The sequence below is a fragment of the Adelges cooleyi genome, unplaced genomic scaffold, assembly GCF_023614345.1.
Source record: "Adelges cooleyi isolate 19-005CV unplaced genomic scaffold, UGA_ACOO_1.1 ACOO_flye_CR_arks_rails_tigmint_CR_PRNA_30, whole genome shotgun sequence".
Classification (NCBI taxonomy): Eukaryota; Metazoa; Arthropoda; class Insecta; order Hemiptera; family Adelgidae; genus Adelges; species Adelges cooleyi.
Window position 1 is genome coordinate 8,671,224 of NW_026095971.1, and position 214,586 is coordinate 8,885,809.

Here is a 214,586-nt window from a genome sequence, read left to right on the forward strand (position 1 = left end):
TCGTGGCCAGTTGGTATAAAAACTCCTATTGCACGTGCCGAGAATAGGAGTAATTTCACATAGTATAAATGCAGACGGATTCCAGGAGTAAACGCAGCAATTTTGTTCACTTTTAAGAATACACATGTCCCTGATGTTATGAAAATCACACCTCCAGGAATTATAATATTTTTCAATGAACTGTATCAATTACCTGAAAAAATTGTTAGTACTAAAATTTAAGTAATAACAGTACCGGTTATTTAAGACCCCAAAAAACTACTGCCGGCTTAATAATATATAAACATTTTATTCGGCATCGGCAAGGCGCCAGTCTACCATAGGTTGTCCCTGTTTGAATTTACTATTGTGTAGCTAAGTATAAACAAATACTAACAATTAAGCATTGGTAGTGTATATGAAAAAAAATATCAACCACAAAATAAAAAATAGCTGTATATTTCAATAACAAATGGAACTTATCACAGATGTTATAAAAATAGTGTAGACAGTAGACACAACGCGGTCACACGACGCGCGTAACAGTGTTTATGTATACTATTATAATTTATAACTTATAAGGTTCTGTTCAAATAATAAGTGTCAGCTAAAATACGTTCGATGACATTATTTTCGACCTAAATATTTTTCGTAAATATTATTTTCGACTTAAATATTTTTCGGCTATTATATTTTCGGTTAATATATGTTTCGGTTCTAAATTTTTTCGGAATTATTATTTTCGGCATATATATAACATCATGACAAAATAGATAGGTATGATGTCAACTGTCGTGATACGCAGTATCGGCCATCTTGCTCCAAACGTTATCAGGCGGTAGTAATCAATATTCATGCTATCACTTACATGTGTTCCGTGAGATGACATTATGTTAAAATAATTTATTTTTAATTAAAATTATAAATCTAATAGTTATTCCAATGATTTTTCCTAATAGACAAAACATTTCTTATAGAGTTATGTCTTTAATATCACACATTGTGTAGTTAATGCTCCAATGTATAAAAACCAAGGAATGAGATTATAACAATATATACATTTTATAGATCTTTTCACAATCTAACCCCTGTGGGTTGGGGTTAAGAATAGATATACAGTAACTCCTGCTAATTAAAGGCGCTTAAAGGGACGTAGCAGTAAGACACAGTAACTACTACTACAGCAGCTTGTACATCTCGCAAAACATACTGGCTCATCAACTGTAATGCAAAAAGCAAGAGAGAACTACCTACTGTATTCCTTTCCTTAGAATAAGGATAAACTAAACTATGTTGGTTGCAGGAAAAGGCTTTTACAAGTAATTGAAAGAAGTCTTTTTTGCATCATTTAACCTGTCTATGGATTTAAAATATATACATGAATACATATTTATTATATATTTAATTGTATAAAAAACTATGTTTTCAGCAGAGCCAAGCAGTTTAAATACTTAGGGTTAGTACTAATTGAAAAGAATGATATAGATAAGGAAATTTCATATAAAATATGGTGTTGTACTATTAGCTAATCCGTCTTGACTAAAACTATTATTATTAAAAAAAAAAAAATGATACAAAATGTAATTTAAGTACCATACTTCTCTATTAAAACAAATTACATAACCTAAATTGTAGTTATAGTAAAATGATTATCGGCACCGGTCCAATGTACGACTCATATTTGTCCAATGTGCGACCTACACCTTTTTATGAACACTTAGACTTGGACCGGTGCCTGAGTATCTTACTAATATCATACCTCAATAGTATTGAATTTGGCTCTCCTTGATTTTTGAGGTGAATAGCCTGCTAATTTGTGTACTAAAGTTTTCTCAACAATGTCATTAGCATTGAAATGTAATGAACATACCACAGCTACAACAACACCAACTCCTTTTATCTCGAGAAAAACTAAATATTTAATATCTGTTACCTTTATCTACACTTAATAGGTTTATTACTTTGAATTTGCAAGTCCCATTTTTTTTTTTAATTCCTCATTTTTAGGAAATTTGTGAAGATGGATGTGTGGATTTTTGTTGAGACCTTTGTGCCTACTGCCACTTAAACATCCATCAAAAACACAAAGAGGCATTTTAAATTATATTTAAATAAACAAAATAAATATACCCTTTATACAGTCTTAATAGTTAATTATTCTCTACTTTAGTTCTATTTATTATATACATCATTTACAAACTAAAGTTTTGGCGGGCATATAATTTCCTGATAAGATATAATTTATAGCCAATCACAGGCGGAGAAAAGCTATCGCCATTTCTGCGCATTCGATTCATAAACTCGTATTTTGACATCATACCTATCTATTTTGTCATGTATAACATGATAACATGATAACTAATACACTGATATGAAAATATATAATACAGAATTAAATAATATTTAACTATAATTTATTATTGTGTTATTGGAAGTTGTAAAGTATTTAAGTAAATGTGTTTAATTTTATTGTCGGGTATCGAATAGTTTCGTATGAGGTATTCACGATGTATTGTTTTAAATAGATAGGTATAATACATCGGTATTAAATAATTTAAAAAAATATGTATAATTTCATTGAAATTTTATCAATGAACATTCTGTTTTACTTATTATAAAACGTGTAAGTATGTTTTGAAAAACATTTTTTTTTACAAACTCAAGAGACAATTTATTGTTGGTAAATTATCACTATAATATAATATTGTAAATATTGTTTCATATACTTTAAGTTTTTTTTTTTATATAAATTTCAATAATAAAAACTGATTTGATTATAACTTATATAAAAAAACTCAAAACAGGAGACAGGTCACACAGTGAATTCAAAATAGTCCAAGCCTTATTGCATTAATTATGAAATGTACAAGTTTTCCCCTTTAAATAAACAATACTAGCCGCACAACATACACGAATAATAATCGTGCATTTTTTATAATTATTGTATATGTTGGTACCCCTTGGAGTGGCTCCGTGTCGATTTTCGGTGGTTGTTTGTCGAGTGGCTCTTTGAGGTGTAACCAAATTTCGTTATCGGGTATTATCATATTACTATTTCTCCGTGATAATATTATTTCTTCCATGACTAACCTAACAACTCTCTCTGTCTCTTTTTAACGATGTCGATATTCGGACCTCTCTCTCTACTATCAGTCTATTTCTTTATAGGTCTATGGTAAACCATCTGCCATTACGATTTAGGATGTGACCCTTTTCACATTTCATACAAATATATGGTTAATGCTTTAACTGTCTACTTTTCACGAATTTTTCTTAAATAGTTTTTGATTTGTTTTGAAAATATGTCTGTAGCATCTATAGCCCATGTCTTAGCCCTAGACGGGTTTTTATGTTTCAGACTTCACCTCGCAACTAGCACTAATCTTAAACAAAAAGCTTAAAATATGATTTTTACCTTGTGGTGTTAGTTGATGTTTGAAAAGTTTCATAACGTTTTAGAAGAGGAATAATGAGTAAAATAAAAAACCAACTCAAATATAATATTAGTTTAAGTTTTTAAAATTAAAATATTTTTATAATTTGTCTTTTACTGTTTACCAAATAAACTTGTGTAACTCCATGCTACATTTTTTTTAGCTCCAATATGAATAAGTTGTATTTATAATTATTGTTAAAATTTGTTTCTATTGAATTATTTAAATACTCAAATAACTACTAGATGGGATCTTATACACAACCCATTTTAGTTTTAACAGTCCATCTAAATAATTAACTGCTCGTAAGAAGCCTTATGTACAGCCACATATTTATTTATAGTTGTAACAATTTCATTTTTTTCCTGGTTTGTCACTTTATTACATAAATATAATATGATTACAAATACAGCAGTGCAATTTAAAATGTTAAGTAAATTAATAATTAAAATGGATAATAAAGCTCTAAGTTCCATAGTACAATTGTTACTATCAGCTACGCCTGTGGGCTGTGTATACTGTGCTGGTTTTAATTTCAACTATAATACATGAGCACAACTAGAAGTAATACATTTTAGTTTCTGCACAAGTATATTTTCTTTTAGAATAGACTATATGCTAATTATTTAATTCACAAGTACAAAAATGTTTGCAGTCACAGAAGTGTTTTTAACTTTAAAGGCAAGTTGTAAAATAACTATTTACTAAACAAATTCTAAGACCTCTTAATCGTGTTATATGGTGTAATTAAAACTAAGTCAGAAATTAATAATTATTAAATTTTTAATATCTGTTGTATTTACAACAGAGTTTAAAATATTTAAAGGATAATTTTTGAGAAATAAGCTTGTTACAATTTCCATCTGGAATACAAGAAAATGTAATTCAGCAGTTTAAACTACATAACACAATTATCTAGAAGCTATGACAGTATCAGATTTTACAATCTTATTAACAACCTTCAAAACAAATATTAACTTTATTATGCTTAAGTGATAGACAAAGAGAGGTAAAAATTCTTAATAATTATTATTTTACATTAAGAAAATGACATAATTTTTAATAGAAGCAACTTTCAGAGTACAAAATTTAAGTAAAAACTAAAAAAAAAAAAAAGAGTAACTAAAGCAATAAGTTGCCATTCCATTTGCAAGTTAAAGGTCACATATGTATAATTTGAAAATTTTTAAAAGAGGATTAATTAACTAAAGTTTATGGCTTTTCCAAAATATGCTGCTAAATTGGCTTCACGCAATGCTTCTGAACAAGTCTGTTACATAAAAAAATTGAAATAATGATTTGTTAGCTTATCTTTTAGTTAATTTAACTTTTAAATTAAAAATATATAACATATTTGTTCATACCGGATGTGCATGACACACTCTAGCTATATCTTCACATGATGCACCATATTCCATAGCCAATACAACTTCATTTACTATCTCCCCAACACCCTAAAAATAAAGAGTAATTTAATTATTAAAATTTATAAGATATTTTAATATTGTTTTTAAATTTACAGGTCCGATTAAGTGACATCCTAATAATTTGTCTGTAGCTTTGTCAGCAACTACTTTTATAAAACCATCAGTTTCATTATTAGTTTTTGCTCTACTATTTGCAGCAAATGGAAATTTTCCTATTTTGTAGTCGACACCCTAGACATTTTAAATGGTTAAAATTACAGAGTAAATATAATACCCTATTCAAGTTTTAATAATTTTTTAATTAATTTGTAATCAAATATTTTACTTCATTTTTTAAATCTTCTTCAGATTTTCCAACCCATGCTACTTCTGGGTGAGTATAGATTACAGATGGCACACAATTGTAGTCAATATGTACAGGAGCACCAGTAATACCTTCAACACAAACTATACCTTCATCCTCTGCTTTATGTGCCAACATGGGACCATGAATACAATCACCAATAGCGAAAACACTAAAAACAATAACAAAAATATGAATAACATTTTTCTTGTTTTAACATGAAAATTTAGTTTTAGAAATACATACTTTGGTATAACAGTTTGGAACCGAGAGTTCACAGGTATTCTACCCTTAGCATCTCTTTCAATGCTATTTTCTTCAAGTCCTAAATTTTCGGTATAAGGTCGTCGTCCTACACTAACTAACAGCACATCACAATCCAACTACAAAATTAAGACCAACGTTATAGACAAATCAACAAAGAAAAAAAACATTTTAATTTGCTTTTAACTTATATATATATTACACGTTTTCTATATTATTGACGAATACAACAGTAACTTAAATTTTTCGAGTTCCGTATTCAGAATCTCTTTGATGTTTGTATTACTAGATTATAGAATAAAAATATTTTACGGGTAGTTATTTTTAGGAGGGGTAACATTTGTATGTTAAAAGTTTTGTCACACAGATCAGATTTATACTGATGAGTAATTTTAGATTAAACATACCAATTATCAAACCTGTAAAATGTAATACTTCTGAAGGCTGTACATTGGCAGATTTTTATATATGTACTTAGTAACATAATTTATAGCTATTTCATAATAAATAAAAAGAAGGTTTTTGTTCATAAAATATTAGAAAAACATTTTAATTTATCAAAGCTGCCAAACTTTCAACTGCCAGACTTTGATGCTGAATATTTTTACACTTAAGTCATGATGGACTAAGCAAATTAGGTTACACATTATAGTGTAGTTATGTTTGGTTTTAGAAATAACTAAAAACTTTTTTATTGCACTGTGATAATCTATTTTAAAAAAAATTATTAACAATGAAAAATCTTCATTGTAAAAAAAAATAACTATATACACATTAATTTTAGCTTATAACTTTGAAAAATTGCCTATAACCGACCATAGAGTTCAGTATCTTGAATAGTCTTTTTTAGATAAAATATTTTTCAGACACCATGCTAATTGAACGTTAATAATTATTAATATATAAAAACTTACAGTTTCTTTTTTCGACGGATCTTTAGCATTTTCAACATCCACAAAAATGTTTCCACCAGATTTATTAGCACTTATTACTTTAGTACCCAACTTGAACGCAATACCTTGTTTAGTCAATATTTTCTGAAACTGTTTAGATATTTCACCATCGATTCCAATACCACCAATTGAAGGCATGAACTCAATAGCGGTTACTTGTGCACCTAAACGACTCCATACAGATCCCTATAACCCAATTAAGGTTATTTTATTTTAAAAAATGTATACGTTTGCATTTATAAAACATACTAGCTCAAGTCCAATGACACCTGCTCCAATAACAATCATTTTATTTGGGACTTTTGAAAGTTTTAAGGCTCCTGTAGAAGAAACCACAGTTTCTTCATCTATCTAAAAATAAAAATAAATATACCAATGGAAACAAATAAATGGGGGAACAAATCTACTTTAGCAGACCCCTTATTATTTTGATTCTATAGTATTTTTCACGCTGATTACGAATATGCGAAAAAGGTGTCCGGTAAAGTAGATTTATACCTAAATGGGTTATTTGGGACGAGTGGCCAAGTGGACTAAGGCGGTTTCAATGCGTGCACCATTGCCAGTTTGAACCTGGCCATCCCCCTATCAACAACTTGGCAGAAAACTACCCATTCTGCCAAGCAGACGTCCGAACTAGGCTTTTGGGCCTACTCTTGGACATTAATGCCATATGCAAAAAAAAACTGGGTTATTATGTTTAGCTGGCTTACTTCAATTCCTGGAAATGGTGTTACTTCGGATCCAGTAGCTATAAGAATATTCTTAGTTTTTATATCTTCTGAGGAACCATCTTCTTTGAGTACCGACACTGTGTTTGGATCCTTTATTTTACCATGCCCTTTTGCTAATGTAACTTTGTTGGATTTGAATAAATGTGCAATACCACCAGTTAAAGCACTAACAGCATTAGTTTTAGTTTTCATTAATGCATCTAGATTTAGCTTGACATTCTCAACTAAACAAGACATTTTTTAATAAATAAGTAAATATTAAAATATTTTGAGAAGTATAAATTAAAAACTGCTATTTTGTATAAAACTAACTCATCATACCTTCAATTCCTCGGCTGTTTAGTTGACCAGAATGAGCCATGTGATAGTAATGTGAGTTATTTAGTAGAGCTTTAGAAGGAATACACCCCACATTTAAACATGTGCCACCAAGTGTTGGGTTTTTTTCAACACATACAGTCTAATACCAATTACATAATAATTATTAATAGTAATAATATGAATACTGGACAATATTACTTGTTAAAGTGTATTAAACTTACATTTAGGCCTAACTGGGCAGCTTTGATAGCAGCTACATAGCCACCAGGTCCTGAACCAATGACAACTAAATCCACAGAATCACCACTAGAATAACGGCGATTCACAACAGAGAATACATCACCAATTTCTATACGGTTGTATTTTCTTAACACAGTTGGCTAGTGAACAATGTATAGGACCGTTAGTCATATTTTTAATTTTATATTTAAAGTACAATACAAACCTTTATGCCCGCAGATAATCTACAGAATACATTAGTTTGCATTTTGACAATTTAATTAATTTTTAACTACAACTAACAGAAATAAATAAGACAATTCTCAACAAATTACTTAAGCTTACAGTACATAAAAAATTATTCTAATATACAGTACTGAATATGCTATCTAGTATCTTTTTACTTAATTGGCAATTGCCCTTCAAAATGTCAAAAATTACCGAGTACAGAGTAGGTATAAATAATAAGATGTCGGCAAGTGATAACTCGAGAAATCGTTGGTCGACCAAAGCCGACTCAACTGTACTTACCTTGGTAGTCATCAGCTGCTGCTGCCGTGTACCTATGTGGGTAATCAAATCAAAATGGCTACAATATAAATGTGTGATTACAATCGAACGTGGCGTTTAATAATATTATAGGCTGTAGCACTACAATCAGTTTTAATTTTAGTTTAATTTTATTTTATGTAGTATTTATATTTTAATGATATCAAAATTTGCAGCTAAACATTTTGAAGTACCTTTCTTTTATAATAGTGGGTGACGGGTATTGTAAGATTGATCATGACGTGTTCTGTTTAGTGCTAGATTTGTATATTATACCTAGAAATTAAGATTAACAGTTATCTTTAAAGTATGTCGTCTTCTGGAGACTTCGGTAATCCTCTAAGAAAATTCAAATTGGTGTTTTTGGGAGAACAAAGCGGTATGTTAACTCAATTATTAAAATGGTATGGATGTAATTGTTCACCGTTGTTAAAATTTAATTATTTTTAGTGGGTAAAACATCACTCATTACAAGGTTCATGTATGATAGTTTTGACAACACATACCAGGTAAATTTAAACTATAAATTTGTTATTTTATGTTAAATAGTTATGTGTCTATTATTGCAGGCTACTATTGGTATTGATTTTTTGTCTAAAACTATGTACCTTGAAGATAGAACTGTAAGTATAAATGTGTTTTGTGTGATTTTATAACTAAGCAATTAGGTACTTAGCATTTTTTACTCTAACCTTGATATTATTTTTAAAGCATTTTATATTAGCACACTGTCCTGAAGGCAAGAAATTTTTTTTGGGCTCTATATTATATATTAATGTGTATAATATTTTTGTAATTATGACACTTGTCAGTAAAAGGACAGTTTAGTATATAGCGGATAATATTGTATTTGACGTTTTAGTATTAATCAATGTCTAATAGCTAATTCACTCGATGTCAATAGTCCAATTGACATTACAGAATAATTATAGATAAATCATCAAAGCATTTTGATTGATATTGGATTTAAGAATTAGGATACACATAGTAACTTATACATTTTTCACCACAATTACATTACCATATTATTGGATAGTTATAAGCATGATAAAGCCTACCATCCAGGGTCACAAAGCCGCAAACGATTAGGGCCCCCAGCTGCGTTGGAGCAGAAAAATCAACTATACAATTGTGTTTTTGGTATCTATAGTTGACAGTTAAAGTTGTACATCTTAATAGGTTTTATATTTTGCAGTTTCTTATGAACTTAAAAATTAAATTAGAATACTTGTTGATCCTAATTTATTTTGACTTTAGTTTGAATCCGTTGTTCTATATTTTTAAAAATGTTTAGTGAAGAGTTATGGTAACAATGTCAAATCAAATTATTACATACCTAATACTAATTTGCCTTTGTCTAGCTACGTTTTCACACTTTGAAACATTCTACATTGCACTATAAACAAAAAAATAACTAGTAAATCTTAATTGTTTGTCACAATCTATTTGCTCTGTGAACCTTGAAGGTTTAGTAAAACAAGTTTCCTTGAAAAATAAATGGGAACCCAACACTTCCTAAACCGATGCACGGATTTTTTCATGTAGCAAATCTATGGATCAGAAATTTGACCTAAAGGTATTTTTATAGTCAAAATATTAAAAATGTTCAGGTCTTCCTCTTCAAAGTCTTAAAAAAACGCCCTAAAAAAATTAACTCATTTTCAACTTCAAATTACAGCTATACTCCGCGCCACGAGAGAAGTAACCCGTCTCCCCACCGATAGACCACACCCACGGTCGGCAGTGACGGCAGCGCTTCATATATAGGGTGTATCATAACGTATACTCGATATAGTGTGCCACAAGTCACTAGACTCATAACGTTTTACATCTTTGAACCACTCGCTTGCTTTTACTGTTAAACTTTACATTATTGTCGTTATTTTTGTTTTTTAATTTAAATGAACGTTTCCTACGAAGAATCAGTCAATGAACCTACTACATCTACTGAACAAAACAATGATTCTTCAGAAATATGTTCACCCATTAAAAAAAATCAATTGTCATGGACAATGCGTCATACCATTCTGTAAAAAAGGATCCTTTTTTACTTTTAAATAATAAATAAATAATAAAATATATAATTTATAAATGACAATATAATATAATCATTCACAAATATAATAAATAATATATTCTATATACAATCACTCTGTATATCGCTTGTTTTGCGCTGTATGCACGTCTCAGCACGATACTGAATGGCACAAAGTGGGGGAAACGGGGCCTCGTAACAACAGTCACTGCCGTTAGTCGGCATGCGCGAAATGGGTTACTTCTCTCGTGGCGCAGAGTATAGCTATAACATTTTTTAAAATAGTAAAATTGGTTACAAATTTTTATGGAACGTTCGTTAGATATACTGTATACTGAATGTTCTATTAATTAACTTTTGACAATCCAAAAAAAAAAAGATGTTGAAACCGTTTACTATAGAGGAGGTAGAAACTTTTTCTTTATTTCATTTTATTGAGCATAGTTTTTAGCTATAACATTCTCAAACTTTTGTAGTTAAACTTTTTTTTTATTAATAAAACCTTTCCCCTCCTCAATAAAAACGAAAAATTTACATTAAGACTAATTTAAATTTCTCGGTTGCTATGTATGAATAAATCATTAGTCAGCAGGTATCTGAAAATACTTTTTTATGTTGCTGTTTATGATATATGGTTAACAACAGCAACTAATCATCATAGACAAGCAATCCTTAAACTTAATTGGATCCACCACCCACTAAAAATACAAATTAAAATACATGGTTGTCTTTTCAATGACTTATTGATATTAAATATTTCTACAATCTACATTTGCATTGACACAATTTTTTAAGTGATTCAATCACTCTGCTGTAATAATTCCCTCAGCCCTGTGACTACACCGACCTTCTGTGTTTCATCCCTACTACCCTTACCCCACCAAGCTGGCTTTTTTGCTTTTTATGTTTTTGAAATGTATTATCAAATTGCTTTTTATGTAATTGTATATGACTACAATATACACTACTACAATTATACAGTAATAATTCATGATTTGTTATGAAATTAGGTAAGATTACAGCTATGGGATACTGCTGGACAAGAAAGGTTTCGAAGTCTCATTCCTTCATATATAAGAGATTCAACAGTTGCAGTTGTTGTTTATGATATTACAAGTATATATATACTATAGTGTTCATAATTCACAAACAAAACAAAAACATCGACAAAATTTCCCACCACGAACGGGACACGGTTTTGTTTTTTTAAAAACAGAACATTTTGTTGAAAAAAACAAAATTATTTAGAAATTGTAAAAAACATTGTGTTTTTGTTTTATTTTAATATTGTTCGCTCTGTGTGGACCCGGCATAAGAGCCAACCTTTTTTAGAAATAACAAGACTAAAATGTATATTTTTTTATAGAGTAGTGCATAGGTATAATACCATAAGTGCATAATTTTGACAGTGATGTACAGCAATAAATACTACATTTTGTATATAAATAATGTAATTTTGATGTTAAAGAGCAAAATAATAATAATGATTATTAATTTTTTAAACAAATGTGGGCAAAAAATCGAAATATGCTTCTCAAAAAACAGAACTTTAATAATTACATGTAGTTATATAGAAATATGAATTTTTAAAAAAATTTCCTATACTTATTTAACAAATCCACCAAACACATCTGTGCACTATGTCATCAGTATGAATACAATTTCTTTAATCATAAATGTTTGAATTTATTAGATGCTAATTCTTTTCATCAAACATCAAAATGGATAGATGATGTTCGAACCGAACGGGGAAGTGATGTAATTATTATGTTGGTTGGAAACAAAACTGATTTAACCGATAAAAGACAAGTATTGGCTGAAGATGGAGAGCGAAAAGCCAAAGAACTTAATGTCATGTTTATTGAGACTAGCGCTAAAGCTGGTTATAATGTGAAACAAGTTAGTATTACCACATTTTATATGCTTCTTCACATTCAATATGTTTTACTTTTATTTAGTTGTTCAGAAGAGTAGCAGCCGCACTACCTGGTATGGATGTAGCTGAAAATAGGCCCCCTGAAGACAGTATCCTTTTTATACTATAATCAATTTTAGTAATTTGCATGAATTGAATTAAGCTATAATTAACAATGACTTTTAATTGGTGTTTCTAAAATTGATTTATTGATATAACTTACTTTCAAAATTCTGCCGTTTTATTATTATTTGGTACCTATTTAATTTCTGGCATGTTTGTTTCCTTAACTCTTGCTTGTTTTCCAGTGCAAGAAGTCGTGCTTAAAGATACACCAAATGATGCAGCAAATCCAGAGAAGAGTTGTGCATGTTAAAATAAAATAGTGAAAAAGAAATACTTTACAATCCATCCAATTTTTATGTAAAATAAGTTAAAAAAAAAAAAAAAGACTAACTTTTTTCTAAGTAGTAATACTTTTTTTTTGGTCTACATTTATGTATTGTGTACATAATAAAGAGAGACCTGTATTAATATTTGGTTTTAAGTTTGATAAATTCATATAAGAAATTAGTAGCCTAATTAAAACAAAATAAGATTATAAAAAAGGGATTGGAAAAATGACTATTTCACTCAACATTCCCAGAACGTTTACAAATCTATATTTTTTTTTTTTGTCAACAATTATTTTTATTTATTTCACAATTATTAAAATTTATTAATAGTATTGTGGTAAATATTATTGTAAATATATTTTATAGTTTAAAACTTATTATCGCCTTTTATTTTTAATTATTTTCTAATAATACGTCTTGTCCTTAACACAAATTATAGTCGTTGACTTGCAGAACCATGCGACAAATCAAGAGGACTCTCAAGAATCTGATAACAGTTGTATATGCTAATTTATTGCAATAATTTTTTTTTATATATTTTCAAATATTAATATGCTTTTTATATCATAAATATTAATATTGATTTAATTTTTAGTTATATGTAAGCCGTGTATTATTAAATTGGTAACAATGTGGGATATTGGAAAGAGGGTTATCTGTTTTCAGTAGGATTAACTGGTTTGATTACAATTGAATTTTGTAATAATGCAATACTATTCTATCCCACAAAAGACTAGTCAACGGTCATATACTTTATTCTTATTATTAATTTGTTATACTAAACCATTTAATAATGCATCATTACTAAATTTTGATTAGGGTAAGTAATATCTTTATTAGATATTAATGGTACCAGTAATAATGCAATTTTTATATGATAAATAATGTTAATGTTTTTTATACAACTAAAACATGTTCAATATTGTATTAAAAATAATAGATATTAATATAAATTATTCTTAAAATATAGCTTTTTATGTCATTATATTAACAAAACTTGCAAATGTAATTTTATTGCAAAAGTTACAATATCTATAATAAAATAAAATTGATTTCATTTTTATGTAATTATGTACACATGATATTATTATTTTATGTTTGTTTAATTTCCTTAAGTAAAGAACCAGGTTCTAATCAATAGGTATCTGTTCTAAAAACTTTTTAGAAACATTAACTCTTAGAATATGACAACACAGTTGCTACAAACACTGTATAAGAAACAAATGTTATGTTATGAAGTCAAAGTAAAAGTAAATGAAATTACCTAGTATGTGTTAAATTAATGATACAATTGTAGGACTTAAATCAGTGAAAAGCGTTTTTAACGAAAGCTTATTGGTTTCCACGAAGAAACAAATTACACAATACATGTTAATTTAGTAAAAAAATATCCTAAGGTGATAACGCTTTAAATTAAATGCACATCTGAGAGACCTGATAGAAGGGAGAATTTTGAAAACAAGCTACAAAATAAACAATACAATTTATACTATGGAAGATTATTAAGATAGGAAGGCGGAAGTAGATAGTTATTAATTAATAATTATTTAGCATGCAACTGAGACGTGTTTTCAGGTAATTCGAAGTAACGGGTAACGGCATTGGATTTAATCGTCCTTCCTATTTCCTTTAGCCAAGAAGAATTTTCCACGATAACGACGATTATAATTTAGTTGAGAAAAATACTGAGGTTGTATTATATAATACATTTTGTATTGAACCACTCAATATCTCACTGGGTCTAATTAATAATTACATTTTTTTTCTATAATGTATTTATACAATGTGATCTTAATGTGTCACATTTTTTTTGTTTTTACCCCTTCCAACATAGTTTTTTTGATAGCAACTTTTGAAACTTAAACAGTTACGCATATATTTCATTAACTTTTTATATTAAGAATAATGTACTAAACATTTTGACTGGATAATAATCAATTTTGGATACCTAACTATTTTTAAAGTTATGATGGGAGGGAAGTGCGGTTGGGAGATGCGCACTGATAAAAATAATACTACACTCCACCTTTTCTCCTGCCCAGAAATTGAAACTTCAAAAGTAGTTATACAAAACTGCTTATGCGCCTTATCGACCAGTCAAAACTTTTAGTACATTAGGTATTCTCAATTTAAAAAGTTAATGAAACGTATGCGTTACCATTTAAGTTTCAAAAGTTGCTATAAAGTTGGGAGAGGGGTAAAAACAAAATGTGACAAATTGAGATCACATTGTATAAACACATTATATAAAAAAAAATGCAATTATTATTTAAACCCAGTGAGATATTGAGTGGTTCACGATAAGTAGATCACTTTGTATAGCTTCATATTATAATGTTGGAAAAATTTTCTACTCAAATTCCAATATTCCTGCTATCTCTTTATAATGTTAGTGTTTTTAGTTATTTTTTTGTTTCTAAGTTCTTACATATATTATTTCTATTTGTTATATAATCTTATCTGTATACATTTTTTAATTAATGTGATTCAATTCCTCCAAGCGCGACTTAGAATAAGTCACAATTTACTCTCGGCCCATGCCTTCAAAATGGAGCTCAATTCTGTAACTTTCTGTCATCTGCACGAGGAAGAAGCCAACGGTGACATCTCTAAAGACTAATCCTAATCCTGCACTCATCCTTAATTCCCGCGTTGTTCCTGTAAATAATGTCACAATATTCTTCATCTTGAGCTCTGGTTACACTATATAGTTAAATAAAATACACTATAAATATATATATAAAAAAAACAGCTTTTTCTAGACCGAAATTTGATTACCAGTTCAAAGGGTAAAATGATAAAAAGTCTATGTATTATAATATAAACTTCAACGCATTAAAATACAAAAAAAAGGATTATACGACTCTAATCAAAGGATCTAACTGTAGGAGTGTAACTGGAGTACAAGTGCAGCGTGTTGGGTAGGGTGGCGCGAAAAATAATCAATCTTCGAAATGTTAATGTGCCAACATTTAAAACTGTTCTATACATAAAAAAAGAGACTTGGTGAAAATTTGAGATAAAAAAAAAAAATGTTATTAGTCGCTAAACGCGTTTTAAGTAAATTGACCAAAAATTCTCAAAAAACCAAAAAGTTACTTAAATTATAACATTTTTGGTCAAAAATCATCATTAGCACATCTAAATTGTAGTATTTTTTGCGTTGAGTACAACTGTTTGAGTTTCAAAATCCTAAGTTAAAAATTAATTACGTAATTAACAAAAATTCGTAATTAAAAGGTCAATTTTCAATTAAGCTTAAAGTAACCAAAACAATTTTTTTTTTTAATTTTTAATAGTTTATTTTGTTGAACGTTATGTATGTTTCTAGTGAAAACATTTTTTTTCATTAATGTTAAAACATACCTTTTTTTGTCATTTTTTCGTGCACCAAAATGAACGTTTTACTGAAAAATGTGTATTATGTGTCAAATAATAAAATACTTATCGTTATGAATTTTAGCTGTTATATTTGATTACAATTAATTTAATTTATATATTTTAAATTATATATAACACAATATAAAAAATTATTTATTGCTTAAAAATGTATATGTTTCAAAAACAATTTAAATTGACAGCTCCTGAATTGAAAGGTATTCAGCAGTTCAATTTGTTTATTGGCATTGATTATTTTTTTTGATATTTTATATACTTCTTATCGTAAATGACGGCATTTAAAATTTCAATAGGTATTATATTACGTTATTTTCGTTACAAATTGAAGCATGCAAATTGTAAGTACAAAATCATCCTTACAATGACGACAATATACTGTCCAATTCTTTTACGAGTTGCAAGCAGTAACTTTTTTTGTAAAATACTATAGGTAATTAAAAAAAAAAAACAAGTATAAAAACAATCACAGTCTAAACTCTAAACCAGTGTAATTCAAATGAAGCACAATCAAATGTATATAAATATACATGCATATCATTGTAAAACCAATATCTTGTTGACTCTACATAAAATGTTTGTTACATCAGCAATCCAAAAGTTATTATTTTTAGAGAATTTAACAATATTAATTTATCATTCTAATGTTGATATGAATTAGAACATCAAAAACAAGATATGTATAAATTACAAATTCACAATGTCTATTAGTGTAACTGTATTATTTTTATTTTTTATTATGAATATTTGAATATAAAAACACAATCAAACATCCACACATATAACATCCTTTCTATAAACTAAACTTGAGAAAATTAATTAATAAATTTTACTTATCAGTCAAAATATTCAGTAGGGCTTATTATTAAAAAAAAAAAAAATAATCAAAAAAAGTTATCTTTCATATTAAGTAACCATATTTCCTCAAATCATTGTTTTTTACCAAAATTGTTCAAACATTTTGTACTATATTTTTAAGAAAAGATTTAGGCTTCTAATATTTCTTCTTCGTTATCTGGATTATTTTCTTTGATGCATTCAGTTTCATATCCTAATTTAGATAAAATATCTTAAAAAAACAACAAACATATTAATATTACATCATTAAAAATATTCAAATAAAAAAAATTATAATTTGTATTGTACTTAAAAAATGTTATATGTTATACAAATTTTTGTTGAATTCGTAAATTTGTTACATGAATACACAAATTCATGTGACATATTACAGTAAAAATAATGGGTTATTTTAAAATATAAAATAATAAGTTTATTGTAAAAACCTTTGTCAATATAAAAAAGAAGATTATCGCTTTGATGTGAATGAGCCAACTCATTAACTAGCTGAACTGCCATTTTATTATCACCATGTGCTGCATAATACTCTATCATAATAGAGTAAATATCCCCATATCGTATGATGTCTAAACTGGGCATAGATAAAATTTGACGACACATAGTCATTGCCATGACACCATTTCCACTATCAATTTGCCTATTATCAATACATTTGCATATTAAGTAAAAAACATTAATTTTAATCATAATTCGCATACCTTTTAACATCAAGTAACTTTTTTACCAATGTAATTTTCTTTGCAATGTTTTCAATCAATGATTTGTGTTGATCACTGGTTTTTGATAGTACTTTAAGTGCTTCGGACAAAGCTCCAACAGCTTTACTATAGTTACGGTATTCATCAACTTCTAACTAAGACATAAATTATATAGTTATTAAGTTTCTACTGTTTCCAAAAATAAGTAAAACAAAAGATATTTCGTAAAAAATACAATTTACAACATATTAAAAATGTAAATATATTTATTAGGCTTATATAATTTTAAATTTGAGTGTAGTGCATATCAGAGATAGGTCAAAAACCAAAATAAGAAAATGTATCTTAATTAAAGCAACAGTATGTGTAATAGAAGCTCACTGTTGCCAGTTCAACACTCGGTCTTAGGTGCTCTGTTGCTGGACAAGAAATCAGCAAAGAGGAGTCATCACCAACTGCTTAGTGATAGACTTACTACCCTTCCAAGCATATTAATAAGAAACCTACACTTCAGAGAAGGTAGTGTTGAGCCTCAATAGCCTATTAATTAAAAAAAAAATAAATAATATTAATTATCATACCTGAGCACAAGCCACATAAAAGTTTGCTAAAAGGTTAGGTGCTTTTCCTTTATTATAAAAAGTTACAATAGTTTTCAATAAATTAGGATGTTCTTGCCAGTCAAGAGACTGCAAATAATTAGCAGCCATAATGTAGGTTTCAGGTTGTCTTGACACATTAGCAAAAAATATCACTTTTTCTGTGTCTCCAGATTTCAGCAATGCCTTCATAGCTTTAACCTAATTGAAACAACAATATCTAGATTAATATTATATTATGACTGGTAGCCTCATGTACTCATAATTTTAATTCTTCTTTTTTTGCCTTATTCCATAACAATGTGATCGGCCTGCCAAATTTGCTCATTTTACAAATTTGTATTCATTGCCATTTCTTTTTTCTCTCCAAATATGCTTACTTATATGCACTACCACCTACTTCTTTGTCAGCCTACCTCTCCAATCAATCTCGATCTGCTTTCTACCATTTTGCCTACAATTGATGCATAACCACCGCTCCCTCACCCGACTTTCTCTTATATACTCCTTTTTTATTCTGTTTAACAATCCTTCAAGTATATCCGCTAATACTTTTACATATTATATTCTAAATTCTACCTATTCTACACCACCACATTCCTTTAATTTTTCCTTTGTTCGTAAAATATCTTAGGCCATATCGTCACCATCATGCCAAAAGTGACCAAGGGCAAAAACATGTTTAAATTCGTTTTTGCACTTGGTCACTTTTGGCATGATGGCGGTGGTATATTTTATTACTTCTTGACTCAATATTTTAATTAAAAAAAAATATATAAATACAAATTTTTTTTTTTAAGTAATAAAAACCTTTTTGCCTGCTTGCGTAAACTTTTTAGCAGCTATATGATAGTTTGCCTGCATTAGAGCACATTCAGCTAGTTTTTCTAAAATTAGTATACGTATAGTATGATCGACTGGCGGTGTAAGTTGATCACCTAGTGATTCAGTAATAATAACTTTATGCTTTTTACAAAGCTCCACAGCTTCTTCATACTAAAAATTAAAAAGTATATCAAGGTAAAAATTAATTCACGGAAATAAAATAAGGTGTGACACATCAGGCAATTTAGACTTAAGTAGTAAACCATATATGTATTGATTTATAATATAATATAGTTTATAATACCAAAAATATTGGGTCAATTACTAATTAGTATGTTTAAAAAATACTATAATGAATGAATCAGTGCTACGCACTAAATGTCCTGGATAACGTTTCTGAGGCACAGTTGAGCATATCGTAGATGGTGTGCCCTCTGTATTCAGATACTTGTAACCGATAATCCCACTTAGGAAGTAGGGTTTTGAAGACATATAAAGTACATTATGCCATCCTTAATGTGCAAATAATAAACTATATTACAGTCCCTACCCTTGCGACTCCCCCTTTACGACTTACTAAATTACTATTTTCAAAGGAACAGCAGTCAATAAATAGTTATAAGTCACACCAATTGTCTACCTTCAGTATCAAAACTCAAAATGTTACAATATTTACTTTATTTGCCATAGCTAGTAAATTAACTGCATTATCATAATGTCCTTGGTCCATAAAGTAATTTGAACACTTAAGTAACAAATCTGAATCATCTTCTACATTTAGTTCTTGAGATATTGTTGATACAGCATCATAGTTATGACATCTAAAATTCAATGTATAAATTAATTATTTATCTAATTGTAAGTGTATAAAAATAATATAGTCAACTCTAGGTATGTCAACTATCAGTAGCTCATTATTATTATTTTCAAAAAATTAAAAAAAACTACAATATTTTTTATTGCCTCAAAGTTCTCAAAAAAACTATGCTTTTATTATCAGTATTCATTGAACTTTAAGTTATCTCAAGTGTACTGTAATAATTAAAATCAGTAAAAATACTTGAAAGCTAAATCGATTGCTTTATGTAAATATCCAGCCTGATGATACAAAACAACAGCTTTATCTGGTGCTGTTTGCTCAAAGTATTGTGCCACATCCAATTTTTCTCTAGAACTTGCCAATAAGGCAATGTTCCATAAATGATTATCAAAAAACTGTTCCTAAAACAAAAAATGCACAGTCAATAAATGGGTATTTTTTATTCTGTTGTAGTTATCATAATATTTATATTTCATTAAATTAAAAAAATAGGAGACAAATTTATTAATATAAATTATTATTTAGTAAATTATATTAATTAATTCATTTATAATAATAAATTTTAAAACAAAAACACATTATTTAATCATTGTAAAAACAATACCTTCTTAGCTATGTTTCAAAGCTAAAAAAAATTCTTCACTAATAAAACTATGAATCATTTTTTAATCTGGACTTTTTTTAAACTTGAACAGAGGTCACCTGACTGGAGGTGACAACTCCCCGATACATCTTTTGTACGTATTATATTTTGTCTAAATATTATATAATACTTAGTTTAAATTAATTTTATGACTTAAGGTTGATATAATCTAACTTTAATTTATCTCGATCCCAAATTTTTGTTAATACGTTTTAAAATAATTATGACATTTTTTTTATTTTTATCAAGCATCAACACTAAAGTTGTCAGGTCACAATTATATTAATTATTACATTTAAATAATACATACATTCAATTAAAAATTATAAATATATATAAATTAGAATACCTTAGATAGTCGTACTGCATTTACATATGCTGTAGCTTCTATATACATTTTTACAGCTTCTTCATACAATCCTTGGACTTCATATGATCTAGCCAGATGGCAGCAAGCAGCTTTATCGCTAGTATTCATGCAAATTTGAGCTGCATCTTCCAAATGACCAAGATAGCAAAGTACACGAACAGTGGATAAATTATCATCTGCTTGTTTATAATACTTTATTGCACCTTCCATATCACCATTACCTTCTAAATATTGAGCCCACCATTTCAATAGCAAACTAAAAATAAAAGTAAATAATCACAAGAACTAATCTTTAAACTTTACTTTAAATTATTATTACGGATTTTTATTTTTTTGAATGTATTTTTCTAAACTAACTGAATCATCTTTTAACATTCTCGGTACATCAGTGCTTTGTGTTTCAGCCTTACAATACATGATAGCTGCATTAATTATGTCTCCTTTGTTTTCCAAATGACGTCCAACACAATGATATGTATTTCTAAGATGTATACGATCTTTTGTTTCAGCAACATTTAAAGCAGACGTTATTTGATTGCCAGACCTATAAAATTTGTTGAGTAGATCGTAACGATTGCAGCTCTTATACAATTCTTCAGCTTCATCCTTAAAAATGTATTTAATTGATAACTTCTACATACTTATGATAACCATAGTGTAACCATAAATAACATGAGAGCTCATAGATTTTGCGTTTATATTTAATAAGCTAAACTTTTTTTAAAAAAATGTAAAATTATGCTTTTTTTAAAATAAAAAATCGAATAATAATTAAGGCATAATATAAAATGTGATAGGCAATTCATGATGGTTAATGATTTGTCATTAGTCCTCTAGATACATTGTAGAAATTCACGTATGTGGTTTTATATTACATTATTATGTATATAGTCTCATGTAGATTGTAAAGTATCAAGTATGATCGAATTGTACTTTTTAATTTTTTTTTTTTTATTTCGGCTACATTGGCCATTAGCTAATAATTAAAAGTGTATACAATTTTGAATTTTACTATAGTATAAAACTTAAAGTAATTTTAATATAAATATATTTTTTAAACTGTCATTAGATAATACAAAATTGTGGTCACACTAGGTATAGTGTACAATATCATTACACATTTACATGCATTCCTAAATGAACAGCTAGACTGGCTACTCTAGAGTCCAACTCTTCTTCATTAGTTGATGATCGCAGAACAGCTAAACCTCTACAGTCTTTCATATGACCTAAACACACTTCTGCTACATCTAGACGTTTAGATTTCACACACATTTTAGCCAGACTTGTCCATACTGCAGCACTAAATATACATAAAATAAAAAAATAGATTTGAAAATATCAAAAATATATAATTTTTTTTAATATTTACCTTTTAACATTTCGTATGAAATTAAAAGCAAGGTCTAAATCTCCAAGACATAAATTATAACCAAAATTAACAATAGCAGCTCGAATATCTGAGTTACAATTTTCAATGCCTTCAAATTCTTTCATTAATATACGTTCAACTTTCATATTCTTATATTAAAAAAAATATAAATATATAAATGCAAAAAATACAATAGCAAAATAATCAATTTATAGATTGGTATATTTACTGCATTTGTATTAGTTTTAGTGAGTATAAAATAATAAGGAGCATCAAGCCCAATTAGTGTTGAAAACTGGTCTGAACATCTAATAATATCTTGTATTTTAATACCTTTTTGCTCAATATAAAACATACTTAAAATAATCTAAACCATTTAATTAAAAATAAAACTAACATCATCAAAGTTAATTTTTTAAAATTTTAAAAAATCACTTACTGAAGAACTAGCAGATGTATTTTTTGTATGTTTTAATGTTGAAATATACATGTTGGGTTTAATCGATTTCTTTTCGGTTCTATTAATACTTTTTGCTTCACAAAATAATAAGTTTGGTTCATTAGAATCCCAATAATGTGATACAATAAATTTGGTATCGTCATATTTCCTATTAACCAAATCATTTTAAATTTCTTAACTTTAAACAAAATGTATACTTCCATTGTCACTTAACACACTTGTTGTTGACATTAAAGCTTTTTTCAAAATGTTCTATGTATATCGTATCACAGCTACGATCCCAAACATATAATCGTGACATAGGTATTAGACTTTGATTGGCCGCTGTAAATGAAACTTTTGTACCATTATTATTTAACCGTAATTGTATGGCTTCTCCAAAATTATCAACACATGACATGACGTCTTTAGGTTGGCACATTGGTTTTGCTTCCCTAAAACATACATTTTTTTTTAAGCCAGTAAAGTAGGGTCAGAGCATAGTGAGGTCGGTGTATTCACTGGACTGTAGAAAATTATTATAGCTGGGAATGAAATAAAACACAACAATGTGAATCTGTACATGGTACAAATATTAAATACCTGGTTACAACCTGTAGTTATACTTCCCTAGTTAGTAAATACAACTTTAAAGGCAATAATGTGTTTAAAATTGTATTTTAAGTGTTAGGGTGAACACGATTTAAGTTTGTTGCTGTTGTTACCTATATATCATAATCAACATTATAAGGAAAAATATTTTACTCATACCTATTGAATGTTAATTCACTCACATAGCACCCTAGAAATGTATTATAGTCTAAGATAAAATTGTATGTGTTATAGCCCTACTTTCAGTCCATTTTCCTGACAATTAGTTTCAAAACTACACTAAAAAAGGTGAAATATTAAAAAAATGTCCATCCTTTCTCAGGAAAAAGTTTTTAATTTTTTAACATATATTAATATTACTGTCTAAAAATATTCTTTTCAATATTCAAATTTTAAGCTTAGTAGACTATTTTTTAAAAAGTTATAGCAGGCCTTAATTTAAAGTTAAAAAAGATGTAAACTTTTTATGTTTTGCTTAGCGCTGAAAGTAAAAAGGGTGTTTTTTTTAAATATTTGGCCCAATAAAGTACCTTTTGGTACAATTTCTGATCTATAGAAAATAGAGATGTTACACGGAGAAACCAGTTGAGCAGTTTAGGTGATATTGTGGGTCCAGACACAAAAGTAAAAAACATAATATTTGTTAAATCAATACATTTCCAGTTCCGCACCAAATCTAAAGGTAAACCAATTATAATTACCTTCGTTCCAAGTCCCAAACGTGAATAACTCCAGAAATTGTAATTACTGATAAATAAGAGTTGTTCAACCCAATACATGCTATTGGTGCATCAATGTCTAATGTCTGCTTGATAGTACCTTGAAATGTTCTTATTTGTAGTTTTCCATTATTTTCTGCCACAATCAGAATTCTATCATAAATGCAAACTTCTTGAACATCACAACTGAAAGTTCCAACTAATGCATGTAATTCTTTTGATTTAATATTGTAAACTTCTACCAATTTACCTAAATATTAAATTAAAAAAAAAAAAATCTGTTAAGTTAAATTTATAATTTTCATAATATTAATTTATCTTTTCAATATATTTACTATTCCAAAATGTTACATGTTCGTTGGTAAGAGATAGACCAAAAACTTGAATGTTACTACTAAAATTAAATGAATCATCTGTAATATAATTAAATACAATGAAGTTGTTCGCAGATGTTTGTATAATGACAGCTTGACAATTATAATGAGCTAAAAGTGCATGTTCTTGTAATACATAAACACTATTTATAGTATGCACAGCCAAATTTGATGGACCCCATACACAGTGTATTACTTTATCCTGAATTTTACACGATCCATGAAAATTCCATTTATTTTCAGCTTCTTCATTAAAACGCCAAACAATTATATTGCCAAGATTTGTTGCAGCACATAGTAATCCTAATCATAATTTAATTTAGTATTCTAGAAATCAAATCAAAATATTGCTAGAATGTTAAGTACCTTTTTCTTTGAAGTATACTATAGTTACAAATGTTTGTTTTAGAAGTGTGGAGTTATTGAACGATGATGCAGCATTTAGAATATAACTATTTCCCGATTGAGTATCCCAAAAACGTACAGATAATTCATTTGTGGTACAAGCTAATAATGATAAGCCTACCCAAATTATAAGGGAATCAGCTTTTAGTCCGTTTAGTTTTACCTAAATATAAAACTAATTTAGTCATCATCTATTTTTTTAGCTTTTTGAGAAATTAAAAGTTAATACTTTTGAAAGTTCAACCAAAGACCCATCTTTGTGACATATATAATGACCTAGGGTCAAATCTTCACAAGCTAAAATACATATATCTTTTGAATCGTGACACAATATTTTGGAAATAGGTGAATTTGATGTATACACATTCTTGAATTCACAGTCTTCATTAAAATAAAATAAGTGTCCTAAAATTAAAATACACTGTAATGTAATACATAGTATAATACAAGACAATTGTTTTATATATAATTATAAATTTGTAATTGCCTGTTGTTGAAGCACAATAAAATGTTATATTGTCAGAAGTAACAGAGCGTAGTCCATGTGATGTAGTACGCGGGCGCCATGAACTGAAAATATCTAAAGCACTCTGATCACCGGCTACAGCCATTTTTGCTAAATCAGAAATGTCAGTAGCTGCTCTTCCAGCTCGAAAGGATATTTCTTCAATTAACTCTGTTTGTAAATTACATTGAAATGACTGTTGGAGCAGCCCTCGACTATCAGATTTCCATCCTATTATTACACCGCTCTATCAAATTAAAAATTAAATTTTAGTTGGCTTATTAACTTAAAAAATATAGTTTATTTACATGGTCGCCAGTTACTAAACAACCTCCAAACGGTGACCATTTTAAAAACACTAAAGGTCCTTTAAAAGAAGACTTCAAAACTCTTATTGATCCCCCATTCCATATACATATTTCACCTGTTTCTGAACCGAACGCTAATGCACGTTGTGTAGGATGCCAGCTAAATGTCGATTTACAATTTTTCGGTACACTAGGTATAGAATTTCTGTACAGTTCATCACCCTAAAATAAGCATTTGCAATTTGAATACAAGAAGTTTTAAAATTTAGCTCCCTAGAAGTAAACTTACAACTTCATCACAAATAACAAGTTGAGGTTGATTATCATGAGAATAAGATAATATTGCCAATAAACCGAGCTGTTGATGGTAACTTACACCAGTAATAACATCAGTCGTATTAGTCTTAACTTTAAATTCAAAGTATAAACTCATTTTATATAAGTTGGCCAGTAATATCCATTATAAATGTAATTAGGATGTAAAATAAATCCTCAATATTGTCATGGCAACTTAAAAGCAAACATTAACTTTTATATATATATATATATATATATTATATTAAATGATAATAGTACTAATAGATTCAATGATGTAGTTTGAAATGCAATACAATAAAATTAAATGTTTAACAAAAATGTTTATTAGTATTAAGTATTATAAATAATCAAATAAAAACAATTTCTCATACCTTTGTACAAAATCAAACTGAATATATAAATATTATTAATTTTATAAAAAAAAATTTTTTAAATGTTTGTTTACTATGAAAAATAGAGGGGATTAAGTTTCCCAACAGTGGGACCATTGATTAAAAAAGTAATATTCCCTTAAAATAGATATATATATTTTTTTTAATTTTATCATTGTAATTTGTAAATAATACAGTATTATCAATGTTTAACTACTATTGAAGTGTTTTGACTTGTTGTTTAATAAACTGATCAAGCTTGACTTTAAAAAGTTCACTCACTATAGGCTGTCCCATTTCACACTCAGTATTTTTGACAACGTATTCCACATATATCTGCAATAAATACAAAATGTTTTACATAAAATAATACATAATATAATATAAACACTTTTTACTTACATCTTTGTATAATTGTTGTAATAGATCTCGAACATTTTTAACCGATGTATTTGTGTTTAACACAAACTTAATTCCAGTCAAGGACTCATAATAATGCAAAGCATATTTATTCGTTTTGTAGCATAAAAAACCCCGTTTAGGATCATGAGGTGATATTTTAGCTACAAATGACTTAATTGAAAACAACATGCCATACATCAATTTAGCTTCCTGCAGAATAATATCAATCGTCAAAAAACTCATTACAACATTTAAAATGACTTACTTCCTCTTTGCTCATGCCCGAGTTTTTTTGTCGGTTCCAGTCCATATAGTACAATAATGTACCCATACGATCAAAAATGTATATATTATGGATAGACATTTTGTAATATGGTATTCACTATACAAAATTAAACTATATTATGTTATATTAACTTTATATCAAATATAACAATCCATTTATCTTACAAGCAGATCAATCAGTCCGTAAAAAGAAAAAAAGGTTTTCAACATACCTAATAATCACAATTCAAAGACAAGAAGATTAGATACACAGTACACAAAATACAATCAATTCATCTTAAGGTGGGTACACACTTGAGCAATTACGGGGTTTATGTTCGGATTCGTCGAAAATCCCGACAAGCATTAAGTACACAATGTACACGTTATTCTCTTTTCTATGTGCGAGCCGGAACCCTTACAGATACAGAATACAGATATATAATGTCAAAGTTTACATCGAAATGCTCTATCCACCTTAAAAGAAATGGTGAGCAGTAAGCCAGGAGGCAAGAATGATAAATCAAAATCATAATATTTATTTTTCACATTTCCATTATCAGATAGTAATTTTATCTACAGTTGACGTACCAACCACTCGAGGTTTATAGATAATATTTTATATATAGGTAGAAATAAATAATGATTATTGATTATACATTTTCTTCATTCTTGTATGTGCAAATAAAATTACACATTGTATTGAAATTACGTCAAGATAAATTTATTTAAAATCAAAAAATGTTTAATAATAATCATTTATTAATCATGTTATGATGAAGTTACATAAAAGACTTAAATAAAAATGTGAGAAAATTATAAAATTGAATGTGCAAGATTTAATTTAAATTTGAATAGGGTGGTAGCATAAAATGTTATTTATATTTTTTTAACAATAAAGTATGAGGTATAAGTTAGTGCAAACCAGATAACAATATATTAATTTTTGCTGAGGTTTGAATTTTGTACGTTTGAACAAGCTGTTCAAAAACAGTTGATAGACCCCTAGCCAAAAAGACATTTATATCAAAAATAAATTAATGATGTAGATAATATATTTTGGGACTAGTAGTCAGTATTAAGCCGTCCGAATATGTTCCCCAGTAAATTTTCTTAAATTATGCCCTGTTACCTAACTGAGATAAAATATACAATTTTTACACAATATGTATGATAAAATTACATTCGGACCTTTTTTCACCTCTACTATTTACCGTTTACAGCCGATGCAAACTTTGTCAGAATAGTGTAGACCTAAAAGTGTAGTTTAACGATACCGCATTGCTGCAATTTGCAAATATATATGTACTATAATATGTTGTAGTGTAAATTTGCTTTAAGTCCTTATTTAGTATCCAAAATGATGTTCTATGCATAAATCAGAAGACTAAAATATAATTAGTATGGGATGATTTGATTTTTCATGAAAAATGAATCAATTTTGTCATTGTTAATCCCAGTACTCAATTTTCACTAATGTAAAATTGCAAGTGCCAATGACGTTAAATAAGCCTTTGCACTAAAATTAACAAACACAATACATAATCCTAAAACTTCAAAAGTGATGGTTTTCTCCATAATCAAATATTGCAACAAAAAAAACAGATAAAGTAATATAGAGATAAATAACTTAAATCATTTCCATGAACCATTAATTATATCTGTATATGGGTCAGTCCATGCCAAATCACCTGATGTGTGTGTGAGTGGATTTTTGAAATGCCTCAAACTTACATATCCTATGCAGATAGTTCCATAAACTCAGAAAATTGAAGAAATTATTTATAAAAAAAAATTTTGGACTTTATTGTGAAAACACCTTAATTCACAATCACATTACTTAATGACTAATTATGATATCGAAATGGACCTTTCACTAAACAATTTTAATTAAGTGTTCTTTTTCATAATGTCCTTGAACAATTTTTTTCAAATTTTTAAGTACTTAAAAATTGAAAAACCTTAAGTTAGTAACAACAAAAATATCTATAAAGTATAGATATGATTAAGCAATTGTTATAACAACTTCAAAATATTTGAAAATAATCAATAACAGTAAATGCAATTCTTTCCATACAACTTTTAATCAATCATAAAACTATACAATTAAGTAAATATTTTTAAATAAAAAACTATGTAATTATAAATATTCCACATCCACAAAATACTAAACTATTGACAGATCTAGTACACATAATATTTGTCTTATGGTTTTGGAAAATAACACATTTAGTAAGTATCAAATAAAAAAGAAAAATATCAAACAATTTTACAACAGTTTTTTTTTTTTGATTTTTTTAAAATGGTTATTTTGTCAGCTTCAGATATGTTAAAAATTGAATATTTAAAAAAATACATTATATTACTTTTATAGTTACGGAAGTAAACAATGGTCAAAAAATAAATAATACATTTAAGAGAAGAGCTGCAACAAAATGTTATATCATACTAAAATGATTAGTTACAATAAACAACAGTTCAAAAATTATTGGTACTAAAACAAACTATTTAAAAAAAATATGTTTATATAGCCAAAATATTTTTTAATTTAAATGTTTGAATAAATATATTTAATTGTTTTTGGTTAATTTAAAATTACTAATAATAATATTAATCTAAAAAAGGTTTGTTACGTATAAAGTTAGTTTGAAAGAGGAAATTCATTACTCACAGACAAGCCAATATCTTTACATGACATAAGAAACATAAAACCGCGTGAACATTGCACACATTTATACTAATAACTAATTTTTACTTTCATTCTTTCATAAATAAGACATTTATAATTTAAAAATTAATTTTCATTATAAAACTTTCACAATGTTTTGTTTAAAATAAGTTAAAAAAAAAATTGTTTTGTTGAATTTTTGTTTTCTTTGTATTTCTACGTGACAGGTTATAGAATTACAATACATATTTGTTCACGATTACCCTACACAATTGAGGCAAAATGTGTAAACAATGTAAGGTGTGTGCATAGATTGTGTATAATAATCATAATCATTTTAACTATACGTGTATAGTTTAATATGGCCCTTACTTTTATAGATGGATTAAAATTGTTTAATAGCACAGCTGTTCTCGGGTTATGATCAGTAAATTTTTTTATTAAATGTAATTAAAAAGTCATATTGTTACAATAAGTCTCTGGAGTTAAGTTACAAAAATATGATTTACATTAATCATTATGACAATAATACTTTTGGACAGTAGATAAAGAATAACGATTTATATTATTTCCTCATTTGATTTAAAAATATAATAACGTTAATATCTAATTATTATCACCATAGCTGCACAAGCATATCAAAATAATTGTATGCTTGAAACAACACTTTAAATATCAGTCTTTAGATGTTCACAAATCGGATAACATATGTTAATATGTGTCGCCTTCAGAAATAACAAACGTTTTTTAACAAATTTACAAAGAAAAACTACATTAAAAAAAAAAAAAAAAAACATTAATAATAATAATGACTAATTTTTAACACTGTCTATCAATAAAAAAAAAAAATATATTTACAAAAATAATAATTATATACATACATATATGTATAGATGTAGTAATAATAAGTTAATTATTAACTTTAGTAATAACATGTACTTACAAAAGTCATATGTACGAGCAATTGGTATAATGATTTTTTGAAAAATCATTTATTTTACTGTGAAAAATCAGTTATCTATTATGGACGGTTTTTGTATAAATGTTGATGATACATCTTCAGATGGAGAATTAGATATCCCATTTTCTAAGAATAAATTATTTTATTACAATAATAGTTGTATACATATTCTGTAATATTTTACTATTCTTAAATATAATAGTAATATTCTACATGTTTAATTTACATATGAAATTACTTTAGCAGCCATAAAAACATTATGAACAGAATTGACAGAATTTGTTTCATTATGAGATTTAGATTGCAGTCTTCTCACAGATTTACAGAAATAAAGTGCTAAGTGCAGCACCTTTTATGTTTAACTAATTGAGTCAAAACCGCGAAAATTTCAATCTCCACAAAAAAATCTTACTATAGTCCATGGTTGAAATATACAGGTTATTACACATTGTTTCAAACTTCAGAAATAAAATGGCAGCATAACGGGATATCAATTTTACTATTACTATTTACTATATACTACTATTTTACCATGTACTTATATACTTGATTTCGATTGGCTGTCCATTATGCTGACAGTTTCGTTTTTATCATCGAATATTTTATGAAGAAGAGGTATACTCGTATGTGCAGTAACCTTGTACATTTCAATCATGCTAGTCATAAAATTGATTATACTGATTTTAGATACAACTTGTAGACATGTATTCATGATTGGAATATACAAGGTTATTGCACATATTCCCCTTCTACATAAAATATTCTAGGATAAAAACAAATATGTCAGCGCAACGGGCAGTCAATCAAAATCAAGTACATGGTAAAATATATAGTAATTAATATCCCGTTACGCTGCGATTCTATTTCTGAAGATAACAATTCAAGACAATGTGCAATAACCTGTATAATTCGACCATGCATGTATTAAAAGTTAAAATATTTGCTGAAGAATTAAATACAAATTTAGAACTGAATGAATTAAATTATATATTTTTTTAAATTTAGTTTTTGAGTAAGTTTTTAAATTTTAAAAATGTATTAAGACTGTGAATTGTCTATTAAATAGCAATACATTACAATAAACTATAATAAAATAGGGGACACAATTTCACATTGTACATCAATTAATGATTACATACTGAAAATTAAAGTATACAACTGGGTGTTTTCAGATTCAAAAAATGTATATGGAACTTAACGTTCTTGATACTGCATACCTAATTTATTTTGTACAATATTTGTTTTTAGACACCTGTCCATAAATATTAAATGTTTTAATTATGTTAGAGACACAACAAATTAGATGTTTGATGCATATCTACATTTTGAAAACACCACCCTAAACTGAACAGATTATTAAATGAGTAATTGAATAAGCAGTTTAGCAGTAAGAATGACTATGAGAAATTATAGACAGAAATATAAATGAGAATAGTAAATGAAATAAAGACAAGAAAGTAGTTGAGTAGTAAAGAATGTAAAGGAGAGATATTTTAATATTTGAATTTACATTATTTTATTTCAAGTTACCTATTGGTGATGCATCTTCAAACTGTTCTTCTACTAAAGAATTTCCATTTGTAAATGATACAGCACTGAAAAGTGTAGACATGGTATTATTGTACAAGAAAAATTGTATAAACATAAGTATTTGGATTAAATACATATATTAAAACCTAAGTAATTTAATGTATATCCTAAACATGCAGTGTGTCATATTTAAAAAACAAAATCTAAAATAATAACATATTATAAAATAAACAAGTACAGTGGGGTTGGAGCACAGTAGAAACAAATTATTTTGAGGTTGGTCTACAAGGAACTAAAAATCACTTTCAAATAAAGATTTGTTCTATAGATGGAAGACATACAAATATTAATAAAAGCATTGCAATATAATGTGCTTAAAATTGTATTATTAGTGTTAGGGCAGATACGATTAGGGTTGATTGTCTACAATAATGTGTTGCTGTTGTTTACTGTAAATCTTAACAACCTAATTGAAACTATTTTACAGATATCTATTACAGACTATTCTATTCTAACCTTAATAAACATTATATTGCTCTGGGTTACTTCGATTCAACCACAGTGAAACAACACATTTCAAAAATATGGCTACAACGGAGTAATATTAAAAATATATTGTTCTGTTAAGGAAAAACAAAACATTGCTCCGCCAAGGTTGGAATGGAATAATCTGGAACGATATATTGTTCTGATTCCCTGACCTGTTTACTGTCGATTCACTCAAACATAGCAACTTAGAAATTTACTAAAATCATCCTCTTTTTTTTGTTGGTATTTCTTTGATAAAAAAAAAAAAGTTTGACAGATACTACAAAATATGCTCGAAAGTGAATTTTTTTGTGATGAGTATTTTTAAACATTTTATTATTAACTAGATATTTTATTGAAAATGAGCATTTTAAAATGCTTAAATTTAAAAATTCTGTAGCTACAACTATTCTCAATCTGAATATATATATATATATATATATATATATATATATATATATAATAAATGAAAATATTTTGAAAAAAACAATTTTTCCCTCAAACTAGAAGGCTAAGATATAAAATAATAAATGTAACAAATTTGCATACCTTCAAAACTCACTTGGGACCGATTTTTAGAGTGGACAATTTTTTTAAAACCAAACAAAGGACAAAATATTTACAAGGTTAATTATGATTATTATTGATATGGTTGATATGATTATTTTCTCTAAAAACCATTAGGATTTTGTATTTTTCCTCTTTTGAGTATTTTTAATCCTTTTATTTTAATAATATTTATAGTTAAAATTTTGAAGAGATTGAGGAAAAAAGATAAGGATAATTAACTCGCCAGAAAGAGTTCGCCCAAAATTGTTAAGATTAGTTGTAAGCCTCTAATTGCCATTTACAAGAAGGTATATTTTTTAAAATAAATATGATATATTATATTCTTTTGATTGCTAGTATTGTATGCCACTAATTATGTAATATACAATTATATTATAAATATAATCATATTTACTGTCAATACTAATTTTCTGAAACCTATTTAAGGATTTTTTCATTCACTACAAAAAAAAACATATAACACATTGGCATTTGTAAGTCATAAGGATAAAAATGGTAAATGACCAAAGTTACTTTATGAGGCCAAAATTGTTTTCTTTCCCTTAAAAATATAGCATGCTATAGCTTACTAAGAGTAAATACAGAATTTATTTGAGATATTTAAACCTAATCAATCTGCTGTCAAAAACAAAAAAATATGTACATTTTTTAATTTAGTTACAATATTAAATCACTATTATAATACTGGTATAAAAAAAATTACCTAATTGACTTACCCATTATTCTTAATATCCTCATTATCTTTATTTAATATGGACAATTTGGATTCTTTTATTAATTGTGATGCTAAAATTGTTTCCCTGTAACATAATTAAATTGTATTAAATTCAAAATATGAATAAATCAACTTTATAGTTTTTACTTATTCATATTCTATAAATACATTTTAAATTATGTTTCATATATTATATTTATTTAATATTAATATAGAATAGTTACTTAATTTGTTTATTTAATTATTTTATAAACTCGTCATCTCACGATGGCAGCGTTGAGCCTTAAAGGCCTGTTAAGTTGATGCTGATGATTTATTTTATAAATATTTATAATATTATATTTTATAAATAAATGCCAAATGGCTTATTACAGTGAGAAAATATAATATAATAAATACGAAAATTAATATTAATAAAATTAGAAATTGATAACAATAATAAGGTTCTTGTTCTAAAATAGTGTTAATTACATACATTGTTATCATTTAAACGTCACACTTATACTTGGGGACAAAATGGCAAATGCCAAATGTCTTACAAAATCATCAGAATTATCATTTTTTGATATCAATTTGAGTAATAAAATATATTACCTTATTTTTTATTATTTGTATATTATAATAAAAATAAAATAATTTAAAATATATTAACACATACCCTGTATCTGGGGCAACTGTAGTTACTCCACGACCCTTTGAAGTAACCTTTTTCACATTATTATCTCTCTTGATAAAAGGATGAATTATTTTCTTTTTTGAGCTCTATTTAACAAGACAAATTTATCCATGAGATTCAAGAATAATAAGAGACAAAAATGTTATTTCAACGTTTAAACCAATCAACATAAAATATGAATTACTAAGCTGACCGAAATTAATTAATATTAAAGATTATTAATTGTTATACATAAAATGTAAAATAAATCAATTATTTAAATGTAAAAATGTACACAAAGAACATTCATTATTAAGTAAAAAATATCATCACTAATTAAAGCTAATTGAGTAGGTATAAATTGTATGTAATCATTAATAAAAAAAAACGTACATTTTTAGTTTCCAAGGATCGCTAGTGACCAAACCCAACTAAAATGTACACGTTTCATACATGTTACTGAATTTTTTATTTGTTACTTTTCTGATATCGCGGCTATTCGTTCAAACATTCCTACTAACAAGACTACTCATAAGTAGGGCTACACTACCTAAATGCTATTGTTATTATTATTTGTTTCTATTTACTGGTTACTAATAGCAAATAAGTGATACAGATAAGCCACATTATTTAGTCAGGTTGACTTGTTGATTAGAGAATTAAAGAAATTTATCATTACCAATCACAGTCATAGCCTATCATAATTATTTGAAGTAATTTTTTTTATCCAACACTTAACCACTTGATGCACGGTTTGTTTTTTAGTTGATATTTTTTTTTTCATAGAAGTTATAACATAAATTAAAAAATAAAATAAAAACAAAAAATAAATAATCAATAATAAAACAATTTTTTTAGTTTAAAAAAAAATGTATTAAATGTCATAGTCTATATGCACCAAGATAATGTACTACAATATTCTACAAAGATAATAAATTCCACCAAAATTTTGTTTTAAAACTGCTTGGTTTACCTAAGTAATTACCTGACTTTTGTGACTAGATCCACGGCCTCTAATTGTTTTGGAACAAGTGCGTGTACTAAAAACTGGCCTAGATACTATATCACGTTGATATAAAGAACTTGGTCTTCCTGCATGTGGCATCATCTAAATAAAAATGTATAAACTATTGTTTACCAGTATTAAAAATTAATATTAGGTTACTAATTAGTTTTACATGTTGAGAAGGCAACATGGCACCTCGACCCATGTATGCACTACCAGAAGAAGTCATGCTATAATTTGCACCCCAAATTCCTACGACAGCACCAGCAACTTCTAATTGACCACCAGACGATTGTTTCATTACAGCTCTTTGTCTGATACTTTGCACATCTCGGAAACGATTGGAAGTTTGATTAACTAATTGATTTTGCCTAGGAGGTTGTGAGTATGATGTCATCAAACTTTGAGCAATATTATTATTTATTATCTGAGGAGGAAGGGCTCCTCTCTGACTGAAAATGGTTTCTTAAAAAAAAAAAAAAAATATTATTTGATCTAGAAAAAACTTAAGTAACTGTGGTTATTATATTATAAAATATTTAATTATTTTTTTATTGTTGGATATGTGAAAATATATATTTTTTTAAATATATATAACTACATATTTTAAATATGATATATTTTAACTTAAGGTATATAAACTAATGCATACCCAAAAATGCTCCTTGATATGGTGGAATTGACTGAAAACGCTCCCCAAGATTTTCTAATATAGCTTGACGCATTTTTTCTACTTTTATAGTTAAGGAAAACTGATTTTCACACAAATCTTCAAGTTTACTTGCAGTTGATGCTCTAGCCAAATGATATTGAAACAGTCTTCCATCAAAATACATCCATGGACATGACATTAGCCATGGGACAGGAGCACCACATGCATCATTAACTAGCATGGCAGTTTCAACACCACACATAAGAAGTGTGGCTAGCTGTACACCTCTTATACTAACAGTACCCTACAAAAAAAATATAAATATCAAAAATGGTTTAGGTTAGTATATTATACTAACTCAAACTATATTTGTTTTGTTTTTCTGAAAAATCTTTAATTTAAGGTCAAAGAAAGAAGATGACAAAATTTAATTTGATTGGAAAATATAGTAGAGTTATTATGTAGAGGTGACTCAAAGCTGTTTTGTCTGATCTATATGATTAACATGTGTGAAGTACATATTTATCTTTTAGTTTTGAAACTGCAGTATTCAAAGCATAGGCGCAAATACGGGGGGGCTAGGGTGGGCTTAGCCCCCCAAAAAAATTAGGTTATGCATACAATTTTGAAATACAAAAATATATTTACTTTTATATATATTTTAAAAAAAATTCCAGCCCCCCAAGTTAAAAATTAAAATTGCGCCTATGATTCAAAGTGAGCTCATTGGAAAGATGATGAGAAAAACTTCAAAAAATGAATATTATGAAGAAAATATCTATCAGTGAAAGTTCATTTAAAAATAAAAATTCTGTATTTTAATACAGAATTTTTTTATGATAATAAACCAGGTCGGTCTAATATATATGTATACAGACTTAACTCATCAACGTCGAGAATATATTTGATTAAAATGAATTTTCGTCGTTGATGGGTTAAGCAAATATCAAGTAATATAACAATTTATAACTCTTGTAGACCTTGTATATTGTACAAATTCAAATACTCACTTGCAATTCCTGAGTATTCTCATTTTTTGATAACTCTGGTGCAATAGCTGTTATTATAAATGCATCAAGTTCATACTTTTGAAGCATTGGTATTTCTGTATAAGACATTATATATCTTAATACAGATGCAATTATTAATGTGTGTTGGGGAACATAATCTGTATTATACATAAGTGGCGTATCAGAACGCATACAAGTTAAAAATGCTCTGAGACGTCGAATGTTATCTTCGGGCGTTGTTCTACAAAAAACAAAGTCAATTAACTTTCTATCAGGCGTGCTATTTGTGATAATATGAGTAGTCGAGTGTTGTATAATTTACAACAATACTAATAAGTAGTGATAATCATACATCCGATTAATTTGTATCAAATATTAATGCATTTACTATACCTTAAGCCGGGTTCACACGACTCGTCTAATCGCCGAATGTATAGCGCATACCGATTATTCGCCTATTTGTGCAAGCAGACGAATATACCATTCCCATGACTCGTCTATTTGCCGAATGTATAGTGAGTACATTTGGTATCCCTTTGACTCGTGTCGCATTTACCGACAATCCGCAGGAAGAGGGCGAATACCGAATAAACGAATCCACTGTTCCCACGACATGGCGAATATACACGAATACCGAATATTCGGCAAATAGACGAGTCGTGTGAACCCGGCTTTAAACCTTAATATAATTATAGGCTGTAATAAAACAAAATTGCTAAAAGCAATATATACACACAAAGCATATACAATGATAACAATATATGTAAAAAAAATTGATAAATACAAAGCTGTTGTATTTACAACAGCGTGCCTGCTGGAAGTTTAAATAATTTTACTACAATTAAAGAAAATATAAGAAAAAAAATTTCTCGAGTAACTTTTGCCTGTCTATTAGGTGTATTTTTTTTGATCCATTAAGGTTTTTGCCATTTTTGGAAGAGAAAGCCTCCTTCCCTCAAACAGTCGCCTAATCAGAGAGAGAGACTGCACATAGCCGAATGTCGAGCTCACAACAGCGAGCCCTAACCCTTTCAACTTAACCACTCAGCCCCTCGTCCTTATTTTATATAAACCATTTTTTAAACCAATAAAGGTAATGCTAATTGCATGAATATAGTGGCAGACTGGGATATAATTTCGGCCTGGGTAATTATACAATTAAGCCCACTATTTACATAAAAAATGGGTATTCTGGTTAAAGTAACTAGAAATAATAGATCTCGTTATTTTGAAAGACCCATCTAATTCGCCATCTAATCTAACTGACCTAGAGGGCGATAACCCTCAAACCTCTGGCCATGTCTTCACACAAGCGAAACAGTACAAAAATACACCCAAATAGGAAGGTAATAAATAAAGATAATTATTAATTTTTACCTTCTCCATACAGATATAATTATTAGCAAAATGTAATTAATTATTAAGTATAACAGAAATCCACTTGTAAATAGTATATTTGAATTTAAAAGAAAAATGAAGTTAAAAGTTAACTGACTTTAAGATATCAACAATAAAATTAATTTGTCATTATTATTCAAAATCGTTTGCAACATGGGTTGTTACTATGTCACGTAGTAGATACTAACTAGTATGTAGTATTTAACATCACTGATATCACAAATGTTTTTAAATTTATCATAATTAATACAATGTAGTCAAATAATGCAATTTATAGTATAAATATTAATTTAAAAAAAAGTGAATTACCCAAACCATAAACGATGAACAGTAGGAACACCCCATCCCAAAGGTTCCGCTTTTACTAAATGGTATCGTTTGTAAGTATTAGTTTTATCTCTAATCCATTCACGCACTTGAATCACAGGTAAATCAACTGAAAACAAAACATAATATCATGTATTTAATAAAAATGGACCAAATAAGAGCGTGTAAATAATATGCAATAGTATAATCAAAATAAATTAATAAAGAAATTTAGAAAAATAACTAGAATTAACTTTAGTAATAGATACAAATATTATTATTATGTATTTTTAAGTTTCAAATGATTTATTACATTTATTATTATACTTAATTTACTATGTTCAACAATACCTAGCTAACCATTATAAATTCATCAGACACATCTGCTTTTATCCCCTCCCTTCACACCATCATTGTTGTAAAACTGGCATCACTTTAATATATACTACCCTAATTTATTAATCCCTCCTCCCCTCCTGATACTACTAGCTCTTATGTTCAAAGTGTAGTTGAATATTTTAATATGGATATGTTTTTGAGCTGAATACACAATCGAAATTTGCAACACGTTTTTGTGTCATTATATGAGACGCATCAGCCAAGTGTTTAGCACAACCAGTACAGGGTTCAATCCCGAGCCATGAATCTAAATTTTTTTCTTAAATTTAATATTTTTAAGAATTTAAATTTTTTTGACAGGTTATTCTTTGATTAAGAATAATCTAATTATAAACTAAAAAGGATCTCTTATTAATACTAACAATGTGGATTGCGAGTCATTGATTATATAACGTTTATTTAGGCAAGTATTAAGAAAATAACCAAAAACATATCCATGATTCAATGTTTTTTGCTGTAGAGAAAATGAGCGTTTTTTTAAATAATAAATTGTACACAAAAAGAAGAAAAAGCATACTTAGAATTATTTCAGTAACTCAAATTATTTTCAAGAGAAATCAAAGATGTTCAAGGCTCTAACAAGATCCTTGACTGTATGCTTAAAGAAAAATTAATAACTTTCAAAATTATGGTACTAAAAAAATTGAAGAATGAATTTCTCATTTCATTTCTTTTTTGACCGGTGAATGGCATGAAAAGTGAAAATGATAGATTTTTGGGCACACTCTACCCTCTATATTCCCCAAACTTCATCCCATCCAACTTTTTTAACACTGATACAGAAAAAAAGTGACACTCACTTCTACTAGAAAAGTTTGGAAAAACTTGTGCCAGGTTTTAAAAAATCAATATAAAATACCTGGGATTATATTGAAAAATAGTTATTATGTGGTACATCCGCTATTACGTAATGTTAACAACATTTTATTTACACATTACCTTTTTGAACATTATTGTTAGATTTGGCTATATAATGTGCATGATGGAGATTAAACAAAATTCCATAAACCATTTGTCGAGCTTGTCTATAAAATATGTGAATATTCGGTATTTCATGATTTAATTCATCTTCTAATACAACAGGTAATTTTATTTCAGCCTAAAATATAAATAAATATACAAAAAGTATTAAAATGCATATTTTATAAATAAAAAATTTCCATGCTATTTACTTACTTTTGTCAATATGTGATATAGATAAGTAGACATTAAACCTGACGTGTGTCTATCATACGCTGTATTCAGTACATCTCTAGTTACTTCAGGGATATGGAAATCAATTAATTTATTTGATGATATAGGCATTTGATTATTTAGGCAATGAGGAATTGAACCAGAATCAGAATTGTTAACATCATACAACATCAAGTTCTCCATCTAAAACACAATATACTTAAATATAATTAAATGTTTTTCACATTAGTCACTATTGTCTGTAGGTAGAAACATGGTGAAAGTAGCATGGTACGGGTCGCTGCTAAAAATCCTGGGTGCTCACACTTCCGGAATCAAGTATTGATGTACACAGCGTTACCTTAAGTGACGAGAATCACCTGAGGTAACGTAACCACAGCACAACACTATATCCCTTCAGCCCTCTGCATGTTATTATCAGGTAAAAAATAATTTTTTATACATAAAAATAGAAAGTATTTTATTTAGTGTTAAGTAATTTTAATATAATTAAATAATATTTATATAATATATCATTTTTTTTCACGTTTTACGTCTATATAATCCCTCCAATAGGGGCTAAGACGGTATATACGTTTGATAAATTTTGGGGATTTTTACAACTGGTTGCCGACCTAAATCTTTACCCTAAAAACAGATGGTCATTTCTCCCTCCAAATAGACAGACACCTGCCAGAGGGAACGAACCCCCAGTAGCCAGGATTCAAACTGATGACCGTGAATTACACTCCCATCTTTTTCAGCTATACAACCTTCCTATGTTTAATTATATTTAAAAGAAAATTTATAGTTTTTCATATATTTTACCTGCGTTTTCAGATTTTCAGATCCTAAATTGTTCAACTCTTTGTCAGTAACTGTTTCATAATTATTTGTTTTGGATTTCAAGATCTTGTTCTTTTCTAGACTTTTAGGCTTGTTTTTGATTAAAGTTTCTTTGGCACCATCCAAATAATATTCCATACTTTTCTTTAACTTTGGTACACGTTTATCGTCTTTATGTCCAAGTATATGAGCAGCAATTTCATCTAAATTGTTTTTTATAGATGGTAAATCTTGAAGACAATCTACAATTTTTTTTACAACTTCCTCTCCTGAAACCTACAGAATAAATAAACTTACTAAAAAAATATTTATTTATTTATTTATAGGCAATTTATTTTTTGTACCTTAGATATAATTTGGTTTATTCCACAACGTTTATAGTAGTCAAAAAGTTCATGTTGCGGTAATACAAAATTTCCCAAGAGAGATAGCAGAGCACATAATTTATCTTTGCTCAATTTTAAATCTTCAATTAATCGAGATACAACATACTCTTTGGCTTCTAATGTTTGTTGTCTAGTAAGTTTAAGGGAATGAGCAGAAAAAAATCGGGGTGGATCAAATGCTAAATATTCAGCGTCGTCGGCCATCAACCCATGAAACTTATACTGACGACAATATGTAATAAACTCAAGGTGGTGATCCTTGACTGAACAAACAACTGGAATTTTCAAATGGTGAAAATAAAGCTTAACAGCCGTTCTGAGACATACTGGAGGTATCCACCATACTTTTGGTGGTGGCGTACCCTTAGCAGCAATATGTCTTAAAACCTAAAAATATATTTAATGATCTATGTTAGCAGTAAATAAGAATTACTAATTATTTAAAAACAACATAATTACAGCATTAACTCTGTTCCTGGTTTCTTCTTGCTTTTGAGTCCATTCACTAAAACGCTCTTCTTCATAAGCACCATTAAAAAATACAACAACATGAACATTAGACTGCCTCAAGCTATTTACAAAATTTGTCAAAAATGATACCATTCGATTCCATTGTCCTCCACACACCCAATCTGTTATAAAATCATAGGACATAAAAAACATTAAAACTACATGAATATTGTATCTATGATGTAGAATATATTATAAGCTTATAACTTATCTAGACTCTTGGTTTAAAGCAAAATAAATTTAAAAAAAAAAAAATATTTGGCATAAATGAAGTTTAGTTCCAAGCCCCTATTTATGTTATTTTTGCTTTATACAGGATGGTTTTTTAAAATGATCTACGCTATATCTCATAGGGTTTAAGGCCCCTGGATACCGACCATTTTAAAGGAGTTTTGTGTAGGCAATATTTAAGAAAAAAGTGGTTTTAATAAATTTCGACTATGTTAATTAATTTACCAGTTAATTTATATAAGCTTCATGGTATTATTTTTAATTTAAATAATTTTGTCTATGAGTAAAAGCCATTTTGGTTAATATAATAGTACATTTTTTGTCATTCGCACAGGCTGAACCAGTGATCCGATAAATAATCTGAAAACAGATTTGAATTTGTCATGTAGTTTACTTGAGATCGGTTGGCATACATTTTTGCTATCTTATTCCTACTACGCATAAATCACGTTTGAGCATTTTATAAAATTTCAAATTTTAAAATCAAATTTGGAATGGGTTAAAATTAAAAATTGAAAAAAGTTTTCTGACCGATATCAAGTAAACTTTATGACGAATTCATATCTGTTTTTAGATTGCTTATCGGATCACTGATTCGGCCTGTGCGATGGACAAAAAATAATGTGTTTTGGCTGAAAAAAACCGTCAGTATCCAGGGGCTTTAATTAGTAATTTAATTTTTATCTTTCAGTTTTTTTTATACAATGTTATCTCAATTTTTCATTAACTTTTTATCAATTTCACTCTTAATTAATTATTTTAATGTCAACTTTTGAAACTTAAATGGTAACATTTATAATGAATAATTTACTACACATTTTGAATAGTCGATAAACCAGTTTTGGATAATTATTTTTAAAGTTTAAAATTTTGTTAGAATATTAGATCCTACATAGATACATGTATCATACATGGGATATGCTTGGAGTTGCAGAGCAGTAAATACCCTAGCTAATTTCTCTGTTTCAAGAAAAAAACATTGAAACATGGATGTTTTTAGCCTTAAGGGCACCATACACTACAATGAAAAATGACGGTTTTCATCATACAATAAAATACGTCGTGTTTAAAATCAAGATTTGATAGACATAAAAACCATCAGGTTTTGTCGTCAGGTTTTGCCCATACACTTCAGTTTTACCCTCTCGGTCACAGTTTTGTCAATTTATTAATTTGGATACGAGAATTCTATACGTATATTGTGCTATAAAACTTACATCTACATAACTACTGCCACCTGCTGCGCTCCATCTACAGCAACTGAAAACGCATGTGTGCACACAGTGAATCACTGAGTCTCTCAATCTTGAAATTGACAATATCAACCCCGAGAGCCTAGACGCGAAATTATGACACAAAATGACATGCAAATTTTAGAATGACCCCCAGCGATATATCCATACACCGAACATATCCATGTTAAAAAGAAAGTTTTTTTTTTTATGTACACTTATCTATTTGCAAAAACAATTTTTCAACTTGTCTCATCTAAATATTGTTACATTATCATATGTGTAGGTAAAAAATGTGTCCTTTAACTGTTTTGTGAAAATATGCAAAAATTTCTTAGCATATCACGGTCAATTGAGCATCAATACATAAGAAGTGGTTTTTGATGCCATCATAATACAGTTGAAGAAAATAATTATAAAAATAAAAAATGTTATTAAACACATTTATTTTGTATTTATTTATTTAACCTAGTCAATGCACTCTTACCAAGATAGCTTTTTTGTTCCCTTTAGATAAGCAATTTCTACCTTAAAAGGATTGGGGAGCATGAGCCCCCATCCTAATGAGAATCCAGCAGGGGCTCAAATCAGCTTCCGGAGCTGACAGGTGGGTTAGGTAGTTCAGACAGGTAGTTCCTTCACAAAGTTAAGGTTTAGTTTAATGTTATTTAAATATCAAAAACATAATTTAAAAAAATGTTTAAAAAAGCGTGTCCATATTTTAAATAAAAAATTATTTAATTATAAATAGCTCATCATTTATAAATATGCAGTATCAATCAATTTAATTGTAAAATGTACCACTGTGTGGAGAGCCTAAATTCTTTGGTAACATTAAAAAAGAAACAAGATAGTGTTTTTTAATAATAGTTGAGAAGCACGATGAGGAAAAAATGTTTATTAAAAGTAATCAACTATTGAATTTTATGGGGCATGACAATAATTAGTTTATTGGAAGGTAATAATTAATATTTAATAGAGATGATAACGGATGTATTCTTAAGTAAGGGAATTATTTTTAGAGTACTCATTGTTTGAAAGGCAAGGGATATGAACATATTTTGAAAATTATTCATATAAATTTAGAGATCCATCAATGAAGCACACACAAGTAATGTCAAAAGAATGTGGTTTAAAAACACATATTCCAAAAAAAATATTTGAAAAAGGTGACTGAGAACTAAATTACATATGTTTCTAATACTTTTATAAGCACTATACTACTTTTATTCTAAAAATTACCTGAATAATAGCCTCCATAGAGACGGTCTAAGCAGCATTCTGCATCTACAAGTAAGCTAAACTGAGCTTTTGATACTTGCATTTGGTTTATATTCAGATGTGATTTACGAATAACCACTTTTTTAGCAAGTTGCTGTGAAATTGTATGTCCCAATTGTGTAAGATTGACATTTATGCAGCTGCCTTCTATTTTTCCACTATCAAGATATTCCAAAAGTTTTTCAACACCCATTTTTGATAGTCGACTGCAAATTATTGAATATTGTACAAAAATATTAGAAAATATTAACACATTAAGAAAACTTAACTTTTTAAAATATATATAAAATATAATAAACAATATATATATTTAATAGTTTTCCTCCGATGTTTTTCAAATTACTTAAATAACCGTGAGAGACTATAGGTAATAAAAATACTTATCAAAAACGTATTTAAATTATATTTTCCTCGATTGGTTAAGAAATGTAAAAAAAATCGAATAAAATTGTTTGAAATTTAATAATTCAAATTTAAAAACTAATATTAAATCTGTAAGATTTGTATTTTAAAATTGCAACAATTTTTTTCAAATAAATTATTTATTACCACAAGATGGCTTCTATGCCGGCGATTAAGTTATCTTTTTTTTTTTAATTACCTGTAGTGTTTTACTAACAATATATGCAATCAAACACAACAGACATACGGAAGCATATCACTTTTGATATTTTATACAATCACGTATGAATTAAGTATAAATTTTGACACAAAAACCATAGTAAATGAAACATTAAAACTGAAAACTTCAATAATACATCGGTACAATATAATAACAAATTTGTCAAGGGAGCAGCAGGCCGGGAAAGGCTTGTCGATTAGAGCCAACGATAAATGCGCAGGCGCTCTGCACTAACATTTCCAAGAAGAGAAAATTGTTCATACGCGTGGAGGAAAAACGTAATGATAACGGGTAAGAGACAAGACAAATTTGCACCACAGAAATAAAACTGTATATAGACCAAATATAAAATTACTATACTCTTTAAATATAGTCAATTAACTTAATACGTAAAATGTATTTCGTACATAATATTATATTATTTTACATTTTTGTTGTTATTATCAAGTGTCATAGCTAAGGTTCCCCAAATAATTTAAATTTCGATATAACGGTCACTTTTTTAAATATCGATATTTCGAAACTATTTGCCAACCCTGGGCCTATTACTTATTTTTGTATGCAATTTTGCATTATGGGTATGATGGTTGGTTGACAGCCATATTCTTTATAAAATATAACAATTATTAATATATATTTTACTAAATGAAATAATAAGTACCTATCTAAATAAAGATCTGAGTTAAGATATATATAGTAAAATATAAGAACAAGCATAGTTACCTTTACCCAGTGGTGTATTTACAGGGGGTGATTGGGGTGATATATCCCAGAGTCCTAATTTTTATTAATATATTATAAATAATCCATTTTTTAAATAGAGCACTCTTCTTGCTGTCATAGAAGTTTTGGACGAAATGTCACAAGAAAAAGAACATTTCAATTTAAAATTACGTAAATTATTGTATTTTTATTATAAAAAATATAGCAACTTAAATTTTATTAATTTTTTTAATTCTTTCTTTTTCCCAGTAATTGAATTTTTAAAAATGGATACAAAATACATTTTGTCCAAATGGAACTTCAAAATAACTAACAATGTAGATAAACAAACTGTAACCAGTTAAGACTATTTTGCTTAAATAAAAACCATAATTTACATTTTTTGGTCCGGTTAAGCGGGCAAAATATACAGACAATTAGCTTAATTGTGAATACACCACTGCCTTTTCCGAAATTAGTTTTCATATCGTTAAATCAACCATCAAAATAATTTTTTTTTGCCCTTTTTGAGAAATTAAAAAATTGTAAAACGATTACTACGTTCACACTGTATCGCATTTAGAAAAGGCTAGAGGAATAAGTTCGAACTTCCGACTCCTCTAATGCCTCCTGAATAAACCAAAGTTTATTTTAACTTGTTAAACCTCCCTCAAAACTTTGAAGCTGATTACACCACTGCCACCCACTCACTAAATGACAATAATATCACTTATTGAAAAGGACGTACGTAGAAGTGTGTTCTGAAATATGAAATATCCCAACATACAACCAAAAAAACATACATTTTGATTCAGGTATGTACATGGTTTCCAAGTGTATAATTTTAAGTGTCATTTATCAATGCAACACCACTAAATAACGCGTTCCATTTATAATAACGATTTGAACTTTTGACTTACAGATTAAAAGTAATTTATTAAATATTTTACTAAAAAAATGAAAGAATTTAATTATGAGTGTTGATGCCAAATCAAATTAATTTTATTTCTCTTAAGTCAATCAAATCTAATTTTACAACAATTTACCAAATTATAATATTTTAACAACAAATACTGCATTAACAAAAAAGCAATAAGAATGAAAGTAAATAAAATATATAGGTACGTATATAAAAATATGTTAAATGTATTAGACTGGTTCAAAAATTATGTTTTTGTTTTTCACCTCCATAACGAAAAATGTGTGTGGTAAAAGGAAAAAAATTACGGATTTTATTTTGGCTAGTCGCAAAGACATTCTTCATTTTTCATTTACATTGTACTCAATTTATACTATATTTTTTTAAATTATCTTTGCAAATTTTGGTGATATATGGTTCTAACTACCGGCGTTTAAAAGCATATGAAAAAACCTTCAAGATTGATTATAATTTATAACTCTCATTCCAGTTGTGATGAGTAGTTAAGTCGATAAAATCTATGGGATATTGAAAAAAAAATTAATAAATAATTATAATTATTATTATCAATATATTTGTATAATATGAATTTAGGGTAGTTCACAAATTTATTTCGCTTTAGTTATTTTTAGTCAAATTTAACCTCTCTGAATGGGAAATTCCCAACCATTTAGCTACATCGAGTCCATTTAATTAATTTACAATGAAAATAATTGTTGTCGCTTCTTTGGTGGAAGTTGGAACAATGGTGTAAGTGCAAATTTATCTGTTCTTCAGGAAACGTGATTTAAAATTTTAGTGTAATGGTAACCACTAACCATATACACGATGGTAAACGACAAAACTGCTCTCTAGAGGTCAATAATAGATATTATACTTATGCCAGGGTTAAAATGAATTGTTATCGTAATTAAGTCAAAAAGTCAAAAATTTACACTTACACCATTGTTCCATCGGAGAAGCGATATATAAATGTAAATGTAGGTAATATAAATGCCAAATAGTATAACTCGGTTAAAACCATAGACCTATAAAGATATGGACTGCGCCTCCCACACACTCCGCCTATACTGCCGCGTTATAAGCAATGTTAGAAAGAGATAGATAAAGTTGTTAGGTTTCCCATGGAATAAAAATTGAAAAGACATGGAATAATATAAATTAAACCATATTTAGTTATTGTGTTATTCGAAGTTGTAAAGCCAAGGTGGATTAATCCACCTTGTGTAAAGCATTTAAGGATATGTACTTCATTATTTTGTCGGGTATTCAATACTTTCGTATGATGTATTGTTTGAAATAGATATGTATAGTATATTGGTAATAAATACTTAAAAAACATTACAATTTCATTCAGATTTTATCAATGAACATTCTGCTGTTTATTATATTCCATGTCTTTTCAATTTTTATTCCATGGGAAACCTAACAACACTATCTATCTCTTTCTAACAATGTTCATAACGTGGCAGTATAGGCGGGGTGTGTGGGAGGCGCAGTCCATATCTTTAATCTTTATAGGTCTATGCCTTGAACCGAGCCTGTGCCGTGGCATAATAGCGTGGAATAACTATTATTCTATGGCCACGGTTGTAAATAAATGATAACAAATTTTTATCACAGTTGGACACGACATTCTAATAAATAAAATCCAATAATCCTAACTTCTAATAATATTATTAAAAGTTGTAAAATTTAATTTAATTAGTATTTTAAATAATATAATGAAATAAAAGGTTTGAAATTGTTTAGCTTCCAATTAAAATAATAATGGATTGTTCTCTGTTGGTAGGTAAACTGCATTCTCTTATTTAAAAGAATAATTTTACTAATAGTGTGTACAAATATGTTGTTAATTCATCAAATATAATATTGTACTCATATTTTAGGAACCAACATTATATACAATCAAAGGTATGGCTATATTGGATAACGATGGAAATCGCATTTTAGCCAAATACTATGATGGTAATATATTTCCCACGATAAAGGAGCAAAAAGAATTTGAAAAAAATTTGTTTAATCGAACTCATAGAGCAAATGCAGAGATTATCATGTTAGATGGTATTACATGCTTGTACAGAAGTAATGTTGATTTATTTTTTTATGTTATGGGAAGTTCTCATGAAAATGAAGTAAGTATAAATATGAATAGTATTATTAATCACTTAAAACCTTAATGGCATCACTAATAGTTAAAAAAATCTGCTTATGCCAGGGGCGGATAGATAGTTTGGCTTGTAACAGGGAAATATTTTAAGGGGGCTACCAGAATGGGATAAAAAATGTACTCGCTTCACTCCCATTACCTGTTAATAACAGCAGTTAAACTTAAAACTAGAAGATTATGAGAAACTGTAACAATAGCAATATTCATATTGTTCAATATATATATATTTTTTTATTTGTTAACAGTTTTATAAGCCACCTTATCAATGTTTTCATCAGCCTACACTGTCTAACAACCTTTTCTCAATAAATAAATTATAAAACTGCCTAATGAGTCTTGCGTCAAGGTTCTCCTTAAGTATGCGATTTTAAATATTTTAGTTTCAAGTAACCATGCTCACATCATGGTACTTACTTGAGTGATGACTGAAGGAGTAAATTGTAGCATTATATGTAGAGGGCAGGATAGGCATTTGTATACAAGTTATACTTCACCCAGAAATTAAAACACTTATTATATGGTTAAAAAATAACAATAATTTATAATTTTAGTTATACTTACATGGTGAACTTATTTTATTATATTAAAAAAAAAGAGTGGTAACGTGAGAGCTACAGAGATAGACCTAGACCCGGGTCCACAAGAAAAATCCCCCTTTCCCTATGGGCCAATCCGCCCCGGACTAATGCTGTTAATGAGATATTATAACTAATAATAATACAAAAATTGTTTACTGCCCCCCTTGAACATAATATAATGTTTGTTTGTACTATTATTATATACCATGGAGTATTGTAATTATTTAAATATATATGTCAGGCTAAATCTAGAAATACATTTTGGGGGTCAAATTGCGCAGAGTAAAAAAAAATACTTAATCTTAAAAAAAAAAAATCAGTATATTAATAAGTAAAAATGACTTTCGAGGAAGTAATTTTTTGGCATATCTACTATTTTCACTATGGAAGTTAAAAGGCCTATTTTGATATGGCTATTAGAAAATTAGTTAAATTTATTAGAAAAAACTATAATGAAGTAAAAATAGAAACACTTATAAAATATAAGTTAATGTTAATAAGGGTTATTTTATTATTTTTGACCAGTCGCGGGAGCTTCTTACTCTACGTAAGTTTCTTTAAAATATCTTTTATAAAAACCAACGTTTTCTAGCAGCTTTTAAATAAATGTGAAAGAAAATTTTAATTTCTCGGAGGGGCCATGACTCCCCCCCTCTTAGATCCATGTATATTTTCGTACACATAGTATACACGAGAGTCTAGTGACTAGACCTTATGTAAAAAATGGTTTGATGAATTTCAAAAAATCTTAGTATTTTAACCGACTGCAAAAAAATTAAAAAAATCTTTCCATAATTTCTTGGCAAAATTCTGACTTAAACTCGGTCATCAAAGCTCTTACTTTTTTTTATTTAATTAACACAGGCAATAAGACGTTTTAGAATGATTTTGATCTTATCAAGTCACGCTGTTGTGCCCATACTGTGTAGCAACAAACATTACTTATATGTTACCTCTAAATTAAGCCCACTAAATATTTTAAAAATAATTAAGACAAAATACCCTACTATACTAGCAATCATGCCCGTTTATTTAGTCATGAACATAACTCCTGCCTATGCCTATTAAGTACACATGTAACACATTACACAATTAGGCTTAGCCCCGGTCAAAAATAATATAAGTCCTACTCAGATCTTTAGTTTTTTTTTTGAACCAATTAAGGAATAATGCTTAAAAACCTATTCTTTACTAACCCAAGAAATGTTGATGCCCGACAGCTCAAATTAAGATATAAGTCTTGTAAACTGAAAAATAATTTATAAAACTTCATTAGATAATTTTGGCCAGTTTGTTTTTTTGGATAAAGATCTGAAATGTACCCATTTCTCAATATTTAGGTACTAAACTGGTAATATATGTGTCCATTATTCAAAGTTTGGGTATGTTACTATAATGAAGGATTGGGTTATAAAGTACAGTTTTGGAAAAGTATAGAAACAAAATTTGGTTACATTCTTGTATATAACCTGCATACAATGGGGTGGCCAAATTAAATTTTGAATAATCCAGGAAAATAAATTCCAACTTGACTTGACTACCAATTATCTTATTAGTTATTTTATCTTATTGTTTATATATTATATTATAAAAATCATCTTATTATATTACAACTATCTTACTCTATCATCGAATTTTGATTGAAACATCAATAATAAATATTATTGGTTCAACTATAAACAGATATTTACACAAAGAATATAAAAAACTCGTGTTGCTCCAATATTCAAGAAAAATAATGAAAGTATTAAAATTTATACTACTTAAGTATAAGTAAGTTTTTTCAGGGAAATGGTCAAACCCGATAACAACACCATTCTTCAGACATGAATTTCTAAATTCATGTCTAGTAACGTCCCGAAAATCTGGGGTGAATGGCCACCCTAGCATACTAAAACATATTGAAGCTGTTAGCTGAAATTATTAATATTAATTAATTTAAGTAGTTATTAACCATATGTGTATTAAAATAGGACAACTTAGGGGCATAGTGTGGCACGCATTATTCAGGCGATACTTGGCACTTGTAGTTAAGCGCATCTGTCATTGCTTGACCCTAATCTATAACTACCCAAGATTCTTAGTAGTGGTCCATGCCATGTCCATCCCCTACTGCACGCGTCCAACGTAAATAACCCAAAATAAAGGAGCTGAAATACCTACCACTAAAGCCAATGCCAAAAGTTGCCAAGGTTGTACACAAATAAAAAAATATTTGAAAAATCTAAGCAAAAATTACTTAACCCATATTATGTTTAATTTTTTTATTTAGTCTCGTGCGTTATAAATAAATATATATATATGATGTAAAACTTATATTTGTTATGGTTTCTAAAATTGTTTTTATTTTTATATTTAGTTGCTCTTAATGAGTGTGCTACAGTGTATGTATGACTCAATCAGTCAAATCCTTAGAAAAAATGTTGAGAAGCGTGTAGTACTTGACAACTTGGATGTTGTTATGTTGGCATTAGACGAAATATGTGACAATGGGTAAAATGGATGATATTTTATTTAAATTATTTAAACAATTATAAATATTTATCTTTAATTAGTATCATTTTGGAAGCTGATTCTGGAGCTGTGGTTCAAAGAGTTGCATTACGAGCTGATGACATTCCAATTGGAGAGCAAACAGTTGCTCAAGTAAGTAATATGGTTAATTTAAATGTTATTTATAGTAACTCTTTAATAATTATTGATTATTGAATCATTTTTTTAAGGTGTTCCAATCAGCAAAAGAGCAATTAAAATGGTCATTATTAAAATAGTACTTGAATTATTCAAGTTTTTTTGGATATAAAATAACAATAAATACACTACTACTATAATTGTTGTTTAAATTACATTATAATTATAATTTTATATGCATTATAAAGATGATTAATAAATATATTATATGCATTAATAATTACTGTTTTTGGGAAAATTGCAATTTTGCTTCTAACCAATTGGCAAATTGTAATAGTCGTACATCAGAAAAATTTGGTGCCATTATTTGTATACTGATTGGCATCTGGTCAGATGATAATTTAACTGGTATTGTAATTGCTGGACATCCTTCAAAAAATAAAAATTTATGTTTAAGGTAAACTAATTGTTAGTATTAAAATGTTACAATATAATATATTGTTTTATCTATTTCTATGTTTAATTTATACAATTATATTTACACTACTAAAAATTAGGTTTAAATAGATTATAATCACATATTATTATTTTTGTACATTTTTTAATCCTAACGATGAAAAATATAAAAATTTATCAAGAGTAATATATTTATCAAAAGTAATATAGTCTCACCAGACATATTTGCTGGTTGTGTACAGTAATCTTGGGTAGCACATTGAGTTCGGTTGTCTAAAGACTTAAAGTCTTTTAATAATGGAGCTGTAGTTAACGTAGTTGGTGTGACCAAAAAATTGTATCCGTTTTGCCAAACTTTATTAAAATCATTAGCTATTAATCGCCGAACTTTTAATGACTGTTCATAATATTTCTCATAATTTCTAAAAATAAAAATATGTGAAAATAGTGTTTTTAATTAAATTAATGTAATTTATATATATTTTTTTTAATGTAATATTTACCGTTTTAAAAGAAAATAGTTCCCACTCAAAATTCGAGATCTAACTACTTCCCCTAAACTGTCGAACCGGTTCGTTGCTATCAAAGACTGAAATGTTTCATGTTCACACGATGATCGATATCCATACAACAGCCCAGTGTATCGAGCCATGTTACTGGCAACTTCACATGCATTCAAAACTGAATAAGTAGCTACTGAAGCACTAGTATGAGGCATAGAGACCTAAAAAATTAATTATTTTTTGTTAAACAACTTATTTAGTTTTTATATAAAGCATTGTATGGCTTTATATACCCTGACCGCAAAGCGAACATGCTGGTTTTACGTGTTAGACTGGAGGACTTAGCAGCCTTCTAGGATGTAAAGAAAACTTAGCAAGTATATAAAAAAATAAGGATTTATTATGATCATGATTCACTTTTAAATAAAGCTATAATTTGTTTAGTTTATCACTATTTGATCTTTATAATGAAAGGTCAAACATAAAATGAGATCTACAAGTTATGTGTCGATGTTAATATTATTATCATTTATTTATTAACAATACAATTTCATTATATTGTTGGCTAATGACTTGAGAGATTGTTTTTAAAAACTGGAAAAATAACAAACGTATTTTAATTTTTATTATTTAACTTATTTTATAAGTCATAAGCAAGTAATAAATTGTTTCAAGTTGGGCACTTACACATATAATACTGACTAGCAGAAATCTAGGTAAGAAGAGTCGTCAATATAACTAAATAATTGGTTCAATTTCCTAACCAACCAACCACAGCAATCGTGCAAGAAGAATAGGCCGATGTAAGAAAAATTAATTCTAAAAACAAGCTCTGCTACAAGCAGTAAATTGCTTAAAAAATTGTAAGAGGCCTCAATTGCCTTGGTTTAGAATGAATAGATAAGTACTAGTAATTTAAAGAAAAATGAGAAATTATACAGTTCATAAGGAATTGGCCTTATACTGAAATATGTATGCAGAATAAATTGTAAAATATTAGGAAAATTAATTACAAATTAAATATTACTTTTTTTTAGGCACGGTCTTTTAAACTTAATATGCTGAATGCCAGAGAGACTATAATAATACCAAGATGAATGTGGTAGTTAAAGGAATATATTTATAGTTTATACCATAGTAAAACTTATTGAATATTTTTCAATTTTGAAATCTTTAGATTTACTGATATTTATACTTTTATTGAGCTATAAAGGTAGACAAAAGAAACATACATTTTTTTATCTTTGTTCCCTATTTCTAACTATGTCATAATATGTACTAAGTTATTATAATAAATGAATATATTAACCTTTTGAACAATAGCTTTAGAATTATCAATAACGCTTGCTACATAATTCCAAGTATCTTTAACTTCTTCTGAAAGACTATCACAATTATACTCCTCAGGTATAGCAATGCGATAATTTTCTATTAAAGTAGTGTTATAAAATTCATCGGTATCCAAGCAAACATCTATACAAGTAGAATCATACGCTTTTGCTCTAACAATAACACTTAGTATCTTAAATATGTCATCAACGGTTTTTGCTATAATTCCAGGACAATCCATTGAATTTACTAAAGGTATTAGGCCATGTCGTGAGATTAAGCCATAACTAGGTTTATAGCCAACTATTCCACAGTATGAAGCAGGATTTCTGATTGAGCCGCCGGTGTCTGAACCTAAAGCTCTAGATTTTTATGTTAATATCATGTACAATAATTTCATAAGGAAAAAATATTTACATTTCACACATTCCAGAGGCTACTGCAACACAACTTCCACCAGAACTGCCACCGGCTATATGCCATTTATTTGGCTTAGAACACCAAACATTTTTAGTTGGCCCAAATGCAGAATCTACAGTTCCAGAACTATTAAAACTATTGGTATAATATCAAATGAAATAAAGCACTAACTAACCCCATTGCAAATTCATCCATGTTGGTTTTTCCAACAATTACGGCTCCTGCGGATTTCAAACAATCCACAACTGCTGCATCATAAGTAGGGACAAAATTTTGTAATGTTTTTGATGCACAGGTTGTAGGCATGTTTCGAGTACAAAAGTTGTCTTTAACAGCTATAGGAATACCTTCCAGTATTCTTGATGTACCTACAAATTGTAAAGTGCTAAGTACATGGTAAGTTCAAACATTAAAAAGATGCTTTTACATTCTACGAAAACCAAATTACCATTCAATATGTTTTGTTGGCACTTTTCAGCTTCCTTAATACCATTTTTATTAATATATATAAATGCATTGAGGCCAGACTTGTTGTCTATAGCGTTTAGGGTTTTAATATAAAGATCAACAGCCGATAAGGTTTGTTCTTGAAACCGTTTTTTTAAGGCCGATATCATTATACTAAAAATTATTTGAAATATGTTCTGTATTTAATACAAAATACCAAAGCTTGTATTTTTGTAACAACGATAAAATTTTTTTTAGAAATGTTAGTATTAAAATTTAAAATGTAACTACTTTATAGCATAATGAATTATGTCTTAAAACTTTAGGGATTAGGATTGATAGTTGATATTTGATAACAGCGCGCACGCATAACAGTCATAAAAATGTATAACCACATGTAATGATAAATGGAAATAGGAATATTTTACATTACATATATATTATATTATGATGAGACAGTTTCAAGAATTCAGCTGTTCTGCTCTTTTTTATAGTTTGGGCCACTGGCCACAGCAAGATGTTGAGCATATACAAGTACACTTCTTTTTATAAGATCTTCTGTACAATCTATTTTATAGATTTTGAAGAAGATATATTTTTTATCTTGTTCTCAAGTAAAGTACCTTTCAGGTACGATTCTATCCTCTAAGACTTTCTACACAGAAAAATAGGTCAAATGATTAAAGAGATATTGCGAGTTCACAGCCATGCAAGTTAAGAACAATTCTTTTTTGTTTTTAGAAAGTCCAGTTAGCTCATACTCAATTTTTTACTCAATATTTATCTTAAAAATAATGTTTTAATATATTCTCAATATGCTAAAATATCACAAATTTGTATACTATTTTTCATATACATGCTTCATGTTAGTCAAAGTATAGTTTTGGTAAGGATTAAAATTTCGTTTTAAATATAGTTGTAGACAAGAATAAATAAGTATCTATTATTTAAAAAGACACGGGTTAACCAGTAGAAACATAATAAATAAAAACTGCAACATAAAAAAATATGAAAATTGTAATACTACAATTAAGATGTCCTTTTATTTAATATTTTTGCGTCAAAATTCACAATAAATAACAATAAATTGTTCCAGTTCCAAAGTACAAAAATAATAATAAAAAAAAACATTAGTTAAGAAATAATATATTTTGTTGATCTAAAATGGAAAAAACCGGCCATGACTAGAGAGACGGGTATATATTAGAAAATTAGGTCATTATTACAAGTTCAAAAAATAAAATTTTGGGGAATACAGGAAGATTATTTTAACCAGTAGAAAATTAAAAGATATAAAACAATTGGATAATATGCATGAATAGCATGGGATGTTAACTGTGTTCATACATTTAATATTCAACAAGTTCAAACATTTATCTAATTTTTTTTCAATAAGAACTGCAATAAAATAACGCAATTATTACATAAATTATAAAATACAACTTAACTATGTATTCATATGTTTAATTTATAACTATTGTATGTAGGCTTAAAAATTCTAATAATTTACTTCAGAGGTTTTTAATAGATTAATTTGAACGCCTTAGATATATATTTTTTTCACCACCAGCAATATATATTCTAAAGCAAATTAGGTTACATTATTTTCTTTTAAATTGCGAGTGCTAATAAATTATAGTAAATTAAAGTGCAACAATAATACAAATAATATTAATGATAATAATATTAATGTTAGGATAAAATAATAAATTAATAAGTGTAAAGATAAAAGCGTCGAAGAAAAACATAGTTTAAATAACAAATAACACTTAAAAATTATCATCATTAGACAAATTAATAACCTAGAAATAATAGAAAATATACATACAAATTAATTTGTTGTTCAAATTTATGGCATCAGCACAAAAACAGTACACGACTCAAAATAATCCCATAACAACTAGGATCATTTAAAATGTTTAAATAATAAAACATTATTTAATAAAAAAAAAAAAATTATTTAATATTCATAAACATTTTTCTATAGATAATTAATAACGACCTTGATTATTACCTCCATAATACTTATTAAATTTCTCACAATATTCTCCTGTATGTGTATACTAAATCTGTTAGATTTTGAAATCCAGCGCCATCGTCGTGGCGCAAGCTAAGCATAAATAAACAAAATTTGGTTTCATAGAAATCAATTTGATGTGTTTAATACAGTTAAAAATGGAAGATGTTAAGTAAGAATAGAGATCAAATTACCAAATTGAAAATTACATTTCCAGTGGTTAATTTTATAAAGAAATAAATAGACTAAATTATAGTGGTTAGTTAAGTAATAAAAACAATAACATAAAACATAGATTTTGTTCCATTTTATAAGTCATTAAATGAAATATGAAATGTTATTGTAGATAATATTAATATGAACTTATTTTATAAGTATCAATAAATACTGTTACACACGAATTTGACTCTGAAGTTATAATGTTGAGAACATAAGCAATACATGCTCAAAAAAGTTATCTGTCAAAAATAATTTGGTATTAAAGATCAGTTGAAGAATATTTAAAAGACAAATGACAACATATTAATAAATTCCATCAAATATAGAAAATAGCATTTGAAATATTCTTTATAACTATACAGGGTGATTTGTAGGCTAGATCTCTTTTTTAAAATTATTGCTACTAAGTGCAAATTCTTAATTCAATTTAGAATTATTATGATTTTTCAAGCGAACAAAAAATATTTGTGATTTCATTAATAAAATCAAAAAAATTTAACATTACATATAATACATCAGTACTTTGAAACACAGCCTAATAAATCACCCTGTATAAATTGTTTAAAAATATCATTAATATAATAATACATTTATTTTGCTAATTAGTAATACAAAAATATTGCTTCTACATCACTAACTTTAAATATTTAAAAAATAAAATAAAAACTCAACATTAATTGACTCCTTAAAGCCTAGCCTCAACATTAGACTTAAAAAATCCTTTTTCTGTTTTACATTCTCTAATTGTAACTGTATTTAAATTTACCGTTACATCTGTAATAAATACATTATCAACAACAGGGTTACGTGCAAGCCAATACTCAGGCCCGGGGTTAGCTAATATTGTCTTATACTGTATACGATGAGTAGGTGTTTCCGCAATAGAAGCTGTGTCCAATACCTGATGTTGGCCACCAGCACCTTGTGTTACAGCTGTTGCGGCATCTTCTTGAGGTCTTGCCGGTTCACCAGAAGTTCGAGAACTTATAGGTGCAGCTGCAGCTAAGGTGTCTCTAGATTTAACATTGGTTGGAGTACTCTGAAGTATTGCTGTCAACGTTAGATGTTGATTATCTGAAGGTGAAGAAGTATGACTGGGCAAAACAGTAGGAAGTGCATGATCAGACGATTTTCTTTTAGGAGTTCTTCCACCGTCTTGAGTAGATTGTATTAAAGATGTATTAGAATTTTGAATACTTGAAGGTGACTGCTGCAATTTGGGCATTTTAGGTTCAGATATAGGAGGACTTGTTGTTATAGTAACACCGACTTTGCCAGATTCTTTGGACAAAACTTCTGCTTTGCGTTTAACCTTATGTGGTTTTGGTAAAGGCGAAGGTGACTTGGAAGACTGTTTGGGAGTTGATGGAACAGATAAATTACAAATAGGCTTTGCAGACAACTGTAATTTTTCTTCTCCTTCTTTTTCAATACCATTAAGTTCTTCAGGTGGTATCTTCTTATCTTCATTTACTTTTTCCGGCTTCACCACATCTATTATTACTTTAACTGCAGCATTTAACTTCGGCATTTCTGCTGTTGAATCATCATCTAGAGTTAAAAAATTAAAACATGTATGTATGTATATATGTGTGTGTGTGTGTGTGTGTAAACACAAAGTCTATGCAATCATTCATTTAACTATAGATTAGAACTATTTTGTTAATAAGACAACTAAATTTTTAGATTTTATTACGATTAATCTGTTATAAAACGATACATTTACGTTAGAAGAAATATTAATAAAGGGTTGTTTTGTATCTATGATCTATATTGTTTAGCATAAAAATGACTGTTATCATATTAGGAGAATTTAAAATGCATTAAGTAATTTGTGCAATAAAAAACAGTCTTAATTATAATTTATGACGTATTACTATAACTTATTTGGCCTGACACTAATATTAGGCATCTTCTCATTGAGTAACAGGTTTTTAATAAAACTAAAAAAATAAATTGGCAAGCAATTATAATGGCTAGTCAAAAAAAAATTCACATACAATAACAATTAACTTAAAATATAACATACTTGGTTTATTTTCTTCAATTTCATCATCTTGTCTAGGCAATAACGGAGCATTATTGGTAGACTCAGGCAACATTTCAGATTCATCTTGGCTAGTATAATCGGCATCTGCATTTTCATCTTCATAATCACTTCTAGCAGGTTCAGCAGTTGGTGTTTCAATAAGTGACTAGAAAATATATTTTTAAGTTTTTAGTATATATTTGTATACCAACATAAGGAGTTCTAAAACACTGAGCCAAAACAAATTTTAATACATTACATTTTGTGTTTTTCTTTTAGGTCCACGTTTATGAGGGTTATTTTCAGTACGAGTTTGGCTAGAAAAAATATATTATTATTTACCAAATAATTATTATAAATAGCCAAAAAAGTGTTATACTTAACAACATGATACTTTCATTAACCCTTTTGTTACTGATATCCTTGTACGAGGAATTAACTTTAAAAATCGAATAAAATATTAACAACGTACTATCATTATCAAAAATGTCTTTAAACACAAGTTCTAGTTTAAATTAATGATAAAAAAAATCGACACAGCTATATTGATAATCAATCAGTCCGATACATAAAAAAAAAAAATTCCAGGAACGAAAGGGTTAAACAAAAACTTTGGCACATCAAATTAATATTTCTGAATTAGTATTTATATCAAAATAAATTATTTTTTAAATTTATTCATACAAATTAAGTTAAAAACTAAAGTTGAAAAAAATTGAATAGGAAAAATTAAAGAAAAGTATATAATATACTTCATATACACTTCGTTGTGTGAGAGAGTATAACTGCACAAAAATGAAAATGCATTACTCTCATATACGCTAGCACAGCCAGGAGTAATGGTTTCTGCGCAAGTATGCTCTTTTGTGATACAGAGTTTATTAGCAAATCATTAATTATTATTTTAAATATCTAAATAATATAAATAGGTATGCCAGTTAAGTATAAAATTAAGTATCTCATAGTCACTTAACATACAATAGATAATTGTCTTACCTTTGTTCAAAAATGTCAATGAGCCTTGTATCAATTATGTTTTCTTCTGGTTCCCAGGTGTTATGCCTAAAAATGAAGTTAAAAATTATATAATATATTCATCCCATATTATATGGTCGTAAAACAAATATTGCTTAACATACTTAGGTCCCCAGCCTTTCCACTTTACATGATATTCAACTCTGCCCTAAAATTAAAAACATAAAATACATATTAATTATTTAATTTAAAAAATATTATACATTACAGTTACAACCTACAAGTTTTTTTAAACAATTTATTCAAAGTTTTAAAACTAATGAAAACACAAAATGCATATGAGCATAATGCGTTTTGGTTTCTGTGTTGACGTATTCTTGCTGGACTGACTACATTGCATTTTGTAACTTAAATTCATTAAATCAAATAAAATGAGACTTGAATAATAACCTAAGGTTTTAGCAATTGTTAAACAACATTTTTACATACAATCATAATTATTACTAAAAGAAGACAATATGCAGAAAGTTAAAAATTTGGAAGTCGTCTGATTGAAAAAATGTTATAGATTCTGAAGGCTTGGTGTTTGAGTCCTGAACGTTAGTTTTTTTTACAAGGCAGGGTCGTTAGCTCTGCGCTTAACCTCCAATTTGGAGGGCCAGTCTACTCCAACCAATTAAGGTCAGAGTAGAGAGAACTGGACCAGCTAATTAAAGCAAGTCCAGTTCATAGCTCGGGGCCCCGGGTTCGCCATACCCGTCACGCTAGATTAGCGTTCCCCTGGAGGGGTGTTTGACGGGATGGTCCTAGCGGCCGTTTGCCCGAAGAAGAAGAATAGATTCTGAAGGAAAATGTATTGTAACGGTCCTATGGTATTTAATAAAACTTTTGAATATGTGTTAGTGATAAAGTACAACTAAACTTCATTAAGTTAGAAGATAAGTATGGGAAGTTACTCCTAGTGGGGATAATGGTGTAGTTAAATCAAATGACGGCACATTAAGTTTTGTTATACCACAAGAAATTCTTGCACTGTGCTGAGAATCGAACCAATATTGAGATATTGATTAGTTTTTGACAATTTTTTTGTTTAGTTTGCAACGGGCATTATACATAATACCCACTATGAAGGTAGAAAATCTTAACTAGGTACATTTAAGTGTTGGATTATCGAAAATTCGATTCCTAACTGTCAAAAATAAAAAGTAGAAGTCGACACTTGTTTGATGGCACAACAACGAATATTTTTTATTTTTTTATTTTCACTTTACCTTTCTAACTCGTTTTTTCATTAATTTTTCGGCTGCGTAGACACGGTCGCCCATTTCCAATTTCTAACTTTGTAATTCAAATATAACTAATAAATAACAGTTGCTGGTGAAAGACTAGTTAAAACAACGAAAATCGCGGTCCCGGCTTTGGCGGCAATCACAAACGGTAAAGATAACTGATCACAAACAACAAATTACTCGCCACTTCAGCGTATCGTCCATCGCAATTTCGTGTACAAACTACAAACAAGTGTAAAAAATAATAAATATACGATATTACACCTTTATTAACAACAACATGTAAACACAACAAATATTTACGTCGAACGCACACGCACGCGAATCACAACGTATAATCTAGTGTGACCAACCGTATCAAGTACCGCTGTCTCCGCGCGTGCAGTGCAGTGTCTACGACCATACGATATAAATTGTTTTTTAAAGACGGTTTAATTAACTCAGTCACACACTATCGATAAACTCTTGCCGAGTTTTTGTGTGAAAACGATTGTATACATTTTTTATTATTTTATTTGTAAATCGTAACATGTTCGTCATTGTCAGTGGAGTACGCGAATCGAAAAAATCCAAAGCGGCAGATCCTAGTAAGGATTCACCGACGGCCGTTGATCGTTCAAACTGTAATCAAGTATTAAGTACGACAGTCACTATAATATGTACGTGCTTGACGGTAGGGCGGGGGTAAAAAAGAAATTAGTTTGCGCAATACTTAAGTATTTTTTTTTTTAAATTATTGTGCTTAAAATAATCAACGACAAGTTTCGTGGCTCACGCCGGATTCACAACTGCCGGTGTTCTGAAATCTCTCGAACGCGATTACCAGAGACCAACCAGAGCAGATGTACAACGTGTTTGCATGTATTCACGGGAAATGTGAATCGCTCGAATAAGAATTCTTGTTTTTTCGGCTATCCGATTATTATGTATATATACTGCTTTGGCGGGACGGGTGTAGAGTAAATAGGTAGGCAGATGAAACTGGCGGCATTATCAACTCCGTCGTCATTGTGTGGCGCGGACACTTCTATATACGCTACACGCGTTGGACGTAGCCCGCGTAGCTACCGCGACAACCCATTTCAAAGGGCACGTTCTACGCGCTACGGTCGTTGTCGGACCATAAGACGACCGTTCCAATTGTTCTTCAATTCGGATGCCTCTCTCTGCCTCTGCTCCTATTTAATACTTTGAATAATAACAATAGAAGGATAAAAGAAATTTAATTTAAACGCATTTCATATAACGACGAGGGAGTAATGACATTGTTCGTCGATTGCCCTGCTCCATATTAAGAGACGACGAAGAACCCCAATGGATCGGCAGACCCTGTGTGAACATCGGCCCAGAACTACTATAGTCTATAGCCGAATACCGACAGCGGTGGCGGCAGAACGCAAGCTGTTCACGTGCTGAAACATCTGTCGCCTGTCCGATCAGCCGTCGCTTGTGCGCCCGTGCCCAAATAATTATAGAAATTCACATTGAAACGATGCGTTGGCTGTAAACACCCGGGGGTATTATTAATGTCCTTTTTTGTGTTATTTATGTGTATGTACTACATGCTCAGTAAAACTACAGCACGTATGCGTACGTTAAACGTGAACGGCTATAGCTGGATAGAGATAGCGATCGACATGGCGATTACAGACAATTGACAAATGAATATGTTGGGAAAGGAAGGTCGGATTAGCTCAAAACAGCCTATTAAATAGTTTTAGTTAATTATAGTTTATAAGAATGGTCGTTGAACGATCAATAGCGTGATAACTTAAAGAAATTAATTTCCAAATTTCAATGATACTTACCTTGTACTTTTTTTTTTAAGCTTTTACGACCCATTTAGGCTATTTGCTTTTAAAACCAATTGACCCCATACTTCTCGAGCGTAAGCTAGATCCAAGTTTCCGTTCCAATCCGTTTTTAACTTCTGCAGATCTTAACAACATCAGGCCATCTTTGTCTTGGACGTCCCCTTGGTCTTTTCCGATCTATTTACCATTACCATCTTTAAAAGGGAACCATCAGCCCTCCACGCATGACCAGCCCACGCAAGTCTTGAACTTCTTACAAACTGCACTATATCCTCTTTCGTATACAGAATCTTCAATTCTTCATTTGATCTCCTTAACCATCTTTGCTTATTGTCGTCGAAAACAAGGCCATACATTTTTCTATGTTCCTCTCAAAGATGATAAGTTTATTGTAATCGCCTGCTGTTGTAACCCATGTGTTGCATCCATAAGTAGCAATTGGTCTTAAATAAATTGTGTACAGATTCTCTTTGGTTTTTCTAGACAGTAACCTAGATTTGAACATTGAAACCATATCGAAGTACGCTCTGTTAGCAGACTTAAGGCGTAGCTTAATTTCTTCGTACATACAATTTGTATTGTTTACATTAACGCCTAGATATTTAAAAGAGCTAACTTGTTGAAAGGTAATCCTTCTTTACTTCGCTTTTATAGGTAAAGTTTTCAGGTTAAGGTTAAAAAATTAAACCGAAGGTAAATATAGAATAGGGGCATTGGGCAATTCAAAACCAAAAAAATTATACTTTGACCGTAGTCAATTTTTATGTTTGTTACATGTGAGTGAATCAACAGCCAACAGGTATTTTTAAATATTTGTATTTTAGACGATCAACCCTAATCGTATGATCCACCGCACTACTAAACATATGATTTTATGAACATTATTTTCATTGGGTACAAAGCTATTAATAATAGCCTATTATCGATGTTTGTATATTTTATACTAGTACAGATTCGCATCAAAGCATTTATTTGAAAGTAATTTTAGTTGTAATTATTTATATAGATATGACTTCCTTCGCCCCAACATGCTCCGTCCCCATAATGTCCCGACCCCAATGTAATAATTATTAATAAAATTAAATAATAATAAATAATTTCCCGTATCAGCGTTTATTACATTACGAAAATGCTGTATTGGAATTAATTTCATTCGAGAATCTGGGTTTAGGTGTAGAATAAAGAAGGTATTAAATAAAATAGCTTTGTGTTGAATACCGGTTTTCAACATTTTTTATTATTTTGGGTACCCGAGTTTTATAAAACATATATTATAATAATATGTAATTTTGGCTACTTTTTACATGCTTTTCTTTAGCTTGCTAACACGTACGTACATTTGTACGGATAATTTTCAAATCTTGCAAAATTAATTTAACACTTCCCGATGTCGTAGAAAGCTGAAACTTGGCACAGACACTCATCTCGGATGACAATACAATATTCTGTAATCATATTTGGATTTGGACGTCCAGGTCGCCCTACACAGGGTCAAATGTGGGGGTCATTTCACTAAAATTCTATTTTTTTTAAATCTTCTAAAATGAATTTAGTAATCTATTCACCAATTATTAAGTACATTTAATAGAACTACAAAGTAGAAAATAAAATAAATAATTAAAAAAAAACTTTTTTAAAAACATGCTTTTCTAAAAAAAATATAGTAAAACGTGAACTAAAAAGTAAAAAATAATTTTATTACAAGAACCATTTAGCAATAAATTGTAGCACATTTTATTTAAAATGACAATTACTTTGAAAAAAACCGAAAAACTACAATTTTAAATAATGTTAAAAATCTTTAATTTTTGACTAAAAAAGAAAAGCGTGGGCCTTAAATTGACATTTTAAATAAAATGCCTTACAATTTATTGATAAATGGTTCTTGTAATAAAATTATTTTTTACTTATTAGTTCACTTTTTACTAATTTTTTTTAGAAAAGCATGGTTTTAAAAAAGTTTTTTTTTATTATTTTTTTTTTTAACAAGTATAAAGTGAAACTTCTGAATTTTTCGTAATAAAAGTATTTATTCTAGTATGTCTGAGGCCAAAGTTATGCGTATATATATTTTTTGCTCAGAAAAACTTTTAATTTACTGTATTGATAGGTTTTGATTTTGGGTTTTTATAAAAACTAGTAATAGCCTTTTTTTATTTTTCTGGTGTTATTTGATAAGGGTTTCAGGATTTTTTTTACCGTTTTATAACATCATCGTGTAGATTAACAGGCCTTGAAGGCTGAACGCTGTCATCATAAGATTTGTCTTGACAAATTCGCTATCCGGCTTTGTTATAAATACAATTAATATTAATCAAACAATCTAGAACCTATTGTATTAGAATGTTCATGTCAATTATCAACTGTTCAAAACTTTTAGATATTTTGATTATCGAACAAATTCCTAAAAAACGAATCGAACAGCTGTGACTTATAAGATGAAGGTTTATCAATAGTTACTCACTGGGTCAAAGGGTAACAGAGCATGCGCTGCCGGATTGGGGAAACTCCCAAAATTGATTGTGTTCGCTCCAGTTTTATTTGTCATCCCTAAGTTTCACTGCATAATACAACAAGTGTCTCTATGAGTAACACATCCGCAAAAGTATATTATTAAGAAATATGCATCAGTTATTTTTTCATCCACCTCAACGAAAGCGAAAATTCACCAATATTTACACGAATTGGAAAGTGAAAGTTTGTTAATTCAAAAAGGATATCGTTTGATTATGAAAAAGGTACTGTTATTATTTAGTTATTATCATTCTTAGTGTTAGTATTCTGTTAATTACGTACGTACTTATGTTTATAGCAGGTAGTCATATTTTAAAATATATATGACAAAATTGAGTAATTCAACATAAAACAAGACAACATAATATTGTCTTATTGTCTAATACCCATGACTTCTCTGTGATAGGATGATTTGTGATAAGAAAATATTCATCATTACTGTTATTATTATGCGAAGTATAAGGAAAAATGGTTTTTATGTATACAACATTTATAAGAACTAAAGACGAGTAACTGAGTGGGTAAAGCGGTAATACGTTGACTAGGTCTACCTTGAAGAGAAACTTGCATCCTCCTCCGAGCCGACCGATCTTAGGTCTTATAAGCTTCTGTTCTCGCCTCTCGGTCAAAAGAAGCCATATGATAATAATAATATAAAGTGTTAAAAAACAATGTGGACATTATCTTTCAACTCTGAAATTGCAATAACCAGTGGCGTAGCGTAAAACTTGAAGGCCCAAATCCTCCTCAAATATAGAAATTAAATAATAATAATAAATACATTATTATATAATGATGGTTTGAAGTTAGAAGCTAATACAAAATAATATCAAATGTTTATTATGTCTACATTTATTAAAAAAAAATAATAACATTATGTGCATAGTGTATACTTAAAGTTCAACTTTTCGAGCATAAATTTAAACAAACTTATTACTGACTTCTTTTAAATTTAATTGTCATGCCTTATAATTTTAATAGTTGTCATAATAATTCGGTATTCATAATATTTGTTTTTTGTAAAACTATTTTTGGTTGCAACTCTTACCGAACATTAAGATAATTAAATTAAAGTTGACTTAACTAAATTTTCAGTTGAAACTACTTATAGTTTAATTTAGCCTTAGTATCTTTGGCTATTGACATTCTTCATTATTTTCTTTCTAATTATATGCGGTATAAAATTCTGAAGAATTGTTTTCCAATAAAAACGTGTTTATTATTCTTAGATAAAAACACCAGTGTTGGCGATGTCGTCGTTGGACGACACTATGAGTGATGACGTTTTTGAAAGTGTCGAAGAAGCTGAAAGTAACCCTGACGCCAATAAATTATCAACTAATAAAACGAATTACGGCAAAACGCCTTCGTCGACTGGATACAGGGACTATAAACCTCACAAAACTACTAGAAACCCTTCTGACCCATCTTTAAAAATTGTACACAAGGTAAATATTGTTTTTATACTTTATGGTTAAAATAAATCTAGCAGCTAGTCTGTCAATCGCTATTAATGAGTGTTTTAAAATTTAACACATTGTAAACACAATGTTAATCTTCATTCTAGGAATTATAATATAATCCACTAAAACCTGTAATACACTAGACGACTTTAGTTGACATAAATTGTCCTATTGTTAAGCGTTATTTTGTATGTCTATCAATCTATGGAACGTAATGTTACCCTGACATCAAAGTATTAAATTATTAACTTTAAAGTTCATGAAAATGTTTAAACAAATATTTTTTGACCATAAAAATGTTAACTATTAAACTTTTCAATTATTTGTTACTTTCTTAAAAAAATATTTTATATTTTATAATATTAAATCTATTTCGTGTTCATTATTAAGTTTAGTATAACCTAACCTTAAGTTGTTAATAGGTAAAATCAAGTAGTAAATAAAGACGTGACCTCCCCTCCCTAAAGTTACGTTTAACCTATAATAACAAAAAAATAATAACTCGGCCAAATCATTATTTTATTGAACACATATCTATAAAAAAAAAATTAACATAAATAATTTTAAACTTAAGTCACTATAAATAATTTTGGTAAAATGTACTTTAAAATACTTTTTTCGACAAACGTTTTTTGAATTTAACAACGACTCACATTTCGATTAATAAACTAACCACAAAATCCTAATTTTTCAGGTTTTTTTTTCAATTTCAATGACTGCTCCCACAAGGTTGGTTTCTAATATTAAAAAAATAGGTGCCTCGGCCACATTTGTCATTTAACTGTCATAATGTTTTTATAGAATTTCGTTTATCATTTTGAAGCATAAGTAATATTTACGAGAAAATACGATTCTTGCACGGCTCTCTTAGGAAATCAATGTTCTTTTTGGAGCGAGTTTTTAAATATCAAAAATTAAAAAACAGCAGACATATATGCCTATTTTAAAAGTGAATGTTCAATAAATTAGAGAAAGATTATATCAAAAGCCGCTTTAAACTTTAGTGTTACCACTGAATATTTTTAGTTCTAAGAATGATCTAGAATTTCATATTTTTAGCAGTAAATTTTGATTTAGTAGATCCAAGAATCCATTTAAATCGACAAATGCTTTCAAATTTTAATAAATTTAAACGTTTTGGTCACTATACATAGTCTGACATTGTAAAAATACAATTTTGATTATAGAATATTACTATAAAATATAATGATTGGTTTTAGATTGATAACTAATTTTTACTTATTCATTTTTTAAAAGTAACAGCAAGAGGTATAGTAGGTACATAACTATCTTTTTGCATAAATGTAAAATTATTTTTAACTGAAGTTTAAGGCATTAGTTATAGAAGAAAATTATTGCATTACTAAAATAATCAAATATGTAAGCTATTGTTATTTAAAAGTCAAAAATATGTGGCAAAATCAATTTAACAAGGAAATATTTATAACAATTTTTTTGGAAATTTAAGAACAAATTAAATCAAAAACTAAAATGTACATTGTAAATATATGTGTATTTATTTATTTTATTTTTTTTTACAATCTATACAAATGTATAATCAGCAAGTCTGATGACAAAGATACTGTGACAATATTTAATAATGTAGGAATAGGAAGGCTCTCAGCAGTGCCACCTGACCAGAATATGATATGTGTATTTAAGAAAAAGTGTTAAATTTATAGAACTATTTGAAAAATGTGTTGTGTGCAAATACATCGGGTTTTAAACATTTAGCTCATTTGTATTAATATTATTTTTTCGCATTCATAAATTGTTTGACTGATTTTGATTAACTTTCTTTTTGATATTCTTTTGACTATAAAATTATTTTTTCAGACTATTTTATTAGGCGACAGTGGAGTGGGCAAAACTTCATTATTAGTTCGCTTTGATACTGGACAATTTCAGACTGGCAATTTTTCTGCAACTGTTGGAATAGGTTTTACGGTATGTATACTTTTCATACTTAATATACTACTTACACTACAATTTGATTGTTCTCACATCGATGCGGAGCAGTATGTTAAACTATTTGTATTAAAACTCGATTAAATATTAGTAAATATTTGTTTAAAATAAGTACGTCCACATGAATAAGCGATTATCGGTCACGATTTTCTGTTATATAAACGGAATACTTAACCATTCGGACCTATACTTATTTTAGTGGGAGAAAAAGTTTTTTTGTCATATTTTTACTTAGAACTTTTTAGTTAACTTATTTGTCAATAACAACATTTTTTAGTAGGGTTGTTTTAACAATGACTTTGGGTCTGAAAGGGTTAAAAGTGCAAGAAAAGCTATCAATTGTTCCAAACGTTACTAAAAGAAAAATCTAGAAAGATAAATATGACCGAATTGCATACTAATAAGTACTATGTATAATATACTATATTACACTGATTATTGTCAGAGAAATAGAGCATCTACGTAAATGATTAAATAGTCTGGATGTGTACAACATTTTATGCAATTTTTAAATATAGGTATTATATCTGAAAATACCTTATAACAAATTTTTATTTATATTATTAGAACTAATTCTTCAAATTAACTATACAATTTATCGTTATTTTATTGAAGTAAATATTACGCATAATGTGAGTACTAACTTGGGTTGTGCTACAACAATATTCTCTCTCTTTGTAAGGCTTAAAACGGGCTATTTAGTTCTTTCGCCTATTGGAATAATGGATTATTTTAAATCCTGTAAACCTAAATTACTTCGATCAACTAAAAAAATAATCTAGTAATCCAGGATTAATAACCTTGTCATGACTATTAAAAGAACTAAAAACAAAAAACAATTATCAAAGTTACCCAAATATATGGTAACCCATATAATTGTAGTATTTTTGACCTATAAAATGTAATTACTTGGTATACATTTAAATAATAACTAATAAGTAAATATAATAGATAATGCGATACTAGATTAGTTTAACGAAAGTTTCGTACATTAACAGTATAGCTCTTGGTGGTAATATAGATACGTCCGGAAAACTGACAGGCAGGTACCGGTGCAACATTTCTGCTGGGTTTTCGGTTTAACTACTGTATTTGTGTTGCACACTGTACTGTCGGGTTGGCGGTGAAGGCGACGGCGTTAATTCGAATGCCACAAGTGTTTAAGCGCCACTACAGCTCGCGTGCCGATTGCCAGTGCCGACTAAACTATATTTTCGCTGAAAGCGGTTTTTTTCTCGTTACCACCTATTCACTTGTTTTTGTTTTATCATGTTTTTCGAACAATCAGTGGTGACGTTCACATCTGTGCAGTGATTCTAATGTAATATAAATACTATTAAATTGCACGAACAAATACCGGTTTTATACCATGTCGACGGAACGGGTGTTCGAACGGAAAATGGTGTCCAAAAGAAGGACCTCGGTTAAGCCAGACTCGCTGGTGCAGGTCACCGAGACGCCAATAGCCAGTAACGGGTCGGTCGGCACTAGCAATGATAGAACAGCTTCTTGGGCTTCTAGCGGAAACGTCAGTGGCAACAAGTACTATTGTCAACAGCAACACAAGAGGACTCCGTTCCAACCACATCCCGATTCAAATTGTGATTGGTTTTTCAAAGTGAGTAAAACAAGCTCGGTTGAGGTTAGTTACGAAATTCTTTGAAATAATAATAGAACTTAACTTAATTGAAATTTGAATTGTACATAGGCATTATTATTACTACGTGTTACTATTTTTTAAATTAAATAAAACGTGTATTAGGGGTGGAATTGCAAATTTTTTTTACAAAATACTAGCCTTATAAAAAAAACTCGTCAATAATCATTTTAGATACAGTTTTTAGTTATGTATCAAAGTTATTAAAACTTATAAATTTAATGAAAAAACTAAAAAAATTGATAATTTTTCTCACTCAATATTGTTTTAAAACAATTTTTTTGTACTATATTTATACTCAGACATTTAATATAATTTCATAAAAGTTTATATCGTTTCGTAAGATTTTTTCAGTAGTTTGGTCCAAAAAGTTAAACTTTCGGAAAATTAAAAATAACTGATTTTCAAATGCTATTTAACTTGATAGAATTACAATAAAATATTTTAAATTCTTATGCACTATACTTATTTAAATTTGTTAACTCCAATTTTACAAACTTATTTTTAATCTATAGTAATAGTTTTGATTGAACAAATTTAACCCTTTCATTAGCAAACAGTTACTTAACTCTTTTCATAAATACAATTAGTAAATCATAAACGGGATTGTGTGTAATGATTGATGTAAACCAAAACTTTACCAATACATGTTATTTGACTTTTAAACAAATGTTTATAAAAATATATAAATCATTAATAGGAATTTTTTTTCTAACTTCACAATCGCCATCATAAAATGAACTATGATACGAATTTGACTCCTTTCAAAAGTAAACGATCCTTCTATACTCAATAGTCACAGAACATATAGGTCAAAATGCAACAAAAAAAAAAAGAGGTAAAAATACATTGGAAGTCAAAAACGACGACAGTATTCAAAATATTTGAAAAAATGTAGTGTAAATATAAGATAATTTTCCATTTTGTCAACTTTTTTATGCATTTTTACCTTTTTTTTTTTTTAAAGCGTTTTTACAGAGATCCCAATTTGAAATTTACATATTTTATGTAAAATTTTCTCAGTTTTCTGAAAAAAAGTTTTGTAGTATAATTTGTTTTTTTATAATTTTATAATGAAATTAATTGGAAAATATTTTTTTCTCTATAGTTGACCGTAAAAACCTCTTAATTAGTTTCAATCGGCTAAATACCATTTCATCCTTAGTACTGCTGACTGGGCGTGTGGTGTGTAGTTACAGCTGTTAATAATATAATATACTATACATTTTGAGACTCCAATCAATTTTTGTAATCTAAAAACTGAAGCCAATTTCACCAAATATTAATAATTGTGGTTCAGTTCACAGTTGTATCACTAAACTAACTTGGGCCCGCAACTGATGTTATGACTTAAGTATGTGTATCAATTATGAATAGCATATTCTTGATTCAAAAGATACATATAATTATAAACAATAAGAATAATAGGAAGAAGTCTAAGGAATTTGGTGAAAGGCCTAAGTGGTTTATTTTTGCGAAAGGAATATCACAGCACACTCTTATCAAAGTGAGACTAGAGAATAATTAATAATTATGCACCAAAGTTTAGACAGAGGGCGTTTATCTTATTATCGTACGAGTTATATTAAGTTAAATTAAGCAATCTAGCGGACAATCCATTCTTATTTTGAATAAAGTATAGTTAAATACAAAACTTAAAAGTCGTGGCATACTATGTTAAATAATGTTTAAGAGGCTTCTACACTAGCATTTATTAAGGCGCATTGTATAGGCAATTTTTCGCTAAACCTTGAAGCTAAAATTTTTTAAACATTCATATTACCATAGGAAAGACGTATCTATTTCGATAATTTTTTTTTTCAACTTCAATAACGCATATAGGATTTATTTTTGCACAAAAACACATGTTTCTACTTCAAACGTATACTGTCCATAACATACGTTACCATCGGTCGTGGCACAATTTTTAAATTATTTTCAGTTAATTAATTATTACAATATAAAAAATACAATTTTTAACGTTTTTCAACTGAAATAATTAATTAACTGAAAATAATTTTAAAATCGTGCCACGACCGATGCCTTGAAAATGTTTTGAAGAACTCGAAAATTTGTTCAAAACTTAAGTCGGGGTATTCTTAGGAACAGCAATAGTATAGAATATCGTAATTTTTAGGTAAATATATTTTAAAATATAACCAAAAAATATGGAGTTATTAATTACAAAGTATTAAATTTACATTAAATTTGTTTATTAATAAACTGTTGTTTTATAAAACTGTTAGTATTATTAGTTATTACATACTCCACAATTAATAATACAATTAAAAGCTAATATATTAAAAATAATTAATAATTAATGGTAACGTATTAATAATTTAAATTAATATTTTTTGTAAAAGTTAATTAACAACAGTAAATCATACGTAAAATAAAACTAACTGACCTATATCATAGTTTATGAACCATATTATACCATAAACCATGTAGATTTACTATTTACTATATTTTAATAATGGCACAAAATCAACTTGTAATAAATAATTGTAAGCTAAAAATAAAAGTAAATTATAATTTCAATAGGGAAGAATTTTTTTTAAATAAAATACATTTTATCCTATCTATAAGATATTATTATCAAAACACCTGCGCTTACAAACTATGTTAAAACGAGACAAGAGGTTACTTACATTATGAATGCATTTTTTTAATTTAAAATATAATGATAATCTCTTTCTTTCATAATAAGCAGATCGACCCTTATTCCGCAGATGGTATTTTAATGTATGATGATATTTTCTGTAGGTAGGTACGTTGGTTATTATATTGATTTAACTTGTTCATCCACATATTTGATATTATTATTCCACAAAATATAAACAAATAAATTAGGCTATATTTCATATCGTTTGTGTAGAAATTAAAATAAGGGTTTTTTTTATTAGATATATTTTTTATCACACTGTTTATTTAAATTACTTTATTATAACATTATAATATGTTTAGTTTTACTAATTTTATTTTATTAATTATGTTTTATTTGTAAACTGTTCCCTGTTTTTAATTTAACAAAGTTCTTTGTCCAACACCTTGAATCCTATCTTTTAATCCTAAAATTATCCCAGTTACCTTAAAAACAATTTATTTTTTCTATCAAGATGGTTATAATGTATTATGTTTATACTTGTAAAACATAATTATTTTTTGAAACTTATTTTACAAAATAAGAATAATCTAAAATTAGCTTTACTTTGATACCAGATCAACCAATCATTTCCTGGGAGGAAGTAGTGTGTAAACAGTTCTCTCCCAGGTTAGCGATTACTTAGTAAAAAAACAAAAAAATCACCAATCAGATATCAGAATTTAATTATTAAATTGTCAACAAAAAATAAATTGTTAATTTTTTCAAATAACAATATTTAAATTATAAAATGTCTTTCAAGTATCTTGCTTGTAAAATAATTATAAATTTATCTTCTATTGTAGTTTTACGTTATAACGTTTTATATTTGAAGGGCACAGGGGAAGAAGGGTAAGTAGTCCATGTATGAACATTTTAGAGTATAGCAAAAACAAAGTTCGTGAATTCCTCTCCCTCTTACATAAGAATTACAATAAGTGCTATTCTACTAAAAAATGTATTTATTTAAACAATCGATTTATTTAAATAAAAAATATTACTTAAATATATTAAAAATACTATTTGAAAAAAAAATGTTATAAATGGACTGCTACCCTTCTTCCCCTGTGCGTTTCATTTAATAATTTATCAATGTATTAGGTACCTATCGTAATATTTTATACTTGTTTAGGTAATGGTTCTCGGCGATTCAGGAGTGGGGAAGACCTGCTTACTAGTCCGTTTTAGAGATGATATGTTCTTGGGTGGAAATTATATTTCTACAGTCGGCGTCGACTTCAGGGTGAGGATACTACAAAATATTATCGTCGATTAAACATACCATTAATACACGCGTCAATCGAAATAAATTAGATAATATGAACAGCGTGAATCCATGGAATTTTAATCAGAATGTCGCAATATACATATTACGTCATGGAGTCCTGCCTACAAAATTAATTCGGGCTGTATAATAGCGGATTAATTTATAATAGAAATGATGTGTGATGAGAACACGTGTACCTACACCCTCTGTGTACAATATGATAAGAGAGAGAGTGGTAGATAGTGCAGGTGTACTATACGATCAACGGGTAGACGGTATATTGTTATTTAGACAGTTGTGGTGAACATGTGTTGATAATATCACATAAACTACGATTTACAAAGTATGTTTAGTATACTTATTGTTATGTATAGGTATTGACATTTTAATATCTTAGTAATGTTATTATATTCGACGGTGTGCATGACCAACAAAATACACTAGGTATAATATTATGATACTTGTTCTTTTATAAATATTATTTTTTACAGATTTTAACTTGTGAACAAAAAAGTATTTTGCCAACTTACAGTAATATTAAAACTGAACATATAAAAGATAATAATTTGTAGAAAATTAAATGTAATCAAATGTTTTTTTTATGGTTGAGGGAATTCAGTTTTTAAAAATAAAATTATCAAACATGTGAATGTATAATAATTGTTTTACTGTAATATGATGTTACCAATTGATATATTATCGGTTAATGATTATTAATTATTATGAAGTTATAACTTATATGAAATTGTATAAGTATTGAGAGTAGGTATGAGACTTCTTAAGTATTAACAGTTAATTGTTACGACTTACGTGAGATAGAGTGGCCTGTCGAGTGGATACGGCGAACACTATCCGTCAACGGCCAGCTTTTCTTTTTGAGAGACGCGAATTTTCAAAATGATGCAATTAAAATGTTAACACCAGGCGACTGAACTACTAGGCCCCAATAGACATTCTTCCAGCATAACACTATATAAAAAAAGACAATTGAAATTTTACAAATAAATTTTCATGTTTTTCGTTCAAATAATGTTGTCCTGGGTTGAGCAGAAGAATAAACCTATTTATATTTTTAGAGTGATATCTATTAGAATAGCTTTATAATATAAAATGTAATAGTATAATGTGTATAAAATATACAATTAATTACTAATTTTTTAATCGTGTTCTCATATTTGATATATGCTGTATATTTATATTGATATATTTTAAAGATTTTGTGCTCATAGGGAAACCCGGAAACATAATGTGCCACTTTATCATCATACATTTATTTTTATACTTACGATTGTAATAAAACACATCTAAGAGTTTAGGCGAAATTTGTTTTTGTATGACCATTAATTTACTGCTGGTATTTTAATGGGAGCTGGTGTACCTACCGATTTTTTTTTTTGAACTATTATAGTTCAAAAGTTAAAGACTTCTCCTTCTTATTCGTAGCTCGATTCCGAGTGTCGTGAACCATAATCATTAAGTCCTGCATGATGGAGTTTTTGGAATTATGACATGGTAGGTTCCCTTTTCTTTACATGTTCCATGTTAAAATAAAATATAAATATATAACTACATAATCAGTGTCTACTGTCACAGTCAAAAACGGTGTGGGAAAAACGGTAGCGGAAAATGTATGATGCTAATTCGACAAGTAAACTCGACAAGTATGCTTTTTACAATGCAGTCCAATAGATAAAAGTTTTATAAGGTAATTAGTAAACATAGGCGGAGATTTGATTAATTTTTTGGGGGGCTGGCGTTTTTCTTCCTAAAATGACCCGCAAGGGCTTCACACCCCCTCATCATTACTTTGATGACTGATCAAAAAATGTGTTTAATGTAACTAATACCATGATTTAAGGTTTTATTATCTAAAATTGTGCTTATTACGCCATGTACGTTATGAGAGCAGGTTGTTAAAATATAATTTTTATACATACAAATTTGTTTTTATGTCTATTGCCAAACTATCAAAACGAGATAGTTGTTGTGTCAATGTAGCGATTTAGGGAAGGACTCATCTATATTACTCTATGCAATAAATCTGTCACGTTTGATAAGAGTAAGTTAATAAGGGATTACATTTAATCTAGATTTGAAGAATTGAAGGAAAAGGGTAAATGAAATTAGGGGGGAGGAGAAGAAATGAGGCCGGAGGGTAAAGTAAGAAAGAACAGAATGGGAAGGGGCATTTATCTAATCTAAAAACATATTCATGATTCAATATTTTCCGTGCACCGTAGAAAATGTACGATTTATTTCGATACGTAATGCAAAAAACATCCACCCTTAGAGTGCATTAATATGTGCATTGAGCATGTCAACTCGAAAAGGTAAATATTATTTTTTCTGTAAAACACATTATCATTTATAAAGTGTAATACTTCAATAAGTCGCGTGTGTAAATTAAATAAAATGTTAACTATTTTGTAAATTATGTGTTAATCGGAAATGCTTCATTAGACACTTATGCTCACACTGCTATAGTGATTACAAATAGAGGCGTACTTTTATTAAAATTTAGGTGATAGAAACCTTAACTTTATTTTCTATAATTAGAAGAACGCCGAACTCGGTTCTATAAATTACAACGTTTAGTAGGTGAATGTATTCATTTTTCCAATAAGTGTTTAAAATACTCCCCTATAAAACTAGGTAGAAAAATATTTAACTTGCAGTTGCAGTTACAAAATGTCAACAATAAAAATCTCTGAGCTAATATTCTTTTTGTACTTCCTTGTCTTCATATCTAAGTTAAATACATTTGGACATTAATTAAGTTTATAACAGTGATAGTTTAATCATTAATGTTTATGACCCTGATATCACTGAGTCAGAAAACTGTGACTTCAACCACACTTATATATATTTTAAATCTGTTTTGTTTGTTTGTACTAAACTTAAATAATTATTATTTATTTATTTGGTTTTTTTTAGAATAAAATAATATCTGTTGACGAATCAAAAGTAAAATTACAGATTTGGGATACAGCTGGTCAAGAACGATTTAGGAGTGTTACACATGCCTACTATAGAGACGCTCATGGTTAGTTACTTACTCGTTATACCAAGTCAAATTTGAATTTTAGTTTGATTTAATCATTGATTATAAGTATTTATAATCATTGATTTAATATGTTGTATAATGTAGGTGTATTGTAAAAACAGTACAATTCTCTAATATTTATTTTGTGACTTTCTACTCAATATTCACTTCTCTAACAATATATAACATTCTACTTATCATATTAATTAATGGAATGATTTTTAGAAATTGTAAACTAATAGTTTTGGAATTTAATTTTAAATAATTATTGCCCTATTTGTTTGCAGCACTTTTACTTTTATATGATGTAACTAATAAAACAAGCTTTGACAACATACGGGCGTGGTTAAGTGAAATTAGAGATTATGCAAATGATCACGTTGTTATAATGTTATTAGGTACATATTATATAGATTTATTTGTACTTATAAACATAATTGAGTTTAAATATAAATACATTTTTTGATTTAGGGAATAAAGCGGACTGTCATCCTGGTGATCGAATGATCAAAAAAGAAGACGGTGAAAAGTTAGCCAAAGAGTATTCAGTCACTTTTATGGAGACATCTGCTAAGTCAGGTTTAAATGTCGAAGTTGCCTTTATGGCTGTGGCTAGGTAAACTTTAAAGATACACAGCCATATGTATAGTGATTTTTTCTTAAGAGGATCCTGCACACATTTTATTGAGGGATTTGGTATAGACATCTTTTGCAGAGCTCAATATGGAACATTTGTAATATAACATGTTTTTCTTAGTACAGTAGTACAGAATACTTATTGTTAGTAATATTTCCAAACACATTCATCATTTGACACAGCGTCCATTACTCACGAATCCTTTCTCTAGTTTCCCAACATAAATAGGCAGAATTCCGTCTATTATAGTTTTAAAGTAAAAACAGTCTAGATGGAATGATATAACCTTTTTTCAATGTCTTCAGTATTCAGCTTAATTTTTTATGTACGAGAAAACATTTTTCTTTACCAACCAATTACAAAATATTTTTAAAACTATAATACACGAACCCTTAGCTAGATATTACTTTTTTTGGGAGACTGTATCGTTGGATATTGCACGTTGAATAGTATATAAACAACAGTAATAAACTAAAACTACACAAGCAAAAGTTAAAATATTATAATTTGGCCAGACAAAGCGAGGCTTGCAAAGTGCTTAAACATTTACAGAAATTTGCTTATGTTTCTTTTGTCAAGCTTTTTTTTTGACACTTAGTTTAATAATATTATTGATTTCTAGAGAGTTACTGTTTAAAAAGACAGGAGTTGAAAACAAAGAATCATTTAATGTCCAAGACTACGTAAGAGAACAAACAAAAGCTAACTGCTCATCGTGTTTTCCTGCATGATGTTTAATGTCTATTATGGTAAGACTTGCAAAGATGTGGAATCTCTGTGTAATGTATATTAATTTTTTTTTATAAACGCAAAAAATAAACTATATACTTACAGCAATTTGTTCTTTTACGCAAATTAGGTTATGTCCAAAAATGTGAAATTATTAATGTATGGAATGTGGATATTGTGTGATTTTATCATCATTTAGTCTAATGCTTTGTTGATGATTACTACTTACCGAAATGTTTTTATTTTTAGCTTTCTATTGGTCTTTTTGCATCTAGAAATCATCTGTCAAGCAATCTTTGTTAAAGACTTTATGAAGATTATGGTGCATAGCTAATCAACTTATATATTAAGTGTTAAATGTATTTTCTTATTAAAGGACACATTGTAAAAAATATACATTTTCTATACTTGTTAACTCTTTGAGGGGCAAGTAATATCACCAAAAAAATACTCTTAAGGGGCAAACTAAATTTGATAATATCAGCAAAATGGTTGGATAAAAAAATATAAGATACAGCTATACAAGGGAGAAATCAAAATAATAAGTAACCGCAATTCTCTAATGGTGTGTTTAGTTGACTTTATGTGATCATCACTTCTAACCAACGCAAAAAAAATATATAGAAGTATTATCTACTTTACCACTGCCCCTCAAAGAGCTAATGCAAATTTGAAGGTAAAATGCTTTATAAATGTTAAAAACAAAAATTATATTATATTAATATAGTAAAATAAGAAATAAGTAGTAACAATAATGTTATTAACTTTAAATTATTCGATTAGTCTTCCTACAAAAATAATTCTGCCAACCGCATAAAAACTATTGAGTATTATTTAATAAGTATTCCTATTGTGTAAAATAATGGTCTGCCTCATAATATAAATGTTTTATTTATAAATTCTTAGGGTTTATTAAAGAATTATAGATTTTGTGTTGTACAGTCTGTTTAATAAAGCATATTGTTTATGGGTGTCTTAATTATTAGCATTTGGCTAACTACTATAACTACTATATCCCTTTTACTAAAATACATTTCTAATCTAAATCGAATAAAACTAGATTACTTGATTATTGGAAGCAGATACTTGTTTAGAGTGGATCGTTTAGTAGATTTTGTGGTCCAGGCACAAAAATAAAAATACATTATTGTCAGCTTATTACTTCTCAGCTCAACTTCACTAAAATATTTGAACTTTATTTTAAAATAAATCAGCCAATCGTTTAAACTGTCCGATTTGAATATGTATCTTACATTATCAGACTTTAGAAATTGGCTAAACAAATATCTTCCTATTTTTACTATCGATTTGTTTAAAAAGTGTTAACATAGAAATGAAACAATTTTTACCGTTATTTTTAATATTAAAATATGAATATAGAAACTTCAAAAAAAAAATAGTTCGATTAAATGTTGTACTTTTATAAAGGTATTTTATCATTACTGAAAATAGTATGTACTGTATAATAGTGATCTAAAACAAGAAAAATAATAGATTGTTTTGATTTAACAGTTAATTAAACCATGTAGAATTTGAACTTTGGTTTCTCGAGTTTCTAGGAGTTTTTCCGATTAAAAATTAAGTAACAGTACACTAACTGTGTATACTATAACAAAACCTCGAAAAACAATTTACAAAGTTATGTACCTATTAAGTGCTTTTCAATTTTTTTGACTTATTACAAATTAGTGTGCTTTTAAAGCTAAAATAGACGTTACCCTCAAATTGCATCCAATAGTTAAAGCACTGATTAAAATATATACATAGGAAGGCAACGCTAATTTAACATCCGACACACTATTTTACCAGTATTTCTTGATTTCACTGCGTTAAATTTTGATAAAATCCAAAAAAAGCGTATCAAAATATTTATATATTGCGTTGTCAAACAAATTATACTTTAGGCGCCAAAATGTTTATTTTTTAATTTATCAAATCTGTTGGTTATAAAGTATTTATTGCTTGAAAATGATATATTATAAATCACTGAACTGTATCCAGTTCAGTGTTATAAATATGTATATAATAATAATTTATACAATATTATAAGTGGCTGTAATATAGGTGATTTCAATTCGTAAAATATATATAATATTTTTTATGCCTTAAATGTATTTCTTATATCTTTACCTGTTCCCAAAAAAGACCGCGACCTCTTACAGTGCCAGTATTAAATATACTATTGTACTAAGCAAAAACACAATAACTCCAAAATGTTAATTGTTGGAAAATCTTATTTGAAATTTCAACTCATCGACAGCACTTGAATATTTTTCAATTTGGAGTTAAAATTTGTACTTGAGAACTTGAAAATACAATTTTTTTTATTGGTACAACATTTTTATTCCTTATACCTTAAAATGGAATTGCCCCTTTATGTTTAATTTATTTCAGTATTCAAAACATAGTAAGTACACACAAATTGGAGTTACTTCTTACATGATTATAAATGTTTCGCACAATGAATTAAGCTTAGTACACAAAATGTAGTATCTCCTTTTATTTATAAAGTTAAACAAAATTGATCTTTTAAAAATGTGAAAAATTACATACGTTTAGTCTCTAACAATGTTCCAATTACAATTAACCTCGATTAGGGTACATTTTCCCTTATCCATTTTCCGCTGGACATTTTTCCGTAAACACAATTTCCGCATGACTATTTTCCCGAATGATCATTATTCTGATATTGTGCGAAAATTGAAACGAAAAATATTTTTTGTCGTTGTCAACGTAAATTAATAAACAGTCCGAACCCTTTATTCAGATACAGACTAGGAGGAGGTAACTGGTTTAAAGTTAAGTAGTTTAAAGCTTCAATCTACTATCCTACAGCAAGTCACCGAGTGTTTTGTCACTCGTTCGCTCGGCGCCGTCGCTACGCTCCGCTAGGCGCTAACTAAAAATATCCTAGGTTTGCAGGCTACAGTCTAGGAGAAGATCACAGGTTTAAAGATAAGTTAAATTATTTGTGTTGTAAAAACATGATAATTATCACAAACATAAATCAAAATGAATCATACAAGGAACATGCTGACGATGGCACACAAGTCCAATATTTGAGAAATTTGGCCCATAATATCTACTTACAAAAATATGAAATAATTTTTAAGTGATAACAGAATAGAATTTCTTGTTTTTCTTTTGGAAAAATTTGCGGAATCTTGTCTATGCGGAAAAAAGTCCATATATCATTAAAATCACTTTTCATAACAGAAACCAATATAAGAAACAACAATAAATAATGTGTCACTAAAGATTACATAACCTATTTAAAACATAAATTCTAACACTATATAAACAATAGAATTACAATTTTTTTTTTTTTGCTTCATGCGCCATTCAGGCGCTTTGCAGCTTCTACCAGAGCCCTCCAACCTTCTCGATCCTCTGCATCATCAATATTCGCTCCATTTCTTAATCTCTAAGTCATCTTAGGTCGATTCACACTGCACAAATACCAGTGCCGTGACCGGCACGTGGTCCCACCGACAAGATTGAAAATATTCTTCCAGGCATTTAAAAGGGGCCTGTTCATACAAGACCGGCGCGTGACAGTGACAGTGCAAACAGTGCCTTTGGCGACACCGTACTGTGATCATCACATTAATTCCCGACGATATTTTTTCAATTTCACGGCCGCGTGTCGGTAGGGTTTTCAGCTATTGCGTGTTGTGCGAACTGTGAATAGAAAAACTCCATCTATTTTCTGCTTCTTTCTATTCTCAGTTGGTCGTTGTAGATAGTGATTTAAAAATATAAATGACGAAAAACTAATTGAATTAGTGCGTGCCAATCCTGTATTATATGATCAGTCAAACCTAAAATTCATGAACTCCAATTTAAATAATTTTGTCTGGAAGAATATAGGAGCAGAAATGAATCAGATTGTGATTAAATACGGATATTCATATATATATATATATATATATATATATTAGTTCATTCATATAGTATAAATGAAAAAATGTTAATTGTATATATGAGCAATAGGGATGTATTATAAACAGTTTAATTAAAATTAAATAAATGGTATGAATTGAAAAACTAAAATTACTTATATTATATCAACAAGTTCATTTACTGTAGTTGTGTTTTTAACCAAGGGAGAGCCCCAACATCAGAACTAAAATAGTCAGTGAATAGTTCTCGTATACGAAATCTATAGCTATATGTATAGCTGTAGAGTTTAATAAGTATATATTTTATAAAAATAATTTAAAATTGAAATTTTTAATTTATATATATATTAGTGATGGGAAATATTCGAATAGTTTGGATTCAAATATTCGGGATTCGAATCTCAATAAGGATTCGAATACTTCGAATATTCAAATAGTAATAATAATTAATTTACAAATAGTTATTTTCAACTATTCGAATAATTATTGGAATATTGGAGTATTCGAATATTTAAAAATTAGGTATTCGAATCCTTCGAAGATTCGAATCCAAATTACAACACTAAGGCGTAGACTAAAGCCGGGTCCACACTAGGAAACATTGTGCGCGCACTTGTTCGAAGAAATGTTGCCCGGTGTTGGCGAACTTGTGCGCCAGCATGTACGCGAACAATGTTCGTTGTGATCCATCTGTGTTCGCTCAAATTTATTTTTTACCAACCCGCTTAAAAATACTTAGCCATAGGTGTAATGTAGCACAATTCAATCAGTCGTTGGTGTAGTGTACTAGTGTGCCGAATAAGAAAATTATCTGTATTTTAATAGGGTATGTAATTTTGCTGCTTAAGTTGTTGCCGAACACGTCCACACTAAAATAGTGTTGTCCAACAATCCCTTTGAGTGTTCGCTCAAATATCGCCTGTAGAGCGAACATCGAAACAGTGTGCGCGTACAACGAGCAAACACGTCCACACGCAACGATCATTGTTGCCCAACACAGTGTGCGCCAACATGTGCGCGCACAATGTTTCCTAGTGTGGACCCGGCTTAAGGCGTAGTTTAAGTATAGTGCAATAATAAGACTTAAATAATATTTATGTTTAGAAAATAATTTGTGTGTATTTTGCGTGAAATACACGAGACGGCTCCCGGAGCCGGCAGGCGTAGGGAGTTGTTTTGCATAGTTAGTAGTTTATTTAATTAAAACTTTTTTTTTTGTTTTTTATTTAGAATTTGTACAATCTGTAATAAATGTAATTACAATAAGAACAAAGGATAAATTACATGGTAGGCAAATATATAATAATACATTGATACAGTAGACTTGTTAGAAGAGGCCAGCCAGAGCTGGTACTTCATGACGTGTGAGATCGTGGATTAGTCAATCAATAGATCGCGACACCACGTTCGCTTTAGGCGCCTTCTGGGGTCACCAGGGATTGTGTGCACGGATAGTTCCGAGATCAGGGGGTTTTTATGGCTAATGGTTTTGGAGTGTAGGCGTTTGTAGAAGGTTTTGGCAAAGTTAAGGACTGTTGGGATGGAGAGGTCTTTGTGGAGGGTATCATTGGAGACGTAAAATGGGGCTCTTGTTAATAGACGGAGACATTTATTTTGAAATGTTTGTATTTTATAGATATTGGATGGTTTGGCAGCTCCCCATAGCTGGATGCCATAGGTCCAAATGGGTTTGAGGAGTAGTTTGTAAATTAAAAGTTTGTTTTGGAGGTTGAGGTGTTTTGTTGTTAGAAGGAAGCGTAATTGACGGAGGCGGTTGTTTAAGACGAGACGCTTAGCGTGGATATGAGTTGCCCAAGTAAGACGCCGGTAATTAAAACTTAACTGAAAAAAGAAGTCTGCCCGATATTAAATTCAGATTCGTAATCAGCTTAAAAAAAACTATCATATGGCAATAAAAAAATCGAAAAAAAAGGTGTTCGCTAAAGTACGACCGCGACGTCCAAAGACGGCTGGTATGTCGAGAGCGGCGAACTACTAACGAAGTACCTGGGGGCCGCCGGAAGACGGGGCCTGCCGGGCGCGCGCGTAAGTCAAAATCTGCGAACTTCAAACGTCTGTAACTTCCAAAGTAAGTGCGAGTGGCCCAAAATTTTTTCAGATTCGTAATCAGCATGCAAAATACTATCGATTTAAAAAAAAAAGGTGTCCGGTAAAGTAGATTTGTTCCAAAATATTTTTGGAATAATATTTTAATATTTTCCATTATACACTTACCTTAAACAAACAGCGAGACGTTCCTGGAGCTTTTCTCCAATGCGTATCTTGCTTTTTCAGATGAACTTCCAGTTTGTTCAACAGTAAGTTGAACGAATTTTCCGACATTCTAAAATATTCGAAAAACTTCGTTCTATCATCTGTTAATTCTTTATATAATGTAGAAAATTCCCATTCTGTAGGCCTGTTTGTCTATGCCTTATGAGCAGCCCTCATCCGTTTTTTAACCACCTTTTCTTCCTCTTCTTGTCCAAAACCATAGCAATCATCAGTAGTTCATTTTCCGAAAGCATTTTGCCACGACCTCTAGACCTAATGACGGATGAAACACTGACCAGTGTGAATAGAAATCACGGCTGGCGGAATCTCGGAACGGTCACGTCACTAATATGTATGAATCGACCTTTACTCGGTCCATCCACCGTTGTCTTGGTCTTCCCACAGGTCGTTTTTTTATTTCGCTTGTTAATGAGTACCTGTCTAATCAATCCACCCTCCGCACCCTATACATGACCAGCCCACTCTACCCTTTTCGACCTCAAAAAATCTTGTAAATTGGGTGCATTATACAGTCGGTTTAAGTCAGCGTATTTTCTCCTCGTATATACCAATATTGGGGTTTATATAGGTCCATATATTTTTCCATATATATAAAGTATTTTATAATCAATGGTGTTACCTATATGGTTGACCCGAATTTTGTAATGTTATGAACCACCACAACCATAAAAAATGATAATAGTTTAACCGCTTATCATCAGCTTTTACCATCGAGATAAAGAATACACAGAATAGTATTCTTTATCTCGATGGCTTTTACTAAAACCAAATTCTGCATATCCGATATCGTCGCAACACCTCAATCTCATTTTGTTCAACTTTTCAGGAGGGCAAAGAAATCAGTTTCAATTACTATTCAATAACATTATAAACCATTATTCGATTATAGCGTTATTTATTAACTTTATTATAATCATTGCCCAACAGTCGATTCCTCTCGAAAATTTAAATTAAACAGTGTGGCCAACTTGATTTGGCCAAAAAAATGAGATGAGGTGTTGCATCTTAAGCGGCCTATCCGGAGACTGGAGACATCGTGTTAATATTGTTTATTTTCCTCGTTACTCGCGGCTGGTCTCAACTCTCAATCGTGTTATCTATTTCTATAGTTGAATAGTTCATAAATCATTTTTAGTTTCATAATATTTTGTAGATTAACTTTGTAAATTGTAATTTGTATTATGAACGTGTGATACTCATTTAACATTTTTATTTAATTGTATTGAATCAATTATTTTTAAATATTGAATTAAAACTATTACTTGTTTAACTAGTGGTTGTAAATCAACTTAAATATGAAGTTAATACCTAGCTTAAAGTCCATCTACCATACTGCTTTTAAGTAGACTATATTTATTTTCAATCTATTAAAAAGAGAAAAATTATAATGGATAACTCACAAACACATTTACATAGTGAGAACTTTGATTTGTGTAGAATTTGCTTGTTGGAACCAGAATCCAATAGAACAATCAAGTTCTTAAATATATTTACATCAACCGCTAGTGATAATGGTTTAAGTCAAAATATGACAGAATTACTAGGCGTCAGAGTAAGCTGATTACAAATTTGAAATTTAGTTAATAATAAATAATTAAATATTTATGTATTGTAGGTTGAAAAAGATGACATTAAACCAAAGATTATATGTGAGAACTGTCATAAATCATTGTTAAGCTGGGTTGAAATGAAAAAGAAGGCTACCGAATCACAAATTGTAATTAACTATATTGCTAAAAAAGTAAGTTTTTAGTACTTTTATTTTTATTTTGGACTTGTAAAAGAACTAGATATATCTATAAAATATAATTGAAGAGCAGAAGTTAACTGAAATTTTTATAATGTATAAATATATACTCGTAGGCTTTTAGAACAATAAATTGTGTGGAAAGGGTATTAAAATTTGAACCATAAACTTGAGTTAATAGTTTTATAAATATCTTTCAGTACTTATACAAAACGGAATCAAGAAAAATTGTCTTAGGTGGCAATTCCTAAAATATCAGACATAAATTTACTTACCAGACACCCTTTTTTTTGAGATTTTTTTTATGTTATCTAGTGTTTTAAACGCTGACTACGTATCTGAAGTAAGAAATCGGCTGATTCCTCTAGTTCAAAAGTTATAGTTTTATAACAGCAGGCGTGAAGCTCTCGGACAGTTACATAAGAGCCTATTATTTTTTGTTATTTTGAAGGGTAGGTTAGGTAAGGTTCAGTCTCGTTAGGACGCTGACACTTCCAGAGCGGAGTATCAGGTTAGTTCAGTCCTTTAGGCAAACTATTTTTTCCTCTGGGCATTAGGGGGCTCAAGCCTGTAGGCCTAGAGAGTCGTTTTATATAGCAATTAGTTTATATATTTTCTACAGTGTTTATTTAAAAAATGGATTTTTTTTTTTTGTGAATTTTTCCCTGTTTTAACAAACTATCGCATTAAGCATAGGTATGTAAAATAAGTATTACCCTGCCCTTTGTGGTCGTTTTTTTTTCCAACCAGGAGTTGATATAATATTATGATTATGGAAATTTATTGATAACAAATTTCAAACAAACTGCTGTGGTTTTCAATCTTGATTTGCGTCGCTGACAACAGCTGCATGATTCAGCGGCCACTGACCGTTACCTTCCACAGCAGCCGTCTGCTATTGCATCCGCCAGTCGCCATGGAAAAGTTAAAATTTCAAGTAGCTATAACCGTTGAACTAAAGAAGTCAACAGATTTCTGACTTCAGATTTGTAATCGGTTCAAAAAACTCTTCAAGATGACAAAAAAAGGTGTCCACTAAAGTCAATTTGTTCCAAATATCATTACTTTTAAAACCTTAAGTTGTAACGTATATTATTAGCATAGAAGTTTTTAAATAAATATTATATTTTCAATGTTTGCTAGAAATTTAAGACATATATTACTTTCTAATACACTATACTATTTTTAAAATTTAATTTTTGTTTTTTATTTTGATAGTTTGGTACCAATGTGTTGCCTAAAGTGATAAATCCAAATTCTGTTGAACCTACATTGCCAATAGACAGTCAATCTCATTCGCTTTCATCGTTGAAAAGAAATACAAGCTTACCTAGTGATCATCAAATTAAAACTAACAATCAAATAAATTGTACAAGTAGTAACCAAAATCATATAAGAAGACCAATAAAAAAGTCACCATCTATTTCAAGTGAATCAGATGATGTGTATGAAAATCCATTAGACGACTCTAAAAATGACGTAATATGTATATCAGATAGTGAAGAATCTATTAATGACGAAAACACAACTTGTAATGATAAAAAAAACAATCAGATGTATTACTGTTCGATTTGTAAGAAGAAAAAATTCAACCATGATTGTTCACAGTTTAATAAGGAGTTCTCTACATGTTTAGTACCTAATTGTACTATAATATTTAGATCTGGGAGAGATTTCATGCCACATTATAGACAACATATAGGCATGCCGAGTGGAGTTGGTTTATGTCGCCAATGTTTTAAAGAGAATAAGAAAACTGAACGAGATATTAATGGTCAGCATATTCATGGTAATATGAATAACTTGTTTAAATGCTATACTTGTAATATTTTATTTGGTACTATGGTGGAATTAGCTCAACATAAACGTACAAAACATAATGGTCGACTTATTAATTCTACAGGAAATTATTTATGCTTTTTTTGTGAAAAATCATCATCAGATTTATCCAAGATTAATGATCACATTAAAATATGTCGAGATAACCAAATAGCTACACTCGGACAAGAAAAACCTAGTATAAATGCTTTTAGTAATAAAAAAGAACTGGCCACAAAACCGGCAATAGTTAAGAAAGCTATCAAAAAGGATGTGATTGAACATAAAAAAGAAAAAAACACCATGATGTTATCCAATATTCACCCGATACGCACTTCAACTCTAGTTCTATTCACTTGCTTAAAACCGTCTTGTAATATAATTTCTCAAAGTTTTCAGAGTTTTAAAGCTCATTGTCGTGACCATTTAAATATCGGAAATAATATTATGTGTTGGCAATGTGTCTCAGATTTCCCTGACCTTGCTAGCCTTCGATTACATCAAATGCAAGGTAAATGTCAAAAACCAGGAATGTTTGAATGTTTTGAGTGTAATACGAAGTATGATGACATACAGAGTTTAAGTGTGCATAAACTTATTGTACACGATTGCACCATTGTAGCTAAAAATAAAAAGACACTTTTATGTCCATTTTGTAAAATTGAGCATAATATTAATACTTATAGAAACCATTTAATCGAATGTCAAATTAAATCTAAGAATAAAGTTTCTTCTAATGAAACTAAATCAAAACTATTAGTTTCCAAGTCTAAGTTTTCTTATAAATGCACTTTTTGCAAAAAAGTCTGCCAAACTCGGGGTGCTTTAAGTAACCATTTGAAAAAACATGGAAATATAACAACAGAGAATCTGTATAACAGTAGACTGAAATTTAAAACTAACACAGTTTCTTCAAACAATAAATTAGCTAATTCTAACATTGTTGTATCAAATAATGACTTGATAATGGAAGATTCAAATGATGATACTTCTCAAAATATGATTGAAAGTAGTGAAAACAAACCAGTTGATGTTGACATGTTTCCAAATGTAAATAAATTATATTTTTGTATTAAATGCCCTAAAAAATTCGTTTCGCAAACTGGTTTAACTGAACATTGGAATCATTGCTCTAATGTTGGTGTAAAAAAAATAAAATCGAAAAAAAACCTCCCTGCTAACTATTATTGTACTAAATGTAAAGAGTATTATACATGCGTTGGATTTACTGAACACTGGAGAATTAAACATGGTAAAAAACTAGTATCTAATAAGTATAAACGTTTCCAATGTGGTAAATGTCATAATCGATTTAAATACAAAATTGCTTTGATGATGCATAGAGAACATTCTCATAACGAAAAGGAAGTATCTAGTGTTGTGGATAAAAAAACTGTTGATTGTGTTGTTATGCTTCCAATCATATCTCAGACAACATCATTAGCTGTTAGTTCTTCGAAAGAAACCCAATTAGACTCCAATTTACAATATGAAGAAGAACTAGAAAAAGAATTAATTGCAGTTATAGATGATACTGTAAACAATATAAATGATAACTTCAGTGACAAACAAGAAAGTGAAACTGAAAATCAGACTAATAATGATAATTATGAAAGAAATGATGAAGCTGAAGGACAAATGGTTAACAATGATCTTTTTGAAAATGAAATTACGAAAGATCAGGATAAATCATTTAAAGAAAATTCCGTTGAAAGAGATTTACTTGGTGAATCTGAAATGGATGTATCCATAATTACTGAAGAAAATGTTCAGTCTAACAATGAACAAATGTTGATTGATAATATACAGGATGTTATCGAGGTTGAAAAAGTAGCTCAAATTAGTAGTGAATCATTAGATGATAATACTGTAAATAACAAAGTGCCCACAGAAAACAATGAACATGATTACGTATTAGTTGACAAAGATCAAAATGAATCACCATTGGAAACAAATAATGATACAAGTTAATTCGGTTTATTGTAACTCTCGACAGAAAAAATAAATATGAGAGCTTAGATAATTTTGACTAATTGAAATATCAACTTATTATTATAACACATTTGTATTTTAAAAATATAGAGGTATAAGTGTTACCCAAGAAGTAATAAATTTCCAGCTCGTCACATTTAATGTACAACAACACTTGTATTAAACCAAGGTTTTTCTTTTTATATTAGTTATTATAAATCACTGTTGTAAAAATCATGTGTAATAAAGCATTATTTTTGATTTTGTATACTTAATAATTAGTTAAAATTTTAAATACATTAAGCAACATTTTTTTTATTAAAAGTATTCTAGAATATTACAATTAAGCTATAATAAGTACTTTTAGCATTATATATTTTGTTATTACTCTGTTTGCAGCCATATAAAAGTAAACCTAAAATGTATGTACTTCTTAATAATTTAATATACAGTAAAATATTTTGTATTGGTATTATTATACCAATTAACAGTAATTAAATATATAATGTATCATTACAAAGTTTTTTCTTCAGGGAAAATATAGAAAATATTGAGCAAAAATATATGTTTTTTTTATTAATTTTATTGACATTTAGTCATTTAAAAAAATGTAATCATTTTATAAAAATGTTTTATGTAAATATAAATTAATTGTTGTATATACATATTATTAGAATATAAAAATATCAGGAATTAAAAATGTTTCCAAACCAAGTAATTTACATGTATTGTTATAACTTATAACAATAGTTACATAAAAATACAAAAGTATTAATAATATAATAATCTAATAGCTTTACTAATTTTGAACTTGTAAAACACAGAGTCAATTAAAAATATTTTAATGTTGAGTTATCCGTTTTGAACGAATATAAAATGTTCCTGGAATGAAACTTTTATAAATCATTCATAATGGCATAACTTTAATTTTTTGTTCCAAATCAGTTATTATAATATTTATTATTAATCATTTTAAACAATTTTTGTTGTATTTATAAAAAAAAACAGCACGGTAGAGTCAGAGAGGTCACAGTCTTTTAGGAATTAATATCACTGAGAAGTAATTTTATCAATTTAAAATAAACGCTTTAGTGTTAATGAAGTTGAACTTTTTTAATTTTTGGCCCAAGAAAGTAATTTAAGGTACAATTTCTTAACTATAGTCTTGGTACACTAAGAAATCGTGTCCGGATACGAAATAATATAGGGTGGGTCCAGACAAAAAAAAAATTATAATAAGTAGAAGTCATTATTACCATCAACATCATTTAAGGTTATTTTTCAAATTAGTATTTCATAGGTATTAAAAAAATGTAAAAATTATTTGTAAAAAAAATTAAAAACAGTATAGTACCTAATTCATTTTTGCACCTACTTAAAATGTACAGGGTGGGCCAGAGAAACGGAAAAATTTGAAAGTTTTAGTGGCAGCCCTGACGAGCTTGTAGAAAGGCGATAGTGTTATTGTTATGTTCACAGGTACCTGCCATTTAGTAATCATTGATCAGTGCCTTCAGTGGATCGGTTCACAACGCGAATTTGCCGTGAAGGCATATTACAAAAATGGTGATACCGTGAATGTGAGTCTGACTGCCGCTCGCAGGGAATTTCGTCGTCAATACAACTTGGGACGTCATGGTCATATTCCATCATGCAACGCAATCAAGACTTGGGTTGAGAATATTGAGGAGACGAGTTCAGCTCTCAAAAAGAAACCACTAGGAGCTCCAGCTTACTCAACAAACCCCTTCGAACATTGAAGCAATTCAGACGTCGTTTGAAAAGAGCCCACGACGAAAATAAGCAGAAATTTGTGGAAAAAATGAATGGCAACCCCCACTTTTATTGACAGCCTGTAGATGAAGGCTCATAAACCGACGTGCATAGTGAACCGACCCACTAAATGGCAATCACCTGTGAACTTAACAATAACACTATCGCCTTTCTACAAGCTCCTTGGGGCTGCAAATAAAACTTTCAAATTTTTCTGTTTCTCTGGCCCATCCTGTATAACTACTAACTATGGGATTAAAATCTAGATTTTTTTCAATTATCCTGATAATTTAATATTTAAATACGGAATTGACAAATTATCTAGATTTTCGGATTAAGTTACGTTTTAATCCATTAAAAATTAAAAAAATATTTATTTAAAACAAAAATTTGACTATTTTATTAAGATAAAAAATTCCAATCTGAAAACCGGGATAATATTGTGAAACCTAATTTTCTGAGTACGGATTCCTTTAAATTTCACGTCAACTACAAACAAAATACCTAGGACATTAATGTTAGGTTAGATTATGCGCTTAAAATAAAAGGCGCGTGGCGTTTTTTAAATATTAATTAAATCATTTTAGTAGTGGCTTATAAAATGGCATTCCTACCGAAGTTTATTAAGAAAAACATGGAAGTCCAATTAACAAAAATACAAATTATGTTCTTACTAAAAATCCATATTATTTAAACCTATAAGACTTTTTTAAAATGGAAGTAGCCCTGAAAAAGGGAAATTTATAACTAAACAAGGTTTACTAGCTTACTTAAGACAAAAATTGTAATTAGTCCTATATTTCATAATATTATAAGACATAGGTACAGGTAAACTTATTCTTTAAGTCAACTTCACATTTTATAATTCCTAATACAATTATTAGTGTCCTACTTGCACCTTAAAATAAAGCCCACCTTATACTATAATGATCCGCAGCTATAAAATGTGTTTTTTAAGAGTTAAAAATCATCGATGCATAGGTAAACATCTGCTAGTGAGTAGTGTTGTAAAACATAGCTACTTTAAAAATAATTTGTGTATTATTTTAAATAATTTTTTAGCTTCGATTTGGAGTTAAAAAGGTTATGTTTTTACAATAATGTGTTTTTATTTTTGTGTCTGGACCCACGATATTTTCTAAACCGTTGAACCGAAAATGCCAAAAATTTAAAGTTCACCCTTTCAAAATTAAAATGACAGCAAAAATATTACATAATGTTTAACTAAAAATTACAGCGTGCTATAACATAATAAAACATAGTCGAATTAGTTACAAATTTGTAGGGAATCTTCAGATACTATCGATATGATTAACTATATGATGATACCAAAAAAATGAAAATTTCTTTCCATTAGAGGCATGGAAATTATTTTTTTCATGCAGTTTTGGGACTAAAATTCTGAAATTTAGAAAAAGAGGTATCTGAAAAATATTTTCATTGTATTTTTGTTAATTACGATATTTGGATAACAGTGGAAACAAATTATTAAAGACGGATGATTCACCCCAATTATATTGACTCTAGTACTCAAAATATAATTTTTAATTTTTTTAGTTTTTGCAATGCTTTAATCCTCTTTTTGTATTCTGTGTTTCTACTTTCTACCTGTTACCATCTACATTCTACAGAATTATAATTTATAATATATTGTATAATTTTCAATTTTCAGCAATGTAAATGTAAGGGCGATTAATCTTTGTTATCGATGGTTTGAACAAGAACCATGTTTTATGACATAACTGTTATCATTTATTGTATATTCAAGGATGTTCTAGCAATGTTTGGTTTCAATTTTTATCTCCATGGTAGAAATCAACCAAGTAGTCAGTTAGCCTATCAAATTCCGAATTGGTAGATTGTCGATTTTTGTTGAGGCTTGGACTGCGGCGTTGTTTTGTTTGTGTCTGCCCGTACAGTGTACTTCTTATAGGTCTCGGTAGTGTATTATTTTCTTATGGTATCGTTATAACATGAATCCACAACCCCTGTATTAACATTTAACCGCTTGTGTTTACTGTTTATTATTTATCGTTAATCGTTACAGTCACTCCTCAACGGATACGGGTTTGTTTGACTGTAGGCAGATCTGCCTTCATAGTTCATTTAACAACAACCCTTGTTGAAATCGAGTTGTTTCCGAACTGCAGTTGTCGCGATGACGCCCATTGTAGTGAACCCTGAACTATGCCGTATATGTTTAACCGATAATGATAAACTAATAAACGTGTTTGAAAATGGGATGGTAAATCGAAATTTGGCTTATGAAGTGTCTTACTATTACCAAGTTAAAGTGAGTACTATCGTTTAATGTAACGAATTAAAGTCTGTACAACAAAGTTTTACTTGTTATTATTAGCAATAAAATGCCTATATATCGTTCGTTATTAAATCTAATGAGCGTTGCTACTTAAATTTCAAACTGGTACTAATGTCATGTATTAATATCTGATAGCTTATAAAATATAATCGGTATAAATTTAAATTTCTAGACATCCTTTTTTGCATTTATTTTGTATTGCTATTTTGTAATTTTTTCACCGTTTACAAGGAATCTGAGAACTAAACTAGAGGAGTTCTTAGGTACTTGAGGATTATTATTGCGCAAAACTCCTGTTGCAGCTGGCTGCGGCGGATGTCACGACTGATGTTGGAGAAGTCATCTTACGCATTACTAATTCTCCAAGTTCAAGTAGCTATTACTTGTAAACTTATGGTTTCTGTGGATATCTGACTTCATTTTTCAATTAAGTGTAAATAATCTACAAGATAAAAAATAAAAGGTGTCTAGTAAAATAAATTTGTTCCGAATGTATATTGATATCTATGATAAATGTTAATAATATGTCAATTATTGATAAGTGATACTCTTTCAAATTAAAATTGGTTGTATCCAAAATATATACCTACACTGTTCTGTGAAAAAAAATTGTTTGTTATTTTAATATTATTTACTATATTAATAGTAAACCTAAAAATTTCAAACCATATTATAGCCACAGAACAGAGTTTTATGTTATCAAAACTACTTAAGTAAATATTTATGTTTGTTGGGATGTGCCGTAATATGAAGACTAAAGATGACAAAACTTAACTCCCAAGCCTGTGTTTTGCAGGTAAAAAAAAGAAAAATATGGATTTTTATATTATTTATGTACTATATTCTAGGGAGCCTCCTCCCTAGAATTACCCTCCTTGTCACTTCCATGAAATAATCACTGATGGTAAATTACAAAATTATTGTTTACATAAACATTAGTCTGATTGTAATTACTTATAATTAAAATAAAAAAATCAATATTACTTTGATTGTGTGTTCATAATTTAATTTTGTTCATAAAGTATAGTTATACAGTATATTGTTTAAGAGGGTGTCGCACCGCCCATTTTTAAGAGTAAAGTATAGGCAATTTTTTACAGAATCTTTATTTAAAAATTTAAACTGTGATGTGTAATTATTAGTTCAATAACTAGGACTCTATTTTGGTAGTTAATTTATTTTTTGGACTATCGCAGCATCCTTGAAAGCAATTTAAAAATGTTTTTCATCTCTACATGTTGAAGTAGACTGAAAATAACTCGCTTAATTTTGGTTTTAGAGTTAAAGCACTCATTATAAAATTAAAAGAAAACAACATTCCGGAAGGCAAGACTGCGTTTTTTTCCATTATTCCAAGTATAAAGCTCAATTCATATAGCTCAATACATAGCTTAGAAATAACGACTATTTTAAAACTTTTAAATGACTGTAACTTTTCAATAAATTATTTTTTTTTAAAAACGCACTGGAATATTGTTTTCTTTTAATTTTATAATGGGAGCTTTTACTCTAAAACCAAAATTAAGCGAGTTATTTTCAGTTGGCGTAAACATGTTTTTACCACTGAAAATTACTGGTGCGACGCCCTCTTAACCGAGAACAGAAACTACCTACTAATACTTATGAGGGGGTACCCAAAAGAAACCGAACTATTTTTGTACAAAGTGATTTATTTAATTTATAAAAAGAATAAAAAGAAGTCATAGGGGGTTAGATCAAGTGAATAGGGAGAATGGGGCACAATGGTCATACTAATTTTGGTCGAAATTTGGTGCACAGATAGGGCAATGTGAGCGGGAGCGTTGTCGTGGTGGAAAAACCAGCCCTCCGACTACCACAAATCTGGCCTTTTATTTTTGCAAACTGTTGTTAAATCATTTCAAAACTTCCAGGTAAAAAACCTAGTTAACTGTCTGACCTGGTAGAACAAACTCTAAATGGACGACTCCTCTTACATCGAACATGTTAGGACATTCTCGTTACTTCAGGCCGTCGAAAGACGTCCAGAGAGAGGTTGATCATTAATTGATATATCCCCACTTTTAAAACTAGAAAACCACTCAAACACTTGAGTTTTCCCCATAGTATCATCCTTGTAAGCCGCTTTTAAAATTTCAAGAGTTTCTCTGCCAGTTTTCCCGATCAGGAAGCTAAACTTAACGGCCACGCGCTGTTTGCAGAAATCATCCATTACAAAAACGACGAACGCGTAAAACAACTGTCACAAAAAAATAAACACAAGCAAAACAGAACCTTCTCCAGTGATGACACTTGGCATACCGACTAGTGAAAAGTAGCTTTACACGCTCCTACCGGTAAAACCCTGTACTCCAAAAACTCTGCCCCCCAAAACATCCGTTTGGTTACTTTTAAGTACCCCTTCGAATGTAGAATACTTTCTTACTGTGCTTGGTTTGGACTGTATTGGTTTACACCCATTATCCCCAGATTTGTATCTAAGCGTTTATTTAAAAGTGATTTTTATCACTTTCAGTTATAATAATTCTTGGAGACCAGTGACCTCCTATTTGTAAGGAGTAAAACGAGATAAGCCTTAAATTTACAAAAAAAATACCATTCAGGTATTCTTAATAAAATATAATTGTATTTATACTTCAAATTAATTTCATAATATTAATTTATTGCGTTCATAATTTACTAAAACAGGATATATTTTTTTTTAAGTCTAAAAAAATATTCTAAAAAAACATTAAAATATTGGTTATTTTATTTCTATTTCTATAGCTTATTATAATATTTATTTTGTCAAATGTTTATTATTATTTTATATTATATTATATGTTATAAGTTAAATTTAAATAGTTATTCAAAAATAATTTTTAAATAAGAATTTTTTTTTTTAATGTATTTGTCATATATTACAATGGAATGTTTAAATCTGAGCAATTCGTTGATGTAATAATTCCTATATAATTATTATTACTATTAAAGCAAATGGGCATGCAATCAACCATGCCTTTCATGTACCGGTCAGCTGTCAGGCCCTTTCACACATACACAATTCCCGTGCAAGTCCACACGGTTCAAAGTTAACACAGTATACATGTATACATGTATACACGGTTGCCGTGTATATGGAAACCGTGTACGTGTGAAAAGGGCCTCAGCCATATCTTAACCCCAGGTACAGTGCTTCGGGGTACAAATTTACCCTTGTCTCATAATATGTGATGCCTGACATAAAAAGTTGAATTTTGGTTTGACTGAAACCCTGCGCCTGATAGAGAGCTAACAACAATAATTTTGTCGATAATATGAAACATTATAGTTACAAGTGTGTAACTTTGCAATGTGTTTGCTGTTGCCACAGTCACCAAAAATGCAAACTTGTCTGAGTTTGCCATTTTTGAGCAATAATATTAGAAACAATACTTGCTAAAATTTTAATTTTAACCACCCATAAAAAAAAATAAAAATCTGTTCTGAAAATTAAAGGTTTTTTAACTTATATTAATAAAAAAAAAATCATCTATAATTTTGAATGTATTAAAAATTTAGTTCTACCTTATTTCTTATTGAGAAAAATGATAATTTGAGCGCCTCATAGAAGAATCAGATTTTGATTTCTTTTTTTTAAAAAGAAGACTACTTACTTACAGTTTGCAAAGGATTTCAATTTTTCACTACATTACCAAAAATATTTATTAAAACATTTTTAAAATTTGGTTTTCAAATTCTTATTGCAGCGTATATAATATAAATTTTGAAAGTCTGTTATGCAGGGTTTTTTACAATTCCTTTCTAAATTGACTGTTAGCTTTAGGTGCGGCAGAGAGAGATATCACATTCATTACAGCATTTTAAATAAGTTAAAACTATACATAAGATTACTCTAATGCACTCTAAGAAGCAGAAGTACATAAGAGGTTATCCTAGAAAAAACATCACAGAATAAATATTGGGTCAAAGTAGTAACTCGGATGGAATAATTGTTTTAAATTATACTTATTATTATATTTATATACACAAAAATCGTTACTTGATTTATTTCATGCTAGTGTTTTTGGACCACAAATGTCTCTTTTAATGTAGTTTGATTGAACCATTTAAAAAGTTGTATACCATGTGGTAGAATATTTTAAGTAATTTTACTGTATTTTACTGTTTATTTTACTGTGTTACTTATATTGTGGTACTTATTAATATTACAATGTTAAATTCATTTTTGCAGTATGGTGTTAAAATTGTAGATTTGATTGCAAATGTAATAATAATTTGTATATAATTTTTAGATAAATGGAGATGATGGAAGATCTAAAATGTTATGCAAGAATTGCATACAACATATTGATGTATGGCGTGAGCAATTGAAAAAAGCAACAGATGCACAGATGATCATAGATTTTCTAGCTGCAAAGGTAATTATATGGTAAATAAATAAATATGTAGGTTTTTATTTAATATTGTTTCTTTCTATTTTACACAGGCGAACAATTCTTCTCATAATGAAAATCATCAGTATTTAACTTCCAACATTAAACTTGATATAAATACATGTGGGTTAGAAACCAGTAGGTCGCTAGAACAAAAACTTCTTGAACTCGAATCAAAATCATCAACTAGTTCTAGAATTCATAAACTACGAAATTCTTGTCCTGTTTGCATGAATGTTAATAATACAAATTTACAGTATGCTACTCATAATTTATGCAGCAAACATTCAAACACAGTTAGTACTTGTCTTGTGCCAAATTGTTACTACATATTTAGTACCATTGAACTTTTTATAAAACACTATAGACATCATTTAAATCTTCAAAAACAAACCTATTTGTGTCGTAAATGTTATGCGATCTTAGATTGCCCAAGATCCAACATAAAATCAAACCACAAATGTCAAGATGTATCAAAATTGTTGGTTTGCTGCTCAATTAATTTTCCTATAATGTCCAACTTTGTTTTACATAAGTTACAAAACCATTCTGGAAAGATGATTCGTAGTCTTGCCCAATACAAGCAACTGGGCCTAGATTTTAATCTCCCCAGTCCTTCAAAGACTAAGTTTTCTAATGAATATTCAAAGAATGACTTATTTACGTGTCTAGTATCTAAGTGTGATAAGGTATTTACTACAAAATCAACTAACGTTCGTCATTACATACAGCATGCTAGTATACCAGATGAATTTGTAACTTGTGCCAAATGTTTGCACTCATGCTTAAAAACTCAATATGTAAATCATGGTATGCATAGTTCACCTCCAATAATCTGTAATGTATGTGCGCTTAATTTCAAAACTCTACACGACTTGGCAGAACACAAGCTTACTACTCACGGTTCACTCATTCTTTGTCAACCAAGTCAACTTCCTGGATGTCCAGTTTGTAATGTAGAATTTGAACGAAACGAAGACACAAAAGCACACTACTTGAAATGCTTCACAAAAAATAATGAAGAACCAACTAAAAAATCGGTGGTTAATACCAACGTACAAGAAAGCAGCCCTATGCCTCGTAAAGTGCTGAACGAAAAACATTTAAGCAGTTACAAATGCAAAATTTGTGGTCATTCTTGTTTCAAAGCTGTGGAATACATAGAACACGCTAAAAAAGAACACAAAATGTATATAGAGTTGAAAGAAAAAGGTATAAAATTGTGCCCTTTGTGTGATCAAAACTTCATGTTGAATAAATTTAGTGCCCATGTTGAACAATGTACCTACAGTATGAAAATTGGTGACATGCCTGCAAATTGTTTCAAATGTAAATACTGTAATGTCCATTTTGATAATGTAAGTCCAAGTCAATTTCGCAGTCATGTATTATTTTGTAAATCGTTTGAAGAGAGAACTGAAAATGACATCAAGTATAAATTTTGTATCAACTGTACTTTCAGATCTCAAGATATAGAATCTTGCATAAGTCACGCAACACAGTTTTGCATATATTTTCAGTTAAAAATACATTATGCTATGGGACCAGATGAGAAGATTAAAGTAGAGAATCGAGACGAAAACCAGCAAGTTGATAAAATAAATTTAGAACGTAAGGATGATATTTCATTTGTCAATGGAATGTTATTGTGCAAGAATTGTTCTCTAAAGTTTGTATCTTACAAAGAAGCTATCGAACATAACAAGAATTGTTTAAGATTGTCTTTAGATCCTATTCCATCTCTCGATTTGACTAAAACTACTAAAGAGACAAATTTCTTATGTGTACAATGCAAAATAAAATTTACCGACATAACCTTATATCATAACCATTGTGCTAAACATAGTGCAAAGCCAAACATTTGGCAGTGTGTTATTTGCCAATGTATGTTTGACAATATTATTGAACTCAATAATCACATGTCGAATCATGAATTGCAAGCTGGTGTGCCATTGGCTGTACCAATCAAAACTGAGACTGATACTACTATTAAAACAGAGGATATGCCTGAATGTGTAGTGGAATTGGACTATATGGATCAAGACGTCATTATAGAAAAGGCTATTGAAAATAATATTCATAACAATAGTCAGGACATCAGAGTATTAATAGATGATTGCAATGATGATGATATGCAATACAATATTGAAGAAAAACCAAATGTCAGTTATATAATGGAGAATTTTCATGGTATTTAAAATATTTTGCATTCTCAATCACTCCGCTAGAGACAAATAGATTATTAATTTTTTTTTTTTATCCATTAGTATATACAAATAAACGTACATAATATAGATAGATTATGTTAATTGTGTTATTAAACAGAACCCCTTATGTCAATCATGTTTAAGAAACTGGTTTATAAAACATGTAAATTGAATTAATTTAAATACTTATGTGACTGTTTCTTTGTGGATATACATTTATACACATGTACCCATATGTAGTATATCTATATAAAAATGATATCCCTAAGCTTGGTAAAATAAAAAACATTGTATGCTATAACTTATAAATGAAAGTTTCAAAATATATAATAATAATTTTATATTGATTTTTAAATAATAATTATAATTCAAAATATTAGTTTTATTTTAATTCAATATGGGTACTATTCAATTTATTTAGTAGAGATATAAAGATAAGTTAGAGTAGTATTTAGATGTAAGTAAGCAAATATCAATTTCAATCTAAAAAATGTATTGATATATATTAATATTTACTTAATTTTTTTACATTGTTTCTTTTTCAATTACATGATTTATTTATTATTTAAAACAATTTTTATTTTCATGTAAAACACTGTTTTATTTACTATTTTTTTTACTATTTTATATATAAATTGTTTTATGAGTTGATTGTGAAATATCCCTTAACATTAATGAATTTAAATGAGATTCTCTTTGTAATTTTACAATATTATTACTGGAATTTATCATACCTAGGTAGTTCCATATACTAATATAAACATTAATATGTAATACATACTAATGTAAATTTATATTTTATGAATGCTCTATGTTTTTTAAATTATTAATTCATTCTCATAACAAATCAGTATGCGTTTTTCCTCTCTAAAAATTCTTTATTTTGATTTTTTAGGTTAATTTGTATACATCAAAATAAATTAAACAATACATTTAAAATAATATATTTAATTTTTTTTTTATATAACAAAAACATTATCATTAAAACAAAATATATCCATAATGCTTGATGTTAATAATAATTTTAAAAAATGTTCAAACATCTAAAAATTAAATAGTTATTAATTTAAAATTATTATGTCGTAAGTTTTGTTGACAGTAATATAGTGTGTATATATATATATATATATATATATATATATATTCTTATTTCCTAGTTTATAATATTAAAAATACCAAAAAAAGCAAAAAACGTCCTAAGTCTTAAACTGATTAAACAATTATTGTTTTTTTTTTCAATACACTATAGGTAACTTGTAACACCGAAACATAATTGGTTACTAAGACCAATGTTTTACAAATAATTTTTAAAACAATAATAATATGCATATTATGGTATAAATTGATAAAATCTAAAATTATTATAAAGATTTAAAAACAATTTTCTTATGATATGATTAAAATAGTAAAAATAGTTTGAAAATGTCTAGATAATATTGTGTATGTGTTGAATAAGTATAATTACATAAGATATTTGTAATATATAGAACTTTTTATTATAACATCTGTTTTACTTGGTATAATAATTTAGTTAACACTTAGATTCCAAATAATTATCTGTTCCATTTGCATAGATACATAATATCTAAGCATTTATTAAATTATAACAATATATTAATTTGAATTTATGAAAAATAAAGGTTATTTTACAAACACACTCGCACTCAAGTCGCTTATTATAATTCCTACGCCAGAGTAGCTTATTAATGTAAATGTATTGTATTATTATAATATGATCTAGATATTCATTATAAAAATATTGTCAATACCGAAAAGGTCTTATTATATTCACACATCACAGGAGTAAGTTCAATATATAAATATTTTTAAGTGGTAATCGGGTATATTGATAGCGAGGGGACTATAAAAGAAATTGATAATAAACAACTTTAGGAAAAACATTAAACACGTATGTGTAGGTATTGCCGAATAAGATTGTCAAAGAAAATACTAAAATACTGTAATATTATTATATTATAAAAACGTAGTTTTACACTCAAAAATGGATACTGTATGCATGATAAAACAAACAGGTATAATGCAACTAGTGTTAATATTTTTTTCAATATTACTGCTTAATTGCACTCGTAATATATTATGAAAGGTCATTTTGTAGTTAGTACAAGTCGTTGACATTCCAGTCTTTTTTACCATGAACTATAGTTATATTTTGTTATTACTTTAAAAAAAAAATTGTCAGTCACTTAAGCTTATGAACTACGAGCCTGTTAACTAAAACTATGGTTATGTCAATAGCAGTCTTTGTGTTCAAAATGTAAACTAATTCTTAAGGTTTATAAATTTTGGAGAAAGGACAAAGTAAATTTTATGATGGAGATATCTTTGGAAGACAACGGGATCAAAAACGTGTATTCTTAAGCCTAAGTATTGTTATATTACCTACTCAAACATAATCATTAAACTTAGGAGAAATCATTATTATTTTTAATGTATTATTTTCAATTGCATATAAAACGGAAAATTGTATGTAAGTACGACCCGACAATAATACATCAGCCGACTTGATGGTAACAATAATTATTAATAGTTTAGGTAAGTTTTTCATACAATGGAACAGGTAGGTATAGTAAATTACATTCGCTCAAAACGTGCACAGTAAAAAATTAACATTAAAAAAAATGTCATACATCATGTTAAATATATAACATGTTTGGTTTATGTTAATAAATATATAGTATGAAAAATGGCCTAAGACAACATTATTCACAAAAAATATAGATTTTAACAATAATAATAATAAAAAAATTGTAACACGATAAGTTTGACTACTTAGACAATAATAGTTTCTAAATCTACTAAAAAAAACCCAAATATTTCATAACAATCATATACATATATTTATATATATAAGGTACGTATATTTATCATAATATAAAGAGTAAAAAAATACCAAATAAATTAAAAAATAAAAATAATAAAACATTTACTAAATAAAACCTTTAATTTAAAGCTTTGAAATTACAATAAAAAAACGCATGCACTTCAAATTGGATAATAACGACGAAAACAAAAAAAATGGTTATTGGTTTTTTTTTTTAAGTAAACCTCGAATTAAATAGCAAAATGCAAGTACATTTTTTTTAACCGGCGAGATCCATCGATATATTTTCCAGTACATAATAAATATTTGTTTAATTTTTTTTTATATTGTCATTAATTTTTTATCAAATTGAATGACGTTTAAATAAATATGAATTAATTAATTAAGCCGATAAGACTATATATTTAAAACATCTACTATGATGTGATTATTGCGATTAGATTGTTCCATTTAAATAATCTTACAAATTTAAAATTAGCATGCAAGTATTGAAAAGTGATGATTCTCACAGAGAAAGAGAGAGAGGGGTAAGTCGAAGGGTTTTTTTTAACTATGGGAGATTCTATTATATTTACAAAGAGTATAACCTTGTCTTAAATAACTTAAGCGTAATAAAAATGTGTATTAACTTATAGGGGTTGGTTATTGTATTTTTAGCTGTTCACAGAACATTAAATAATGTACATATTTTCTTATAAACATTAATGTAATGAATTGTAAAATGAGTTTACCAATAAATTATATTATATGAATTTTGATAAATTAAGTTCTAATCCTCTCATTGGTAAAAATAATAATCAAATAAAAAACAGTATCTATAGTATATAATATAGTATGTGTATATATATATACATATATATATATATATATAATAAAAATTCTGCGCGATAATAAGAGACATTACTTAAAAAAAAGAAATTATATAATATACGTGTTAATTCAAAAAGTTATTAAAAAGTTTTAGTCAAAAAGAAAAATAAAATTGTAAAAAAAAAAATTAATAATACTTACGGTGATGAATCACATTGATGTTATTTAGTATATATTATATTTAAAGAAAAACGTAGTATATAAAGTGTCTATTAGAAAATAACTTATCTAATTATTATAACAGGCGTCTGTTTAGAAGTAAGAAGAAACTCTTGCGAGTTGGGTGGGTGGGAGGTATTTAGGAATGAAAGTCTAGAAGGGGCAATTGTGTTTTATAATTTACATCTAAACATGGTGTATTTTCTTAAGTCAAAGTGAGGAAGTAAGGAAGGAGAAATAGGCAAGTATATCAATATATTGTATGGATGTAAAAAAAAGGTGGGCGGATCGGGGGCAAAGTGATTTTGTTACTTAATGAAGGGACGCCGATTTAGTTAGCAACCAACAGCTGCTGATAAGGACTAGATCTGTACGACGATGAGCCTAAGCCCATGCTGTTGTAACTGTCCATTTTTGGTTGCGCTGACGGCGGCTGTTGCGGGCCCGACGATTGCGCCCCGCCGTAGTTGGAAGGCGACAAAGGGCCCATCGGTGAGCCGAACGGTCGAGGGCCAAATTCACTGTATGTGGACCAGCCGCTGCTGCTGCCGCCGCTGCTATTGTTGGGAAATTGCAGTTGTGAAAGCGAGTAATCAGACACCCCGCCGCTGTTTCGGTATCCGTTGGATTGGCGCGGTCTCTGATAACCGTTGTACTGCTGTTGATGTTGTTGTTGCTGGAAGAAGTAGTTGGACGCCGACTCGCCGTTCTGTCCACCGCGGTGGTGTTGTTGCTGCACCGGGGATACCGGCCGCTGTCCACTTCCGCCGGCTATTTGCTGCTGCTGCTGTTGCAAGACCGCTCGTTGTTTGATGTAGTTGGCAAATTCTGTCGGTGACATCCTGTAACAAGACGGACCAACTGGTCAGCTTAAACGTTGTCTTCAGCACAATTTACCTAATATTATGATAATCTTATATATTATGTGACCCATCCAGTTTTTGTTTAGGGCCTTCCTTTGACATGCCTCTCTACTCTAGTAGATAAGCAAACAACGTAACGGACAACAATAACTAAAGGAACAATATGAACCAGACGGCCGAAGTCGGCAATGCTATTATGGTACGCAATTTTAAGCCAAAAGAAAATTGTTGAGAACTTTACAGTCATCCAGTATTTAATGACCAAATTAACAGTTTCTTAAGAGATTGTACAGCTTCAATATGCGCTCTAATGTACAAATTTGTCTGTAATTTTGATGCAATATTTTCAAATTTCATTTAATTATTAAAACAGGAACATCAAGTTTTAATTGATAAAATTGGACATTTCTTTTACTAATAAACAATTTTTAGCAATTATCAGCTTGATCACTGTGTATTCCTCCACTTCAATTATTGATGGATGAAGTGGAGGGGAGCGTCAGATATTTGATTGACAAGAGGATACCTATAAGATTGAAAGGTAAATTTTATAGGACGGTAGTGAGGCCAGCAATGTTATATGGGTCGGAATATTGGGCACTGGGCAGTAGACAAGAATCCTGAACAGAGAATGAGTGTAATGGAGATGAGAATGCTAAAATGGATGAGTGGAGTGACTAGGGATGATAGAATAAGAAATTAATACATAAGGAAGAGTCTAGGGGTTGTATAAATTATGGAGAAAATGAGAGAGAATAGGCTGAGATAGTTCGGTCATGTTATGAGAAGAGATAAGGCAAAGGCAGTGAGAGGTATTATGGATGTAGAGGGAAAAAGAGAAAGTGGAAGACCAAATAAAAGACGGATGGACGGAATTGAGAGTGATATAGCTGGGGTGTTTGAACGAGATGTAGAAGATCAAGCTCTATGGAGGTGTAGGACTAGAGTGGCCGACCTTATGTAGTTGGGAGTGTAAGGCGAAGATAAAGAAGAAGAAGAAGAAGATCACTGTGTATTTAAGAATAGATTAAATGTAACAAAATATTGATTAATAACTGAAACATTTTTAATAAGCGGGTACATGGATATGCTACCGCCGGCGGTTACTTTATTCCGAAGTAGGCCAAGCCTACTGAAATCGATATAGTGTGTATTTTACGCCGAACATACCAGAAAGCAATTTGAAGGGGCTTGGGTGCGCTTACTGCTAATGTCTCTCCACTTTTCATTTTTATTGAAATTTAACGCTAATAAAACGTAATAATGTCCTTCCATAGTACAACCTAGCTAATCGTTTTAATCCAATTTTACATCGATGAACAGTAAATGTTTAAAGGTAAGAGTAAAAAAAAAGAGCTAATTACTTCATCCGTTCGAGTCCGGCTGTACACAATTTAACAACAGATTTGTTCTACCAAAGGACAGTAATTGAGCTCACGACTATTCTTAAACGGCTCTGTAAACATCGGGTGTATAAAAAGTAGATAAGTATGTCTATGCCTGCAGTTTGCTAAAAAAAACTAAACGACACATCCAGAGACGAGGAAAAACCACACACTCATACGCATATATATATATATAAACAGTATATAAAATCGCCATCTGTCACAGTTATAACGAGTGTTTTTTTGTTAACCATTTCGTTTGACACCTATGAGCCGTACAATTAATGTTGTTGGCGTTTTGCAACACTACCGACAAAGTGGCCTCTAAAGAAACGGCACCGCATTAATTTCCATTTGCGCGCACCGAGTGTGTGATCAGTTGTTCCGCCGACCGCCACAATAGTACCATCGAACACACCGAATGCGCAACCGTTTACTGCAGTTGGTAACCAGTTGTTCAATGGCATGTTACGCGTACAATGACATACTACACGAAGGTTAGCGAAAAAAAGAGCAGCCGGTAGAATGAAAAAAATATGTTGAAAATAGTTTTTTTTAAACTCGGGGTATTACCCATAAAACGCTCTAATACAAAAGGAGTTTTCCGACCTAGAGCTAGCAACCGGTCGGCTTAAGGAGCTTAATTGAAACAAAAATATCCTGTACCCTATAAATACAAAACACCATATAATAAGCCCGTAACTCAATAATATTATTCCAGCCCAGACACCCGACCCTAATCCCGATGTAATCAATATGCATCTCATATTATGTTTATACTCGATTTAAGGTGAATCCCAAACGATCCGATACTCCACCCCCGGCTGTATTTCTTGATTTAATACCATATCGTTTAACGGTTTCGCCTACTTGTCTAGAAATTCAGTTAACAGAAACCTGTTAGCCCGTTTGTTGTTGGACTTCAATTTAGTGCTGCCGAACTTTGTCTGTGCGAACGAAGCCGTGGTGAACGTCAACGGTGCCGACGGTTGTCTGGCCGGCGCGTATGCGGATGCACTGCTGGGACTTCGCGGCTGCTGCTGCTGCGGCGGCGGAATAGGTTTGTTGAACGGGATGTTGTGCTGCTGCGGCTGATTGAGAAGGTGATGGTAGTGTTGTGTGGGAGATGAGCTGTCCGAACCGCTGCCCAAGGGCGGTGAACCGGCCATACACTTGTCCGGCGGCGAAATGCTCAACGAGCTAAGACTGGACGCCACCGAGTCGATTGGCCGGAAACACTGGGCTTCGGGGTTGAACGTCTTGACCACCTGTAAAAAATGAAAGCGTCTCTATAGTTTCAAATAAAATCCGCTCAAAACCCCAAAGAGCTTCTCGCTTTTCGTAAGATTATCTCAACTTGTTATTTTTAATTACGTTTTTCTAGTGTCAACAAAGGCTCAGAGGAATCGAGCGGCTTATACATAGAGCAGCTTCAATAAATAGACTAGCACTAAATAGCGAAGAATATTATTTTAGATAATTTGTTACTTTAAGTTAAAATTGTACACTATTGACAATTGATCAGAAATCAATAAAATAATTGTATTATTTAATTTTTAAGAACGATGTTATCTGGGACGGGCTTCTTATAAAAGTTCTAAGGGTCTCTGGCCTCTGCAATATTTCAGTACATGCTACATATTTGCTATAATAATACATACTTCTCGGTCGGCGTTGCGATCGTCGTGGGCGTCGAATTGTAAGCCGCCACCGTTCTCGTTGTACAAGATCTTGACAGCTCCCTTCTCGCCAATACGGTAGCTCACTTCGCCGGGATCGACCCAGACGGCCAGGTCCTGGGGCAAGTTCTCCAGCACGTCCTGTATGGCCACGCCGCTCTCCCGGGACGCCTTTTCGAACACCGGATCGATGGGCGACCCGGTCTTAATGCAACGGTAAGCCGACCCGCGGTACGGTTTTTCCGGGTACCAGTGGCCGGCAAACTTCTCAGTCAAGCATTTCTCCAGTTCTTCGCCAAATATATTGACGCGTCTCCTAGGAAGCTTGTTGTACAGGTAAGAGATCACAAAGTTTAACGCCACGCTGACCTCGATATGCATCTTTGAACGGCTGATTTCTGATACAAACAAAAATGCAAAACATTTTATTATAAAAATACGGACATTAACCTGTAATTCTCTAGCTTATATTGTTTAGGCAAAGGCGGGCGGGCGTTTGGCAGCGATGTCACTCGCTGCTTACGCTTGATCTAACACACAGATTTTAACTTTTCGGAGTGAAATAATAACGATCTATACACTAGCCGACGCGCATAATGATACGAGTAAACGACTCACACACACACATGCTGATTTTAGCTTCGATGCGGAGCATACATCATACTCTATACAGCCACACACAGTCCAGCATATTATCTAGAACGGAACCGTTCAGCCCTAACCAGGATGTCGAGCGTGGTTATTACGATGTGCGGTCATTATTCATATCACGGCCGAAGGTTGAACTAATATAATGACATAAATCGTAGTTATAATAATAATAATAACAATAACATCAACAAGGATAATTATGGCCTGCTTACACCGTCGCTTCATTGGTGAGTGTATGTGTGTATTTTATTAATTTCTACCACTGGGTTCTAATAAAACGTTGGAATCGAACGAACCATTATGAACGTCCGCGCTCACAATAACCCGTGACCCAATTATTATATTTATGCTGAGGGACCCTCCTACTATTTAGCCGTCCGCTCCCGAACAGTCTTTTTTTATAGTTAGACTCCGCCAAAAGCGCGTTTTCAAAGCACAATGAAAAGGCCAATCAAAAGATAAAATTAATTATTTAGTTCCTATGTCACGTATTTTAAGGCTTATGTTGAAACGCTTATTTTTTTTTTTTTACTTAGCGACCATTTACACTGACAATGAGTTAACAAAGTGTTTTTGTTGGGAATTGGGATATCAGTAGTTTTTTTATACATAGAAGTAGAAATGACACAAAGAGTACTCACTCATTATTACAGAATATAGAATTGCAAAAATGAGAAAATTTTATTTTATAACTTGTACATTTAGTGAGCCAACGTTTTTTGAGTACCTAAGAGATACATGAGTATATGTTAATGAAAAATGTAGTACTTGTAGTACAATAATAATTGCAAATCATAATCAGACTACAATACCAAATAATAACACAAAATACCCAACACACACAAATCACAGGGGCAAGCGTCGCAGCTAAAGAAAAACACAACACATGGTCAATAAACCGCGGTCAGCAACAACGTCGTGCCGGTGCCCGACAGACCGATCAGTCAGTAAAGGCGTGTCAGCGAAGACGTAGTGGTGGGGACTCCCCCGATCCCTCTCCGACCACTTCAGCAACATTGTTTGGCGCGCAGAGACCACAAGCAGTAAAACAAGTATCTCGAGACCTCAGAAATGTTCTACTACTTTGCTTGGAACTAAGAAGTGTTCAACCACTCTATATGTTTATGTGCCTGTATCCTTCTATACAACTTTCCCAATCTACTGATATCTCATATGATCAATTCTGTTCAACTGTTCACTCACAAAAAAGTGGCAAAATGTATGGTAAAATGAACACACATTTTATGGAAGTGCGATGCTTCGTGTATAGAATACACGAATGTGGATGCTATGCTTTTCTTTTTACTTAGCTCCGCGCCACTACCGTATCGCTGGATTATTACTATTGGACGCAAGAAGTGTGTGATATTATTATGATCAACGATTGGTAACGCGCTAATGCATAATTATATTATACAGCAGTGTCTAACTATTAAAAAATAGTAATAAATAAAATATTTTTTCTTGACAATACAAAACAATTACTCGTTAACTTCAGAGCTTCAGAAAAGTTTTGAAAACATCCACTCTTTATGGACCGTTTTCTGATCTTAATGACGAAAAATATCTTAGATTTTAGTCAATTTTCAAACTTAACTCGGACAAAGGTGAACGGAGTATTGAAAATTTCAACGGCAATTTTGAGACATACTATAGTATTTATTCTATATTGATCCGTTGCCAATCGAGTCTTTATTTGTTATTTTTCAAGTTCCCGAAATAATATTCAACGGCGATTCACCAAGGTCGACGGGCGGGACAAACAAACACTAATTTTTCGACATTCATTTTTTTCGGACCTTAGGCCTTTTTTATGGCGACGCAGTTGTAGTAAAAAACATACTACTATTATTGTTGCGTGTAGTGTGCGCATAATAATAAACTTTGGCGTTTAACGAGTTATGCAACGGTCCTCTGCCGTCTATTTACGTCTAAAAATATAAAATTACACCAAATATTTTTAGTTAGAGGTGGACAGGTTGTCATAACACAAACTTCCACCGATGATCCTAAGTAGAAACGTAACCGGTACCGGCATTCTGTTCATAATACAGCGGTTAGGTAGGGTGTTTGAGTGTCTGGACACACGGCTTCGTCGCTTATTGCGTACAGCGTGTACATTGCAAAACATCAAGCCATTATCTTATAACCACTAAAGACTAAAGTACCGGGAAAATACAAGTGTCTCCATTTTACTGACCAGTCAATCATCTTCTGATGGTATGCTGCGCTGGCATAATATAATATTTTTACTCCCGACTTTGGTGGCGATAGCTGATGTCAATGCCACAAAAAGTTGATGTGATTTATGGATACTAGATAGCAGCGGCTACCCTTAAAAATTCTATACACACATACAGGTAAATTAGTGGGTGGTAGGGTCGCAATTTAACTCGTCCCCATTTTATAACATAACATAACATTACCCAACATACCTAATTAAAACTAATTAGATTACTTAATTCGTTAATAATGTATTGAATAGACCTACAATTATTGTAATATGATGGATAGTGTCGGTTAATAAAGTTAACAATAATGGAGCGACTAAAGAAGAATTTAAGGTTTTAAAACCTCTCCCAAAAATAAATCCTAGTGCGTTACCTACTGAATATACTACACTACAATGCTCTATTATGATTTACAAGTGCTCGCTTTTCCAATTTCCACCGTTTAATAATGTTTGTACAGTATATTACAGAGTTAATCGAAAAATCTCGGGGTTCGTTCGGCGGTCGACCTACTTTCATAGCATAATATAAATATAGTTCTGTATTTTAAGGGTGGCAAATCAACAATGCGACCGCGGTGCGCTTGGTACAGAATTATTGAAATTATTTTACCATAACCACTTGACTATACTTCCAGGGTATAAGATAAGGTGTTTTCCGCCACGCACATTCCATGAAATTTCCTAAAAAAAACTAGTCTATAACATCCGTTTTACCAGAAAATAAGGTGACAAGAGATTCTTTATCCTTTCAAGAAAACCGGTGTTCAATCTACGTTAACCAAACACAAACTAAGACCAACTCGATTGCTAAGATATTATTATTCCATGATTAATTCCAAAATTAATCATGGAATAAGAAACATTTTTTTAATTTACATATTTTATTGTATCAAAGATGTAGTGGTAATCAATATGAAAAAACTACTAGGTCAGAAGCCAGTCTGACCCTTTCGGCTACACTCTGATGATGTCTGATGATTAAATTTATCTCCAGGTATGACTTCGTCTATTTATATGCGCATTGCGCAGAATTCAAAAGATTGTTTCCTAATAAAGATTACACACACAAAAACAAACTAATAATTTCGACAAAATATTATAACAATATTAGAGCGTCCAAAGGTTAATACACGCACTGAGTAAAAAGGTACCTAAAAACAGTATACATATTATAATATGTAATATAATATTGTATATAGTATAATAAATTGGCGACAAAATTGCACGCGTGTAAGCTGACTAGACCAGAATCCCGATACTTAGTGACAACCGTATTGTTAGGCATGTGTGGCCATGTGTGGTACGCTGTGCGTGTACAAAACGTTTCCAGAATTAATATTTAAGTATAGTTTTTGTGTAACACCGTATAGTTACAGTCATATCTATTATTTACCCGTCCAAAGTTACTCATTCGTTAGATATACCTACACTCGTGTTAAATGATATCCCTTATTCTTCCTTTGCAAACAATGTTTGTCTTGCATTATTAATTACAATGAAACTATCAATTACAATAATATTAATGTTAAATTTCAATTTTTAAATAAACGGTGAATGACTGTACAGTATTCTATATTATTCATAATATTACCATGATCGCATCCTATAGAAGACATAAAAATATGACAATCGTCGTGACCGGTAATTGTGGAATTATACGATAAGTGATAACTATTGGAATTTCCTTGTAAAGTGTTATCATTGTCTTGGTAGTATTGCGAGATCACGGGTTATGGTAAATTGCATTCATTCAAAATCGGCCGTTGCGAAAGACTACAGCAATAAAAATGAAATAATAATAACATACCATTGACCGATAAGCCGGTTAACTTATTTTTTAATCCAACATGAAGGCATTAATTTGCCTAGTCACAATTACGGACTTCAACCGATTCATATGCACGGTTTTGTATGTATATGAATTTGTATATTACACATTAATTCAGTTCAAAAGTAAAGACTAATAATCGTATAAACCGCTTAGTTGGTCTATGCTAATAATATATTATTGTACACAGCAGTTGATCAGTGGATTAAATAATTTATATTCGTTAGATCATAGATGACTTTTGGAAGATCATTCAATACACAAAACTATGTAGACAGACTGATTTTTCAAACATTGAACTCGAGTATTATAATATGTATTCTTATAAAATCGATGTTAATCACACATAGTGCGATTATGTACTCGTGATTTTTCCTCTCTCTCTCGATAAACCGACCCGTTTTTAATCGACTTAAAAGATTAAATTGTTTCATCAGCTCCAAACTGTAAGTACAAAGACATTTTATAGATTAATTTCTATTGGACGGTCGCTCTTTGAAACCTACTTCAGCAAAAATAATTACAACCTTATAATAAGTACCGCGGCTATGTTGACAAATTATTATTAAAACGATTTAAAAAAATAACTTGCACCACTCGACCGTTGTCTTAATGTTTTTATTATATAAAATGAGTTTATTTTTTACCGGGAGTAGTTTTTTAAAGCCTAGTTCGGTCCCTTATAAGGTAGTCTTTCTTTCAAGTTAGTTGCCTGCCAAAAGAGATAAACCGCACCAGTAGCCGTATACGTGTATTAAACTGACGACAGTGAGTGCCACTCGTTTTCTTATTGAAAAATGTGTAGTTTGATAATGCGTTAACATGTAATAAGTAATAACTCAAGAGGCGTGAATATACCTAAGAATTTTTCCGGTGGGTAAATAATTAAAATATTTCTCACAAACCATTACCAAACCATATCAGTTAAACCATGCCTACTTTATTACACAACAATACACGCATAATTAAGACATTCACAGTCCGTGTGGAATTAATTAATTAAATTAATTCAGACAATGTGCTATATAACATGATTCATTGGATAGACGGCTATGTAAATTTCATTCAATTTTTTGATGGTTTAGATTTTACAAAACTTCCTGGGCATTAACTTACTGCAACTTTAAACATACATATGGAGGGGGTGGTATATTATCAGGAACTCTCTACTCAACGGTATTACTCCTTAAACTGGATACCAACCGGTGCAAGAGTATTGAAAAACATAAATGTATGATTCAAAATAAACTATTTCATAAATAATATATGTATACGTTTTCGTATATAGTTGACCAACCGTTGTGGGATAAACTCGCTGTTACGTGACTGTATGGAGTTGTCTATACCTATTAACAGTGATCGTCAGCGGTCTATTGTTTTTTTTTCGCAACCGAAGGTTTTCTGTTGTTAAAAAACACTCATGTTGGCGTGAAACTGGAAAAATATTATAATGACTACAAGAAAAAAAATAAAAATAAAATATATTTTGAGAGATAATAACGCTCTAACGTTCCTATAGCATTTTACATTCGTCTCTCGATTTACAATAATCATACATGCTATTGTGCTATTGATATTGTCGCTGACCGTACCAAAACTTTGCGGTGTAAAGATAACCTTGTCCAAGGTCACACTCGTTAAAGTCCATATGATATATGTATAAGTCCATTGTAAGCGCTACGTATGTATACGAAGTTTATACTGGTATGGAAATATGAAGAATAATTATTTATTGCACATTATATTATTATTCCTGTTATAGTTAGCTTGGGTACCTAATATGTATTTGCATATTGTGGTGTGTTGATGTATCTAGTATACAATGTATTCTGTATTTATAAATTATATGATAACATGGTGAGTGGGAAATGTGCTAAAACCCTGAACTTCGATAATAATGATATTTTTTTATTGTATTGTATTTATTATTATTAACTGCAATACTGAATGCTATTCAAAACACTTTTTTAATGATCACTTTTATTTAACTTTTTTCTCTACTCTTTTTCTTGCACCAGAATACTTTGTAAAATATAATTGATTAAAGCTAACCTAATTTACATTAAATGTGTTTGTATATTTTGGTGAAATCCCGCCAATATAGCCCAAACGGGCTTGTAGTCGTTTATTTAGTATAAAATACATTTTTCATATAATTTAAAATCAATGGTGTAATCCAAAAACTTCTGAAATATGCATACTATATGTGTTTGTGGCGTTACACCGTGCCGACATATACACATGTTTTTGAGCGTTTTGCTTCGATAAAAATATGTGTAATAGACGTACGGTACGGTTTTTGTACACAAAACATTAAATGTCATATCGCATTTCGTCAATATTTATTAAAAATTGCTTAATTGTCCATAGATTAATTTCGGCCTAGCGTCAATAATTAATTCCGTAATATCTTGTAGAGGCTTTGGCGGCGGCGCAGTGTACAACATTAAATATTAATTATCATAGCCGTATTATACATAAAGAAGAGCTTTGCTTTTATTACATTTTAAGGACATAATATAATCGTTGACGGTCGCTCCTCTTCCATACGCCCTTCCCCGCACTCGAATCCAAGGCTTTACGGCTTGTACTATTTATTTTAATTCGTCGTATTGTTATGGAACATTTTTTTTTATTCGCATCGGTAAACACCGCCGCGCACCATCGTTCATCTGATCGTTTTACGTCAACTTTTTTTTTTTGTACACATACTTACACACGAATATTACACCTACTATATATTAATACCTACACCATATACAGGAACACATACAGACGTACGTACGCACACACTGCACGTGTAAACGTATGCTTTTCAAAATAATATTATATATAATAATTGTGTTTACTCGATTCGAGTGACTTCGCACTATTTGCACAGTTGCAGACGGGACATGCGCGTATATCTATATTACCTATAAAACACGGTGCCGGATGATGTTGGGCGGATGCGGTGTGTAATTATTATAATAATACTGTGTGTACTTATGTATACTGCTGAATGACTGAAGAGACCGGCTAGCAGGGTACGAGTGGGAACAGGGGGGCCGCCGGCAAGGGATGGGAGTTACCGAAGTCGTCACGTTGGCAACCGAAGACAGCTCGTGACGTCATGCTATCCCAGGCGTTACGTCACGTCGGCGGCCAAATGTGGAGTAGGGCAAGTCGGGGCTCTATCGACTGTGCCGAGGTCGACCGCGAGGAGGGATGTAGGCCTGGTTTCTGTTGCTCGACCCCACCGCGACGTGCCCGACATTCTAACGGTGTACATATTATATATTATATTTTTATATAGGTAACAAGGAACAGGGTTGACCCGGTTCTGTATACGCCGCCGCGCACAGTACCTCCAATTTTACTCATGTCGTCCGCGAACCCCCCTCCCCCCGTCCCGTTTACACTCGAAAAGGCTTATCTTCAATAATCCGGCGTGTAAGTCCAGTAAAAAGAATAAAACATGCTATTCTCTTAAAATAATTAAACGTTTGTCAAAGGCAAACGTAGTTTTTTTTATAACTTAAATCTTTTCCCACTCCTGTCCACAATGGTTAAAACTAACGAGTTACAGAATATTTACTATGTACTATGTAAGTTGAAGAAGAAATAAACTGTAACTTTTAAAATTATTCTATGCAAGGGAAAGCGTGGTTGCTATGTTTAGAAGGTTTAGTTTCCGATATCTAAAAAAACGACTAAAACTGGAGTTGAACTAAGGTTGTGAAATACCCAACGTATTCGCTATCAATAAAGTTGTATTATCCTTTTTTAAATATTTGCAATTCCTATTAACTGAATCTTTATCCAAATACCACCTAGTATGTTCCTGGCTTGTATATATGTAGTCAAGAGAGATTTCTCACGGTTTAGTTGCGCTACAATTTCGCGTACATGAGATGATCACACATTTGTGTATTTATATGTTACATAATATGTATATGTATTAATTATTTTTATTGCGTTTCGGACAATACCAAATATCTTCTATAGAAACGAAACATATTATTATATACTAAAAGCCTTATAGTTTAGGTTTGAGGATAAATCATCTAATTTCTCTATTTAAATCCAACACTTAGTGATCTATGATGATTAGTTCAAATAGACTATAACAGTTTCTTATACGAACGTCAATACCCTTTATCAGCTAACCAGTGTTTCGGAAAAATAACATAAAAATCAAATGACAATTTGACAACCCTCATAAAAAAACCCATCTATGGTATAGAATAAATAAATGATAAATCGAGTTTTCCACCATAAATAACGGGTTAAACGCACAGGATTAAATGTTTTTTTTTTGTATCATTTGGTTCTCTTTTTGTCATTTATAGCACTATTGTAATGTATTTTCATCCGAACAACAAATCTACATTATATGATTTAAATTGTATTTTGTGTAAGCATTTAAATTATAAATAATCTGTTTTATTATTAAAAAGTATAAATCCCATATAGTTAATTTTGAATTATAAAAATAGTATCAACACATGTTATTTAATCTACCATACCATAATTATTAAAACGCGTGTTACGACGAGATTAACTATCTCACGTCTGCGACTACACCGACATTTTGTGGTATATACTTCAAACCCTAGGGACTCTACTATACTATATATATATATATATATATATATATATATATAATAAACCATGTATGTATATCATAACCGCAACAGTGACGTTTTACTAGCGATAACTATAACATTATTATCATCATCGAATGAATAATTGAAATTTCATAATAATTTTTGTGACATTGACAATTATAGCATAACAATGGATTTTCAATAAAATTATTACAACTAAAATGTGTTAAATATTTAAAATAATCTAGTCGTTATGCTGAATGAGAATTTTTAATAGATGTTCTATCAATATCGGATGAAAGTGTTTTATTTGACCGCATTGATAAAATTGAAATTGTACAATATGACTTGTTGGTATAATACTACCAATTGGTGCTGCAATCGAAATGGATACAGAAAAAACCAACACATGTGCGCACATAAAATTCAATATTTGTCAATCGCTAGTGATTTAGAATCGTTAACGGGACTACAGAAACGTTTCAAATAAAACATTATATATTCATAAAAAATCTCACAACGATTAATGCTAATAAATGTAATTAGGTACAAGAAGTTACACGATTACACGGGTATCCGTATAAATGAGATACCCGCGTTTTAACCCGTATAATTTAATACCCGAGTATTTATCCGTTCAAAACCGTAACCTTACATTACTATCTATTACTAAAGTAATTACTATTACAGTAGTTCATTTTTCACCAAAACTCTGCCTCAGAAAAACTGATGAATCAAAATATTTAATGAACTAACTAATTAACCATTAAATAATTACTTATAAATATTTTCAATTAATAAACTAACATAATTCATGTCTTCTTTTTAGCTTCCATGCGGAGCTTAGAAGGTATTGGTTTCACAATGATGTGTGTTGTTGTTGTATGTTTTGACGCAACTTTGCTAACTTATTCTTTAATTATTTACACTGTGCTGGTACAGAATGTGCTTGGTTTGGACTGTGTTGAGTGATAGAAGTCTTATACTTGGCCTATGTCACAGCTGTGTGTGATTTATCCTTTTCCATTAAAAATGGAAAAGGACTGTTATTCGAGACGCGATTTTTCTAGTGGCATAATCAACGAATTAAAAAAAATTAAGTTTAGGTAATAAAAAGCTAGTACAGTGGGGCCGGGGCATAGTGGGGACGGAGAGGTCACAGGTCTACAGATTTTATTATAACTGAAAGTGATAAAATCACTTTTAAATAAACGCTTCGATGCGAATCTGTGGATAGTATGTTCAAACCAGTTATAGTGGTTTAGAAGATATCGTGGGACCAGCAATAATGTACTTAAAATGTAATATTTAGTCTTGTGCAGGGTGGATACGATAACGGTTGATCGACTGTCTATACAAATGTACTGTCATAGTTACCCATATATCGTAATTAACAATATAATGAAAATCGTTTCATTACCTGTTGACTGTTGATTCACACACACATAGCAACCTAGAAATCGACTACGGCCCAAGTGTAAAATGTAAATTTACCCTATTTTGGGGGTTTAATAAAAAAAAAATTTGACTACAGACTTTTGAGAAAATTGTTTATGTTATAGTTCCATTTTAGATCTACCTTCGGTATAATTTTCAGATCTAAATCTCTAAAACTGCTTGAAAAAGTGAAATAAAGAAAAAAATTCTATCCCTTCTAGAAGAAAGGGCTTATGATATTTTTTTGTTTTGTTAATGTTTATCGATAGTACTATGTTTGAAGAACAATTCATATAAATTTGGAACTTTTTCGACTATTTTTAAAAAAGTTATAGAGCATCGTAATTTTAAGTTGAAAAATTTGTTAATTTTTTGGGTGTTTTTATCAATTTTAATGGGGAAGAGGTGACTTTTTAAAATTTTTGGCCAAATAAAGTACCTGTCAGGCATGATTTCTGATCTATAGAGTTACCACACGAAGAAATCGGTTCAGCGGTTTACGAGATATCGTGGGTCCAGACACAAAAAAAAAAACATATCATTGTAAAAACAATACCTTCTCAGCTTTGCACCGAAGCTAATAATGTATCTTTGTTACAAGACACCGTTAAGGAATTCTGTTAACAACTTCTCTTGGTGCAGTATTGTTTTATTTTTACTTTAAAGAGATTAACTATTAACTATTTAATCGCTTTGATATTATTGTCAATCATAAATAGGTACATCCGTACATAAGAAGTAAAATATTATCCTAACGTTGTCTTGATAAAAATACCGTGACATTTTGTACAAAAAAATTATATTGTTTTTAAATGAGAAATAATGGCGAATTTAATAAAAATAACAATACTCATTGGACAAAGTGTACGACAGTTAAGTGTATCAATTGCCAATTATGTCATTTTTTAGACGTATATTATTATATTTTTGGCAAGCCATTCGATTTGTTTTCGGATGTTGCAAAAACAAACATATTATCTTCGCGTTATAAATATAACATATATTACACACGCTTAAACAACGCACACCTCGGCAACGACAGCGGCGCATACACCTAGAGGACAACGTTGTCGTTAGACATTATAAATGTTTGTATAAATAAACCGACCTCTCGTCGAACAGAGAAGAAGAAAAATAAACGCGATCCACAGCAAACCATTATAGAAATCTTACATTTGGCCCATGCTTCAGCTGCGTGTACGTGTGTGTGATTTACCCTCTTTCATCAAAAATAGACTAGGCTACTTGGGGCCCGATTTCTCCAGCGGCATAGACGGACATCACAATCATTGAGTTTTAAAAAAATACATTTTTAGGAATTAATAATAATAAATAATGTATCCTATCCTATGCTCCTATTAGACACCGTTACGAAATTGCGTTAATAATAATTGTTATAAAAGAGAATAACTATTATTTTCTTTTGCAACAGAGTGTAGGTAAATTTAACTGATCCAATTGTCAGATCCTAAAATACTCATTTGCCGACTTGCGCATCGATGTAATGACCATTGACCCCATTTTGAAAACAGTCGTTGTTATCGTGCAATTAGGGTTTTCCGTATGGGTATCATTTGGAGGCACTTTTACTAAGTTTATTAGTCATAAAAGTATATAGGTCCAGAAGATAACTGTTTTTAATTTTTTTCACAATCTTAAATGGTATAGTAATCCGTTGGTAAAATTTACCAATCGGTAAATGAATAAAAGATTAAAATTTAAAACAATTTTGAAATACAACTTTTAATTGACAAACTGGCTTTTTGCATGTAAAGAATGTGGTAACAAATAACTAACAAGGGTCCCGTTAAATTACAGCTAAAATTCGCATAATACTCGCTAACTAAAAGCATTGTTAATAAATATTAGAGAGTTATATTTTTGTAATTGGACAATCATTTTACACATTAAAAAACAAAAGTTTAAAATAATTTGTTTTATTTAGTTCCATGCACTGAACCCTAATAATTACAGTCAATTCAGCCAGCTTGCCAGGCGCGAAATGGACCATGGGGTAGGTAGACAAATGACCATTGGGTCACTTTCGTATTAGGTTATGGGACCGGTATATGATTTATTATATTATATTGACGGTTCACGCACAACTTTTTAAACTTCGTGGCCCGTCTTAAAATGTATTTATTGAGTCGGGACATGTCTAGACCAGCGATGCTTAATGAAGTCATGCTCGTTCAGGACGAATGCGTAGAATTACAAGACACAATATTATTGAACTACAATTACTGACGTCTTAAGATAATTTATCGCCGCTATTGACCATATAGGTGCACGTTTCGAAGAACTTTTAAACAAATATAAGTGGTAACCATTAAGCCGCGTTGACCGACACGATTCTATCAAAGTACAAGTATTTTATATATGTAGGTCATGGGGGCTGAAATGATATGATAATATGACAACTGCGGCATAGCAAGTGAGCCTTGGACGAGTTCCAATCGACGGACATCAATTTACATATACCTATATATACTACAATACAGGCACGGGCACTAATACAGTTGGCTGTGGACAAAATTAAAACGGTTGTTGCTTCATGTAATCAACTGCAGCTTAACGACCGCCGTTCGGCCACGCGGATAGGTACACACTTCGCGCTGCCATTGAGATGTCCCGAATCTAAATGTCTATCATAGTGTTTTGTAATTACAATTTACATCCATATGGTCAGCATACAGGTCGGCCGGTGAAATTGGTTTACAACACCCGTCCGTTATTTTATTCGCGCTGTCCATGAGTTTTCTTTTTCATTTATTTATTTACATAAACACATGCCACATAATATATATGCATAAGACAAGGTGACTGAATGTTTGAAAAAAAAAAATACTAACACAATCTATTCGGTAATCCGGAACGTTGGTCATTCGTGTTTAGTTTGCTACTCGTATTTTTGTGCATTGATCTTAATATAATGATAGTTCTTAAACTACAATAATATGATATTATAGAGTGCGTATAACAGCGACATGTGCACATGTGCAAAAATAGAAACTATACCGGTGCGGTGGCGTATCACCTACACGATTTGTATGGTTTTAGGCAAAGCTATACGAAAGAACAGAACGAAACTGGTCCATAGTTACTTCCAGGTTTTACAATATCGGGGAATCGTCAAAAAATATATTATAATTTATTCCATGTCATTATATTAAGGACTATCTGCAATCTACACCTTCAATTCTAGGTCAGGAACATTTATGATTTATACTTTATGAGTATAAATAAATAATTGTTTAAAATTTAAATATTATTCATAAACACTTGTTAACTCATCTTTTGAAAATAATGTAATCAGTAAACTCGTATAACATGAGCAAGTAACAACACTCACAAGTATATATATTATATACTTATTTACCCACGTGTTGGTCTGAATAGGAAAACATAAAAAAAATTATTTATTTCTAAAATATTTTGTATGCACTAGTTTTAAAAATATGTTTACCGTATAAATAAAAACATTTGTACGGCAAACATATTTCTAAAACGAAAAACATTTCAACAAGTAAATCCTTGTTGATTTCAGAGTTTGACACAACTATTATTAACTATGGGTTCGAGTAATAGATACCTGTGTTCTAATGGTGTTGAGTTATACACGAAGATAATCACTAAAGAGAATACACACTTGCATACGTTTATTTTAATAGTGAGATACAAGTTATGAAAAAGAAAAACGTATGTTTAACACGATCCAAATAACAGTGACATTTCGTTTTTAATTTTTACATATTTTATGATTTCACAATAATTATTATAATAACTATTGCGCTCCGATAAGATAAAAACGGCACTTAAGCCAATGGAAGATAAAACGCCATAAGGACTTGTAGGTAGTTAAACAATGTAAATGCGCTACCGTAAAAAGATATACTAAAAAATAAAAATCGATTATGTTTTATTATATTCCAACAGCAATCGTGTGTTTCAAGTTTCAATAAAATAAAAAATACATACCCACGACGGTGTGTCGGATTCGAGTCAAGGCTAACCATTTTATTTCGTATATTTTTTAGGCGCATAATAAAATAATTTAATATCAACACCACCAACGAAAAAGCAGTAATTCATCATTTAGCCATGCAAAAAAAAATTATACAAATGTTTCAGAATGTTTATTTTGGTTTTAATGTATTAAAATCCGTGAGGTCTTGTAATTTCAATCTACCAGTTTTAAAATAATAAAGAAACTACTGTCTACTGACCTTGTGAATGACACTCGCGTACAACTCCTTGTTTTGCTCTACTATCACATATGCGAATATGCGAACCGGCATTTTAGCCTATCTCCTAATCGTATGTATAAACAATGATTGTGTTATAACGTGACCCAAGCAGTAGGCATGTTCGTTAAGGCCATTGACCACAGCGAAGGGGGCGGTGTAGATCGCCATTTGAATACATTTGACTAATTTCTAACATATTTTAAACTCGAACAATTTTCATTAATGTCGTCGTCAACCACCACTCTCTACTAAAATCTCATTTTTTTAGGTAATAAACTATAATATGTAAAAACCTAGATTCAAATTTTAATCGCACATTTATTTAATGTGACAAATGAGCATATCAGTTGTAAGTCGTTGTAAGGACTAATGACCCGGATTTTAAAATGTGGTACCTACATACCATTTTTAGACACGGTGGAGTGAATACAAAATATTATAATATTATGTTACTGATTTAGTTTATAAAAATGATATGTTACACATTTTATACGAAATAAATTTGTCCTAGACATTAAAATTTGAGAACCAATAAGTAAATACGTAAAAAAGTATTATAGAAAATTGGCCGACCCCAAATGAAGGAATGTATGGGATGAAGGCGTATCGCGAAATAGAAGAAGAATTAATATATACAGGAAATTGCTTTAGGGCACTATTATAAGGAAATATAACAAAAATACACTTGTTAAAGTATACAAGTCTAAATATTTCAATATAGTATTGGAATTAGTAGTAATATAATATAACACTAGGAGGTCATTAGACTAACTCTTGAGATCGTTATTCGTGAATCAGCAATCTAACCTTTTCCGAAAGACTTTCAAAAGTCAAGGATCAGAGCAGAAATATGTGACGAAGATATACTTATCAGTGTTGAATGATAGGCATTTTTAATACATTTATATTCGAATAATAAGGTACTATGAAAACATTTTTGATTAGAGGTCCTACTCTGTCTATTAGCGAGACACGCTGTGAGTAATTAATGTTTTATAAGTAATGCATAGTTTTAAATATATTATCATACACCATTGTCTATTTAATGTATTATATATTATGCTGTTTGTATTTCTGTAAAGTGCTGCAAAATGTATTTAAATGATCGTTGCGGCCTTTTTTTGAGTTTAACTGTCTTGTATCTTTCAAATTATGTTATTATTACAATGATCACTACAGTTTGATGATGACAACGCGCATGCATCGTGAAAATCCAATATACATAAATCAGGAATCGCCAACACAAACAGCTGCAGTAAAAACGCTTACCATTGAAAATTTAAATAACTCTTACATTACATTGACATTTGAGATCAATAGTATCTATCTGGTTCCGTTTTATACATTGGCATATTTGCTATGTTTTGTACTTCCATGCCTGATTAACTACCACTATCACTATCTCTATCATTAAGCCGTACTGAACTACTTGATACACTAAACATAACCCATAATTTTAATTGCGTTTATATAGTATATATTGTACTTATAGTCCAAAAAACTGGCATTTCATAAATTACATCTAGGTACATTAATTATATTATCGCGTTAAACGAACCAAACAATAATCAATTTATTATAATTTTCAGTATTGCTTTATACACTACCCTTGAAGACAGAAGTATATAACTTTATTATAATATTCAGCTTTAGAAAGATTAATTTTGGAGGTGAGTGCTTGAAGTGTGACGCGATATTGACGGTTTTATTCCTTAACTCACTACACTTTGGATTCGTATAAGTATATTATTCGAATAAGTTGATTTCGACTTCATAATAAACGGTTCAAAAGTTATCGTTCTTATAAAATGAAGTATACCGTAGTTCTTATTTTACAGTGACATCATAAACAACATTAATTTAGTATAAGTGCGTTTAAGACAAAATTAAATCAAACGGTTCAGTTTAATATGTTTTGAAACTCGTATACGAACTGGCAGCTGAACACATTCTAAATTACCATAATAGCGCCAGCACGTAATAAATTCGCTACAAATTTCATGTGAATCAGTACATCGAAACTAAAAAATTACACCGCAGCTAGGTTATACTATATTATTAACAACAAAAATATATCACCGTGGTTTTTTAATTATTTAGGGCTAATATAATTTTCAGCGCAGTAAATTGTCAATCAATATAATATAATTGTTTAAAGAGATGTTACCGTTATAATGTAAAATGCCTGTTATACCTAATGCTTAAATTAAATATACAAATTCAATTATAGAAAAATCAAGAAAAAACTTAAGCACTTATGGTTATATGTAATAAAATAATAATAAAAATCCTTAACCATAAAAATTATGTATTCTCCGCGAATACGTCGTATTTCGGCAACAATGTTGTCATCTTCAGCACTCACGACAGACAGCGCTGTCGCAGCGCTTTTTTTTTATAGAAAAATCAATTTGTTTGTTTTAGTTTATAATTCCTGATTAGATTTTTATTAAGACCAACAACTAAGTAACGTTTACAATAGGAAGAAACTTTAGTCTTTTAATTTCTCAAAAAAGACTGGCGAACGTGGCGAATGTAAAAAAAACACCACACCGACGTGGAGCGCAACCTTAAACTCTTTTGGAAAGGTCAGACGACAGAATTACTCAACGGCAACGATGACGGTGGTTATTTGACCGAAGAGTGCAGTAGCATAGAAAAAAATCATACTAATAATAGTACATACAATTAGTACGGCGTTATCTTAGTGTTATGAGGAAATCATTAAGCGCATGCAAGTACGTTTTCAACACGTGGCCCATGGCAGTTACAACACTCCCCGCAGGAAACCGGCCGTGCTCTGCGTTTAGTTTTTGGAAGTAGCGGCCAATATTGCAACTTTATATCGAGTGTGGAAAATCAAAAGCCCAATTGTAAAACATCAGCGGTTATCAAAAAGCGAAAATACGATGACCCAACCGTATAATAATTATTACTATAACTTAACGTTGAAATATATTATTGTGTATTAGGCGCCTTTGACCGTTGACGATGATAACGCGCACACTTCGGGTGTCCATGTCGAGGTCTTCAACTAAAATATATTATCATTGTGTAGAAGTGGAGGTATAAAGTTTCACTATGGAACGAGTATAAGAACCGCAGAACTATAATATCTATTTGAAATGAAAATATATTTTACGCTCCAAACTACCTGGCAGATTTCAATAACAATTTTGTTAAATCAAACAATGTTATGAAAAAAAAAACATTATTTTGAACCGTCGTTAGAGCGAATAAGAAAAATTATCTGGAAGTCTGATGTCCCCTTTCTGTAATAATAATAAAGTTACTTCAGGAACTGTGCCAGTTAAGATGTAGAATTTAGGGGAACTTTAGTAAGTTTAAAAGGTCTAACCTTCACCCACTTATTTGTTCCAATTTAAGTAATGGAATCTTCATTTTTTAACATATCAGTTGGTTTTAAACTCTAACACTAATACATCGCAATGGAATTTTTAGTGTGATGAACATTGAAACAAGAGGTAAAAGTTGCTTTAGCTTAGACCACCGGGCTTTATTCAATAATGTAGCTCAGTAAACAGTAATATTTGTTCAGTTAAAAAAAGCCAATAGATAAAAACTTCGAATCGATTTACATAATAATTAATATTATATAAACTCTTATCAGAACTCTAAACGAGTGTTGCACCATTTTCATTTTCCCTCTTCACTTTTTTGCGTATTCGCTGTGCACTTTGACCCTATTTTGGACTATGCTACTGTGTAGACAACTGCAAAACCACAATCATTAAGACATTCACTGATTTCAGTTATTATATTCTTTATCGTCATAAATATCATTACGCACTGCTATTGTGTCAATGTTGCATTGGCGTTTTCCACGCTTAATTATAATCGTATACTTATTTGACCGACCCGGCTCGGAATCCGGCGACCCACAGCACATCACGAGATACGACAATATGATTATTAATGGCTAATCGGCCGCTTCCCGGGATACGACAATATAATAGCTGCACACAACGCAGTCAAATACAATTCCATCAACCGTCCGGCGTCAGTTTATAGTAAAATACTAGTAATTATTTTCCCATTTTGGTTTTTCGGTCAAGGATCCGCAGGTCCTGTGTTTATATAGCTTATCTACTGCACTATATAATTATTAGCGGTTTGAATTTTAATTATGTGGGAACTTCGTCCGGCTCAAATACACAATATTGTTTTGCTATGTATTCCGTCGTTTATACGCCTAACCCGATTATAGAACACATTTGCATATGGGCGATTAACTCGGGGGACACAAATGGGAGCCATTACAGTGTTTATTAATTTGTAAAACCTAAAAATCCTGAAACGGTTTTGTTTTTTTTATTTCGATAAAATGTAGGTACATTGAATAACTAGAAGTATACAAGGTACCGCGATAATAATAATAATTGTTGTCCAATTACATTTGTTCTTGTCAACGGTAATAATTATTATAATGGCGAAATGTCACGAGACTATTTTGTCGTCACTATTCACCCGACCGGCCGGACCTGTTTGGCATAAACGTGACTACGCTTATGTTGCGCCCAACAATAATTCATAAATTGGACATTGAACACACTATTATTACTATGGATGGGACCTCTAAAATCCGGATTATTACAAAAATATTATTGATCTCTTTTTATATCGATAACGATCAATAGACTTTTAGCATGGAACATGCTTTAGCCTTCGCCTCCCAGCTCGAAAACGTCACAAAGGAGCGCATCTACATTAAACGTATAATATAAAAAGTCGTCGTCATGCAAATGTTTTGACCAAAACATATAATTAAGACTATACTATCGTCATAAATCGCAAGGAGATTATAGATCAGAAATAATCACTATTCAGGAGCCAGAAGGCTAAAGCATATTCCATGTTTTATAATTTTAGCCGTTAGCCTTTAAGAAGACTATAACTTTTTTTATTGAAATATTTAAGTAAATAACTAATGTCTTATAAACAATTATTTGTAACTATAAAAATGTAAGTTCTTAGAATTAAAAGAAATTGTATTAGATCAATAATTCCGTTTATTTAGTTAAGTATATTTTCTTTCATTTAGTTACATTATGACATACTTTTACTTGACGATGGGTTAATTAAATAAAAAAGAGAGAACACTTATTTTGTGTATTTCTTACATTGTGACTATTACTTAAAAATTACAAAATCTATTAATAAAAAAAAAACGCGAGTTTCCATCTTTAACTAATTACAACATATTTTTTAACACTTATAACATTAGGTTAAAAATTTTTTATAAAGCTTAAGAAATTAAATAGAAAAAAATATAGTCAACAGTGTTTTTGGTTGGGCTGACGATGCTTTAATAACACTGCACTTGCAATGTAATATATTTGTATAGATATGAAAGAGAGAAAGCAAGAGGATGTCGGCTAACATAATTTATGCGCTGCGGTAACAAAAGGTAATTGTAAAGCGAAAATAGTAGTGACGTGTTGTTTAGCTTTGGTGGCATGTGTTATTTTGACACTACGAGTAATAGCATCAAAGAAATTTGACGAAGACGCGGGATAGAGAAACTTAAATTGGTCAACAAAATTTGTTAGAAACCTTTTTTACGGTTAAGCAAAGAAAGTATCACGTGAAATACGTGGCATCTCTCCTAAATTTTGTATAGTTCTGTCCTATTATCCATGTATAGTTACCTTAAAACTATTTTATAAGTCACATATTCTATAGTTTCTAATAAATTTATTGCTTATAATTTATAAATACTAATGGGTATTTGTCTGAAAAGTAACAACAACCATTTGGCGATGTAAACTAATAAAGTAAGTAGATAAGATGTAGAATTAGTGTAATAATCTTACCTAGAAAGTGTTTACTAAAAGTTGTAATTAACGGAGTCGCGTTTTCGTAGTGAATAAAACAAGGTTTTCAGTTTATTTATCACAACACGTAGGCTCAAGCTCCCAAAAGCGAGATTTCTGTAACAAATCAAAAAATAAATAAATATATATATATATATTATACATACATAAAAACAGAGTGATTCATTAAATATAAGACACTTCTTTTCTCTTAAAATAATTGCAATTTTGTAGTTTTCCTTTTTAGAGACACTAGTTTATGTTATTTTACAATATTGAAATTACAAACCTATAAAGTTGAAATTATTTTTATGTCTTATCGTCAAAGAATCATGCTGTATATAAATAAAGGTACATGTGAAAACAAATATTATTTATACGTTTAGTAAATTATGTGCATTATAAAATGTACAGCTTGAAGCTAATTACACAAGCGTTATTAAGTATTAATAATAGTACTGTGATACTGAATGGTATAGAATAACCTAATTATAGAGTTTAATTTGGATTAAATTAAACATCTGTAACTATTCTTGAAAACGAAAATTGCGAAGCAGTTCAGGTTTTTTGTTGCTAAATTATTACATCGATTAAAATTTAAATCTCGAGTTCAGGTGTGGAAACAAAAACGGGTTTGATCATATCCTACTCTTATTTCGTTAACGACATACGAGTAGGGTGAACATTTTATTATAGAGTTTTCCCTAAAAAACAAACGCTTGAAAGTGAAAATTATAATTTTCCTAGTCTAGCATAATATAGTCAATGCATTGAATCGTGTTGTATGAATTAATAACGCGTGTTTAACGTTTGTAATATGACACTCATAGAGTTAAAAAATGTCCTTACAGAAAAACTATTAGAACGAAGAAGACTAATATCGATACTAAATTATTGTTTTGAGTTGTCACATATAATCATTTTACGGGAACCGTTTAATTTTCTAGGTCGCGTTATTGGCTCGCTTTAAAATATCCATTTTGCAACAATAATTTATCATAAATATTAATTATCATTCAATATAAACAACCAGAAAAAAGTAATAACATCATTTGTGTTATAAGAAAACAACACTTTTTCTCTTGACAACTGTGTGGGAGGAGATTGCCGAAGACTGTTTTCGACGTATGCGTTTTATAAATGTCATTGTGTACACATCACAGCGGTTCACAACATATTTTTTTTATTCTTTAGCTTCAGATTGTATATTTAACTTTAGCTACTACATGTAGATGGAAAAAATGAGTAATGGGACCATAATAATACAGTGTCCGCGGTGCAACGTATTTTAGCCGGCGCACGTCACGGATTATGTTCAGCACACCCAAATAGAGGAATTCAGGGTTATTATTACACACTTTTAGTGTATGTGTGCTAAGATAATAGTATAAATTTAAACTGGCCAATGCAATTTTTACGTAATCGACAACTCTCGGTATTGTGAATATTGTGAATAACAGTTGTGATGGCATATATATTTTTTATATTATTATTAATATTGTATTATTACTATACTGTATGATATACCATATGTATGATACCGCGACGGCAAGAGGCATATTTTCGCAGGATTTTTTGGCAAAGTGCGGTTTTAAACTGGCGCTTGCGTGTAGGTACACTTTAAGGAAAACATATTGTACAAGAAAAGAAGCACGGTGTAGGGGTACCATCGCCATGGCCGTGTGTTGATATTATTTTTAGGTAAGCATTCCGTTCCACGTGTCCGTTTGTCACCATCGACGACCTTTACCTGTGCCAACCCAACCGAGCACACACAGTCATTAATATACTATAATATAATTAATATACTCGCGTTTAACGATAATACATAGCATAGAAAACACGGTTTTGTAAAAATCGATCTAGGACTATAGGAAAATTGTATAAGAATACATAGTAAAGTAATAGTAGGTGAAAATTTGGTTTTCCTCCGCTTAAAAGTTGTAAAAATAGAGTTACGACTTTCTTCGCTTCGGCAATCGACAAGCACACATGATTTATACAATTAAAGTATTAATTTATTAACCGTAATTAAACTTCTTTTTGAAAAGGAAAGCTGAAGGTACTGGGTACTTATGTCTTAGAGGTTTACTATTATTTCATGTTTAATTTGACCATGAAAATCACAAAGATATTATTTCTCTGGACCATGGACACAATAGACTACTAACCCAGGCTTCAGCCCGCCTCAGTCTACACTCCATAGGAACGGCGAAAGCTCCGTAATACAATGTGATGGTTTAACATATGTTGATAACGGTTGTGCTGCTCTAGAATTTTGTATCTGTTCTTGTCTACAGGTTTAAATTACTCACTGATATTCATTTAAGACCAAAACCGCAACGAGTCAATAAAAGGACGTGTTCAGCGTTTTAGATTATTGTTATTTTTTAACTTACGAAATTCGATATTAAAAATACATGTATGTGTTATTTGTTATTACCTAATTGGTAATGAATTTAAACCACATTAGTCGCGGTAATTATTTGGAAACTCAAATGTAATTAAACACAATAACATAATGAATTATACTGAATGTACAAATACATACAATACATGTTTTCGTGCAAACATCAGCTTTTTGCAATAATACGAAATATTATTAATGTTAATTGCAGACAGAACCTAGAAGTCTGCCCAACGATTTTTAAACGATATCTAAATGGTATAATAAGTAATAATAATTAGATTTATTGTGGGCTATTAAGAAGAAAAAACGAATACACTTTCATACGACACGTTTCCGTTGTAACGCGATAGCTGATAAACTGTCATAATATTATATAAATATGTATATATGTATATACTTTGCTGTAGTTCAACGAAGAAATTGACAAAACTCATTTTTGGTACCGTACTTAAACTTGTACGATAATGGTAATTGATGTAGCCAGAGGCATGACAAATTATTTTTATCGTAATTGATGTAATTGGTTGTTCGGTAGTATACTGCAAACGATTATTTGTATATATATATATATATATATAATTGCCGCTGTCGTCCAGTTAAACGGTTTTTGAAAACACTGCAATTAGAAGTCTTAAAAAAAGATGATTTAGTAAAATTCAAATGTTTTTTCTTTATGATGTATTAACGCGAGCTAGGACTTAACATTGAATGGGCTGACTATAGTCAGAGTTGTGCATTATTCAAACATAACGTACCTTAAGTACGGTACTTATCTAAATAATCATCTAGATAACACATTATTCAAGTGAAAAATACTCGAATAACTTTCAAATAGATTGTTCAAAAAATTTGCAATAATTAAAAAAAATTTGGATATGTGTAATATATGTTACGTGTACAATATAAATAAAAATAGATATCGTTATTAAACTAAATATTTTCAAGATACTTAAAAAAATACGCCTTTTACTAATTTTAATTATTTTAAACGAACGACATAGGTAATGCTGTTGTACGGTGTCAGAAATGCATGAGTGAACCGGCTCTTACTATTTTATTTTTCTTTATCTAAATATCTACTAATTTTATTGTCATGGACTATTTGGTATTGAGTTTGTTTACATGCAAATCCGCGCAGATTCTCTATAAATTATTCAATATACCCTACGATATACCCGCCGGGCAGTAAATCAACAAAAGTTAGAGTTAAGACACTAACGAAGACAAAGAAAGTCGAATACATTACTTTCCTAATGAGCATTCGATTTTTGATCGAAGAACTCATTCTGATTTAATTTTCAGTTTAATGATTTGGGTAAATTATATCTCCCACTACATATTGATACCGGCCAACCATAGTAAGGTATGTCCCTACAATATTACTACCGATCGATGACCCGATAAATAATAATGACCCCATAAGTCTAAATAATTCATAATTTTCAATCTTCACACTATCTGACAAAATTATAATATATTTTTTAAATGTTCGTGTTGAATGATGTAGTTTGCGAAAGTAAAAAATGATAACTGTCATTTGTTACAGATAAAAGAACACGAGATCGTTGAATGTTTTGAAATCATATAAAACTCAACCGAAATTATTGCATATAATTTTAACGGTAAACACTATCGCCGACCGTGCATCGGTGCATATAATGTATAGTTATCATCGAATGAAGATAAAAATCTTAATTTTTTTTTTCATGAATAGTAATATGGATTTGTGCACTAATCAGTAATAATTTTATTTTTAAAAAGTCAATTTTTTATGGGTCAAGGGATAACGACATTCTTTTGATATTTGAATGGTATTCAGTACTCAGTAGGGCATATTTAATTAATATAATGAGTACACTAATACAATTAAAGAGAGTTTTTGAAAGCATTGATCTCGTGCCGTATACTATTTAGCGATCCACATAGATAACGAGTGGACCCGAAAAATGTGAGTCTTATTATATGATTTAGTCTAAAATCAGTTCTGTCAAAAAATCACATTGTGTGGTCTATATATTTAATTTATATATTTTAATAATAAACATCTCAGTTAACGTAATTTATTGTTTTAATATAGTCTAGCGAGGATAATTTTAATTGAGTGAATGCAATCACATTAATTTGTACAGAAACGACTAAAAATCTGTTACATTTAGAAGTAAATTATACTTTAAAGTAAGTCAACATGTCACGGTCAATATTTTTAATAAAACAAGATTGTTGGAGTTTCTTTATTTTTTTCAACAATATTTTACTTGATATATTTCTTGTCTATTTCCATGTATTTAACCATATCCAAACACCGAACGCGTAAAAGTCTTATCACGTGCTGTGTTTTCGCCGTCAGTGTCATTGAAAACTTTCATTCTTTACTCGTTTTCCTATGAGAAACTATAACGAGTTAGAGCGGCGTGACGGTTCTTCTCGCAGCATACCCTTTTATATATTATTATTATAATATATAGGGCGAGTTCCGTACCTGGGTCAGGGGTGGTGTATACACTCGAATCGATTGCGTTCTAGGGTAGGTATACGACGCACACAAACAAACAGTAAGCACACACACAACATGTATATAATGACGCCCACGCAATTATCCCCTCCGTCGAGTTTCGGGGATACTCAGTAGTGTGTATCTGGGTCAAAGCGCCACTTCGCCTCTCCTCCGTCGGTGGCCATGGTGTCACGGTTGAACGTGCACCGTATACAACAGACGTTTGCCGTTTATCACTGCTGTCGAACGACACTTCTATCCCTGGGTGCCCTAGGTCTTTTTTAATCAACAGCCACCCGAAGAAATAAAGAACATCTGTAAACGGTTATAATATGAATGCGCTCCCAAAATATTGGACGTTTTGTGTCAAACATCTATCCGTTTATGATCCTTTAAAGTACACAAAAGACAACTCGAAAGTATCAAACGTATTTTACAAATTATCTAAATAGAAAACAATTTTTTAAAATTATAAAATGTACAGTAGGATGTAAATGTGTAATAATATGGTCTTCTAGAAAGAGAATAATGAAACTGCAAGCTAAGGAATTGACAAATTTTCGGAATTATAAATCGTTTTTGCATTCGTTGTGAATTTATATGGTTCGCTTTTTTCTTGATATCAGTGTTTTCTACAATACTCGACGCTTTTTAAAGGTAGGTTTTTGTATGACATTTGCGTTCCGACTTTAAAATATAATTGCGACCTAAACGCTTAGTTAGGTCAGATGCGAGTAATTAACTTTTTTTTTCTTTGGTTTGCCCCGACTAAACAAATACAGATAACGTACCGTCAAATATTGTATACTTTGCCAATAATTCACTTTATGTATGAATTACAGGAACTCGAGCATGCACGATTATTTGTGCTTAACGTTTAAATCAGACTAAGAAATTATTGTTAATCGATAATTATCGAGATATAATATATTAAAATCAATGAAACTATAATAAGGTCTTGAAATAATATCGCTACCGTTATTCAAGTTAAAATCATTCAAACAGTGACGTAACCAGAAATTGATCAAAGGTAACACAACAGAAGAGGATGCTATCGTAGTAAAAAAGTCGTGACAGTTTTGAACTATTGTCAACTGCTATTCGGACGATTCTAGTATTAGACCGGTCAGTGGAAAATATGTATGTAAAAAATAGTATTGCCGCAGTGTTACTTGCTAATGAATGAACATCGATAAAATATAGTCCGGATTGATATAGCCTTGTCCACAGTATTAATAATAATAATATTAACATTAATTATTATTATTAATTAACGGCCTAGTGAATCGCGGATAATAATAATAATATTATTAGTGTGCTAGAGTAACCGAAGTTCACGTGTACTACGAACAATTGTAACTGGGTTTGGATTATTATAATATGCTAGTATACAGGATTATAATACATGGGAGTTCACAGATACCGATGGAGTGCCCCGGTTAGTGGCATCGTTTATTCGACCGACCCGACTCTTGCATCACATTAATGTATACGAACGGGTATGTGATATACATTGTACACATCCACGGTGTACAGCACAATACTATGCAGTAGGTGTACTTAGAGAGGCGTTATCTGCTAGCTGATAACTAGGGTTCTACATAACCGCAGAGTTGTTGACGCGTTATTACGTAATGACGAAAAACACATAATAGAAACAACAAAATTCTCACGGACTACGGAGGACTAGTGGCTATCGCGCGAGCGAAATAATATTAATAACAAGCAAGCTTGGGGTTTGAACTGTATTATTTAGTTTTTTTGCTTATTAAATCTGAATCAATCCCATATAATCGAAGCGAAGATCACCGTCGAAAGCCCCCCAGACAAGTCACCTATAATCTTAAAATTGAGTCGGCGTCTTTCACAGGGGTTTTATTTGACCTTGGACCATAGAGTAATAATATACGAGCATACTCCCTGCCAACTGACTGGTGCCGCCACCCTGCTTGCTGCTGTCGAATATTGATGACAATTTTGGAAAATGGGCCTTTGTTATCATAGCCAAGTGGTATAAATAAGGGAACTAGGGATTATTTCTCATGACACTAGATTTGTTGACATCGTTTTATAACAATAATTTGATTTACTATAAAATAAGACGATACGATAAAAAAAGATTGTTTGATCCTCAGATTATTTACTATCAGGTTAAAACAATCTACAAATAAATGATACAAAAAGTGTTAACTAACAATATAGCCAGTGCCTATTTCATTGATACGGTACTTTCCAATGATCGACCTCATTTGTACAGGTTAAGGTGAAATATTAAATGAATGTAATTTCAATAATTATAAGCCCAAAAAATAAAATATGTGAGTGTACAGCAGACGCCAGGCCTAAATGGATCTATAATGCACGATTTTGATATGGACCCTATAATAGGTACGGTAGCGATAAAGTTGAGGACTAGTACAACGTTGTACTATGCACTTTTACGGCTGAAAACTAAACGATTGAGTTAGCAAACAACAATGGCGTTAATGCACGAGATCAAAGGATACAGAAACCTGATAATCTAGCTGATGTATTAAACCGGGTTAACCGCTGAGGTTCGCATGTCTCCGGACTAGTTGTCGTAGGTATATATCATAATAGTACTTGACAATATCTAGTTTTACGACCTTGGCTGAACCTGAAAATATCTGTGCCATGCTCAACTGCGCCGCTGTGTGAACTATTGCGTGCACACATTTTTGAGCAAAAAATAAAAAAATAATTATAATATCAGAACATTACCGCTGCGCAATTGAAAAAGTCATTATATTGTGTTATGCACAACGTTGGTACACGGTGCATACGTTGGTATCGTACCGAGATGTATTATTGTACAATTTATTAAATTGTGCAGCGGCCATATGTAAGTAATTCGGAATCACTTCAATCGACGCTACCCTTATGGCATATTTGTCTTACTACTAAAGTGTATGCTTCTAACAGGTAACTAAAAATATTGATGAATAAATGTGTGTACTGTTTAACCGCAAACGTTGTCATACCATTAAACTCTTTTCCAAAATGACGGCCTAACACCCAAATCCGGTACATTATAGGAATAATAAAACTACATAGGTTAAATATATTAATACATATTTTATTGGTTTTATAAATGAAGAACGAGTACAAAATTAGTCAATTGTGTTTCATGGAAAATGATAAATTTCTACAGTTTGTTACGCAATTCAAATATATTAAACAAAATGAAAAGATAAGAGAATACTACGAGATATCCTTCAAGGAACTAATGAGATTCGTCTTTATCGTTTGAAATACATAGCTGACTGCACTATTATGTGTATGTTTACACATTATAGCGTACCTGTTTTCAACAATCATTGTTAACCTACAATACGGTTAGGTTAGCAATACTAACTATATACTATGTACAACTATTGCTTCGATCGGTTTTGTGGAGCATTATTCTTGTTTTCATTGTCTTAATTCTATTTACTATTAGCCTTAGTACTACTTAAAATATTGGTTTTAAATACACAAATTCACATTAAAATGTACTTCTCTAATAAAAAAAACCTCTTAACAGAAAAACATATAGCTATTCAGATACGAAATTACTAATTTATTTTTTTACTCTAAATAGAGAAATGAAGAGAGAGAAAGAAAGGAAGAGAAACTCTTAGAACTCGAAAAACTATAGTCTATTGAATTGTTGAGTCATACGTACAAAATGCTTTTAGTTAATTTGTTTAATTGGTTTTGAACGCAAATAGATTTTTAATTACTATATCTGATAAAAAATTTAAATACCTACTAGTTTTGGCTAATACATTATATAGTCGTTGTAATCGTCAATTTGATATTTATCACTATAAAACTTGAGCTACAATCATTAAACAACATCTATAGACATAATGCATGTATTTAATACAGACACGATACAATTAGTTTTTCATTCCAAATCTATTATAACGATATAATGTATACAATGAATTTGTACGACTAGATAGTTTCACAAGAAACGATTAAAAATAACAAATAAATTAATAAAAAATTTAGTGATAGTTTATCACATGCAAGTATTATTTGAAGTTTTTACAAAAAAAAAATTGTGTTATTCGCAATAAAATGCTTTCGAATTTAGTACTATTTTGTTTATAAATAAGGTTTATCAATAAATGATAATACTTTCCTTGACATTATCGTTAATCATAAATGTGAATTTATAAAAGCAAAATAGTTGCAGTACATCGTAGTTTTGTTGAAAAATATGTTAATTTGTTTTAAGAATTTTTCTCTGTTTTGAAAGGGAAGTGGTGAACTTTTTAAATTTTCGCCCTAAAAAAAGTGACATTCAAGTATGATATCTCACCTATAATAGGCTTACTACATAAAGAAATCGGTTCGGTAGTTAAAGAGATATCGTGGGTCTAGACCAGAAAAGTAAAATTAAAAACAAATAGTTTTAAAACAATATTTTTCAGCTCCGAAACGATTAAAAACTATTTATAATTTTAAGTTCGTTTTGCGAATTACAATTTCACTACATATTTGTTAAATGTATAAATTATCTTTAAGATGACAGTTGTTGTTAATTTACCTTATATTCGAATACATTTTATATTTGAGCTTCCATGCAAAGCTGAGAAGAAATTTTATAAATACCATTTTATGATTATGGTTACTGGTTTTTATCGAATATAATCACGACTAAAACATCATTAACCTTTGATCGCATCATTTATTTCTCTGTAGCATTAGTTTATTGTCATAAAATGTTTTATTGCAAAACGTCAAACATATTTGTACTTAATTTGGTATACAATAGTAAATAAAAAATAAAAAAAACGTGAAGCTAATAAGTATATCAAACCAAATTATGAAAATTATTGTTTTACAACGTTGCAATTGTGTGTAAAAAGGTCGGCGTGCAGGTCGATACGTCACATCCCGGCTGTTATATACCAAGTAATCGCATTAATATTAAAACGGTCAAGAGTATATTAGAGTTTCAATTATCGGTTAACATTTCCTAAGAGGTTTTTTAAGTATCAACAATAATTAATATACATTATGCCAGTAACCGCGTTGGCCGCGAACCTGCGCTAAACGCTTTCCCACATTAAATTTCACACCGTTAACGGTCGCATCTTCGATTGTATTTATTCTCATATATATATATATATATTTATATATTAATTAAAATTGAAAAACATTAAAACAATCGTGGAAGACCGCGGGGACGCGTCCTTTAACGGTCTATGCGCTTCGTCCAAGGTGAAATTTTATACATGCGCCGCGTACCCACTTCCTCTCCCCCCCTCCGCAACAATATAGCTGTGGTCTATGCAGTTGTTCCTCATCGCTCGACCAAAGAAAGTAATCGCGTTATTCCAAGGCGAGTAAAATTATTATTATCTACACTACAACATTGATAATGATAGCAAAAATGATTGATACGATAAAATATTACTTATATTATTATTATTATTATTGTTTTTAACGTATTTATTAATAGCTGCGGTTAAACAATGAAGGTGAAAGCAAAACGGTAAAACAGAAGAAGTTTGTGTGCCGTATGTACACATACTCGCACATAGACAAAATGAGTACCTTAGACGCGGATATGATGAAGAAACCGAGATAATGCGGTCGATCATAAGCGCCGCGTTCCAAATATACCATCGAAATCCCTATGTAAAAGGACCATCGAGCAAATTAATATCGAAATAATAATATAATAATACATACATATTATACACTGGATGTGCTGGTGGTTAATCGCAAATAGCGCAAAATAGGTAAGCGCAAACGCGCGTTACATAAAAATCGTGCTCTATGTATTTATGATTTATTTAGTTAAAATTATGATAAACGATACTCTTAATTTACATCGCAAGAATCATAAGTGTGTAAAATAATAATTACTAGAATTTATGTTTAATAAATGTGTATTTTGCGATTTAGATCATTTTGATAGCACTTAACACTCGTACGTGCGCTCATGTATCAACCATCATAATATCATGTACAACCTAACTGACCCAATGGCCAATGGACCTTGGTAGGACGTTTAAGACGAATATCCGACAAAATGATATTAATTATTAATTATTAATATATAATATTATTTGAGAGTATCCGAGTCGTTATCGATTGGAAAATAATAATTGTAATAATAATATTAGCATAGACCGATCAGAAATAAATAGTAATTTATCGAGCAATTATAGAACGTGTTAGGTCTAATAGTGTTAGGTACGCCTATTGAGAGATGGTTGATTTATTTGTCAATTGAGTTACTATTGTTGTATGTATTAATAATTTGTTTATTTAAGACTCCGGTTAATTATATTGTTTTTTTTTTATTTATTGTCGATTTATTGTTATTTGTTCGCATACACTAGTCGTTTCCCAGCAAACTAATCGGAAACTATGAACCGTAAACGGTTAATAGCCGGTAGACGTTGCGCAACATGAATCCTATAATACATGGGTAATACTGTAAGTATTTCAAAAGCAATTCACGGGCCTAAGATATTAGTATTATAATATTATACTATCATTTTTCCCAATGCGCAATGATTTCGTATTAATAAAAATAAAATTGAAAAAGATTCGCTTACAAACCGTCCACACTCAAAATTTAACAACAAAAATTTTAATACATTTTAATTTAAAAAAATTTGTTCGTGATATCCATAATCGACAAAAGCATTGTCGTAGTCAATATACTAGTGCAAATTTTTATAGCATAATACATTTTTAATATGTATTAAAATTGCATTTAACACATGTTTGCGTTTAACCGTCGATATATATATATATATATATATATATATATATATAGCGTATAGAATACAAAATTGTTCCGATTTACCATAAACAAGATATAAAAAAAAAAATGTATATATACTGTTTGCTAACTACCGTCGACGGTCGTTGGTGTCGCGCAGGACGTTTCGAAACGACCGCTTAAAAATTTTAAATTGTCTACGTGATTTTATTAGGTCGCGTGTATAGTATTTTTAAAAAATACTTACCAATGATTTTGTATGATATCCCGTGGTGGAAACTTTTTCTTCGAGAAACAAAATTTATTTGGTGAAATACCGAATTGGCCGTGCGTAGGTTAATGTCGTTTTACATTAATATAAAAGTAAACCGAAAACCGTCGGTGTTTTTCCCAATAACGACGTCCCGCGGAAGAAAATGAAAAATTATATTTTTTTTTACAGTTTGAGTGTGCGATAAAAATTGTTTTTGACCGCCGTGTAAAGAAAAAAAATTGTTTTTTTATTTTTATTAACAACTAAAGGAACAGTATAACGGCAGAGCGTACGGAGCGCGTGTGACAGACCGAATGCGAGGCGGCCCGGCCGGTCGCCTCGACGAGCGTCGCTGTTTGGGCCTCCGGCCAATATGATAATTGACGTCACAGCGGCAACGGTATACGTCACAAACTGTAGCACGGTTGCTAGGGGGTTCTGACGTCACGGCGACCCTCGCGTAGGCGTTTACAAAAAACGCACACATACACGCACACACACACACACACACACAAATGAACAGTGGGTTTGGGATGAAAGTTAGCCGACGGGAGGAGGTCGGGTGCGGGTGGCGTCTCTTCTTAATGTATATCCGTACTGGGAATCGCTCGCCCGCCTTTCGCTCCGACGTCCACGCACTACCGAAATCCATCCTAGCCCGTCGTCTCTTCCAGACCCAAACGGTCGGGGGTGTGCGAAAAAGTTTACAGGCGGGAGTGGCGGTAGCCGGATTCGAAACCCTCCCCTCACGCGACGCAACAGCATTAATATGTAGTTTCCCACGAGGGTTCTGTTTCATCCGATTCCTGGGACTTTCTTTTGACGTCAACGTTTCTCTCGTAAAAGCCATTTCATATTGCTATGGGTGTCGTATAATTTTTATTGCCATTGTTTTTCCACTATACTAGTATTATCAATACTAACATGTACCTAACACGAAAATATGTGAAAATAAGCAAAAAATGTTCGCGTTCGCTCAGTGACACGGCGTACATACCATTTGGTCTTTTCTTTATTAATTCTTTTACGAAAGAGTGATGACCAACACGTATGGGATCCGGGATCAGTAATTTCTGTAATATTCGAGAATACAAATTTAATGTCCACAACTTTGGGTGAGTTGAGGGTTTTTAAATTTCCTCGTACCCACCATAAGGAAAAGTACTTCCAATTTGGTTAAAAATATTTGTTTTTTTATTTTTAAATGTATAAATGCTATCAAAAATCTAAATGTTCAAAATTTGTATAGTTTTATTTTTTAAATCCACATTTAATCCAGGCACAAAATAATTAGAATTACTTTAAAAATAAAATTTCTTTAGTTGTGTTTTGTACTCAAAATTAGTAGACGGTGGCATCGAAAAAATAAGAACTTTTTTTCTAGACATTTCGTGAAAGATGGTTTTATTAGTTTTAAATCAGTGTTGTGTTAGTATAATGTTTCGATCTCCGAAAGGAGAAAATGAAAACTCCTTGAACTTTTGACCTACAAAGTACCAAACGATTAATATTTCGAACGACACAGATACTGATTGGCGATAAAAAACGGTCTACTAGCATAGGCCCAATTTCAATTTTTAACTCGAGGGGGCTGGAAATTGTTTTTAAATATTTATATATAAGTAAATATATTTTTGTATTTTAAAATTGTAGGCATAACCTAATTTTTTTTGGTGGGGCTTAGCCCACCCTAGCCCCCTCGTATTTGCCCATATGTCTACTAGTACAAATTAACAGTCCTCAATTTAGTTTTAAAAACAACATTGTTTGCATAATTGTTGGTAGTATGTACTCGTAGTATCGTGAGATATATCTTTAGAAGTATTATTTTATTTAAAAAAAAATATCTTTCGTGGAGTTTTCTCCATAAACGATAAAAAAACATGCAAAAGTATCAGAAATGTACTATTATGTTTTCCGCGTGTAACAATAATAATATATTAGTTATCATGTAAAAAAAACGACCTTGTTGACAATTACAACGTATTATCATTATTCCGTGCGTCCCGAAGAAATGGCATAATCCCATTAAGTACGTGAGCCGAACTAATAACTTACTATTCATAATGAATTTTGTCAATTCACTTTTAAGACTTAACATCATGAATATGTTTGCAATAATCACATGCATCGTTTAAAAAAACAACATCAATAGTGTCCATTTAATAAGTTCAATTGTGATCCTACATATGCTTACCTCAAAATATTGTTTTTTATATTGTCGAGTAAATAGTGTTTTCATTTTTTGTATAATATTTAAATACTTTTTATAAACTCCTTATTTACAATAAAATTCAGAATTCTTAATAGTTGCTGTTTTTGACCATAGTTCATATTTCACAGTTATTTTAGTAAATAGTAAGTTTAGATTCAAACACAAATTTACTTCTGTAATCATTTTGTTCAATATATTTTTACAATTGTGAGGTCATTCATTTTTTTTAATTAGGTATTATAAAAATTGAGCTATGCTACACGTTACAATAGTTGATTTACTGGTTAGGATTTGATCTATTTCAATTACACACACTACTATACGATGACTGTTGTCACCACTGACAAAATGTTTTGAGGCGCTGCAGTTCTCATAATTTTATTTACAAAATACCAATAAACATACAAATAGAAAAAATTATAGTAACTATTAATAATACAATATCAAAACATGGTTATCAATTAATAGTTGTTACTTGTAAAGTCGTAACCCAACATACCTATCTAGGTTAGTTTTTGATAACCCTAAAGGTTTCGATCTAAAATTTGATGTATTAACATTGCAGCAACGTAGCAGTAATGATAGACATAAATACCGGGTAAATATTAAAAAAACAACTGATGCCAGCGAACGAACGTGAACATTTTAAATCCGGCTTCGAGGTGCATTCAAAAATCAAACCACTCTTCCATCGTATGTTTAAAAATTTCAGATCTCTGTGTGACGTATATTTGAACTGAAATAATTGTTATAACTGAGTGATAGGGCTGGTCGTTCGACTACAATACTTGTTGCCGTTGGGTAACATGCATAGTCAATAACAATATCCTAATGAACATACTTTTATGAAATCTATTGACATATCAATCTGAAAATTTGAAACGGCCAAAGTGTAATTTCCCTCCAATTTGGATTTTCCTTAATAAAAAAAATGTTGTTACAGATTTTTGAAAAAAATTATATAATATGTTATAGTTCTATTCTAAATATACCTTAAGTCTAATTTTGAAATCTCGAGTTCCAAAACTACATTTCAAAAGTGATAGTTTTTTGGGTTTTCCTATGTATATTAATAGTATGCTACGTCTAAAGAATGTTCCGTACAAATTTGGAACTACGAGTAATTCTACTATTTTTTAAAAAGCCATAGCACGCTGTAATTATATTTTAAAAAATATTTAATTTTTTTTTTTTTTGATTGTGAAGTGGATGAAGGTGAACTTTTGTTTTTTCGGCCCCAAAAAGTATCTTTAAGGGACAAATTCTGATATATATTTATATAATATAGACATTGCTATATAAATAAATCAGTTAAGCCGCTTAGGAAATATAGACTAACGGTCTAAACACAAAAATAAAAATAATTAAAAATCATTGTAAAAGCAGTTATACCTTCTCAGTTACGCATTAAAGCTAAAAAGTGATTTAGAAGATGCCTAGAAATAAAGATATTTTTAATAATATTAAAAAACTGCAAGTCAATTATTTTTTTTTTAATTATAAAAAAAACATTTAGTTTGTTTCAACTATCACTTTATCCAAATCGTTGATAAAGCAGCATACAAAATTGATAGGGAATTTTATTATTGTATGATTAAGACGTATACTTAATACTTATGTAACCATATTACATTTATAGATACTAATAGTTGTAAGCCGCTATATTTTGTAATTCAATTTTCAACTATGTTCATAGAAACAAAAATCAATATTTATTTTTACAAACGTTAGTACCATTTTTTAGAAACAAATTTGATTTTATAATTTACTTACAATTTCAGTAGTTACTACGGCCAATAGCCTTCGTTTGCATACTTTGACATTTGAATTAGAATTTTCAATCGTGTCGTTAAACTATTAGGGAATTGTTGCACAACGTAAAATTATGCACGGTATCAGTTAGTCATTAATACATATGCGCTAATATTGCTAATATTGAAAAAAAAACACTATTGGCTAACCAATACCGTACATCATTTTACGTCTTACGATATGCATACCTAACCTTATTATATTGTCAGTGGGAGATTAAATTATTATAAGCGTTTTTTTTTACACATTTACTTATTATACAATAGATCTGCAGCTGCATAAAAAAAACGAATTGTTTATTTACAGTACGAAAGACAAGAGATGGTCAATATAATTATTATTTATTATATATCGGTTTTATAACTGTACACGTGCACACAACACCATGTCAGATTCATTAACATAGGTGTTTCACCTAAAGTGACCCGTTAACCCCTCCATTGCAAAGCGATAGTTTGACTTGTTTTAAGTACGTATCACTGGTTAATGACTTGTATAAGACAACGATAAACTGGAGGAGACAATATAAACCTACCGAATTAATATCTTTTAATAAGTTTCTTTGTAGTTATGGTGTACATATAATTAAAGCCAGGAGTAATGCGTTTTAGTTACTGCGCAGTATATTCTCTTTTTTGAACAGAATATACATTTATAACAAAAAGTTTGTGTGTGTGTGTGTGTTTATAACTTCTACTGTCAAAATACATTGAACGTTTCGTGGCGAATATGAAGTAAAAAAAAAATGTATTGCGTATTTTATTATATACGTATACATGATTATTACGGCTGCATTTAGTTAATTTTTTTTCCCGGTACTTAACGTTTTATTTTCCGTTTCAATAGTGTTATTTCAATGACAAATCATGTCATAAATTAACACATGTACATTTTGCTTTTAAGCGTAGTTACATTATCGGTGTGCGGACATTTGTATGCGTGAGTGTTTAAAAATAAAAAATCTTAATAATATAATGATCATTTTGTCGTCTGTCGAAGAACATTAGCTAAAAATGTAACAAAAAAATTGTAACGTTTTCAAAAATAGAAATGCGTTGACCTTTATGTAGAGCCAAAAATGACTTATTAATTCATTTCGATTTTTAAATTCTCAATCTTGAAATATGATGTATTAAGTAATGACAAAACTCATGGCAATTTTATTTTTGTGAAATTGTTATAACTATGGTGAAATAAATGAAAGTGATTTATCGCTTTTGTAATGATAAATGATAATATTATACTTTTGTAGGTAAAATTTTCTTATACGACATTGGTACACATTATATAATGTGTATGTATACGAAGGCCGTAGGTATAAGTTATAACAATAATTAGACATATGAAGTAAATAAAAAATTGTTTTTTTTAACTCTTTTTAGTTTTAGAAGAAAAATAGCATAGAGTAAGAAGAGAAGTATAATTTTTCATTTGAAACGTGGGCCCTTTGGTCGTTATCTTTGTTATGTTACATCGTATATTTTCGCGATAACACCTCCAGCATAGAAGACGTTGACATTTCTTAAGTTCATACACACTATTTTTAATTCCAATGTGAATTTATCTAAACGAATGCAAATTATTATACACGATAACTGATAAGCTACTGTCGCTAGACTAGTTTATCTTTTGAGAGGTCATGTCAGTTATCACCTGGACTTCTAAAGTCGATCACGTGATTTTTTTTTCATGTTAATAAAACGGTTATCCAACTCGCCCATTTTGCACTATTCTCGAATCGGGTTTAACGCTAATAAATAGCAAACAATAATTATAAAATCGATTTGTGTTGTAAAAAAAAAAAATTAATTAACAGCCATATCAGTTATAATACATGGCGTACCGCGTATTTAATAATTACCTATATAAGTAGGTGCACACATTGGATGTGTGTATTCAATTCAGTAAAAAAAGTGTTATTAACATTTAAATAACACATATTTATAATCAGTCTAAAACATTGAACATACTTATGAGTAAAAAGTATTAATAATTTCATTTTTTTAAGACCTTTGTGTCATCGTTACTAAGTAGTAATTTGTTAGCAATTATAAGTTATAATATATTGTACTGCTACGGCACGTGTCATTATAATATTATACGTAATACAATTTTTATTTTAGTAATTGAAAATACATTTAAAAAAACTATACTAATCAACGTGAACTTTAATACGACACGATACTATACAATACAATACGATTTAGAATTTACTTTAATCAAATTTATTCCAAAAACGCACCTATAGATTAAGTCATGTGCCTAGTGACAACTGAGATAATCACTGTCCATGCTATACATTCTTATTAATTTATGTATATAATGGCTGAACCGTTAATACTTAAAAATATATCCAAGTGACTTAAAAATACCATTAAATACTGAAACATAAACCTTAATAATTGACGAAATAGGCTGTAGCTACTAATCCACTTGACGAGCTTGATACGATATCAACGGATTTTGTTTTCTATTTCATTAAAGACAATGAGCTCTAATTACCAAAATGAAACTTCAGTATAGAAACATTGAGATAGTTTACATCTCAAAATAATCAACAGGGTTGAATGTAATATAAATTGAATGATACATTTCTTTATCAACATTTTAAATTAGTATGTCAAATTATCTGCTTGATAATTTCTACTAACTTATTATATTCAGATTCTTGTAAATTGTTAAATTTAGAAAATTGCAAGTTGAAATTAAAACAACTTAATATTTTGTCTAATATAATTATTTATGTTTGGACTGTTTGAAAGTTTAGGCATCACAATCCATATACGTAGCCAAGTGTTTTAAGGTCAATTTTCAATGCAAAATTGAGAACGTATTATTTTAGTCCTATGGTAAAAGACATTACGTATTACTGTTACCATTTATTAACACAAAGAAAAAATTATCATAATATATATTAAGTAGTTCTGCTCAGTTTTTTCTGTACATAGGTTTATATTATATTATGTTCATTTGATTTCGACTATGGAGAATCGTAATTTATTTTAATTATATAACTGATGGTTGACTAAACTAATATTGCATGCAGCCTTCAGGTACTATATCTGATGTATCTAAACTTTAAAGGTTACGGAGGTCAAAAATTACATTCTGGTAAACATTAACCGTCTGTGGGTTTGTTGGATGTCTGAAAACCCCGTGACGATAATCGCGGGCTGGACAACATTTATTATTGGTGCGTTTAACTTGTTCTTTTAATTACCAATTCAAATAAGACCTCGTAAAAATTACTATAGCATAGCTGATAGCAGTTGAACATAATCGAATTCATCGATGGCTATTCCGTATTCGTCAATTCCAACGACAATATTTAAATTGCGTTGCTTATACGGGTCAAACACCTTTTCGAAAATTACCTTCCATGTAAACATATTTTACATTTGTTAACAATATAGTACAAGCAGAATTGTTATAGAACCGTACTAGACGATTAAACGAATACTTTTTTTTTTTAACTTGTAGATATCTAAAATATTTTCAAAAGAATGCTTTTATTTCCGAAGTTAATGTGTAGCAAAGCTTATACAGTATTATGAATAAATATTCGTTTAATGATGACACTAGTGTGATACAACTACAAAGCTGAAGTTTATTTTTAACTTGTAATTAGTATAAAACAAATACAATATTGGTGGGTTAAAGCGCTCAACCGACAGTTAAAGATGTCAAAAATGTATTGTTCTTATGTATCTACCAAACGAAAGATTTAGATAAATTAATAAAGCTAATGATAACCCAATGTACTATTGTAAATTTATGTTAATTTAATCCCGATAACAAATAAGTAAAATGTGTATAGATTTTGTATAAGATATGATAACTATTCAATGTGAAATAAAATAATAGTAAACAAATTAAGATTAATTTATCGTAGACTTTGAACAACAATGAAACACTTATTTGAGAAGAAGAAACGATTAAGTTATCGCCTTTTCTCTCATATTTATTTAAGGCTAATTCTCTTAGAATACATAAATACGTAATTTATAATAACTATTAGAAATATTTATAGAGAATTTTAAGAATTTCTTGTCTTTCTTGTTAACTTTAATTCATTAAAAAAACATAAAAATACAGTAAACCGAGTTTCATTACAATATTAATGTAATTAAAATGATTGCTAAATAAAATTAATATAATCATGTCAATGTCAACTAAATTAATAAAACCATTTACTTTCTAACCTAATGCGATGCTCAATATAAAGCTAGTTTTATTACAAGTTTTTTCAAGATTAATTTTAACTGAAATTAAAAATGAATTTTCTATTAAATATAACATCCTCATTGATGTAATTTACATCAATACAAATTACAATAGTGAATAGTACCAAGACCATATTTGAATATTTTGCACTGCAAAAAGTGAAGAAATTCTAGAGTAAGGGTATACATCTTTGCGGTACTTAATATTACTTAACCTAACCTTTCAATTAGTAACAAATATTTTATAAGAATTTTATAGTTTATGATTATTGATCATAATTCTAAAAGAACCCTTTGTCTTGGTCTCCTTTTACGGCGACGTACTGACACCCGCCCCGAAAGTGAATCATCAAGAAATCATCTCATGATAGAAGCGTTGGACCTTGATAATGGTTAAAATTCTAGTTTATTTTTTTTATTTTTTATTTCTTCCACAGGAACTAATTCAAAACTATTGTGTCTATTGGATAACTAAAAAATAACACTTCATTTTTAGTTACACAGTATACTTTACTATTACTTTACTACCTATTTACGTTATAGTATAATAATTAATTAAAATGTATTATTTAATATGGAGCCAATTAAATGTGAAATAATGATTATTTTAAAGTAAATTTTCTAATAGGGATAATATTAAATATCAAATATACTCAGTATTTTGTATTTTTTTGTTGCGTAATTTAGAGAATTACTTTCAAATTATCTATACGAAAAAAGCACATCCGCTGACAACTGCTCAATGTCAGTTATGCAAGAACAGAACTAAAACAGTTGAAGGTTTTATAAATATGTAGCTATTTGAGCTTCTTTTCTAATTGTACACTTGCTACTTAACTAATTTCTAAAGCTATAATTTTGTTTAAATATATTTTTATACCCTGAACAAAATTGTCAATAACCTACAATTAGTCCCTTTAAATATTATTAACTAATAACATAAATTAATAAATTATGATAAAATAATATGAAAACATCATTCCTCTTGTATACAACTGATACAACAAATTAAGAACTCATGTACTATCAGTGGCATCAAACTCTAAAAAAAAATTATTTACGAACAATCAAACAGATCCGCAGACCCCTCACAGCCCCTTCTGTAGTATCTAAATTGTTTATATTCATTATCAGTCGAATATAAAACAATGTAAGAATAAAATAATAAATATACATTTATTCAATAAAAATAATATACCTAACATTTTATATAAAATGTAATGGAATTAAATTTATATTTTATGTATAACTTTGTATTAAATCTATTTTTTAACATATCGACAAAATGTATTATGATAGCAATTTCTGGCATAAGTGTCGAAAAACACGTATTATCAATAACAAAGTACGAAACGGTTTTATAATTAAAAGACCTGTATTGGCCAATAAATAAGTTAGCTATTTTTAATTAGCACCAATATTAGATTAACAATAAATATTATAGACTTAAAAATAATTAACTTGTTGTTGATAAGTGATGGTTATCAAATTTGAATTTTGTTAAATAAAAGTTACTTTAAAAGGTCAAAAGTCAAAAAAAGAACAACCTTATAAATTATACACACCCTTTAAATATTCAGTAAGTAGGATTGTTGTTATTTGTCAATTGTCATCACTCATCAGTTTGCATTAAGAGTTAATGACCGTTTGTAATACGAATACGAAAACCAAATTTTTTTAATATTTAATTTAAAAGCATTATTATAGTAAGTATATTTTTTATTTAGGTCAGAAGTTTTGGAAACCACCCTGTAAAAAGCAAATCTATTTTTAAACGACCCAGCTTGTATATAGCTTAATATATTTCCAGGGGATGTACGGTATTCGGAGCTGCCGGTTAGGAGGTCATGGTCGTCTCATATAGGCTAATGCGCAAGTACAAAATGATGCTGCAAAAACTATCGTGACCCGAAATGGAATAAATGCCGACCGTCGATCTGCTGTAAAATGTAACATAAAATATACTCAAACTACCCTCGTAGTTAAAAATATTTCTTATAAAATCGAATTATATGACCAAAAACCTATTTTATTGTTCAAGTAAAAATTATTTTTTAAGAGTTTTTTGAAAAGTAAATAAAGAACCATTGAACCTACATAGAAACTTCAATTAATCAATAAAAATATTACGTCGATAATTAGTTTTTAATAATAATTTTCGACTTGTCAACATTTTAAGTTATAGTGAGAAGTGCATATGAGGAGAGTGCTTAGATAAAAATAACATTACAGTCTACCTCTCCCCATAACTATACTTTAAACGCTATAGCCCAAGCATTTGTCCAATATTTTGAGGTGACAAACACAAGTTACAATTTGTACATAATATGTAGAAACATGGCAATATATTAGATATTTATAGCAAACCATGGATTATTGTAAGAGAAAAAGGGGACTATTATTTGCGTAACAGGATAATTTTCAGGAAAGATGTTTGAAAATGCATTATGAAGTTGACTTCTATAGTCCTAACTTAATAATAATTTATTATGTATCGTATCATTATTATACTAAATATAAAGTGTAGCATGGTACGCATTAGCTTATTTAATTGAGAGAGATTATAAACAATAAATTATTATCCGATAAAGTCATTTGTTTTAAAGACCTTGACTCATTGAGCTTTTTTTTCCTCCCGCAAACGAAAGGGTCGTTTTTTATTGCCTATCCCGGGCCAAGGCCATACTTTGTATACACATCGGCTATATATAAAGGAGGTTAACCAAGCCTGCGCACTACGTTTCACACAACCATAATACCTTGTAAATGTTATTCTGTAGTTCAATATTACACTCGCATATAATTTTTAAGAAACTTCACTGGACACTGTATACGATATAAGCAGTACAAATTAACACTCCTGTTGAAAACAGCAACAACTTTAATAAGTAAAAACAAGTTATTGGAGTAATATCATTATTATTATTAATTGTTTTCATATTGTAGGTAATGAATAACCTCAAACATAACAAACGATTCCAAACGAAATAGAATTTATACATAACAGATTCAAAACTTGACAAAACTATTACTAAGACATTTTTATAGAAGCTGTATGCTGCAAGTTATGATGTACATTTAATATAGATAGTAGCATGTGTTATTGGTTGTATAAAAAAGAATATGTATAGTTTTGCAACGAAAAATATCGTATTTTACCTTACTTCGCGATCAATAATACTTCAACAAAAATGTGCTTTAAATTTGTTTTTTAGTACTAGGGTGGAACCTGGATTGTACTTTAGGTGTATTTGCTGGATAGTTATTTCTCAGAGGCGCTAGTAGTGGTCACTGACAATGAACTGGTTATGCAATAAAGGCGGTCGTCATCGGCAAATGCGCGCACGTGCCACAAGATTTGGAACAAAAATATTAGTTTATTTTTATCTTGTCGCTCTGTCGGTCTCGGTGTAAATGCAATGTGACCATAATAATATGAGATAACGTCGACAATACTCGTAGTCTATAACATTGGCTTGTTAAGTACAGTAATTGGTCACTACTTGATATAATATATGTTAGCTACATGAGGAAATTGGTTCAGTGTTTAGGAGATGTCATGGGTCTAAATACAAAAATCAATAAAAACTAATACTTCGTTGTTGCCGCGAAAAAGCCTCCTATGCGCCAATTTTACGATTTTGAGGTTTTGGTATCCCTGGATACAGAAAAATTAAGCTATCATATGATCAAATCTCCAACGTGCTATCTCCATTGTAGAAAAACAAATAAAACCTCCAATGTGTTACCTACTATAAATCGTTAAGTGTCTGCAGAACAATTAGGAGCACATGGGAGTTTTTTTCGCGGCAACGAGAATTTGTTAAAACAACCTTTTTTAGCTCCTCATCAAAGTTAAAATAGCATCGTCTTTTTGTGTAAAATACTATTACCTGTTTTACATTTTTTGTAGCCAGGAAAGTGTTCAAATTTTTGTATAATTTACACGGTTTGTGGTAAGGTGCATACTTCCAATTTTACATTAAAAGTAACAACTAAAAACAAAGCATAGAAGTTATTTTTTTCATAATAGGATCGTACAAATGAAACATGAATTGATTATAGTTAGTGTGTAACGGCGCATTGTGTAGGCAAAATAAGTGCTTTTGTGTACCGAAATTTAAAAACTTAATAATAGTATTATAATGTATACTTAATAGTTTAAAATCTTTACCTACTTTCATGTGATTATTCGGTAGCGATAGGGCCTGCCTCCTGTCTAAAAGCTTACTACTACGACCTATAGATATCTAATATGGCTATATTATGTCCTAAATTGCTGTATAATGTAACGCCGTCGTCCTACGATTGATTGAAAATTAAAGAAGCAATCATGCAGCTGGATTGTGACCAGTGACCACTGACCGTATGTATAATATTATGAGTTGATTATTCTTTAGAATGAGACTACTCTCTGTCTGAAAGTTCTTATTTTAGTAACATAAGATTTTTCGTCTGTATAATAATAAACCATTTTGTAGGACAAGTTTATTTTTTACCATGGTGATAATGCGCACAACAGCCCTAAAGGCAAAACATGTATATAAGAATATTCCATTTTGTCTGAGGTTCAGAATCGCAAACCTGATGAATTTATAAGGCTTTCCACCAAACACATATTATTAACAATAATAAATATATATATGTATATATAGAAACGGCGGCCATGGACGGTTTTACTAGGTCATTTTGGCTCGCGTATTGATTTGTTATAAAGTGTGTTACTGCTGCTGTGTTCTCGCAATCACACACCGGCGCACCATCACCGTTCTTGTGGACTGGGAAATGGGAATACGCTTTTAAGTATAACATATAATACCACCCAGATAAAAAATGACGTTATTAGATCACGATAGAGGCGTATAGAAGACAAAGGCACGTATTACGGATCCTTATCCGTAATACGTGATTTTCTAATGTGTATATTTTAAAACTTTTGGAAATAAAGATTAAACATTTTCAATTTACATTCATATTAGAACCTATATAAGTGGAGAAATATTTTGTGGTTGATTTAAATTATAGCATTTTTTATTGCATGATTTCATACGTTACATTGTGGTCTTAATAGGTAACTTAAAATATATATTTCAAATAAAACAAAACTTAATATTTAAATACATCCCTATTCTGATTTTTATTATTTTTTTAAATGAAAAAAAACCCGTTCAGAGAATATTGGGGCAGATGTGGTCACAGGCCTATATGAATTATTACAACTTAGAATACAAATATCGGAAAAAGCGCAACCTAATGATAAATAATGTTCTTAATAATGAATTTTTATACTAGAGAGGATACGAATAGGGTTGATTTGCTATCTTTAATAATTGATTGCCGTAGTTACCCATACATCGTAATTAACTATGTAATGAAAATATTTTCAAATACCTGTTGACTAGAGTAACATTTCCCTTTTTTATATTTTTCCTTAATAAAAATAAAGTTTGACTAAAGATATTTGAGAAAACTGTATATGTTATAATTCTAGATCTACCTTGGGTCTAATTTTCAGACCATAAAAAAAGCCTTAAAAAACTTTACCTAAAAAGCGTAAATATTTTAGAGATTGTACATAATACGGTTATTTGTACGAACATATTAGTCAGTAAAAATTGAATTTACGTTTGATAGTCAGGGTAAATTCTTGGTCTGTCATTTTATGTTGTTTATATAATGGTCGACGAATAGTGCCCAGAAAGTCTGTGCTTACTTTACACTAAAATGTAATCAATTTCAACATTTTTTCAATATTCGTATTTACTCTTTATTATAGTAAAACGAACAATTTATTTGCGTAGAAAAAAATGTTGTTTTAATTAAAAAATATTAAGTATCAAAAAAAAAAAAGATTAATCAAAATAAATATAAGACTATACTATTCTAGTATTAGCGCTAACACCAGGGCATGTGTACCATCTGGACGAGGTGGTAAGTGTTGAGAGTTCAGACGGACAAGGGTTGAACTCCACCACTGCGGCAGCGTACGTTTCGCACCGCTCAAGGCCACGGCGGAAAAGAAGGAACACCGAACAACATAAGGGATAATATAAGAGACAGTGAACGCGGTCGCCATCCGGTATTGGCTAGTGAAGTTATAAATAGTCAATTACCGGAGTCGTAAAACAACTTATCATTATAATCAATAATCAACATAGATATTAAATTTTAAATGTTAAAAAAATCTCGTAAAAATGTAAAATATGCATTCATAATTAATATATTATAATATTCATTCAATCATCTAGTTTTTATTAACCACAGTCCACAACCGCATGTGGTGCGCAACGAAAGAAAACACCACCAACGTCCGGTTTGTGTGGCGCAACAACCGCCGCACTACCACCACACTGCATCGTTGTGCACATTCACACAAGAATACACGTGTAGTATAATTTTTTCACTGCAAGTGGCGGGCCGTAAAAACGCCACCACCACACTGCATTGGTGTGCACCCGGCCTAAGAACATATTTTATTCTGATTATTATAAAAATTTGATTGCAATTTGAACGTTATAAATCTGCCGAGGCTAAACAGTGTATCTTACAACACTTGCTATGAGCTAACCCCTTAGAGTTATGGGTAGGTTTTACTTTTCCATAAGGCTGTGTTTACTATTTTACAAAACTTTTACACAGTACGTGTGTTGCTTACATATATTTATTGGTTTACTGGTATTTTCTTAAAAATTGATGTTTGCACTTATAGCCCAAAGCACATTATTTATTTTATTGTACAATCACTTTAAAACAATAATAAAATACTAAGAAAAGTCAAAACATACATTTTTAAATTTCATTAGATAAATAATTTATAAATGTGTTTGCTTTAAATAACTGTTAATAAATAACTTTTGTTGCAAATTAATGCGTGTGATGAGAGAAATCATCGTATATTTAACTCGTTAGTTAAAAAAAGTCTACATGAGAAAATTATAAATCCTATAATATTCATTGATGCCTCAATTTCTTCCAACTTCAGAATGAATATTTTATATCATGGTCAATTTGTTTCTTCCTCTTGCTCAAAAATATTCCTTACTACGTTAGAAAACTCGTAGATTTCAATATTTATTTTGAAAAAAGAGACTTCTAAAAGGGCGCAATGTCTTTCGATTTTTGAAATATTAATTTCTATTGACTATTTGTTGTAATAAGGATTTTAAATTTCCATATTATGGCGATTACACACATCTTTTTTAACGTCATCTGAATTCTAAATAACATGATTTACTTGTCAATAAATTAATTCATAAATATAAATAAACTTTATTATTTATAATTCTGTGTATATTATGCCGGTATTGATGAAGAGTATTGGGATGCATACTTATATTTTATTATTACTTAGCTTTTACATTAATAAGCTGAAGTGATAGGACAAGGAAACATAATATAAAATAAAATACTAAATTTATATTCACATATAAATTTTTATTCTTTTTTTGTTTGTAAATATTAAAAATAATTACATTTATTGAGGTGGAGCCCGACCACGACCAAATCCACCAAATGCGCCTGGTCCTCTCTGAAATTAAAAAAAATTGGTGTAAGTAATGTAGATTTTATTAAGTTAGATAGTATAAATTGTTTAGACAATTCTTCTTTATATATACCAATAACATCAAGCTCCATACAAAATCAAGCACGTTTTTATTTAGTCAATAAAAATCAAAAAAATAATCAATACAATTTTATTTGTTGGCAAATTAACTTTGATATTCTAAATATCAAAGAACTTTATTAGAGTTTGGGAAATTCAGCCATCTAGTTTTTGTTAGAAGTGTCCATAAATACAATGTCTTTTATTTCAAGCTTTTTGTTTCATATGAAATAATTCAGAACGAAGTCAAATTAAACCTATACTTTTTGAGGTTTTAATTTTACATTTTTTATGTAGATTACAAAACAACGTTAAAAATGTTAAGTAACTAAAAAAATAATGAAAACTGTTTTAATCACTATCTCATTTTTGTTTAAATATGATAGAATTTCAAAATTAAATGTTGTAATGATGAATAAAAATATTGAAAAACAAAAGAAATTTTTAAGAAGATTAGAAATAACAAAGTAGCCAACTACAGCATACATAATACATCAAATTTCGAGACAATTAATTTTAAAGAAAAGAAGAAAAGAAAAGAGAAGTTTTAAACAATTATATTTGATAGTTTTTTTTTTACTATATTATCAGTTTTACAGAGCCCTCCATTATTGCTAAACAACATCAGTATAGTTATATAATTAATAATAAAAATGATGCTTACAAAGTCCAATTCAGCAGTACCAGCTCCAACTTCTGCTTTTTTATCAGTACCAGGAGCACCTGGTGCACGTCTGTAAGTAGCTCTATCTTCACCAGACCTACCACCCTCAGGTCTAGCTCCTGGTACAGCTCTTGGGCCTCGAGGATCTTGTCTGGCTTGCCTCTTCAATGTAGCGGGAACAATCTAAAATAAAACATAAATGTAATACTTATATAATATAAGAGTGCCATTTTTTATTTAATTTCTACAATATTTTGTTATTTGTAATTTTAGCTCCAATGTAGAGCTGAACAGACATTTTTTAAATAATATTATGAATTGCATGGGTCTTAAAATATTGAGTACACAGTAGAAACACATTATTGTATAAAACAGTAAATGCTTAGTTCTTAATTTATTCTCATTTCAAATTATAATAGATATATTATTATAACTAAAATGTAATGAATTTTTTAAACATAACTGAGCAGAGAAAAAAATCTTACTTTCAAATTAAAAATGGTGATCTTTTAAAGATTTTAATGATATATGGTGAAAAAAAGTTATGTTGTAAACTAAGTTTTATTAAGTATGTAGGCAAGCTTACATTAATTATAACGGTATTAATTTTCAATTTACCATTTTCATAACTTAAATATTTTATAAGTTTTTAATTGTTGGTTTCGCTACAAATGTACAAATAATTTAAAAGACAAGAATAAAAAAGTGTTATGGCGTACAATAGTGTCACATAGTAACTATAACATAAGCAAACAAGTACTACAATTTAGATTAAGATGTACAATTCAAATTAATCAAAGTTTTTTTTAGTGAAGTAGATGAATTAATCTAAAAAAGTATTAGCTTGATTATAAATATTATAGATAGCCCACCGAGACAATTTTTAGTTCTGCACTTTGACGCGGGACGGGCGCTAGTAGTATCGTATTCAACGAAAAGTATACTATTAGCGCCTATCCCGTGTCGACATCCAGAACTAAAATTTGTCTCGGTGGGCTATCTATAATATTTATAACCAATGGTATTAAGTATTATAAGATAACAAAATAGGATTAATTTCAGAAAATATGCAGTCTTATATAAACCATACACTATTCTAATATTTATAAAAATATTATCGAAAATAGTAAATTAATAATATACTAATATTTATTGTTAAAACTGAATGCACATAATGTAAATGTTTTAGTTGCTTTAAACTTTTAAAATCGAGTTCTTATTCAAAATAAAAAACTATCATACATTTGATTATGTACAGATTATATCGAATTTGTCAATATAGCATTTTGAATATAAGAGTTTTATAGACTAGTCAATACGGAAATATTAACAAAACCCAAAAAAATAACAGAGTAATACAAATACCTATCCTAATAAAAACATAGATAATAAATCTGTAATGTAAATACTAATTACCTCTGTTGGTAAATGAAGGTAATCTCTTAGATATTGTATGCCTTCATTGGTCAAATACCAATAATAATGTCGCCACGCAAATTGTTCCTTAACATAATCTCTAGATTTTAAACTCTAAAAAATAATTAAGACATATAAGTATTGAATGTTAACACACAATAGTAAACTTCTAACCTGCATAGCTTTGATGACTTGTAAATTAGGGATACCTTCCAAATCTGGATGGACGGGCTTATGGAAGTCCTTTTCGGCCACCATAACACCCTCTTTGAATAAGTATTCATATATAGCTCTGCGGTTCTTTTTTGGCATCAACATCCTGTCAAATAAATTTTATTTTATTTTATTCGGATTCGTAAAAATTTTAAACTCATATAATACCAAAAAGAGTATACAATTAATGTTAAGTGATTTTTATTAGAAATGATTAGTTGATTCAAAATCTACTTACTTGGATGTTTTTGGATAAAAATTCTAAGACAAGAAAAAGTAACGCTATAATAATTACAAGTTAACAGAAAAAAGAAGGTTGAAATGCAGGCTGGCGCTACAGCTAACGTTATCAACACATAACCACAAAATGATTTATGTAAACATAAACGGTACACATGAACATGGTATAAAAATAATAATTGATAAGGAATATCTTAAGTAACAAGCTAGGTAGCAGCAGCTGCTACGCTGGATAAACCAAAGATAATAATTATTATCCAAGGGGATAAACAAGAACCCTGTTTAACAATAATAATAATTTTTGAATTATATATTACATGCGATCATAGATATATATAATAAACTAGATTGCTAACTGTACATGCCACCAATAGAGAAGACTGAAGCAGCCACTTTCCGCCATCTTGGTAGGAATTAGAACCTTATCACGCGAGAATAATATATGTTTATAACAATCACATATTTATATATATATAATATTGATATAATAATATATACAGATATATATTATATGCATTGATAACACACATAAATCCCCCCTCACGATGTAGAGATGTATCTTCTCTACATCGTGTCCCACCTGAACGGCGGAACGTTGGTTTCAATTCGTATCGCCAGTTGGCAATCCGGGTTTATTATCATAGACATATAATACAAATTATATGTCTATATTTATTATATATATCTGTGCATGCGATTCAATTTTTCTTTTTGATAAAAACAGTAAACAGAATAATAATAAATATGATTATTCAAAATTCAAAATACTAACGAATGTACAAACATTATATATAAGTTATAAATTAATATAATAAATATAATACAAAATACTTGTTACTTTATAATTCGTCTACACTATTAAATTTTATTAGCTATTAGCTATAGTTTCTTAATTAATAATATTAAGTTTAAGTGATTTTATAAATTACAATATGAGTGAGATAACTTCAGAAAATTTTTTTTCTGAATTGCCTATTATTGAAACCAAATTAAAAGATTCAGCATTTGTATGTTTTGATTTAGAATTCTCTAAATTGAACGACGAAAAGCATGCTCCATTCACGTAAAGAAATATTTATTTTATGTTTAAATAATTATTTTATAAGTCTACTTATTTTACTAGCCAAATAATAGACTTTCGTTGAAGTTTTAATTTTAATCTTATACTTAAAGATACTAGCGGTTATATAGTCATTATCATAATAGTCTTGTATTCATCATATTTTTAATTATAATACTACTTATGTATAAAAAAACAATCTTATGTATTGCTAAGAGTATTTAAAAAATATTTATTTAACAACTATAGTACGACATGGAGTCTTTATCAGGTTACTGGTTACATTATTAATAAAAATAAAACTATTTTTAAAAAGAGCCAGTTAAGTGATTTTGGACATGTGAGGAAGGTCACCGACTTATATTATGTATTATCAAAACTGAAAGTGATTTTATACATTTTATTTAAGAACTTTGATGTGAATCTGTAATGGTAGAAATAAAAATATTGATAAAAACATTGTACCTAATGACAATAATGTACTTAAAAATGTATTTTTAGTATTAGGGTGAATATGGTTATGGTTGATTGTCTGCCTTTAATAATTTATTTCCATAGTTACTCATATATTGGAGTTATCAATAAAATGAAAATATTTTCAAAACCGGTTAACTCACACATAGCAACCTAGAAATTGACTAAGGTCAGTGTAATTTATCCCCATTTTTGGATTTTCCTTAATAAAAAAAAAGTTAGAATACAGATTTTTGAGAAAATTATATATGCAGTAGCCCGATTCTAGATCTTCCTTTGGTTTAAATTTCAGACCCTCAACCCTAAAACTTTACATAAAAAAAACAAAATAGAAAAAAACGTATTCATGAAAAAATTGGTTCAATCGTTTTACTAGACACAAAAATAAAATTAAACCACATTATTGTATGAACAATACCTTGTTAGCTTCACATCAAAGCTAAAAATTAAAATGAATAATAACAAAACATATTCTGTTTAATTATAGTAGAATCAAAATAAAGTATGATTATTTTAAAAAATGTGTAAAATATTGTAATGTCACATTATCAAACATTTTTAAAATATCATTATTTTAAATATAAGTTTGTATTTTTTGTTTTTCATCATGTAACCTGTTGATGAGCTAGTTCAGAAACTAGTTGAAACCAAAATCAAAATTTATAAATACTCTCAATATTATTATTTCATGTTGTACGATTTAAGATCAGTTTTTGTATAATAATATAAAAATATTAAATTGTTATAAATAAAGTTTAAATTATATTCACCATATATTACTATTAATTCATATTTAAACTTTGAGATAGTCAAAAGAATTTTGCACCTTAGACAACTGCCTATGTTGCCTACCCATAAATCAGCTGCTGATTCATAATTATGTTTACAATTGATTTGTTCTTTTTGTTATAGATTTTTTGACACCCTTGAAGAACGATATCATAAATTACATTTAAAAGTATCTGATATTACTTGTATACAACTCGGGCTATCTTTTTTTGTATATGATGCACACGATAAAGTATTTCAAGTCAGCTCTTATTCATTCTACACATTCCCTAAAACTTATTTAAAATATGATGGTATAATCAAGTTCCAAACATCATGTGTTGAATTCTTATGCAAGCATAACTTTAATTTTAATAAGGTTAGTATTTAGGAATTTCAACTCATTTTTATACTTATTCCTGGCTTTCTTACAATTACAATTTAATCTCAAACTTAGTTTCTCTCATATTTAACTATTTTTTATTACTCAAAATGTTATATTTATTTAAAAACTGAAATTTAAATAATAAACATTAGTCATTTCATTTATAAAGAATTAAGGCCGTCCTTTAATGTTGTAATTAAGGATAAAATAATGTAAAATCACATTAAAAAAAACATATATTGTATATAATACACACCCTGCACCCATTATAACTGAGCTGGACCTACACATGGAAAGCTAAAAAAGGAATGTTTTGAACTCATAATGTGCAACATTAATACGAAGACAGATTAATTTGTTTAACATTTAATTCAAAATACTCCATAATTTTAATCTAAATTATTTTATTTAAAAAAATTATATTAGTCCCAAATAATTTATGGCTTTTAAATAATTTATAATTTTTTTATAGTTATTTAACAATGGTATATCCTACTTGACTGACGAACAAGAAAACCAAATGAAGTTGGAAATGGCAGATGATTCGTTTTCAGACAGTTATTTAAAAAAATCAAAATATCGTATAATTAATGAAGAAATGTGTCATCAATTAAAAATTGTTACTGAATGGTATGAAAATGCAATTGATGGAGATAATATATCAGTAAAGAAATTGAAAAGCAATGATCCAGTTTTTACATATTTACTCCAATACCATATCATGAACAAATGTGAACATGTGTGCTTACAAGAGGTAACTTATAACATTATGAACCGGGCTTGGGGCTTTGAGCACTTTAAATCATTAAAATAAGCAAAAAATAGTAACCCTCCTAACACAAAAAACAAAGAGAACAATTTTACTACATCAAAAACTCAAGTTTTTTTCTTATATTATTGTATGTGATATGTGTGTCTATGTTAAGTATATTTATTATTTTTCTAAGACTACAAAAACCATTAACATAAAATGAAGTGTTCAATTAAATGAAAAATGTTTAATTTTAAACAAATTAAAAATAGCTACAGAATGTAACTTCAGATACACGGATATCTGTACACGGGTAATGAGTTATAGTTAGTTTTTCCATAATGCAGCATTAATACAACTTGGAATATTAAACATGCATTTATTTTTGCTGGTATATATTTATTAAATCTAAAAACATTTCCATGTTTCAATGTTTTTCGGTGCAGCAAAGAGAACATGTGATTGTTTTTATTGCCTCATAATCTGCTGGGACTGACGTCACAAGTAGATAACATAAGCAAAACAAATACGAGTTGAAATCATTTTTTAGTTTAAGTTCTATTGCATACGCACACTGAGAAAAAAATCTTATAGCAAAACAGATTTTATTGCAGTATCAAAACTAAAATTTGTCTTTATTTACCTTTAGGAAGGGGTATAAACTCTGGAACTTCCCCTTGTATAGAATTAGGAATTTAATTTTCTAGTTTATTTCAATTCTCCCTCTCTCTTTCTTACGTTTAACGTTCGTTATTCCCACCAATTGGGGCTTAGACGGTTTAGATTTGGCATTTTTGGGCTTATAGCTGACTGCCACCCTAACACTACCAAACACGTTGGCCCCAGAGAGAGGTGCAGGTGGCTTTTACTTCCCCCCCAGACAGTTGCCTGCCCGGAGGAACAAACCCCCAGTGGCTTAGATTCGAACCAGCGACTGTGTGTTGATACACTGCCGCCTTATCTCACTCAACCACACACCTGCCTTATAGTTTATTTCAATTAAAATTGCCAATTTCATTTATAAAATATACATACACTTGTTAGGTTAGGTTAGTTATATTATGTAAAATATTATAAAGAAGTGTACCTTACTAGTTACTACCCAGTAATTATGTTTAAGAATAATTAATAATTTATATTACTTATTATATTTTTCTAAATTAAGTTACTAATTTTATTTTATTATTATTTAAGGATCTTCATACTATTAATATAATAAAAATAACCAGTAAAGATGAAAAGTCCAACACATTAAATGCTAAAAACAATGAAGCCTCTAAACAAATATTATTTAAAAAAATGTTAGGTATCAAACATTTATTAAATTTACTATCAGAAACAAAAAAACCATTAGTTGGTCATAATTGTGCTATGGATATATTAATATTGTGCAACCAATTTTATAATCCATTACCTGGTAAGTTTGAATTTTGTGTTATTACATTTTTTAAATACATTTTTGTTTTACAATTTTTTTTAGATACCTTCAAAGAATATAAATCTTTTCTTTCTAACAAATTTGGACCAATTTATGACACAAAGCTTATGTGCAAAACATTTAGAAAGTTATTGCCAAAAAACGGTTAGTAAACATATTTAAAACTATATTAACTCATTACGAGTGCAAAAACTGAGTATACAATTTAGCATAGATCAGGATATAGACCCAGCTTTACTAGACTGTTACTAGACTGTTAAGCTATCTGAGATCATTTTTCTAAATTGTGTTTCTGCACCATTTGAAGAAGCCTAGTTAAAGTAACATATTATATAAAAATTACTTTTTGATTAATTTTAATATGTTTCAGAATTTCAGTATGCACAATATTTATTAATTACATGTTTCTTTAAAAATAAAAATGAAATTAAGAAACATTTTAAAGCTATTGGGTACCGGCCAATTTTTCCGTCAAAAACTACCCATTTAACTTTAATTGGTCCGATCATTGTATTGAAGTGATAGACTTTTGAAAACAGATTTAAATTCGGCATGAAGTATACTTGAGATTGGTCGAAGTATTTTTTCAGTTTTTAATTTTAACCCTTTCCAAATTTGTAATTATATATAATGTTCAAACGTGTTTTATACATGGTAGGAATAAGATATCAAAAAAGTACTTTAACCGATCTCATGTGGATTTCATGAAAAATTCAAATCTGTTTTTGGATTACTTATCGAATACTGGTTCAGCCTAGGCGATGGAACAAAAAATGTATATTATCTTAACTAAAATGGCTTTTACTCATAGAAAAAATTATTTAAATTAAAAATAAGACCATGAAGCTTATACAAACTAACCGATAAATTAATTGACATGATTGAAATTTATTAAAACCACTTTTTCTTAAATATTGCCTATACAAAACTCCTTAAAAATTAGCCGGTACCCAATAGCCTTAATACATTGTATATTTTAGGAACTTGAAGGTTTGATTGATATGTTTCGTAATAGACATTTAATGTTTTTTTTATACTATGTGAATTAATAAAGCTTTATTTAAAAAATGTTCTCAATTTATTTTAGTTAACTGGGATGGAAGTTCTCTTTCTGAGATTTATACATTTTTAAAAGATGGAGATGCAAAAATATACTCCGATGCACTTTTTATCCAACCATCTATTGTTGAAGAGAGTAAGTCTCATGTATAAAAGACAGGATAGGATTAAACTTAAACTATCAAAAATGCTGTTTAAAGTAAAATTATTTCTTATACAAATAACAAAAAACATAAGCCGGTACAGTAAGGTTGGGGCATAATGGGGACGACAAAGTCACAGGTCTACAGAAATTACAACTGAAAGTGATACAATCACTTTTAAAAAAACGCTTTAATGCGAATCAGTGGATAGTAGGTTCAAACCTGTATAGTCCAAACCAAGCAAGTATAAACTAGCACAGTAAGTGAGTAGTAGTAGTAGTAGTAGTAGTAGTAATAGTAGTAGTAGATGAGTAATTAGGTCAAAGAAGTCCAGTGTTCACAGATAAAAATACAACTATTGATAAAAGCATTGTACTACTGACAATAAAGTGCTTAATAATTAATTTTTAGTGTAAGGGTTGATGGTCTCTTTATAAATATGTATTGCCATAGTTACCCATACATCATAATTAAGAATAAAATGAAAATATTTTCATTTCCTTTTGACAGTTGATTCACTCAAACATGCAACCTGAAAATTGACTACAGCCAAAGTGTAATTTTCCCCTGTTTTTCTCTAAAAAAAAAAAAGTTTGACTGCAGTTTTAGATCTACTCTCAGTCTAATTTTCAGAGCTAAAACACTAAAACTTCACCTAAAAAAACGAAATAAAGAAAAAGATATTTCACCCCTTCTAGGGGGAAGAGTTTATGATATTTGTTTGGGTTGTCAACATTTATCGGTAGTACTATATCCTAAAAATATTCTATACAAATTTGGAATTGATACGACTATTTATAAAAATGTTACAGAGCATTGTAATTTTAAGTTGAAAAATATATACATTTTTTGGGTGTTTTTTACAATTTTTAGAGGTAGGAGTGAATTTTTTTTAATTTTTGGTTGAATAAAGTACCTTACAGTCATAATTTCTGGTCTTTAAAGTTGCTACTCAAAGAAATCGGTTCAGTGGCTAAGAACAGATTCAACTTTATTCTTGAATTATTTTTATATTGTTTTTTCCAACACATGCTTTGCTATCGTATTTTAATACAAAAACTTTATTATAATTTATACTTAAATGTTTTATTTTGTAAACTTATGTTATAGGAAATGAAATGAAATTGCATCATGCAGGTTGGGATGCATATTACACTGGATATTGTTTTGTCAAAATCATTCATATTACTAAAAATTTTTCTAGTAAAACGTGAGTTATTAATTTTTTATCATTTTTACATCCAAAAAAAAGTATAGATAAAACTTTCAATGTTTATTATATTTTTTCTTATAAAATTATAATAATAAAAAGGTTTTTATGATATTTTGCTTTTTATATTAAAAGTCTTGAATTACATTAACTTCAAAACAGAACAAACATTGATGGCACTTTAAATGTCACAGTAAATTTGTAGTCAACAACTGTTGCAGGGTTCTGATATAGAAATGTTATTTGTATATTTTTTGTGTATGAACTGCTATTTTACACTGCACCATATTCAATCAATTCATTTTTAATGTGTAAAGTTTTTTTTCTAAATGCATCTACTTAAAAAATATTGAATATTTTAAGTTTTTAGAATTAATGATGATACAACATAGGCTGCATAACTGGCGCTGTTTTTGTAAGTTAATTAATATTACCTCCTGACACTTTTTTTTACAATTTTACCTACTTATACTTACTATTATACTTATTATTAAGTATAATTTATCTACAACTTAAAACATATATTGGACTGAACAAATTATTCGTTCTACTACATTTACAAACTTGAGAATTTTTAGTGTAAAAATCAAAAATTAAAAACAAATTTTGGTTATTTCATCATCATTTTAATAATCATGTAATAATTTTTGAATTTCAGGGAAAATGTTAATCGAAGATACACTCTAACTGAACTTTTAAAATCCGTAGATTTACTAAAAAACAAAATGTTCACTAGCAGGTTATTAACAAATTGCATTGTAAGTACAATATAATATTGAGCAGATGCAGGTGCAGACTCGCAAAGAAAGACATGACATGAATATCTTAAATTTAGTATGAAATATAAAATCTATTTTTTTTTTAAACTTATAAACCAAACTTTTTAACTTCCAAAAATGTAATAATCACTATAATATACTTTTAATGATATTGGTGTAAAAATATTGGGACAACAAACATTTTTAAATCACAATTAAAACAAAAACGAATAATATATTTAATACAATATAATAATTTATTAAAAATAAAAAATAAAAAAAAACATGATGGTGGGGCGTGTTCCTTGTCAATTTGTGAAATTGTTTAGTTATAATCACTATTCAAATTATCTATTATAAATTTATAATCACTGTCTATTGACTTTTGTTTTCTCCCTTGGAGGTTTTGGTACATGAGGTCCTTAGAAATCTCACTATCTCCAATTTCGGTTTAGTTTGGTGTTGAAAAAGTGTGAAACAAAGTAGGCCTTTGTTTGTCTATTATATCTAAAATACAATGCGCACTGAGTTTATCATAAGGCTTTATGTTTACAAATACTAATAGAATAAGTAATGCAAATTGTTATTACTTATTTACACTCTAGGACAAAGAATACTAGAATTTTTCCCTACCAGTACGCGCCTGATTTTTTTTCAAAACTATGTTTATTGATGGTTTTGTGTTAGGCATATAATTGTAACAGTAATATTAATGGATTGTTTTCTAATAGGATTTAGAAGCTGATGATAATAATGTCTTACCGGAATGTCTAATAATTAAATCAAAAGGGTTATTTCCGAAATCGTTAAAATTGAGTAAAGTAATAATATTAAATTTAATTAATATTTTAACCAATTTTTATTTTTATTGCATTTTTTTTATTTTTAGTTGAAAATTGATATGCATCAAATAATATGTAACTATGATATGAGATTGATTTCAAATTCTGCAGTACTTATAGGCTTACCTGTCATGTGAGTTTATTTTGTTGAATTATTTATTATGTAAATACAAATAATGACTAGTATTTATATACTATATGCTACAGGGTAAAAATTCCATATTTTTTTTTGTAACTTTTTTTTAAACAATTAAGTTTTTTTTATAACTTATGAACTTATGAAATTGAAATTACATTCTACATATTTTTAATACTTAATAAATCAAGTCAGCTTATAATAAAAAAACTACTAATCAGTAACCAGTTTTGCTCTATTATTTATGGGTTTTTAGTATTTTTAAGTATTAGCTGGAGATTAAGTCCTGTTGTGTACTATAAAATATAGTACTTGCTGCACCATTCATACCACCGTATCACATTAAAAACTTAATTTTATTCTTTTTTTAACATTTGTGTATCTCCTATCCAATTTGGGTTCAGACGGTTTATTGGATTTACAGCTGTTTACCAGCAGCCTAACACAAAATAAGTATGGCCATAATGAAAGAACAAACTGCCAGTGGCCAAAATTCAAACCACCCACTGTGCGTTATTACACTGCCACCTTATCTCACCAAGTCACGCGAATGCCTCTACATTTAAAATCTTAGTATCTTTAAAACATTTATTAAGCTGGTTATTAACTATTCATTTTTATTTTACCAGATGATTCTTAATTTTATAAGTATCCAAAATATTTCATACAAATTTCAAAAGTTGCACTAAAAAATATATGTATGAAATTATAATTATTTCCAGAGAAAATTAGTCTTATCCTAATTAATCAACTTGTATTTAAATAAAATTAAGTCTTTGAATTTTTTTTATACAGAAATAATAGAATTATAAGCGAAATCAAATCTAAGTACACAGTTGAAAAATATTCCAAGTACAAAGACAAAAAGAAAAAACAATATTTAAGTTTAAGTATAATGTAAGTGCTGTATAAAAGACTATTATAAATATAATTGATTTAATATGATTAATATAATATATGTTATTCCTTTATAGAACTTTATCATGTGTGGCCATTGCGTTATTTTGCTTGAGAAAATAGAATGTTTAGTTCAAAATGATTATATAAGCATAATATAAAATTATTAAGCATAACTTTTTTAATAAAACAGTTTATCGTATAATAGATATTTTTTTATTTTATTTCATCCCTCACTATTTTGATATTGCTTAGATTACATATGGTATACATAATTAAACATTTTTATGGTTATGATAAACAACACTTAGCTTGGTCAAACATAGAGGTTGATGTGTATACCCTGTCCGTCAAGAAAACATGCCAGGTTTGCACACGAAGACTGACGACCAAGCAACCTAGCTGAGGATAGGCTGGCAGGCGGGGCGGTCACTGGGGAAACGCTAAACACACAGGGTGCAGCGCGGGGGATGCGCAGAATGGCCAATTTTTGTCGGATCGCGGCATGGTCTCTCAGCAGACAGGGTAGTTTTTTCATTCTTATTTTCTTAAAGAGAGTATTTTTTTACATAATGTTTAAGAACACGAGAAAATATAAGTTGGGTTTAGACCTAATTTATATATTTTTTAATGTATTAATAATTTAAGTAATAATCTAGTTATAATTTTCAAAGTATTTAATCACGTTATTTCACTATTATTTGTTATCTAACAAAATGTAGGTACAATTTAAATTTATTATATTGTCAATTATTTGTAAATATATAAATATTTTCTTCTTCATCCACAACCTCCACCTGAACACCGACTTCGTCTGGGTGGTCTGTAGTTTGAACCATGGCCGGACCCCATTAATGGGTTATAGTCTAAAAAAAAAACATACACATATATATAAATACTATTTTATAAAGAAATTAACCTATTAACACCCGGTGGTCCCTTTTGGGACTCGAAAATTTAAAAAAAATAGTTACAGGCGTTAATAGGTTAAAGAACACAAAATGTAAATAATAATAAAATGTTTAATATCAATAAATATTAAATATACATAACATAATACATATTGATATACGTGTTGTGTGAAATGCATATACAAACCTTAAATTTATTTCAAAATTTCAATTTCTAATACTCTCTACCCACAATAAGTAAAAGGATGGAAGGTTGAGATAGATAACCACTGTTTAGGGTTTAGTAGTCGGTGAAATAGTAGATTCTTTTGACTATGTTCAACACTAATCAACTGTACCAGGCTACTTAATTAAAAAGCAATTATGTATACAAAATTTAAAGTTTGGTAACTTGTATGTTGACATATAATATAGGTTAGTTTTTACAATAATTCTATAATTTCACTGAACTGATTTATGTGCACGTCAAAACATTCATACATTTTATTTAGATACATAACCTTACAGTCTTTTTATATTTTACATTGCATTACATTTTAGTTTTAATTTAAATAAGTTTAATAAACTAAAATCAATATTACATCCCATTTTTAAATTATTCCATGTAGGTATATGAAAACAGCTGAGTAAAAATAATCTGAAATAAAGATGGTGTAGCTATATAAAATAGGGAAACAACTTACAGTGACTAGTTAATTTTTTCCAATAGGTTTAATTTATTAAACCCTCATCTCTAAGTGGTCAATATTAAGCTATAACCTAGGTGTTAAGTTGATTTCATAATATCAAATCAAATCACTTTTCAAAGGGAATAATAATTTCCTCGGGATACTCCACTAATAATATGTTTATATATTGTAAATAAGTACATGTAAAATTATTTTATTATGAATTGTACTTTTTGTTGAAAACAAACAGACTTCTAGGTTTGGTAGCTTTGCTATCAAAACTTAACTTTTTCCAAACAAATATAGTTCCGACTATCAAATACTGCAACTGAATGTCACAAACTGCCAATTTATTTTGTCTCAACTTTCTATCTAATACAATATAATCTTTTACCTGGCTTATAAGGTTTTGATTTTCCAGAATCGTTTAAAGTATATCCAGCTGCAGTGTTATTTAACTTTGCTTGCTTTTCAACAAGAAGTTTTTGCTCTTTCTAAAAAAATAAAACATTTACATTTATACTGTTATAATAAAAAGCTGGACAAATAAGAAAAAGCGTATTTAGTAAATATAAACTATTTTATTAACTAAATAATTCTGTTCTTCTCTTCACAGTCACAATTATGTTCCAATATGTTTTTTTTTAATTTCAACCTCAAAACTTTTCTTCATGTGCTCCTCAAATATAATAATGATTAAATTTATAAAAATAATACCAGACTATCTATTTAAACATGTTGACTATAAAAGCATTCCCAGCATGATTAGTGGGTTGCTAACTATCTTATTATATAGGCTCATATTTTAACTACCTATGTTCCAATATAATTTTTAAACTTATAAACCTCTGACAATATGATGTTTAAATTAAAGGAAAACAATATTAAAATATTGCAAAATAAGTTTGCAAAAATACAAAATATTAAATTACTTACTTCTTTTTGTTTTTCTAATGCAATTTTTGCCTTGTTTTCATAATCCTCTTGAAATTTAGCTCTAGCTTTTTGTAATTCTTCTTGCTTTTGTTTATATAAATCAGGATCTACAATTAATATATGATAAAATGTTAATACAATAGTAGACAATACACTAATAGTTGGCTAATTTGTGCTTCTAATCTAATACTTTTCTTTAATTCTGCTTCATATGATGTTTCCCTTCTTTGCAGTGACCATTTTTCATAATAAGGCCATAACTTGGTCACAATATATGCAAATAGAGCAATGAACCCTAATATGTACCATCCTTGGTTTTCAATAAATCCTAAAACAATATTTTAGAATTAAATTATAAGTTTTTTTATAAGACGTAAGAATAACACGTTGGCCTTGTATAATACATTATTTAGTTAAATTGTTTCGAATATTTATAAAAATAAAATTACCCAAAACACTCTCAAACATCGTTGGCGCTTCTTCCTCTGCAAAAATAGTTTCCTCGTCAATTTCCATTTTGATTGAAACCTAAATAATATACTTTAAAAATAATGAAATTTATTTTATAAAACACTTCTATCAACTGAAAGTAATAAATATATTATGATTCAAATCCGTGACCACTCACCACAGACCTGACACCTGTACTCCTACTTTGAAAACTTGTATTATGACTATTGGTGGATAAATATTATTAATAATAATATATATGTAAAAATGTACATATTAAATTTGATAATGTTATCACAGAAATCAGAATAACCAGAAGGGAAGCCTAGGCCGAGACTGATAAGGGTCCGACATTTTGTTTCTGAGAATTACATTATGGTCTAATACACCGTATAAGACCGTGGATTACCTACAATTATCATGCTTTTTCCTGGAATTATAGTAAGGCTCCCAGCCGCAAACATAATATGACGTCGGCCTTTTTCAGCGGCCATAGATTAAATATATATGTACATATGTATTTAATCTATGACCCGTCTGGACTCGTCCAGTTCATCTTGACACTTCGTGACGTCACACATCGGAACAGATCAGGGGTTCGAAACGTATGGTCGGACGTCAGTGTACCAGTATTAGGGAAATATGAAACCACGGTCCACTTTTGAGTGATACTGACTTATATTGGTCCACAGATATATATAATAAACTAGATTGCTAACTAGCAATAAGAATTGAAGCTGACGGTCCGCCATTCTGGTGGGATTTATGTGTTTTATCAATGCATATAATATATATCCATAGATATTATTATTATATATTTAATTATATCAATATTATATACATATGTAATTGTTATAAACATATTATTCTCGCGTGATAAGGTTCTAATTCCCACCGAAATGGCGGAAAGTGGCTGCTTCAATCTTCTCTATTGGTGGCATGTACAGTTAGCAATCTAGTATATTATATATAACTATGAATTGGTCATTGTCATGGCTGTAGATAGACTGGTTGCGTATCGGCCTATACCTCGCAATGTTCTATCTGCGGCCACAAGAGTGTTCTTTTCTAAAAAGTGAGTGACTGTTAGCGCTCCTTGTGGAAAAATCGTGGAACTTATTATTTTTCACTGAGGATCTCATTCAATCAAGGTTTATAGATAATATTATTATCTATAAACCTTGATATTAACCACGATTAAAGATAATATCTTTAATATCTATAACCGTGATCGTGATATCGTGATCGTGATCACTCACGTTTATGATAACAACCGATTTATCAGCACTGATAACCGGATTGATATCATATAAGCGGCTGAATATAACATAGATCCTCAGAGAAAAATAATAAGTTCCACGATTTTTCCACAAGAAGCGCTAACAGTCACTCACTTTTTAGAAAAGAACAGGTCTTGTAGCCGCTTTTTCATAGCTCGATACCACGATTAAAGATAATTAATTCTTTAAAAGGGTTATTTTTAATCGTGCTCGATACGCAACCAGTCTATCTACAACCGTGGTCATTGTCATAGTATACTATAAAATTAAACTTAATAAAATTAATTATACTATGGTATACTATAGTATACCATAGTATACTTGTCTAATTATTTTAATAACCATAAAAGTAATAAATCAAATTTTTTAAAACTGGTTGTCGATCACAAAAAAAAAATATGTATACATTTGTTTTTAAATGAAAAATACTACTATGCGGTCTATTTATATTGTATAATAATAGTTAATACGCGTTGTGGTGCGTTACCCCGACACCCACACATTCAATATCCAGAACACGTTGTTAATCCTTAAACAAATATTTGTATAGTAAGGAACATATTTTTATTTATTATTAAACAAGATATTTTTAACAACTGTAGAAGTATTATTAAGCCTCAATAAGGACACCTTAAAAATCCAAAGTATAATGTTAATTTTTCAAAATAATTATGCCGAAATAAAGCTACAGAATAATAACAATTCTATCTTTAAATGAAAAGTCAAAAATTAAATATAATTGTGTTTTAATCTCAGGTTACTTAGTTACTATTTTAGGACAAATTATATAACAAACTATCAGAATTAAAAATATAACGTCCCATTTTGCAACCTATTCGACTCGTTTGTACTCGTTACCAAGTATGCTAATTAGCAGAAAATAAATATTGTAGATACACGGATCAAATTTAAATATATTCAATCTTTGATACATCTGATGGACACAATTGTTTTTAAGTACCACAACCAAAAGCATAAAAAAAATCCATTTTCGCAATTTTCGGGATAACCTGGGAAACCGAAATTACCATAGTTCCGAGTTCGTACATATACTAGTTCATTCCAGAAAACAAAATATTGAAAATATAATATTTATTAATCTAATAAGTAATAATATTTGTTTATATTTCTTTAAAAATTCAAGTTGTATGAATATGATGGGGGACGCTCAACAATTAATGCCCTCGTTAAAAAATGTCATTGTTCCAGTGTGAGAATTTGAGCGGAAATAAAAAAGAAGTAGGAGAATTTTTAGTTTGAATTTTATTATAAGGCCGTTGGTGCGCGCAAAGCTGTTCAAATTATTATCTGCGAATGCTTCTCCGCGCACTGATTGCTGTTACTAACCACTACAACGTATCGTGAATCGTCAACATTTTCGTCCACTAATCGGACGGCACTGCGCGTGTCTGCGTTCGCGCTATAGGACACCCAACACGGTCGGCTATAATATTTCAATGCCGCAACTGTACTGTGCAGTGTGCTGTCTGCTGGCCGAAATCGTAAGTACCCTACCCCGCAGTACGTAAATCGTTATCAATATCCGTTTCCGTCGATTTCTTGGTGGCAGCAGAACGCTAAGCAAATAGTCAGTGAGCAACGACGTTCATACAACTACGTAGTCGTCGTTATTATTAATTATCATCGTTACTTCTAAACGGCGCACAGCAGAGTACACGGCACTGTGTATTTTCAACGGCAGAAGCGCTTGTACGGGCGATAACGATCAAGGGACCACCGCGGACAGACGTGTGACCGCGCGCGCCCCACAGTGTCAGGCAATCCGCCCGCGCCCCGCAGTCGACCGTCGGCGGCAGCCAGTGTCCGATCTGCTCGCTTGCGATCACGACGACGTTGTGTTTATACGCGCGCGCGTATGTGTGTGTGTAGAATAATGCTCGCGGACGACCTAGTTTTCTGTAACGCTGTCGTCGGTTGAACGTCCCCCGCTTGTCGGTGCCCTTTTCGACCATCGTAGCGGATTACGGTTGCAACCGAAAAAACCGTCAATTAATATTATATACTTTATTGTTTTCGGGTCACCGTCGTCGGACGGCCGTGGGCGAGTAACAAAACAATAAAGCGAAAACGGAAAAGAGACAAAAATTAAACGGTCATGTCCGATGACCACGGCTGCTGCTCAGGCGACGACGACGACGGCCGCGAGGACAACTGCAGTTATTATGGTACAGCGGCCGCCGCCGTCGTGATAATGAATGCGCCGAAGCCTGCCAAGTGATAATGGTTGCGATCAAGTCTAGGCTGCCGATCGAGCTGGCCTAGGTTGTATGTATGAAGTGGTGATCTTTTCGCCGTAGTACGTTTTATTATTTATTTGAAATAGTGTGAAGTAATTTTGCGTTGTTCTTTTAATTGTCGCCAAAACGTTTACCTAAAATCGTTTAAAAACGCAAATCGTGTAAGCACCTCTTCGTGCACCATGGCTGATTTAGAGGCCGTGTTGGCCGACGTCAGCTACCTGATGGCCATGGAGAAGAGCAAGTGCACGCCGGCAGCCAGAGCCAGTAAAAAAATTGTGCTGCCAGATCCCAGGTAATATACTCGTGTGATATTCGCTTATGATGTATAAATATGAAAATATTTTGTTCTCTACTTTGTTTATTCTTAAAGAGCCTATAATACAGCTAAGATGTATTTTAGTTGATACCTAGTTATCTAATAATTGTTATTCTGTACAATATTTTCTCACAACTCGACTGAATACAATTATATACAATATATATTATACAATTTAGTTAATAAACCTATAAATTATACTTAGTAGAAACTTCTGTCAACTTAATTATTTTGTTTATAATTATTCAAGAACTTTGATATTGATTAGGAATAAAGATTTATGTCTATATTCTATTCAACTTAATAAGTATAATTGGTGACGATAAGACACATGGACAACATGACCGTTGACCGTGTTTCTTATCTTGAATGGACTATACATACATGATTTGAACTTTCCAAAATTTATAACACTCTTGTACATTGTTTAAAATCTATAATATAAAATTCTGAAACAATACCTTGTATCTAGTAGTAATTTTATGTTATATAAATAAGAAATTAGAAGTTTGTTTAGCTATATTTTATTAACATATTTAAATGTATTTAATAATGTTTTACAAAAGTTAGCGACTATTAAGTGATATAAGTAAGATTACTTTGTTTCAACAATGATCTAATAAAATAATATTATGATGAACACTGTAATATGGTATTACCTATTGGTTTTTTTAAGCTATCATGTTATCAGGCATGTTTATATTTTATTTATTTTTTATGTGAAAAGTACAAGGATTGGACACAATTTATCACTCATTTGTTCTCAAGTACTGTACAAATGTTGTAAATGTCCTAAAATATATAAGAGTGCAGCCGATTTCATTTCAATAGTATAGTTATGAAATGCAATTTTCTCATACAAAAATTACTAAAACATGTTATTTTAATGCTAAATAGTAAATACATTTTCAAATATGTTCATGTTGCTAATAGAGATAAAGTTACGATTTTGGCATCCTAGGTCTTAAAATCCCTATACTATACCCTGTTTGCTGAGAGAGTATGCCGGGTTTACGCATGTAGACTGTAGATTAAGCAGCAAGACTAAGGCTGGCAGCAGGGTGGACTCTGGGGACACGCTAGTCACACTGGGTGCCGTGCGGGGGATGCGCAGAATAGCCAATTTTCAACGGATCGCGGCATGGTCTCTTGGCGAACAGGGTATAGGTACCAGGTTATATTTATATGCCATGGCTTAGGTAAGTAATAATGATTCATGATGTGTCCATTTTACAATTCCAAAGCCTAAAATTGTATTCCTAAATCTGGTATTTAAACATACTATTATAAGATGTTTTATAAGTTATTATAAGAAGTTTATTCATTTATTTCCATAGGTGAAGTTGATATTCAAGAAAATCATATTATATCATACAAACTTAAAAAATGTTAGTTATTCGACAAAGCCCTCATATTTTTTCGTAGAGACTTCCACCATATATATGTTGGTAGGATATCTCTCCCTATTATTAAATGTGCACCACTGTGCATGATAACTGAGAAGAAGTTTCTCAAATAACTAATCGTCTAAGAATTTAGTAAAATTTAATTGGATACTGTTAATTTGTTTAAATTTTTAATTATAATATAATATTTTGTACTATTGTCTATTAAGGTTTGTACACATGTTTATTATGTATCCTTAAGTTAATAGGAGTGTAGCCGATTTTTTTTCCATAGTTAAATAATAACATGCAATTGTCTCTTACATCTTTTTAAGTTTTGTAAATAAAAAACGCCCACTTCGTTGATTAATTAATTAGAATTCATTTAAAATATGCTATAGTTCAAGGATAATTTTTCGTTCCAATGTCCAAAACGTTGAAGGTAACAATTAATGTTTTACCATTTTTTTTTTTTAATTTTCAAATTTTTTTTAAATAACATTAAGTAATTGACAGCAATGAGATAATTATTTGATATTACGTTGTGTTTAAGTGTTGGTTAAAAAGTGATTTTAACAAACTTTCGATAAACCCATTACAGAATCAGTGGTTAAAAAAACAAAGATAGTCTGTGCCATATAATTTTTGCTAACCGCTTTTGAATGTTTTCATTTTTTAAACTGTTTATTCATTAACATCTGGATTGCTGTTTTTCATATAGCCATTTATAAGCCTTGTATACATATTAAATCTATATCAAAAGTGAGAAAAATATAATAGATGTTTAAGATAAAAAGGTTTGGACATAATTTATCATTAATTTGTTTTCAAGTATTGTACAAATGTTGTAAATGTCCTAAAATATATAAGAGTGCAGCCGATTTCATTTCAATAGTAAAGTTATGAAATGCAATTTTCTCATACAAAATTTTTAAAAACAGACATTTTTAAGATATCTTTTATAATTAATTAAATAGTAAAAATACTCTTTCAAATATTTTCATATTGATAATAGAGACATAGTTAAGATTTTAGCATCCAAGGTCCAATATAGCTTACAAATGTTTTTGTTTAAACAAATCCAATGCATTATAATTTGTATTCTTTTTTTATTTTATAAACTAAAACATTATTATGGTATGACTTACAAAATATACTTAGTCTTCTTGTTAATTTAAATATGCCTATCATATAAGGCAGAAACAATAATTCATGATTCAACCGTTTTATAATTTTAAAGCCTAAAAGTGTATTTCTAAATCTGGTATAACATACTATTATAAGATGTGTTACATTAAGTTTATTTATTTACATTAGTGAAGATGCTATTTAAATAAAATCATAAACTTAGACCAAATATGTTTGTCTAGCAAGATATGTTTTCTGTGACTTTATATGATTATATTGAAGTATTTTATAACAGGTTATTAATTTAGCTGTAATTAAAACTGTATGAGTATTTCAAATTTGTAAAAATGCATACATTTGCTGCAATGTATTTTCAAATGTAATTAATTGTATGTTTCAGTGTTCGAAGTGTAATGCACAAATATCTTGAAAAAAAAGAAGAGGTGAATTTTGATAAAATTTTCAATCAAGTTTTAGGTAAATTTTAAATTGATATAAAATAAATATAGTTTAAATAATTATTTATATTTGTATGTTTTTTAACTTTTAGGTTATTTGCTGTTCAAAGATTTTTGTGAGCATTTACCAGAAGATGAGCAAATACCAGAAATAAATTTTTATGATGAGGTAAAACATAATATTGAAAGTAAAAATATTTAAGTCATAATATTGAGTATTAAGTAAAAATTATTTGTTGTTTGTTTTATGTATGATTTTGGTTCCAAATATTATTATCTAAAAAAAAAATTGTACAATTAATTTTATACTCGATTCACTTTAAGAAAAAATCTCCACAGTGATATTATTACACCACGCTTCCGAACCAAACCGTTTGGTCACCAAAGTTCCTTCTTAAAGTGAATAGATAAGAGAATATTTTAGGAAAGCAAATGTATTCGTATTTTACAAAAGCTATTTATATAATAATAATTCAATTTATTTAAGTAGAATATTCAGAAGACAACTAATTTTTAAGAACATATTACCATTATATTTTAGATATTTTTAAAGAATATAAATCCACATTATTCTCATAAGTCATAAAATATCATAATAGCTATTAAACAACAATGCAATTTTTTCATATGTATATAATGATCATAATAATAGTTAATAGTGTATAAAGTCTGGTAATTGACTTTAGTGACATATGACAATGTCATTTTAATTAATTATAGCTCCTTATAAAGTAATTAATGTACTTGTAGAAAGGTTCTTTTCGTGATTATAAAGTCATATAGTAAATGTATTTCTAGCAGAGCTTTTTTAATTTACTATTTATTAATATTTAAGAATATTATGGCTTAGCAATAAATAGTTAATACAACTATTAACTCACTATCAAATATATATAGTACAACTAAGATAGTATATTAAGATTATTAATACTATTTTAAGAAATACTATTACAATATTTATAAAATATGAATTTAAGAAAAAATAATTATAATAAATACAGCAGCCAGTGTTGTTAACCCTCGGGCACCCGCTTCTTCCACCGGAAAACCTCACTCATTGTTATATGCGGCATGAAGTGTGGTCGTGCGGGTGCATGAGGGTTAAAAAAAGAAGTCTGAGTGTTGCAAATACACGCAGATGAAGTAAAACTTATTAAAACTATTTGAATAAGTAACAAATACAATTAAAAATTCATCCAAATATCCATGTTAATACTGCAAAAAGTTTTTATTCGTTACCGGAATTGAACTGTTAACCAGTCACACAAAATACACCTGACTCGCCCATTGAACACAGTAATAATCATTTTCATTAAATTTACTTCCATGACGATAAAATCTGTCGTTGACAATCGATAATTTTTTTTTTACCCTCTGTAAAGTAGTTTCACATTAAAAGAAATTAAAATAGAGCAGTAGTGCCAGCCGATGATCAACAAATAAGAAAATGAATACTTATTTTAAATTTTAGATTAACAAAATATCCAACTGTAATATGCTTTGTTTTCAAAAGTCTACTTGGGTGTTTTTCTATCTAAAACTTTACTTAGTATTGTTAACATTTTTTTCATTTTCAAAATTTTTCTTACCTTTGATGAGGAGCTGAAAAGGTATTGTTTTTTAACTATGATGTACTTTTGTGTTTGAACCCAGGATGATTCTAGCTACTGAACCAATTTCCTTATAAATTCTCTGTTTTGGTTTTTGTGCAGGCCTATTCTCTCGTAGGATAGTCTTTAATAGATCTAGATTGTACCTTCCCTTCTCTAAAAACATTTACAACTTTCTCAAAAATCTATAATTAAACTTTATTTATATTAAGAAAAAGCCCAAAAAAAAGAAGAAATCGCTCTTTAGTCTGTATTAAGTTTCCAGGTTGCATCAATCAACAGATGTCAAAACATTTTCATTATACAGGGTGACCACGAAACCCCTTTACATTAAAAAAAAGGCAAAATATAGGTTTTTTATGTTGAAAAACTTTCTCCTTTAAATGACCCCACAAAAACAATTCCACATGCTTAGATCGGGAGAACGAGTAGGCCAGGGCACATCTCCAAATCTTGAAATTACGTGACCTGTAAACAAGTTCTGCAGCAAGTTGATCAAGCAAATTGCCTCATGGAACACGGACATCACTGATCTCATTTTTGCTACTTGAAGTAAATGGCATACACCCACAAACATATTACATAAGTTAAATACATTTTTTTTTGAAAAATTAATATTATTTTGCTTTTTTTTAAATGTAAATGGTTTTCGTGGTCACCCTGTTTAATCATTTATGATACATGACTAATGATGACAGAAAATTATTATAGACATGCGTTTTACCCTAATTGTGTATCTACCTTATACTATAAATTCAATTTTAAGCACATTGTTGCCTTTACAGTAATATTTAATAATATGATATTTTATAAATCCCGTTGGGTTGTATCATTGGATGGCCCTCTTCATATTATATCACAGTTTTTTTTCTGTATATATATTAACAAGCTGTCCTGACCCGGTGTTGCTCGAGATTTAGTTTGCCAGGGCTGAGTAAAATAATTACAAATAAGATTAAAAAAAAGTCAGTTCTCCAGGCTGTATATTGTAAAGCTTTAGCATGCCTCGTCTCAGCTTTTTTTTTTTTATCTACATATGTACATTACATTTTGTTGATTATGTCCTCCTCTTACTCAAGGGTCCCAATCCCAGTCCCAGATCTAGTTCCAATTGTGAAAAGCGTCCCTAGAATCGTGGTACATAGAATTGTCGTTTCTGAAGCTCGTAATGCCCTTTTTTTCGTGCTTGAGATGTAGATCGACTAATCGCCATGGTTATAAACCAAGTGTTTATTTTGGGTTAGCAACAAAAGAATTTTGTATTTTAAGTACTAAGTTCGTGTTTGAGTTCCCCGTTAGGGTTGGAATTTTCGAAAAGTACTATGCCAGTTACGTTCACGGGAGTGTACTCAACTATTTGCTTATTATGCCTTGTAGCATAGACTGTAAATATTCTTTAAATAAATTTAAGTGAAGTGTCGTCGGTGGGTGGCTTCATACTCAAGCCTAACATGTTACTATAATCAAATTTAGCATATATACTCATTATACCTGTAATTGTATATACCAAATAATAAACCATTTTAAAAAAATAATGTAATACTTATTAATCTGTATATTTACATTGAAGAGTTTAAGGTTAAGATGTAAGTTATATTTGTATCTATTGTTGCATTAATTATTGTCAATACTTAGGTATTAACCACAGCATACCATTATTTAGAATGGTAGTACACATAGTAAAAAGTAAATCTGTGTTTACAAGGATTTCATTGTGAATTTTTTCATTATCAAAGTAGGATGAATATTCTGGTCAAGTGGAGTTGTTTTGAAACAATCCCTGTCATCATCTCTTCATGAAAACTTTAATAAGAGGCTTCTGTACACTTTAAACATACTTACAGCGGTAAAGTCTCCTTATAAATTCTCAATAACTACTCCCTTCTTCCATTCTTTCAAATTACTATCATTATACTTTAATACTCTAGTTTTTTTTCCTGGTGTGTACAATGTACATAGTATGAATTATAAATTAGGCATTTGAACACTTTAAATATGAACTCATTTTATACATTTTAGTACATTGTTTTTTTATATTAAAATTTTATGTGTATGTGTGTGTGTGTGTGTATGTATACGTATGTATAATTTATATTGATATCTAAAAAACAATTTACTCATCCCCTAGATGGTTTTTATTCACATACTTTTAAATAATTATAATATTAATTTACGCAGACTGTTATTAATTAAGAAAAGGGAAAAATTTTAAATTATTGGGCATTTTGAAGATGAGTGTCAGCTTTCAGAATATTTTTTCTAAATAAAATATTAATAAGTTTAATTACTTACATTTTTATGAAAAATAAATTTTAACGTTTAAATTATATGGGGGAACCACTTAGGGTTAACCTAGAAGGCTGATAATTTGTACATTTCTTGTTTTCAATTAATAAAAACGATGTTGGGAGTAAGAGAAAACATATGTATATTTATTTATGATAAATTGATAAACTAATTATTATTTTAAAATTGTTTTTGACAAAATTATTATTATCTGAAATAAAAAAAAATTATTTTACGTCAATAGTAAAGAAAATAAAAAATAACAGAATGGGATTGGGATGGTTGGGGTTATATTTTCTGTTTACTTTCTTCTTACATCAACTAAAAAAAAGTTGTCAAAAATATAATTTGGGAATTATTATAATACATAATAACTTATAATAATTAACAAACTAGTTCAAACTGTTATAGCTCTAAAATTAGATTATATTTTAATAAATAAGTATGTGTTATTAATTAATAATAATATTTGTTTTAGATTAAAAGGTATGAAAAGTTAGAATCTGTAGATGAAAGGCGAAAATTAGCAAGAGACATCTATGACAATTACATAATGAAAGAACTTTTGTCACATACACATGTAAATAAATGAAATGTTTTGAATCACCTTTGTTTATTATTTATTATTAATTTTTGTGTTTAGAATTATCCTAAAGATGCAGTCGCCCATGTTCAAAAATATTTAATGAAGAATGAAGTGCCTGTTAACTTATTCGAAGTATACATTTATTTTTAAATAAACAAATTAATTTTATAAAATGATCAATGTATTTTTTTGTTTTTAGCCTTACATAAAAGTAATTTTTAATCACCTTCGAGAAGAACCTTTTAAAAAATTTTTAGAAAGGTTTGTATAAATCATGACATTTCATTATATTAAATGTAAAATATCTTTTATAACTTTTTTTATAGTGATAAATATACAAGGTTTTGCCAGTGGAAAAATCTAGAGCTTAATATTTCTGTAAGTACATTGATTTAATTTGCAGCAGTAATTTGTTACAAGTATTCAAAACTAAAACATTATTATTTATGATTTCAGCTTACAATGAATGATTTTAGTGTACATCGTATAATTGGTAGGGGTGGTTTTGGAGAAGTGTATGGCTGTCGAAAAGCAGATACTGGCAAAATGTATGCAATGAAATGTCTTGATAAAAAAAGAATAAAAATGAAACAGGGAGAAACACTTGCCTTAAATGAACGTATTATGTTATCTCTAGTCAGTACTGGGGTAAATATGATTTTTATTTTTTAAAACATTTTAGTGTTTATGTGAGTATAACACACTTTTGATATCTTTGGACTTTTTAGGTTGATTGTCCTTTTATTGTTTGCATGACTTATGCGTTTCATACGCCAGATAAACTTTGTTTCATATTAGACCTGATGCATGGTGGGGATCTACATTATCATTTAGCACAACATGGAGTTTTTAATGAACTCGACATGAAATTTTATGCTGCAGAAGTAATATTAGGTAAATTTAATTTAATAAATACAAATTACATATTACAATAAAAATTTCTACTATTATGTAATTGGTTCTCTAGGTTTAGAGCACATGCACCGAAGGTTTATTGTGTACAGAGATCTGAAACCTGCTAACATATTATTAGATGAATATGGTCATGTTCGAATATCAGACTTGGGTTTAGCATGTGATTTTTCTAAGAAAAAACCTCATGCTAGCGTGTAAGTATTAAAAGTCAAAATGAAAAGAGCAATTTTAATAATACATTTTTTTTTTTTTTAGAGGAACTCATGGGTATATGGCTCCTGAAGTATTGTCTAAAGGCACATCTTATGACTCAAGTGCAGATTGGTTTTCTTTTGGTTGTATGCTGTATAAACTACTAAAAGGACATAGCCCTTTTCGGCAGCACAAAACTAAAGATAAACATGAAATAGATCGCATGACTCTAACAATGGTATGTATACTTATTATTTTTCATTAATTCTACTCTTCCAAGGCAAAAAGGCATAAACACTAGATAAATATGAATTATAGCTAATTTATTAAGTTTGAACCTGCGTATATTTAACTTTAAATGCTATTGAATTGTTTATAAAAAAAAAAATAATAATAACTTGAATAGTTACATTTTATAATTAAAAAAAATTAATTTTAATAAACAAAGAGGTTGACCCTTTGGCCCTTTTGCTTGGACCGTTTGATAATTATTATAATTTATATTTTAGGTAATTAATAAACAATAACTGTTAGGGGCTATATCTGAGCGCACGGTAGTGCGCCGGCCAAGTTCTAGCAATGCCAGTGTATCTTTACACGAACCAATTCACCCGGTATTTCTAACTCTCATATCTTTGCTACTTCTTAAGATATGATTTTGAAATTTTAAACATAGATTAAACTAGTGTAGCTTAGGGCACTGTAAAAATATGAGACCTTAATATTCAGCCCTTTCAAAATGGGAGGATTTCAAAATTTGCATTTTTGTTACTGACTCACTCACTCATCATCAAAATTATAAGACACTTCCAGTATAGGTAGAAACGTGAAATTTGGCACATAGGTGGGTCTTATAGTGTAAGTAAAGAGAAAAATCTGAAAATTGCAATTTTCTCAAAATGAATGCGCTAGGCGGGGTTTAATGACCTTTGCCGCGCTACAGCCAGTACAGGGCGCTGTTGATTCCCACGTCTCTAGTCAGCCATCATTTGGTCATAGTTTGTGTCTTTCTTAATTCGTGTTCACATGTAATGGCAGTGTAGCAGTGTTCTTTGTTCTTGTTACGTTTGTCAGGTGGTTTATTATAAAGTGTAATTGTACCCCTAAACGTTTAGGTTTCGTTTATACGTTTATAATACTAAACTAGATTTATAGTGGCTACTTGTATAAACTCTAGCTTCACTAATTTATTAATTAAATTACACTATATTAATTATGACTAATTTAATTACTATTGTGGTTTATTAATCATTATGCATAGTGGCTACTTGTGTAGTTTTATGTACATGTACACATTATATATATTGTATATATCTACGTAGTTAATTTAATAACACATTCAATGTGTTACAGGCATTCAATGCCTCGTAAAAAAAAAACGTCACCCACTATACTGAAGCCCACAAAAAGGAATGATATCCCAACAAAAACCTAACAGTGAATAAAGGCCAAGTTCCAGACCCCCTCCCAAAAATATCAGCCTATCAAAGTAGTGATATCTACATTGTGGCCAAGTCTGCTATTTCTTTAATTCATAACCAAACTTCACTCCTAAGTTTATGAGCAACACTGCTGTTTTATTTGTATTGCTTAACACTTGGCCAGTTTATGAATGAAACATCATTATCAAATGTACTCACTTAGGAGTTATGTGGGTGATGGGAAGAAGAGAACTCAGAAAAAAAGAAAAAGGTTCAGATCTCCACTCAAAAGTGTCAACCAATCAAAGTAGTGGTATCTACATTGTGGCCAAGACTGTTTTATACCTCATTCAGAAAGGTTATGTTTCATTCAGAAACTGGCCAAGTGTTAAGCAATACAAATAAAACAGCAGTATTTCTCATGAAAGTAAGAGTGAAGTTTGGTTATGAACTAAAGAAATAGCAGACTTGGCCACAATATAGATATCATTTATTTGATAAGCTGACATTTTTGGGAGGGGGTCTGGAACTTGGCCTTTTTTCACTGTCAGGTTTTTGTTGGGGATCAATTATTGATGAAATCTCTTTAATATTTTCTCGCAATATTAAAAAAGTTGGAAACATTTTAAAAGAAAATTAGTGTAGGGTGTTATTAAAATAATCTGGTATAAAACATTTTATTAATATATTAATTTAAATTGCAGTTTATCAATTTTAATTTAATATTACTTTTGGTCAGAAAAGTGGGGGGGGGGAGTGTCTATATATGTAATTTTTAAATATAACCAAAATGTATTACACTTATTATCTACTGAGTTTTTACTAATTTTTTCTTTTCTTTTTTTAGAAAGCATTAGTACTCAAGCTGAGTATTATATTTTTAACATTGTATATAAACTTGGGTCCTAATGAGACTCTCCTCCATTGCTTGTTAAGTGCTCAAACTTCTAAGCTACCTCAATGGCATAAATGTATGCCATAAAAGCCCCTCCTGTACTATAAAGTACAAGAGGTCTGACTAAGACTTTATACAGCTTAATTTTCACTCTCCTTAATAATCATTTATACTTGAATAGGGTCACTAACAAAAAATAACTCTTATTCCCAACTGTTATTCTTCCATAGTTTTTTGTCATAGTTACATCAGGGAATTGCATTCCTTTTCCTTCTTTAAATTTGAGTCAAAATATACTTTAATTTTAATTCTATACCAAAAAAATTGTATTCTGTTCAGTGGGGAGGAGTGGATCTTTAGGTCGGGGGTACGTTGATAAAAAATTGCACTACTTTCCTTGACAGGGGGCTGCGTCCTTCTTGACCCCCTTGTCTATTTTAATTTATCTATACTGTAAAAATGATATCTTCAAAAACTGGAAACAAAATTGACATATATTAGAAAAAGTAAAAACTTTTTTAAACTAATTTAACAAAAAAAAAAAAAATTTAATAACAAACATTTTAAATTGTTTTAGTCATTAAATTTAAAATGAGTGTTGGTCTTTTATTTTCTTTCTTACAAGTAGTTTTAAATGCCATCTTTTAAAATCTGACTAATAAAGTTGTTATTATGCTCAATATTATTTAGACATATATTTAAATAATTTATTTGTAATAATAACTTGAAAGATCTTTAAGTAATAAATAACAAACCAGACAATAACATAACAGAAATAAACAAACCATAGATTAGTAGGAAACAAACCATGATAACTAGTTTATTTTGTGGTGGCTGATGATACAATGTCTATGAATGATAATAACGAATTCTTGGAAATAAAATAAAACGGAAATATTAACAAATAACTATAGTTTAGCCAATGGCCCAGTCGTCGAGTCTTTAGTCTTTATTAATAATATTAATGATAATATAAAAAAATGTGAACAGAGAGGCATGTCTCATAGCATAACGATAAACCCCGCCATTTCCTAATTCCCCCCCTGCAGACTAGCCCCAGCATATCTATTCTAATAATGTAACAAAATTTTTACTGCCTATTGGATTGGCCTGTTTATATTTTATAATGTGTTAAAGGCAAATAGGGAGAATTGTGCATTATGCACAATATCATTTGATTAAAAAAATGTAAAAATAATGGTTCCAAGCAGTGTTGTGCCTTATATTCAGGTTGATTGGGCAATGTGATTGTATAGACGTAATATTATGAATAATATTAGATATACATAGTATCAAATTGATACCAATTTTTAAAATGCTTTAGACTTGAGTTTTAATAGTTTTTAATTATATATTGATTATTTTCCAGTTACTCTGATTTTTTATAACATTGCAATCATACATTTATGAAACCAGGCCTGGTTATAGCTATTATTCATTAGCTTTATCTGTAATGAGCAATGAGACATTTTTTGCTCACTTCTATATGGCATTGTGCAGAATGCTTCATTGCTTTAAGAGGATGTAGTATTCCTATTAAGGTGTTCGGTATATCCAATTTTTCATAAGATCATTGTTGTAGGCTAAAATTGAAGTGTAAAGCATTATTAGTAAAATATTGCGGATTCTTTATTGGTAATACGTTTTATATCAGTTTTACAGCAGCCATCATAATAACGTTTTTATATATTTTTTCTAACTGAACATAGTTATGCACTACCCATCATTAGGCTTACAGAATGCACATAGAAATGTTTATAAGGGCAGATTTTTGATAAATTGAATGGGTTTTCTAATATTTAATAACCAAAAAGTTTCCTTTTGGATATTTTAAAATAGCCATAATTTTGTTATTAAATAAGTGATATGATGGAAATCTGCCTACATACAACTCTCAGAAAATTCATATTCTTTTCAGGTTTAATATTAGGTGTCTTTACTCTAAAAATCCCAAAATTCTATAAAAATCGATTTATATTACCATGTTTTTTTTTAAAAAAATGTATAGGTATGTATATTATGTTCTCTTAACATATTATACATACTGCTTTTTTGAAGTTTAAAAAAACTATTTTTTAATATTGTGTTTTTTATAAATATATTTTTTTTTTGTTAACTAGGTTCCTAAAAAATCATATGATCTATATTATATTTTTAATTGTTATGTACAGTGCCGTCTTTACAATTTCCGTTGCTTTAAGAAATTCCCTAATTACGATACTCAAGTGACGTTAAATCTACTCATCCCTTTTCACTCGTTACAATTTTTAAAACCGTGAGGCCCTAGGCAAATAACATCCTTACCTACCTCCTACGGCGGCACTGTTTCTGTATCTTGGGTTTAAAATGGCCAATCTCAGATTTTATATGAGCTTAAAAATTTGTATTTCTCATAAAATTGAATTAAATTTTTTACAAAACTAAAAACGTTTGCAATTTTAACATCAATATGTTATTGGACTGGGAATCAATCAAAATCTGTGTGTGCAACCATGGAGTGTTACCGAGTATATATATAAGATTTGAGATAATTGATAAAAAAAAATAGAGATAATGGATTAGAGTAAAGAGATAGTCCAGTTGAAGGTGAGGTAAGAGATTAGAGATAAAACATTCGATATTAGAAAGTACCAAAAAGTACCAGGGTCCTATATTACTTGTATATTAAGACATATCCATGTTCCTATGTACTCCCGTGCAGTGGAGTTCATGCCCACTATTCTCCTGTAAATGCCATTTTGAATAATATTAAAATTGTTTTCATTTTGGAAACTAAATTTACTAAAGAAACTTATTTTTGCCAGTTTATACCCAAGGTACAAATTGTGATAATAGTATTTTCAATGTTGTTAATCTAAATTAGTAAAAACAGTTTATGTTACAGAATGTGGAACTTCCAGATTCATTTTCTAAGAGCTTAAGAGATCTATTAGAAGGTCTTTTACAACGTGATATTAATGAAAGAATTGGATGTCGAGGAAGGGGGTAAGATAAATTGCATACTTATGGTGTATTATTCATAAACCTGATAATTTTGTTCAGGTCAGATGAACTTAAGGAACATGCATTCTTTGCTGGTCTAGACTGGCAACAAGTTTATTTGCAAAAATATACTCCACCTCTTATCCCTCCTAGAGGAGAAGTCAATGCTGCTGACGCTTTTGATATTGGCTCATTTGATGAAGAGGACACTAAAGGCATTAAAGTAAACATAAATACTTTATCTTTAATGAAAAAAATATATTTCTAATAAAAGACATCATATTTCAGTTAACTGATGCCGATCAAGAACTTTATAAGAATTTTTCAATCACTATATCTGAAAGGTGGCAAAATGAAGTAGCAGAAACTGTTTTTGAAACTGTCAACACAGAAGCTGACAAAGCTGATCAAAAAAGAAAGTCTCGACAAAAAAAATTCAATGAGCACAATGAAGAAGGTATGGTATAAGATTTAAGAATGAAGTATCTACTCTTATAAAAACGCCTTAAAAATGTACAAATTTTCATATTAAAATTATGACACAACTTAACTTAATTACTTCAAGGCTTAAATGAGATAATCTTTAGATATAGTACCACTAAATATAGTGAGAAACTATAAAAATACCCCAGCAGGTGCTAAAATGTTTTCTTTCTTTTGATTTTTAGTAGTAATTTTTGGGATCTTTCAAAAAATAATTTAAAAACTTATAGACACCCATTTTTAATTGATAAAATCCTGAAAAAAATGTTGAATGAAAAGAATTTAAACACATTTATTGTCCATAAAATGTTGAAGGTGATTTTATCAAATTTGTTTATAATAATTCCGGAAGACCTCTGACCTACCTGACCCCACTAGGCCAGTTTTTACATTTTTTTCCTTTCCTTAACTCGTTAATATGTACGTTTGTACTGGTATTTTTTAAATCTTGCATAATTAATTTGCCCCACTTCCCGATGTCGTAGAGGGACCATTCATTGAGTTAAGTATTATGAAATGTATGTGTCAACAACTAATACTAAACCAAATGTAAATTACAAAAAAACTTACAATATAAAACATTATCTGATAAATTTATTAGGGACTTTGTTGAATAGGGCTTACACTTTTCTTTTTAGTCAAAAATTAAAGATGTTTAACATTACTTGAAATTGTAGTTAATTTTCAGTTGTTTTCAAAGTAATTGACATTTTAAATAAAATATGCTACTTAATTAGTGAATTATTCTTGTAGTAAAATTATTTTTTACTTGTTAGTTCACTTTTTTACTATTTTTTAGGAAAGCATGTTTTGAAGAAAGTTTTTTTTGAATTTATTTTGTCTTTGGTTACTGTTAGGTTTATCTTAATATAACTTTTTTTTTAGAGTCTGACTGTATACTTCATGGATATATAAAGAAACTTGGTGGACCTTTTGCTTCCGCGTGGCAAACAAGATATGCTAAGCTTTACCCTAATCGGTTAGAGTTGCATTCTGATTCAGGTTCAGTTAAAACAGAAGTAATCACATTAGATCAAGTATTAGAAGTTAGCCCAGAGTTGGTTATTGTTAAAAATGAACAGTGTATTGTTCTCCGCATGAAAGATGGTAAAGATGGCAAACTAGTTCTTACCAATAGTGTAAGTAATTAATTATATGAAAATATAGTGTTTTTTAATATAGTGTGTGTATTTCACATTTATACTTTATACTTAACATTATAGGATGAAATAGGTCTAAAGGAATGGGCACTTTCACTGAGGTCTACTCATAAATCTACTCATGATCTGATAAAAAAATTGAAGAAGCCGTTTGGTAAAATGTTTATCCAAGAAGAAGCAGATCCTTTAACGTCCACTACAAATACCAATGGCAATTAGTTGTATTCTCAGATAAAAAAATCTCTTCATTAATGAATCTCATGTGGTTTATTTCATTATAATAACTGTATTTTATCATTTTTCTCTCCTTCCCCTTCGTTATACTACATTTCTAGATTTTGCTTGGATTGGTTTTTAAAACTAGTGCGACACTACCTGATAAGACTGGTGTTTGTAAACAGAACAGTAATTTAGACAAGTTTAAATAAAAAATTTAAAACACTATTTTTTTATACATTTTATAATTTTTTAGTACTTTTTATTCTATACAGACATTAATAAAATAAATGTACACTTTAATTTAATAAATAGAATAAATAGGCTCAGCTCTATCCATTATTTTATTTCCTATATATACAATATTATGCATACATTTTTTTCTGATAAAAATGAATGCCTTTAAAGTAGTTTGAGAATTGGATGAGCTTTTTAAATACACTGGACCTTTCCAACTATTTTCAAAGTTCAAAAACTCACTTATAATTTTAGAGCTAGATCTATCTGATAATTCTGATAATAGCCTATGTGTTATGTATGTTAGTTTTAAAAACTAATATTAATTATTTATTTTTTTAATATATTTTACGGATTTTTATATTGCTAATGTCTGTCTGTTCTTGCTAGTTTGGCTAAAGGTTAAGTATAATTTAGTCTACAATTTAAGTACCGGTCAACTATGTTTAATTTTTAAGCAAAAGTGGTACTTTTTTTCAACAATAATTAGAATATTATTTTAATTTATTGTTTTATAATTGATGAATAAACAAGAAAATTTATCAAGGGGACGAAAATAACATTTTTTTTTATTTAGTAATTTTATAAATTTTTCTTAAGAATCTGATAAGAAAGTGTTCATATATTGTTTACTTGACTTCACAATTTTATAACAAAATTGTTTTGTAATATTAATTGTATATTTTCTTTAAAATGCAAATTTCTTAAAATATGTGTTATCATTTATGAATTTTGGTTATGAGTATTATACCTACTTAGCTGTATTTAAATGTTATTATACATCAATAAAAATGAATCACAAATAATTTAATTTATTACATGTTCTATATGTTAGTTATGTATAAGTATAATTTTGCACTACCCAATAGTTTGGAATAACTAAATTGGATTTGTTATAAATTCCACCTACATGATGCTCGGTTGAAATCGTTATATAGTATTTTTTTTTTTAAGACTGATAATTTCAATGTATTAAATTTTAAAATGCTATGCAATTTATTTTCATTAATGTTTTTGATCTCTATCAATATATAGAACTATAAAATACATTAAGGACTTAACAGTAGTACAAAATTATTACTAAAACATAGGGTTTAGAGTCTACTATGAAATAAACATTTAATTAGTCTAATTTACAAACAATTTAATAACTTATTGTAAAATGTCTGTTCTCCCATGTTTTTTTTTAATGTCGACAATCAAAACAATTATATCGTGGCCAGCGAAATTTGTAAATAAGTATAACAAAAGTATGTAACTAAAAAATGTATATATTATGTTATATCCTAGTCTAGAATAATAGGTAATTCCAATTATCAATTTCATGAATGATTAAAATTAAATAAATATTTTAGTAAATAACACAAAATTACATAACATATATTTTTATGCTTAAGTAGGGTTAACTAATGTGATAAGTTAAAATGCTTTTTTTAAAAATATACCTACCATATATTGTGCAATCATTTTTTTCTTATGACTTTTAAACATTTAATTTAATTAGTTCGTTTTGTTCACTTTTTTATTGCAATTTTGTATATAACATACATGTAAGTAGCTGACACAATCTGTAAATGTATTCAAACCTTTACAGCAAATGAAATCTACATATGCATAAAATTGTATGATCATTGTTAAAAAAGTGTAGTAATATTTTTTAATTAATAGTAAATTGGAAATGAAAGTAGAGGAATGTATATAATATTATTATTAACATGATTTTATTACTTCAAATTATCTAAGTAAATGACTAATGTAATGTAAGTCTATTCTAAATGTGATTCAGAACTGATTGGTTCTGTATATTATATCTCTTAAATAAAATATAAATCAACCTTGCGCCAGGGGTTAATAGTGTATTTTGTCTATTCCACATCTGTTTCGTGATTAATGTCTAAGTCTTCTACCAATCTTTTACTTTTATGTTATTGTTATTTTAAAGAAAGTATTATTTCTATTGTTGTAATTCATTCAACATTTTTATATATTTTGTTACTTTATTTATTGTATTATTATTATACTTATTGTACATTTTTTGTTACAGTATAGCATTTATTATTTTAACCTAGTCTTTAAATCTGTGAACATAGTAGTTTCAGTTTAACAATGCACCCCATACGTTTATATACATGTAACACCTTGTATATCTTACATAACCAAATATTGTAATTTTTAAATATACATATTAGGTGATTGCTTTTATATCAGGTATATAAGAATTGTATAAAAATATAGTTTAGAATAAAGTAATACATTTCTATATATATGTATACATACATTGTATAATTATTGTTTAGAATTAAAATATAACTAAAAACAATGAAAATGTAATTAGTGTATAGCAATAAAACCCATATGTACACAGAATATTGATTTATTATTTGTTTTTTGTGTGAGTTAGTGATGGGAATCCGAAAATCGGATTTTTCAAAAAAAAAACGCTTTTTAAGCCACTTGAAAATAGTATACATATTAAGTACTATTACAATATAAAGGTGTGTACCTAAAAACTTAACTTTATCTGGAAAATGATTTCGGATTTCAACAAATCTGAAATCCAAAAGCAGTTAATTTCTTTGGTGGTTTGTTTTATTTTCACATATTTATCAAAAAATATTTTAATTAGGTACAGCGCTTTATATAGTAAAATTAATTAACACTATGATTTTTAAGTAGCTTAAATAGCGTTTTTTGTGAAAATCCGGATTTTCGGATTCCCATCACTAGTGTGAGTAGATGATTTTTACCACGAGCAGTGGTTACTTTTCTGTATTTATTTGGCCAACATTTCAGTACATTAGAAAACTGGTTATGTTTTGGGAAACATCTGCTATGTATGGCATTTCTAAGACAATCAGTATCTTGGAACTTTACCAACTATACTCGATGGTATTTTTAAGTTCCTATTACACTAATTTACATATGTTTCGCTTGATAAATATTTCTCTAATCAAGAATAATATTAATAAATACATTATATGACTTGTGTTTATAATTTCTTGTAGTACACATACATTTATTAAACTAGAACATTATTTAAACAAAAGAACAATATTTTGCAATGCATATCTTGTCTACCGTTCTAACTGACTACTACTCAATATACATCTCAATATCTCAATCTACCTATATCAACCTCAACCTGCTCTTACATATATCATGATATAAATACCATATATAATATTGAAAAAGTAACTTCCCACCAATAGGGTGTCTAATCCAACACTATACAATTAAATAACATCAAATATTTTTATTTTATTCTTGCAAGTTGATTTAAAGTTAATATTTTACATGGTTTTGAAAATTATTTCATTTTTGTTATATTTGTTTTCAATACTATTGTTTATAGCACTATTAGGAATGCTGGAGAACTAGCCATTAAATTAAAATAATTATGAAGATGAACCCCTAAAACCCATAGCTTTAAATCCATCAAATACTTCAACTTTGTAAAATTGTTCATATATTCAATTATTCCTTAGAACTTAAGTGCTTAGACAGTAATAGCCCTTACTCCTTAACAGTATGAATAGGTTTTTCTGAGGTTTGTCATTAATGTATTGAAACCATGGTGGAGGCAGACGTAATGTTAAGAGTACGTCTAATTTTTTTCTTATATCAATAGGAAAATGGTTAAATATTTTTTATCTCTATAATAAATGAACAATTTCTTATTCAATAAAACACAATTATGTATATTCAATTTATTTTTAACCCATCAAATCGAAAAAAGCAAAATTTAAGTCCAACTTGTTATAGTTTATTAAGATGTGTAACACACAAGGTACAAATTCATAAAGTAATAAAAAAAGTACATGTTCATGTTGTATCCTAAATTGTATCACTTTTTAAGTTTGACAATTGGGATCACAAGCATAAACATTATGTTTCATAACACCTAGTTTTTAATGATAAGCATTTGTTTATATTTGGAAACATGTACTATATAAATTTAAAAAATACCTTAAAATACTAAATATTGTTTGAAAAAAATTAAGACTATAATATTTACATAAATAAGTGTGAATAATTTAATTTTACTTTTCTTCACACCATTCATTTTCTTTACGAACTTGATCTTCTTCAGCTGGTGTAAAGTCATTTTTAATATTGAATGTTTTTCTGATTTCTTCAGGCGTTTTCCCTTTAATCATGTTTGCGACCGTCTTACAAGTAACATCCAATAATCCTTTGATATCAAGATAATTAGCAGCTAATATGAGTTCAAAAAGTGTACCCTGGTCAACTTTAAGGAAGTCAGCATCCCAGCTGGATATATCATCAGTACGCTTTTCACGGCCTTCATCATCTTCAGCTGGTGGTGGATCATCTTTGTGATACGTAGCCCACTGAATGACTTTCTTTAATATACCAGCATTTACGTTCGGTAAAGGTACTATTTCTTCATCTTCTTCTTCCAAACCCAAATCTTCTACCATAGTCTTAATAGTTACTGAAGCTTTGGCTATCTCAAAATCTACTTGGAACACCTCACCATCCGAACTTTGCAATTTGATCATCGGCATCGCAAAAACTTGGTTAAACAGATTTGGTTAAAAATTGATAGAACTCAAACCAAAATTTCAATCTGAAACAACAATTATTAAATAAAACTAAGTTAATAGTTAACACTTTATTTTCTTAGCCTTAACATACGAAATATTAAGTTTAAACTCTGATTTACAATTACGACTTATTTACCTCTTCTTTGACAATTAACATGAGTAACTTAAAACTACAATATTGAATACACTGTACACAGTGAATGCGAATACAGAATACCTACCAAGTATTGACAACTGTAGACTGACAAGCGTCTCTGGATTCTGAAACATGATTTTAAGCACCAAATAAAATATATACAGTGTAGCCAACGATTTAAGTTATTTTGCCGCGATTATTTTGTTTTCTTCAATAAGGGCTATGAAAATAATATTGTTGTGGAAGTTGTAAATGAGCCTGACTGGCATATTAATTATTATTAAACTTAAATAATAGTTAATGATATTGTTAAAATTAAAATAATTTATAATTCACAAGTACAATTAAATCAATACTGCATTTATATGAAGTCTGAAGCCATTAAACATTTTTTAAACTAAACTTTTATAATGAAACAGTTCTTGACCGTTTTTAACCATTAAACCGTTTGAACAATAAAACGCTCGCACTTAGTAGTCTAAAAATTGAACTTTTAAAACTATTTGAACAATTTTTCCAGTCTCAAAACGTTTTAATCGCTTATTATAAACATAGTAATTTACACTGTGCAGCAAAATTACAAAAACTAACTCTATAGCAGCTGTTAACGTGAGTGATAGCTTAATGATTTTATTCTGAGTCTTTTTTTTTTATAAAATTATGGTTTATTGAAAACATTTATAATCTTAAATTTATACTGTATATTATGAACAATGAGTAAATATTTTAAATAATACAATTAGAAAATTGACAATGATGGGGCGGCGAGGAGGAGGCTCACAGTAGAGCCACCTATACAATAATAAATTAAGTTAGTTATCGCAACGCAAGTCTCTTGACCAATTACGTTTACGACGTCTGCTTGGATTGACCGGTAAGGTTTTTGAATTTAGAGTGCAGTTGAGACTTGGGTGATGAGACGGTTTGAACGGCTTTTCATTTTGTAATAGAGTCGAGATAGAAGATAGAAGCGGTCTCTTTCATAGTACCGAGTAGCGACTGATCATTGGCAGAGATTTCATTAATTTTTTGGGGGGGCTAGCATTTTTCTACCTAAAATGACCCGCAAGGCATTTACACTTCTAAATTATTAGTATATAATACTATATAACATTACAAATGTATAAATTGGTATAGATTGGTTTGAGGAGATTTTTGTATAGTAGTAAACGGTTGACGATGCACATATTGGATTTTATGAGTGGTTTTATTAGATATAGGCATGTGTTTATTTTACTGAACTCAATATATGGAACGCGTATTCAGATCATAGAGTAAGTATTACTTTATGATTCAAATAAAAATGCTCCTTCCTATGAGGCAGCCATTTTGTGTACAATTTCATTGTATTAAGTACTACGTCACTTTTCCAAGATATGTATTAAAATGTTAGGTTAGGTGATGATAACACCGTCATATATATATATATATATATATATGATAAATCATAGAAAAACAATAAATATCACGGACAAAACAATAAGGGAGCACGACACGGAGCCACTCGACAAGGAGCCACTCGACAAACAGCCACCGAAAATCGACACGGAGCCACTCGACAAACAGCCACCCGAAGAGATACCAACATGTACAATATTTATGTAAAATGTACGATTATTATTTGTGTATGTTGTGCGGCCGACACCACATATTATAACGGAGTAATAGCAAAAAATGTAATTTCCAAATTGTATATCAATAAAAATAAAAACAGTAACTTTGTAGAAAATATAATATTTTTATTAAAACCCCTATTGTATAGAAGACATTGTTACTATGTTCATTGTAAACATTTCAATTTACTCAACAGGATTTATTGTTAACTCATTCTATTAATAATAATTATTGTTTCTAAATACTTTTACTCTATTATTATAAATAATTATACATTTTTATATTATTGATACTTATTTATTAATATAATACATAGGTAAAAAAATTATGTATATTGCAACGATATTAATTGAATAATATTTTAACTTGCTTTCATGTATTCCAATTAAATTACAAATATATTTTAAATATAAAACAAATGAAGTTATTGAACATTGTTTAATTTGTGTGCATTTTCATGAGTATCGGAATGAACGATCCATATATATATTATATATACAACTAAAAAGTATTTGATAAAGGTTTTTACTTTTTATTGACTTAGAACTAATTATTAAAAACTCAGAAGCAGAGGGTTAGAATTAGATAAATACCGATATAAAAATAAAAAAAAAGTACATTTTTAGCTAATTGGCAAATGTGTATATTTTCCACCCATTTGGCTTATGCTATAGGCCATCTATATAAATTGGATTTTTTTATCTGATTAATTATTTCTATTTTTATTATCTATATATATATATATATATATATATAATTAATGTATGTGTGTGTGTGTCCCTCACAACTTTCATCAGAGTTTGTAGAAAAACAGCATTATATATTTATTTTGTGTTAATATATGTAGAATCATAAAATATAAATGAATAACCAAATTATAAAAAATGATTAACATGTATTGCTTTATAATAGCCCGTAATACTTTATAATATTAGCGGGGCGCGATAAAACATTAATATTTACTACTAAGTCATCCTCAAGTCTCAACAATGTGCATCGGGCGAGCCAAAAATTGTTCATTGTTCGCTATAGCAAAATCCCAATTAAGTCAAATATTAGCGTGATGAAATTATGATGCAAAAAAAAAAGGACCACGACGGGCGGGAGGCAGGTAGACGAGGAATCTGATGATAATTGAGCGGCGATCGACGGACGAAGTACCCAGCGGGCGCGGGTAGATGTGCAGTGCCGGGGCGCGCACGTATGTCGATTTCGGCGAACTTTAAAAGTCTGTAACTTCCAAACTAAGTGCGAGCGGCGCAAATTTTTTACATATTCGTAATCAACATTAAAAGTACTGTCGATTTAAAAAAATAATCGAAAAAAAGGGTGCCCGGTAAAGTAGATTTATACCATAATTATTTGTAATGTTCTAACTATATTTTGTTATTTTTCCAACTATGTTCAAAATTTAAAAACTATAAGCCAAGTGTAAATAATTTAGTAAACATTTTTTATAAACTTGATTATATTAATTTAGTATTTTTCTTTAATAATGTACAATTGTTTCTAACTTTAATATTAAAATAACTTGTATGAAATCCGTTGTGTTCATAATATGTACACTATTAGTTTTTATTCAACAAATGATTAATATTATATGTTTATTACTGCTGATAATAACTTTTAAAAATAAACATGTACATAATCATTTTAGAAAATACATTTTTGTCAAGGCTGTTAGAATACTTAAGCCAAACAATTTTTTTTTTATTAAATCGTGGTCAATAATAAAATAAATTTTAATAATTATAACATTAAAATTTATTAAACAGTAACATCATCAATTTTTTTAGTAAAAACTATTTCCTTGCAGTCTTTTGTTAAGTACCGGCCACCGCCAACGTGTTGAACCATTATATTTTTTTTTTTGATAGCTCGAATCTCATAATTATTTAACATCAGTGATGGATGGCCGCAGTTGGTAACCAACCGTTAGTTTGTATAAACTTGACCATAGTAAACTTAGTAATATTAACGTTTCGTTAATAACTATAACCGTATGAGACCCACTTCACGTTAATTATAATATCACACACTAAGTATCAATCATTTTGTGAAACCCTTGTGTACTCTATGCACATGTATAAAAACATCTAGATAATGCAATCGACAACGCCAGTACACATGCCACTTAAATTTAAGTTATAGCTAACTTTTAACTTGTATATTATAATAGTGTGAAATAAAGAAATCTGTGTTTATAAATATAAATTTAATATACTTGAATTTTATTGTTGTTTGTGCATTTATACATAATATCTTTGATTAATGATAATCAATGATAATATTATGTATATTATATTATAGCACCTGAGCCATGTGAATTTACTACTCATAAATTCGTTATAGTTTGACTTGGTTTATATTTATTTTAATATAGATTGTATTATAAACTATTAACTATTAACTCCAGCCTTCCTCTTGTATCTGACCTTGTTTACACATAAACTGGAGTGATCTATTTTATATATTAGCTGGACATTAGTGATAAGTCTGATGAGTGCATCATATCTAGATCCAAAAGAACCATACCGGTTTTTTTAGACCCCAAAAAACTACTGCCGGCTTAATAATATATAAACATTTTATTCAGCATCGGCAAGGTGCCAGTCTACCATAGGTTGTCCCTGTTTGAATTTACTATTGTGTAGCTAAGTATAAACAAATACTAACAATTAAGCATTGGTAGTATATATGGAAAAAAAATGTCAACCACAAAATAAAAAATAGCTGTATATTTCAATAACAAATGGAACTTATCACAGATGTTATAAAAATAGCGTAGACAGTAGACACAACGCGGTCACACGGCGCGCGTAACACTGTTTTTTTATACTATTATAATTTATAACTTATAAAGGTTCTGTTCAAATAATAAGTGTCAGCTAAAATACGTTCGATGACATTATTTTCGACCTAAATATTTTTCGTAAATATTATTTTCGACTTAAATATTTTTCGGCTATTATATTTTCGACTTAAATATTTTTCGGCTATTATATTTTTGGTTAATATATGTTTCGGTTCTAAATATTTTCGGAATTGTTATTTTTGGCATATATATAACATGATAACTAATACACAGATATGAAAATATATAATACAAAATTAAATAATATTTAACTATAATTTATTATTGTGTTATTGCCTATTGGAAGTTGTAAAGTATTTAAGTAAATGTGTCTGGTATCTAATAGTTTCGTATGAGGTATTCACGATATATTGTTTTAAATAGATAGGTATAATATATCGGTATTAAATAATTTAAAAAAAAAGTATAATTTCATTGAAATTTGATCAATGAACATTCTGCTTTACTTATTATAAAACGTGTAAGTATGTTTTGAAAAACATTTTTTTTTTAAAACTCAAGAGACAATTTATTGTTGGTAAATTATCACTATAATATAATATTGTAAATATTGTTTCATATACTTTCAGTTTTTTTTTTATATAAATTTCAATAATAGAAACATTTGATTATAACTTAAATAAAAAAACTCAAAACCGGAGACAGGTCACACAGTGAATTAAAAATAGTTCAAGCCTTATTGCATTAATTATGAAATGTACAAGTTTTCCCCTTTAAATAAACAATACTAGCCGCACAACATACACGAATAATAATCGTGCATTTTTTATAAATATTGTATATGTTGGTACCCCTTTGAGTGGCTGCTTGTCGAGTGGCTCCGTGTCGATTTTCGGTGGTTGTTTGTCGAGTGGCTCCGTGTCGAGTGGCTCTTTGAGGTGTAACCAACAATAACGGTACACAAAATGGCAACTTCCTACTAGGGGACATTTTCATAAGAGAAGCCTACTATGTGTTCGGGGCAGTTTTTCCAAAAAATGATAAGAGATAAGAGTTCTTCCAAAAGATAACACAATTTTTATTTTATCAGCGTGACCAACCCCGAAACACCAAAATATGAATTCACATTCTATCAGAAAAAAAGTAACTAAATATAACTAACGTTCAGAGGTTTAGTTGTTTCCGTTTACTTTTGAGGTGATAACCCCAAGTGAGTCTCCTGTCTAATAATAAGCCAAGGTATTTAGTTTCCCTTGAATGGGGTATTATTGTGTTGTTAAAAATTATTTCCGGAGTCTTTTTGAGCGTGTTTTCGATATGACGTATGTCACCTGTGAAGATCATGTACATAAGGGAGCAATGCCACTTCCTTGTGGGACACCGGCTAGTATATTATGATAATCGGGAAACGTAGAATCAAGTTTGACTGAAATTTTTCAATCTAAGAAAAAATTAAACTGCTTCATTTTGTTGACGTCAACCGTCATTTTTAATCAAACGGATATGTACGCTTTTCCGTATAAGAATTTACCAGACCGGGTTATAAGATGACAGAATAACCAGAAGGAAAACTTAAAATAATTACATGGGTTCTTATGAGCTGCCGAAAAAAATCCGTCTGCCATATTGTTTTTTCGGCAGGGAGCCAGACTATTATCACTGAACTCAATATATTAAGCATGAAAAAATAGATAGGTATGATGTCAACTGTCGTGATACGCAGTATCAGCCATCTTGCTTTTCTCCAAACGTTATCAGGCGGAAGTAATCAATACTCATGCTATCACTTATATGTGTTCCGTGAGATGACATTATGTTAAAATAATTTATTTTTAATTAAAATTATAAATCTATTAGTTATTCCATTGATTTTTCCTAATAGACAAAAAACATTTCTTATAGAGTTATGTCTTTAATATCACACATTGTATAGTTAATGCTCCAATGTAAAAAAACCAAGGAATGAGATTATAACAATACACACATTTTATAGATCTTTTCACAATCTAACCCCTGTGGGTTGGGGTTTATTTATTACAAGTAATTGGAAGAAGTCTTTTTTGCATCATTTAACCTGTCTATGGATTTAAAATATATACATGAATACATAATTATTATATATTTAATTGTATAAAAAACTATGTTTTCAGCAGAGCCAAGCAGTTTAAATACTTAGGGTTAGTACTAACTGAAAAGAATGATATAGATAAGGAAATTTCATATAAAATATGGTGTTCTACTATTAGCTAATCCGTCTTGACTAAAACAATTATTATTAAAAAAAAAAAAAATTTATTCAAAATGTAATTTAAGTATCATACTTTTCTATTAAAACAAATTACATAATCTAAATTGTAGTTATAGTAAAATGATTATCGACACCGGTCCAAGGTACGATTCATTATTGTCCAATGTGCGACCTACACTTTTTTATGAACACTTAGACTTGGACCGGTGCCTGAGTATCTTACTAATATCATACCTCAATAGTATTGAATTTGGCTCTCCTTGATTTTTGAGGTGAATAGCCTGCTAATTTGTGTATTAAAGTTTTCTCAACAATGTCATTAGCGTTGAAATGTAATGAACATACAAAAGCTACAACACCAACTCCTTTTATCTCGAGAAAAACTAAATATTTAATATCTGTTACCTTTATCTACGTTTAATAGGTTTATTACTTTGAATTTGCAAAACCCATTTTTTTTTTTAATTCCTCATTTTTAGGAAATTTGTGAAGATGGATGTGTGGATTTTTGTTGAGACCTTTGCGCCTACTGCCACTTAAACATCCATCAAAAACACAAAGAGGCATTTTAAATTATATTTAAATAAACAAAATAAATATACTCTTTATACAGTCTTAATAGTTAATTATTCTCTACTTTAGTTCTATTTATTATATACATCATTTACAAACTAAAGTTTTGGCGGGCATATCATTTCCTGATAAGATATAATTTATAGCCAATCACAGGCGGAGAAAGCTGTCGCCATTTCTACGCATTCGATTCATAAACTCGTATTTTGACATCATACCTATCTATTTTGTCATGTATAACATGATAACATGATAACTAATACACTGATATGAAAATATATAATACAGAATTAAATAATATTTAACTATAATTTATTATTGTGTTATTGGAAGTTGTAAAGTATTTAAGTAAATGTGTTTAATTTTATTGTCGGGTATCGAATAGTTTCGTATGAGGTATTCACGATGTATTGTTTTAAATAGATAGGTATAATACATCGGTATTAAATAATTTAAAAAATATGTATAATTTCATTGAAAGGCCAGCTTTTACACAATTTGGGAATTATTTGTACTATGTCAAAGAAAGGTTTTTACACCGTCTTGATTTCAGTACACACAAAGTCAACACCGTCATGCAATTAAGAGGTGGAGGCCGAACACTTGTCTACAGCATAAGTTACAATCCAGCAGAAAATTCATTACTAGTAGTAACAAGAAATTCTAAAATAGCCAAAAATAGCCAAGTGTCGATATGTGAATTGGTCTAATGATGGATTGTTACTTGCTGTTTTATGCAAAAATAATATTTATATATGTAGCAGGAAATTAGAAATACTCTGCACTATTCATGAGAATTCCAGAATCAAATCTGGTGCGTGGGACGAATGTGGTGTATTTATTTATACAACATGTAATCATTTAAAATACGCTCTACCAGATGGTGGAGACTATGGAATCATTCGAACGTTAGATCTCCCGATATACATTACAAAAGTAAGTGGCAATGAAGTATTTTGCTTGGACAGAGAATGCCGACCAAGAGTATTGAACATAGATACGACTGAATACAAATTTAAGCTGGCACTTATAAAACGTAATTATGAAAAAGTTTTGCACATCGTCAGAAATGATAGGTTGATCGGTCAGTCGATTATAGCATACTTGCAACAAAAAGGATATCCAGAAGTTGCATTGCATTTTGTTAAGGACAACAAAACTAGGTTTTCTTTGGCCCTCGAATGCGGTAGTATTGATATTGCATTGGAAGCAGCCAGAACCTTCTACTTCACACGGCCCTCAATCATCAAGTTGTAAAAATGTGTTATCAGAGAACCAAAAATTTCGATAAATTATCATTTTTATACTTGATCACTGGCAATTTGGACAAATTAAGAAAAATGATGAAAATTGCTGAAATACGTAAAGATGTATCTGGACATTATCAAGGAGCTCTTTTGTTGGGTGATTGTCATGAAAGGATTAAGATATTGAATGATCTCGGTCACAAATCTCTTGCCTACCTAACCGCTGAAACCCACGGTTTGCACGCTAAAGCTGAATCCATTAAAGAGGGTTATACAGGAATTTTACCAAAAGTAAACCCAAATGCCGTATTGTTGAAACCACCAGTACCTGTTAGTCAAGCTGAATCCAATTGGCCGTTGTTAACTGTATCTAAGGGATTCTTTGAAGGTGCCATTTTGTCAGCTGGTAAAGCCTCTGGTCTTATTGATACAACAATCGGTGAGGACATTGAAGAAGAAGGTTGGGGCGCAGAAGCTGACTTAGCTTAAGAGGGAAGAATTTCACCTACTCATTCAGAAGCTGAAGAAGAAGTTGCGGCTGTGGCAGTTGGTGAAGAAGGATGGGACGTTGGCGATGAAGAAGTAGAGCTGCCTCCCGATATCGCTGTTTCTAAGCAAGATGCGGACTATTTTGTTGCACCTAAAGAAGGACCAAGTCCAGCCCACATTTGGTCTACTAATAGCCAATTGCCTATCGATTACATCAAGTCGGGTAACTTCGAAACTGCATTTAAGTTATTAAACGAGCAGATCGGAGTGACCAATTTCCAACCATTTAAAATTCTGTTCATGGATACGTACCTAAAATCTCGTTGTTCATACACCCCATTACCTTCTCACCCATCTTTGTTTGTGTATCCCCAAAGAAATTGGAAAGAAAACAATAACAAACCGGTTTTAGACCTAAAACTAGAACATTTACTCAGTGAACTGCAATCGTGCTACCATTTGACTACAGCCAGTAAATTCCCAGAGACCATAGCCAATTTCCGGTCTATTCTTTTGTCTATTCCACTGTTGTATGTTGACACCAAACAAGAGCTTGGTGAAGTGAATCAATTAATTCATATTTCTAAAGAGTATGTGTTAGGATTAATAATGGAAACTGCTCATAAAGAACATCCTAAAGCAACACGATGTTGCTCAACAAGCCCGCAAGATGGTCCAAGCCTGTGACATAAATCCAGTAAACAAAATACAAGTAGCCTACGATCAGCACAATCCGTTTGCAATATGTGCTTACTCTTTTTTACCAATCTACAAAGGAAAGGAAGAAATCAAATGTCCATACTGTTTAGCATCATACCAGCCTGTCTATAAAGACAACGTGTGCAACATATGTCAAATAGCTTCCATTGGCAAAGAAAGTACGGGACTCAAAATTACCCTACCTAACTATCGATAACCATTTATCTCATGATGAGCCTTAAAGGTCCGTTAAGCTGATGAAAGTCATAATGAACTAACGATAACTGTTTATTATTGTTGACCAGAATTTTTTTGTTCTTTTATCAATGTTCTTAGCTTTTATAATTTATCTACAGTGTTACTACTATTATTATTGTGAATATTGTTTTAATATTTTTGTATTTTAAACAAACTTAACATTACTTGTTTTTTGTATGAATTAATAAAAACCCAACACAATTAGAGCATCGCGCATTTAGTGATGTCGAGGAGGACATCAATATTTTTTATAACTGAATAGTATAACTTGAACAAAAATATTTTCAATGTGAAAGAGTTAAATCTGTAGATGGTAAAAATAATTAAATCTCACTTCACTATTAATATAAAACATTATTTATAGTTAATTTAAATTTTCAGTAAATGTGTTTGTGACCATGCGAACAAACTCATTTACTTTAGATTTTTGTTATTTATTTGACATAACATGTGACTTTTCGTCATTTCGAATATAATATCATTAAAATTAGAGAATTATAATATGTATTCACCTTGAAATTAGTAGGCATATGAAAAATGGCTATTAGATCAAATATTGCCTATCCTTTGCCCCTTAATAAATAGCGCTTTCCGTTCCCCTTAACTACGTATTTCAACTTTTTATTAACTATTATGATTAGCTGTTCTTCAAATTCTAGAGTAACATTAAAAAAACTTAGATAAAAAAATTGTCATAAATGACAAGCTTAAATTATCTCTATAAATAAATATCAATTTATTTTTTAAAGAATACTTTAAAAAAACCGCTAAATGTCAATTTCTTTAATAATAACTAATAAAATATAACATTTTATATTTATTTAACTAGAAAATGAATAAATTATATTATACATGAAAGGCTCATAACCTATCACTAATAACAATAAGGGTTTACCTACCATCAGCTATTTAAAAGATGTTTTTATCTGCGCGCATTACTCAACCGCCCTTTCCCTCGCGTCATAACTTAACTTAACAAATTATCCAAAACTCAAAATGTTCAGCATATTTTTCTTCATTAAAAAATTAATAATGTAAATACGATACTATTTTATTAAAACCAATTTTGTATTTTTTAGGGAGTAACTTATTCACCTTAATTTATAGGATAAATAATATACTTAACATTTTGACTAATTGTGTTCGAAAAATATCAGAAATAATCGAAATATTGGACAATAATTTCATGAAATGCTAGTAAAAATTGTTTATTTCTAACGAGTTGTTTTATCAGCCTTACGTGATCCATAAATATTATGTGTTATTTTTTTCAAAATAACATTGCCATTTGCGTCATACTTTAAAAACCCTGTTTCTATATAGTTTGAATAACATTTGTTAAATAATGGATAATATTATATTCATTTGAATATTTTTTTGACACATAAGTTTCCAAATTTAGTATTTACAAATGTTTTTAAAAAGGAAACTAAAAATTAGAATAATTTTTTTTTAAAAAGTGTCTTATGCTAAATGAATCATCTGTATACATCATAAAACATATATTTGATATATCTTTACCATTGATTTGTATACCGCCCTAATATATAGTTGGTCCAACTTAAGCTATGGTTAATGTAGGGACACGATTATTTTAGTTGGCCCAATTAAATATTTTGTTAGAACAACTTGTTAAATATTTATTTTAACTAGAATTTTATTGAACCCCTTTAATAAGCATACTCTTATTAGGACCAAGTTTTGTATTTTTGGGAGAGTTGCTTAATCACCTTTATTTATAGGTAACACAAACTCCATCTTGTGCTAATGTGATTTATTATTTGAACGGGTTGCTTTGAATAAGAAACTTATTCATCAATGATTTTCTGACCTAAAAGTCGGTGTAATAATAAATTTAACATTTTGACTTATGGTTTTCGAAAAATATCAGAAATAATTGAAATATTGGACAATAATTTCATGCAACGCTAACTAAAATTGTTTATTGCTAACGACATTTTTTATGAGCCTTACGTATTTTTTTTTTTAAATCATGAAAGTTCTGTTATTTTTGTATAAAAAAAAAATAACATTGCCATTCATGTCATAAGCTTTAATATCAATGATTCTAGATAGTTTGAATGACATTTGTTACATAATGTATATATTTTTCATTTTAATGTTTTTCGACGTATACGTTTCCAAAATAATTATTTATAAATGTTTTTAAAAAGGAAAACTAAAAAGCCAGTACTCGGGGCATAGTGGGGATAGAGCGGAGTCGGAGCATAGTTAGGACTGAGAGGTCACAGGTTTACCGAAATTTTTTAAATCTGAAAGTGATATCACATTTGAAAAAACGAATCAGTGGATGGTAATTTTAAGCCAGTCCAAACCAAGCACAGTGTAAACCAGCAAAGTTAAAAAATATTTAATTGAAGAGCTGTATTTAAAAATAAGCATCTAAGCTTTAATTTGAATGTGATTTCCGTGAGGACTAGTACAGTACAGTATAGGCACAATGGAATTAAAGCATAGAGGGACGGAGAGGTTTCGAGTTTACAGGAATTATTATAAATACAAATGATGAAAGTGAATAAAATCACTTTCAAATAAAATCCTACCCTTTTTCTCTAAATTTTAGCCAGTAAAATTTACAACTTTAAAATTCGTATTTTGTTTTTCACTAAGTTTGCTATGTTCTAGTGAGTTTAAAGTCTAAAAACCGGCAATTTTTTTTGGTTTTTGGAGTTGAAGAAATTGATTTTTCTACTTTTGATCCACGCAAACCATTCCGGTCATATAGAAAAGATACTCAAGTAAATCGGTCCAAAGGAAAAAAATGTCTGACCACTCTTTTTAGGTATTAGGATTATTTTTCACAGTTTCCTTAGACAAAACATTAACAATCGATTTTTAAGATAATTGTTTATTTTTTTATTGTTCCATTTTAGATCATTCTAGATATGTTCTTTAGATGGGGCACTATCAATAAACGTTGACAATATATGCATATATTTTGCACATACTTAAACATTTTTAAAATGTGGTAAATACCTAAAAAAATAACAGAATGCCATACAACGCAAATAAAAACGTTCTTAAGTATCTGTTTCTTAAAGCAAATTGCACGATTAAATAGTTTCAAACTGTTTTCATTCTTCTGGTATATTTTCTTGTAGTAAGTACTGCGGGTATCAAGCAATAATACAATATTCCAATAACATTATAAAATCGTTATAAGAACTATTATCGAATATTTAAAAAACAGTTTTTACTTAAAAAATAAATAATTAAATATTCTGGACCCTAGTTAATTGTTTGAATATTTAAAATGTTTTCAAAAACCGTGATACTGTCTTTTTGCATGGCATTGTATTTTTTGCAATGTCAAGGTGGTCCACCTGATGATCTACAACGTGTAAGTATAATGAGTACTTATTATTTATGATAAATAAAAAATGCTGAGATTGTTGCTAAACTATTTACAAAATGTAATGTAATGTAGAAAATGTATTTAATGTTTTCCCTTTTCTATTTTTGCACCAAAGAGTTTTTTAAGTAATATTTTCACTTATAACCAATTATTGATAACAATAACAAAAAAAAAAACTTTAACTACTATGAAATTTATGTTACTATGCTGAAAATATTTGCAAGCCATATAAAATATCTAGTAGTTAGGCATTTTCTTTTTCGTTAAAAAGGGATCAGTATAACTTGCAAATTTTAATATTCAATTGACTAATTCTTATTCTTATAACAATAGCATAACATGAGAACTATAGTCGATAATTATTTCGATCAAATTAGGAAGAACACAACCTACGAAGAATTTTTAGGATTATTTAACCAAGTAAAACATGCAACAAATGCAACTGGAGAACTTTCCAGTCGTGTTGATTTAGAACAGAAAATAGCAGGTAATAAAAAACAGGATAATATTCAACAAATGTGTTGAGTAAAATGTACAAATTTATTGAAAAGATAAATTTTTAATAATCAAGTCTATCATTTGTAAAACTTGTCGCATAATTGTGAACTAATTAAATAATTACCTTTCGAATAAACGCTTCGATGTGTATCATTAGTTAGCATTTTCAAACAGTAAAGTTCATACCAAGCACAGTATAAACCGGCATACTAAAAATTAATTAAAGTGAGGTGCAGTGCTTACAAATTAGCATGAAAGTGTTCATTTGTTAGTGATTTCACGACTTATATTAATAATATTTCCTGTATTGCTGGGTTCTCTCCGTCCACTCTATACTTTGATTCCATTATACCTCGACCCTACAGTACTAGTCCTTTCAGAAAAGAAACCATTCAATTAAACGCTTGCTCATTTGTATACAGTGCACCTTACTTTAATTCTTTTTACTATGCTTTGTTTAAATTTGCGATTTATAGAGTTGCTTTAACAATTAAAAATAAAAATATTGTTACACAAAATTTTGTTCTTTCAGATTTTATATATAGGGAGGACGACGCTATAGCTTGCGCCCAATCTATATTTGGTGACGATGGAGCGACGGTAAATAATAAACTAAAATGATTACTATATTACAGTTTAAAGGTTAGTTAGGTGTTTTTTTGCGGAGGTATTTGAAGTACCCAAACTTTCAATTATTCTGTGTAAAATTGGTTTAATTTATTCTTGTAAGTAAAACAAGTACATAATATTTATGATTATGAATGTTCTGAGGCTTTTTGTTGTTATTTGAAAAATGTGAATTACTGTTTTAGAAAATTAAACTTACGTTTTAACGTGTCCACTAAAATGTTTTAATTGTAAATTTTAATACATATTTTAATGTCTATGTTTATTTCGATAACAATAGGAACTTGTAAAACGTTTTGTCCAAGAAAATCAAGATGAAGATACCATAACATTTGATGGATTAGTTGAAATCATACATTCTGTAAAACGGGAAATGCAAAAGTATTTAAACATTGACACTGCTGTCCAAATAAAAGCGGAAATAATAAGTAATACATAATAGAAAAATATTTAATAAACGTGTTGAGAAAAATGTTCAAAAACTATTGAAAATATATTTTAATAATAAAGTGTATTATTAATTACACAACTTTAAATTATATAATTTTGATACAAAAATTAAATGTATTACGTAATTTTACATTATTACTCTTCAATTACGAAAATTTGAAATAACAATCTTTTGCAAGTGAAAAACATAATTGTTCTCAATATATTTGCTGTTGAATTGGCCTGATTCGTTTGATTATAAAATACATAATACTTTGTACTTTCAGAACGCATGTATCCTCGTGGGAACTTTTCTGAAATCGTTACCACCATTACAGAGAATTTAGATTTTTGATTATATTATTAACTGTTATTAAACTAACATGTAAGTACTATGTTGTATGTCACATACAAATATGTAGTCTTGATTGAATAATAAATATTTTTGCTGTTACATTTCGTTGTTATTTATTTCATATAAATTAGCTTTTTTAAAACCTATAAAACTCTAAACATAATTCTAATAGTTTTTTCAAAGGTAAGTTTAATTTCAGGTAATTTAAATATAACAATTATTTTTGAGATAACTAGTAAAAATTTAATTAAACTTACTTTGGAATTATTGAAAACTCATTTTCATACAACTCAATAACATACAATTATATTTCTAAGCTAAAAAATGATAAATAATATATTAGACTGCAATATTAGATTCGAATTTGCGTGCATTAATCAAAAGTATTCACTAGAAAAGACTTTAGCAACTTATGGTTATATATAATAAAATCATATTTAAAACCGTTAATCATAAAAAAATATGTACTCTCTAGAAGTTAAATTAAAACCTAATTACCGTACTCGAGTATTAAAACTTAATAGAATCATTCTGAATAGATGTATATAAAAATGTCGTAATGATTTGATCAACTTTTTTTAAGATCTAAGGTGTATATGTCAAAATATACAAAATCTTCGAAAAACACAGTTTTTCGGCACTTATAGAAAA

The 214,586-nt window shown here is 29.4% G+C and overlaps 18 protein-coding genes and 1 pseudogene across 37 annotated transcripts; 9 read left to right on the forward strand and 10 right to left on the reverse strand.

Annotated features, from left to right (window-relative positions):
• Positions 1 to 4,373: 4,373 nt before the first annotated feature.
• On the reverse strand, positions 4,374 to 8,119 carry LOC126839212 (dihydrolipoyl dehydrogenase, mitochondrial). Its single transcript, XM_050574358.1, has 11 exons — positions 7,901 to 8,119; positions 7,677 to 7,835; positions 7,456 to 7,594; positions 7,114 to 7,358; positions 6,650 to 6,751; positions 6,362 to 6,586; positions 5,430 to 5,566; positions 5,166 to 5,355; positions 4,934 to 5,071; positions 4,778 to 4,867; positions 4,374 to 4,683 (listed from the first exon to the last, which is right to left on the reverse strand). Exons 1-11 carry the CDS (start codon positions 7,940 to 7,942, stop codon positions 4,615 to 4,617), a joined length of 1,536 nt encoding a protein of 511 aa, XP_050430315.1. The 5' UTR covers positions 7,943 to 8,119; the 3' UTR covers positions 4,374 to 4,614.
• A 154-nt stretch (positions 8,120 to 8,273) lies between these two features.
• Positions 8,274 to 13,459, forward strand: LOC126839224 (ras-related protein Rab6). Of its 2 annotated transcripts, none has more exons than XM_050574378.1 (7): positions 8,274 to 8,602; positions 8,674 to 8,732; positions 8,793 to 8,846; positions 11,269 to 11,374; positions 11,952 to 12,157; positions 12,217 to 12,283; positions 13,008 to 13,459. In XM_050574378.1, exons 1-7 carry the CDS (start codon positions 8,533 to 8,535, stop codon positions 13,076 to 13,078), a joined length of 633 nt encoding a protein of 210 aa, XP_050430335.1. In that variant the 5' UTR covers positions 8,274 to 8,532; the 3' UTR covers positions 13,079 to 13,459. The 2 variants fall into 2 exon arrangements, with proteins under 2 accessions (XP_050430335.1, XP_050430336.1); XM_050574379.1 differs by lacking the exon at positions 13,008 to 13,459 and adding an exon at positions 12,482 to 12,983 and having other exon boundaries at positions 8,275 to 8,602.
• Positions 13,460 to 16,679: 3,220 nt separating this feature from the next.
• LOC126839200 (intraflagellar transport protein 140 homolog) lies at positions 16,680 to 26,269 on the reverse strand. Of its 3 annotated transcripts, XM_050574331.1 has the most exons (22): positions 26,201 to 26,269; positions 25,801 to 26,021; positions 25,512 to 25,733; positions 25,186 to 25,450; positions 24,928 to 25,103; positions 24,660 to 24,861; positions 24,255 to 24,596; positions 23,902 to 24,169; positions 22,828 to 23,043; positions 22,589 to 22,757; positions 22,379 to 22,516; positions 22,150 to 22,298; positions 21,903 to 22,080; positions 21,097 to 21,383; positions 20,757 to 21,033; positions 20,005 to 20,165; positions 19,621 to 19,765; positions 18,930 to 19,115; positions 18,102 to 18,320; positions 17,521 to 17,675; positions 17,248 to 17,459; positions 16,680 to 17,033 (listed from the first exon to the last, which is right to left on the reverse strand). In XM_050574331.1, exons 2-22 carry the CDS (start codon positions 25,942 to 25,944, stop codon positions 16,951 to 16,953), a joined length of 4,194 nt encoding a protein of 1,397 aa, XP_050430288.1. In that variant the 5' UTR covers positions 25,945 to 26,021; positions 26,201 to 26,269; the 3' UTR covers positions 16,680 to 16,950. The 3 variants fall into 3 exon arrangements, 2 of the variants coding, with proteins under 2 accessions (XP_050430288.1, XP_050430289.1); XR_007685804.1 differs by lacking the exon at positions 16,680 to 17,033 and having other exon boundaries at positions 17,335 to 17,459; positions 17,521 to 17,671; XM_050574332.1 differs by lacking the exons at positions 25,801 to 26,021; positions 26,201 to 26,269 and having other exon boundaries at positions 25,628 to 25,733.
• Positions 26,270 to 26,279: 10 nt separating this feature from the next.
• Positions 26,280 to 27,412, reverse strand: LOC126839229 (trafficking protein particle complex subunit 1). Of its 2 annotated transcripts, XM_050574388.1 has the most exons (5): positions 27,182 to 27,412; positions 27,053 to 27,099; positions 26,868 to 26,984; positions 26,603 to 26,812; positions 26,280 to 26,536 (listed from the first exon to the last, which is right to left on the reverse strand). In XM_050574388.1, exons 3-5 carry the CDS (start codon positions 26,964 to 26,966, stop codon positions 26,417 to 26,419), a joined length of 429 nt encoding a protein of 142 aa, XP_050430345.1. In that variant the 5' UTR covers positions 26,967 to 26,984; positions 27,053 to 27,099; positions 27,182 to 27,412; the 3' UTR covers positions 26,280 to 26,416. The 2 variants fall into 2 exon arrangements, with proteins under 2 accessions (XP_050430345.1, XP_050430346.1); XM_050574389.1 differs by lacking the exon at positions 27,053 to 27,099 and having other exon boundaries at positions 27,100 to 27,412.
• Positions 27,413 to 30,362: 2,950 nt separating this feature from the next.
• Positions 30,363 to 45,736, reverse strand: LOC126839203 (constitutive coactivator of PPAR-gamma-like protein 1 homolog). Of its 3 annotated transcripts, none has more exons than XM_050574336.1 (16): positions 45,473 to 45,736; positions 44,885 to 45,129; positions 42,129 to 42,301; positions 41,628 to 42,056; positions 41,266 to 41,559; positions 40,441 to 40,641; positions 40,204 to 40,363; positions 38,869 to 38,995; positions 37,162 to 37,402; positions 36,152 to 36,455; positions 35,672 to 35,964; positions 35,479 to 35,601; positions 34,497 to 34,600; positions 33,840 to 33,923; positions 32,026 to 32,090; positions 30,363 to 30,621 (listed from the first exon to the last, which is right to left on the reverse strand). In XM_050574336.1, exons 2-16 carry the CDS (start codon positions 45,114 to 45,116, stop codon positions 30,545 to 30,547), a joined length of 2,907 nt encoding a protein of 968 aa, XP_050430293.1. In that variant the 5' UTR covers positions 45,117 to 45,129; positions 45,473 to 45,736; the 3' UTR covers positions 30,363 to 30,544. The 3 variants fall into 3 exon arrangements, with proteins under 3 accessions (XP_050430293.1, XP_050430292.1, XP_050430295.1); XM_050574335.1 differs by having other exon boundaries at positions 30,364 to 30,621; positions 45,525 to 45,736; XM_050574338.1 differs by lacking the exon at positions 30,363 to 30,621 and adding an exon at positions 31,560 to 31,839 and having other exon boundaries at positions 45,525 to 45,736.
• Positions 45,737 to 48,777: 3,041 nt separating this feature from the next.
• On the forward strand, positions 48,778 to 53,129 carry LOC126839228 (coatomer subunit zeta-1). The gene is made up of 5 exons (XM_050574385.1): positions 48,778 to 48,954; positions 49,056 to 49,301; positions 52,274 to 52,407; positions 52,470 to 52,560; positions 52,638 to 53,129. The coding sequence occupies exons 1-5, from the start codon at positions 48,937 to 48,939 to the stop codon at positions 52,683 to 52,685; spliced, it is 537 nt and encodes a 178-aa protein (XP_050430342.1). The 5' UTR covers positions 48,778 to 48,936; the 3' UTR covers positions 52,686 to 53,129.
• On the reverse strand, positions 52,725 to 56,022 carry LOC126839213 (glutamyl-tRNA(Gln) amidotransferase subunit A, mitochondrial). Of its 2 annotated transcripts, none has more exons than XM_050574359.1 (7): positions 55,681 to 56,022; positions 55,429 to 55,621; positions 55,251 to 55,379; positions 54,814 to 55,195; positions 53,505 to 53,725; positions 53,218 to 53,423; positions 52,725 to 52,974 (listed from the first exon to the last, which is right to left on the reverse strand). In XM_050574359.1, exons 1-7 carry the CDS (start codon positions 55,868 to 55,870, stop codon positions 52,826 to 52,828), a joined length of 1,470 nt encoding a protein of 489 aa, XP_050430316.1. In that variant the 5' UTR covers positions 55,871 to 56,022; the 3' UTR covers positions 52,725 to 52,825. The 2 variants fall into 2 exon arrangements, with proteins under 2 accessions (XP_050430316.1, XP_050430317.1); XM_050574360.1 differs by having other exon boundaries at positions 52,728 to 52,974; positions 55,702 to 56,022.
• A 760-nt stretch (positions 56,023 to 56,782) lies between these two features.
• Positions 56,783 to 62,546, reverse strand: LOC126837944 (polycomb group protein Pc). Its single transcript, XM_050571965.1, has 6 exons — positions 62,212 to 62,546; positions 61,105 to 61,148; positions 60,962 to 61,027; positions 60,225 to 60,282; positions 59,966 to 60,131; positions 56,783 to 59,487 (listed from the first exon to the last, which is right to left on the reverse strand). Exons 1-6 carry the CDS (start codon positions 62,263 to 62,265, stop codon positions 58,622 to 58,624), a joined length of 1,254 nt encoding a protein of 417 aa, XP_050427922.1. The 5' UTR covers positions 62,266 to 62,546; the 3' UTR covers positions 56,783 to 58,621.
• A 3,908-nt stretch (positions 62,547 to 66,454) lies between these two features.
• LOC126837945 (ras-related protein Rab-37) lies at positions 66,455 to 81,294 on the forward strand. 3 transcript variants are annotated; one of them, XM_050571967.1, is made up of 8 exons: positions 66,455 to 66,781; positions 67,787 to 68,005; positions 69,857 to 69,967; positions 78,491 to 78,599; positions 78,887 to 78,997; positions 79,071 to 79,215; positions 79,859 to 79,985; positions 80,215 to 81,288. In XM_050571967.1, the coding sequence occupies exons 1-7, from the start codon at positions 66,773 to 66,775 to the stop codon at positions 79,965 to 79,967; spliced, it is 813 nt and encodes a 270-aa protein (XP_050427924.1). In that variant the 5' UTR covers positions 66,455 to 66,772; the 3' UTR covers positions 79,968 to 79,985; positions 80,215 to 81,288. The 3 variants fall into 3 exon arrangements, with proteins under 3 accessions (XP_050427924.1, XP_050427923.1, XP_050427925.1); XM_050571966.1 differs by lacking the exons at positions 66,455 to 66,781; positions 67,787 to 68,005; positions 69,857 to 69,967 and adding exons at positions 71,031 to 71,606; positions 75,422 to 75,532 and having other exon boundaries at positions 80,215 to 81,293; XM_050571968.1 differs by lacking the exons at positions 66,455 to 66,781; positions 67,787 to 68,005; positions 69,857 to 69,967 and adding an exon at positions 71,031 to 71,606 and having other exon boundaries at positions 80,215 to 81,294.
• A 5,670-nt stretch (positions 81,295 to 86,964) lies between these two features.
• LOC126838843 (zinc finger protein 888-like) lies at positions 86,965 to 92,213 on the forward strand. The gene is made up of 3 exons (XM_050573589.1): positions 86,965 to 87,714; positions 87,778 to 87,903; positions 89,128 to 92,213. Exons 1-3 carry the CDS (start codon positions 87,550 to 87,552, stop codon positions 91,696 to 91,698), a joined length of 2,862 nt encoding a protein of 953 aa, XP_050429546.1. The 5' UTR covers positions 86,965 to 87,549; the 3' UTR covers positions 91,699 to 92,213.
• Positions 92,214 to 95,283: 3,070 nt separating this feature from the next.
• Positions 95,284 to 102,716, forward strand: LOC126839291 (uncharacterized). Of its 2 annotated transcripts, XM_050574519.1 has the most exons (4): positions 95,284 to 95,410; positions 95,519 to 95,764; positions 100,045 to 100,170; positions 100,239 to 102,716. In XM_050574519.1, the coding sequence occupies exons 2-4, from the start codon at positions 95,630 to 95,632 to the stop codon at positions 102,381 to 102,383; spliced, it is 2,406 nt and encodes an 801-aa protein (XP_050430476.1). In that variant the 5' UTR covers positions 95,284 to 95,410; positions 95,519 to 95,629; the 3' UTR covers positions 102,384 to 102,716. The 2 variants fall into 2 exon arrangements, with proteins under 2 accessions (XP_050430476.1, XP_050430475.1); XM_050574518.1 differs by having other exon boundaries at positions 95,292 to 95,764.
• Positions 102,717 to 103,556: 840 nt separating this feature from the next.
• LOC126839292 (protein Tob1-like) lies at positions 103,557 to 143,249 on the reverse strand. 3 transcript variants are annotated; one of them, XM_050574520.1, is made up of 5 exons: positions 142,915 to 143,248; positions 131,010 to 131,126; positions 110,173 to 110,588; positions 109,382 to 109,779; positions 103,559 to 107,105 (listed from the first exon to the last, which is right to left on the reverse strand). In XM_050574520.1, exons 3-5 carry the CDS (start codon positions 110,569 to 110,571, stop codon positions 106,595 to 106,597), a joined length of 1,308 nt encoding a protein of 435 aa, XP_050430477.1. In that variant the 5' UTR covers positions 110,572 to 110,588; positions 131,010 to 131,126; positions 142,915 to 143,248; the 3' UTR covers positions 103,559 to 106,594. The 3 variants fall into 3 exon arrangements, with proteins under 3 accessions (XP_050430478.1, XP_050430477.1, XP_050430479.1); XM_050574522.1 differs by having other exon boundaries at positions 103,560 to 107,105; positions 109,409 to 109,779; XM_050574521.1 differs by lacking the exon at positions 131,010 to 131,126 and having other exon boundaries at positions 103,557 to 107,105; positions 142,915 to 143,249.
• Positions 143,250 to 158,583: 15,334 nt separating this feature from the next.
• LOC126838141 (40S ribosomal protein S10) lies at positions 158,584 to 161,445 on the reverse strand. The gene is made up of 5 exons (XM_050572303.1): positions 161,305 to 161,445; positions 161,028 to 161,172; positions 160,854 to 160,967; positions 159,438 to 159,620; positions 158,584 to 158,698 (listed from the first exon to the last, which is right to left on the reverse strand). The coding sequence occupies exons 2-5, from the start codon at positions 161,169 to 161,171 to the stop codon at positions 158,645 to 158,647; spliced, it is 495 nt and encodes a 164-aa protein (XP_050428260.1). The 5' UTR covers position 161,172; positions 161,305 to 161,445; the 3' UTR covers positions 158,584 to 158,644.
• A 731-nt stretch (positions 161,446 to 162,176) lies between these two features.
• LOC126838136 (pre-piRNA 3'-exonuclease trimmer-like) lies at positions 162,177 to 171,419 on the forward strand. 4 transcript variants are annotated; one of them, XM_050572291.1, is made up of 12 exons: positions 162,179 to 162,369; positions 163,753 to 163,987; positions 164,466 to 164,747; positions 165,939 to 166,161; positions 166,225 to 166,326; positions 167,270 to 167,377; positions 168,495 to 168,594; positions 169,253 to 169,352; positions 170,084 to 170,173; positions 170,242 to 170,327; positions 171,126 to 171,227; positions 171,305 to 171,419. In XM_050572291.1, exons 1-12 carry the CDS (start codon positions 162,239 to 162,241, stop codon positions 171,348 to 171,350), a joined length of 1,605 nt encoding a protein of 534 aa, XP_050428248.1. In that variant the 5' UTR covers positions 162,179 to 162,238; the 3' UTR covers positions 171,351 to 171,419. The 4 variants fall into 4 exon arrangements, 3 of the variants coding, with proteins under 3 accessions (XP_050428249.1, XP_050428248.1, XP_050428251.1); XM_050572292.1 differs by lacking the exon at positions 167,270 to 167,377 and having other exon boundaries at positions 162,177 to 162,369; XM_050572294.1 differs by lacking the exons at positions 171,126 to 171,227; positions 171,305 to 171,419 and having other exon boundaries at positions 162,180 to 162,369; positions 170,084 to 170,168.
• Positions 171,420 to 171,820: 401 nt separating this feature from the next.
• Positions 171,821 to 174,701, reverse strand: LOC126838139 (uncharacterized). Of its 3 annotated transcripts, none has more exons than XM_050572299.1 (6): positions 174,606 to 174,701; positions 174,192 to 174,270; positions 173,933 to 174,070; positions 173,743 to 173,849; positions 173,201 to 173,300; positions 171,821 to 172,093 (listed from the first exon to the last, which is right to left on the reverse strand). In XM_050572299.1, exons 1-6 carry the CDS (start codon positions 174,684 to 174,686, stop codon positions 172,008 to 172,010), a joined length of 591 nt encoding a protein of 196 aa, XP_050428256.1. In that variant the 5' UTR covers positions 174,687 to 174,701; the 3' UTR covers positions 171,821 to 172,007. The 3 variants fall into 3 exon arrangements, with proteins under 3 accessions (XP_050428256.1, XP_050428257.1, XP_050428258.1); XM_050572300.1 differs by lacking the exon at positions 174,606 to 174,701 and adding an exon at positions 174,371 to 174,512 and having other exon boundaries at positions 174,192 to 174,282; XM_050572301.1 differs by lacking the exon at positions 174,606 to 174,701 and adding an exon at positions 174,371 to 174,503.
• Positions 174,702 to 176,921: 2,220 nt separating this feature from the next.
• LOC126838134 (G protein-coupled receptor kinase 1) lies at positions 176,922 to 196,262 on the forward strand. 2 transcript variants are annotated; one of them, XM_050572287.1, is made up of 16 exons: positions 176,922 to 178,025; positions 180,963 to 181,039; positions 181,113 to 181,189; positions 185,395 to 185,496; positions 185,560 to 185,634; positions 185,702 to 185,763; positions 185,829 to 185,880; positions 185,959 to 186,150; positions 186,231 to 186,396; positions 186,470 to 186,611; positions 186,673 to 186,847; positions 191,798 to 191,910; positions 191,968 to 192,130; positions 192,196 to 192,364; positions 193,276 to 193,529; positions 193,614 to 196,262. In XM_050572287.1, the coding sequence occupies exons 1-16, from the start codon at positions 177,913 to 177,915 to the stop codon at positions 193,767 to 193,769; spliced, it is 2,088 nt and encodes a 695-aa protein (XP_050428244.1). In that variant the 5' UTR covers positions 176,922 to 177,912; the 3' UTR covers positions 193,770 to 196,262. The 2 variants fall into 2 exon arrangements, with proteins under 2 accessions (XP_050428244.1, XP_050428245.1); XM_050572288.1 differs by having other exon boundaries at positions 191,810 to 191,910; positions 193,614 to 196,261.
• Positions 196,263 to 197,744: 1,482 nt separating this feature from the next.
• Positions 197,745 to 198,841, reverse strand: LOC126838142 (S-phase kinase-associated protein 1). 2 transcript variants are annotated; one of them, XM_050572304.1, is made up of 2 exons: positions 198,708 to 198,841; positions 197,745 to 198,594 (listed from the first exon to the last, which is right to left on the reverse strand). In XM_050572304.1, the coding sequence occupies exon 2, from the start codon at positions 198,530 to 198,532 to the stop codon at positions 198,044 to 198,046; it is 489 nt and encodes a 162-aa protein (XP_050428261.1). In that variant the 5' UTR covers positions 198,533 to 198,594; positions 198,708 to 198,841; the 3' UTR covers positions 197,745 to 198,043. The 2 variants fall into 2 exon arrangements, with proteins under 2 accessions (XP_050428261.1, XP_050428262.1); XM_050572305.1 differs by having other exon boundaries at positions 198,793 to 198,826.
• A 7,449-nt stretch (positions 198,842 to 206,290) lies between these two features.
• Positions 206,291 to 208,833, forward strand: LOC126838144 (coatomer subunit alpha-like; annotated as a pseudogene).
• A 3,025-nt stretch (positions 208,834 to 211,858) lies between these two features.
• On the forward strand, positions 211,859 to 214,034 carry LOC126838140 (uncharacterized). The gene is made up of 5 exons (XM_050572302.1): positions 211,859 to 212,011; positions 212,360 to 212,513; positions 213,057 to 213,124; positions 213,432 to 213,579; positions 213,868 to 214,034. Exons 1-5 carry the CDS (start codon positions 211,925 to 211,927, stop codon positions 213,933 to 213,935), a joined length of 525 nt encoding a protein of 174 aa, XP_050428259.1. The 5' UTR covers positions 211,859 to 211,924; the 3' UTR covers positions 213,936 to 214,034.
• Positions 214,035 to 214,586: the final 552 nt, after the last annotated feature.

Bases quoted from the DNA above. Each gene is read 5' to 3' on its own strand.
- LOC126839212 (XM_050574358.1), bottom strand. From the start codon at position 7,942: ATGCAAACTAATGTATTCTGTAGATTATCTGCGGGCATAAAG. The intron at 7,359-7,455 runs GTATGATGAGTT...TGTCTTGTTTAG, and splicing joins AAACAGCCGAGGAATTGAAG to TTGAGAATGTCAAGCTAAAT. The intron at 4,684-4,777 runs GTATGAACAAAT...TTTATGTAACAG, and splicing joins GAGTGTGTCATGCACATCCG to ACTTGTTCAGAAGCATTGCG.
- LOC126839224 (XM_050574378.1), top strand. From the start codon at position 8,533: ATGTCGTCTTCTGGAGACTTCGGTAATCCTCTAAGAAAATTCAAATTG. The intron at 8,733-8,792 runs GTAAATTTAAAC...CTATTATTGCAG, and splicing joins GTTTTGACAACACATACCAG to GCTACTATTGGTATTGATTT. The intron at 8,847-11,268 runs GTAAGTATAAAT...TTATGAAATTAG, and splicing joins TGTACCTTGAAGATAGAACT to GTAAGATTACAGCTATGGGA.
- LOC126839200 (XM_050574331.1), bottom strand. From the start codon at position 25,944: ATGAGTTTATACTTTGAATTTAAAGTTAAGACTAATACGACTGATGTT. The intron at 22,517-22,588 runs GTAAGTGATTTT...TAAATGGTTTAG, and splicing joins ATACATCTGCTAGTTCTTCA to ATTATTTTAAGTATGTTTTA. The intron at 17,460-17,520 runs GTATGCGAATTA...TATTGATAATAG, and splicing joins AAGTTACTTGATGTTAAAAG to GCAAATTGATAGTGGAAATG.
- LOC126839229 (XM_050574388.1), bottom strand. From the start codon at position 26,966: ATGTCTATCCATAATATATACATTTTTGATCGTATGGGTACATTATTG. The intron at 26,813-26,867 runs GTAAGTCATTTT...ATTATTCTGCAG, and splicing joins CGGGCATGAGCAAAGAGGAA to GAAGCTAAATTGATGTATGG. The intron at 26,537-26,602 runs GTAAGTAAAAAG...TATTTATTGCAG, and splicing joins TACAACAATTATACAAAGAT to ATATATGTGGAATACGTTGT.
- LOC126839203 (XM_050574336.1), bottom strand. From the start codon at position 45,116: ATGGGTGTTGAAAAACTTTTGGAATATCTTGATAGTGGAAAAATAGAA. The intron at 37,403-38,868 runs GTAATTCACTTT...TGTTTTTTGTAG, and splicing joins GTTCATCGTTTATGGTTTGG to AACAACGCCCGAAGATAACA. The intron at 35,965-36,151 runs GTATGCATTAGT...TTTTTTTTTAAG, and splicing joins ATATCAAGGAGCATTTTTGG to AAACCATTTTCAGTCAGAGA.
- LOC126839228 (XM_050574385.1), top strand. The intron at 52,408-52,469 runs GTAAAATGGATG...ATCTTTAATTAG, and splicing joins GACGAAATATGTGACAATGG to TATCATTTTGGAAGCTGATT. The intron at 52,561-52,637 runs GTAAGTAATATG...CATTTTTTTAAG, and splicing joins GAGAGCAAACAGTTGCTCAA to GTGTTCCAATCAGCAAAAGA.
- LOC126839213 (XM_050574359.1), bottom strand. From the start codon at position 55,870: ATGATATCGGCCTTAAAAAAACGGTTTCAAGAACAAACCTTATCGGCT. The intron at 55,196-55,250 runs GTAAATATTTTT...ATAAAAATCTAG, and splicing joins GCCTCTGGAATGTGTGAAAT to AGCTTTAGGTTCAGACACCG. The intron at 53,726-54,813 runs GTTAATATATTC...TTAATTTTTTAG, and splicing joins CTAAAGCTATTGTTCAAAAG to GTCTCTATGCCTCATACTAG.
- LOC126837944 (XM_050571965.1), bottom strand. From the start codon at position 62,265: ATGGGCGACCGTGTCTACGCAGCCGAAAAATTAATGAAAAAACGAGTT. The intron at 61,149-62,211 runs GTAAAGTGAAAA...TTTTAATTTTAG, and splicing joins TGAAAAAACGAGTTAGAAAG to GGCAGAGTTGAATATCATGT. The intron at 60,132-60,224 runs GTAATGTATTAA...TATATTTTCTAG, and splicing joins CTAAAAGAAAAACACAAAAT to TCACTTATTGAAACACCAAC.
- LOC126837945 (XM_050571966.1), top strand. From the start codon at position 71,358: ATGTCGACGGAACGGGTGTTCGAACGGAAAATGGTGTCCAAAAGAAGG. The intron at 75,533-78,490 runs GTGAGGATACTA...GGTTTTTTTTAG, and splicing joins CAGTCGGCGTCGACTTCAGG to AATAAAATAATATCTGTTGA. The intron at 78,600-78,886 runs GTTAGTTACTTA...ATTTGTTTGCAG, and splicing joins CTACTATAGAGACGCTCATG to CACTTTTACTTTTATATGAT.
- LOC126838843 (XM_050573589.1), top strand. From the start codon at position 87,550: ATGGATAACTCACAAACACATTTACATAGTGAGAACTTTGATTTGTGT. The intron at 87,715-87,777 runs GTAAGCTGATTA...TATGTATTGTAG, and splicing joins CAGAATTACTAGGCGTCAGA to GTTGAAAAAGATGACATTAA. The intron at 87,904-89,127 runs GTAAGTTTTTAG...TTATTTTGATAG, and splicing joins TTAACTATATTGCTAAAAAA to TTTGGTACCAATGTGTTGCC.
- LOC126839291 (XM_050574519.1), top strand. From the start codon at position 95,630: ATGACGCCCATTGTAGTGAACCCTGAACTATGCCGTATATGTTTAACC. The intron at 95,765-100,044 runs GTGAGTACTATC...TATAATTTTTAG, and splicing joins CTTACTATTACCAAGTTAAA to ATAAATGGAGATGATGGAAG. The intron at 100,171-100,238 runs GTAATTATATGG...TATTTTACACAG, and splicing joins TAGATTTTCTAGCTGCAAAG to GCGAACAATTCTTCTCATAA.
- LOC126839292 (XM_050574521.1), bottom strand. From the start codon at position 110,571: ATGCATATCGAGGTCAGCGTGGCGTTAAACTTTGTGATCTCTTACCTG. The intron at 109,780-110,172 runs GTATGTATTATT...CATTTTTTACAG, and splicing joins ATCGCAACGCCGACCGAGAA to GTGGTCAAGACGTTCAACCC. The intron at 107,106-109,381 runs GTAGGCGAAACC...GTCTTGTTACAG, and splicing joins TTAACTGAATTTCTAGACAA to GATGTCACCGACAGAATTTG.
- LOC126838141 (XM_050572303.1), bottom strand. From the start codon at position 161,171: ATGTTGATGCCAAAAAAGAACCGCAGAGCTATATATGAATACTTATTC. The intron at 160,968-161,027 runs GTTAGAAGTTTA...ATTATTTTTTAG, and splicing joins AAGTCATCAAAGCTATGCAG to AGTTTAAAATCTAGAGATTA. The intron at 159,621-160,853 runs GTAATTAGTATT...GTTTTATTTTAG, and splicing joins ACCTTCATTTACCAACAGAG to ATTGTTCCCGCTACATTGAA.
- LOC126838136 (XM_050572291.1), top strand. From the start codon at position 162,239: ATGAGTGAGATAACTTCAGAAAATTTTTTTTCTGAATTGCCTATTATT. The intron at 164,748-165,938 runs GTAACTTATAAC...TTATTATTTAAG, and splicing joins AACATGTGTGCTTACAAGAG to GATCTTCATACTATTAATAT. The intron at 166,327-167,269 runs GTTAGTAAACAT...AATTTATTTTAG, and splicing joins AAAGTTATTGCCAAAAAACG to TTAACTGGGATGGAAGTTCT.
- LOC126838139 (XM_050572299.1), bottom strand. From the start codon at position 174,686: ATGGCCGCTGAAAAAGGCCGACGTCATATTATGTTTGCGGCTGGGAGC. The intron at 173,301-173,742 runs GTAAGTAATTTA...TTATTTTTTTAG, and splicing joins CATTAGAAAAACAAAAAGAA to AAAGAGCAAAAACTTCTTGT. The intron at 172,094-173,200 runs GTAAAAGATTAT...TTTTTTTTTTAG, and splicing joins ATCAAAACCTTATAAGCCAG to ACTATAACCCATTAATGGGG.
- LOC126838134 (XM_050572287.1), top strand. From the start codon at position 177,913: ATGGCTGATTTAGAGGCCGTGTTGGCCGACGTCAGCTACCTGATGGCC. The intron at 178,026-180,962 runs GTAATATACTCG...TGTATGTTTCAG, and splicing joins ATTGTGCTGCCAGATCCCAG to TGTTCGAAGTGTAATGCACA. The intron at 193,530-193,613 runs GTAAGTAATTAA...TTAACATTATAG, and splicing joins AACTAGTTCTTACCAATAGT to GATGAAATAGGTCTAAAGGA.
- LOC126838142 (XM_050572304.1), bottom strand. From the start codon at position 198,532: ATGCCGATGATCAAATTGCAAAGTTCGGATGGTGAGGTGTTCCAAGTA.
- LOC126838140 (XM_050572302.1), top strand. From the start codon at position 211,925: ATGTTTTCAAAAACCGTGATACTGTCTTTTTGCATGGCATTGTATTTT. The intron at 212,012-212,359 runs GTAAGTATAATG...TTATAACAATAG, and splicing joins CACCTGATGATCTACAACGT to CATAACATGAGAACTATAGT. The intron at 213,580-213,867 runs GTAATACATAAT...TTGTACTTTCAG, and splicing joins AATAAAAGCGGAAATAATAA to AACGCATGTATCCTCGTGGG.